The sequence below is a fragment of the Panthera onca genome, chromosome Y, assembly GCF_046562875.1.
Source record: "Panthera onca isolate mPanOnc1 chromosome Y, mPanOnc1 haplotype 2, whole genome shotgun sequence".
NCBI lineage: Eukaryota > Metazoa > Chordata > Mammalia > Carnivora > Felidae > Panthera > Panthera onca.
The window spans coordinates 18,995,379-19,283,736 of record NC_138358.1 but is presented as its reverse complement, the minus strand read 5'-3'; the positions used below and the strand labels follow the sequence as shown (position 1 = coordinate 19,283,736).

Genomic DNA, 288,358 nt, shown 5'->3' with positions numbered 1-288,358 from the left:
TCTTTCTTTTGTATCTTTGCTGTAGCTAGAATTTCCAAGAATAAAGATGGTGAAAGTGGGCATTCTTGTCTTGTTCCTGTTTTTAAGGAAATATTTTCGGTATTTCATCAGTGAATATGATCTTAGCTGTTGGCTTTGGCATTATTATGGCTCTTTCTTCTGTGCCATTTTTTGAGAGTGTTTATCATGAATCATCACTGAATTTTTTTAAATCATTTTTTTCTGGAACTAGACAACATTATGTAACTTGTATGGTTCATTTTCTTAAGTTGTGTGTCATGTTATGTGATTCACAGATGTTGAACAGTTTTTGTATCACTAAAATAAATCCCACATTATGATCTTTTTCATTGCTGTTGAATTTATTTTGTGAATGTTTTGTTCAGGATATTTGCATCTATATTCATTAGGGATGTTGTCCTTCAGTTTTCTTATCTTGTGGAAACCATGTATAGTTCTGGTTTTAGGGCAATGGTGACCTTATAAAATGTTTTAAAAATACTCTCTTCCTTTGTATTTTTTGGAAAAGTTTGAGAAGCAGTCATGTTAATTCTTTCAATGTTTGGTAGACTTGAGCAGTGATACTGTTTGGCTCTGGATTTTTCTTTTCAGGGAGTTTTTGATTACTCATCGGTGTTCATATTTTATGCTTTATCATGATACTGTTCGTATATTGTATAATTTAGGTATTTATCATTTCTTTTCTGTCCACAAAATTGTTATGTGTAATTGTTCAGAATAGACTTTTATGATTCTTTGTGTGATGTCAGTTATAGTGTCTCCTTTTTCATTTACGATTTATTTTGTGTTTTTTATTTGTTTGATTTTGTGAATCAAACTTAAGATTTGGCTTTAAAATAGCAGAGCTCAGTTTATTATATTGATTCTTTCTGTTGCTAAGAGTGGGATGAGAAAGGAAGGAAGCATTGGTTCTTTTTTTTTAATCTTTTTTTAAACCTTTATTTATTTTGGAGACAGAGGGAGACAGAGTATGAACGGGGGGAGGGTCTGAAAGAGAGGGAGACACAGAATCTGAAACAGGCTCCAGGCTCCAGCCGTGACACAGGGATGAAACTCACAAACGGTGAGATCATGACCTCAGCCGAAGTTGGACGCTCAACTGACCGAGCCACCCAGGCGCCCCAAGAAGCATTGGTTCTTAATTGCTGCCACAGTCGGGAATTACAGGACACCAAAATGCAAGTAAAGCAGAGCAAAGTTTTATTATAATACACTTCAGGGTAGGAGCACACTAGTCAAAAGAGACTGGCCCAGAGAACTCCAGGGTTTGGGCTTATGTCAATTTTGACGTGGGGGCGGGGTGGTCATAGGTTTGTAACATTTATGACTGACAGGCCTGGGTTATATAATAATTAGCCAGGTAAGCATGTCCTTTAGGGGGCTGTATTTGAAATGCCTGCATGGGTAGGAAACTGCAAATTTTCTCTAATTTAGAAAAAGTGATACAAGAACAAGTCAAATAAGAACAAGTGGACTGCTTTTGTGCACAAGTACAACAAACATAACAAATTTAACTCTTCCTCTGTGGGGATGTTGGATCCAAAGGCCCACTGCCAGATGGGTGGAACGCGTGACTTCTGGGCTGTCCTTGCTTGGTCCTGTTACCAAAACATCTAAGGTCCATCCTTCTGCCACTCATGCCTAGTTTCCTGCCTATTGTATGTGAGTATTTATAGCTTTCATTTCTATTCTGGTCTCTATTTCCGGACTTCTAATAACTTGGGACTTATTTTGTTCTTTTTCTAACTATTTGAGCTTTAGGTTGAGTTAGACTGGTTATTTGAGATTTTTCTTGTGCCTTAATGTAGGCCTTTATCACTTTCCTCTTAGAACTGCTTTTGCTTCATCCCATAATTTGTGGTATTTTGTATTTACACTTCCATTTGCCTGAACAAGTTATTTTTTTCCTTCTTTGACCCACTAGATACTCAGTTGCATAGTGCTCAGTCATCACATTTCAGAATTTTTGAACTTTCTTTTTGTAATTGATTTCTAATTGCATACCACTATTGTCAGGGTATATGCTTGATGTAGTGTCAATATTATTAAATTTGTAAGAATTCTTTAGTGGCCTTACTTCACTTCATCCTGGGAAATGATCTGTTGGACTTGAGAAGAATGCATAATATGTAGAATGCTTTTGGGTATAGTGTTCCGTATATATCTGTTAAGTCCATTTTGTTTAATGTGTTGTTTAATTTTTTATTTTATTTTATATTTTCTTTTTATTGATTTCCTGTCAGAATGGTTTATGTCTTGATGAAAATAAGGCATTACGTCATATGCTATTAGTGTAGTTCTACCAGTCTATATCTGGTTTTGTGTCAAATCTGCATTTGGTGTCAAATCCAAGAAATCATTGCCAACAATAATTTGTCAGAGGCTTTCCCAATTTTCCTCTTATGAATTCCACAGTTGTAAGTGTTACTTCACAATTTAATATACTTGCAGTTTATTTTTATGTTTGATGTATGGCATGGGGCCAAATTTATTATTTTGTAGGCTCACATCCACTTCTCAACACCATGTGTTGAAGAGACTGTCCTTTCACCAATGTGTATTCTTACCTCCTTTGTAGAACCCATTGTTTTGGTGTGTGTCTGGATTCTCAATTGTGTTCTCAACTCTATTCTATTCCATATTGTTTAGATTATTATAGCTTTGTGATATGTTTTTTGTGCTGACATATGAATTTTAGGGTTTTTCTTTTCTTTAAAAACCAGCCCAGTGATGCCAGCCATGGCAGGTTTCTCAAGCCTGTCTGTGGGGAGGGTGTTGGAGTAACACATATTGTAATTGGCATTTCCTGGTGAATTGCTCTTTCAATTATTTAACCGTGTCCTTTGTCTCTCAAAAAAATTATCTGATGTCTTTTTGTCTATATAAACATAGCTGCTTGTGCCCTCTTTGGCTTATTTTTTTTTAATATTTTTTCATCTGTTCACACCCAACCCATGTGTCTCCTTAAGTGAAAGTTCGTGCCTTATTTGGCAAAGATCCCAGACATAAATTCTTCTTGATCATGTTTATGATGTTTTAATATCCTGGGGATTTTTGTGAATAAAGTTGACATATAACACTCTTTAAGGTATATACAATGTGTTTGTTTCACTTCTATATTGCAAAATTATTAACAGTATAGCATTTGCTAAAGCTGCGACTCATCACATAATTCTTTTTTTTTCTTTTTTTTTTTTTCTGGTGAAAATGTATCTACACTTAGCAACCTTGACATATAATAATATAATATATAATATAATACAATATAATATAATATATACATTATAATACATATAATATAATATTATTATCATACATTAGTGTCAGCTATAATCACAGTACTCTTCTTGTATCACCCATATCTTAGTCATCATATAAATAGGAATTTTGCAAACATTTACCAACACTCTCAATTCCTCAATTCTTGAGCACCCAATAAGTAGCAAAATGGTTTCTACTCTGTTTCTGTGAGTTCTTAGAAGCTATATATAAGTGATATCATACAGTCTTTAAGTTATTCACTTACCAGCACACACTTATGTTTTATCCACATTTTTGTAAATATCAGATTTCCTTCCTTCTCATGGATGAATAATATTCCCATATATGTACCCAATATCTATATAATTAATACATTATATAATTAATAAACTTTCTAAAAATAAATATTTTAATTAATGAATTGGCAGTGTTTAGGTTGTATCAATTTCTTGACTATTGTGAATAATGCATAATTTTTGATATTGATATCACAATTTTTTCCCATGTTGGAGGGATACAGACAATTCTTAAAGTTTTTGTTTAAATACCAGTTAGGTAACATACACTATAACATTAGTTTCAGGTGTACAATATAGTGATTCAACACTTCCATACACCTGGTGCTCATTACAAGTGCACTCCTTAATCCCCATCACCTATTTACCCACCCCCTACCCACCTCCCCTCTAACCATCAGTGTGTTCTCTATAGTTAAGAGTCACTTTCTTGGTTTGCCTCAATCTTTTTTTTTCCTTTTCCTAATTGGTTTCTTTCTTAAATTACACGAATGAGTGAAATCATGTGGTATTTGTCATTCGCTGACTGACTTATTTCACTTAGAATTGTGTCTAGCTCCACCTGTGTCATTGCAAATGACAACATTTCTTTTTCATGCCCAAGTAGTATTCCATTGTCTCTATATGTGTTTGTGCATCAGTGTGTGGTGTGTGTGTGTGTGTGTGTGTGTGTGTGTGTGTGTGTGCGCATATATCCACTTCAGTCAGTGGATGCTTGGTCTCTTTCTATAATTTTTCTATAATTTAGCTATGTTGATAATGCTGCTGTAAACATCTAGAATGTATGTGTCCCTTAAATTAGTATTTCTGTATTCTTCAGGTAAATACATAGTAAGTAGGACGTAGTAAATGCGTAGTAAGTTAGTGACATTGCTGAATCATAAGACAGTTCTATTTTTTTAACTTGAGAAATCTTCATACTATTTTCCAGAGTGACTACCCCAGTTGCATTTTCACCAACAGTATAGGAGTGTTCCTCTCTCCCCACATTCTTTCCAAAACCTGTTGTTTCTGTGTTGTTAATTTTAGCCATTCTGACAGGTGTAAGGTTGTATACCATTGTACTTTTGATTTACATTTCCCTGATGATGAGTGATGTTGAGCATCTTTTCATTTGTCTGACCATCTGGATGTCTTTCTGGGAGAAATGTGTGCCCAAACTTATGTCCCTTTTTAAATGGATAATAGGTTTTTAGATGTTGAGTTTTAGAAGTTTTTATACATTTTGGATATAAATCCCTTACTGGATTTGTCATTTACAAGTATTTTCTCCTATTGTGTAGGTTGCCTTTTAGTTTAGTTGATTATTTAATATGCTCTGGAGTTTTTACTTCGATGTAATCCTAAAATTTATTTTTACTTTGTTTCCGTTCCCCCAAGAGACATACTTAGAAAAAAAGTTGCTGTAACCTGCATTAAGTGATTATTGCTTGTGTTCTCTGTAGGATTTTTATGTTTTTAGGCTTCACATTTGGGCCTTTTAATCCATTTTGAATTTATTTTGTGTGCGGCATAATAAAGTGGTCCAGTTTCATTCTTCTGATGTTGCTGTCCAGTTTTCCAAACACCATTTGTTGAAGAGACTTTTTCCTATTGTATATTCTTCACTGGTTTGTGTAAGATTAATTGGCAATATAGTTCTAGGTTCATTTCTGGGATTTTTGTCCTCTTCCACTGATCTATGTGTCTATTTTTGTGCCAGCATGATTCTGTCTTGATCAAGATACTTCTAACATAACTTCAAGTCTGGAATTATGATGCTTCCAGCCTGCTTTGGCTATTCAGGGTCTTTTATAGTTCTATACAAATTTTATGTTATATATGTTTTATATATATACAAATTCTATACAAATTTATATTATATATGTTATATATATATTAATATATATTATATATATTAATATATATAATATATATATATAATATTATATATATATATATTATATATATATAAAACAATGCTTTATTTTACAAAATGCTTTTTCTACATCTATTGACAGGGTCATATGTTTCTTGTCCTTTCTCTTATTAATGGGGTGTATCGCATTGATTGATTTGCAAATATTGAAAGAGCCCTGCTGCCCAGGAATAAATCCCACTTGATCATGATGAATTATTATTTTAATGTATTGTTGAACTTTATTTGCAAGTATCTTGTTGAGCATTTTTGCATCCAGTTTCATCAGGGACATTGGTCTGTAATATCTCTTTTTTAATGAGGCCTTTGGTTTAGGAATCAAGTTCTAGAATGAGTTTGGAAGCTTTCCTTCCACTTCTATTTTTTGGAACGCTTTAAGAAGAATACTTATTATTCTTTAAATGTCTAGTAGAATTCCACTTGGAAGCCATCTGACGCAGGGCTACTCTTTGTTGGGAGATTTTTGATAACTGATTCATTTCTTTGCTGGTTTTATGGGCCTGTTCAAATTTTCCATTTTTTCCGGTTTCAATTTTGGTAGAGTGTGAGTTTCTAGTAATTTCTACATTTCTTCCAGATTGTCCCGTTTGGTAGCATATAATTTTTCATAGTATTCTTTTATAATTTCTTGTATTTCTGTAGTGTTTTTTGTGATGTGTCTTTCATTTGTGATTTTATCATGTTGGGTCCTCCCTTTTTTCTTTTTGAGAAGTCTGTCAAAGGAGTTATAACTTTTGTTTATTCTTTCAAAAAACCAGCTTTAAATGTCAATGATCTGTTCTGCTGACTCTTTGTGTGTTGTATCTGTATCACTTATTTCTTGTCATAGATTGTGGGTCTAAAGTCCTCTTTTGACCAGCAAAAGAAATGGATGCAGGATGAAAAATGAGAGATGGCTAATGTCCAGGAAAAGACAGTTGCCCCAAATAAGGGTCCTTGCCCATATTTATTAAGATCAAAATGCTTACAAACATGATGGGAGTGCACAGAAAGACAATGAATCTGTGAACATGAACTCATGGGCTTGAGGGCAAAATGGTGTTTGTGGTTTGGGTCAATAAGAAACAAAATCCTGGCACCAGGCAGATGGGCAGATGGATGTTAACGGCAGACAGGAAGCACAATGTCTGTTTATCTTAGCTAGCTTAGGGGGTAAGATAGAGGACACAACCTCAGGGTTAACAAGCCACCTTTTCTTTTGCTAGTCAGCTCCACTCTGGTCAGCTTAACCCACAGTGCAGCAGTCTGTACCCCCATTTACCTGTTTACCTAACTTGGTCCTTCCCTCCTGCGAAATCATCTTTATGCAATAGTATTAATTGGGGGGCCCTTCCACCCTGAAAACCCAATCTTGTTTATTTCATATACCTATGCACTGGGTGCCTTTCCACCTCTCTATTCTTTCTGCCTTTGCACCTCCCTATTCTGGGGTCCTAGCTTTGTTTGCCCAAACTCCAGTGTGAGCATCCTATGGCTTTGTACTTCTTTATGCCTTGTTGACCCATTGGTGTAAGTCCAGGGGATTCCTAAGCTTTCCCCCTACAATTTCTGCTCTAACCTTTATTATTTTCCTTTTTCTGCTGGTCTTGGTCCTCATTTACTTTGGGTGTAAGGTTATGTGTTTAGTACCTTTCTTGATCTTGATATAGGACTAAATTGCAAGATACTTCTCTCTTAGGAGTGATGTCGCCAGATCCAAAGAGTTTGGACTGTTGTGTTTTCATTTTCATTTGCTTTCGTGTGTGTGTGTGTGTGTGTGTGTCTGTTTAATTGCTTCTTTAATTTCCTGGTAAACCCATTCATTTTTAGTAGAATGTTCTTTAATCTACATGTTTTTGAGGGATTTCCAAAATTTGCCTGTGTTCTCCTATAGGCTTCTTATGGTTTCAAGCCTCACATATCGGCCTTTTAACCCATTTGAGTTTATTTTTATGTGTGATATAAGAAACTGGTCCAGTCTCATTCTCCTGCATGTTGCTGTGTAGTTTTCCAACACCATTTGTTGAAGAGACTTTTTCCTATTGGATATTCTTTGTGGAAGATTAATTGACAACGACATAGTTGTAGATTCATTTCTGGGATTTTGGTTCTCTTCTACTAATCTGTGTGTCTATTTTTGCACCAGCATCATTCTGTCTTGATCAAGACAGCTTTCTAACATAACTTGAAGTCTGGAATTGTGATGCTTCCAGCCTGCTTTGGCTATTCGGGGTCTTTTATAGTTCTATACAAATTTTATGATTGATTGTTCTAGCTCTGTGAAAATTCTTTTGCTGACTTGAGAGGAATTACATGAAATGTATAGATTGCTTTGGGAAGAGTAGACATTTTTTTTCTATTTTCTTTTAATTTATTTAAGTTCAAGTTAGTTAACATACAGTGTAGTATTGGTTTCAGCAGCAGAATATCAGGAGCAGAAATTCATCTCTTGCATATGACACCCAGTACTCATACCAACAAAGGCTCTCTTTAATGACCATCACCCATCTAGACCATCGCTCACCCACTTCCCATTCACAATCCTCATTTTGTTCTCTGCATTTAAGGGTCTTTTATGATTTGCCTTCCTATCTGTTTTTATCTTATTTTTCCTTCCCTTCCCCTATGTTCATCTGCTTTCTTTCTTAAATTCCACATGTGAGTGAAATCATATCATATTCTATTTGTCAGTCTCTTACTTCCCTTAGCATAATACAACCTAGAACCATCAATGTTGTTGCAAGAGGCATGATTTCATTATTTTTCATCACTGAGTAGAGTGTGTGTGTGTGTGTGTGTGTGTGTGTGTGTGTGTGTATGTATGCATGTGTGTGTGTGTACTGTGTGTATGCTATATATAGAGAGACAGTATATATTCCACACCTTCCATATATATACCATTGTGTATGTGTGTGTGTATATACACACACATACTATATACACACACACACATACATATATGTGTATATATATATGTAAACACATACACTATATATATATATATTTTTTTTTTTTCAACATCTTCTTGATCCATTCAGCAGTTGATAGACATTTGGGCTCTGTCTATATTTTGGACATTATGGACAGTGTTGCTGTAAACATTGGGGCACAATGTATCGATTCAAATAAACAGTTTTGATCCCTCAGATAAATACCTAGAAGTGCAATGGCTGTATTGTAGGGTGGTTATATTTTCAAAATTTTTAACGTTTTATTCATTTTTGAGAGACAGACACAGAGCACAAGCAGGGGAGGGGCAGAAGGAGAGGAAGGCATAGATTATAAAGCAGGTTTCAGGGTCTGAGCTGCCAGCACAGAGCCCGACATAGGGTTCAAACTTACAAATTGTGAGCGAGAACATGATCTGAATCAAAAGAGAAGCTCAAACGACTGAGCCACCCAGGTGCCCCTGTTTAAAAATTTTTGAGTAACCTACCTACTTTGTTCTTCACAGTGGATGCACCAGTGTATGTTCATACCAATTTCACATCTTCACCAGCATTTGTTGTGTCGTCAGTTGTTATTTTAGCCATTCTGACTGGTGGGACATTGTATCTCAGTGTGGTTTTGATTTGTATTTCCTTGATGATGAGTGATATTGAGCATCATTGCATGTGTCTGTTAACCATCTGGATGTCTTCTTTGGATAAATACCTATTCATGTTTTCTGCCCATTTATTCATTGGGTTTTTGTTCTTTGAATGTTGAGTTTGATAAGTTCCTTACAGATTTTGGATACTAACCCATTTTCTGATATCTCATTTGCAAATATCGTCTCCTATTCCATCAGTTGCCTTTTAGTTTTGTTGATTGTTTCCTTTGCTGTGCCAAAGCATTTTTACCTGATGAGATCTCACTAGTACATTTTTGCTTCTATTTGCTTTTCCTTTGAAAACACATCTAATAAAAATTTGCTGTGGCCAAGGTAAAAGAGGTCACTTGCTGATTTCTCCTCTAGAATTTTGATAAATGTATAATTTTTCTTGTGGTTGATTTCAAGTTTCATAGCATAGTTTTTATAAATGTGCATGGTATGATATAGATCTTTTTATACTTGTTGAGGGATGATTTATGACCCAGCGTGTGATCTATTCTGGAAAATGTTCTATGTGCACTTGAGAAGAATGTGTATTCTGCTACTTTAGGATAAAATATTCTGAATGTGTCAGTCAAGCCCATCCAGTCCAGTTTGTCATTTATATCTGTTATTAATTGATTTATATATTTTTCTGCTTCCACTTTGGGAGTATAGTTACAATGCTTAACTCTTCTTGATGGATTGATTCCTTTATTATGATGTAATACCCTTCTTCATCTCTTATTAGAGTCTTTGTTTTAAAATCTAGCATGTCTAATATAAGTATGGCTACTCTGGCTTTCTCTTGATCTCCATTGGCATGAAAGATGGTTCTCCATCCTCTCACTTTGAATCTGAACGTTTTAAGATCTAAATAGAGTCTTCTATAGGTAGCATATAGATGAATATTTTTTAATGCATTCTGATATATTGTGTCTTTTGATTGGAGCATTTAGTCCATTTACATTGAGTGATTTCGAAAGGTAGAATTCAGTGCCGTTGCATTACCTGTAGCTGTGGTGTATCTGGTGATGTTTTCTGTCCTTCGTAGCCTTTGTTCCTTTGGTCTTTTTTCTTCATGCAGAGAGCCCCCCTTAAAATTTCTTGCAGGGCTGCTTTAGTGGTCATTAACTTCTTTCGTTTTCGTTTTTCTGGGAAAGTCCTTACCTCTCCTATTCTGAATGACAGCTTTGCTGGATAAAGGATTCTTGGTTTCATATTTTTTGTTCCTATTCAGCACATTGAATACTTCCTGCCACTCCCTTCTGGCCTGCCAAGCTTCAGTGGACAGGTCTTCTGTTAACCTTCTTTTGTCCCTAGCTGCTTTCAAATTTTTCTATTTTTGTATTTTGTAAACCTCGCTATATGTCATTGTGTTGACCTGTTTTTATTGATTGTGAAGGGGATTGTCTGTGTCACTATGCCTCTTTGACTTCAATCCCTTTTCCTTCACAGATTAGTGAAGATCTCAGCTGCGATTTCCTCAAATAAGCCTTCTGCCCCCATTTCTTGCTGCTGCTGCTGCTGCTGCTGCTGCTGCTGCTGCTGCTGCTGCTTCTGGGATTAGTATGGTATGGAAATTGTTTTTTGTCATGGAATCACTAAGTTACCTAAGTCTTCCCTTACATCTAATGGATTTTTTTTTTAGCTTCATTACTTTCCATAATTTTATCTTCTAGTTCACCTATTCTCTGCTTCTTCAATTCTCATTGTGACTGATGCAGTTGTTTTTTCATCTCCATCCTACTATTTTTTCATTCATCCTGACTAGTTTTTAGATCTTTGCTCTCTGCAGCAAGGGTTTCTCTGGTGTCTTCTATGCTTTTTCAAGTCCAGCTAGTAGTCTTATGATTGTTGTTCTAAATTCTTGTTCAGATATATTGTTTACATATGTTTGCAGCAAGTCTCTTCTGTGATTTCTTCCTGGCATTTCTTTTGGAGAGAATTTTTCCATGTTGCCATTTTGACTAAATTTCTGTCTTTTGCATGTTTTGAAAGCTTGTTATGTTTCCTTCATCTAAGAGTACTGCTATGTTGGAAGGTGACATACACTGTCCAGATCCTGGCACTTCAGGAAGTGTTTCTGGTGTTTGCTGTGTGCACTGTGCTGTAGTGTGTTGTCTGCTCTTTGCCACTTGTCAGTGCTCTGCAGAGCTCCTTGGTTGCAGTGGGGAGTATTTCGACATTCAACTAGGTGTGCTTTCATGTGTTCATTGAAGTGAAAATAACCCTGAAAACAAAGGGTGGGGAAGCCTGATTCCATAAAAACAGAAAAGGAAAGGGAACAGAAACAAGCAAACAAACATAGAATCAAAAAAACTTTGGGGAAATGCTCTCCCTGTGTGTCCTACCCTTTCTCTCTCTTCTCAGTGACCACAACTTCCTCCCTTCCACAGAACCTGGGCCCTGTTTCTTCCCTACACCATGTCTCCACAAGCCCTGCTTTCTGAAGTTTGACTTCTGCTCTCGCTTACACCGGGAATTTTTTCTGTCGTTCTTCAGGACGATTTCTGAAATACTTAAGATGAATTCAATTATCTAGCTGTGTTCATAGAACGAGGTGGGCCTAGGGTGCCATCGTCTAACCCCCTAACTAAAGACTGGGGTTTTAAAATCCAGTTTGCTTGGCTGTGGTAGAGCCCCCAAGGAAATTGGGATGCTCTTGGAAAAAGGCAAGGTAATAGCCTGGGAATATACAGCAGGGAAGCAGTGATCTGAAGAGCACATGAAGCACACAGTGGGGAGATTAGGTGCTTGTATTAGAGAGTGCCCCAGAAAAGGGGTGCTCACAGAGTGGCCCCCCTGCAAACAAAAGGACTAACAGGTATCATTTCCCTTCACTACCTTTCAGCATAAGCAAAGGGCCACTTGCAGTAACTAGTGCAGCATCAATATATGCTAGCTAACTTCCTTACACTAGCCCCCCCCCCCCCCGCCCATACTCCAAGGGAACAACACCTTCCCAATCATTCTTCATTGAATCCTAGTGGGTTGAGCCTGATTAAACCTCATTGTGACTGATGTCTCAAACCCCTGCCAACAACTGACTCATGGCACAAGAGTCTTGTAAGCCCTCATTTTATCATTTATCAGGTATCATTGTATAAGTGGACCAGAGCAGAACTATTTAGAATGTGTCACATTCAGGCCGTGGACCAGATGTTGAAGCAAAGACAGCCTCTAAATATGACTTATATAAAGGATGGACTGGCTAGAGAACAATACAACACATATAGCACACATTGGAGAACCTTCTGAATGTGCTAGGCCCTAGCGAATAGGGAGAACTACACAACAATGCACTATAAGATCTGTTCTTCATTAGGTTAAAACCCTCCGGAAATAGAGACATAGCTTACTAACTTTCATCAATATGAACAAAAGAGAAAAGAAAATTATGCAGAATTAGAATAGACTTGGGGAACTCAGTGACTCCACAAAATATTATAATATTCATTAATATTCACATTATAGGAGTCCCAGAAGAAGAGATAGACAAGGTGGAACAAAATTTATTTGAAGGAATCAAAAGCTTAAGACTTCCTTATTCTGGGTAAGGAAATATATCCATATCCAACAGGCACAAGAATGCCCAACAAAATTCAGCAAAGCAGACCTGCATCAAGGAATAGTGCAATTAAGTTGGCAAAATATATTGATAAAGAAAAATTTTAAATCAGAAAATCCAAAGAAGTAGAAGTGAATTCCAGCAAGGCTATTGGGGTTTTTCAGTAGAAATATGGCAAAACATAAGGGAGTGGCATGTTATATTCTAAATGCTCAATGGAAAAAAATCTACAGCCAACAGTATTCCATCCACAAGGCTAACTTTTAGAATAGGTGAGAGAGAGTTTCACAGACAAAAGTAAAGGAATTTATGACCACTAAGCCAGACCTTCCGGAAATATTAAAGGGGACTCTGAGGAGAACAGGAATGACCAGAAGTGACAGTCTCAATGTAGGAAACACAGAATTAGAAAAACTGAATATTTCTGTTAAAAAGCCCTCAAGGAACTCACAAAATAAAACATGCAAAACGTAACATGTATCTAAAATGTAAGGAATGCAGGAATAAAGAATGAATTTAATTTAAATTACCGCCAACTTAGGCAGATGGAAGCCTAAGACAAAGAAAGGGTGATTGAGCACATATCTGTGAGGGAACAAACCTCCTGTACCAGAAACTATAGAGAGCAGGACGAAGCCATCTTCACATCTAGCACACCCACACTGATTTACCCCAGGGAGCTAAGCGTCACCACCAAGTGAAGAATGGAACTTTTACACCCACCAGCGCCCTCCATGCACATCCCCCAGAAGACAAGCACATTTCTCTTTCACTTACTTAGTATATGGACCATAGAGAGTGTGCTGCAAAGTTTTAGTTCTCAGTACTGGATCTAGCTTCCTATGGATTTAATTTTGTTTGCTTATCCATTTGTTCATTTTATTTACTTCTGTTTTTCTGTATATTACTTTTTTTTTATTCCTGGGATACTGAAAGAACAAATATTTTTATTATATTTTATTTTCTTCATTTTAGAGTCCATTGTTTTAATTTTTTAATTTTTATTTTTTAAATTTCTCTTTTCTCTCTTTTCGCTCTTTTCTGTCAAGCTTCTCTCAACAAAGTAAGGAGACCAAAACAAATTGAGAATCCAGTATCCTTTGTTTGATTTTTAATGTTTATTTGCTTGTGTGTTTGTTTGTTTGTTTGTTTGTTTGCTTTTAATGTGTAGAGTTTATTTCTTCCTCCAAAATGATAACATGGAAGAATTCATCCCAAATGAAATAAGAGGAAGAAATGACAGCTAGGGATTTAATCAACACAGATGTAAGTAAGATGTCTGAACTGGAATTTAAAACCACGATTAAAAAATAACTAGCTTGGGTTGAAAAAAAAAAAACCTAGAACACTAGAGGATCCCTAGGGATAAAAAGTAAAATCTAGTCAGGCCAAAATTAAAAATAATACGAAAATACAATCTGGAATATATGCTATGACAGCGAGGATAGATGAAGCAAGGCAGTGAATCAGTGATAAGAAGATAAAATCATGGGAAACACTGAAGCAAAAAAAAAAAAAAAAAAAAAAGGAGAAAAAAAGGCAAAATATATGCAAGACTTAGAGCATTCAGTGACATATTAGAGAGGAATAACATTTGTATCAAAGAGGTCTAGACGATGGAGAGACAAGGGTCAGATGGTTTGTGTGAGAAAATAATAGCAAATACTTCGGGAATCTGGGGGAAGAAACACACATCAAAATGCAAGAAGCACAGAAAACTCCCGTTAAATTTAACAAAAACCAACCATCTCCAAGGCATGTTATAGTCAAAGTCACAAAATACACAGATGGGGAATGAATTATGAAAGCAAGGGTGAGATGTGTCTTTAACCTACAAGGGAAATCAGATCAGGTTACCAGCAGATCTATCCACAGAAATGTGGCAAGCCAAAAAAGAGTATCAGTAAATATTCAATGTGCTGAATGGAGAAACTCTGCAACCAAGGATTTTTTATCCAACAAGGCTCTCCTTAGGAATACAAGAAGAGATGGAGCGCTTGGGTGGCTCAGTTAGTTAAGCATCTGAGATTGCCTCAGGGCATGATCTCATGTCCTGCATCGGGCTCTGTGCTGACAGGTTGGAGACTAAAGCCTGTTTCGGATTATGTGTCTCCCTCTCTCTCTGACCCACCCTGTTCATGTTCTGTCTCTCTCTGTCTCAAAAATAAATAAACGTTAAAAATTTTCTTAAAAGGAATACATGAAAAGATAAATACCCAGACAGAAACTAAAGAGATCCATGATCATTAAACCAATCCAGCAAGAAATATGAAGGGGGATTATTTAGAGAAACAAAGCAAAACAAAATGTACAAAAGCAACAAAGACTAGAAAAGACCAGAGAACATTAAAAAACAAAAAAAAAAACAAAAACAAAAAAAAATCAAGTCTACACACAACTCAATGACACTAAATTCATACTGTCCAATAACTGGCCATAGCAAAAATTAGAAATAGCACAAATAATTGGAGAATACAGAACATTGCACTAAAGAATGAATGGGTTAACCAAGGAGTTGAAAAGAAATTAAACAAAAAAAAAGATGACAATGAATATGAAAACACACCAGTCCAAACCTTTTGTGCTACAGCAAAGGAAGTCTTAAGAGGAAAATATGTTGCAATGCAAGCTTCCCAAGAAGCAAGAAAGTTCCCAAATATATATAACTTAATCTAAAGGAACTAGAAAAGGAACAATAAAGCCCTAAATCAGCAGAAGAAAAGAAATAATAAAGACTAGAGCAACGATTAAAAATTTTGAAATTTAATTTAAAAATCAGTAGAATACATCAATGAAACAAAGTGGTTCTTAGATTCACAAAATTGATAACCAGCCAGATAACTAGCCAGATTTATCAAAAAGAAAAAGGAAAGAACCCAAATTATAACATAACGATGGAAAGAGGAGAGATCACAACCAACATCCCAGAAAGATAAATGATAATAGAATATTATGAGCAATTATGTGCCAACAAAATGGGCAATTTTGAAGAAATAATTCCTAGATACATATAAACTACCAAAAAGAAAATAGGAAGAAACAGAAATTTTGAACCTACCTATACCAGTAAAGAAATTGAATCAGTAACCAAAAATTTCCCAACAAGGGGCCCCTGGGTGACTCAGTCAGTTGCCTGTCTGACTTCAAATCAGGTTATGAGCTCATAGCTCATGGATTCATGTCCCACGTTGGGCTCTGTGCTGAAAGTTAAGAGCCTGTAGTCTGCTTCAGGTTCTGTGCCTCTCTCTCTCTCTCTCTTTGTGCCTCCTCTATAGCCCTCTCCCTCTCCCTTCCCTCCCTCCGTCTCCCTCCCTCCCTCTCTCCCTCTCCCTCTCTCTCTCTCTCTCTCTCTAACTCTCTGAAAAATAAACATTAAAAAATGTCCCCCACAAAAAAGTCCAGAGCCAGATGGCTTCCCAGAAAAATTCTACCAAACATCTAAAGAAGACTTAATGCCTATTCTTTTCAAGATGTTCTACAAAAATAAAAATGGAAGTACACCTTCCAAATTCATTCCATGATACCAGCATTACTTACCTTGAATTCAAAATCAAAGTCCCAACCACAAAGTACAATTAAGTCCAATTTCCCTCATGAACCTGGATGCAAAAATTCCCAACAAGGTACTAGCAAGTCAAATGAAACAATACATTAAAAAGTTATTTACCAAGATCAAGTGGGATTTATTCACGGCCTGCAGCGTGGTCCAACATCTGTAAATCAATCAACATAATGCACCACATTAATAAAAGAAAGGATAAGAAACACATGTTCCTATCAATAAATGCAGAAAAAGCATTTGACAAAATACAACATCCTTTCTTGACAAAAACCCTAAAGAGAGTATAGATAGTATGTATCTCAAATTATAAAGACCATATATGAAAAAAAAACACAGCTAATATCATCCTCAATGGAGGAAAACTGAGAGATTTCCTCCTAAAATCAGGAACATGAAAGGAATGTCCACTCTCACCACTGGTATTCAACATAGTGCTGGAATCCTGGCCTCAGCAGTCAGAAATCAAAAAGAAATAAAAGGCATCCAAACTGGCAAGGAAGAAGTACAGGTTTCAGTCTACAGAGATGAAAAGATACTCTGAATGGAAACCCAAAGGACTCAACCAAAAAAACTGGTTAGAATTCATACATTCAGCAACGTTTCAGGATATAAAATCAACATACAGAATTTGGCTGCATTTCTATATACCAATAATGAAGAAGCGGGAAGAAAAATCAAGGAATGGAACCCATTTAGAGTTACACCAAAAAAACCATAAGTTACCTAGAAATAAACCTACCAAAGAGTCTTGTAAAATATCTGTATGCTGAACATTATAGAAAGCTTATTAAATAAATTGAAAAGGTCAGAGGGGAAGATGGCGACATAGGAAGATACTGAGCTCACCTCATCCTGCTGATCGCTTAGATTCCACCCACATCTGCCTAAATAACCCAGAAAACTGCTAGAAGACTAGCAGAATGGACTCTCCAGAGCTGAGCATAGACAAGAAGGTATGAAGGGCGGAGAGGTGTTGCACGCTACACGGACTGGCGGGAGGGAGCCAGTGCGGTGGAAGGGCAGCCCACCTAGCAAGGCAGAGCCCCCCGAGTCTGGCTTGCAAAAGCAGAGGGGGTGGACTCTGTGAGTTCTGACGGCCAGCGGGACTTACATCTGGAATGTTAAAAGGCAACAGCTCTGCTCTTGGAGAGCGGGGACACTGGGAGGGAGAGTTGTTGAGCTCCAGAAGACAGAGCTCAGCTCAACATGGAAACAAAGGCGCTGGCCAGCGCCCTTTCCCTCTCCTATTCCCCAGCCGAAATTCCAAAGGAAACCAGTTCCCGTCACTGAACTTGCTTGCACCGTGCAGAAAGCCCAACACTGTGCTTCTGTGGATCCATCCCTCCAACAGGCCTGCCTCCCTCCCAGTGCTTCAGGGCCCCTCCCTCAGGGCACCACCAATGGCAAAGTGATCTAAGCCTACCCCTCCCACCCCTGTGCATCTTGTTGATCCACCCCCATTAATACGCCCTTGGCCAGATCCCATGGAACCAGCACCACAAGCCTGGCAGTGTGCAAGTAGGCCATACAGAGGCCACACCACTGCACAGTGAGTATTATCCCTGGCACAGGGGAAGATAAGGGACACAGCAGTCTGACCATGGCCCAAGCGGTAGGCTGGGGGCAGACTTCAGGTCTGACTGTGGCCCCGCCCACCAAAAGTTACTCCAGACAGCACAGGGTAAGTTTCATGAAGTTTTGAGCTACCGCAGGAACTACACAAAAGGACAAAATGGAAGAACTCTCTTCAAAAGAAACTCCAGGAAGTAGCTACAGATAAAAATTGATCAAAACTGATTTAGAATTAACTAAACAAGAATTCACTAAACAAATAACTGAACAAGAATTTAGAATAATAGTCATAAAATGAATCACTGGGCTAGAAAAAAGTATAGAGGGAAGCAGAGAATCTATTGCTACAGAGATAAAGGGACTAAGAAATAGTCATGTGGAACTAAAAAATGTTACAACTGAGGTGCAAAATAAATTGAAGGCGGCCATAGAATGGATTCAAGAGACAGAGGAGAGAATAGGTGAGTTAGAAGATAAGATTATGGAAAAAGTGGAAGCTGAGAAAAAGAGATAAAAAAATCCAGGGATATGAGGGGAGAATTAGAGAACCAAGTGATGCAATCAAATGGAACAATATCCCTTTCATAGGAATTTCAGAGGAAGACAGAGAGAAAGGGGCTGAAGGTATACTTGAACAAATCATAACTGAGAACTTCCCTGATCTGGGGAAAGAAAAATGCATTGAAACCCAAGAGGCACAAGAGAACTCCCTTCAGACATGACGAATCGATCTTCTGCATGACATATCATAGTGAAACTGGCAAAACACAAGGATAAAGAGGAAATTCTGAGAGCAGCTAGGGATAAACATGCTTTAACGTATAATCAGAGACCCATAATACTAGTGGCAGACTTAGCTACTGAAACTTGGCCGGCCAGAAAGGAATGACAGGAAGTCTTCAATGTGATGAAGAGAAAAAATATGTTCCTGAGAATCCTTTATCCAGCAAGTCTGTCCTTCAGAATAGAAGGGAAGATAAAAGTCTTCCCAAACAAACAAAAACTGAAGGAATTTATCACCACTAAACCAGCCCGACAAGAGATCATAAGGGGGATTCTGTGAGTGAAATGTTGCAAGGACCACAAAGTACCAGAGACATCACTACAAGCATGAAGCCTACAGACTTCACAATGTGTCTAAACCCATATCTTTCAATAATAACACTGAATTTAAATGGACTAAATGCTCCAACCAAATGTCATAGGGTACCAGAATGGATTTAAAAAAAAAAAAAAAAAAGGACCCATCTACTTGCTGTCTACAAGAGACCCATTTAGGCCTGAGGACACCTTCAGATTGAAAGTGAGGCGATGAAGAACTATGTATCATGCTACAGAAAGACAAAAGAAAGCTGAAGTACCCATATTTGTGTCAGAAAAACTGGACTTTAAATTACAGGCTGTAACAAGAGATGAAGAAGGGCGTTATATAGTAATTACAGGGTCTATCCATCAGGAAGAGCTAACAATTGCACATGTCTATGTGCCCAAAACAGGAGCCCGCAAGTGTATATAATAATGAATCACAAACATAAGCAACCTTAAGGATAAGAATGTGGTAATTGCAGGAGAGTTTAATATTCCACTTACAACAATGGGCAGATCATCTACACAGGATGAATAAAGAAACAAGAGCCCTGAATGATACATTGGATCAGATATACTTGACAGATATATTTAGAACTCTACATCCCAAAGCAACAGAATATACTTTCTTCTCAAGTGCACATGGAACATTCTCCCAGATAGATCCCATACTGGGTCACAAAACAGCTCTTACTAAGTATGAAAGAAATGGGATCATACCATGCACACTTTCAGACCACAAGGCTGTGAAACTTGACACCAACCACAGGAAAAGGTCTGGAAAACCTCCAAAAGCATGGAGGTTAAAGAACACCCAACTAAAGAATGAATCGGTCAACCAGGCAATTAGAGAAGGAATTAAAAAATATATGGAAATAAATGAAAATGAAAATACAACAATCCAAACCCTTTGGATGCAGCAAACAAAGGCAGTCCTGAGAAGAAAAAAAAACATGGCTATCGAGGCCTATCTGAAGAAACAAGACAAAATCCCGAATACAAAAAGCTAACAGCACACCTAAAGGAACTAGAAGCAGCACAGCAAAGACACCCCAAACCCAGCAGGAGAAGAGAAATAATAAAGACCAGAGCAGAAATAAACAATATAGAATCTCAAAAAACGGTAGGGCAGATCAATGCAACCAAGAGTTGGTTTTTGAAAAAAATAAACAAATTGATAAGGCTCTAGCCAGGCTTCTCAAAAAGAAAAGGGAGATGACTCAAATAGATACAATCATGAATGAAAATGGAATTATTACAACCAATCCCTCAGAAATACAAGCCATTATCAGGGAATACTATGAAAAATTATATGCCAACAAACTGGACAACCTGGAAGAAATGGACGTATTCCTAAGCACCCACACACTTGCAAAACTCAAACAGGAAGAAATTGAAAAGACCCATAACCAGCAAAGAAGTGGAATCAGTGATCAAACGTCTCCCAACAAATAAGAGTCCAGGACCAGATGGCTTCCCTGGGGGATTCTACCAGACTTTGAAAGCAGGGATAATACCTATCCTTCTCAAGCTTTTCCAAAAAATAGAAAGGGAAGGAAACATTCCAGACTCATTCTATGAAGCCAGCATTACTTTGATTCCTAAACCAGACAGAGACCAAGCAAAAAAAGAGAACTACAGGCCAATATCCCCGATGAATAGGGATGCAAAAATTGTCAACAAGATACTAGCAACTCAAATTTGACAGCATCTAAAAAGAATTATTCACCGTGATCACGTGGGATTCATTCCTGGGCTGCAGAGCTGGCTCAACATTCGCAAATCAATCAATGTGATACATCACATTAATAAAAGAAAAGATAAGAACCATATGATCCTGTCAATCGATGCAGAAAAAAGCATTTGACAAAATACAGCATCCTTTTAATAAAAACCCTCAGAAAAGTCGGCATAGAAGGAACATACTTAAACATCATAAAAGCCATTTATTAAAATCCCACAGCTAATATCATCCTCAGTGGGGAAAAACTGAGAGCTTTCCACCTGACATCAGGAACACGACAGAGATGTCCACCCTCACTGTTGTTGTTTAACATAGTAAGAAGTTCTAGCATCAGCAATCAGACAAAAAAGGAAATCAAAGGCACAAATCAGAATTTGCAAAGATGAAGTCAAGCTTTCACTTTTTGCAGATGGCATGATATTCTACATAAAAGAGCCAGTACACTCCACCAAAAGTCTGCTAGAACTGGTACATGAATTCAGCAAAGTTGCAGGATAGAAAATCAACGTACAGAAATCAGTTGCATTCTTATACACTAATAATGAAGCAACAGAAAGGCAAATAAAGAAATTGATCCCATTCACAACTGCACCAAGAGTCATAAAATACCTAGGAATAAACGTAACCAAAGATGTAAAAGATCTGTATGCTGAAAACTATAGAAAGCTTATGAAGGGAAATGAAGAAGATACAAAGAGATGGAAAAACATTCCGTGGTCATGGATTGGAAGAACAAATATTGTTAAAATGTCAACACTTACCCAAAGCTATCCACACATTCACTGCAATCCCGATCAAAATTGCACCAGCATTCTTCCCTAAGCTAGAACAAGCAATCCTAAAATGTGTATGGCACCACAAATGACCCCTAATATTACAGTAATATTAAAGAAAATAACCAAAGTGGGAGGCATCCCAATATCAGGCTTCAGCCTCTATTACAAAGCTGTAATCATCAAGAGCATACGGTATCGGCACAAAAACAGATACATAGACCAATGGAATAAAATAGAGACTCCAGAATCGGACCCTAAAATGTATGACCAACTAATCTTTGACAAAGCAGGAAAGAACATCCAATGGAAAAAAGACAGTCTCCTTAACAAATGGTGCTGGGAGAACTGGACAGCATCACACAGAAGGATGAAACTTGACCACTTTCTCACACCATTCACAAAAATAAACTCAAAATGGATAAAGGACCTGAATGTGAGACAGGAAACCATCAAAACCCTAGAGGAGAAAGAGGGAAAAAACCTCTCTGACCTCAGCCGCAGCAATTTCTTACTTGACACATCGCCAAAGGGCAGGTAATTAAAATAAAAAATAAACAGTTGGGACCTCATGAGTTTTAAAAACAACAACAACAAAACAAAACAAAAACAAACAAAAACAAACAAACAAACAAACAAACAGTTCCTTCTGCACTGCAAAGGAAATAATAAACAAAACTAAAAGGCAACCAACAGAACGGGAAAAGATATTTGCAAATGACATATCGGACAAAGGGCTAGTATCCAAAATCTGTAAAGAACTCACCAAACTCCACACGCGAAAAGCAAATAATCCAGTGAAGAAATGGGCAGAAAACGTGAATAGACACTTCTCTAAAGAAGACATCCAGATGGCCAACAGGCACATGAAAAGACACTCAACATCGCTCCTCATCAGGGAAATACAAATCAAAACCACACTGAGATACAAACTCACGCCAGTCAGAGTGGCTAAAATGAACAAACCAGGAGACTAGAGATGCTGGAGAAGATGTGGAGAAACGGGAACCCTCTTGCCCTGTTGATGGAATGCAAAGTGGTGCAGCCACTGGAAAACAGTGTGGAGGTTCCTCACAAAGCTAAAAATAGATCTACCCTATGAGCCAGCAATAGCACTGCTAGCAAATTACCCAAGGGATACAGGAGTGCTGATGCATAGGGGCACTTGTACCCCAACGTTTACAGCAACACTTTCAACAATAGCCAAACTATGGAAAGAGCACAAATGTCCATCAACTGACGAATGGATAAAGAAATTGTGGTTTACATACACAATGCAATACTACGTGGCAATGAGAAAGAATGAAATATGGTCTTTTGTAGCAACGTGGATGCAACTGGAGGGTGTTATGCTAAGTGAAATAAGCCATACAGAGAAAGACAGATACCATAGGTTTTCACTCTTATGTGGATCCTGAGAACCTTAACAAAAAACCATGGGGGAGGGGAACGAAAAAAAAAAAAAAGTTTAGAGAGGGAGGGAGCCAAGCCATAAGAGACACTTAAAAACTGAGATGAAACTGAGGGTTGATGGGGGCTGGGAGGGATGGGAGGGTGGGTGATGGGTATTGAGGAGGGCACCTGTTGGGATGAGCACAGGGTGTTTTATGGAAACCAATATGACAATAAATTTCATATTAAAAAAAAAAAAAGAAGTCTGCCTTAGGAGAGAGCAACAAGAACGGAGAAGGTGTATCCATAAGGTCTAAGGAAACTTCAGAAATTCTAGCAGGGCTCAAAGACGGTGTCTCCCTACTGAATACAGTTAGTAAACAGTAGAAGGGGTGGCTGCTATTTCCAATGGCAATAAAACAATGCAAAACTTCTAGGAACATGAAAAATAAGGACCCATGACAAACCAGAAGAGCACAATAAACTGTTGTAACCAACTTAAAGGCATAGAAGAGACACGTGGTTTTAACCGAGAAGAATTCAAAAATCACTTTGTTAAGAAAGTCAATAGGCTACCAAAACCCCACAAGGACAAGGCAACAAATCAAAAACCTCATAACAAAAATGAAAATTGAGTGAAGAGATAGGTGTCATAAAAAAGAACCAAACAAATTCTGGAACTAAATAGTTCAATGAATAAAATAAATATCCAATAAAGAGCATAAACAGCAAAATCAAGAATATTCTATCTAGAACATATACTCTTCAGAAATGGAAAGATAAGAACTTTCCTAGTAACACAAATGTGAGAGAATTCACCACTAGATTTGCCTTAGGAGAAATGTTAAAAAGAGTTCTTTAAGCAGAGATATAAGGACATTCATTATTCACTAAGGGGACTAAAAGTAATATAAAAACACAGCTAAAAGCAAGTTTATACTGAAGTGCAAAAACTGTGGCATATAACACGACGGTTACTAACACAATTCTAGTGTAAAGATTAAAAGACAAAAATATCAGGGACACCTGGGTGGTCAGTTCGTTAAGCATCTGACTCTTGGGTTCATGAGATCGAGCCGCATATGGGGCTCCAGGCTGACAGTGCGGAGCCTGCTTGGGATTCTCTCTCTCTCTCTCTCTCTCTCTCTCTCTCTCTCTCTCTCTCTCCCCCATCCCCACTGTCTCTGCCTCTCTCTCTCAAAATAAATAAACTTCTTTTAAAAACACAAAAATGTTAGAAGATGGCATCAGTGTAGGAAAACCCTAGGCTAGTTTTGTCCCACAAACACAACTGTATAATTATCATATCATCCTAAATACCCCCAGAAAACAGCTGGATGACTGACAAAACAAACTCCACCCCTAGAGACAGAAGAAGCCACATCGAGGAAGGTAGGAAGTGTAGAGATGTGGTTTGGGCGAAATGAATTGTGGATGCTACAGAGGGGAAGGATCCCTGGTCACAGAGAAGAATGAGAGAGAGAGAGAGAGAGAGAGAGAGAGAGAGAGAGAGAGAGAGAGAGAGATGGAAGGAGAGGAAGAGAGAGATGGAGGGAGAGAAAGAGAGAGAGGGAGGGAGGGAGGGAGGGAGGGAGCGAGGGAGGGAGGAAGGGAGAGGGGGAGAGGAGCACATCGGGGATTTCAAAAGCAGGATGGTTCCTCAAAGCCATTGGTAGGAAAAAAAAGAAAGGCTGATTTTCAAGAGTTCTTACAACCAGTGGGGCTTGGAGCTTGGGGTTTCATAGGTCAGAATACTGGGCTGGGATAGAGCCCTGAGGGCACTGCCCTACTACTAGAGTAGGCAGTTAGTGTGATCTAAGGCATGCCTAGGGCACACAGTGGGGATTATTCACTCTTCTTGGATAGAATCACTGTGAGGTAACATTCATGCAGATTCCTCTCTGGAAACAAGGTAACTGGCTGGAATCATTTCCCTCCCTATCCCTGCAGCATAAACACACAGCTGTATGAGGGAAGAAGCGCAGAGTTGAACTAGCTGCTAAATGAATGATACAACAGGTCCCACACCTTGCGTTGTGGTGGAACTGCCCTTTTAAGTCATGCTAGCCTCAGTCACAGAATGTGCATGCCCCTTCCCCAGAAGACCAGCACAAAGTCCCGCCCATGCCATGTCCTGACCAGAGAGAACTCTTCAGGCCCTTAGTTCTAGCTGAAGGAGCATCAGGAGCACTGGGGGAGGGTGTTGAGGAGGATGAGAGCAGAGGGAAGAGGAGGAGGAGGAGAAAAGAGAGAACCAGGGCTGGAAGAGCAGTAGCAGAAGAGGAGGAGCAGAAGGATGAAGAGGCCAAGGAGGAAGAGGTGGAGGGGGAGGGGGAAGAGGTGAGGAGGAGGACGAGGAGGTGGCGTTGAAGGAAGACGGGTGGGAGGAATTAGAGTAGGAGCATCAGGAGGAGGAGGGGGAGGAGGGAGAGGAGGAGGAGAGGAGAGGAGGAGGAGGAGAGAGGAGGTAGAAAGGAGAGGAGGAGGAGGGGAGAAGAGGAGAAGAAGGAGTGAATGACTGGGTGTAGGAGAAGGAATGTGGAGGAGGAGGAAGTCCAGGACAAGGGGGAAGAGGTCTGGAACCAAAGGAGCAGGAGCATTGGGGGAGGATGTTGAGGAGGATGAGAGCAGAAGGAAGACGAGGAGGAGAAAAGATAGAGCCAGGGCTGGAAGAGCAGTAGTAGAAGGGGATGAGCAGAAGGATGAAGAGGCCGAGGAGGAAGAGGTGGAGGGGGGAGGAGGAAGAGGTGAGGAGGAGGACGAGGAGGTGGCGTTGAAGGAAGAGGGGTGGGAGGAATTAGAGGAGGAGCACCAGGAGGAGGAGGGGGAGGAGGTAGAGGAGGATGACAGGAGAGGAGGAGGGGAGGAGGACAGAGTAGGTGGTGTGGGGAGGAGGAGGAGGGGAGAAAGTAGACGAAGGAGTGAATGACTAGGTGTAGGAGAAGGAACAGTGGAGGAGGAGGAAGTCCAGGACAAGTAGCAAGAGGCCAGGAGCCAAAGGAGCAGGAGCATCGGGGGAGGATGTTGAGGAGGATGAGAACAGAGGGAAGAGGAGGAGGAGAACATATAGAGGCAGGGCTGGAAGAGCAGTAGCAGAAGAGGAGCAGCAGAATGACGAGGCAGTGGAGGAGTTGGAGGAAGAGTTAGGGAAGAGTTACAGGAGGAGCAGGAGGAGGAGGGGGACGAGGAGGAGGGGGGAGAGAAGGAGAAGGACGAGGAGGAGGAGGAGGAGGAGGAGGAGGAGGGGGAGAGAATATCTGGGTGCAGGAGAGGGAACAAGTGGAGGAGGAGGGAATCCAGGACAAGGGGGAGGAAGAGCATGAGCCAAAGTAGCAGGAGAAGCTGGGGGAAGAAGTTGAGGAGGACGAGAGAAGAGGGAAGAGGAGGAGATAAATAGAGCCAGGCCTGGAAGAGCAGTAGCAGAAGAGGAGGAGCAGAAGGATGAAGAGGCCGAGGAGGAAGATTTGGAGGAGGTGGAGGAAGACGTGAAGGAGAAGGATGAGGAGGATGAGATGGAGGAAGAGGATTGAAAGGAGTTACAGGAGGAGGAGGAAGATGACTGATTGGGTGCAGGAGAGGGAACAAGTGGAGGAGGAGGGAGTCCAAGACAAGGAGGAGGAAGAGCCTGAGGCAAAGGAGCAGGAGCAGCTGGGGGAAGAGGTTGAGGAGGAGGAGAGCAGAGAGAAGAGGAGGAGATAAATAGAGCCAGGGCTGGAAGAGCAGTAGCAGAAGAGGTGGAGGAGAAGGCGGAAGGGGCGGAGGGGGAGTAGGAGGAGGGGGAGGAGTAGGGAGAGGAGAGGCATGAGCGAAATAGGGAACAGATGAGTGCCCTTACCCAGGCTTCCATGGCTCCTGGGCCAAGCCTGTGTCCTTCTTGCTTCTGGTGGACGGTCCAGATGGGACTGGGCTTGTGCAAGAGCAAGGAAAGGTAGGTGACATTTACAGGAATGTAGTACAGCGAGTGGTGAAAACCTCCGCTCCAGTGGGCAGGAACGTGCCAAGGGGATCCCATCCAATGGTGCTGGCTCTGGAATGAGTGTGGGGGGAGGGGAGTGCAGGGGCGGTGTAAGCATGTGTGCTTTAGGTCCCACCTGGCACTGAAGCACCACTGGGGCCGTGGGGACTGGGTGTGGAGGTCCAGGCCAGACTGGGGCCTAGACCCAGGGCTTCTTCCCACACAAAACAGCGTGGGGGCACGCTTCTGGGTCCCCTAAGCATCTTGCTGCGGGGAAGGCGGTGTGAATGCCCAGTGGTCAGCGTGAGCCCAGGTGTGTGCTGTCTGGCTGTGTGTGAGTAAGCGTGCTCAGTGTACTCATGAGCACACAAGGATAGGCGTGGATGGGGGTGTCTGGGCATGCACAGCCTCCCGTGGGTGTGTAGCAGAGCCCTGCAGAAATCTGAGACCCCGTGGGCCTAGGGGCAGCCTGTGGGGAGGACGTGAGTCCCTGGGGGAGGACGGGTGAGAGCAGTGCCAGGCTGGGAACCCCCCTAGATGTCAGCACGGAACAGGAAACAGCTGAGGACGTCCTTCGCTCCTTGTGGAACCTGAAAGGCTGGCTGGAGAGCTGGAAGCTGTGTTGGGGAATGGGTGGCTGCGGACTGAAGGTGGTAGGGCATGAGATGTATTTCTGAATTCAGGTGGGGGCAAGTCTCCTGGAACAAGATCTCACCTTGTGCCCGAACTGTATGCCAGCAGTTGGAGGAACTCAAGCTTCCTGGGATTGCTGCAGGATCCCACTCTTCTTTGGCAGGAACTCCTACTTCCACAATGAAGTCGTTGCTATGCAGGATGCCCTTACCCTTTCTAGCAAGAGGCCTCCAGCGCCTCCTCACCTACGCGTCTTCCTGCAGGGCTTTCGGCGTCTCATTCCGTCTCATCCAGTGCTACCCAAATAAGGACACAGGCACGACAACAGCCGCCTCCCCTCCTTCAACAGGTTCAGGACCCACAGCATTGCCGGCCCTAGCAGGAGTGCTGAGGTGGGGCCTTGTGACAAGGGAGGTGATTTTGATGGGTTCTCCAGCTGCTTGGGATACAGATCTGAGCCCTGGCCTGTCTCCCCTGCCAGATCACGATAGAGGAACATTGGCCCAAACCCCTGCAGTATTCAAGAGGACAAAGGCCCCAGGATTGGGAACTGAGAGGGAGACATGTGAGCAGAGGAGCGAATGGGCACTGAAATGTGTCCCGCAAGTTCCATGGCACGGTTGTGTTCCACATGGGGAATGTGAGCCTCGCAGGACGAATGGGATTGACCCTAGGTTAAAGAGCGTCTGCCTGGGACACGGAGTCTTCAGACATGAAGTGACATCGAAGTTTCGTGTCACTGGGGAGGCTGAAGGTGGGCAGTGGCTAAGCAACATGAAGGAGCAGGTTGGACATCAAAATTGGGTCATCACATACCCCTGTGACAATTGTGATTCCAGGACCATGAACCCCACCCTCAGGACTCCTAACGCCGTCTTACATGCTGGCTGACCTGTGGTGCCACCTGTCACCGTGGGCACAGTTTACCACCCCATCTCATCACGTTGTTGGTGTGACACACTCCAGCAGCGTTCAATATAGCCAATATTGGACACTCACCTGTTGAGTGTGTGTGTGTGTGTGTGTGTGTGTGTGAGTGTGAGTGTGTGTGTGTGTGTGTGTGTGTGTGTGTGTGTGTGATATATTCCAGGGATCTGCCAGATCTTGCGAAGACTATGAAGGAGCATCACACTTCCCCACCCCCGGTGGAAACCCTTCCGATGCACGCAGATGGTCAGCAAGATTCTCCTGCTCATGAAATAAGGACAAGTGTGGCAGTGAAATGTGGGGCAGGGAGGGGTTCCAATACATTTGAACAAACATGGAATGGGAGATAAACAGCATGAAGGGTTTGTGTGGGTTTCCTGCTTGTGTAGCGTTTGGGGTGTGTCGGCGTATACATGCAGCTGTCTGTAGGTGTATGAGTTCTGTGCCTGCACATTGGAATTGCAAGGAATGGCAGGACTAGGACATTGTCCATAGGCATGGGTCGCACTTTGCTACCGCATGTGAGGACATCAAGATCTAACCAAGAGGGAGTTGAGTGAGGGAGGACACGGCAAAAACCTGAGAGAAAGGCCAGTTTTCAGATTCAAATCTTTCCTGGGAAAGTGCGCCTTTTCAAGGGAAGGGAGAAGCCAGCACAGGCCAGGGATGTCCAAGACTGAGGGTTTCGAGAGGACTATGGGAGTGCCCCCAGAATCCCGCGTGGTGACGTCCTCAGGCACGTTGGCTGAACCGCCACAGAGGGAGGAGTTCCCAGGGTTGATTCCACTGTGGTCTTCAGGCAGCTGTGAATGCAGAGTGTCTTGGAGAGAAGGTCAGCATCTCAGGACCAGCCATATTTGAGGGAGCCTGAGCAGGCTGTCGGATTGGTGTCCCGGGGAACGAACCGTGGGACCAGAGGGACAGTGGGTGGGTAAGACAGATGATGTTCTGGTTCAGGCAGAGGTGACAGGGAGAGAGTACACGCTGCTGAGGAAACAGCCACTAGAGCCTCACGCACCTCCAAAAACACACCCAAAATGTCTAGTCCCCCTTCCTCAACTCGGGCCCCCCACACACTGCTTCACTGACTGTCAGGTACTTACCCACATACACACAACCACACCATAGAGACAAACAGTCACTCCGTCTCACACTCACACTCACAAGGAGGACTCTTGAAGGAGTGGTAGTGCTGATGCCCTTGAGAGAGGTCCGCTGTGTCTGCAATGGTCTCAGGTTAGGAACTGGTGGCCCAGAGTGCAAGTGGACACAGGGCAGGGTCGTGGGGACGGGGGGCTCTGCTCTCATGATGAGTTGGATGCTGCTGTTCCTCTATGTTATACAGGCTTAAGCCCTTTGCCCAACACGCCATGTGAGGGAAGACTCCCAAGCGCAAACACCAACAAGAGGAACTCATTGATCTAGCATTGTCCCAGGCAACCTGTGTCCCCGCGGCTTACTTGACTAGACACAGGCTGGTTCCTCATGTAGACACCAAGAAACTTCTGCGGCCTTCGTCTTCTGTGCAGAGGTCCTGGGAAATCCAGGAACTCACAGTGCACCAGGGAAAACCTCACCCTGGAAAAGGTGAGCGCTGGGGTGCTCCTTCCACAGCGGAAGGCAGCTTGCCACACATGCCTCTGCCTAGGGAGAGGCAAAAGCCCTATTGTGCAAGCAGAGAAGTAGACATACTTCTGCGTTGTCCATAGGAGGCTCTGGTCTCTCCACGAGAGTTCCTCTTTGCGGGCATCCTCATTTTTGTTGAAAGCTAGAGTGTTGGACCAGAGAACATTGGTATCCCCAAACACTACCTCCCAACCTCACTGGGGCTCCGTAAGGAGTCCAGTCAGGCACCAGGTGCCGGAACTTGTCCGGGCTGTGCTCTTTGCTCATGTCAGCGCAAAATTTTCTATTAGCTCCTTTCATGTAAGGCCATGGAGGTGGGGTGGGGCTGCGGCGAGTGACCCTGGATCCTGGTGGCGCCCACAGCATCCTGGTCCCCACCGTGAAGGCAAAGAGGAGAAACCCTGTAGACAGCGGTGTGGCCGCTGTTGTAGCAACACCTAAGGACTCCCCAGTGCGGCAGTGAGACTTGTGGTCTTGAGAGCAAACGTGGCCCAGTTGGGAGGGACTCAGTGTAACCGCTCTGTTCTCCACTAGATGGCACTGCCAGCCCACTGGGGTGGATGGTTGAGGCTCTCCTTGCCGTGTATGCACATGCACGAGAGTGGTGAAAATGGTGTCACCCAGGTACCTAGTCTGTTCTCCTGGGTCAGCAATCGTGCACTGTCCTCTGTCTCCAGCTTCCGTCCACTGCCCGCTTTTGCACTCTCCGTGACCAGGCCCCAGGGAGTACCTCTCTCCTGAGTTTTGTCTCAGATGTGGTTGTTTTCCGTGGCCCCTTTCTTCTGAAGGCCTGCGGCTTTGACCTGCTCCGCCCCTCCGCGGGAGGGTCTCACTGAGCAATGGCCGAATGAGCAATGGCTGAACATTGGCTGCCCCTAGGAATGCTAGTTGGACCCTGCTGCTGCTGGTGCCCAGAGACTAAGGCCCAAGGCCAGCCCACCCCAGAAAAGTTTACGAGGTAGTGTAGCAGCAGCATTTCAGGGATTATGGCAAACCACAACACACAGGCTTCGCTCTTAATGACCTTCTTCCAGCACCAACGAATGTGGCCATGTTCTGGGGTCTGCTGGGTGCAGGTGGCTTCAACCGTCTCTACCAGATGTCCTTCCAGCAGTGGAACCACTTTTCCCCGTGTGGACTGAGAGCCTCCTGCACCGAACCCTCTCCTGAGAATGTGCCCTTCCCACCACAACACCGCCAGGTTTTGAACTGCAGATTTGCGGATATTGCGCTCCCCATGTTGACAGTCTTAATGGAATTCAAACCCTCTCCTTTCTCCTTTCTCCCTTTTTAGTTTAGTCCCTGCTGCCATTTCCATTTTCCACGTTCTCTCCACCTGCTTTTGGGACGGGTGGTATCCCGTATTCTCTGCCCCCCTTCCACCTGCCCAGTCTCCTTGGCCTCTCCACACACAGAAGCACCTCCCTTCCTGCCCCTCCTCACTCTCCAAGTTCACTTCTCCATGCCACATACCTGCTGAATTCTGTGGCTCAAGATATGCAGATTGCTGTGTTAATCCTCCAGTCACTTCCCTAAGTATGTAGGATGGTTTAGTGTTGGTCTGGCTGTGTTTCATGCACACGACACACTTAAGACGCTTCCACGCTGTCTGCCATCTTGGCTCCTCCCCAAAGAGGTGAGATCTGTAGCACGGGTTCTCCGATATGAGATATCCCACAGGACAGACTTGGTCAGTGACAAGGCTGAAAAGGACATGTAGCAAAAAGGGAGGCCACCCTGGAGGGGGAGGCAGAGAACCTGCTCCAGACCTGGGAGGGGAGGCAGGGGCTCAATTGCGGGAGCTACAACCACTGCCCTCCAGCTGATTGTTCCTAAACAGTAGCCAACTGTCTGGGTGTGGCCCGGAGCTCCTTCGCCCCAAGGACACATGGTCAAAAAGCTCACTGCCTCTGCCTCTGCCTCTCCCCCACCTCCACCACAGCCACAGCCACAGCCACAGCCACAGCAGTGTCCTAAGGGCCACAGGGCTGTGGGCATGCTACCCAAATGCCGGTGGGCTCAGAGGAGACAGCAGGCATGTAAAAGCCTTGGGCCTCGACACTCCACCTGCTGGGCCTAGTCTGGAGCCTCATGCCTCACGTTCCCACTCCTTGTGCTGTATGGCCCTAGCCTGAGGATGGGCTAGGGCCCCAAAGCGAATGAGTCATGTTCCAGAAAACGCTGAGACTTCTGAGAATCCTAGGCCTCCATTTTGCTGGAAGAGGGCGTTCGAGAGTCCAGGAATCGTGGCAACACCCCTTCTCTCAGACCCTTCACTCATCCATACACACACACACACACGCACGCACGCACGCACACACACACACATACACACACACACACACAGAGCAACACACACTCCCCTCTGTGGCTATCTCTAGTTGTGACTTCCTCTCCTTCCTCTGCCTCCTTCAATATTCCTCTGTTCTCTGTCTCTGAGTCCCTGGGGTCATTTTCTTTAGGGAACGCTCCTCCCTCCCCCACCTCTCTCTCTCTTTCTCTTTCTCTGTCTTGTCCTTGGACAGTATCGGTGCATCTGGGTTTCCATATGGACATAGTAGGTTGCTGATGGCACAGGGCTGCAAGGGAACACCCAAAGAAACACACAAGTAACAGGGGTCAGAGCGCATCCAGACCTCCCAAGCTGTGAACGCCTCCAGGCAGCCCACATAGGCTCGGTATACATGTGAACTGTGAAAGGTCAGTCCCTTTCCCTTTGCCCTGTAGGTTGCAGCCAGCTGGGAGGTACTGAAACCCAAGGGACTGCCCAGTGTTGAGAGGGTCTGAAGAAAGGGTAGGAACTGAGGAGGCTGGGAACCTAGTCATAGCTGGTGTTTCTCCACATGCCATGTTTCTCCTCCGCCATGTCCTTACCAGAAAACAGCTTAATAGAACTCACCGCACTGAAACTCAGGAACATGGTATGTCTTTTCCTCTCTTTCAGGTTATTTTTGTTTGAAAGTCGTATTTATTTTAAGAGAGCATGAGCAGTGGAGGGCAGAGAGAAGAGGAGAGAAATAGTCCCAAACAGGCTCTGCACTGTCAGTGTGGAACCCGACGTGGGGCTTGTACTCATGAGCCATGATTTGAAAACAAGGGCTGGATTTTTAAACAACTGAGTCACACAGAACCCATATTTACTTACTTTTTTAGTTTCACGAGAGAGAGCATGAACGAAGGAGAGGGACAAAGGTAGGGAGAATCTCAAGCAGGCTTCACACCCAGTGCAGAGCTCTGATGCATAGCTTGATTCCAGGATGCTGGGATCTTGATCCAGGATCAAGAGTTGGGTGCTCAACTGACTGAGCCACCCAGACATCCATCTACTTTGTTTCTTGAGGATTGTTTAAGATAGTTTTTCTCCCCCACTGAGTTGTTTCCAGAATGAGGCAATTACGGAGAAAGGTACTATACACACTTGCATTTGGATTTATGAACGAATGCACTTTTATTTCTCTTAGTAGATATCTTGGAGTAGGACTTGGAGAAGGGACATATGCTAAGTCTCACTCATTCCTAGAAGTTCAGTTCATATTTACTTTTTCTATTCAACACTTATATTTGTGTGTGTGTGTGTGTGTGTGTGTGTGTGTGTGTGTGTGTGTGTGTGGTTTGGGGGGCGGGAAATATCTCTTCTCTTTTGGTGATATCAATACAACTGTTAATGTAATTATTTTTAAGTTGTATTAGGAGTATAGGTCTTGTTTATACAAATTTAAATATATTCTTCCAGAACCCTCCCCAATAGGTATGACCTTTGTGGACTTCTTCTCCCAAACTCTATAGGTGGCCTAGTCAGCTTCGGCTCCCAGGGTAACTTCTAATCCCTTCTATTGGATTGCATTCCAGAATCATGCTTAAGACAGTCCTTCACCCACTGATGAATTCTTTCACCAAAAATTCATTGGGTATCTTTCACATGCAAAGTGCCACCAAAACATTTAACCAAGAGCCTTGATGATACCGAGTATATAAGACTTCTACCTTCTACTTGTGCTGCTTGGTTGCTAATAGGATTCACACTCTTCAGATGTTTAAATGACCTCAATTAAACTAAATGAATGACTGAAAAAACAAGGTTTTAATAGGTTAAACATTAAAATGAAGGTGACATACTCACTTTAGTCTAAAGCGACAGTCTATGGCCCACGCAAAATTCACAGAAGAGAAATCAGAGGGCTAACATCGAATGTCCTTCTTTCCAAAGAATATTTAAGTCTTTGACGGCATAGTGTTTGAACTTTTTTCCCCGTGGCAACATAAGTCTATCAGCTGTTTAAATATATTTTCCAAAAACACTGCCTGTAGACCCAAGCGGGCTGAGTGCTCTGGTAGAATGTTAAACAGGCACTTTGCCTTTAGGCTTTGTATTACGGTTTCTGGGCAACAAATTCTTCCTCTTGATGCAGATTTTGGAAAAAAAACAAAAACATTTTTTTAATGTTTAGCAGAGACGGAGAGAGAGAGAGAGAGACAGAGAGAGAGAGACACACACACACACAGAGAGAGAGAGAGAGAGAGAGAGAGAGAGAGAGAGAGAGAGAGAAACAGAGTTCAAGCTGAGGAGGGGCAGAGAGAGAGAGAGAAAGACACAGAATCTGAAGTAGGCTCCAGGCCCTGAGATGTCACAGAGCCTGGCATGGGGCTCAAGCTCACAAACCACAAGGTCATGACCTGAGCAAAAGACTTACTTATGCTTAACCAACTGAGCCACGCAGTCACCCCTGAGATTTTGTAAAATTCTAATAGCATTCTCATATTTTTCTGCTGACCGTTACTTACATGACACCCTTAGCTCTCAAGTAGTGGGCAATGGGAGAAAATCCCATCCTTTTCCTTTAGTTAAAGAGTTCCTGGCTCCCTTCCCACGTCTTTGAAAAGACATGATGGCAAGTCTGAGGCCCATTCAGACTTTCAGGGTGGCCTAGGCCTGAGTCCCACATATTCTCCAGGAAACTGTAATGGCTTGTACAGCGGCTTCCGGGTAAACATCACGTTTCCCCCAACGAAACCTTCCACCGTAATAAGTCTAATTAAGGCCAACTTCACAGATAGGGGCTTCTAAAGCGGAGTTGTGTAAATTAAGAGGATCCATGCCGCAGGTTACTTGGAAAACATAAGGTTGTAGAAGACATGCTTATGAGAAAAGGCTGCCTCAACCCACTTCTCTCACAGGAGACGGTGACCACCAACAGAGTGACACACCTGCCACCTGTTGGTCACAGGGGAGTGGCTGAATTGCCTTTGGTGGGTGTTTGGTGGGTGTTTGAAGCTCTTTTGCCTGCAGTCTCAAGAGAGAACAACCCAGTGGATCATAAGGACTTTAGATACATAAAGCAAGGGGATCGCCATGGCTGGGTTTGCCTTGGGGGAGATGGGTAAAAGAAGAAAAGGAGAAAAATGAGTTTCAAGACCTCCCAAATTACCTCTTGGAACGATTATTTTTTACAGGAATAAGCAAAAAGAATATATCCTGTGTATTAGACATGGGAATGTATCTAGCACTGACTTAGGTACCAGAGGATGCTATGAGGGCTGGGGGCATTTCTTACATTCTTTCTCCCTCATGGGTATCCTTCCAAGGTAATCAGGAGCAAGAGGGATTCCATTTGGCATTTGGGCTGGAGACGAAATCGAAAGTGCCAGAATATTTGTTGTTGAGACTGGGAAATAGGGAGCCACATAAGAGTGACAGCACTCCCTGACCAAGGCAGGGAAGGTAGCACAGGCTAGTGCTGGCAACTCCTCATCCTCTCCAGTAGTCCCAGCTCAGGTTCCGAGGAAACACCAGGAGGTGACAGTTATCATAATGCCCAGTGACTTGATGTTTCATGGTTCATGAATTACTTTTACCTTTCTCTGTCTGGTAGCCCTGGAGAATGTGCTTGATTGCCTAAGCACCGGGAAGCACAGAGTTCCTGTGGCACAGAAAGGATGTGGGGCAGGTGGCTCCCATCCTCCACATGAGGGATCAAAATATAGAGATTCTAAGTGGCTTGTCACTGGTCAGAGGATGAGCTGGGATGAAATCTGAGGTCTTTTGACGGTCCTCCAACATAGTAGTCGACACAATAATAGAATTATCTGCGGGGTAGTTATTTTTATGCTCCAAAAGCTATTATTCACATGACTCAGGGTGCTATCAGAGACTCCACACCCCAACTCAATGCCCTCTGCATATTTCTCTAGGATATATGCTTTTTCTCTGCAAGAATGACACAAGTCTTGTGGAGAATACAAGTTTCCATCCACCTGTCTTTCCTGGCTTTCTCCTCTTCTAAAAGCCTCCCCCCAAACAGGGGAGCAGCAAATAGTGTGTGGGTTGTCTGTGAAGTGTTAAAAGTCCGTCTAGATTCCTGACTTGCCACATTTCTTTAGAAAACTAACTCTACAGGCAGGGGCAGCTAGCTAGCTGATTCAGTTGGTTGAGCATCTGACTTTGTCTCAGTTCAGGATCGGATCTCAAGGTTCGTGAGTTTGAGTCCTGCATCAGGCCTGTTGCTGTCAGCACAGACCCTGCTTTGGATCCTCTACCACTCACTCTCTACACGTCCACAGCTCACACTAGCTCCCTCTCTCTCCCTCTCTCTCTCCCTCTCAAAAAAAAAATCTAATTCTACAAAACACAGATTTCCTAACTGCTGCTTGAGCAAATGAGTTGACTTATAAAGGAAATATATGCTTTATTTTTAAAATATTAATAAACTCATCCCCCTAATAGCCCCAAACTGGAGACAACCCAGATATTCATCTACAGAAGAATGGGTACACAAATTGGGTGTGGCCAAACAACGGAATACTATGCAACAATAAAAATGAACAAAGTGATGATGCATTCGACAGCACAGGTGAATCTCACAAACGGTATGCCAAACAAAAGAAAGCTGACAGCGAAGATACGTTACATTCCGTGTGTTTCCATATATGTGAAGTTTAAGAATACGCAAACAGGGGCACTTGGGTGGCTCAGTCCGTTAAGCGTTCAACTTCAGCTCAGCTCATGATATCATGGTTGGTGGTTTGGAGGCCCACACTGGGGTCTGTGCTGACGACTCAGAGCCTGGAACCTGCTTTGGATTCTGTGTCTCCCTCTCTCTCTGACACTCCCCTGCTCACGCTCTGTGTGTCTCTCTCTCGAAAATAAATATACGTTAAAAATTTAAAAATAATATGCAAACACATTTATGGTAGAGGAAACTAGATTAGTTGTTTACACATGGGTGGTGGGGGGGGGGCAGGCCTACTATTGACTTGACTATCGACTAGCAAGAGTCAAGAAAGAGGTTTGGGGGACTGGAATATTCTTTTCCTTTAAATGGAAGTTACTGTGGGAAATAGGTAAATCTTCCCTGAGCTGTACATTGAAGGGGAGTATTTTTTACTCTTTGTAAATTACACTGCAAGTAAAGTATGAAACAAAAAGAAATAAAACAATGATAGTGTAAGTTTCTCTGTACTCTCCCTATTTGCTATAAATCTTTCTACCCTTGTGTCTCTTCTCTGCACAGTTCTGGCTCTGGTTCACTTTAATATCATGCTTACTGTGTGAGTTTTGATAATTTTGATCATAGCCTTAGATTAAAATTATATAAGTTTACAACTATAAGCATAGCTGGCAACAAAAGGGGGGAGAATAGAACCGATCTTTCCAACTGAAACAAAACAGAAAGAGGCCACATATGAGACCTACGTCAATATCTATCCATGCATCCCTGTCCACGGAAGCTTAAGGAAGGTGCATTCCTGTTGGCCCTAACTTTGGCTCCTGTCATGACACATCTTTCTTCCAATTCAATATGAACCTTCTTATAGTTTTCCGACTTAAGACTCTCATGAAGTACAGTGATTATTTTGATGTAGGTCCTCCAAAAATAAATTTCTCTTCTAGAAACACCTCTCCAAGTGGTGTTTCACTGCTCTGGTGCTCTATAGCATCTCTTGGAATGTACCTGGCACTCATAATTCACAGATCCGCACTTGTAGTCATGGAAAAAGAAGGACATTTGTTTGTTTGGTAAATCACCTGTAGGCCCAATGTGGGGCTGGAACTCACAAGCCTAGATCAAGAGTCACAGGCTCTGACAGCTGAGCAACCCAGGCACCCCAAGAATAACTTGACTTATTTCCCTTACAGTTTGGCAGCTACTACTACTCTGTGTGTCCTTAGAAAGGCTTTTTTTTTTTTTTTTTTTTTTTTTTTGCCACAGTAGGGAAACTAACGTGCTTTATCTTTTTCCCTGGTCAAGGAGAGCCTTGAGACATCTTGGGGGTCATTTTAGTTTAATCATTTCATCTCATCTGTGAAGAGCTTACATGTCATTCACTGGATGGTCCAACAAAGAAAGTTAAGTCCAGGCCCCTGTTGTTCTGACATAACCCAGCATCTTCACATTTTTACCACGGCCTACTAGTGTCTATGCCGTCGGCTTTTAAAACTGAGTTTATTTCAGTATCACTTTGATTATGAATGAAAACTCACAATATGGGGTAATGGCATCCCCGACATCATACCTGTCTTTCCATGCCACAGTGATATGGCTGTGTGTTTGTGGGAAAGCAAACTTGTAAACGTTAACTGCTTGTAACTTAGAAATGCAGGGACGGTGTTGCCAAACCACGGGGTGTCATTTCTTCGATAGATTGAACACAACTTTGCTTTGTTTTTTTATAAAATACCTGCTTTTTGTGTCACTTTTTATGGTAATAAAATATCTATCACAAAGAATTTTTCATTTAACCATTTTGAAGCGTTCTGCAGCATTGGCGACATTCACGTTGTTGTGCAACCCTCACAACCATCCATCTCCAGAATTTTTTCATGTTCCAAAACAAACTCGGTACCCATTGAACACTAAGTCCCCTTGCCATCCACTATTGAACTTTCTGTCTTTATGAGTTTGATTAGGTTACTCATAGAAGTAGAACCATAGAGTATTTGTTCTTTTTGTCTGACTTACTTCCCTCGTTATAATGCCCTTGAGGTTCACCCGTGTTGTAGCAGGTGTCAGAATGTCCTTCTTGTAGAAGCCTGAATATCATTCCGGATATGGATAGACCACATTAGCTTATCCGTTCATCCACTGACGGGAATCTGTGTTGTTTCCACGCAAGCTCTTGTGAATAATGTTGCTACGGACATGAGTGGGCAAATATCTATTTGAGTTCCTGCTTTCTCTTCTTTTGGTTATACATATCCAGAAGTGGAAGGGCTGCACCACATGGCAATCCTAAGTTTCAATTTTTGAGGAATCTCTGTACTGTTTTCCCCAGTGGCTGTGCTATTTAACATTCCCACCAGCAATGCACATTGTTGACTAAGCTTGTAATTTATTTTCCGATATGTTGCTGTCCTTCAAGATTCAGCTTCATTTTTTATGGGACATAAAATATGGGCCACTATTATAATTGACATAGAAATTGTCTATGTTTTTTAAGTTTACTTATTTGTTTTGAGACAGAAAAAACAGAGGAGAGGCAGAGACAGGGAGAGAGAGGGAATCACAAGCAGTCTCTGCACTGCCAGCACAGAGCTCCACGTGGGGCTTGAACTCACAAACTGTGAGATCATGTATGACCTGAGATGAATCCAGAGTCAGACGCTTAAGGGATTGAGCTGTCTAGGCACCTGTATTTTTTATTCTCTTTGGATGTGAATAAATGCCATCTGGTATCAGGAGAGCCATGAATAACTCTGTCAACACCAAGAGCTCTAGAGTCTGGCTTTGCCATTTATGTCTGTGTGACCTAGAGTAAGTTACTCAACCTCTCGGAGCTCAAGCCCCTCGTTTCAAAAATGGGGGTCATAACTCTATATCTATCATTGGGCTGCTATGAGAATTGAAATGTGTTAATGTGAATTATCTGCAATAGGCAATGACCTTTACAAAATGCAAGCTATGTATAATAAACATTTGGTAAGAGGCAGGGTATGTTGGGCTTTCTTCGGAGCCCCAAACTCTACATTAATTGTGGCTTTTTTTTTTTTTTACTATAGGTTGTTCGTCTCTCCTTGTGGATCTTTGAAGGTTGGCTTGACATTTTCCCCTTCCAGTTTAAAATTTCCTGCTGCTACGAAGAATATTTACCATTCTTTAAGCTTCTGCACACTGGAGTCCTTCTACATGGCATATGGGTAATATGTTAACATAAGATACAGGGAGTGTTTAAAATTTGATCATCAGGAAAAACATGTTCTCATTCCACTGGTTCCACACACAGATGCACCCAAACTTCCTTGAACTGGCATACTTTTCTGCATTTGTAACATGCTTCGTCCTGATTCTTCATGCTGTCAAAACTCCTTGGTCTTATGGACCATTCGCTCAGACCTCTATGGGCAAGGAAATATCATTCCTGGAGAGTGAGGTCATCAAACTGGCCGTCAGCTCCAAACTCATCTTTCTAATTTTACTAAAACTGCTGCTTTCATGCAATGAGGAAGTGCATTCCCCAGAAGATTATGGAACAGAGAGGATACAGTGTTGGGGATATCAGGCTTCATAGCAAGGAGATGTAGTTTGGAGGGTCCTAAAACTCTTCTACGTGGGTGGTTGTTTATGTTTCCCACTCAGCATTCCACTCTGAGCATTCCTCTCTGTCTCATTCTTTCTGCTAATCAGCAGAGGGAGAAGCCCTAGGAGTATCATTTTCTGATTATCCTTGCCACGAACTCCAAGGATTAAAACTGAAACAGATGCAAACAGGTTGGGCCACAATCTAGATTTTGCTTTGTAAGAGATATTTGCTTCATGCAAAACACACCAAGCTATTTTTAAGTTGTACCCTTAAAAGAAGCCAACGTCTAAAGGGAGAGTTTTAAGCAAGGGATGGATTAAGAAAAAGTAAATAGGCATGAATTTTTTTAAGTAGGCTCTGTGCCCAGTGGAGGAGCCATGCGGGGCTTCATCTCATGACCCTGAGATCAAGACCTAAGCTGGGATCACAAGTCCGACAACTGACTCTGCCACTCAGGCACCCTTAGCATGATTTGTTGTGTGCAACATGTTACAGATCATCAAGGTTATGTTTATTCTGTTTTCCATTTAAAACTATGCACCATACAGATTATAGAAAATATGAAAATAAGAAGGAAATTCTCTACTTCTGTCAGTTGATCAGGGTTCCTCTTTTTGTGTGCATCCTTCTAAACTTTCAAAAACGTATGCACATATCTATACTTGCAGATATATAAAGAAAGTTGTGTGTTTTCTTTTGACGCAGATTGTCATACCATATGGATTATTTTTCATTTTGCTTTCCCATGGAGGTTTCTTCAGGTCATTTACACGGATTCACTCCTTCTTAGTAATGGTCGTGTAATATTTCACTATAATCCTTGATGTACTATAATTTAGTTAATGATTCCTCTATTTGTAGACATTCACTTAATTCCAATTTTTCTCCCTGATAAACAGTGCTGGGAAAAAAAACCACATCTCTCTATGTATATTTTTGCAAACTCTTAGCAATAACTTGGCAAAAGTCCTGGAATTGGAGTTGCTAGACAAGAGATATTGAACAGTTTGGTGGTTGAGAGATATGTCACACTGTGTTCCCAGAATGGCATGTAAATTTATACCGTCACCGGGGTCATTTTATCCTTACATAAACATTTAGAACACTAATTGAAAGCGAATACGTATATGAGACTATTAAATATGACGCGTAGACCAGAAGGGCAAGACATAAATATTGAGCACTTTCGGAACTGTGACTCATTCATTCTGATTCTTTTTTCTCTTTGGTGTGTTCCTGCTTTGATTTCATGATGCCTCTACCCTGTCATCCATCAACTGGAATTGAAGCACCTGTACCTCAAACTGATGGGCCTGTTTTTCAGTTATCTGGCCTGGGCTTTTGGCATCAGTCTAGCCAACAGCAGATCCTGGCGCGTGTGGGAGTTTAACAGCAACATTGTTTCCATTGTGTACATTGGACTTTGGGAAGCTTTCTACTTTCAAAAATGTAGCATCTCTGGTGCAATTCTTGAGTGGCCTATGTATGGCAGGATCAATGGAAGCTGGGTCATTTCAGATGAAATCTGGCATGGGCAGGGCCTGATATTGTTGGCAAATTCTTTGAATTCCGTAGTCCTGACTTTTGGTTCAGTGGCACTTGTGGTCCGCTGGATCCATGCCCCATACCCAGATTTCCTTCGATTGTGTTACAACGTCTCTGCCTTCTTTCTCATCTGTAGCTGTAGTTGTACTGCAATTACAGCGAGCTGGAATTTTGCTGTGGATTTTTATGGCCAAACCACCCTTGATTTCCCACTTAGTTTTCCCATTGGAAAAGAAATGCTGATAAGGAAACGCTTCTCCTATGTATTCCCACTAGGAATCACAACTGCCACCCTCTCGCTAATAAGTGCTGCCATGTCTTCTGTGGAACATTTTCCACGAAACAGAGGAGTAAAGTGAAACCCATGACTGTACGCAAACATCCCCCAATGAAAGGTGTGAATGAAGGTCCTACTGTTTGCAATGGCTGCCAAAAAATTTCTTGAAGAAATGTCCTACATACATATAATATTGTTGTGATCATCTAAAATAAAACCTATTTGTTTTCAGGGTGTGTCTGACGTTTTATTCTCCTCTTCTACATTTTTCTGCAAACAACTTCCTTTCTTTGAAGCCTTTCAGTTTCTGAAATGTGTAGGCAAACATGTTGCGTGCATACACTTTCAAAAAATAAAGTTAGGAATAAAAAATATTTGAATGCTGCAAACACTCGGGTGCAAGCAACAATGCATGCAACAAACTCTAAGTTGAAACTTAGATTTTAAATAAGCCCACGTATACACACAGAAAAATAATCATGTCAAGAGCTTAGAGATCTTTAAGGCATTATAATTGGTTGGGATAGAACGGGATTTCTCAAAATCAGCGCCAATGACATTCTGGGCGAGATTTGTTGGGGGTGGGGGAGTATGTTGTGCCTTGTAAGAGGTGTATACCCATCTGTTGCCTCTACCCACTTGGTGCAAGGGGTGCTTCCTCTCCCCTTGTGTTGAGATAATAAATCTTCAGACATTTCCCAATATCCTTGGGGTAAAATTCCTCCCCATTGAGAACCTCGGGGTTTCAGGTTGCCAAAGGCCCTGGGTAATGAATGCTATGGCATGTTGGGAGGATTTTGAGGAAAATATTAAATAAAATTGCATTGGATCAGTATATGATAACATCCTGGGCCTTTCATTACCTTAAACTCAGGGGTCTACTGGGAGGGATTTTGTTCCCTCCACCATGGAACATTTGGCAATATCAAGAAATATGATTTTTGAAGTATAAAACTGTATAGTAGTGTTAGGTGGCTAGCTAGATAGGGGGTAAATATGAAGAAGTTTCCTGAAACAGAGCCTGGAAGATAAAGATAATTTGAAACATGGAAGCACTTACAAGGCCTTGAAAATAGAATGAGAAGGCTCTGTGTGTGTCTCCAGGCATTTCAGTGGAATACAGACTGTGAAAATCTTGACATTTGAAGTGACGTTGAAATTTTTCCAGGGTTGATGAAATAAGTGCGACCTCAGAATGCGAAAGTACACTGAGTCTTGAGTAGATTCACACCTACCCTAGTGAAAATGCAGCAACTTCAGACCCATGGAGAGATCCTTAAACGACACTAGAAGAGAAAACAGAAATTAAATGATAAAACATCTACAATTAGACCAACAAATGCCATACTTCTCAACAAAGATCAAAAACAGTAAAATGTTCTCTTCAAGGTGCTGATAGACTATAATGGTCAATTGGTAACTCTGTGTCTACTAACCCACCACTTGACAATAAGGACAGAACAAAGACATTTTCAGATAAAGAACATAGAAAAGGAGCCCTTTGGGAAGACAGTAATTGCGTCCAGAATGAAGGAGTTGAATCAAAAGCAATCATAAACAAAGAAATTGGTGAACAGATGGGAATATCTAACCAGCACTGATTATAATTTTAACATACCAATGCCATGGAGGTCACATATGGCACGTTAGACAAGAGAGGAATAATTAGGACTAATGCTTTTTTAATTGCTCGTTTATTTTCAGTCATTGAGTAACTTGATATTTAATACAATTGAGTATATATGCTCAATGCTAAGGATAACCACTAGACAACTAGGAAGAGGATGAAAAGAAATTGAAGGCATAGGGACTGGAAAGATGGAAACAAAAGTGTAAGTTTTCCAAGACAGCATGATTATGTAGGAAATCCAAGAAAAGACTGCATAGTCATGATTTCATTCATGTGAACTCCCTAGGATGAGTTAAGTTGGCAGAGGGGCAGAGGGGCAGGGGGACCCTAAGCTCGTATGGTCCTTCAGCAGAGCTAGATAAATATCAAATCATTACGAACACCCAGGAAATCAACCTGGGAGCTAAGAGAACAAAACTGCAAGTCAACAAGTCGAAAAATGTCCACCTCATGGAAGATAGGAGCTGTGTAGAGCTGATTTGGAGCAGAGAAGAACTGTCGATGCTGTGGATGGAGCCCTGCTTATAAAGATTTCCACAAGTTCCTTTACGCAGCAAAGCACAAAATCTGAAAGTTTACAAGTCTGCCATCACCAGGGTTATGCCTGCCTGACTTTTTCACTGTGGGGAAGGAAGGCAGTGACCCAGGTGCAGACAGCGTGGCTTCACGGTCCCCTTTGTCGCACAGGTAGAAAAGGTTCCCCTTCTTTCAGTGCATTGGGGCATGGCAGCAAGGCCTCCCTCATGAGAAAAACTCATGGCTCCAACATGCCACACTGTTCCCAGATGTAGAAGCAGAGACAGTGGCTGAGGCCATCAAGCTTTGTTGTTGGCCTTCTGCTGCAATTTGCCACGAATTCCAAACTGTGTGGCCATCAATCACTTTCCTGGGATGAACTGGAAAATGGGAAAAGGGTGGTGAGATTAAGCAGTGTTCTTTGATGCGGGAGTCCCTACTATTTGGAGTTTAGGCATCCAGCGTGTCCCTGAGATAAAGCATGGGGATACTATGCTGCCTGGCAGGCAGAAGGACTCAGGCACAGAGTGAGGGAAAGGATCTTATGAAAGCCAGGTACACAGGAGTGGTGATTGTTTGCTTTACCGAGATAGCTTCCCAGAAAATGGCAAGGACAAACTCTCCATTCCAGGGATGACGAACCAGGGAGATGCCATTTCCTGCCCCACCGATCATCAGTGACTGACCTCGGTGAGCTAAACAGTGCCAATAAGTGGCTACTAAAGCCACCTACACCAGGACTCACCCCTGTGCACCTCACAGGTGCATCTCTACTAAGGCATGAGATTAAGCTCAACATAACCACCGTCCCCCAGAACACCAGCACAAAACCCTCACTCAAAACAAGTGTACTGATTAAGAAGCGGAATCCTGCAAGAAGCCTGAAAGAAAGAACAGAAAGAAGAAGTAATGTCCAGGGATTTAATCAATGCAGGTATAAGATGTCTTCACCAGAATTGGAAACAACAATCAGGGTGCCTGGGTAGCTCAGTTAGTTGAATGTCTGACCCTTGATTTTGGATCAGATAATGATCCTAGGGTCATAGAATCAAGCCCTATGTTGAACTCCACACTAAGTATTGAGGCTGCTAAAGATTCATTCCCTCTATCTCTGCCCCTTCACCCAATTGTTCATGCTCTCTCTCAAATCATTGTTATCGTCGTCACCCTCCTCCTCCTCCTCCTCCTCCTCCTCCTCCTCCTCCTCCTCCTCATCGTCATCATCATCCATCATCATCCAAGATTTTTAAAAATAAAACAAACAATCATAATGATACTTGCTATCCTAAAAAAGCATAAAACACACCAGAGAATCCTTGCTGCAGATGTACAAGAACTAAAGTCGAGGCAGGCTGAAATTTTAAAAGCTATAACTGAGATGCAAGCATGAATGGATGCCATGACAATGGGGATGGATGAAGCAGGGGAAGGAATCAGTGATATAAAAGATAAAAAGTATGGAAAATAATGAATCTTAAAAGAAGAGGGAAGGAAATAATTGAATCACAAATGTAGACTTAAGGAACTCAGTGACTCATTAAAGTAATATAATTTATTTCATTGGAGTCTGAGAAGTTGAGCAGAGAGAAAAAAGTGCAGAACACTTATTTCAGCAAATTATAGCCCAACACACCCCTGATCTGGGGAAAGTCATAGACATTGAAAGGCAAGAAGCTCACAGATCTCCCATTAAATTAAACCAAAGCGAGCCATCACCAAGATATATCGGAGTCAGATTTATAAACTATAGAGAAAAGGAAGGAATCCTGAAAGTAGGAAGAAAAAAAAAACACACAAAAAAACCAAGAAACAGACAAAGAAACAAACAAACAAGAAAACAAACAAAAAAAACACCTAAACCTACAAAGGAAGACAAATCAAATTCACAGCAAATCTGTCCACAGAAAGTTAGTAGGCCATACATGAGCTGCAGGATATATTCAACTGCTAAATGGGAAAACTATTCAACCAAAAATACTCTATTCATAATGGAAGCACTGATAAGAGATAAGGAGTCCCCCTAATAAAAACTAAATGAAGGTGTGACCGCTAAACCAGACCTGCAGGAAATATTAAAGGAAACTCTTTGAGTGAGGAAGCAAAGAACACAAACAACAAAGTCTAGAAAGGAACAGAGAAAACCTCCAGAAATGACAAGTTTACAGGTAATTACAATGGCAGTAAAGTCATATCTACTGATAATCTGACTATAAATGCACTACTAAATGCTCCAAACAAAAGAACCAAAGTAACAGAATGGATTAAACAATAAGAACTATCCATATTCCGGTTACCAGAGACTCATTTTATATGTAAAGCCACATGCAGGTTGAAAGTGATGAGATAGAGAACAATCTATCAAGTTAATGCACCTCAAAAGAAATCTAGGGTAGACATACTTATATTGGACAAACTAGACTTTAAACCAAAGACTATAAGAAGAGGTGAAGTTGGGAAGCATATCATAATTAAAGGGTCTAACTGTCAAGAATATCTAACGATTGCTGTGTCTCTGACATCTTTCTTCCTTCTTTAGGAAAGCCTGGCTTGCTAGATAGTTTCCTCTTCTGACCGGCTTTGCTGCATCCCAGAGGTTTTGAGTTGTGGTGCTATCATTTTCATTGACTTCCGTATACGTTTCAATTTCCTCTTTAAACCGTTGGTTAGCCCACTCATTCTTTATGAGGATGTTCTTCATTCTCCAAGTATTTGTTCCCTTTCAGAATTGTTTCTTGTGGTGGATTTCGAGTTTCGTAGTGTTGTGGTCTGAAAATATGCACGGTATGATCTCGACCTTTTTGTACGTACTTAGGGCTGATTTGTGTCCCAGTATATGATCTATCCTGGAGAACGTTCCATGTGCACTGGAGAAGAAAGTATATTCTGCTGCTTTGGGTTGAAATATTCTGAATATATCTGTTAAGCACATCTGGTCCAATGTGTCATTCAAAGACATCGTTTCCTTGTTGATTTTTTCATTAGATGATCTACCTGTCCATTACTGTGAATGGGGTGTTGAAGTCTCCTCCTATTATGGTATCACTACCGATGAGTTAAAATGTTTGAGATTAATTGATTTATATATTTGGGTGCTCTCACATTTGGCACATAAATGTTTACAAGTGCGAGGTCTTCTTGGAGGGTAGACCCCTTGATTATGATATAAGCCTCTTCTGCATCTCTTGATGCAGTCTTTATTTTAATGTCTAGATTGTCTGACAGAAGTATGGCTACACTGGCTTTCTTTTGTTGACCGTTAGTATGTCGGATGGATCTCCATCCCCTTATTTTCACTCTGAAGGTGTCTTTACATGTAAACTGGGTCTCTTGTAAACAGCATATTGATGGATCTTGTTCTCTTATCCATTCTGTTAACCTATGTCTTTTGATTGGAGCATTGAGTCCATTGACATTTAGAGCGAGAACTGAAAGATATGAGTTTACTGCCATTATGTTGTTTGTAGAGTCGGAGTTTCTGGTGGTTATATGATTATGAATATATTGAATATATATTCATATTCATCATGTCTCCCCTCAGAGTGTCCCCCTAAAAATTGCATGCAGGACTGTTTTAGTGGCCACAAACTCCTTTAATTTTTGTTTGTCTGGGGACTTTTTCTCTCTCCTTCTATTTTGAATGACAGCCTTGCTAGATAAAGAATTCTTGGCTGCGTATTTCTCCTATTCAGCACTTTCAGTATGTCCTACCACTCCTTTGATGCCTGCCAAGTATCTGTGCATAGGTTTCCTGCAAACGTGGTCTGTCTTCCCTTGTAGTTTAGGGACTTGTTTCCCTTGCTGCCTTCATGATTCTCTTCTTGCCTGAGTATTTTGTGAATTTGACTGTGATATACCTTGCTGAGGGTTGTTTTTGTTGAATCCCATGGGGGGTCCTCTGTGATTCCTGGTTTTTGATGTCCGTGTCTTTCCCCAGGTTACCAAAGTTTTCTGCTACGATTTGCTCACATAACCCTTCTACCCCTATTTGTCTCCCTTCCTCTTCTGGTACCCCTAGGATTCAGATCTGGTTCCTTTGGCATGAGTCACTGATTTCTCTAATTCTTCAGTCGTGCTCTTTTCCTTAAGCTCCCTCGATTTTCCTGCTTCCATATTCTCCATAAGTTTGGCCTCTATATTGCTGATTCTCTGTTCTGTCTCATCCATCCTTGACGCCGCGGCATCCAGCCGTCACTGCAGCTCAGTTATATCATTTTTCATTTCATTCTGGCCAGTTTTTACTTCATTTTTTCTCTGCACAAAGGGACTCTAAACTCCTTTGGACTCCAGCTAGTATTCTTACAATCGTGATTCTAAATTCTGCGTCAGACACCTTGCTTGCATCTGTGTCGGTTAAATCTCTGGCTGTCGTTTCTTCATGCCCTTTCTTTTCAGCTGAATTCCTTCCTTTTGTCATTTTGAGGGGAGAAGAGGAATTCATGAGGTAGAAAAACTTAAATGAAAAAAATTCAAATTAAATATTAATATTAAAAAATTAAGCACGTGAATAGAAAAAGTAGAAAAATGATGCTAGAGTCTAGGCATGTTTTGTCTGGGTGTTGAAAATGGTTTGATACAGTTGAGGAAAAAAACAGGGGGAGGAAAAATAAGAAAAAAATAATAAAAATTTTAAGATGAGAAATCGTTTGAGAATTTGAAAAAAAAATACACTGAAGTAGACTAAAATGAGATGATGGGAGTAAAACAGATTTTGTGAAATATACACAAAAATATACACAAAATATACACAAAAAATACAGAATAAAGTAGAAAAAGTTAAAGAAAATTAGTAAAAATTAAAAAATATGTATCTTTTGTCTTTCTGTATTCAAGAAAAAGAAAAGAAACGAATTAGAGAAAAAAGATTTAAACTAAGGAAAAAAAGGAAATAGTTTGAAAATCTGAAAAAGGGAATACACTGTAGTACACTAAAATACATTATGGAAGTAAATAGAATTTGGAAAAAATTACATAAAGCAAAACATATAGCAAAAAGTGAAAAAATTATTTTAAAGGAAAGTGAAAGTGAAAATGAAAATTTTCACCTTCTGCAATCAAGAACAAGAAAAGAAACGAAAAAGAGAAAAAAGAAAACAAAGAAAAATGGAAAACGTTTGAAACATTGAAAAGGTGAATAAACTGAAGTACACTAAAATACAATATTGGGAGTAAAATAGAATTTGAAAAAAAGTACGCAAAAGTACAAAACAGTAATATAAATTAAAGAAAACATATTTAATGAGAATTGAAAATAAAAATGAGTTTTCTCTCTTGCTGTATTCAAAAAACAGCGTAAAAGAGAAAAGGAAAAAAGGAATGAAAGAAAGAGAGGAAATTGAATCGATGGACCTGCTAACAGATTGAAGTAGGACTGAAATTATTTCTCTTTCTCCTAGAAGTCAGTCTATGTACCGCTTTATAGTCCATAAACTAAGCCGGGTGTGAGACTTGTGCTGCTGAGAGCGAAGGTGGCCCAGCTAGGCGGGGCTCCGTGTAACCGCTCTGTTGTCCACTAGATGGCGCTGCCAGCCCACTGGGGTGGATTGTTGCCACTCTCCTTGGTGCATATGCACATGCCCAAGAGCGGTGAAAATGGCGCCGTCCAGCTACCCAGTCTGTTCTCCTGGATCAGCAATCACACACCCGTCCTCTGTCTTCAGCTTCTGTCCACTGCGCGCTTTTGCATTCTCCGTGACCAGGCCCCAGGGAGTACCTCTCTCCTGAGTTGCGTCTCAGATGCGCTGGTTTTCCGGGCCCCTTACTTCTGAAGGACTGCGGCTTTGACCCGTCCCGCCCTCTGCAGAAGGGTCTCACCGAGCAATGGCCGAATGAGCAATGGCTGAACGTAGGCTGCACCTAGGAACGCTTGCTGGGCCCTGCTGCTGCCAGTGCTCCGACACTATGGACCAATGCCAGCCCGCCCCACAAAAAGTTTGCAAGTCAGTGTAACCGCAGCATTTCAGGGATTATGGAAAACCACAACACACATCTGGCACCAGACTTCACGACACTTAACGACCTTGTTCCAGCACCAGCAAATGGGGTGTGCATGGACCAGGTGGCTTCAACAGTCCCTACCAAATGTCTTTCCAGCAGTGGAACCACCTTTTTCTGAGTGGCCTGAGAACCTCCTACACGACCCTGTTCCTGAGAATTAGCCCTTCCCACCACAGCACTGCCAGGCATAGAACTGCGGATTTGCAGACTTTGCGCACCCCGTTTACAGTCTGAATGGAATTTAAACCCTCCTATTTCTCCTTTCTCCCATTTCAGTTTAGTCCGTGCGGCCACGTCCAATTTTCCACATTCTCTCCACCTGCTTTGGGGATGGGTGGGTTCCCTGTATGCTCTGCCCCCGCTTCCACCTGCCCAGTCTCCTTCGCCTCTCCGCGCACAAAAGCACCTCCCTTCCCATGCCTCCTCGCTCTCCAAGTTCACTTCTGCATGCCACGTACCTGCTGAATTCGGTGGTTCAGGATATGCAGATTGCTGTGCTAATCCTCCAGTCAGTTTCCTGGGTGGGTAGGATGGTTTAGTGTTGGTCTGGCTGTATTTCATGCACGCGAGACACTTAAGAAGCTTCCATGCTGTCTGCCATCATCTTGGCTCCTCCCCAAAGGGGTGAGATCTGTAGTACCCGTTCTCCAACATCAGCTATCCCACAGGACAGACCTGGTCGGTGACAAACCTGAAAAGGACATGTAGCAAAAAGGGAGGCCACCCTGGAGGGGGAGGCAGAGAAGTGGCTCCGGACCTGGGAGGGGAGGCAGGGGCTCAATTGCCGGAGCCACGCCCACTGCCCTCCTGCTGATTGCTCCTGAACAGCAGCCCACTGCTCACCTAGGCAGAGCTCCTTCACCCCAAGGACACATGGTCACAAAGTTCACTGCCTCTGCCTCTGCCTCTGCCCCACCTGCACATCAGCCAGGGCCACTGCAGTGTCCGAAGGGCCACAGGGCCGTGGGCATGCTTCCCAAATGCTAGTGGGCTCCGGAAGGAGGCAGCAGGCATGTAAAAGCCTTGGGCCTGGACACTCCACCTGAGGGCCTAGTCTAGAGCCTCATGCCTCAAGTTCCCTTTCCTTGTGCTCTGTGTCCCTAGCCTGAGATTGGGCTAGGGCCCCAAACCGCATGAGTCATGGTCCGCAAAACACTGACATTCCTGACAATACCAGGCCTCCATTCTGCTGGAAGAGGGCGTTCAAGGGTCCAGGAATCACAGCAACACCCCTTCTCTCAGTCCCAGATACTGACGCTCATTCATAAATGAACACACACACACACACACACACACACACACACACACACGTACAAACACGTACAAACACACTTCCTCCCTGTGGCTATCTCCAGTTGTGACTTACTCTCCTTCCTCTGCCTCCTTCGGTATCCCTCTGGTCTCTGTCTGTCTCTTTGTCTCTGTGATAGTTTTCTTTTCAGAACGCTTCCTCCCACCCCACCTCCGTCTCTCTTTCTCTTTCTCTGTCCAGTCCTTGTACCGTATGAGTTCATCTGGGCTCCCGTGTGCCGTGCATGTCCATATGGACATAGTAGGCTGCTGACGGCACAGGGCTTCGGGGGAACACGCAAAGAAACACACAAGTAACAGGGGTGAGAGCACATCCAGACCTCCCAAGCCGTGACTGCCTCCAGGCAGCCCACACAAGCTGGGTATACATGTGAACCGTGAAAGGTCAGTCCCTTGGCCCTTGCCCTGTAGGTTGCAGCCAGCTGGGAGGTACTGAAACCCAAGACACTCCCCAGGGTTGAGAGGGGCTGAGGTGAGCGCAGGGGTCGATAGGCTGGGAACCTAGTCGTGGCTGGTGTTTCTCCACCTGCCACATTCCAGTTTTGTCGGTACTGGAAGGTTGGTATCAGTTGTGGCTGTCTTTCCTTGGCGTCTCAGTGCAAGCTTCCTTGACCCAATGGAGATACTGAATCTGCCCTAGTTTTCAGCCAGCTTTGGCCGCCAGCACAAATGCATGTGTTGTGTGAGGGGGGAAAGCAAGTGTGAGTCGTGGGAAGGAGCTAGCCTCGCGAGCGGGATGTGACAGAGGGCACGTGTGAGTGCAGAGGTCCACTAGAGTGTCTGTGAGTGTATCGTGGCTGGCGCCTTTGAGTACTTTTGCGTGAGACCCGGCGTTTGCGCTGGCAGCGTGTGCGTGTCTGTGTCCACGTGCCGCGTGGCCGTGCATCTTTGTGCCTGAGTGAGTGTGCGTAGGCCGTTGGGGAGCAAAGGAAAGAGACTGGGGGCTTTCCTGATTTGGTGCGTACCGGGGTGGTTCAAGTGCCAAAGTTCAGAGAGTGCCATCCCTTTGCTCCTGGGATCGCGCATGATAGGCAGCCTCCCCTAGGGTGGTGTCCTCTCCATGTCACACACCTCTTGTCACCGAGTGACAAGAGTTTTCCCTAGCGGGAACAGTGTGCCCTAGCGGGTGCACTGCTAGCCTGCTGTCATGACATACATGTCTTCTTGGAGTAGGGATGGACGTAGGGCGTATGCAAAGGAGGCAGACCAGATGCAAACCAGGGTGCAGACAGCGGGCGCACAGCTGAAATGCGTTTCACGGACAGCTACGCTGACCCGCTCAGTGGATTTGCCAGACTATGGGCACGATGACCAAAGGTGGGGGTGTAAACGTGAAAAGCGTGGAGGTCCCCCTTTTCCCGTGTGTGTAGATAGCCTCTTGCCCAGGCCGTACGGGACGCCGAGGGGGGGGGGGGGAATGTGAAAGTCCCCTTTTCATTGACAGAGGCCAAACAGGGCACGCAGAGGGCTAAGTTGGAGGCCCCTGGAGGCGCCGCACTACCGAAGCCCGGGGCTCACTGTGTGCCGTTACACGCTCGCAGCAGATTCCCACCGCCCTGAAAGGTGGGGCCGCCGACGCCACGCCCACTGCCGTCCTCATGATTGGTCCTGGAGCCAGGCTGGGAGTCTGGGCGTGGTTTGCAACGCCCTCAGCTTCAGAGCCGCATGCGCACTTCTCTCACCACAAAGGCCTCTGCGGCAGCATCACCACAGCGACAGCCACCGCCGTGGCTTCCTGGGTACAGCGCCTGTGCGCATGCGCCCCCTGGGCCCTTGGTCCACGGCAGAAGGCGGGAGGGCGTTGTCAGCCATTGTCGTCAGGGCTCCACTGACTGGGTCTGGTGAGGGAGGCCCGTGCTTTCACCTCCTGCCGCTTCGTTTGAATCTGCCCCACCTGCGGTCCTGGGCCAGCTCCACATGGCGAAGGATGTAGTGTCTGGAAAATGTGGCAGTGCCCCGTAAACTGCGGTCGCGTTCGTCATGGAAGGCGGTAGTCAAGAGACCCGGGCTCGAGGGCATACAGTATTCCTGGACGCGACTGAGGCGCCACATGACGATGGTGTCGGGGCCAGAATGCCCCGAAGTGCACAAGAATATCCGGTCCGACGTGAGACAGAGGTGTCCGGCCGAAGGGAGGATTTGAAGCTGCTGGTGGACAACATAATATCGGTGGCGGAGCTGTTGGGCCTGGTGGAGGAGGGAGTTGAGGCGGCGGCCACAGAAATACACGTTCTTGCAGATGAGAAGGATGACCAGAGGAAGCATGAGGAAGACGAGGGACAGGTGGGGGAGCAGGATAATTATGTAGAGGAGGGACAGGAGGAGGAAGAGGAGGTGGAGGATAAGGACCAAGAAGAGGGGGAGGAGGAGGAGCGGGAGGAGGACGAGGAGGAATGGGAGGAGGAGGAGGAGGAATGGGAGGAGGACGACGACGAGGATGAGGATGAGGATGAGGAAGATGATTTTCAAGAGGAGGAGGAGTGGGAGGAGGATGACGATGAGGATGAGGATGAGGATGTGGAAGATGATTTTCATGAGGAGGAGGAGGACGAGGAGGAGCAGGATCATAAGAGAAGTAGGAGGAGGAGAAGTAGGAGGAGGAACAGGAACAGAAGGATTAGGAGTAAGAGGAGAAGGAGGGGGAAGAAGGTCAAAAGCCGACGATCAGGGGGAGGAGGAGCAGGGGCAGGAGCAGCAGCAGGAGGAGCAGGAGGCCTTACAAAAGGAGCAGAAAGAGAAGGGGGAGGATCAGGAGCAGAGAGATTAGGAGGAGGATGGGGAAGAGTTAAGGGAAGTTGCGGAGCAGGAAGCGGGGGAGCAGGGGCAACAGGATTTACAAGAAGAGCTGCAGGAGGAAGAGGCAAAGCTGGGAAAGGAGGAGAAGGAAGAGATGGAGCTGGGGCACGAAGAGCAGGAGCTGAGGAGCAGGAGAAGGAGGAACCAAAGTGGAAGGAGCAAGGTGGCTGGTGCCTGGGGAACGCACAGGAGCTGCACGTGAAGCAGGAGGAAGAGACGCAGATGAGTGCAAGCCTACATCCTTTCCTGTCCTTGCTCGAGGCTCTTCAGACGGAGGTGCAGCCCTTGAATACACATGCCAGCCGGGAGGACTCTCAACTCAAACCCAGCATATGGCAGAGGCGGCAGCGTCATCTGCAGCAGAGAGGTGCCCTTATCCAGGGCATCCGTGGTTTCTGGGCCAAGGCTGTATCCTTCCTGCTGCTGGTGGAGGGTCCAGAGGGGGCTGGGCTTGCGCAAGAGGAAGGAAAGGGCGGTGACATTTAGAGGAACCCAGGACAGGGACTGGAGCTAAGCCGCGCTCCAGTGGCCGGGAACGTGCAAACGTGATCCCATCCGGTGGTCCTGGCTCTGCAATGAGTGTGGGAGGAGGGCAGTGCCGGGGTGGGGGAGGCATGTGTGCTTTACGTCGCACCTGGCACGGAAACAGCGCTGGGAGAGTGGGGCGTGGCGGTGGAGGTCCAGGCCAGGTCGGGGAAATGACCGAGGGCTTCCTCCCACACAAAGCCGCGTGGGGGCACGTTTCTGGGTCCCGCTAGGCATCTTGCTGCGGGGAAGGCGATGTGAATGCCCACTGGTCGGCGCGAGACCGGATGTGTGCTGTCTGGCTGTGTGGAAGTAAGCGTCCTCAGTGTCCTCACGAGCACACAAGGCTAGGCGTGGTTGCGGGCGTCTGGGCATGCACAGCCTCCTGTGCGTGTCTAGCAGAGCCCTGCGCGATCCTGAGACCCCGTGGGCCTGGACGCAGCCTGTGGGGAGGGCTTGAGACCCTGGGGGAGGACGCCAGTCCCGGGGGGGAGGACGCCTGGATGCTGTCCACACTGGTTCTCTGGTTCGAGCTCTCTCACGCCCAGCACCTGAAGGCTCTTTGACCTGCGGCAGTTTGTGAACCACCCTCAGATGTCAGCCCTGAGTAGTAAGCCCGATGAAAGCATGCTTCGCCACATGACCAATTTGAAGGTCGGCCTGGGAGTGGGAGGTGGTGTGGGTGGCTGGCTGTGTGGGGAGGGGAGGTGGTGGGGAGAAGTGATGTGTTCCTTCCTCAGGGGAGGGCGGGTCTCCTGGAACAAGATTTCACATTTCTGCCCCACTGTACCACGGCAGGTGGAGGAACACAAGTTTCCCAGGGAATGCCGGAAGATCCTGCTGTTTTTTGGCAAGAACTCCTACTTCCAGAATGAAGTCGTTACGAAGGAGTATGTCCTAGGCCTTGATGGTAAGTGTCCACTGACTGCATGGGCGGCAGTGGGTGGAGGGTTGAATGTGATAAGTTCTCTGGCGCCTTCTCACATACGCGTCTTCCTGCAGGGTATAGGGCGTCTCATTCCAGTCCCATCCAGTGGTACCCAAGGTACAGACAGGAGGCCTACAGACGCAGGCATGACAACAGCAGCCTCAACTTCTTCAACTGGTTCTCTGACCACAGCTTTGCCGGCTCTAGCAGGATTGCTGAGGTGGGGCCCTGTAACAAGGAAGGGAGGTGATTTTCATGGGTTCCCCCACTGCGTGGGATAGCTACCTGAGGCCTGGCCTGTCTCCCCTACCAGATAATCATAGAGGATCTTTGGCCCAACCCCCTGCCGTATTTCAAGATGAAGGAGGCCCCAGGAGAGAGAACTGAGAGGGAAAGAGGTGAGCAGCCAAGGGTGTGGGCACGGAAATGTGTGCCGTGGGGTCCAGGGCACAATTCTCTTCTGCATGGAGGCACCGAGAATCACAGCGGCCCAGGAGGTGACCCCAGGTCAAAAGGGCATCACCCTGAGACAGGGAGTCTTAAGAAGTAACATGTCAAAGAGGCTTTGCCCCTTTGGGGAGCCTGAAGGTAGGAAGGGGGCTAGACAAAAAGAATGAGCAAAGCGGGACAACCAAAGCTGGCTCATCAGATAGCACGGTGACAACTGTCATTCCCGGACCTTGAACCCCACCCTCAGGCCTCCTACCACCATCCCACATGTTGTCTGGCTTCTGGATCCCCTTGTCAGCTTTGGCACAGCTTATCACACCCTCCCATCCTACTTTCCGTTTGGAAACATTCAAGCAACCTTACTCAGGGCCAAGATAAGACTCTCACCTGTCCTGTGTGTGTGTGTGTGTGTGTGTGTGTGTGTGTGTGTGTGTGTGTGTGTGTGTTTCTGTCTGTCTGTCTGTCTGTGTGTACCCATATATCCCAGGGATATGCACGATCTTGAGAAGAGTATGAAGGAGCGTCGCACTTCATCGACCCCAGTGGAAACCCTTCCGATGCTCACCGATGGTCCACAAGATTCTCCTGGCCATGAAATAAGGACAAGGGTGGTGGTGACACGTGGCGCAGGGCGGGGGTCCAATACATTTGAAGAAATATAGAATGGGAGATAAACAGCATGAAGTGTTTGTGTGTGTCTTCCTCTCAGGTTCGCTCTGGGGCGTGTCCATGTATACATGCGGCTGTCCAGAGGTGTAAGTGTTCTGTGCCTGCACACTGGAGTTCCAAGGAAGGGCGGGACGTAGGACATTGTCCGTAGGGATGGGTCACACATTGGGATTGCATGTGAGGTCAGTAAGATTGAAGCAATGGGGACTTGGGTGAGGGAGGCCAGGGCACAAACCTGAGAGAAAGGCCAGTGCCCAGGTTCATAGCTTTCCTGTGAAAATGAGGAAATTCAAGGAAACGGAGAGGCCAGCACAGGCCAGGGATGTCCAATATTCAGGGTTTGGGCATGTCCATGATGGTGCCCCCAGAATCCCACATGGGGACACCCTCAGTCATGTTGACTGAACCGCCACACAGGGAGGAATTCCCAGGGTTGATTACCCTCTGGTTTTCAGACGTCTACCAATGCAGACTGTCTTGTGGACAAGGTCAGGATCTCAGGACCAGCCACACATATTTGAGGGATTGTGAGCAGGTTGTAAGATTGGTGTCCAGGGGAAGGAACCGAGGGACCAGAGGCAGAGTGGGTGGGTAAGACCGATGAAGTTCTGCTTCAGGCAGAGTTGACAGGGACAACATACACACTGCAGAGAAAACAGCCCACTACAGTCTCACGCAACTCCAAAATCACAGCCAACTTTTCTGGTTCCACTTCCTGAAGCTGAGCCTCCCAAACACCGCTTCACTTATTCTCACACACACACACACACACACACACACACACACACACACACACACAAGACTCCTGAAGGAGTCCTAGTGCTGATGCCCTTGTGTGAACTTTGCTGTTTCTGAAAAGACCTCTGGTTACGAATGGGTGGTCCAGATTGCAAGCCAACAGAGGGGAGGGTCGCGGGGAGGTGGGGCTCTTCAAGGGCACGAACACGCCAACCTCTCCCGTGTGCCCTCTGCCCTCTCATCATCAGCCGTGATGAGTCGGGTGATGCTCTTCCTCTGTGTCCACAGGCTTAAGCCGTGTGTCCAACACGCCATGTGAGACTTGTGAGAAGACTCCCAAGTGCAAACACCAGCAGGCGCTCAGGGAGGTCGCCTCGTCCCAGGCAGCCTGTGTTCCTTTGCCTGAGTGCCAGGACAAAGGCTGCCTCAGCCACATAGGGAACGATGGACTTGTGAGGCCTTAGCATTCTGTGCAGAGGTCCCCGGCAGGCCTGGGGCTTAGAAAGGACTGGGACGAGCCTCACCTGCGAAGACGTGAGTGCTGGGATACTCCTTACACAGCAGATGGCTGCTTGCCAGAGATGTCTGTGCTAGGGATGGGGCAAAAGCTCCACCGTGCGAGCAGTGCAGTAGACAGAGTTCAGCCTTGTCCATCGCAGGCTCTTCTGTATCCCCATGTAACACGGCCCCCAGCACAGCGTGCCTGACACTGACCTCCCGACACTAATATTCCTGTCTCCCAAGCTGCCCAAGCTCCCCAGGATCCCCACTGCACAGCTCTGCAGTACAAGAGCCTTCTCTGCAGTGGGTCTATTCCAGAGAAGGCGTGGGCAGTCCCAATGCATGGAGGCCTCTTGCCCCTATCATATGCAGACAACATGGTCAGCGGGGTGTCAGCACGCTGTGGAGTTGAGGATCTGTGCGACCAAGCCTTACCTCTTCCAGGGCAGAGGCTGTCGCACTCTCTAGAAGGGAAGGCAGGCCTTTCTCTCGCTGCTGTCTGCACACTGGCTGGAGAGGCACGTCTTCTCAGCTGCTTGATGGGTAAATGTCAGGGTACCCTGGAAAAGCTCCCAGTGCTGACCCGAGTCTTTGGGTGTGAACATCCAAAGAAAGTATGGCCAGTGATTGTGCAGTGGGAATACGGCCTCAGTGGTCATGAGGCTGGGCCCTTTGGGGCATCTTCCTGCACAAGCAGGCCGTTACTTGATAGGTCTTGCCGAGCAGGAACACTTTACGGGACAGGTGAACACAGGGTCCCCCACATGTTAATATCTCCAGCCAATACCTCCTTAGGGGCCAGGGTGACGTTTCCGCCCGGCCTGTCCCAAAGACAAGGTACGGACAAGGTGTGGGTGTGGAATACACTCACGGCACCCAGAGCCAAACCCTCGAGTGTGGACACTTGAGGTCCGTGGGCAGAGGCCTCGGTGCTCTGTGTCCGAGGGATTACAGCCCTCATGCTGCACACCCGGCATCCCCGGGTGTCCTCCCGTATCCGCAGCTCTCCCCGGGGAGCCCTAGGGTCCAGGAGCTGCTAAACCGCCTGCACAACTGTATCTGCTGCCCAGCGGCCTCTTCCACCCCAACATCAGCGTGTGTGGGCTCCAGAGTGCTGTCCCTCGAGAGAGGACACCCTCAGCAATTCAGGAGCCTTCTGACTTCCATGTCTCTGAACCACACGTGTCTCATTGGCCTGTCGGGATCGTCACGTTGTTCTCTGTTCACAGGAAATGTCTCGCATTGCCTGTGCTCCTCTGTCTCCCTGAGTGAGCCCTGGCGTGTTTGTGTCTTTTCCTGGCTTTGCCTGTGCCGACACCTCTCTGGTGATGCCTCCTTGCCTGGCCTAAGTGGGCACAGCTGTACCCGTGTAACCGCCTTCGTCTTTCTCAGAGACAGACACAGACAAGTCTGCAATTCTCGTTGAAGGGCCCCTACGTGCCCTGCGTGGTTGGAGTCGTCCTCCTTTTAGTGGAAGGTTAGATTTCAGGACCGGAGCAAGCTGCTAAATCCTACTACCCCATCTCCCTGGCGCTCTGTACGGAGATCAGTAGGGCACCAGTGGCAGATGGTGCTCTGGGGTTGTTCTTTGCTCTGAATTGCAGTGCAGTGAGGTCTACTGAGCTGTTTTCTTGCAAGGACATGGCGGTGGGGTGGGTCTAGGGTGGGTGTCACTGGTTCTGGGTGGGCACCCACCTTACCGCCGCCCTCAGCCTGACGGCCAAGGAGGAGATACCGTGCGGACGGCCATGTGGCCCCGGTAGGCGTGACACTAAGGACTTCTCCAGGCCTTGCCCCAGCTTCATGAAGAAGGGGCAAGGGACGGAGCAGGGAGTGGCTCACGGCGTGGACGATCCTGTGCTGAATGCTCTGGTGCCCGTAGTGAGGCCTCTGGGGAAAGGGTGTACAAGCGACCACAGACTGCGCGATACCGGGGACCTCGCAAGTGAGGCCTGGAAGGTGACAGCGCTGAAGAGGACATGCGGCAAACGGGGGCCACGCTGGCACCTTGGCACTCGCTCCAGAGCCTGGACCGGCCATTGGCGCGCGCTTGCTGGCGGCCAGCACCCTGTCTTGCTGTCTTGCAACTGACTGCTCCCCGAACCTGGCCAGCTGGCCTGACTTGCCCTGGAACCACTTCGCCCCCAGGCCGCATGCGCACACTCTTCACTGCCTCTGTCTCGGCCCCTCCTCCACAGCAGCCACAGCCAATGCGGAGTCCTCAAATCCCAGAGCCTGTGCGCCTGCGCTCAACTTTGGCGGGCTGCGGCGGGAGGCTTCAGGGAGCTCATGGTCTTGCGGCCAAGGCTCCCCCCACCTGCTGCCGTTTCCTGTCCTTGTCCTGAGGCTGCCCTAGCTACACTGGGGCCGGGGCCGAGCGTCATGGCCAGCGTGTCGCGGTCCGGACAAAGCGGAGATTCCCGCCGACCCTGGGCCCTTATCGTCCCGGATGCGAAAGGTGGAGAGTCCCGGCCCCGCGGGAATGCAGGGGCGCTGGGGGGCGTGGGCTGGCCTCAGTCCCCAGGTTCAGGGGCGGCAAGCACCCATCCTGTGCAGGAAGCCCAGGCCGGGTGTGAGATACAGGTGGCAAGCCCAGCGGAGGAATTGGTGCTGATATTGGATGACGGAATGGTGGCGGCTGAGGTGGTGATCGGGGAGGAGGAAGAGGACGGCGAGGCGACCAAGGATGAGGTGGCTGGAGAGATGAATTCTGAGGAAGCCAAGCCAGAAGCAGAGGACATGCACGAGGAGGAGGAGGTGGAAGTTGAGAGACAGCAGCAGGAGGAGATTCAGGAGCAAGAGGAGAAGCGCCAGGCAGATGCAGAGGCGGAGGAGGGGCCCCAGCTCTCCCAGCCGCTGCAGCAGCAAGAGCCAGCGCTGCGTCCTGCCTCAGCCCAGGACCCGCTGGCAGCGCTGGAGCGTCTTCAGCATGTGTACATGGACACGCCCCAGAGCGTACCTGAGAGGAAGACACACACAAACACTTCATGCTGTTTATCTCCCATTCTATATTTCTTCAAATGTATTGGACCCCCGCCCTGTGCCACGTGTCACCACCACCCTTGTCCTTATTTCGTGGCCAGGAGAATCTTGTGGACCATCGGTGAGCATCGGAAGGGTTTCCACTGGGGTCGATGAAGTGCGACGCTCCTTCATACTCTTCTCAAGATCGTGCATATCCCTGGGATATATGGGTACACACAGACAGACAGACAGACAGACAGAAACACACACACACACACACACACACACACACACACACAGGACAGGTGAGAGTCTTATCTTGGCCCTGAGTAAGGTTGCTTGAAAGTTTCCAAACGGAAAGTAGGATGGGAAGGTGTGATAAGCTGTGCCAAAGCTGACAAGGGGATCCAGAAGCCAGACAACATGTGGAATGGTGGTAGGAGGCCTGAGGGTGGGGTTCAAGGTCCGGGAATGACAGTTGTCACCATGCTATCTGATGAGCCAGCTTTGGTTGTCCCGCTTTGCTCATTCTTTTTGTCTAGCCCCCTTCCCACCTTCAGGCTCCCCAAAGGGGCAAAGCCTCTGGGACACGTTACTTCTTAAGACTCCCTGTCTCAGGCTGATGCCCTTTTGACCTGGGGTCACCTCCTGTGCCGCTGTGATTCTCGGTGCCTCCATGCAGAAGAGAATTGTGCCCTGGACCCCACGGCACACATTTCCGTGCCCACACCCTTGGCTGCTCACCTCTTTCCCTCTCAGTTCTCTCTCCTGGGGCCTCCTTCATCTTGAAATACGGCAGGGGGTTGGGCCAAAGATCCTCTATGATTATCTGGTAGGGGAGACAGGCCAGGCCTCAGGTAGCTATCCCACGCAGTGGGGGAACCCATGAAAATCACCTCCCTTCCTTGTTACAGGGCCCCACCTCAGCAATCCTGCTAGAGCCGGCAAAGCTGTGGTCAGAGAACCAGTTGAAGAAGTTGAGGCTGCTGTTGTCATGCCTGCGTCTGTAGGCCTCCTGTCTGTACCTTGGGTGCCACTGGATGGGACTGGAATGAGACGCCCTATACCCTGCAGGAAGACGAGTATGTGAGAAGGCGCCAGAGAACTTATCACATTCAACCCTCCACCCACGGCCGCCCATGCAGTCAGTGGACACTTACCATCAAGGCCTAGGACATACTCCTTCGTAACGACTTCATTCTGGAAGTAGGAGTTCTTGCCAAAAAACAGCAGGATCTTCCGGCATTCCCTGGGAAACTTGTGTTCCTCCACCTGCCGTGGTACAGTGGGGCAGAAATGTGAAATCTTGTTCCAGGAGACCCGCCCTCCCCTGAGGAAGGAACACATCACTTCTCCCCACCACCTCCCCTCCCCACACAGCCAGCCACCCACACCACCTCCCACTCCCAGGCCGACCTTCAAATTGGTCATGTGGCGAAGCATGCTTTCATCGGGCTTACTACTCAGGGCTGACATCTGAGGGTGGTTCACAAACTGCCGCAGGTCAAAGAGCCTTCAGGTGCTGGGCGTGAGAGAGCTCGAACCAGAGAACCAGTGTGGACAGCATCCAGGCGTCCTCCCCCCCGGGACTGGCGTCCTCCCCCAGGGTCTCAAGCCCTCCCCACAGGCTGCGTCCAGGCCCACGGGGTCTCAGGATCGCGCAGGGCTCTGCTAGACACGCACAGGAGGCTGTGCATGCCCAGACGCCCGCAACCACGCCTAGCTTTGTGTGCTCGTGAGGACACTGAGGACGCTTACTTCCACACAGCCAGACAGCACACATCCGGTCTCGCGCCGACCAGTGGGCATTCACATCGCCTTCCCCGCAGCAAGATGCTTAGCGGGACCCAGAAACGTGCCCCCACGCGGCTTTGTGTGGGAAGAAGCCCTCGATCATTTCCCCGACCTGGCCTGGACCTCCACCGCCACTCCCCACTCTCCCAGCGCTGTTTCCGTGCCAGGTGCGACTTAAAGCACACATGCCTCCCCCACCCCGGCACTGCCCTCCTCCCACACTCATTGTAGAGCCAGGACCACCGGATGGGATCACGTTTGCACGTTCCCGGCCACTGGAGCGTGGCGTAGCTCCAGTCCCTGTCCTGGGTTCCTCTAAATGTCACCTCCCTTTCCTTCCTCTTGCGCAAGCCCAGCCCCCTCTGGACCCTCCACCAGCAGCAGGAAGGATACAGCCTTGGCCCAGAAACCACGGATGCCCTGGATAAGGGCACCTCTCTGCTGCAGATGTCGCTGCCGCCTCTGCCACATCCTGAGTTTGAATCGAGCGTGCTCCCGGCTGGCTTGTTTATTCACCGGCTGTAGCTCTATCTGAAGGGCCTCCAGAGCCTCCAGAGCCTCCAGTGGGGAAGGGCAAGGACGGAGGCCTGACTCTACCTGCTCCTTCTTATCCTGCTTCACCTGCAGCTCCTGGGCTTCTTCCACCCATCGGCCTTCCTGCTCACTCGGCTTCTGTTCCTCCTCCTCCCGCTCCTCCTTGTCCTTCTTGCCCTCCACCTCCTCCTCGCCCTGCTGCTGTTCCTCCAGCGTTTCCTTCTCCTGCTCCTCTTCCTCCTCGGCTTGCAATTCTGCTCTCCCTTTAATGGCTCGCACGCCTTCCCTTCCTCCTCCTGCTCCTCCTCCTGGTCCCCTTCCCCTGCCACTGCCGCCGCCAATGCCTCCACCGCCACCGCCGCGGCCGGCGCCTTGGCCGCCGCCGCGCCTGCTTGTATACCCTGCTGCTCCTGCTCCTCCCCTTTCATTTCCGCCAACTCCTCCTCCTTCCGCTCTTCCTCCTTCTGCTTGGGCTTCTGCTGCTCCTCCTCCTTCTAATCTTTTACTCCTGCTGCCTCTCCCCCTCTTCCTCCTCCTCCTCCTCCTTCTGCTCTTCTGGTCCTGCTGCTCCCCCTCGCCCTTCAGGCCCTCCTCCTCGTGAACTTGGACCTTCTCCTTCCCCGGCTCCTGCTCCTCGTCCTCCTCCCCCTTCTTCCTCTGCTCATGCCCCTCTTCCCCAGGCGCGTCCTCTTCCGCGGCCGCCACCTCAACCTCCTCCTCCGCCAGGCCCCACAGCGCCTCCACCGCCACTATGTCATGCACCAGCGGCACCGATATCTCGCTGGGGCCGCCCACCTGCCTCTCGGGTCGGGCCTGGCCTTCCTGCACAGGCTGTTCGCTTGTGGCCTGCAAGCCTTCGGCCTGCGGCACCTCCGGCCCTGCCGGAGACCCAGTGTCCCCACGGGCCCTCGTCTCTCGACCGCCCCGTTCCCGGTCGAAGGCGGCATGGGGCCTCCGGGCATCCCCAGTGTTTCGGAAACACGAGTCACGCAACATGCCGCCCCGGCCCGAGACACCAACTGTGGCTCCTACCGACGACGAAGCGGGAGGTGAAAGCACGGCCCCCCTCCCCAGACCCAGTGACTGGAGCCCTGAGGGCAATGGCTGGCAACTCGCTCCCCCTTCCTCCCAGAGCCCAAAGGTCGAGGGGGCGCATGCGCATGCGCATGGTGCTGTACCCAGGATGCCTCGGCGGTGGCTGTCGCTATGCCGATGCTGCCTCGGAGGCCTTTGTGGTGAGAGGTGTGCGCCTGCGGCTTTGAGGCTGAGGGAGCTCCAAGCCACGCCCAGGCCGCTTCACTGCCTTCAGGACCAATCATAGGGACGGTGGCGTGCGTGGCTTCGGCGGTCCCGCCCCTAGGTCACCCGGAAACTGGGGCGCGTCTGTTGCATAGGCAGGAAGGCTCTGGGCCCCGTGCAGTGCCACTCCTCCGGGGGGCTTGCAGCCGGCCCTCTGTGCGCTCTGGGTGCCCTGTTTGGCTTCTGGCCATGCGAAAGCGACCTTTGCATTCCACGCTGCGCTGGGCACGCGGCTATCTACACACACGGGTAAAGGGGGACCTCCCCGCTTTGCCCATTTACACCGCCACCTTTGTTCATTGTGCCCCTAGTCCGACAAATCCACTCAGCGGATCACCTTGGCTGTCCGGCAGACGCATGTCAGCTGTGCGCCTGCTGTCTGTGCACCCCGGTTTTCCATCTGCTCAGCCTCCTTTGCATACTCTCTACGTCCATCCTTGCTCCCAGAAGACATGTATGTCATGACAGCAGTCTAGCAGTGCACCGGCTAGGGAAGGTCGGTGACCAGAGGTGTGTGACGTGGAGAGGACGCCACACTAGGGGAGGCTGCGTATCATGCGCGCCGCTCTTGCCGTTTGTCCCCGTTGCCTGGAAAGTGACACTGGCAAGCACACACCCCCCTCTCATGATGGGCTGCCCATTGCTCCCGTGTGTGGCAGTGCACAGGAAAGACCCGTGACCGTGGGCCCTGGGATTCCTGGAGCTTGTGTCTGTCCCACAGACAGCGGTCCCCTTCCTCCCACAATGCTTGGCCATCTTCTCACAGGGACCCTCCCCAGGCCTTCGTTGGCCGTATGTCTGTTCATCCTGGTCCCATTTCCTTTACCACTCACTTAGGCGGCAGGCTGCCATGAGCGTGGGCGCTGGCTCAAAACACTGTCCCCCTGTGCCACAGGCAGCATGATTTCAAGGGTCTCCGAGAGGTATCGGGGGGTTGGGGGATGCAGTGTTGGGACCCAAGTGAGGGACACGCCCCAGGGTCTACATGAAGCCACATGACCACTTTGGGAAAGCAATAAGCTGCAGACGGTGTGCAGTGAGGGCGATGATGTGGTCTCCCTCCCTGTCAGGGCAGTGGTGATGTGGACTCCCTGCCGGTCTATGTCAGACAGCATAAGCTACACACACACACCACACAGAGCCACTGCAGGATTGGAGGCTCGAGATGCATTGCCTGGCCAGGCACCACACTCATGCATTGCCTTTTCCCTTTGGTGGAATGCAGTGTTCCCCTACCTCTTTATGGGACCAGGAGGCTGCCAGGCAGGCGGGGGATTCTAGGATTTCCAAATTCGTGTGCCGGGCCCTCTGGCCAACATGTTGCTTCCGTGACACAGAAGAGGTTCCTCCAGACTCGCTGGGCTATGTCAGGATACGAACGGGGTACAGCAATGCTCCAGGGTGGCTGTGATATATGAGGCAGCACACCACCGCTTCAGGTGACAGCAATGCATAGAAACGCAGGTGGATGGGGGGAGGCTGAACAGGTGGCAGGGGGCTGAGAGGGGGTGGCCAGTGTGACCGACAGAGAGGCAAACTCTTACCCAGAAAGGGAGAGGAACAGGTCCAGTGGTGAGCCCTCAAGCTGCCCTCAGCAGAGGACGTAGCGGGTGGGCAAGACAGGAAAGCAGGCCCAGACCCTGGTGCACCTGACCTATGCAACTCACTCCCTCCAGAGAAATGGGGCCTGTCAAACTCCCACGCATCGCCGGGAGACCCCGTGGCAGGAACGTGGGAACAAATCTGGGTCCCAGGTGCAGGGACTGTCTGGGACAAGCAGGCAATGCCTTTCAGTTTGAACAACACCTACCACAGTATTGGGGTCCAGGGGCCGGGCCCCAACTTCGCAAGGGACTCTAGACCAGCCAGGCCTGTCTCTGCAGGGTCATCCAGGAGGATGTTCACCGAGACACATACCCTGGCTGGGACCACAAGGCCTTGCGATGATCCCCTAGGCCGCTCCAGGAGCAGGGCCAGACTTACTCATGCTCGCTGCTGCCTCCCTCCACTAATGCCCACTTCCTTGCAGGGAACTTTGGTCCTCCTCCACTGCGCCATGGGTGGCCCAACCCCAACTTGCCCCTGGCCAAGGCAACACAGGACGAGCAGACCCAGGCAAAGTCTGGGCTTTCCTCCCGTCATGAAAGGTGATCAGCTAGCTCCGTGTCGATCCCAGGCGCGAAGGGATTGCACTCGCTGCACTTTGGCACTGGAGCCCCCCCTTACTCACCAAGTCAGGAAAGCCCCCAGACTCTTTCCTTCGCTTGCCAATGGCCTACACACACTCACTCGGGCACAAAGATGCACGGCCACGCGGCACGTGGACACAAACACGTGCACGCTGCCAGCACAAACGCTAGGTCTCAGGCAAAAGTACTCACAGGCGCCAGCCACAATACATTCACAGACACACTCTAGTGGACCTGTGCACTCACTCATGCCCTCTGCCACATCCCACTCACGAGGCTAGCTCCTCCTCACGACTCACACTTGCTTTCCCCCCTCACACAGCACGTGCATTTGTCCTGGGGCCCAACCTGGCTGAAAACTAGGGCAGATTCAGGACCTCCATTGGGTCACGGAAGCTTGCATTGAGATGCCAAGGAAAGAGGGCCACAACTGATACCAACCTTCCAGTACCAATGGCACCGGAACATGGCATGTGGAGAAACAACAGCTACGACTAGGTTCCCTGCCTCCTCGGCTCCTGCCCTTTCTTCAGACCCTCTCAACACTGGGGAGTCCCTTGGGTTTCAGTACCTCCCAGCTGGCTGCAACCTATAGGGCAAGGGCCAAGGGACTGACCTTTCTCAGTTCACATGTATACCCAGCTTGTGTGGGCTGCCTGGAGGCAGTCACGGCTTAGGAGGTCTGGATGTGCTCTGACCCCTGGTACTTGTGCGTTCCTTTGTGTGTTCCCCTGCAGCCCTGTGCCATCAGCAGCCTACTACGTCCCTATGGACACGCACAGCTCACGGAAACCCAGATGCACTGATACTGTGCAAGGACAGCACAGAGACAGAGAAAGAGAGATGGAGGTGCGGGAGGGAGGAAGCGTTCCCTCAAGAAAATGATCACAGGGACTCAGAGACAGACAGAGGCCAGAGGGACATGGAAGGAGGCCGAAGAAGGAGAGTAAGTCACCACTAGAGACAGCCACAGAGGGGGAGTGTGTGTGTGCCCGTGCCCGTGCGTGTGCGTGTGAGTGCGTATGAATGAGTGAAATTGTCTGGGACTGAGACAGGGGTGTTGCCACGATTCCTGGACTCTCGAACGCCCTCTTCCAGCAGAATGGAGGCCCGGTATTGTCAGGAATCTCAGCGTTTTCCGGAACAGGACTCCCTTGCTTTGGTGCCCTAGCCCATCCTCAGGCTAGGGCCATAGAGCAGAAGGAGTGGGAACTTGAGGCATGAGGCTCCAGACTAGGCCCAGCAGGTGGAGTGTCAAGGCCCAAGGTTTTTAAATGCCTGCCGCCTCCTTCTGGAGCCCACCAGCATTTGGGAAGCACGCCCATGGCCCCGTGGCCCTTCGGACACTGAAGTGGCTGTGGCTGTGGCTGTGGCTGCGGTGGAGGTGGGGGAGAGGCAGAGGCAGAGGCAGTGAACTTTTTGACCATGGGTCCTTGGGGTGAAGGCGCTCCAGGCCAGACCCAGACAGTTGGCTGCTGTTCAGGAACAATCAGCTGGAGGGCAGTGGGCGTGGCTCCAGCATCTGAGCCCCTGCCTCCCCTCCCAGGTCTGGAGCAGGTTCTCTGCCTCCCCCTCCAGGGTGACCTCCCTGTTTGGTACATGCCCTTTTCCGCTTTGTCACCGACCACAACTTTCCTGTGGGATGTCTCATATCGGAGAACTGGTGCTACAGATCTCACCTCTTTGGGGAGGAGCCCGGATGGCAGACAGCATGGAAGCTTCTTAAGTGTCTCGCATGCATGAGATACAGCCAGACCAACACTAAACCATCCTACCCACCCAGGAAACTGACTGGAGGATTAGCACAGCAATCTGCATATCCTGAACCACCGAATTCAGCAGGTACGTGGCATGCAGAAGTGAACTTGGAGAGCGAGGAGGCATGGGAAGGGAGGTGCTTTTGTGCGCGGAGAGGCGAAGGAGACTGGGCAGGTGGAAATTTTACTAACTTTCTTTAATACTCTTCTACATTATTCTTTCCTTTTGTGTCTATATTCACAGATTCTATTTTACTCCCATCTTCTCCTTTTAGTCTACTTCAGTGTATTGATTTTTCAAATTCTCACAACATTTCCCTTTTTAATATTTTTTATTAGTATTTTCTAAATTTTTCTCCACTCCCACGTTTTTTTCTCTCCTGTGTCAAAACCACTTTCAACACCCACGTGAAACATGCCTAGAATCTAGCATCATTCATTCCATTATTCACATGTGTGTTTTTAAGTTTTTACTTTTAACATTTTATAATTTGAATATTTCATTGAATTTTCTACCTCATGAGTTCCTTTTCTCCATTCAAAATGACAAAGGGAAGGAATTCACCCAGAAAGAAAGAGCCTGAAGAAACGAGAGCCAGGGATTCAACCAACACAGACACAAGCAAGATGTCTGAAGCAGCATTTAGAAGCACGATTATGAGAATACTAGCTGCAGTCCAATGTAGATTAGAGTCCCTTTGTGCAGAGACAAAATGCAGTAAAAACTGGCCAGAATGAAATTAAAAATGATATAACTGAGCTGCAATGACGGACGGATGCAGCGGTGTCAAGGATGGATGAGACAGAACAGAGAATCAGCGATTCAGAGGACCAACTTATGGAGACTATGGAAGCAGCAAAATCGAGGGAGATTAAGGAAAAGAGCACGATTGAAGAATTGGAGAAATCAGTGACTCATGCAGAACGAAAAACAACATCAGAATCATAGGGGTCCCGAAGAGGAAGAGAGAGAAAAAGGGGTAGAAAGGTTATGTGAGCAAATCATAGTGGGAAATTTTGCTAACCTGGGGAAAGACACACCATCAAAATCCGGGAAGCACCGAGGACCCCATCAGATTCAACAAAAACTGACCCTCAGCAAGGCATATCATATTCAAACTCACAAAGTACTCAGGCAAAGAGAATCATGAAGGCAGCAAGGGAAACAAGTCCCTAAACTACAAGAGAAGACAGATCAGGTTTGCAGCAGACCTATCCAGAGAAACTTGGCAGGCCTGAAAGGAGTGGTAGGATACGTTCAAAGTGCTGAATTAGAAACATCCACAGTGAAGAATTCTTTATCCAGCAAGGCTGTCATTCAAAATAGAAACAGAGGAAAAAGGTTCCCAGATACACAAAATTTAAAGGAGTTTGTGACCGCTAAATCACACCTGCACGCAATTTTAAGGGGGGACACTCAGAGGGAAATTGATATCTATCTATCTATCTATCTATCTATCTATCTATCTATCTATCTTTATAATTATATTTATATATACAAATAGATATAGAATTATATATATAGATGTATATAGACATATACATATCGATATAGATATAGATATATAGATACAGTTAATACAATACATATACATATACATATACATATACATATACATATACATATACATACACATACACATACACATATAGATGGAGATGGAGACGTAGATATAGATATAAAGATATATAGATATGTTTTCCTCCAACTCTTCAAACAAGATAATGGCCATAAAATCGTGTCTTTCAGTACTACTTTAAACGTCAGTGGACTGAATGCTCCAATCAAAAAACATAGGGGAACAGAATGGATGAGAGAACAAGTTCCATTGATATGCTGTTTACCAGAGACCCACTTTAGATGTGAAAACAACTTCAGAGTGAAAAGAAGGGGATGGAGAATCATCTGTCATGCTACCCGTCAACAAAACAAAGCCAAAGTAGCCATACTTCTATCAGACAATCTAGACTTTAATTTGAGACTGTGTCAAGTGATACACAAGGGCATGATGTCATAATTCAGGGGTCTATCCACCAAGAAGACCTAGCAAATGGATACATTTATGTGGCGTATTTGAGAGCAACCAAATATACAAACCAATTAATCACAAACATAAAGAACCTCATTCTTAGTAATGCCATCATAGGAGGAGACTTCTATGCACTCACTCACTGCAATAGACAGATCCATCTAAACAAAAAATCAACAAGCAAACGGGGGCTTTGAATGACACACTGGACAAGATGGGCTTCACAGATATCTTCAGAACATTTCACAATAAAACAGCAGAATATACATTCTTCTCCGGTGCTCATGGAATGTTCTCCTCTATAGATCATATGCTGGGGAAAACAGTCATCCCTAAGGAAGTTCAAAGAGATCGAGGTCACACCGTGCATATTTTCAGACCACAACACTAAGAGACTCGAAATCAACTACAAGAAACAATTTGGAAAGGTAACAAATACTGGGAGACTGAAGAACATCCTACTAAAGATTGAATGGGCTAAGCAAGGGTTGAAAGAGAATATAAAAAGTACACGGAAGTCAATGAAAATGTATATGGAAGTCAGTGATAACACCACAACCCAAAACCTCTGGGACGCACCAGGGTCTGTTATAAGAGGACCTATCTAGCAAGTCAGGTCTTCCTAAAGAAGGAAGAAAGATCTCAGAGACACAACCTCACCTTACGCCTTAAGAGGCTGTAAAAAGAACACCATACGAAACCCAAAACATTCAGGAGACAGAAAATAACAATGATTAATGGAAATTAATGCTATTGAAACCAAAAATCAAACAAAACAAAAACAAAAACAACCTCAAACAAACAAAGAAACAAACCAAAATAGGAGAACAGATCAATGAGCCCAGAAGCTGCTCCTTTTTTAAGGAATTAACAAAATTGATAAGCCAGTCATCAGTTTGATGAAAAAGAAAAAGGAAAGGGCCCAAATAAAGAAACGCAAGAATGAAAGAGGAGACATCACAACCAACACAGCAGAAAGGCAAACAATAAGAAGAGAATATTAGGAGCAATTATTTGCCAATACAATGGGCAATCTGGAAGAAATGGACAAATTCCTAGAAATATATACACTACCAAAGCTGAAAGAGGAAGAAAAGGAAAATTTGAACAGACCCATCACCAGTAAAGAAATCAAATTAGTAATCCAAAACCTGCCGAAGGAAGAAGACTGCAGGGCCAGATGGCTTTCCAGGGGAGTGCCAGCAAACATTTAAGGAAGAGTTAACACTTATTCTCTTGAAGCTGTTCTCACAATAGAAATGGAAGGAAAACTTCCCAACTCTTTCTATGAAGCCAGCGTTACCTTGATTCCAAAACCGGAAAGAGACCCCACTGAAAAGGAGAACTATAGGCCAATTTCCCTGATGCACATGGATGCAAAACTCCTCAACAAGATATTAGACACTCGGATCCAACAATACATGAAAATGTTATTCACCACGACCCAGTGGGATTTGTACCTGGGACGCAGGGCTGGTTCAACATCTGCAAAACAATTAACGTGATTCCTCACATCAATAAAAGAAAGGACGAGGACCACAGGATCCTCTCAATCGATGCAGACAGAGTGATGGACAAAATACAGCATCCTTTCCTGGTAAAACCCCTCAAGAAAGTAGGGATAGAAGGAGCACACATCGAGATCATAAAGCCATGTATGAACGACCCAACGTGAATATCATCTCAAGGAGCAAAAGCTCTCAGCTCAAGTCACGAACGAGACAGGAATGTCCACCGCCTCCACTGTTATTCAACACAGTATTGGAAGTCTTAGCCTCGGGCCTCTTCATCCTTCTGCTCCCCCTCTGCAGCTACTGCTCTTCCAGCCCTGGCTCTACCTTTCCTCCTCCTCCTCTTCTTCCCTCTGCTCACGTCCTCCTCAATTTCCTCCCCAGCTACTACTGCTCTTCGACTCGTGCTCCTCCTCTTGCTCGTCCTGGACTTCCTCCTCCTCCACTTCTTCCCTCGCCTGCACCCGATCATTCACTCGTCTTCCTCCTCCTGTAACTCCTCCCAATCCTCTTCCTCCACCTGATCCTCCTCGTCCTTCACCTCTTCCTCCTCCTCCAACTCTTCCTCCTAGGACTCTTCCTCCTTCTCCAGGTCCTCTCCTGCTACTGCCCTTCCTGCCCTACCTCTGACCTTTCACCTCTTCTTCCCTCTGCTCTCGTCCTAGTCGACTCCGTCCTCCAGCTGCTCCTGCTCCTCTGGCCCGTAATCCTCCTCTTCCTGGTGCTGGACATCATCCTCTTCCATTTGTCCTTCTCCTGCACCCAGTCATTCACTGCTCCTTCTCCTCCTCCTCTTCTTCTAACCCCACCCAATCCTCTTCCTCCAACTCCTCCTGCTCCTCCTCTCCCTCCACCTCTTCCTCCTCGGGCTCTTCCTCCTTCTGCTCCTACACTTCTACTCATGCTCTGGAACCCTGGCTCTATCTTTTCTCCCCACCCTCTTCCCTCTGCTCTCGTCCTCCTCAACATCCTCCCCCAGCTGCTCCTGCTCCTTTGGCTCGTGCTCCTCCTCATCCTGGACATCCTCCTCCTCCACTTGTTCCCTCTCCTGCACCCAATCATTCACCCTTCTCTTCCACCTCTAACTCCTCCCAATCCTCTTCCTCCAACTCCTCCTCATCCTCCTACTCCTCCTCGTCCTCTTCCTCCTCCAATGCTTCCTCTGGACATCCTTCTATTCTCCACGCACATCTTTGTCCCTTAAGACTACCACAATCTCCTCTAAGGACGGGAGCAATAGATCTCGCACTGCCCCCAAGTCATCCGCAATGAGCACCGGACCCTGCGGATGGGCTCTCACAAGCCTTTGTGTCCCTGCAAAAGGAGCCTGGCAACCTCCCAGGCCTCCCGGGGAGACTCGGTAGTGGGACCCTGGGAGCAGCGACGGGATCCCCGGTGCAGCGACACCCAAGGGATGGTCATATCGTGCTCTGTCTTTTCAACAACACCTACAGCAGTATCGGACCTAGAGGCCGGGACCCAACGGGCCTCACACGCGACCCCTGACCAGCCAGCCTTGTGTCGGCAGCGCCATCCAGGAGGAAGCTCACCGACACATATGCCAGGCCTGGGACCCCAAGGCTCTTCGATCACCCCCTAGGCGGATAAGGTCAGGCCTAGGTTACTGCATGGGACCTGATGCATCCGTACAGTCGTCCCCAGTTCCTTGTAGGACAGGTCGGACATCCTCCACTGGGCCATGGGGTCTCCATGCTGTCAGCTGGCAGCAGCCAACACATGACCAGCGGTACTGGGACACCGTCAAGCCTTTCCTCTCATGCTGGACGGTGGCCGCGTGTTTACCGAAAGCCCTGTATGGGGGCAACGGGCTGCGGGGAAGGCAGGTAGGTGGGTGGCCAGGCACAGACGAGACCACCCGCTGCGATCCCGCAGGGTCACTGGGACTTCACTTCCATCTGGCCCACACGCAAATTCTAGGGATGGGGCTTTGGGGGCAGTGCGGAAGCCTTGCAGCTTCAGCGTCAAGGAGCTGGGCACACACACCTGTGGGCACAGCCGGCAGCAGACTGGGACCAGTGTTCCTCCCTAGGCCCCTTTGACCCTCCACCACCTGAGAAGAATACTGGAGGGGCTGTACGGCTTTAGACTCCCCAAAGCGCACACACAGTGGGCCATGTGCTGCCCACTGTGGTTTGGGGCAGGGCGGGGGGAGCCCGGTCAGAATCCTGACCACAATGTCCACAGCATCCTCTGTCGACATGCAACCGCTGAGACACTGAGAAAGGAACCCAGTTCCCCATTTACATGAGGCCAGGAGTCGACAAAGCCTGAGGCTAATCAGGGTCACCCGCACAGGGACTGAGAGGCGCATTCTGGCACCACTTACATGCAAGGGGAACACAGTTCTGGGACACACCTTGACATGTCCCCAGCCCAGCTGCAGCGACAGTGGTGATCTTGTGCTGCGGGGAGAGGTGTTGCTGGCAAGGAACTGTCCCCTCAGAGAGCAGCTGGCAGGCTGCTCACCTGCCCGTCCACACATGAATCACGCACACCACCCTGCTATGGCACCCCTGGGGGACTCAAGTCACCTGAGGTCTAGGGTCCCAGCTCCTCCCTTTCCCTGGGCCTGGTGCACAGGAAGCAGAGAGGAGAGCCCCAAGGAAGAGCTGACTGGTGACAAAACATGGCTCGTCTGCCAAGAGCAGAGATTTTTGCTAGACGGCTCCCTCCAGGGAAATACCTACGCCCTCTGCACACCACGTAGCCTGACAGGTTGGGTTCCCTAGCTACCCTGTGCACAAAGCCTGGGCACACCATGTAGCCCCTACGTATTTGCTACTGTCGGCCCACCAGAGCCACTCAACACACACACACACACACACACACACACACACACACACACTCACTCCCACATAGACACACACTAACACACACACAAGCACACTTACTCACAAGTGGTCCACTGGCCACTGGACACAGGCTTTCCTCCCCTCGGCCCCCCTCTTGACCTTGCACCAATCTCCCTTTTGCATCCTGACTTGAGCCCCCTGGCACAGCAACGATTGCACCCATCCCAGCGATTACCATCAGGACTCAGGAGGGAAGGGACTGCACTCTTGTATTCTGGCACCTGACCGTCCCACATAAGCACCTCATTCACACAGACCGCTGTGTCTCTCCTTGTCTCTCCAGTGGCCTAACCACCCACTCCTGCACAGACAGAGACACACCGCTACGCAATCGCACAAACATATGCACGCTCACACTGCCGGCACCACCACGGATCTCAGGCCCAGTTTGCCACAGACGCCCACACACACTCGCATGAACTCACGCTGGATCTCTGCCCTCGTGCGTACTCTCTCCATGAATTCCCACTCATAAGCCTCGCTGCTGCCCACAAGCCACACCTGCCCCTCCCCCTCACACATCTCCCATCCTGAGCCACTGTCTGAGGACAGGGCTCGGGGTCAAAGGAGCCCCGGGTGTGGGAGGCAGCAGCAAGGTATACTGGCATCGACTATGAGAAGCCTGCCTGCTCCTGAGTTGTCCGGGGACATGTGGTCTTCGCTCTGATCCTGACTGGAGGCTTTGCTGACTGGATTCTATCTCACCAAGGACACAGCACTCCTCTGGGATCAAGGGTCCTGGCTGAAACCCCCCGAGTCCTGGCCACACTGTACCAGGACCCAATGGACCAATTTGGTCCCACTGTGCAATCCCCTTCCCTGCCTTTCGGCTCTGGCCTATACAATAAATCTCCAAATAACAGGTCTGTCTCTTCCTCCTCCTCCTTCCAGGCTCTTCCTGCCCAAGAAGGCAGGCCTCTGTGCACATGGCAACACCGGCCCCACGCCAGTACTGCACCTCTCCTGCACACACAGAATCACCCGGGCAGCGGCTAGGACAGTCACACTCAGGTCCCGTTCTCGTCGAGCCTCCTTGCGTCCCCCATAAACACACACAAACACATACACAAAAACAGAAGGGTTTTTAGCTTCCTGTATGTGTCCACATAAACATCGTGGAAACTCTTCAAGACTGCCAAACGTGATTTCTTCCTTAGTTCTCTCCCGGGCTCATAGAAGACAGGAGACTCATCCACCCATCTCTTCTAGTGCTGGTCACGTCCTCCATTGTTTCTGCATGGGCAAACATAGGAGCTCTGCGCCATTCATGCCCACACAGATGCAGAGCCCCTGACACATGTGGGCACACAGAGACACATTTGCGTACACGCACACACACACACCCCCATGCAACAGAAACCAAGAGTGATATGGGATATTTGCAAATACATCCCAGATGGTGTCACTCTTGTGCCTCACCCTTTTGCGATCCCCCTTGCTTTCTCACCCAGGGAGTCGTTTCCAGCCCCCATGGCTTTGGAACAGATCTAAGAATGGCTGTCAGGTTGCGGGAGGACATGGCGTGGTGGGGCACATGGAAGGAAGTGAGAGATTCTCACCACAGTGGCGCCTGGGGACACGGCAGCTCCTGACCCAAAGACTGGGAGGCAAATCCAGACTGAAGGAGCAGGGGGAAGCCCGGGACAGGGCGGACATCCACGGGGAGCATTTGTGGTGAAGCACTGCTCCTCCCGAGTTGCTCTCCAAAGCCCCAGCCCACAGCACAACTGCATTTGGTTTGCAGGCTTCGACCCTCTGTGTGTTTGCAGCTGAGTCTCTGCAGGTTCCCTGTCATCCTCCCACCCTCTCCCCATGCTACCTGTGTCCCTGTCTTGGCGGACCTTCCATTTCCAAGCCAATGTGTGGCCCACGTTCCCTTGCCCATACAACACACAGGTCAACACACCGTATACTGGGGTTCTCACCGACACATGCGCATGTCAGATCACTGTCTTCTGGTCCCTTCCTCCATCAGGAAGTACTGCAGGGGATTGGGCCACAGGTCCTCGATGATGATCTGGTAGGGGACACAGGCCGGTGCCATATTGGGCATAGCCCCCTCACCTCTCTGGCCCAGGGCCACCCACATCCCCACTGCTGACGAAGGCCTCAAGGGCCCCACCTCGGCAATCCTGTTTGTCCCTGGGCAGCTGTGCTCACACATCCAGTTCAACAAGTTAAGCCTGGTGGGGTCATGCCTGCGACTGGGAGCTCCACGTTCATAATCCCAGAACCACTGGACTGGAGTGGAACGCGATGCCTTGTAGCCTGCAGGAAGAGAGGATTTGAGGAGCAAGCTGATGGCCTCCTCCCCACCCACCTGCCCCTCCCCCTCCCCCTCCCTCCTGCCCCTGATTCATGCTCCTCATCCCCCTGCCCCGCACCATCATGGGACCCACACCCTACCAGCAAAGCTAAGCTGATACTCCTTAATGATCACTGGGTTCCAGAAGTACGGGTTGTCCCCAAAGAAAAACATCACTCTGCAGCGGTACTTGGGATGGCCCACTTCTTCCACCTGCCGTGAGCAATGGGACAGGAGGGGGCAAGTGTCCTCCCTCGGGGTCCTGAGCTACTTGCCTGGCTGTGAGGGTGAGCACCTTTGCCCCACCCTCTCCTGCCCAAATCCCACACCCGACGGGATGGCCCCCAGCCACAGCCTCCCCGGTCTGACCTCCAAGTCGACCACGTAGCTGAGCACGTCTTTGTCCTGGGCACCGATCATGGCCGACAACTGGGGGTGATTCAGAATCTGTGCTGTGTCAAGGAGCTGTGCCTTCAGATGCTGTGGAAACAGACACAGCCCCCCTCCAACCCTCCCAGGCTAAGAGCAAGGGACTAGATCACGGCATGTGCAGAAAGACCAGGAAACACTAGTCCCCACACTCCTCAGCCTCTGCAGATGCATCAGACCCCATCGACACTGGGCAGTCCGTTGGCTTCCTGTACCTCCCACGCTGTCTGCACACAGCAGGGAGAGACTCCACTGCCTGCACGCCTCACAGTTCCTTCCTATATCTGACCTGTGTGGGCTGCCAGCAGCCCATCATAGCTTGTGATGTCGGCATGTGCTCTGACCCCTCCTCACGGCTGGGTTTCTTGGCATATTCCCGTGAAGACCTATGTTGTCACCAGCCTCCTGAGTCCAGATGGAATAACATGGCTTACAGGAACCCGACTGCACACTTACGCTGCAAGCAGAGGGTGTGGGAGGGAGAAAGAGATCGAGAAGCACGGACGAGGAGGGCCGAGGAGGGAAAAGGATTAGACACAGTGACACGGCCAGTCCGGAGAGAAAGACATGGGTGGGACCGAGCCGGAGCCTGAGGACAGAGAGGGAAGCAGGGGTGGAGATACCAGGAGAGAATCCTCTGTGTGTGTGTGTGTGTGTGTGTGTGTGTGTGTGTGTGTGTGTCAGGGTCTGAGGAGGCAGCTTGTACCCCATTCGGAGTGGGTCTCAGTCGTCCTACTGTCTGGCAAAGGGGCGTGGCGTGGTTCCACTAAAGGTCACGAGTGTGTGTCTGAAATGCTCTCTTTTGAAGGAACTGCTAGGAAACGTGCACAGCCTGTGAATGTGAAGGTGGGTGTGCGGCCTGCGTAACTCTCCCATTTTGCAGCGAAATATTTCCTTGCCTTATCTGCTCTGAGTGAAGGCTGCTTTGTGCTACCCTAGCTCTGGTAGCATGGGGACACATGGCTCGTGTCTGCAAGTAATATTTGAGACCAGCCTGCAGGCCAACGTTGGCGGAGACCTAGAGGAAACAGACCCAGTCACCAAGTCCCCCCATCCCCAACAACCGCCCCTGTCCAAGGCCTTACACTGGATCCCAGACCACACCAACCCAGGGCCAGGGACCATTCCCCAGCTCTCCTCTCTGGGGGCCATCGCCCTGAGGCACCCTGCTCTCAGTGCCCAGCCCTCCTGCACAACAGCCCCCGCCATCACCCACCAGCACAAGGAAGGATACCGCCTGGGCCCAGAAGCCAGGGATGTGCTTGATGATGGCCCTTCTGTGATCCAGGTAAGAAATCTGCCTCCGAAGAATCCTGCGCTTCAGCCGCCATAAGGCCCTGGAATCCTGGGCATTCCCAGCGCTGATCTCCAGCTGAAGACGCTCCAGTGCTGCCAGCGGGTCCTGGGCTGAGGCAGGACGCAGCGCTGGCTCTTGCTGCTGCAGCGGCTGTGAGAGCTGGGGCCCCTCCTCCGCCTCTGCATCTACCTCGCGCTTCTCCTCTTGCTCCTGAAACTCCTCCTGCTGCTGTCTCTCAACTTCCACCTCCTCCTCCTCGTGCATGTCCTCTGCTTCTGGCTTGGCTTCCTCAGAATTCTCCTCTCCAGCCACCTCATCCTTGGTCGCCTCGCCGTCCTCTTCCTCCTCCCCGATCACCACCTCAGCCGCCACCATTCCGTCATCCAATATCAGCACCAATTCCTCCGCTGGGCTTGCCACCTGTATCTCACACCCGGCCTGGGCTTCCTGCACAGGATGGGCGTTTGCCGCCCCTGAACCTGGGGACTGCGGCCAGCCCACGCCCTCCAGCGCCCCTGCATTCCCGCGGGGCCGGGACTCTCCACCTTTCGCATCCGGGACGATCAGGGCCCAGGGTCGGCGGGAATCTCCGCTTTGTCCGGACCGCGACACGCTGGCCATGACGCTCGGCCCCGGCCCCAGTGTAGCTAGGGCAGCCTCAGGACAAGGACAAGGAAGTGGAAGCAGGTGGAGGGAGCCTGGGCCTCAAGGCTGTTAGCTCCCTGCTGCCTCTCGCTGCAGCCCGCCCAAGTTGGGCGCAGGCGCACAGCCTCTGGGATTTGAGGACTCCGCATTGGCTGTGGCTGCTGTGGAGGAGGGGCCGAGACAGAGGCAGTGAAGAGTGTGCGCATGCGGCCTGGGAGAGAAGTGGTTCCAGGGCAGGTCAGGCCCGCTAGCCAGGTTCGGGGAGCAATCAGTTGCAAGACAGCAAGACAGGGTGCTGGTCGCCAGCAAGCGCGCGCCAGCGGCCGGTCCCGGCTCTGGAGCAAGTGCCCAGCCGCCAGCGTGACCCCCGTTTTGCTGCATGTCCTCTTCAGCGCTGTCACCTTCCAGGCCTGACTTGCGAGGTCCCGGGTATCACACAGTCTGTGGTCGCTTGTACACCCTTTCCCCAGAGGCCTCACTGCAGGCACCAGAGCATTCAGCACAGGAATGTCCACGCCGTGAGCCACGGCATGCTCCGTCCCTTGCCCCTTTTTCATGAAGCTGGGCAAGGCCTGGAGAAGTCCTTGGTGTCGCGCCTACCAGAGCCACATGGCCGTCTGCACGGTTTCTCCTCCTCGGCCGTCAGGCTGAGGGCGGCGGTAAGGTGGGTGCCCACCCAGAACCAGTGACACCCACCCTAGACCCACCCCACCACCGTGTCCTTGCAAGAAAGCAGCTCAGTAGAACTCACTGCACTGCAATTCAGAGCAAAGAACAATCCCCAGAGCACCATCTGCCCCTGGTGCCCTACTGATCTCCGTACAGAGCGCCAGGGAGATGGGTAGTAGGATTTAGTAGTTTGCTCTGGTCCGGAAATCTAACCTTCCACCAAAAGGAGGACAACTCCAACCAAGCAGGGCACTTAGGGGCCCTTCACCGAGAATTGCAATCTTGTCTGTGTCTGTCTCTGAGAAAGCCCCGTGCCTGCTTTCACTAGTACACACGAAAGCAGACGAGTTCCCTTCCCATTTCCCAGGCACCAACAAGAATTCTGAAGAAGCATGCACCCAGACACAGAAGGTCCACTGAGAGAGACAGCGAAAAAGAGACACACAGAGAGACAGAGCTATAGAGGGAGAGAAAGAGAGACACATGCAAGCAGATGAAGGAAGGACGAGTGGAGGGGAAGACCGGCCTGGAGAGGGAGAGTCCAGGGAGATTGGCGGGAGAGACAGGGAGGAGGAGCAAGACAAGAAGAGACAGAGGGGCACCTATTACAAGGAAGACAGGCGGAGACAGGGGGAGGCATTAGTGATGGAGAGGAGGGAGACGAAGACAAAGAGAGCTGGAAGGAAAGTGGGAGGGAGGGACAGGAAGAAGACAAGGGAGGGGGAGGTAAGGAGAGGGTAGGAGGAAGGAGAGCAGGGGCAGCCGAGGCGGAGACAGGTGGGCTGACTCTGAAGACAGGGCAACTGCAGTGTGCACTTTCACCTGGTGAAATTCACCTGTGCAATTTGCACAGAGACGAATGCTGTACAGTGGTCAGCCCTCAGCACAAAAGGCACCGCTCCCACCTGGACCTTAAGGGCAGTCTGAAACGATCGCTGAACTAGAAGGAAGCTGCAATGAGGTCATTCGGGGTGAGGAAGAGGGCACCGCAGGGAAGAAAACAAGGACCCGTTCCCCACAGGGCTGCTGGAAGCCCTGTACTTACCAGCAGGAGACAGGAAACGGGACTGCCGGAAAGACACAGCAGAGATTTAGGCAGAGCACGTGCGGGAAGAAATCACGTCCCAAAGCTCGGCAAATTCAAGCAAAAGCAGAGGCTGCACATCCATGAATGTCAACGCTTTCCGAGTGGAACCAACGAAGTTCTCACAGATGCCCAGGAAATGTGCTCAACTCTGAGGCCCCCTCGCCTCTGGCAAGCTTCTCATCCAAAGCGACTCATCACAGAGAAAGGGTGGACCGTGAGCAAAAGAGCCAAGGTCTCCTTCGGATCCCCGGACGCAGACAGGTGATCCGCCCAGTAATTTCAAGCCAACGTATGGTGATAAAGGTTACCTTCCACCACAGTGATGGAGGAAACTCGCACCCGAGGGGAGGACAATGAGTGAGAACCGCATCCCAGGCTGTAAGCTAAGGACAGACCATCAAGCTGTATTGGAGGGTCACGAGACCGTGACTCAAATGTCTGTACAGACACAGAGTGTCTGCAGAAGCACGAGGGCTGGATAGTTGTAAGCAGGTAGCAGGATTTCTAAGTCTGGGCTGCCTGTATGATACGAAAGGCTAACACGTGCAAGCAGAGCTATGCCCATGTGATGCGGATCAGCCTCCTGAGGCGGTACTTTGTACCCTGTGGAGGACCTGGGAGACGCATGCAGGCGGGCTCCTTGTGCACCTCTGCCACCAGGCACACATGTGGGAAACGTAGGGCCAAAGGGTTTGCCGCCGGGCTTAGTGTGGCTCACCCTTCTGCGGGTGCATTGAGCATCAGTGCAGAAAGCACTGGGCTCACTGAAAGAAGCCAGCCCCTGACAGAAGCACAGTGGTGGTGAGCCCTGCCTGATGGATTCCTGAGGAGACTAAAGGAGTTAAAGGCATGCAGTCCACCAGAGAGTAGAGTGGTGCTAATCAGGGGAGGGTGCGATGAGGAGGTGTCGGGCCTCGGGTGTGAAGATGCAGTCATGCCATGTGCATGAGTTCTGGAGATCTAACTTGCACAGGGCAGCCGTAAGCAATGCTTCACCGCCTCGTCAGATTTCTCAGAGGCAAGTGCTCTCACCACAAACAAAGAGGGGTCGCTGAGAAATGTCCCGGTGAAGGTGGCTGGACGGAGCGCTTGCACGTGAAGGATACGGGCACATCCGTCACTGCCCGTTGTGTCCCTCAGGCACGCACTAGTCCTGGTGGACTAAGCTGAGCTCAGAACCCAGCAGTCAAAGGTGTCAGCCTCGTTCCTGCAAACATGAATCAGACTCCCAGGTAGGACGTAATGGACAAATTAGGGACCAAACACACAAGAGGCACACGGAAACGAGACACACACTGGCAGGGGGAAGTCTCTCCCAGCCAGGAACATGCCACGTGGCAAAAGAGTAAGTGGGAAAACGTTGCCGGTCCGCTTTGCACAATTTACGCCTGCATCTGCAATGTGCAGGCCAGTGACGTTTGAGCCCCTCGGGCGCAAAGGGTTTGAAAACAGAAGGACAGAAAATAGAGGTGTGACGGAATGCTCACAGCAAGCCAGCTGCATTTGGGGACATTCACTGGCTGGCAGTGAGTGCATGACCAATCCTCTGACGAAGGTCCTACAGGCACGGAAGGATTTCTGGCTCCTGGAACATAGAACAGAACACGCAGAAGCCCCTCCACCTGACAGCAGGACAGCAACTGGATCTGTCAGTGGAAGAAAGGGGTTGAATGCAGAGGGAAGCACACTCAAGCGCAGAAGCATACACCAAAGACAAGACAGGCCACCAGAGCCACAGCTGACCCAACACACAGGTGTGCAGAGACGAAGGCGGTTACACGGGTACAGCTGTGCCCACTTAGGCCAGGCAAGGAGGCATCACCAGAGAGGTGTCGGCACAGGCAAAGCCAGGAAAAGACACAAACACGCCAGGGCTCACTCAGGGAGACAGAGGAGCACAGGCAATGCGAGACATTTCCTGTGAACAGAGAACAATGTGACGATCCCGACAGGCCAATGAGACACGTGTGGTTCAGAGACATGGAAGTCAGAAGGCTCCTGAATTGCTGAGGGTGTCCTCTCTCGAGGGACAGCACTCTGGAGCCCACACACGCTGATGTTGGGGTGGAAGAGGCCGCTGGGCAGCAGATACAGTTGTGCAGGCGGTTTAGCAGCTCCTGGACCCTAGGGCTCCCCGGGGAGAGCTGCGGATACGGGAGGACACCCAGGGATGCCGGGTGTGCAGCATGAGGGCTGTAATCCCTCGGACACAGAGCACCGAGGCCTCTGCCCACGGACCTCAAGTGTCCACACTCGAGGGTTTGGCTCTGGGTGCCGTGAGTGCATTCCACACCCACACCTTGTCCGTACCTTGTCTTTGGGACAGGCCGGGCGGAAACGTCACCCTGGCCCCTAAGGAGGTATTGGCTGGAGATATTAACATGTGGGGGACCCTGTGTTCACCTGTCCCGTAAAGTGTTCCTGCTCGGCAAGACCTATCAAGTAACGGCCTGCTTGTGCAGGAAGATGCCCCAAAGGGCCCAGCCTCATGACCACTGAGGCCGTATTCCCACTGCACAATCACTGGCCATACTTTCTTTGGATGTTCACACCCAAAGACTCGGGTCAGCACTGGGAGCTTTTCCAGGGTACCCTGACATTAACCCATCAAGCAGCTGAGAAGACGTGCCTCTCCAGCCAGTGTGCAGACAGCAGCGAGAGAAAGGCCTGCCTTCCCTTCTAGAGAGTGCGACAGCCTCTGCCCTGGAAGAGGTAAGGCTTGGTCGCACAGATCCTCAACTCCACAGCGTGCTGACACCCCGCTGACCATGTTGTCTGCATATGATAGGGGCAAGAGGCCTCCATGCATTGGGACTGCCCACGCCTTCTCTGGAATAGACCCACTGCAGAGAAGGCTCTTGTACTGCAGAGCTGTGCAGTGGGGATCCTGGGGAGCTTGGGCAGCTTGGGAGACAGGAATATTAGTGTCGGGAGGTCAGTGTCAGGCACGCTGTGCTGGGGGCCGTGTTACATGGGGATACAGAAGAGCCTGCGATGGACAAGGCTGAACTCTGTCTACTGCACTGCTCGCACGGTGGAGCTTTTGCCCCATCCCTAGCACAGACATCTCTGGCAAGCAGCCATCTGCTGTGTAAGGAGTATCCCAGCACTCACGTCTTCGCAGGTGAGGCTCGTCCCAGTCCTTTCTAAGCCCCAGGCCTGCCGGGGACCTCTGCACAGAATGCTAAGGCCTCACAAGTCCATCGTTCCCTATGTGGCTGAGGCAGCCTTTGTCCTGGCACTCAGGCAAAGGAACACAGGCTGCCTGGGACGAGGCGACCTCCCTGAGCGCCTGCTGGTGTTTGCACTTGGGAGTCTTCTCACAAGTCTCACATGGCGTGTTGGACACACGGCTTAAGCCTGTGGACACAGAGGAAGAGCATCTCCCGACTCATCACGGCTGATGATGAGAGGGCAGAGGGCACACGGGAGAGGTTGGCGTGTTCGTGCCCTTGAAGAGCCCCACCTCCCCGCGACCCTCCCCTCTGTTGGCTTGCAATCTGGGCCACCCATTCGTAACCAGAGGTCTTTTCAGAAACAGCAAAGTTCACACAAGGGCATCAGCACTAGGACTCCTTCAGGAGTCTTGTGTGTGTGTGTGTGTGTGTGTGTGTGTGTGTGTGTGTGTGTGTGTGTGAGAATAAGTGAAGCGGTGTTTGGGAGGCTCAGCTTCAGGAAGTGGAACCAGAAAAGTTGGCTGTGATTTTGGAGTTGCGTGAGACTGTAGTGGGCTGTTTTCTCTGCAGTGTGTATGTTGTCCCTGTCAACTCTGCCTGAAGCAGAACTTCATCGGTCTTACCCACCCACTCTGCCTCTGGTCCCTCGGTTCCTTCCCCTGGACACCAATCTTACAACCTGCTCACAATCCCTCAAATATGTGTGGCTGGTCCTGAGATCCTGACCTTGTCCACAAGACAGTCTGCATTGGTAGACGTCTGAAAACCAGAGGGTAATCAACCCTGGGAATTCCTCCCTGTGTGGCGGTTCAGTCAACATGACTGAGGGTGTCCCCATGCGGGATTCTGGGGGCACCATCATGGACATGCCCAAACCCTGAATATTGGACATCCCTGGCCTGTGCTGGCCTCTCCGTTTCCTTGAATTTCCTCATTTTCACAGGAAAGCTATGAACCTGGGCACTGGCCTTTCTCTCAGGTTTGTGCCCTGGCCTCCCTCACTCAAGTCCCCATTGCTTCAATCTTACTGACCTCACATGCAATCCCAATGTGTGACCCATCCCTACGGACAATGTCCTACGTCCCGCCCTTCCTTGGAACTCCAGTGTGCAGGCACAGAACACTTAAACACTTCTGGACAGCCACATGTATACATGGACACGCCCCAGAGCGAACCTGAGAGGAAGACACACACAAACACTTCATGCTGTTTATCTCCCATTCTATATTTCTTCAAATGTATTGGACCCCCGCCCTGTGCCACATGTCACCACCACCCTTGTCCTTATTTCATGGCCAGGAGAATCTTGTGGACCATCGGTGAGCATCGGAAGGGTTTCCACTGGGGTCGATGAAGTGCGACGCTCCTTCATACTCTTCTCAAGATCGTGCATATCCCTGGGATATATGGGTACACACAGACAGACAGACACACACACACACACACACACACACACACACACACACACACACACACAGGACAGGTGAGAGTCTTATCTTGGCCCTGAGTAAGGTTGCTTGAATGTTTCCAAACGGAAAGTAGGATGGGAGGGTGTGATAAGCTGTGCCAAAGCTGACAAGGGGATCCAGAAGCCAGACAACATGTGGGATGGTGGTAGGAGGCCTGAGGGTGGGGTTCATGGTCCGGGAATGACAGTTGTCACCGTGCTATGTGATGAGCCAGCTTTGGTTGTCCCGCTTTGCTCATTCTTTTTGTCTAGCCCCCTTCCCACCTTCAGGCTCCCCAAAGGGGCAAAGCCTCTGGGACACGTTACTTCTTAAGACTCCCTGTCTCAGGCTGATGCCCTTTTGACCTGGGGTCACCTCCTGTGCCGCTGTGATTCTCGGTGCCTCCATGCAGAAGAGAATTGTGCCCTGGACCCCACGACACACATTTCCGTGCCCACACCCTTGGCTGCTCACCTCTTTCCCTCTCAGTTCTCTCTCCTGGGGCCTCCTTCATCTTGAAATACGGCAGGGGGTTGGGCCAAAGATCCTCTATGATTATCTGGTAGGGGAGACAGGCCAGGCCTCAGGTAGCTATCCCACGCAGTGGGGGAACCCATGAAAATCACCTCCCTTCCTTGTTACAGGGCCCCACCTCAGCAATCCTGCTAGAGCCGGCAAAGCTGTGGTCAGAGAACCAGTTGAAGAAGTTGAGGCTGCTGTTGTCATGCCTGCGTCTGTAGGCCTCCTGTCTGTACCTTGGGTGCCACTGGATGGGACTGGAATGAGACGCCCTATACCCTGCAGGAAGACGCGTATGTGAGAAGGCGCCAGAGAACTTATCACATTCAACCCTCCACCCACGGCCGCCCATGCAGTCAGTGGACACTTACCATCAAGGCCTAGGACATACTCCTTCGTAACGACTTCATTCTGGAAGTAGGAGTTCTTGCCAAAAAACAGCAGGATCTTCCGGCATTCCCTGGGAAACTTGTGTTCCTCCACCTGCCGTGGTACAGTGGGGCAGAAATGTGAAATCTTGTTCCAGGAGACCCGCCCTCCCCTGAGGAAGGAACACATCACTTCTCCCCACCACCTCCCCTCCCCACACAGCCAGCCACCCACACCACCTCCCACTCCCAGGCCGACCTTCAAATTGGTCATGTGGCGAAGCATGCTTTCATCGGGCTTACTACTCAGGGCTGACATCTGAGGGTGGTTCACAAACTGCCGCAGGTCAAAGAGCCTTCAGGTGCTGGGCGTGAGAGAGCTCGAACCAGAGAACCAGTGTGGACAGCATCCAGGCGTCCTCCCCCCCCGGGACTGGCGTCCTCCCCCAGGGTCTCAAGCCCTCCCCACAGGCTGCGTCCAGGCCCACGGGGTCTCAGGATCGCGCAGGGCTCTGCTAGACACGCACAGGAGGCTGTGCATGCCCAGACGCCCGCAACCACGCCTAGCTTTGTGTGCTCGTGAGGACACTGAGGACGCTTACTTCCACACAGCCAGACAGCACACATCCGGTCTCGCGCCGACCAGTGGGCATTCACATCGCCTTCCCCGCAGCAAGATGCCTAGCGGGACCCAGAAACGTGCCCCCACGCGGCTTTGTGTGGGAGGAAGCCCTCGGTCATTTCCCCGACCTGGCCTGGACCTCCACCGCCACGCCCCACTCTCCCAGCGCTGTTTCCGTGCCAGGTGCGACGTAAAGCACACATGCCTCCCCCACCCCGGCACTGCCCTCCTCCCACACTCATTGCAGAGCCAGGACCACCGGATGGGATCACGTTTGCACGTTCCCGGCCACTGGAGCGCGGCTTAGCTCCAGTCCCTGTCCTGGGTTCCTCTAAATGTCACCGCCCTTTCCTTCCTCTTGCGCAAGCCCAGCCCCCTCTGGACCCTCCACCAGCAGCAGGAAGGATACAGCCTTGGCCCAGAAACCACGGATGCCCTGGATAAGGGCACCTCTCTGCTGTAGATGACGCTGCCGCCTCTGCCATATGCTGGGTTTGAGTTGAGAGTCCTCCCGGCTGGCATGTGTATTCAAGGGCTGCACCTCCGTCTGAAGAGCCTCGAGCAAGGACAGGAAAGGATGTAGGCTTGCACTCATCTGCGTCTCTTCCTCCTGCTTCACGTGCAGCTCCTGTGCGTTCCCCAGGCACCAGCCACCTTGCTCCTTCCACTTTGGTTCCTCCTTCTCCTGCTCCTCAGCTCCTGCTCTTCGTGCCCCAGCTCCATCTCTTCCTTCTCCTCCTTTCCCAGCTTTGCCTCTTCCTCCTGCAGCTCTTCTTGTAAATCCTGTTGCCCCTGCTCCCCCGCTTCCTGCTCCGCAACTTCCCTTAACTCTTCCCCATCCTCCTCCTAATCTCTCTGCTCCTGATCCTCCCCCTTCTCTTTCTGCTCCTTTTGTAAGGCCTCCTGCTCCTCCTGCTGCTGCTCCTGCCCCTGCTCCTCCTCCCCCTGATCGTCGTTTGACCTTCTTCCCCCTCCTTCTCCTCTTACTCCTAATCCTTCTGTTCCTGTTCCTCCTCCTACTTCTCCTCCTCCTACTTCTCTTATGATCCTGCTCCTCCTCGTCCTCCTCCTCCTCATGAAAATCATCTTCCACATCCTCATCCTCATCCTCATCGTCATCCTCCTCCCACTCCTCCTCCTCTTGAAAATCATCTTCCTCATCCTCGTCCTCATCCTCGTCGTCGTCCTCCTCCCATTCCTCCTCCTCCTCCTCCCATTCCTCCTCGTCCTCCTCCCGCTCCTCCTCCTCCCCCTCTTCTTGGTCCTTATCCTCCACCTCCTCTTCCTCCTCCTGTCCCTCCTCTACATAATTATCCTGCTCCCCCGCCTGTCCCTCGTCTTCCTCATGCTTCCTCTGGTCATCCTTCTCATCTGCAAGAACGTGTATTTCTGTGGCCGCCGCCTCAACTCCCTCCTCCACCAGGCCCAACAGCTCCGCCACCGATATTATGTTGTCCACCAGCAGCTTCAAATCCTCCCTTCGGCCGGACACCTCTGTCTCACGTCGGACCGGATATTCTTGTGCACTTCGGGGCATTCTGGCCCCGACACCATCGTCGTGTGGCGCCTCAGTCGCGTCCAGGAATACTGTATGCCCTCGAGCCCGGGTCTCTTGACTACCGCCTTCCATGACGAACGCGACCGCAGTTTACGGGGCACTGCCACATTTTCCAGACACTACATCCTTCGCCATGTGGAGCTGGCCCAGGACCGCAGGTGGGGCAGATTCAAACGAAGCGGCAGGAGGTGAAAGCACGGGCCTCCCTCACCAGACCCAGTCAGTGGAGCCCTGACGACAATGGCTGACAACGCCCTCCCGCCTTCTGCCGTGGACCAAGGGCCCAGGGGGCGCATGCGCACAGGCGCTGTACCCAGGAAGCCACGGCGGTGGCTGTCGCTGTGGTGATGCTGCCGCAGAGGCCTTTGTGGTGAGAGAAGTGCGCATGCGGCTCTGAAGCTGAGGGCGTTGCAAACCACGCCCAGACTCCCAGCCTGGCTCCAGGACCAATCATGAGGACGGCAGTGGGCGTGGCGTCGGCGGCCCCACCTTTCAGGGCGGTGGGAATCTGCTGCGAGCGTGTAACGGCACACAGTGAGCCCCGGGCTTCGGTAGTGCGGCGCCTCCAGGGGCCTCCAACTTAGCCCTCTGCGTGCCCTGTTTGGCCTCTGTCAATGAAAAGGGGACTTTCACATTCCCCCCCCCCCCTCGGCGTCCCGTACGGCCTGGGCACGAGGCTATCTACACACACGGGAAAAGGGGGACCTCCACGCTTTTCACGTTTACACCCCCACCTTTGGTCATCGTGCCCATAGTCTGGCAAATCCACTGAGCGGGTCAGCGTAGCTGTCCGTGAAACGCATTTCAGCTGTGCGCCCGCTGTCTGCACCCTGGTTTGCATCTGGTCTGCCTCCTTTGCATACGCCCTACGTCCATCCCTACTCCAAGAAGACATGTATGTCATGACAGCAGGCTAGCAGTGCACCCGCTAGGGCACACTGTTCCCGCTAGGGAAAACTCTTGTCACTCGGTGACAAGAGGTGTGTGACATGGAGAGGACACCACCCTAGGGGAGGCTGCCTATCATGCGCGATCCCAGGAGCAAAGGGATGGCACTCTCTGAACTTTGGCACTTGAACCACCCCGGTACGCACCAAATCAGGAAAGCCCCCAGTCTCTTTCCTTTGCTCCCCAACGGCCTACGCACACTCACTCAGGCACAAAGATGCACGGCCACGCGGCACGTGGACACAGACACGCACACGCTGCCAGCGCAAACGCCGGGTCTCACGCAAAAGTACTCAAAGGCGCCAGCCACGATACACTCACAGACACTCTAGTGGACCTCTGCACTCACACGTGCCCTCTGTCACATCCCGCTCGCGAGGCTAGCTCCTTCCCACGACTCACACTTGCTTTCCCCCCTCACACAACACATGCATTTGTGCTGGCGGCCAAAGCTGGCTGAAAACTAGGGCAGATTCAGTATCTCCATTGGGTCAAGGAAGCTTGCACTGAGACGCCAAGGAAAGACAGCCACAACTGATACCAACCTTCCAGTACCGACAAAACTGGAATGTGGCAGGTGGAGAAACACCAGCCACGACTAGGTTCCCAGCCTATCGACCCCTGCGCTCACCTCAGCCCCTCTCAACCCTGGGGAGTGTCTTGGGTTTCAGTACCTCCCAGCTGGCTGCAACCTACAGGGCAAGGGCCAAGGGACTGACCTTTCACGGTTCACATGTATACCCAGCTTGTGTGGGCTGCCTGGAGGCAGTCACGGCTTGGGAGGTCTGGATGTGCTCTCACCCCTGTTACTTGTGTGTTTCTTTGCGTGTTCCCCCGAAGCCCTGTGCCGTCAGCAGCCTACTATGTCCATATGGACATGCACGGCACACGGGAGCCCAGATGAACTCATACGGTACAAGGACTGGACAGAGAAAGAGAAAGAGAGACGGAGGTGGGGTGGGAGGAAGCGTTCTGAAAAGAAAACTATCACAGAGACAAAGAGACAGACAGAGACCAGAGGGATACCGAAGGAGGCAGAGGAAGGAGAGTAAGTCACAACTGGAGATAGCCACAGGGAGGAAGTGTGTTTGTACGTGTTTGTACGTGTGTGTGTGTGTGTGTGTGTGTATGTGTGTGTGTGTTCATTTATGAATGAGCGTCAGTATCTGGGACTGAGAGAAGGGGTGTTGCTGTGATTCCTGGACCCTTGAACGCCCTCTTCCAGCAGAATGGAGGCCTGGTATTGTCAGGAATGTCAGTGTTTTGCGGACCATGACTCATGCGGTTTGGGGCCCTAGCCCAATCTCAGGCTAGGGACACAGAGCACAAGGAAAGGGAACTTGAGGCATGAGGCTCCAGACTAGGCCCTCAGGTGGAGTGTCCAGGCCCAAGGCTTTTACATGCCTGCTGCCTCCTTCCGGAGCCCACTAGCATTTGGGAAGCATGCCCACGGCCCTGTGGCCCTTCGGACACTGCAGTGGCCCTGGCTGACGTGCAGGTGGGGCAGAGGCAGAGGCAGAGGCAGTGAACTTTGTGACCATGTGTCCTTGGGGTGAAGGAGCTCTGCCTAGGTGAGCAGTGGGCTGCTGTTCAGGAGCAATCAGCAGGAGGGCAGTGGGCGTGGCTCCGGCAATTGAGCCCCTGCCTCCCCTCCCAGGTCCGGAGCCACTTCTCTGCCTCCCCCTCCAGGGTGGCCTCCCTTTTTGCTACATGTCCTTTTCAGGTTTGTCACCGACCAGGTCTGTCCTGTGGGATAGCTGATGTTGGAGAACGGGTACTACAGATCTCACCCCTTTGGGGAGGAGCCAAGATGATGGCAGACAGCATGGAAGCTTCTTAAGTGTCTCGCGTGCATGAAATACAGCCAGACCAACACTAAACCATCCTACCCACCCAGGAAACTGACTGGAGGATTAGCACAGCAATCTGCATATCCTGAACCACCGAATTCAGCAGGTACGTGGCATGCAGAAGTGAACTTGGAGAGCGAGGAGGCATGGGAAGGGAGGTGCTTTTGTGCGCGGAGAGGCGAAGGAGACTGGGCAGGTGGAAGCGGGGGCAGAGCATACAGGGAACCCACCCATCCCCAAAGCAGGTGGAGAGAATGTGGAAAATTGGACGTGGCCGCACGGACTAAACTGAAATGGGAGAAAGGAGAAATAGGAGGGTTTAAATTCCATTCAGACTGTAAACGGGGTGCGCAAAGTCTGCAAATCCGCAGTTCTATGCCTGGCAGTGCTGTGGTGGGAAGGGCTAATTCTCAGGAACAGGGTCGTGTAGGAGGTTCTCAGGCCACTCAGAAAAAGGTGGTTCCACTGCTGGAAAGACATTTGGTAGGGACTGTTGAAGCCACCTGGTCCATGCACACCCCATTTGCTGGTGCTGGAACAAGGTCGTTAAGTGTCGTGAAGTCTGGTGCCAGATGTGTGTTGTGGTTTTCCATAATCCCTGAAATGCTGCGGTTACACTGACTTGCAAACTTTTTGTGGGGCGGGCTGGCATTGGTCCATAGTGTCGGAGCACTGGCAGCAGCAGGGCCCAGCAAGCGTTCCTAGGTGCAGCCTACGTTCAGCCATTGCTCATTCGGCCATTGCTCGGTGAGACCCTTCTGCAGAGGGACGGGACGGGTCAAAGCCGCAGTCCTTCAGAAGTAAGGGGCCCGGAAAACCAGCGCATCTGAGACGCAACTCAGGAGAGAGGTACTCCCTGGGGCCTGGTCACGGAGAATGCAAAAGCGCGCAGTGGACAGAAGCTGAAGACAGAGGACGGGTGTGTGATTGCTGATCCAGGAGAACAGACTGGGTAGCTGGACGGCGCCATTTTCACCGCTCTTGGGCATGTGCATATGCACCAAGGAGAGTGGCAACAATCCACCCCAGTGGGCTGGCAGCGCCATCTAGTGGACAACAGAGCGGTTACACGGAGCCCCGCCTAGCTGGGCCACCTTCGCTCTCAGCAGCACAAGTCTCACACCCGGCTTAGTTTATGGACTATAAAGCGGTACATAGACTGACTTCTAGGAGAAAGAGAAATAATTTCAGTCCTACTTCAATCTGTTAGCAGGTCCATCGATTCAATTTCCTCTCTTTCTTTCATTCCTTTTTTCCTTTTCTCTTTTACGCTGTTTTTTGAATACAGCAAGAGAGAAAACTCATTTTTATTTTCAATTCTCATTAAATATGTTTTCTTTAATTTATATTACTGTTTTGTACTTTTGCGTACTTTTTTTCAAATTCTATTTTACTCCCAATATTGTATTTTAGTGTACTTCAGTTTATTCACCTTTTCAATGTTTCAAACGTTTTCCATTTTTCTTTGTTTTCTTTTTTCTCTTTTTCGTTTCTTTTCTTGTTCTTGATTGCAGAAGGTGAAAATTTTCATTTTCACTTTCACTTTCCTTTAAAATAATTTTTTCACTTTTTGCTATATGTTTTGCTTTATGTAATTTTTTCCAAATTCTATTTACTTCCATAATGTATTTTAGTGTACTACAGTGTATTCCCTTTTTCAGATTTTCAAACTATTTCCTTTTTTTCCTTAGTTTAAATCTTTTTTCTCTAATTCGTTTCTTTTCTTTTTCTTGAATACAGAAAGACAAAAGATACATATTTTTTAATTTTTACTAATTTTCTTTAACTTTTTCTACTTTATTCTGTATTTTTTGTGTATATTTTGTGTATATTTTTGTGTATATTTCACAAAATCTGTTTTACTCCCATCATCTCATTTTAGTCTACTTCAGTGTATTTTTTTTTTCAAATTCTCAAACGATTTCTCATCTTAAAATTTTTATTATTTTTTTCTTATTTTTCCTCCCCCTGTTTTTTTCCTCAACTGTATCAAACCATTTTCAACACCCAGACAAAACATGCCTAGACTCTAGCATCATTTTTCTACTTTTTCTATTCACGTGCTTAATTTTTTAATATTAATATTTAATTTGAATTTTTTTCATTTAAGTTTTTCTACCTCATGAATTCCTCTTCTCCCCTCAAAATGACAAAAGGAAGGAATTCAGCTGAAAAGAAAGGGCATGAAGAAACGACAGCCAGAGATTTAACCGACACAGATGCAAGCAAGGTGTCTGACGCAGAATTTAGAATCACGATTGTAAGAATACTAGCTGGAGTCCAAAGGAGTTTAGAGTCCCTTTGTGCAGAGAAAAAATGAAGTAAAAACTGGCCAGAATGAAATGAAAAATGATATAACTGAGCTGCAGTGACGGCTGGATGCCGCGGCGTCAAGGATGGATGAGACAGAACAGAGAATCAGCAATATAGAGGCCAAACTTATGGAGAATATGGAAGCAGGAAAATCGAGGGAGCTTAAGGAAAAGAGCACGACTGAAGAATTAGAGAAATCAGTGACTCATGCCAAAGGAACCAGATCTGAATCCTAGGGGTACCAGAAGAGGAAGGGAGACAAATAGGGGTAGAAGGGTTATGTGAGCAAATCGTAGCAGAAAACTTTGGTAACCTGGGGAAAGACACGGACATCAAAAACCAGGAATCACAGAGGACCCCCCATGGGATTCAACAAAAACAACCCTCAGCAAGGTATATCACAGTCAAATTCACAAAATACTCAGGCAAGAAGAGAATCATGAAGGCAGCAAGGGAAACAAGTCCCTAAACTACAAGGGAAGACAGACCACGTTTGCAGGAAACCTATGCACAGATACTTGGCAGGCATCAAAGGAGTGGTAGGACATACTGAAAGTGCTGAATAGGAGAAATACGCAGCCAAGAATTCTTTATCTAGCAAGGCTGTCATTCAAAATAGAAGGAGAGAGAAAAAGTCCCCAGACAAACAAAAATTAAAGGAGTTTGTGGCCACTAAAACAGTCCTGCATGCAATTTTTAGGGGGACACTCTGAGGGGAGACATGATGAATATGAATATATATTCAATATATTCATAATCATATAACCACCAGAAACTCCGACTCTACAAACAACATAATGGCAGTAAACTCATATCTTTCAGTTCTCGCTCTAAATGTCAATGGACTCAATGCTCCAATCAAAAGACATAGGTTAACAGAATGGATAAGAGAACAAGATCCATCAATATGCTGTTTACAAGAGACCCAGTTTACATGTAAAGACACCTTCAGAGTGAAAATAAGGGGATGGAGATCCATCCGACATACTAACGGTCAACAAAAGAAAGCCAGTGTAGCCATACTTCTGTCAGACAATCTAGACATTAAAATAAAGACTGCATCAAGAGATGCAGAAGAGGCTTATATCATAATCAAGGGGTCTACCCTCCAAGAAGACCTCGCACTTGTAAACATTTATGTGCCAAATGTGAGAGCACCCAAATATATAAATCAATTAATCTCAAACATTTTAACTCATCGGTAGTGATACCATAATAGGAGGAGACTTCAACACCCCATTCACAGTAATGGACAGGTAGATCATCTAATGAAAAAATCAACAAGGAAACGATGTCTTTGAATGACACATTGGACCAGATGTGCTTAACAGATATATTCAGAATATTTCAACCCAAAGCAGCAGAATATACTTTCTTCTCCAGTGCACATGGAACGTTCTCCAGAATAGATCATATACTGGGACACAAATCAGCCCTAAGTACGTACAAAAAGGTCGAGATCATACCGTGCATATTTTCAGACCACAACACTACGAAACTCGAAATCCACCACAAGAAACAATTCTGAAAGGGAACAAATACTTGGAGAATGAAGAACATCCTCATAAAGAATGAGTGGGCTAACCAACGGTTTAAAGAGGAAATTGAAACGTATACGGAAGTCAATGAAAATGATAGCACCACAACTCAAAACCTCTGGGATGCAGCAAAGCCGGTCAGAAGAGGAAACTATCTAGCAAGCCAGGCTTTCCTAAAGAAGGAAGAAAGATGTCAGAGACACAGCAATCGTTAGATATTCTTGACAGTTAGACCCTTTAATTATGATATGCTTCCCAACTTCACCTCTTCTTATAGTCTTTGGTTTAAAGTCTAGTTTGTCCAATATAAGTATGTCTACCCTAGATTTCTTTTGAGGTGCATTAACTTGATAGATTGTTCTCTATCTCATCACTTTCAACCTGCATGTGGCTTTACATATAAAATGAGTCTCTGGTAACCGGAATATGGATAGTTCTTATTGTTTAATCCATTCTGTTACTTTGGTTCTTTTGTTTGGAGCATTTAGTAGTGCATTTATAGTCAGATTATCAGTAGATATGACTTTACTGCCATTGTAATTACCTGTAAACTTGTCATTTCTGGAGGTTTTCTCTGTTCCTTTCTAGACTTTGTTGTTTGTGTTCTTTGCTTCCTCACTCAAAGAGTTTCCTTTAATATTTCCTGCAGGTCTGGTTTAGCGGTCACACCTTCATTTAGTTTTTATTAGGGGGACTCCTTATCTCTTATCAGTGCTTCCATTATGAATAGAGTATTTTTGGTTGAATAGTTTTCCCATTTAGCAGTTGAATATATCCTGCAGCTCATGTATGGCCTACTAACTTTCTGTGGACAGATTTGCTGTGAATTTGATTTGTCTTCCTTTGTAGGTTTAGGTGTTTTTTTTGTTTGTTTTCTTGTTTGTTTGTTTCTTTGTTTGTTTCTTGGTTTTTTTGTGTGTTTTTTTTTTCTTCCTACTTTCAGGATTCCTTCCTTTTCTCTATAGTTTATAAATCTGACTCCGATATATCTTGGTGATGGCTCGCTTTGGTTTAATTTAATGGGAGATCTGTGAGCTTCTTGCCTTTCAATGTCTATGACTTTCCCCAGATCAGGGGTGTGTTGGGCTATAATTTGCTGAAATAAGTGTTCTGCACTTTTTTCTCTCTGCTCAACTTCTCAGACTCCAATGAAATAAATTATATTACTTTAATGAGTCACTGAGTTCCTTAAGTCTACATTTGTGATTCAATTATTTCCTTCCCTCTTCTTTTAAGATTCATTATTTTCCATACTTTTTATCTTTTATATCACTGATTCCTTCCCCTGCTTCATCCATCCCCATTGTCATGGCATCCATTCATGCTTGCATCTCAGTTATAGCTTTTAAAATTTCAGCCTGCCTCGACTTTAGTTCTTGTACATCTGCAGCAAGGATTCTCTGGTGTGTTTTATGCTTTTTTAGGATAGCAAGTATCATTATGATTGTTTGTTTTATTTTTAAAAATCTTGGATGATGATGGATGATGATGACGATGAGGAGGAGGAGGAGGAGGAGGAGGAGGAGGAGGAGGAGGAGGAGGGTGACGACGATAACAATGATTTGAGAGAGAGCATGAACAATTGGGTGAAGGGGCAGAGATAGAGGGAATGAATCTTTAGCAGCCTCAATACTTAGTGTGGAGTTCAACATAGGGCTTGATTCTATGACCCTAGGATCATTATCTGATCCAAAATCAAGGGTCAGACATTCAACTAACTGAGCTACCCAGGCACCCTGATTGTTGTTTCCAATTCTGGTGAAGACATCTTATACCTGCATTGATTAAATCCCTGGACATTACTTCTTCTTTCTGTTCTTTCTTTCAGGCTTCTTGCAGGATTCCGCTTCTTAATCAGTACACTTGTTTTGAGTGAGGGTTTTGTGCTGGTGTTCTGGGGGACGGTGGTTATGTTGAGCTTAATCTCATGCCTTAGTAGAGATGCACCTGTGAGGTGCACAGGGGTGAGTCCTGGTGTAGGTGGCTTTAGTAGCCACTTATTGGCACTGTTTAGCTCACCGAGGTCAGTCACTGATGATCGGTGGGGCAGGAAATGGCATCTCCCTGGTTCGTCATCCCTGGAATGGAGAGTTTGTCCTTGCCATTTTCTGGGAAGCTATCTCGGTAAAGCAAACAATCACCACTCCTGTGTACCTGGCTTTCATAAGATCCTTTCCCTCACTCTGTGCCTGAGTCCTTCTGCCTGCCAGGCAGCATAGTATCCCCATGCTTTATCTCAGGGACACGCTGGATGCCTAAACTCCAAATAGTAGGGACTCCCGCATCAAAGAACACTGCTTAATCTCACCACCCTTTTCCCATTTTCCAGTTCATCCCAGGAAAGTGATTGATGGCCACACAGTTTGGAATTCGTGGCAAATTGCAGCAGAAGGCCAACAACAAAGCTTGATGGCCTCAGCCACTGTCTCTGCTTCTACATCTGGGAACAGTGTGGCATGTTGGAGCCATGAGTTTTTCTCATGAGGGAGGCCTTGCTGCCATGCCCCAATGCACTGAAAGAAGGGGAACCTTTTCTACCTGTGCGACAAAGGGGACCGTGAAGCCACGCTGTCTGCACCTGGGTCACTGCCTTCCTTCCCCACAGTGAAAAAGTCAGGCAGGCATAACCCTGGTGATGGCAGACTTGTAAACTTTCAGATTTTGTGCTTTGCTGCGTAAAGGAACTTGTGGAAATCTTTATAAGCAGGGCTCCATCCACAGCATCGACAGTTCTTCTCTGCTCCAAATCAGCTCTACACAGCTCCTATCTTCCATGAGGTGGACATTTTTCGACTTGTTGACTTGCAGTTTTGTTCTCTTAGCTCCCAGGTTGATTTCCTGGGTGTTCGTAATGATTTGATATTTATCTAGCTCTGCTGAAGGACCATACGAGCTTAGGGTCCCCCTGCCCCTCTGCCCCTCTGCCAACTTAACTCATCCTAGGGAGTTCACATGAATGAAATCATGACTATGCAGTCTTTTCTTGGATTTCCTACATAATCATGCTGTCTTGGAAAACTTACACTTTTGTTTCCATCTTTCCAGTCCCTATGCCTTCAATTTCTTTTCATCCTCTTCCTAGTTGTCTAGTGGTTATCCTTAGCATTGAGCATATATACTCAATTGTATTAAATATCAAGTTACTCAATGACTGAAAATAAACGAGCAATTAAAAAAGCATTAGTCCTAATTATTCCTCTCTTGTCTAACGTGCCATATGTGACCTCCATGGCATTGGTATGTTAAAATTATAATCAGTGCTGGTTAGATATTCCCATCTGTTCACCAATTTCTTTGTTTATGATTGCTTTTGATTCAACTCCTTCATTCTGGACGCAATTACTGTCTTCCCAAAGGGCTCCTTTTCTATGTTCTTTATCTGAAAATGTCTTTGTTCTGTCCTTATTGTCAAGTGGTGGGTTAGTAGACACAGAGTTACCAATTGACCATTATAGTCTATCAGCACCTTGAAGAGAACATTTTACTGTTTTTGATCTTTGTTGAGAAGTATGGCATTTGTTGGTCTAATTGTAGATGTTTTATCATTTAATTTCTGTTTTCTCTTCTAGTGCCGTTTAAGGATCTCTCCATGGGTCTGAAGTTGCTGCATTTTCACTAGGGTAGGTGTGAATCTACTCAAGACTCAGTGTACTTTCGCATTCTGAGGTCGCACTTATTTCATCAACCCTGGAAAAATTTCAACGTCACTTCAAATGTCAAGATTTTCACAGTCTGTATTCCACTGAAATGCCTGGAGACACACACAGAGCCTTCTCATTCTATTTTCAAGGCCTTGTAAGTGCTTCCATGTTTCAAATTATCTTTATCTTCCAGGCTCTGTTTCAGGAAACTTCTTCATATTTACCCCCTATCTAGCTAGCCACCTAACACTACTATACAGTTTTATACTTCAAAAATCATATTTCTTGATATTGCCAAATGTTCCATGGTGGAGGGAACAAAATCCCTCCCAGTAGACCCCTGAGTTTAAGGTAATGAAAGGCCCAGGATGTTATCATATACTGATCCAATGCAATTTTATTTAATATTTTCCTCAAAATCCTCCCAACATGCCATAGCATTCATTACCCAGGGCCTTTGGCAACCTGAAACCCCGAGGTTCTCAATGGGGAGGAATTTTACCCCAAGGATATTGGGAAATGTCTGAAGATTTATTATCTCAACACAAGGGGAGAGGAAGCACCCCTTGCACCAAGTGGGTAGAGGCAACAGATGGGTATACACCTCTTACAAGGCACAACATACTCCCCCACCCCCAACAAATCTCGCCCAGAATGTCATTGGCGCTGATTTTGAGAAATCCCGTTCTATCCCAACCAATTATAATGCCTTAAAGATCTCTAAGCTCTTGACATGATTATTTTTCTGTGTGTATACGTGGGCTTATTTAAAATCTAAGTTTCAACTTAGAGTTTGTTGCATGCATTGTTGCTTGCACCCGAGTGTTTGCAGCATTCAAATATTTTTTATTCCTAACTTTATTTTTTGAAAGTGTATGCACGCAACATGTTTGCCTACACATTTCAGAAACTGAAAGGCTTCAAAGAAAGGAAGTTGTTTGCAGAAAAATGTAGAAGAGGAGAATAAAACGTCAGACACACCCTGAAAACAAATAGGTTTTATTTTAGATGATCACAACAATATTATATGTATGTAGGACATTTCTTCAAGAAATTTTTTGGCAGCCATTGCAAACAGTAGGACCTTCATTCACACCTTTCATTGGGGGATGTTTGCGTACAGTCATGGGTTTCACTTTACTCCTCTGTTTCGTGGAAAATGTTCCACAGAAGACATGGCAGCACTTATTAGCGAGAGGGTGGCAGTTGTGATTCCTAGTGGGAATACATAGGAGAAGCGTTTCCTTATCAGCATTTCTTTTCCAATGGGAAAACTAAGTGGGAAATCAAGGGTGGTTTGGCCATAAAAATCCACAGCAAAATTCCAGCTCGCTGTAATTGCAGTACAACTACAGCTACAGATGAGAAAGAAGGCAGAGACGTTGTAACACAATCGAAGGAAATCTGGGTATGGGGCATGGATCCAGCGGACCACAAGTGCCACTGAACCAAAAGTCAGGACTACGGAATTCAAAGAATTTGCCAACAATATCAGGCCCTGCCCATGCCAGATTTCATCTGAAATGACCCAGCTTCCATTGATCCTGCCATACATAGGCCACTCAAGAATTGCACCAGAGATGCTACATTTTTGAAAGTAGAAAGCTTCCCAAAGTCCAATGTACACAATGGAAACAATGTTGCTGTTAAACTCCCACACGCGCCAGGATCTGCTGTTGGCTAGACTGATGCCAAAAGCCCAGGCCAGATAACTGAAAAACAGGCCCATCAGTTTGAGGTACAGGTGCTTCAATTCCAGTTGATGGATGACAGGGTAGAGGCATCATGAAATCAAAGCAGGAACACACCAAAGAGAAAAAAGAATCAGAATGAATGAGTCACAGTTCCGAAAGTGCTCAATATTTATGTCTTGCCCTTCTGGTCTACGCGTCATATTTAATAGTCTCATATACGTATTCGCTTTCAATTAGTGTTCTAAATGTTTATGTAAGGATAAAATGACCCCGGTGACGGTATAAATTTACATGCCATTCTGGGAACACAGTGTGACATATCTCTCAACCACCAAACTGTTCAATATCTCTTGTCTAGCAACTCCAATTCCAGGACTTTTGCCAAGTTATTGCTAAGAGTTTGCAAAAATATACATAGAGAGATGTGGTTTTTTTTCCCAGCACTGTTTATCAGGGAGAAAAATTGGAATTAAGTGAATGTCTACAAATAGAGGAATCATTAACTAAATTATAGTACATCAAGGATTATAGTGAAATATTACACGACCATTACTAAGAAGGAGTGAATCCGTGTAAATGACCTGAAGAAACCTCCATGGGAAAGCAAAATGAAAAATAATCCATATGGTATGACAATCTGCGTCAAAAGAAAACACACAACTTTCTTTATATATCTGCAAGTATAGATATGTGCATACGTTTTTGAAAGTTTAGAAGGATGCACACAAAAAGAGGAACCCTGATCAACTGACAGAAGTAGAGAATTTCCTTCTTATTTTCATATTTTCTATAATCTGTATGGTGCATAGTTTTAAATGGAAAACAGAATAAACATAACCTTGATGATCTGTAACATGTTGCACACAACAAATCATGCTAAGGGTGCCTGAGTGGCAGAGTCAGTTGTCGGACTTGTGATCCCAGCTTAGGTCTTGATCTCAGGGTCATGAGATGAAGCCCCGCATGGCTCCTCCACTGGGCACAGAGCCTACTTAAAAAAATTCATGCCTATTTACTTTTTCTTAATCCATCCCTTGCTTAAAACTCTCCCTTTAGACGTTGGCTTCTTTTAAGGGTACAACTTAAAAATAGCTTGGTGTGTTTTGCATGAAGCAAATATCTCTTACAAAGCAAAATCTAGATTGTGGCCCAACCTGTTTGCATCTGTTTCAGTTTTAATCCTTGGAGTTCGTGGCAAGGATAATCAGAAAATGATACTCCTAGGGCTTCTCCCTCTGCTGATTAGCAGAAAGAATGAGACAGAGAGGAATGCTCAGAGTGGAATGCTGAGTGGGAAACATAAACAACCACCCACGTAGAAGAGTTTTAGGACCCTCCAAACTACATCTCCTTGCTATGAAGCCTGATATCCCCAACACTGTATCCTCTCTGTTCCATAATCTTCTGGGGAATGCACTTCCTCATTGCATGAAAGCAGCAGTTTTAGTAAAATTAGAAAGATGAGTTTGGAGCTGACGGCCAGTTTGATGACCTCACTCTCCAGGAATGATATTTCCTTGCCCATAGAGGTCTGAGCGAATGGTCCATAAGACCAAGGAGTTTTGACAGCATGAAGAATCAGGACGAAGCATGTTACAAATGCAGAAAAGTATGCCAGTTCAAGGAAGTTTGGGTGCATCTGTGTGTGGAACCAGTGGAATGAGAACATGTTTTTCCTGATGATCAAATTTTAAACACTCCCTGTATCTTATGTTAACATATTACCCATATGCCATGTAGAAGGACTCCAGTGTGCAGAAGCTTAAAGAATGGTAAATATTCTTCGTAGCAGCAGGAAATTTTAAACTGGAAGGGGAAAATGTCAAGCCAACCTTCAAAGATCCACAAGGAGAGACGAACAACCTATAGTAAAAAAAAAAAAAGCCACAATTAATGTAGAGTTTGGGGCTCCGAAGAAAGCCCAACATACCCTGCCTCTTACCAAATGTTTATTATACATAGCTTGCATTTTGTAAAGGTCATTGCCTATTGCAGATAATTCACATTAACACATTTCAATTCTCATAGCAGCCCAATGATAGATATAGAGTTATGACCCCCATTTTTGAAACGAGGGGCTTGAGCTCCGAGAGGTTGAGTAACTTACTCTAGGTCACACAGACATAAATGGCAAAGCCAGACTCTAGAGCTCTTGGTGTTGACAGAGTTATTCATGGCTCTCCTGATACCAGATGGCATTTATTCACATCCAAAGAGAATAAAAAATACAGGTGCCTAGACAGCTCAATCCCTTAAGCGTCTGACTCTGGATTCATCTCAGGTCATACATGATCTCACAGTTTGTGAGTTCAAGCCCCACGTGGAGCTCTGTGCTGGCAGTGCAGAGACTGCTTGTGATTCCCTCTCTCTCCCTGTCTCTGCCTCTCCTCTGTTTTTTCTGTCTCAAAACAAATAAGTAAACTTAAAAAACATAGACAATTTCTATGTCAATTATAATAGTGGCCCATATTTTATGTCCCATAAAAAATGAAGCTGAATCTTGAAGGACAGCAACATATCGGAAAATAAATTACAAGCTTAGTCAACAATGTGCATTGCTGGTGGGAATGTTAAATAGCACAGCCACTGGGGAAAACAGTACAGAGATTCCTCAAAAATTGAAACTTAGGATTGCCATGTGGTGCAGCCCTTCCACTTCTGGATATGTATAACCAAAAGAAGAGAAAGCAGGAACTCAAATAGATATTTGCCCACTCATGTCCGTAGCAACATTATTCACAAGAGCTTGCGTGGAAACAACACAGATTCCCGTCAGTGGATGAACGGATAAGCTAATGTCGTCTATCCATATCCGGAATGATATTCAGGCTTCTACAAGAAGGACATTCTGACACCTGCTACAACACGGGTGAACCTCAAGGGCATTATAACGAGGGAAGTAAGTCAGACAAAAAGAACAAATACTCTATGGTTCTACTTCTATGAGTAACCTAATCAAACTCATAAAGACAGAAAGTTCAATAGTGGATGGCAAGGGGACTTAGTGTTCAATGGGTACCGAGTTTGTTTTGGAACATGAAAAAATTCTGGAGATGGATGGTTGTGAGGGTTGCACAACAACGTGAATGTCGCCAATGCTGCAGAACGCTTCAAAATGGTTAAATGAAAAATTCTTTGTGATAGATATTTTATTACCATAAAAAGTGACACAAAAAGCAGGTATTTTATAAAAAAACAAAGCAAAGTTGTGTTCAATCTATCGAAGAAATGACACCCCGTGGTTTGGCAACACCGTCCCTGCATTTCTAAGTTACAAGCAGTTAACGTTTACAAGTTTGCTTTCCCACAAACACACAGCCATATCACTGTGGCATGGAAAGACAGGTATGATGTCGGGGATGCCATTACCCCATATTGTGAGTTTTCATTCATAATCAAAGTGATACTGAAATAAACTCAGTTTTAAAAGCCGACGGCATAGACACTAGTAGGCCGTGGTAAAAATGTGAAGATGCTGGGTTATGTCAGAACAACAGGGGCCTGGACTTAACTTTCTTTGTTGGACCATCCAGTGAATGACATGTAAGCTCTTCACAGATGAGATGAAATGATTAAACTAAAATGACCCCCAAGATGTCTCAAGGCTCTCCTTGACCAGGGAAAAAGATAAAGCACGTTAGTTTCCCTACTGTGGCAAAAAAAAAAAAAAAAAAAAAAAAGCCTTTCTAAGGACACACAGAGTAGTAGTAGCTGCCAAACTGTAAGGGAAATAAGTCAAATTATTCTTGGGGTGCCTGGGTTGCTCAGCTGTCAGAGCCTGTGACTCTTGATCTAGGCTTGTGAGTTCCAGCCCCACATTGGGCCTACAGGTGATTTACCAAACAAACAAATGTCCTTCTTTTTCCATGACTACAAGTGCGGATCTGTGAATTATGAGTGCCAGGTACATTCCAAGAGATGCTATAGAGCACCAGAGCAGTGAAACACCACTTGGAGAGGTGTTTCTAGAAGAGAAATTTATTTTTGGAGGACCTACATCAAAATAATCACTGTACTTCATGAGAGTCTTAAGTCGGAAAACTATAAGAAGGTTCATATTGAATTGGAAGAAAGATGTGTCATGACAGGAGCCAAAGTTAGGGCCAACAGGAATGCACCTTCCTTAAGCTTCCGTGGACAGGGATGCATGGATAGATATTGACGTAGGTCTCATATGTGGCCTCTTTCTGTTTTGTTTCAGTTGGAAAGATCGGTTCTATTCTCCCCCCTTTTGTTGCCAGCTATGCTTATAGTTGTAAACTTATATAATTTTAATCTAAGGCTATGATCAAAATTATCAAAACTCACACAGTAAGCATGATATTAAAGTGAACCAGAGCCAGAACTGTGCAGAGAAGAGACACAAGGGTAGAAAGATTTATAGCAAATAGGGAGAGTACAGAGAAACTTACACTATCATTGTTTTATTTCTTTTTGTTTCATACTTTACTTGCAGTGTAATTTACAAAGAGTAAAAAATACTCCCCTTCAATGTACAGCTCAGGGAAGATTTACCTATTTCCCACAGTAACTTCCATTTAAAGGAAAAGAATATTCCAGTCCCCCAAACCTCTTTCTTGACTCTTGCTAGTCGATAGTCAAGTCAATAGTAGGCCTGCCCCCCCCCCCACCACCCATGTGTAAACAACTAATCTAGTTTCCTCTACCATAAATGTGTTTGCATATTATTTTTAAATTTTTAACGTATATTTATTTTCGAGAGAGAGACACACAGAGCGTGAGCAGGGGAGTGTCAGAGAGAGAGGGAGACACAGAATCCAAAGCAGGTTCCAGGCTCTGAGTCGTCAGCACAGACCCCAGTGTGGGCCTCCAAACCACCAACCATGATATCATGAGCTGAGCTGAAGTTGAACGCTTAACGGACTGAGCCACCCAAGTGCCCCTGTTTGCGTATTCTTAAACTTCACATATATGGAAACACACGGAATGTAACGTATCTTCGCTGTCAGCTTTCTTTTGTTTGGCATACCGTTTGTGAGATTCACCTGTGCTGTTGAATGCATCATCACTTTGTTCATTTTTATTGTTGCATAGTATTCCGTTGTTTGGCCACACCCAATTTGTGTACCCATTCTTCTGTAGATGAATATCTGGGTTGTCTCCAGTTTGGGGCTATTAGGGGGATGAGTTTATTAATATTTTAAAAATAAAGCATATATTTCCTTTATAAGTCAACTCATTTGCTCAAGCAGCAGTTAGGAAATCTGTGTTTTGTAGAATTAGATTTTTTTTTTGAGAGGGAGAGAGAGAGGGAGAGAGAGGGAGCTAGTGTGAGCTGTGGACGTGTAGAGAGTGAGTGGTAGAGGATCCAAAGCAGGGTCTGTGCTGACAGCAACAGGCCTGATGCAGGACTCAAACTCACGAACCTTGAGATCCGATCCTGAACTGAGACAAAGTCAGATGCTCAACCAACTGAATCAGCTAGCTAGCTGCCCCTGCCTGTAGAGTTAGTTTTCTAAAGAAATGTGGCAAGTCAGGAATCTAGACGGACTTTTAACACTTCACAGACAACCCACACACTATTTGCTGCTCCCCTGTTTGGGGGGAGGCTTTTAGAAGAGGAGAAAGCCAGGAAAGACAGGTGGATGGAAACTTGTATTCTCCACAAGACTTGTGTCATTCTTGCAGAGAAAAAGCATATATCCTAGAGAAATATGCAGAGGGCATTGAGTTGGGGTGTGGAGTCTCTGATAGCACCCTGAGTCATGTGAATAATAGCTTTTGGAGCATAAAAATAACTACCCCGCAGATAATTCTATTATTGTGTCGACTACTATGTTGGAGGACCGTCAAAAGACCTCAGATTTCATCCCAGCTCATCCTCTGACCAGTGACAAGCCACTTAGAATCTCTATATTTTGATCCCTCATGTGGAGGATGGGAGCCACCTGCCCCACATCCTTTCTGTGCCACAGGAACTCTGTGCTTCCCGGTGCTTAGGCAATCAAGCACATTCTCCAGGGCTACCAGACAGAGAAAGGTAAAAGTAATTCATGAACCATGAAACATCAAGTCACTGGGCATTATGATAACTGTCACCTCCTGGTGTTTCCTCGGAACCTGAGCTGGGACTACTGGAGAGGATGAGGAGTTGCCAGCACTAGCCTGTGCTACCTTCCCTGCCTTGGTCAGGGAGTGCTGTCACTCTTATGTGGCTCCCTATTTCCCAGTCTCAACAACAAATATTCTGGCACTTTCGATTTCGTCTCCAGCCCAAATGCCAAATGGAATCCCTCTTGCTCCTGATTACCTTGGAAGGATACCCATGAGGGAGAAAGAATGTAAGAAATGCCCCCAGCCCTCATAGCATCCTCTGGTACCTAAGTCAGTGCTAGATACATTCCCATGTCTAATACACAGGATATATTCTTTTTGCTTATTCCTGTAAAAAATAATCGTTCCAAGAGGTAATTTGGGAGGTCTTGAAACTCATTTTTCTCCTTTTCTTCTTTTACCCATCTCCCCCAAGGCAAACCCAGCCATGGCGATCCCCTTGCTTTATGTATCTAAAGTCCTTATGATCCACTGGGTTGTTCTCTCTTGAGACTGCAGGCAAAAGAGCTTCAAACACCCACCAAACACCCACCAAAGGCAATTCAGCCACTCCCCTGTGACCAACAGGTGGCAGGTGTGTCACTCTGTTGGTGGTCACCGTCTCCTGTGAGAGAAGTGGGTTGAGGCAGCCTTTTCTCATAAGCATGTCTTCTACAACCTTATGTTTTCCAAGTAACCTGCGGCATGGATCCTCTTAATTTACACAACTCTGCTTTAGAAGCCCCTATCTGTGAAGTTGGCCTTAATTAGACTTATTACGGTGGAAGGTTTCGTTGGGGGAAACGTGATGTTTACCCGGAAGCCGCTGTACAAGCCATTACAGTTTCCTGGAGAATATGTGGGACTCAGGCCTAGGCCACCCTGAAAGTCTGAATGGGCCTCAGACTTGCCATCATGTCTTTTCAAAGACGTGGGAAGGGAGCCAGGAACTCTTTAACTAAAGGAAAAGGATGGGATTTTCTCCCATTGCCCACTACTTGAGAGCTAAGGGTGTCATGTAAGTAACGGTCAGCAGAAAAATATGAGAATGCTATTAGAATTTTACAAAATCTCAGGGGTGACTGCGTGGCTCAGTTGGTTAAGCATAAGTAAGTCTTTTGCTCAGGTCATGACCTTGTGGTTTGTGAGCTTGAGCCCCATGCCAGGCTCTGTGACATCTCAGGGCCTGGAGCCTACTTCAGATTCTGTGTCTTTCTCTCTCTCTCTCTGCCCCTCCTCAGCTTGAACTCTGTTTCTCTCTCTCTCTCTCTCTCTCTCTCTCTCTCTCTCTCTCTGTGTGTGTGTGTGTGTGTGTCTCTCTCTCTCTCTGTCTCTCTCTCTCTCTCTCCGTCTCTGCTAAACATTAAAAAAATGTTTTTGTTTTTTTTCCAAAATCTGCATCAAGAGGAAGAATTTGTTGCCCAGAAACCGTAATACAAAGCCTAAAGGCAAAGTGCCTGTTTAACATTCTACCAGAGCACTCAGCCCGCTTGGGTCTACAGGCAGTGTTTTTGGAAAATATATTTAAACAGCTGATAGACTTATGTTGCCACGGGGAAAAAAGTTCAAACACTATGCCGTCAAAGACTTAAATATTCTTTGGAAAGAAGGACATTCGATGTTAGCCCTCTGATTTCTCTTCTGTGAATTTTGCGTGGGCCATAGACTGTCGCTTTAGACTAAAGTGAGTATGTCACCTTCATTTTAATGTTTAACCTATTAAAACCTTGTTTTTTCAGTCATTCATTTAGTTTAATTGAGGTCATTTAAACATCTGAAGAGTGTGAATCCTATTAGCAACCAAGCAGCACAAGTAGAAGGTAGAAGTCTTATATACTCGGTATCATCAAGGCTCTTGGTTAAATGTTTTGGTGGCACTTTGCATGTGAAAGATACCCAATGAATTTTTGGTGAAAGAATTCATCAGTGGGTGAAGGACTGTCTTAAGCATGATTCTGGAATGCAATCCAATAGAAGGGATTAGAAGTTACCCTGGGAGCCGAAGCTGACTAGGCCACCTATAGAGTTTGGGAGAAGAAGTCCACAAAGGTCATACCTATTGGGGAGGGTTCTGGAAGAATATATTTAAATTTGTATAAACAAGACCTATACTCCTAATACAACTTAAAAATAATTACATTAACAGTTGTATTGATATCACCAAAAGAGAAGAGATATTTCCCGCCCCCCAAACCACACACACACACACACACACACACACACACACACACACACACACACAAATATAAGTGTTGAATAGAAAAAGTAAATATGAACTGAACTTCTAGGAATGAGTGAGACTTAGCATATGTCCCTTCTCCAAGTCCTACTCCAAGATATCTACTAAGAGAAATAAAAGTGCATTCGTTCATAAATCCAAATGCAAGTGTGTATAGTACCTTTCTCCGTAATTGCCTCATTCTGGAAACAACTCAGTGGGGGAGAAAAACTATCTTAAACAATCCTCAAGAAACAAAGTAGATGGATGTCTGGGTGGCTCAGTCAGTTGAGCACCCAACTCTTGATCCTGGATCAAGATCCCAGCATCCTGGAATCAAGCTATGCATCAGAGCTCTGCACTGGGTGTGAAGCCTGCTTGAGATTCTCCCTACCTTTGTCCCTCTCCTTCGTTCATGCTCTCTCTCGTGAAACTAAAAAAGTAAGTAAATATGGGTTCTGTGTGACTCAGTTGTTTAAAAATCCAGCCCTTGTTTTCAAATCATGGCTCATGAGTACAAGCCCCACGTCGGGTTCCACACTGACAGTGCAGAGCCTGTTTGGGACTATTTCTCTCCTCTTCTCTCTGCCCTCCACTGCTCATGCTCTCTTAAAATAAATACGACTTTCAAACAAAAATAACCTGAAAGAGAGGAAAAGACATACCATGTTCCTGAGTTTCAGTGCGGTGAGTTCTATTAAGCTGTTTTCTGGTAAGGACATGGCGGAGGAGAAACATGGCATGTGGAGAAACACCAGCTATGACTAGGTTCCCAGCCTCCTCAGTTCCTACCCTTTCTTCAGACCCTCTCAACACTGGGCAGTCCCTTGGGTTTCAGTACCTCCCAGCTGGCTGCAACCTACAGGGCAAAGGGAAAGGGACTGACCTTTCACAGTTCACATGTATACCGAGCCTATGTGGGCTGCCTGGAGGCGTTCACAGCTTGGGAGGTCTGGATGCGCTCTGACCCCTGTTACTTGTGTGTTTCTTTGGGTGTTCCCTTGCAGCCCTGTGCCATCAGCAACCTACTATGTCCATATGGAAACCCAGATGCACCGATACTGTCCAAGGACAAGACAGAGAAAGAGAAAGAGAGAGAGAGGTGGGGGAGGGAGGAGCGTTCCCTAAAGAAAATGACCCCAGGGACTCAGAGACAGAGAACAGAGGAATATTGAAGGAGGCAGAGGAAGGAGAGGAAGTCACAACTAGAGATAGCCACAGAGGGGAGTGTGTGTTGCTCTGTGTGTGTGTGTGTGTATGTGTGTGTGTGTGCGTGCGTGCGTGCGTGCGTGCGTGTGTGTGTGTGTGTGTATGGATGAGTGAAGGGTCTGAGAGAAGGGGTGTTGCCACGATTCCTGGACTCTCGAACGCCCTCTTCCAGCAAAATGGAGGCCTAGGATTCTCAGAAGTCTCAGCGTTTTCTGGAACATGACTCATTCGCTTTGGGGCCCTAGCCCATCCTCAGGCTAGGGCCATACAGCACAAGGAGTGGGAACGTGAGGCATGAGGCTCCAGACTAGGCCCAGCAGGTGGAGTGTCGAGGCCCAAGGCTTTTACATGCCTGCTGTCTCCTCTGAGCCCACCGGCATTTGGGTAGCATGCCCACAGCCCTGTGGCCCTTAGGACACTGCTGTGGCTGTGGCTGTGGCTGTGGCTGTGGTGGAGGTGGGGGAGAGGCAGAGGCAGAGGCAGTGAGCTTTTTGACCATGTGTCCTTGGGGCGAAGGAGCTCCGGGCCACACCCAGACAGTTGGCTACTGTTTAGGAACAATCAGCTGGAGGGCAGTGGTTGTAGCTCCCGCAATTGAGCCCCTGCCTCCCCTCCCAGGTCTGGAGCAGGTTCTCTGCCTCCCCCTCCAGGGTGGCCTCCCTTTTTGCTACATGTCCTTTTCAGCCTTGTCACTGACCAAGTCTGTCCTGTGGGATATCTCATATCGGAGAACCCGTGCTACAGATCTCACCTCTTTGGGGAGGAGCCAAGATGGCAGACAGCGTGGAAGCGTCTTAAGTGTGTCGTGTGCATGAAACACAGCCAGACCAACACTAAACCATCCTACATACTTAGGGAAGTGACTGGAGGATTAACACAGCAATCTGCATATCTTGAGCCACAGAATTCAGCAGGTATGTGGCATGGAGAAGTGAACTTGGAGAGTGAGGAGGGGCAGGAAGGGAGGTGCTTCTGTGTGTGGAGAGGCCAAGGAGACTGGGCAGGTGGAAGGGGGGCAGAGAATACGGGATACCACCCGTCCCAAAAGCAGGTGGAGAGAACGTGGAAAATGGAAATGGCAGCAGGGACTAAACTAAAAAGGGAGAAAGGAGAAAGGAGAGGGTTTGAATTCCATTAAGACTGTCAACATGGGGAGCGCAATATCCGCAAATCTGCAGTTCAAAACCTGGCGGTGTTGTGGTGGGAAGGGCACATTCTCAGGAGAGGGTTCGGTGCAGGAGGCTCTCAGTCCACACGGGGAAAAGTGGTTCCACTGCTGGAAGGACATCTGGTAGAGACGGTTGAAGCCACCTGCACCCAGCAGACCCCAGAACATGGCCACATTCGTTGGTGCTGGAAGAAGGTCATTAAGAGCGAAGCCTGTGTGTTGTGGTTTGCCATAATCCCTGAAATGCTGCTGCTACACTACCTCGTAAACTTTTCTGGGGTGGGCTGGCCTTGGGCCTTAGTCTCTGGGCACCAGCAGCAGCAGGGTCCAACTAGCATTCCTAGGGGCAGCCAATGTTCAGCCATTGCTCATTCGGCCATTGCTCAGTGAGACCCTCCCGCGGAGGGGCGGAGCAGGTCAAAGCCGCAGGCCTTCAGAAGAAAGGGGCCACGGAAAACAACCACATCTGAGACAAAACTCAGGAGAGAGGTACTCCCTGGGGCCTGGTCACGGAGAGTGCAAAAGCGGGCAGTGGACGGAAGCTGGAGACAGAGGACAGTGCACGATTGCTGACCCAGGAGAACAGACTAGGTACCTGGGTGACACCATTTTCACCACTCTCGTGCATGTGCATACACGGCAAGGAGAGCCTCAACCATCCACCCCAGTGGGCTGGCAGTGCCATCTAGTGGAGAACAGAGCGGTTACACTGAGTCCCTCCCAACTGGGCCACGTTTGCTCTCAAGACCACAAGTCTCACTGCCGCACTGGGGAGTCCTTAGGTGTTGCTACAACAGCGGCCACACCGCTGTCTACAGGGTTTCTCCTCTTTGCCTTCACGGTGGGGACCAGGATGCTGTGGGCGCCACCAGGATCCAGGGTCACTCGCCGCAGCCCCACCCCACCTCCATGGCCTTACATGAAAGGAGCTAATAGAAAATTTTGCGCTGACATGAGCAAAGAGCACAGCCCGGACAAGTTCCGGCACCTGGTGCCTGACTGGACTCCTTACGGAGCCCCAGTGAGGTTGGGAGGTAGTGTTTGGGGATACCAATGTTCTCTGGTCCAACACTCTAGCTTTCAACAAAAATGAGGATGCCCGCAAAGAGGAACTCTCGTGGAGAGACCAGAGCCTCCTATGGACAACGCAGAAGTATGTCTACTTCTCTGCTTGCACAATAGGGCTTTTGCCTCTCCCTAGGCAGAGGCATGTGTGGCAAGCTGCCTTCCGCTGTGGAAGGAGCACCCCAGCGCTCACCTTTTCCAGGGTGAGGTTTTCCCTGGTGCACTGTGAGTTCCTGGATTTCCCAGGACCTCTGCACAGAAGACGAAGGCCGCAGAAGTTTCTTGGTGTCTACATGAGGAACCAGCCTGTGTCTAGTCAAGTAAGCCGCGGGGACACAGGTTGCCTGGGACAATGCTAGATCAATGAGTTCCTCTTGTTGGTGTTTGCGCTTGGGAGTCTTCCCTCACATGGCGTGTTGGGCAAAGGGCTTAAGCCTGTATAACATAGAGGAACAGCAGCATCCAACTCATCATGAGAGCAGAGCCCCCCGTCCCCACGACCCTGCCCTGTGTCCACTTGCACTCTGGGCCACCAGTTCCTAACCTGAGACCATTGCAGACACAGCGGACCTCTCTCAAGGGCATCAGCACTACCACTCCTTCAAGAGTCCTCCTTGTGAGTGTGAGTGTGAGACGGAGTGACTGTTTGTCTCTATGGTGTGGTTGTGTGTATGTGGGTAAGTACCTGACAGTCAGTGAAGCAGTGTGTGGGGGGCCCGAGTTGAGGAAGGGGGACTAGACATTTTGGGTGTGTTTTTGGAGGTGCGTGAGGCTCTAGTGGCTGTTTCCTCAGCAGCGTGTACTCTCTCCCTGTCACCTCTGCCTGAACCAGAACATCATCTGTCTTACCCACCCACTGTCCCTCTGGTCCCACGGTTCGTTCCCCGGGACACCAATCCGACAGCCTGCTCAGGCTCCCTCAAATATGGCTGGTCCTGAGATGCTGACCTTCTCTCCAAGACACTCTGCATTCACAGCTGCCTGAAGACCACAGTGGAATCAACCCTGGGAACTCCTCCCTCTGTGGCGGTTCAGCCAACGTGCCTGAGGACGTCACCACGCGGGATTCTGGGGGCACTCCCATAGTCCTCTCGAAACCCTCAGTCTTGGACATCCCTGGCCTGTGCTGGCTTCTCCCTTCCCTTGAAAAGGCGCACTTTCCCAGGAAAGATTTGAATCTGAAAACTGGCCTTTCTCTCAGGTTTTTGCCGTGTCCTCCCTCACTCAACTCCCTCTTGGTTAGATCTTGATGTCCTCACATGCGGTAGCAAAGTGCGACCCATGCCTATGGACAATGTCCTAGTCCTGCCATTCCTTGCAATTCCAATGTGCAGGCACAGAACTCATACACCTACAGACAGCTGCATGTATACGCCGACACACCCCAAACGCTACACAAGCAGGAAACCCACACAAACCCTTCATGCTGTTTATCTCCCATTCCATGTTTGTTCAAATGTATTGGAACCCCTCCCTGCCCCACGTTTCACTGCCACACTTGTCCTTATTTCATGAGCAGGAGAATCTTGCTGACCATCTGCGTGCATCGGAAGGGTTTCCACCGGGGGTGGGGAAGTGTGATGCTCCTTCATAGTCTTCGCAAGATCTGGCAGATCCCTGGAATATATCACACACACACACACACACACACACACACACACACACACTCACACTCACACACACACACACACACACACACACACTCAACAGGTGAGTGTCCAATATTGGCTATATTGAACGCTGCTGGAGTGTGTCACACCAACAACGTGATGAGATGGGGTGGTAAACTGTGCCCACGGTGACAGGTGGCACCACAGGTCAGCCAGCATGTAAGACGGCGTTAGGAGTCCTGAGGGTGGGGTTCATGGTCCTGGAATCACAATTGTCACAGGGGTATGTGATGACCCAATTTTGATGTCCAACCTGCTCCTTCATGTTGCTTAGCCACTGCCCACCTTCAGCCTCCCCAGTGACACGAAACTTCGATGTCACTTCATGTCTGAAGACTCCGTGTCCCAGGCAGACGCTCTTTAACCTAGGGTCAATCCCATTCGTCCTGCGAGGCTCACATTCCCCATGTGGAACACAACCGTGCCATGGAACTTGCGGGACACATTTCAGTGCCCATTCGCTCCTCTGCTCACATGTCTCCCTCTCAGTTCCCAATCCTGGGGCCTTTGTCCTCTTGAATACTGCAGGGGTTTGGGCCAATGTTCCTCTATCGTGATCTGGCAGGGGAGACAGGCCAGGGCTCAGATCTGTATCCCAAGCAGCTGGAGAACCCATCAAAATCACCTCCCTTGTCACAAGGCCCCACCTCAGCACTCCTGCTAGGGCCGGCAATGCTGTGGGTCCTGAACCTGTTGAAGGAGGGGAGGCGGCTGTTGTCGTGCCTGTGTCCTTATTTGGGTAGCACTGGATGAGACGGAATGAGACGCCGAAAGCCCTGCAGGAAGACGCGTAGGTGAGGAGGCGCTGGAGGCCTCTTGCTAGAAAGGGTAAGGGCATCCTGCATAGCAACGACTTCATTGTGGAAGTAGGAGTTCCTGCCAAAGAAGAGTGGGATCCTGCAGCAATCCCAGGAAGCTTGAGTTCCTCCAACTGCTGGCATACAGTTCGGGCACAAGGTGAGATCTTGTTCCAGGAGACTTGCCCCCACCTGAATTCAGAAATACATCTCATGCCCTACCACCTTCAGTCCGCAGCCACCCATTCCCCAACACAGCTTCCAGCTCTCCAGCCAGCCTTTCAGGTTCCACAAGGAGCGAAGGACGTCCTCAGCTGTTTCCTGTTCCGTGCTGACATCTAGGGGGGTTCCCAGCCTGGCACTGCTCTCACCCGTCCTCCCCCAGGGACTCACGTCCTCCCCACAGGCTGCCCCTAGGCCCACGGGGTCTCAGATTTCTGCAGGGCTCTGCTACACACCCACGGGAGGCTGTGCATGCCCAGACACCCCCATCCACGCCTATCCTTGTGTGCTCATGAGTACACTGAGCACGCTTACTCACACACAGCCAGACAGCACACACCTGGGCTCACGCTGACCACTGGGCATTCACACCGCCTTCCCCGCAGCAAGATGCTTAGGGGACCCAGAAGCGTGCCCCCACGCTGTTTTGTGTGGGAAGAAGCCCTGGGTCTAGGCCCCAGTCTGGCCTGGACCTCCACACCCAGTCCCCACGGCCCCAGTGGTGCTTCAGTGCCAGGTGGGACCTAAAGCACACATGCTTACACCGCCCCTGCACTCCCCTCCCCCCACACTCATTCCAGAGCCAGCACCATTGGATGGGATCCCCTTGGCACGTTCCTGCCCACTGGAGCGGAGGTTTTCACCACTCGCTGTACTACATTCCTGTAAATGTCACCTACCTTTCCTTGCTCTTGCACAAGCCCAGTCCCATCTGGACCGTCCACCAGAAGCAAGAAGGACACAGGCTTGGCCCAGGAGCCATGGAAGCCTGGGTAAGGGCACTCATCTGTTCCCTATTTCGCTCATGCCTCTCCTCTCCCTACTCCTCCCCCTCCTCCTACTCCCCCTCCGCCCCTTCCGCCTTCTCCTCCACCTCTTCTGCTACTGCTCTTCCAGCCCTGGCTCTATTTATCTCCTCCTCTTCTCTCTGCTCTCCTCCTCCTCAACCTCTTCCCCCAGCTGCTCCTGCTCCTTTGCCTCAGGCTCTTCCTCCTCCTTGTCTTGGACTCCCTCCTCCTCCACTTGTTCCCTCTCCTGCACCCAATCAGTCATCTTCCTCCTCCTCCTGTAACTCCTTTCAATCCTCTTCCTCCATCTCATCCTCCTCATCCTTCTCCTTCACGTCTTCCTCCACCTCCTCCAAATCTTCCTCCTCGGCCTCTTCATCCTTCTGCTCCTCCTCTTCTGCTACTGCTCTTCCAGGCCTGGCTCTATTTATCTCCTCCTCTTCCCTCTTCTCTCGTCCTCCTCAACTTCTTCCCCCAGCTTCTCCTGCTACTTTGGCTCATGCTCTTCCTCCCCCTTGTCCTGGATTCCCTCCTCCTCCACTTGTTCCCTCTCCTGCACCCAGACATTCTCTCCCCCTCCTCCTCCTCCTCGTCCTTCTCCTTCTCTCCCCCCTCCTCCTCGTCCCCCTCCTCCTCCTGCTCCTCCTGTAACTCTTCCCTAACTCTTCCTCCAACTCCTCCACTGCCTCGTCATTCTGCTGCTCCTCTTCTGCTACTGCTCTTCCAGCCCTGCCTCTATATGTTCTCCTCCTCCTCTTCCCTCTGTTCTCATCCTCCTCAACATCCTCCCCCGATGCTCCTGCTCCTTTGGCTCCTGGCCTCTTGCTACTTGTCCTGGACTTCCTCCTCCTCCACTGTTCCTTCTCCTACACCTAGTCATTCACTCCTTCGTCTACTTTCTCCCCTCCTCCTCCTCCCCACACCACCTACTCTGTCCTCCTCCCCTCCTCCTCTCCTGTCATCCTCCTCTACCTCCTCCCCCTCCTCCTCCTGGTGCTCCTCCTCTAATTCCTCCCACCCCTCTTCCTTCAACGCCACCTCCTCGTCCTCCTCCTCACCTCTTCCTCCTCCCCCCTCCACCTCTTCCTCCTCGGCCTCTTCATCCTTCTGCTCATCCCCTTCTACTACTGCTCTTCCAGCCCTGGCTCTATCTTTTCTCCTCCTCGTCTTCCTTCTGCTCTCATCCTCCTCAACATCCTCCCCCAATGCTCCTGCTCCTTTGGTTCCAGGCCTCTTCCCCCTTGTCCTGGACTTCCTCCTCCTCCACATTCCTTCTCCTACACCCAGTCATTCACTCCTTCTTCTCCTCTTCTCCCCTCCTCCTCCTCTCCTTTCTACCTCCTCTCTCCTCCTCCTCCTCTCCTCTCCTCCTCCTCTCCCTCCTCCCCCTCCTCCTCCTGATGCTCCTACTCTAATTCCTCCCACCCGTCTTCCTTCAACGCCACCTCCTCGTCCTCCTCCTCACCTCTTCCCCCTCCCCCTCCACCTCTTCCTCCTTGGCCTCTTCATCCTTCTGCTCCTCCTCTTCTGCTACTGCTCTTCCAGCCCTGGTTCTCTCTTTTCTCCTCCTCCTCCTCTTCCCTCTGCTCTCATCCTCCTCAACATCCTCCCCCAGTGCTCCTGATGCTCCTTCAGCTAGAACTAAGGGCCTGAAGAGTTCTCTCTGGTCAGGACATGGCATGGGCGGGACTTTGTGCTGGTCTTCTGGGGAAGGGGCATGCACATTCTGTGACTGAGGCTAGCATGACTTAAAAGGGCAGTTCCACCACAACGCAAGGTGTGGGACCTGTTGTATCATTCATTTAGCAGCTAGTTCAACTCTGCGCTTCTTCCCTCATACAGCTGTGTGTTTATGCTGCAGGGATAGGGAGGGAAATGATTCCAGCCAGTTACCTTGTTTCCAGAGAGGAATCTGCATGAATGTTACCTCACAGTGATTCTATCCAAGAAGAGTGAATAATCCCCACTGTGTGCCCTAGGCATGCCTTAGATCACACTAACTGCCTACTCTAGTAGTAGGGCAGTGCCCTCAGGGCTCTATCCCAGCCCAGTATTCTGACCTATGAAACCCCAAGCTCCAAGCCCCACTGGTTGTAAGAACTCTTGAAAATCAGCCTTTCTTTTTTTTCCTACCAATGGCTTTGAGGAACCATCCTGCTTTTGAAATCCCCGATGTGCTCCTCTCCCCCTCTCCCTTCCTCCCTCCCTCGCTCCCTCCCTCCCTCCCTCTCTCCCTCCCTCCCTCTCTCTCTTTCTCTCCCTCCATCTCTCTCTTCCTCTCCTTCCATCTCTCTCTCTCTCTCTCTCTCTCTCTCTCTCTCTCTCTCTCTCTCTCTCTCATTCTTCTCTGTGACCAGGGATCCTTCCCCTCTGTAGCATCCACAATTCATTTCGCCCAAACCACATCTCTACACTTCCTACCTTCCTCGATGTGGCTTCTTCTGTCTCTAGGGGTGGAGTTTGTTTTGTCAGTCATCCAGCTGTTTTCTGGGGGTATTTAGGATGATATGATAATTATACAGTTGTGTTTGTGGGACAAAACTAGCCTAGGGTTTTCCTACACTGATGCCATCTTCTAACATTTTTGTGTTTTTAAAAGAAGTTTATTTATTTTGAGAGAGAGAGGCAGAGACAGTGGGGACGGGGAGAGAGAGAGAGAGAGAGAGAGAGAGAGAGAGAGAGAGAGAGAGAGAGAGAGAATCCCAAGCAGGCTCCGCACTGTCAGCCTGGAGCCCCATATGCGGCTCGATCTCATGAACCCAAGAGTCAGATGCTTAACGAACTGACCACCCAGGTGTCCCTGATATTTTTGTCTTTTAATCTTTACACTAGAATTGTGTTAGTAACCGTCGTGTTATATGCCACAGTTTTTGCACTTCAGTATAAACTTGCTTTTAGCTGTGTTTTTATATTACTTTTAGTCCCCTTAGTGAATAATGAATGTCCTTATATCTCTGCTTAAAGAACTCTTTTTAACATTTCTCCTAAGGCAAATCTAGTGGTGAATTCTCTCACATTTGTGTTACTAGGAAAGTTCTTATCTTTCCATTTCTGAAGAGTATATGTTCTAGATAGAATATTCTTGATTCTGCTGTTTATGCTCTTTATTGGATATTTATTTTATTCATTGAACTATTTAGTTCCAGAATTTGTTTGGTTCTTTTTTATGACACCTATCTCTTCACTCAATTTTCATTTTTGTTATGAGGTTTTTGATTTGTTGCCTTGTCCTTGTGGGGTTTTGGTAGCCTATTGACTTTCTTAACAAAGTGATTTTTGAATTCTTCTCGGTTAAAACCACGTGTCTCTTCTATGCCTTTAAGTTGGTTACAACAGTTTATTGTGCTCTTCTGGTTTGTCATGGGTCCTTATTTTTCATGTTCCTAGAAGTTTTGCATTGTTTTATTGCCATTGGAAATAGCAGCCACCCCTTCTACTGTTTACTAACTGTATTCAGTAGGGAGACACCGTCTTTGAGCCCTGCTAGAATTTCTGAAGTTTCCTTAGACCTTATGGATACACCTTCTCCGTTCTTGTTGCTCTCTCCTAAGGCAGACTTCTTTTTTTTTTTTAATATGAAATTTATTGTCATATTGGTTTCCATAAAACACCCTGTGCTCATCCCAACAGGTGCCCTCCTCAATACCCATCACCCACCCTCCCATCCCTCCCAGCCCCCATCAACCCTCAGTTTCATCTCAGTTTTTAAGTGTCTCTTATGGCTTGGCTCCCTCCCTCTCTAAACTTTTTTTTTTTTTTTTCGTTCCCCTCCCCCATGGTTTTTTGTTAAGGTTCTCAGGATCCACATAAGAGTGAAAACCTATGGTATCTGTCTTTCTCTGTATGGCTTATTTCACTTAGCATAACACCCTCCAGTTGCATCCACGTTGCTACAAAAGACCATATTTCATTCTTTCTCATTGCCACGTAGTATTGCATTGTGTATGTAAACCACAATTTCTTTATCCATTCGTCAGTTGATGGACATTTGTGCTCTTTCCATAGTTTGGCTATTGTTGAAAGTGTTGCTGTAAACGTTGGGGTACAAGTGCCCCTATGCATCAGCACTCCTGTATCCCTTGGGTAATTTGCTAGCAGTGCTATTGCTGGCTCATAGGGTAGATCTATTTTTAGCTTTGTGAGGAACCTCCACACTGTTTTCCAGTGGCTGCACCACTTTGCATTCCCATCAACAGGGCAAGAGGGTTCCCGTTTCTCCACATCTTCTCCAGCATCTCTAGTCTCCTGGTTTGTTCATTTTAGCCACTCTGACTGGCGTGAGTTTGTATCTCAGTGTGGTTTTGATTTGTATTTCCCTGATGAGGAGCGATGTTGAGTGTCTTTTCATGTGCCTGTTGGCCATCTGGATGTCTTCTTTAGAGAAGTGTCTATTCACGTTTTCTGCCCATTTCTTCACTGGATTATTTGCTTTTCGCGTGTGGAGTTTGGTGAGTTCTTTACAGATTTTGGATACTAGCCCTTTGTCCGATATATCATTTGCAAATATCTTTTCCCGTTCTGTTGGTTGCCTTTTAGTTTTGTTTATTATTTCCTTTGCAGTGCAGAAGGAACTGTTTGTTTGTTTGTTTGTTTGTTTTTGTTTTGTTTTGTTGTTGTTGTTTTTAAAACTCATGAGGTCCCAACTGTTTATTTTTTATTTTAATTACCTGCCCTTTGGCGATGTGTCAAGTAAGAAATTGCTGCGGCTGAGGTCAGAGAGGTTTTTTCCCTCTTTCTCCTCTAGGGTTTTGATGGTTTCCTGTCTCACATTCAGGTCCTTTATCCATTTTGAGTTTATTTTTGTGAATGGTGTGAGAAAGTGGTCAAGTTTCATCCTTCTGTGTGATGCTGTCCAGTTCTCCCAGCACCATTTGTTAAGGAGACTGTCTTTTTTCCATTGGATGTTCTTTCCTGCTTTGTCAAAGATTAGTTGGTCATACATTTTAGGGTCCGATTCTGGAGTCTCTATTTTATTCCATTGGTCTATGTATCTGTTTTTGTGCCGATACCGTATGCTCTTGATGATTACAGCTTTGTAATAGAGGCTGAAGCCTGATATTGGGATGCCTCCCACTTTGGTTATTTTCTTTAATATTACTGTAATATTAGGGGTCATTTGTGGTGCCATACACATTTTAGGATTGCTTGTTCTAGCTTAGGGAAGAATGCTGGTGCAATTTTGATCGGGATTGCAGTGAATGTGTGGATAGCTTTGGGTAAGTGTTGACATTTTAACAATATTTGTTCTTCCAATCCATGACCACGGAATGTTTTTCCATCTCTTTGTATCTTCTTCATTTCCCTTCATAAGCTTTCTATAGTTTTCAGCATACAGATCTTTTACATCTTTGGTTACGTTTATTCCTAGGTATTTTATGACTCTTGGTGCAGTTGTGAATGGGATCAATTTCTTTATTTGCCTTTCTGTTGCTTCATTATTAGTGTATAAGAATGCAACTGATTTCTGTACGTTGATTTTCTATCCTGCAACTTTGCTGAATTCATGTACCAGTTCTAGCAGACTTTTGGTGGAGTGTACTGGCTCTTTTATGTAGAATATCATGCCATCTGCAAAAAGTGAAAGCTTGACTTCATCTTTGCAAATTCTGATTTGTGCCTTTGATTTCCTTTTTTGTCTGATTGCTGATGCTAGAACTTCTTACTATGTTAAACAACAACAGTGAGGGTGGACATCTCTGTCGTGTTCCTGATGTCAGGTGGAAAGCTCTCAGTTTTTCCCCACTGAGGATGATATTAGCTGTGGGATTTTAATAAATGGCTTTTATGATGTTTAAGTATGTTCCTTCTATGCCGACTTTTCTGAGGGTTTTTATTAAAAGGATGCTGTATTTTGTCAAATGCTTTTTTCTGCATCGATTGACAGGATCATATGGTTCTTATCTTTTCTTTTATTAATGTGATGTATCACATTGATTGATTTGCGAATGTTGAGCCAGCTCTGCAGCCCAGGAATGAATCCCACGTGATCACGGTGAATAATTCTTTTTAGATGCTGTCAAATTTGAGTTGCTAGTATCTTGTTGACAATTTTTGCATCCCTATTCATCGGGGATATTGGCCTGTAGTTCTCTTTTTTTGCTTGGTCTCTGTCTGGTTTAGGAATCAAAGTAATGCTGGCTTCATAGAATGAGTCTGGAATGTTTCCTTCCCTTTCTATTTTTTGGAAAAGCTTGAGAAGGATAGGTATTATCCCTGCTTTCAAAGTCTGGTAGAATCCCCCAGGGAAGCCATCTGGTCCTGGACTCTTATTTGTTGGGAGACGTTTGATCACTGATTCCACTTCTTTGCTGGTTATGGGTCTTTTCAATTTCTTCCTGTTTGAGTTTTGCAAGTGTGTGGGTGCTTAGGAATACGTCCATTTCTTCCAGGTTGTCCAGTTTGTTGGCATATAATTTTTCATAGTATTCCCTGATAATGGCTTGTATTTCTGAGGGATTGGTTGTAATAATTCCATTTTCATTCATGATTGTATCTATTTGAGTCATCTCCCTTTTCTTTTTGAGAAGCCTGGCTAGAGCCTTATCAATTTGTTTATTTTTTTCAAAAACCAACTCTTGGTTGCATTGATCTGCCCTACCGTTTTTTGAGATTCTATATTGTTTATTTCTGCTCTGGTCTTTATTATTTCTCTTCTCCTGCTGGGTTTGGGGTGTCTTTGCTGTGCTGCTTCTAGTTCCTTTAGGTGTGCTGTTAGCTTTTTGTATTCGGGATTTTGTCTTGTTTCTTCAGATAGGCCTCGATAGCCATGTTTTTTTTTTCTTCTCAGGACTGCCTTTGTTTGCTGCATCCAAAGGGTTTGGATTGTTGTATTTTCATTTTCATTTATTTCCATATATTTTTTAATTCCTTCTCTAATTGCCTGGTTGACCGATTCATTCTTTAGTTGGGTGTTCTTTAACCTCCATGCTTTTGGCGGTTTTGCAGACTTTTTCCTGTGGTTGGTGTCAAGTTTCACAGCCTTGTGGTCTGAAAGTGTGCATGGTATGATCCCATTTCTTTCATACTTAGTAAGAGCTGTTTTGTGACCCAGTATGGGATCTATCTGGGAGAATGTTCCATGTGCACTTGAGAAGAAAGTATATTCTGTTGCTTTGGGATGTAGAGTTCTAAATATATCTGTCAAGTATATCTGATCCAATGTATCATTCAGGGCTCTTGTTTCTTTATTCATCCTGTGTAGATGATCTGCCCATTGTTGTAAGTGGAATATTAAACTCTCCTGCAATTACCACATTCTTATCCTTAAGGTTGCTTATGTTTGTGATTCATTATTATATATACTTGCGGGCTCCTGTTTTGGGCACATAGACATGTGCAATTGTTAGCTCTTCCTGATGGATAGACCCTGTAATTACTATATAACGCCCTTCTTCATCTCTTGTTACAGCCTGTAATTTAAAGTCCAGTTTTTCTGACACAAATATGGGTACTCCAGCTTTCTTTTGTCTTTCTGTAGCATGATACATAGTTCTTCATCGCCTCACTTTCAATCTGAAGGTGTCCTCAGGCCTAAATGGGTCTCTTGTAGACAGCAAGTAGATGGGTCCTTTTTTTTTTTTTTTTTTTAAATCCATTCTGGTACCCTATGACATTTGGTTGGAGCATTTAGTCCATTTAAATTCAGTGTTATTATTGAAAGATATGGGTTTAGACACATTGTGAAGTCTGTAGGCTTCATGCTTGTAGTGATGTCTCTGGTACTTTGTGGTCCTTGCAACATTTCACTCACAGAATCCCCCTTATGATCTCTTGTCGGGCTGGTTTAGTGGTGATAAATTCCTTCAGTTTTTGTTTGTTTGGGAAGACTTTTATCTTCCCTTCTATTCTGAAGGACAGACTTGCTGGATAAAGGATTCTCAGGAACATATTTTTTTCTCTTCATCACATTGAAGACTTCCTGTCATTCCTTTCTGGCCGGCCAAGTTTCAGTAGCTAAGTCTGCCACTAGTATTATGGGTCTCTGATTATACGTTAAAGCATGTTTATCCCTAGCTGCTCTCAGAATTTCCTCTTTATCCTTGTGTTTTGCCAGTTTCACTATGATATGTCATGCAGAAGATCGATTCGTCATGTCTGAAGGGAGTTCTCTTGTGCCTCTTGGGTTTCAATGCATTTTTCTTTCCCCAGATCAGGGAAGTTCTCAGTTATGATTTGTTCAAGTATACCTTCAGCCCCTTTCTCTCTGTCTTCCTCTGAAATTCCTATGAAAGGGATATTGTTCCATTTGATTGCATCACTTGGTTCTCTAATTCTCCCCTCATATCCCTGGATTTTTTTATCTCTTTTTCTCAGCTTCCACTTTTTCCATAATCTTATCTTCTAACTCACCTATTCTCTCCTCTGTCTCTTGAATCCATTCTATGGCCGCCTTCAATTTATTTTGCACCTCAGTTGTAACATTTTTTAGTTCCACATGACTATTTCTTAGTCCCTTTATCTCTGTAGCAATAGATTCTCTGCTTCCCTCTATACTTTTTTCTAGCCCAGTGATTCATTTTATGACTATTATTCTAAATTCTTGTTCAGTTATTTGTTTAGTGAATTCTTGTTTAGTTAATTCTAAATCAGTTTTGATCAATTTTTATCTGTAGCTACTTCCTGGAGTTTCTTTTGAAGAGAGTTCTTCCATTTTGTCCTTTTGTGTAGTTCCTGCGGTAGCTCAAAACTTCATGAAACTTACCCTGTGCTGTCTGGAGTAACTTTTGGTGGGCGGGGCCACAGTCAGACCTGAAGTCTGCCCCCAGCCTACCGCTTGGGCCATGGTCAGACTGCTGTGTCCCTTATCTTCCCCTGTGCCAGGGATAATACTCACTGTGCAGTGGTGTGGCCTCTGTATGGCCTACTTGCACACTGCCAGGCTTGTGGTGCTGGTTCCATGGGATCTGGCCAAGGGCGTATTAATGGGGGTGGATCAACAAGATGCACAGGGGTGGGAGGGGTAGGCTTAGATCACTTTGCCATTGGTGGTGCCCTGAGGGAGGGGCCCTGAAGCACTGGGAGGGAGGCAGGCCTGTTGGAGGGATGGATCCACAGAAGCACAGTGTTGGGCTTTCTGCACGGTGCAAGCAAGTTCAGTGACGGGAACTGGTTTCCTTTGGAATTTCGGCTGGGGAATAGGAGAGGGAAAGGGCGCTGGCCAGCGCCTTTGTTTCCATGTTGAGCTGAGCTCTGTCTTCTGGAGCTCAACAACTCTCCCTCCCAGTGTCCCCGCTCTCCAAGAGCAGAGCTGTTGCCTTTTAACATTCCAGATGTAAGTCCCGCTGGCCGTCAGAACTCACAGAGTCCACCCCCTCTGCTTTTGCAAGCCAGACTTGGGGGGCTCTGCCTTGCTAGGTGGGCTGCCCTTCCACCGCACTGGCTCCCTCCCGCCAGTCCGTGTAGCGTGCAACACCTCTCCGCCCTTCATACCTTCTTGTCTATGCTCAGCTCTGGAGAGTCCATTCTGCTAGTCTTCTAGCAGTTTTCTGGGTTATTTAGGCAGATGTGGGTGGAATCTAAGCGATCAGCAGGATGAGGTGAGCTCAGTATCTTCCTATGTCGCCATCTTCCCCTCTGACCTTTTCAATTTATTTAATAAGCTTTCTATAATGTTCAGCATACAGATATTTTACAAGACTCTTTGGTAGGTTTATTTCTAGGTAACTTATGGTTTTTTTGGTGTAACTCTAAATGGGTTCCATTCCTTGATTTTTCTTCCCGCTTCTTCATTATTGGTATATAGAAATGCAGCCAAATTCTGTATGTTGATTTTATATCCTGAAACGTTGCTGAATGTATGAATTCTAACCAGTTTTTTTGGTTGAGTCCTTTGGGTTTCCATTCAGAGTATCTTTTCATCTCTGTAGACTGAAACCTGTACTTCTTCCTTGCCAGTTTGGATGCCTTTTATTTCTTTTTGATTTCTGACTGCTGAGGCCAGGATTCCAGCACTATGTTGAATACCAGTGGTGAGAGTGGACATTCCTTTCATGTTCCTGATTTTAGGAGGAAATCTCTCAGTTTTCCTCCATTGAGGATGATATTAGCTGTGTTTTTTTTTCATATATGGTCTTTATAATTTGAGATACATACTATCTATACTCTCTTTAGGGTTTTTGTCAAGAAAGGATGTTGTATTTTGTCAAATGCTTTTTCTGCATTTATTGATAGGAACATGTGTTTCTTATCCTTTCTTTTATTAATGTGGTGCATTATGTTGATTGATTTACAGATGTTGGACCACGCTGCAGGCCGTGAATAAATCCCACTTGATCTTGGTAAATAACTTTTTAATGTATTGTTTCATTTGACTTGCTAGTACCTTGTTGGGAATTTTTGCATCCAGGTTCATGAGGGAAATTGGACTTAATTGTACTTTGTGGTTGGGACTTTGATTTTGAATTCAAGGTAAGTAATGCTGGTATCATGGAATGAATTTGGAAGGTGTACTTCCATTTTTATTTTTGTAGAACATCTTGAAAAGAATAGGCATTAAGTCTTCTTTAGATGTTTGGTAGAATTTTTCTGGGAAGCCATCTGGCTCTGGACTTTTTTGTGGGGGACATTTTTTAATGTTTATTTTTCAGAGAGTTAGAGAGAGAGAGAGAGAGAGAGAGAGAGAGAGAGAGAGGGAGGGAGGGAGACGGAGGGAGGGAAGGGAGAGGGAGAGGGCTATAGAGGAGGCACAAAGAGAGAGAGAGAGAGAGAGAGGCACAGAACCTGAAACAGACTACAGGCTCTTAACTTTCAGCACAGAGCCCAACGTGGGGCATGAATCCATGAGCTATGAGCTCATAACCTGATTTGAAGTCAGACAGGCAACTGACTGAGTCACCCAGGGGCCCCTTGTTGGGAAATTTTTGGTTACTGATTCAATTTCTTTACTGGTATAGGTAGGTTCAAAATTTCTGTTTCTTCCTATTTTCTTTTTGGTAGTTTATATGTATCTAGGAATTATTTCTTCAAAATTGCCCATTTTGTTGGCACATAATTGCTCATAATATTCTATTATCATTTATCTTTCTGGGATGTTGGTTGTGATCTCTCCTCTTTCCATCGTTATGTTATAATTTGGGTTCTTTCCTTTTTCTTTTTGATAAATCTGGCTAGTTATCTGGCTGGTTATCAATTTTGTGAATCTAAGAACCACTTTGTTTCATTGATGTATTCTACTGATTTTTAAATTAAATTTCAAAATTTTTAATCGTTGCTCTAGTCTTTATTATTTCTTTTCTTCTGCTGATTTAGGGCTTTATTGTTCCTTTTCTAGTTCCTTTAGATTAAGTTATATATATTTGGGAACTTTCTTGCTTCTTGGGAAGCTTGCATTGCAACATATTTTCCTCTTAAGACTTCCTTTGCTGTAGCACAAAAGGTTTGGACTGGTGTGTTTTCATATTCATTGTCATCTTTTTTTTTGTTTAATTTCTTTTCAACTCCTTGGTTAACCCATTCATTCTTTAGTGCAATGTTCTGTATTCTCCAATTATTTGTGCTATTTCTAATTTTTGCTATGGCCAGTTATTGGACAGTATGAATTTAGTGTCATTGAGTTGTGTGTAGACTTGATTTTTTTTTGTTTTTGTTTTTTTTTTTTTTTTTTAATGTTCTCTGGTCTTTTCTAGTCTTTGTTGCTTTTGTACATTTTGTTTTGCTTTGTTTCTCTAAATAATCCCCCTTCATATTTCTTGCTGGATTGGTTTAATGATCATGGATCTCTTTAGTTTCTGTCTGGGTATTTATCTTTTCATGTATTCCTTTTAAGAAAATTTTTAACGTTTATTTATTTTTGAGACAGAGAGAGACAGAACATGAACAGGGTGGGTCAGAGAGAGAGGGAGACACATAATCCGAAACAGGCTTTAGTCTCCAACCTGTCAGCACAGAGCCCGATGCAGGACATGAGATCATGCCCTGAGGCAATCTCAGATGCTTAACTAACTGAGCCACCCAAGCGCTCCATCTCTTCTTGTATTCCTAAGGAGAGCCTTGTTGGATAAAAAATCCTTGGTTGCAGAGTTTCTCCATTCAGCACATTGAATATTTACTGATACTCTTTTTTGGCTTGCCACATTTCTGTGGATAGATCTGCTGGTAACCTGATCTGATTTCCCTTGTAGGTTAAAGACACATCTCACCCTTGCTTTCATAATTCATTCCCCATCTGTGTATTTTGTGACTTTGACTATAACATGCCTTGGAGATGGTTGGTTTTTGTTAAATTTAACGGGAGTTTTCTGTGCTTCTTGCATTTTGATGTGTGTTTCTTCCCCCAGATTACTGAAGTATTTGCTATTATTTTCTCACACAAACCATCTGACCCTTGTCTCTCCATCGTCTAGACCTCTTTGATACAAATGTTATTCCTCTCTAATATGTCACTGAGTGCTCTAAGTCTTGCATATATTTTGCCTTTTTTTCTCCTTTTTTTTTTTTTTTTTTGCTTCAGTGTTTCCCATGATTTTATCTTCTTATCACTGATTCACTGCCTTGCTTCATCTATCCTCGCTGTCATAGCATATATTCCAGATTGTATTTTCGTATTATTTTTAATTTTGGCCTGACTAGATTTTACTTTTTATCCCTAGGGATCCTCTAGTGTTCTAGGTTTTTTTTTTTCAACCCAAGCTAGTTATTTTTTAATCGTGGTTTTAAATTCCAGTTCAGACATCTTACTTACATCTGTGTTGATTAAATCCCTACCTGTCATTTCTTCCTCTTATTTCATTTGGGATGAATTCTTCCATGTTATCATTTTGGAGGAAGAAATAAACTCTACACATTAAAAGCAAACAAACAAACAAACACACAAGCAAATAAATATTAAAAATCAAACAAAGGATACTGGATTCTCAATTTGTTTTGGTCTCCCTACTTTGTTGAGAGAAGCTTGACAGAAAAGAGCGAAAAGAGAGAAAAGAGAAATTTAAAAAATAAAAATTAAAAAATTAAAACAATGGACTCTAAAATGAAGAAAATAAAATATAATAAAAATATTTGTTCTTTCAGTATCCCAGGAATAAAAAAAAAGTAATATACAGAAAAACAGAAGTAAATAAAATGAACAAATGGATAAGCAACAAAATTAAATCCATAGGAAGCTAGATCCAGTAATGAGAACTAAAACTTTGCAGCACACTCTCTATGGTCCATATACTAAGTAAGTGAAAGAGAAATGTGCTTGTCTTCTGGGGGATGTGCATGGAGGGCGCTGGTGGGTGTAAAAGTTCCATTCTTCACTTGGTGGTGACGCTTAGCTCCCTGGGGTAAATCAGTGTGGGTGTGCTAGATGTGAAGATGGCTTCGTCCTGCTCTCTATAGTTTCTGGTACAGGAAGTTTGTTCCCTCACAGATATGTGCTCAATCACCCTTTCTTTGTCTTAGGCTTCCATCTGCCTAAGTTGGCGGTAATTTAAATTAAATTCATTCTTTATTCCTGCATTCCTTACATTTTAGATACATGTTACGTTTTGCATGTTTTATTTTGTGAGTTCCTTGAGGGCTTTTTAAGAGAAATATTCAGTTTTTCTAATTCTGTGTTTCCTACATTGAGACTGTCACTTCTGGTCATTCCTGTTCTCCTCAGAGTCCCCTTTAATATTTCCGGAAGGTCTGGCTTAGTGGTCATAAATTCCTTTACTTTTGTCTGTGAAACTCTCTCTCACCTATTCTAAAAGTTAGCCTTGTGGATGGAATACTGTTGGCTGTAGATTTTTTTCCATTGAGCATTTAGAATATAACATGCCACTCCCTTATGTTTTGCCATATTTCTACTGAAAAACCCCAATAGCCTTGCTGGAATTGACTTCTACTTCTTTGGATTTTCTGATTTAAAATTTTTCTTTATCAATATATTTTGCCAACTTAATTGCACTATTCCTTGATGCAGGTCTGCTTTGCTGAATTTTGTTGGGCATTCTTGTGCCTGTTGGATATGGATATATTTCCTTACCCAGAATAAGGAAGTCTTAAGCTTTTGATTCCTTCAAATAAATTTTGTTCCACCTTGTCTATCTCTTCTTCTGGGACTCCTATAATGTGAATATTAATGAATATTATAATATTTTGTGGAGTCACTGAGTTCCCCAAGTCTATTCTAATTCTGCATAATTTTCTTTTCTCTTTTGTTCATATTGATGAAAGTTAGTAAGCTATGTCTCTATTTCCGGAGGGTTTTAACCTAATGAAGAACAGATCTTATAGTGCATTGTTGTGTAGTTCTCCCTATTCGCTAGGGCCTAGCACATTCAGAAGGTTCTCCAATGTGTGCTATATGTGTTGTATTGTTCTCTAGCCAGTCCATCCTTTATATAAGTCATATTTAGAGGCTGTCTTTGCTTCAACATCTGGTCCACGGCCTGAATGTGACACATTCTAAATAGTTCTGCTCTGGTCCACTTATACAATGATACCTGATAAATGATAAAATGAGGGCTTACAAGACTCTTGTGCCATGAGTCAGTTGTTGGCAGGGGTTTGAGACATCAGTCACAATGAGGTTTAATCAGGCTCAACCCACTAGGATTCAATGAAGAATGATTGGGAAGGTGTTGTTCCCTTGGAGTATGGGCGGGGGGGGGGGGGGCTAGTGTAAGGAAGTTAGCTAGCATATATTGATGCTGCACTAGTTACTGCAAGTGGCCCTTTGCTTATGCTGAAAGGTAGTGAAGGGAAATGATACCTGTTAGTCCTTTTGTTTGCAGGGGGGCCACTCTGTGAGCACCCCTTTTCTGGGGCACTCTCTAATACAAGCACCTAATCTCCCCACTGTGTGCTTCATGTGCTCTTCAGATCACTGCTTCCCTGCTGTATATTCCCAGGCTATTACCTTGCCTTTTTCCAAGAGCATCCCAATTTCCTTGGGGGCTCTACCACAGCCAAGCAAACTGGATTTTAAAACCCCAGTCTTTAGTTAGGGGGTTAGACGATGGCACCCTAGGCCCACCTCGTTCTATGAACACAGCTAGATAATTGAATTCATCTTAAGTATTTCAGAAATCGTCCTGAAGAACGACAGAAAAAATTCCCGGTGTAAGCGAGAGCAGAAGTCAAACTTCAGAAAGCAGGGCTTGTGGAGACATGGTGTAGGGAAGAAACAGGGCCCAGGTTCTGTGGAAGGGAGGAAGTTGTGGTCACTGAGAAGAGAGAGAAAGGGTAGGACACACAGGGAGAGCATTTCCCCAAAGTTTTTTTGATTCTATGTTTGTTTGCTTGTTTCTGTTCCCTTTCCTTTTCTGTTTTTATGGAATCAGGCTTCCCCACCCTTTGTTTTCAGGGTTATTTTCACTTCAATGAACACATGAAAGCACACCTAGTTGAATGTCGAAATACTCCCCACTGCAACCAAGGAGCTCTGCAGAGCACGGACAAGTGGCAAAGAGCAGACAACACACTACAGCACAGTGCACACAGCAAACACCAGAAACACTTCCTGAAGTGCCAGGATCTGGACAGTGTATGTCACCTTCCAACATAGCAGTACTCTTAGATGAAGGAAACATAACAAGCTTTCAAAACATGCAAAAGACAGAAATTTAGTCAAAATGGCAACATGGAAAAATTCTCTCCAAAAGAAATGCCAGGAAGAAATCACAGAAGAGACTTGCTGCAAACATATGTAAACAATATATCTGAACAAGAATTTAGAACAACAATCATAAGACTACTAGCTGGACTTGAAAAAGCATAGAAGACACCAGAGAAACCCTTGCTGCAGAGAGCAAAGATCTAAAAACTAGTCAGGATGAATGAAAAAATAGTAGGATGGAGATGAAAAAACAACTGCATCAGTCACAATGAGAATTGAAGAAGCAGAGAACAGGTGAACTAGAAGATAAAATTATGGAAAGTAATGAAGCTAAAAAAAAAATCCATTAGATGTAAGGGAAGACTTAGGTAACTTAGTGATTCCATGACAAAAAACAATTTCCATACCATACTAATCCCAGAAGCAGCAGCAGCAGCAGCAGCAGCAGCAGCAGCAGCAGCAGCAGCAGCAGCAAGAAATGGGGGCAGAAGGCTTATTTGAGGAAATCGCAGCTGAGATCTTCACTAATCTGTGAAGGAAAAGGGATTGAAGTCAAAGAGGCACAGTGACACAGACAATCCCCTTCACAATCAATAAAAACAGGTCAACACAATGACATATAGCGAGGTTTACAAAATACAAAAATAGAAAAATTTGAAAGCAGCTAGGGACAAAAGAAGGTTAACAGAAGACCTGTCCACTGAAGCTTGGCAGGCCAGAAGGGAGTGGCAGGAAGTATTCAATGTGCTGAATAGGAACAAAAAATATGAAACCAAGAATCCTTTATCCAGCAAAGCTGTCATTCAGAATAGGAGAGGTAAGGACTTTCCCAGACAAACGAAAACGAAAGAAGTTAATGACCACTAAAGCAGCCCTGCAAGAAATTTTAAGGGGGGCTCTCTGCATGAAGAAAAAAGACCAAAGGAACAAAGGCTACGAAGGACAGAAAACATCACCAGATACACCACAGCTACAGGTAATGCAACGGCACTGAATTCTACCTTTCGAAATCACTCAATGTAAATGGACTAAATGCTCCAATCAAAAGACACAATATATCAGAATGCATTAAAAAATATTCATCTATATGCTACCTATAGAAGACTCTATTTAGATCTTAAAACGTTCAGATTCAAAGTGAGAGGATGGAGAACCATCTTTCATGCCAATGGAGATCAAGAGAAAGCCAGAGTAGCCATACTTATATTAGACATGCTAGATTTTAAAACAAAGACTCTAATAAGAGATGAAGAAGGGTATTACATCATAATAAAGGAATCAATCCATCAAGAAGAGTTAAGCATTGTAACTATACTCCCAAAGTGGAAGCAGAAAAATATATAAATCAATTAATAACAGATATAAATGACAAACTGGACTGGATGGGCTTGACTGACACATTCAGAATATTTTATCCTAAAGTAGCAGAATACACATTCTTCTCAAGTGCACATAGAACATTTTCCAGAATAGACCACACGCTGGGTCATAAATCATCCCTCAACAAGTATAAAAAGATCTATATCATACCATGCACATTTATAAAAACTATGCTATGAAACTTGAAATCAACCACAAGAAAAATTATACATTTATCAAAATTCTAGAGGAGAAATCAGCAAGTGACCTCTTTTACCTTGGCCACAGCAAATTTTTATTAGATGTGTTTTCAAAGGAAAAGCAAATAGAAGCAAAAATGTACTAGTGAGATCTCATCAGGTAAAAATGCTTTGGCACAGCAAAGGAAACAATCAACAAAACTAAAAGGCAACTGATGGAATGGGAGACGATATTTGCAAATGAGATATCGGAAAATGGGTTAGTATCCAAAATCTGTAAGGAACTTATCAAACTCAACATTCAAAGAACAAAAACCCAATGAATAAATGGGCAGAAAACATGAATAGGTATTTATCCAAAGAAGACATCCAGATGGTTAACAGACACATGCAATGATGCTCAATATCACTCATCATCAAGGAAATACAAATCAAAACCACACTGAGATACAATGTCCCACCAGTCAGAATGGCTAAAATAACAACTGACGACACAACAAATGCTGGTGAAGATGTGAAATTGGTATGAACATACACTGGTGCATCCACTGTGAAGAACAAAGTAGGTAGGTTACTCAAAAATTTTTAAACAGGGGCACCTGGGTGGCTCAGTCGTTTGAGCTTCTCTTTTGATTCAGATCATGTTCTCGCTCACAATTTGTAAGTTTGAACCCTATGTCGGGCTCTGTGCTGGCAGCTCAGACCCTGAAACCTGCTTTATAATCTATGCCTTCCTCTCCTTCTGCCCCTCCCCTGCTTGTGCTCTGTGTCTGTCTCTCAAAAATGAATAAAACGTTAAAAATTTTGAAAATATAACCACCCTACAATACAGCCATTGCACTTCTAGGTATTTATCTGAGGGATCAAAACTGTTTATTTGAATCGATACATTGTGCCCCAATGTTTACAGCAACACTGTCCATAATGTCCAAAATATAGACAGAGCCCAAATGTCTATCAACTGCTGAATGGATCAAGAAGATGTTGAAAAAAAAATATATATATATATATAGTGTATGTGTTTACATATATATATACACATATATGTATGTGTGTGTGTGTATATAGTATGTGTGTGTATATACACACACACATACACAATGGTATATATATGGAAGGTGTGGAATATATACTGTCTCTCTATATATAGCATACACACAGTACACACACACACATGCATACACACACACACACACACACACACACACACACACACACTCTACTCAGTGATGAAAAATAATGAAATCATGCCTCTTGCAACAACATTGATGGTTCTAGGTTGTATTATGCTAAGGGAAGTAAGAGACTGACAAATAGAATATGATATGATTTCACTCACATGTGGAATTTAAGAAAGAAAACAGATGAACATAGGGGAAGGGAAGGAAAAATAAGATAAAAACAGATAGGAAGGCAAATCATAAAAGACCCTTAAATGCAGAGAACAAAATGAGGATTGTGAATGGGAAGTGGGTGAGCGATGGTCTAGATGGGTGATGGTCATTAAAGAGAGCCTTTGTTGGTATGAGTACTGGGTGTCATATGCAAGAGATGAATTTCTGCTCCTGATATTCTGCTGCTGAAACCAATACTACACTGTATGTTAACTAACTTGAACTTAAATAAATTAAAAGAAAATAGAAAAAAAATGTCTACTCTTCCCAAAGCAATCTATACATTTCATGTAATTCCTCTCAAGTCAGCAAAAGAATTTTCACAGAGCTAGAACAATCAATCATAAAATTTGTATAGAACTATAAAAGACCCCGAATAGCCAAAGCAGGCTGGAAGCATCACAATTCCAGACTTCAAGTTATGTTAGAAAGCTGTCTTGATCAAGACAGAATGATGCTGGTGCAAAAACAGACACACAGATTAGTAGAAGAGAACCAAAATCCCAGAAATGAATCTACAACTATGTCGTTGTCAATTAATCTTCCACAAAGAATATCCAATAGGAAAAAGTCTCTTCAACAAATGGTGTTGGAAAACTACACAGCAACATGCAGGAGAATGAGACTGGACCAGTTTCTTATATCACACATAAAAATAAACTCAAATGGGTTAAAAGGCCGATATGTGAGGCTTGAAACCATAAGAAGCCTATAGGAGAACACAGGCAAATTTTGGAAATCCCTCAAAAACATGTAGATTAAAGAACATTCTACTAAAAATGAATGGGTTTACCAGGAAATTAAAGAAGCAATTAAACAGACACACACACACACACACACACACACACACACACACACACACACACACACAAAAGCAAATGAAAATGAAAACACAACAGTCCAAACTCTTTGGATCTGGCGACATCACTCCTAAGAGAGAAGTATCTTGCAATTTAGTCCTATATCAAGATCAAGAAAGGTACTAAACACATAACCTTACACCCAAAGTAAATGAGGACCAAGACCAGCAGAAAAAGGAAAATAATAAAGGTTAGAGCAGAAATTGTAGGGGGAAAGCTTAGGAATCCCCTGGACTTACACCAATGGGTCAACAAGGCATAAGGAAGTACAAAGCCATAGGATGCTCACACTGGAGTTTGGGTAAACAAAGCTAGGACCCCAGAATAGGGAGGTGCAAAGGCAGAAAGAATAGAGAGGTGGAAAGGCACCCAGTGCATAGGTATATGAAATAAACAAGATTGGGTTTTCAGGGTGGAAGGGCCCCCCAATTAATACTATTGCATAAAGATGATTTCGCAGGAGGGAAGGACCAAGTTAGGTAAACAGGTAAATGGGGGTACAGACTGCTGCACTGTGGGTTAAGCTGACCAGAGTGGAGCTGACTAGCAAAAGAAAAGGTGGCTTGTTAACCCTGAGGTTGTGTCCTCTATCTTACCCCCTAAGCTAGCTAAGATAAACAGACATTGTGCTTCCTGTCTGCCGTTAACATCCATCTGCCCATCTGCCTGGTGCCAGGATTTTGTTTCTTATTGACCCAAACCACAAACACCATTTTGCCCTCAAGCCCATGAGTTCATGTTCACAGATTCATTGTCTTTCTGTGCACTCCCATCATGTTTGTAAGCATTTTGATCTTAATAAATATGGGCAAGGACCCTTATTTGGGGCAACTGTCTTTTCCTGGACATTAGCCATCTCTCATTTTTCATCCTGCATCCATTTCTTTTGCTGGTCAAAAGAGGACTTTAGACCCACAATCTATGACAAGAAATAAGTGATACAGATACAACACACAAAGAGTCAGCAGAACAGATCATTGACATTTAAAGCTGGTTTTTTGAAAGAATAAACAAAAGTTATAACTCCTTTGACAGACTTCTCAAAAAGAAAAAAGGGAGGACCCAACATGATAAAATCACAAATGAAAGACACATCACAAAAAACACTACAGAAATACAAGAAATTATAAAAGAATACTATGAAAAATTATATGCTACCAAACGGGACAATCTGGAAGAAATGTAGAAATTACTAGAAACTCACACTCTACCAAAATTGAAACCGGAAAAAATGGAAAATTTGAACAGGCCCATAAAACCAGCAAAGAAATGAATCAGTTATCAAAAATCTCCCAACAAAGAGTAGCCCTGCGTCAGATGGCTTCCAAGTGGAATTCTACTAGACATTTAAAGAATAATAAGTATTCTTCTTAAAGCGTTCCAAAAAATAGAAGTGGAAGGAAAGCTTCCAAACTCATTCTAGAACTTGATTCCTAAACCAAAGGCCTCATTAAAAAAGAGATATTACAGACCAATGTCCCTGATGAAACTGGATGCAAAAATGCTCAACAAGATACTTGCAAATAAAGTTCAACAATACATTAAAATAATAATTCATCATGATCAAGTGGGATTTATTCCTGGGCAGCAGGGCTCTTTCAATATTTGCAAATCAATCAATGCGATACACCCCATTAATAAGAGAAAGGACAAGAAACATATGACCCTGTCAATAGATGTAGAAAAAGCATTTTGTAAAATAAAGCATTGTTTTATATATATATAATATATATATATATAATATTATATATATATTATATATATTAATATATATAATATATATTAATATATATATAACATATATAATATAAATTTGTATAGAATTTGTATATATATAAAACATATATAACATAAAATTTGTATAGAACTATAAAAGACCCTGAATAGCCAAAGCAGGCTGGAAGCATCATAATTCCAGACTTGAAGTTATGTTAGAAGTATCTTGATCAAGACAGAATCATGCTGGCACAAAAATAGACACATAGATCAGTGGAAGAGGACAAAAATCCCAGAAATGAACCTAGAACTATATTGCCAATTAATCTTACACAAACCAGTGAAGAATATACAATAGGAAAAAGTCTCTTCAACAAATGGTGTTTGGAAAACTGGACAGCAACATCAGAAGAATGAAACTGGACCACTTTATTATGCCGCACACAAAATAAATTCAAAATGGATTAAAAGGCCCAAATGTGAAGCCTAAAAACATAAAAATCCTACAGAGAACACAAGCAATAATCACTTAATGCAGGTTACAGCAACTTTTTTCTAAGTATGTCTCTTGGGGGAACGGAAACAAAGTAAAAATAAATTTTAGGATTACATCGAAGTAAAAACTCCAGAGCATATTAAATAATCAACTAAACTAAAAGGCAACCTACACAATAGGAGAAAATACTTGTAAATGACAAATCCAGTAAGGGATTTATATCCAAAATGTATAAAAACTTCTAAAACTCAACATCTAAAAACCTATTATCCATTTAAAAAGGGACATAAGTTTGGGCACACATTTCTCCCAGAAAGACATCCAGATGGTCAGACAAATGAAAAGATGCTCAACATCACTCATCATCAGGGAAATGTAAATCAAAAGTACAATGGTATACAACCTTACACCTGTCAGAATGGCTAAAATTAACAACACAGAAACAACAGGTTTTGGAAAGAATGTGGGGAGAGAGGAACACTCCTATACTGTTGGTGAAAATGCAACTGGGGTAGTCACTCTGGAAAATAGTATGAAGATTTCTCAAGTTAAAAAAATAGAACTGTCTTATGATTCAGCAATGTCACTAACTTACTACGCATTTACTACGTCCTACTTACTATGTATTTACCTGAAGAATACAGAAATACTAATTTAAGGGACACATACATTCTGGATGTTTACAGCAGCATTATCAACATAGCTAAATTATAGAAAAATTATAGAAAGAGACCAAGCATCCACTGACTGAAGTGGATATATGCGCACACACACACACACACACACACACACACACACACACACACACCACACACTGATGCACAAACACATATAGAGACAATGGAATACTACTTGGGCATGAAAAAGAAATGTTGTCATTTGCAATGACACAGGTGGAGCTAGACACAATTCTAAGTGAAATAAGTCAGTCAGCGAATGACAAATACCACATGATTTCACTCATTCGTGTAATTTAAGAAAGAAACCAATTAGGAAAAGGAAAAAAAAAGATTGAGGCAAACCAAGAAAGTGACTCTTAACTATAGAGAACACACTGATGGTTAGAGGGGAGGTGGGTAGGGGGTGGGTAAATAGGTGATGGGGATTAAGGAGTGCACTTGTAATGAGCACCAGGTGTATGGAAGTGTTGAATCACTATATTGTACACCTGAAACTAATGTTATAGTGTATGTTACCTAACTGGTATTTAAACAAAAACTTTAAGAATTGTCTGTATCCCTCCAACATGGGAAAAAATTGTGATATCAATATCAAAAATTATGCATTATTCACAATAGTCAAGAAATTGATACAACCTAAACACTGCCAATTCATTAATTAAAATATTTATTTTTAGAAAGTTTATTAATTATATAATGTATTAATTATATAGATATTGGGTACATATATGGGAATATTATTCATCCATGAGAAGGAAGGAAATCTGATATTTACAAAAATGTGGATAAAACATAAGTGTGTGCTGGTAAGTGAATAACTTAAAGACTGTATGATATCACTTATATATAGCTTCTAAGAACTCACAGAAACAGAGTAGAAACCATTTTGCTACTTATTGGGTGCTCAAGAATTGAGGAATTGAGAGTGTTGGTAAATGTTTGCAAAATTCCTGTTTATATGATGACTAAGATATGGGTGATACAAGAAGAGTACTGTGATTATAGCTGACACTAATGTATGATAATAATATTATATTATATGTATTATAATGTATATATTATATTATATTGTATTATATTATATATTATATTATTATATGTCAAGGTTGCTAAGTGTAGATACATTTTCACCAGAAAAAAAAAAAAGAAAAAAAAAGAATTATGTGATGAGTCGCAGCTTTAGCAAATGCTATACTGTTAATAATTTTGCAATATAGAAGTGAAACAAACACATTGTATATACCTTAAAGAGTGTTATATGTCAACTTTATTCACAAAAATCCCCAGGATATTAAAACATCATAAACATGATCAAGAAGAATTTATGTCTGGGATCTTTGCCAAATAAGGCACGAACTTTCACTTAAGGAGACACATGGGTTGGGTGTGAACAGATGAAAAAATATTAAAAAAAAATAAGCCAAAGAGGGCACAAGCAGCTATGTTTATATAGACAAAAAGACATCAGATAATTTTTTTGAGAGACAAAGGACACGGTTAAATAATTGAAAGAGCAATTCACCAGGAAATGCCAATTACAATATGTGTTACTCCAACACCCTCCCCACAGACAGGCTTGAGAAACCTGCCATGGCTGGCATCACTGGGCTGGTTTTTAAAGAAAAGAAAAACCCTAAAATTCATATGTCAGCACAAAAAACATATCACAAAGCTATAATAATCTAAACAATATGGAATAGAATAGAGTTGAGAACACAATTGAGAATCCAGACACACACCAAAACAATGGGTTCTACAAAGGAGGTAAGAATACACATTGGTGAAAGGACAGTCTCTTCAACACATGGTGTTGAGAAGTGGATGTGAGCCTACAAAATAATAAATTTGGCCCCATGCCATACATCAAACATAAAAATAAACTGCAAGTATATTAAATTGTGAAGTAACACTTACAACTGTGGAATTCATAAGAGGAAAATTGGGAAAGCCTCTGACAAATTATTGTTGGCAATGATTTCTTGGATTTGACACCAAATGCAGATTTGACACAAAACCAGATATAGACTGGTAGAACTACACTAATAGCATATGACGTAATGCCTTATTTTCATCAAGACATAAACCATTCTGACAGGAAATCAATAAAAAGAAAATATAAAATAAAATAAAAAATTAAACAACACATTAAACAAAATGGACTTAACAGATATATACGGAACACTATACCCAAAAGCATTCTACATATTATGCATTCTTCTCAAGTCCAACAGATCATTTCCCAGGATGAAGTGAAGTAAGGCCACTAAAGAATTCTTACAAATTTAATAATATTGACACTACATCAAGCATATACCCTGACAATAGTGGTATGCAATTAGAAATCAATTACAAAAAGAAAGTTCAAAAATTCTGAAATGTGATGACTGAGCACTATGCAACTGAGTATCTAGTGGGTCAAAGAAGGAAAAAAATAACTTGTTCAGGCAAATGGAAGTGTAAATACAAAATACCACAAATTATGGGATGAAGCAAAAGCAGTTCTAAGAGGAAAGTGATAAAGGCCTACATTAAGGCACAAGAAAAATCTCAAATAACCAGTCTAACTCAACCTAAAGCTCAAATAGTTAGAAAAAGAACAAAATAAGTCCCAAGTTATTAGAAGTCCGGAAATAGAGACCAGAATAGAAATGAAAGCTATAAATACTCACATACAATAGGCAGGAAACTAGGCATGAGTGGCAGAAGGATGGACCTTAGATGTTTTGGTAACAGGATCAAGCAAGGACAGCCCAGAAGTCACGCGTTCCACCCATCTGGCAGTGGGCCTTTGGATCCAACATCCCCACAGAGGAAGAGTTAAATTTGTTATGTTTGTTGTACTTGTGCACAAAAGCAGTCCACTTGTTCTTATTTGACTTGTTCTTGTATCACTTTTTCTAAATTAGAGAAAATTTGCAGTTTCCTACCCATGCAGGCATTTCAAATACAGCCCCCTAAAGGACATGCTTACCTGGCTAATTATTATATAACCCAGGCCTGTCAGTCATAAATGTTACAAACCTATGACCACCCCGCCCCCACGTCAAAATTGACATAAGCCCAAACCCTGGAGTTCTCTGGGCCAGTCTCTTTTGACTAGTGTGCTCCTACCCTGAAGTGTATTATAATAAAACTTTGCTCTGCTTTACTTGCATTTTGGTGTCCTGTAATTCCCGACTGTGGCAGCAATTAAGAACCAATGCTTCTTGGGGCGCCTGGGTGGCTCGGTCAGTTGAGCGTCCAACTTCGGCTGAGGTCATGATCTCACCGTTTGTGAGTTTCATCCCTGTGTCACGGCTGGAGCCTGGAGCCTGTTTCAGATTCTGTGTCTCCCTCTCTTTCAGACCCTCCCCCCGTTCATACTCTGTCTCCCTCTGTCTCCAAAATAAATAAAGGTTTAAAAAAAGATTAAAAAAAAGAACCAATGCTTCCTTCCTTTCTCATCCCACTCTTAGCAACAGAAAGAATCAATATAATAAACTGAGCTCTGCTATTTTAAAGCCAAATCTTAAGTTTGATTCACAAAATCAAACAAATAAAAAACACAAAATAAATCGTAAATGAAAAAGGAGACACTATAACTGACATCACACAAAGAATCATAAAAGTCTATTCTGAACAATTACACATAACAATTTTGTGGACAGAAAAGAAATGATAAATACCTAAATTATACAATATACGAACAGTATCATGATAAAGCATAAAATATGAACACCGATGAGTAATCAAAAACTCCCTGAAAAGAAAAATCCAGAGCCAAACAGTATCACTGCTCAAGTCTACCAAACATTGAAAGAATTAACATGACTGCTTCTCAAACTTTTCCAAAAAATACAAAGGAAGAGAGTATTTTTAAAACATTTTATAAGGTCACCATTGCCCTAAAACCAGAACTATACATGGTTTCCACAAGATAAGAAAACTGAAGGACAACATCCCTAATGAATATAGATGCAAATATCCTGAACAAAACATTCACAAAATAAATTCAACAGCAATGAAAAAGATCATAATGTGGGATTTATTTTAGTGATACAAAAACTGTTCAACATCTGTGAATCACATAACATGACACACAACTTAAGAAAATGAACCATACAAGTTACATAATGTTGTCTAGTTCCAGAAAAAAATGATTTAAAAAAATTCAGTGATGATTCATGATAAACACTCTCAAAAAATGGCACAGAAGAAAGAGCCATAATAATGCCAAAGCCAACAGCTAAGATCATATTCACTGATGAAATACCGAAAATATTTCCTTAAAAACAGGAACAAGACAAGAATGCCCACTTTCACCATCTTTATTCTTGGAAATTCTAGCTACAGCAAAGATACAAAAGAAAGAAATAACCATGTCCAGATTGAAGTGAACTATCACCACTTTCAGATGACATGATACTATGTGTAGAAAGCCCTGAAGAGTCACACAAAAAAACTAACAGACAAAAAATGAATTCAGTTAAGTTGCAAAAATTAATATGCAGAAACCTCTTTGTTTCTATACACTAAAAACAAACTATCAGGAAGGAAAATTAAGAAAATAACCCCATTTACAACTGCATCCAGAAAAATACCTACAAATAAACTTATCTGACGTCAAAGACCTATATACTCTTAAAACTGTAAGACACTAATGAGTAAAACTGAAGCCACTACAAGCAGAATGGTATACCATCTCATAGCCTGGAGGAATAAGTATTGTAAAGTTGTTTACACTACCCAAAGAAATCTATGAATTCAGCTCAATTCCTATTAAAATGTCAGTGTCATTTTTCACTGAGCTAGAAATATTGTAAAATATATAAAATAAACATTTCTGAGTTGCCAAAGCAATACTGAGGAAAACAAAGTTGGAGGCATCACCCTTTCCGATTTCAAATAATATGACAAAGTTACAGTAATCAAGTTAAGTATGATAGAATAGAAAGTCTGCAAAAATACCCACACACATTATCATCAACTGATTTACAACAAGGAATCAATAATGTGCAATGGGAACAAAATAATCTCTTCAATAAATGGTACTAAAAGAATGAAACAGTCACTTGCAAAATGATGAAACTGGACCACTGCCTAAACATCACACATAAATATCAATTCAAAATGGATTAGGACTTGAGCATAAGACCTGAAACCATAACATCTAGAAAAAAACAGGCAGTACGCACCTTGATGTCACTCTTGGTAATGAATATTTAGATGTGAACCAAAGCAGAGGCAAAAAAAAAAAAAAAAAAAAAAAAAAAGATAATTCTAAACAAGTGGTACTAAAGTAACAGGAAACAAAACCATCAACTATAAAAGGCAAATTAGTGAATGGCAGAAAATATTTGCAAGTCAGGTATCAGATGAGGGGTTAATATCTCCCCCAAATAATATACATATAATTTACATATGTATTTTAGGATATATTATACATATCATATGCATGCAGGTCCATACTGAAAACAAAAACTATTAACAAATGAGCATAGGATCTTAGTGGACATTTTTTCCAAGAAGACACATAGATGGCCAAGAGGTTCATGAAAAGATGTTCAACGTTACTCATCATGAGGGAAATGCAAATTAAAGCCACGAGGAGATAACACCTCAAGCCTATTAGATAAACTACTACCAAAAGTCAAAAGTAACATGTGTTGGTTAGAATGTGGAGAAAAGTAAACGCTGTGAGTGGTCATTGTGAATGTGGACTCTACAGTCTTTGGGAATCAATATAGAATTTCCCAGAATCAAAAATCTAACTCCCCCAACATGCAGCAATTCCCCTTCTGGCTCTGTATCTGAGGAAATAAAAGCTATATTTTATTTTATTTTCTATCTGCACCATATATTCACTGCAGCATGGTTTATACTAGGCAAACTATGGAAACAACCTAGAACCCATCGACAGAGAAAGAGACAGGGAAATTTGATATAAGTACAAACATAAACACATGCATGTATAAAAATAAATGTGCATATAAATGTACATTATATTTTACTGAGCCATAAAAAAGGAAGGAAATCCTGCTTTCTGTGACAGAATGGATCAGTAGACATAACCATGTTAAGTGAAAACAAAATGCCAATTTTTTTATATTTTTGTTGTATTTTATATCTAAACTCTTAAAAAGATGAAGAAAGGGAAGAAAAAAACCCACAAACTCATACAGAAGACATTAGTGGTTGCCAAATAAAGTATTTGGGGTGGGGGACGAAATAGGTGGAGGTGGTGAAAAGGTGAAAACTTCCAGTTATAACATAAATAAGTCCTGTGGATATAATGCACACTATGGTGACTACAGTTAATTATAACATATTGTATATTTGAAAGTTGCTAATGGAATAAATATTAACAGTTCTTACCATAAGATAAAAAGTGCTCAACATGTGATGGTGAATGTCACCTACATACTGTGGTGATTTCTAACACATACATATACTGAGAAACAAAAATAAGCTCAAAGTAAAAACTTTTCTAATAACTTAGGCAGAGATACAAAAAAGAAAAAAGGAATGAAGAAAAGTGAGGGCACCTAGGTGGCTCAGACGGTTAAGCGTCTTATCATGATCTTGCAATTTGTGAGTTTGAGCCCTGCGCTGGGATCTGTGCTGAGAGTGCAGAGGCTGCTTGAGACTTTCTCTCCCCTCTGGGCTCTCTCTGCTCCCCCTCTATCAAAATAAATGAACAAACTTAAAAAAAAAAGAAAGAAAAGGGAAGTATATCCAAAGGACTAATGGGACACAATCAAGCAGAACAAAATATGTATTATGAAAGTCACAAAGAAGAATGTGGGTGTTGGAAGGTTTGAAGAAATGCCAAGAAATCCTCAAACATTAGAAAAATTAACGTAAAATTAAAAATTTCACTGAACTCCAACCAGGATAAATCCCTAACACCTATCTATACAAATATTTATCACAAGTCAACTGTCAAAAGACACAAGAAAAAAGAAAGATCGTATCTCCAAGGCTGAAGAGAAAGGCAACTTGTCATATACAAGTGTACTCTTTTTTTTTTTTTTTTTAATGTGTACAGAGAAGAGAGACAGAGCATGAGCAGGGAAGGGGCAGAGAGAGGGAAACACAGAATCTGAAGCACATCCAGACTCCAAACTGTCATCACAGAGCCCAATGTGAGGCTCGCATTCAAGAATCAGGAAATCATGACCTGAGCTGAATTTGGATTCTCAATGAACTGAGTCACCCAGGCGCCCCACAGGTGTACTACTGTTAAAGTATTCATAGAATGTTCAACAGAGACCATGTAGTTTAGAGGGTGTGGGATGATATATTATGGTGTTGAAAGAAAAATGCTAACAACTAAGAACTTTATATCTGGCAAAATAATTCTCTGAAATTCAGGAGAAGTTAATACATTTCCAGATAAAAAGCTGACATCATTCACCGCCTGACATGAACTACAAAATGGTGATGGTAGTTCTTCAAATTTCTTCCAGGTTAAGTTAAACTTACAGAAAACACAGAACTCTGGAATATTACAATGTAAGGGTAAACCACGTTAGTGTAACACAGAACTTTAAAAAAACAAAAGCATAATGCAATTAAAAATTTAGATTAATGGATCTGTATTTATAATTTTTTTATTTATTTTTGAGAGAGACAGAGAAAGTAAGTGGGGGAAGTGCAGACAGAGAGAGGGAAAGAGACAGAATCCCAAGCAGGCTCCATACTGTCAGCATAGCGCCAGATGTGGGACTCAAAATCATGAACCATGAGGTTATGACTTGAGCCAAAATCAACAGTTGGATGCTTAACTGATGGAGCCACCCAGGTGACTCTAATGGATCCATGTAAAATACATAGTGAATACAGAAGTAATAAAAAGTATATAAGTCAGAAATGTGAAAGAGTATATTTTACATGTGTTTGAAAGGTAAACTTATATCAGTTAAAATAAACTAATTTTAAGATTTTTCATATAATTGCAACATTAACCAAAAAGGAAACCTCTAAAGAATATGAAAAAGAAATGAGAAGGGAATGAAATCACGTAACTACAAAAATATACGTGAAACATGAGGGAAGGCAAAAAAGGTGCGAAAGGACAACAAGCTGCAAGACAGAAAATAATTAAGAAAATAGCAATAGCAATTTTACACCTGTAATTAATTAAATGTATATTACTTAAATTTCCCTAAATAAAAGTCTCCAACTATATATTATCCATAAGAAACTCATGTTTCACCTTAGGACACACACAAGCTAAAATAAAAGGATACAACACATAGTACATGCAAACATGTACTAAAAACTGGCAGGGACACCAACCACTGTCAGACAAAACAGACTACAAGCCAAAAACTGTAAATGAAAGACAATGTCATTAAAATGACAAATTTAATATTAGATTTTAGTACAAATACACACACATGTATATATATGTAAAAATATATATACACACACACATATACCTACATATATATATATATATATATATATATATATACGTTTATATATATGTTTATATGTATATGTTTATATATATATATTTAGTACATATATATGTACATTTATGTAAAAAAATATATATATATATTTAGTACAAATATAATTTAGTACAAGTTTAAATACATAGCTGACATTGGGGCATCTCAGTGGCTCAGGTGGTTAAGTGTCAGGCTTCACCTCAGGTCATGAACTCAGGGTTCATGGGTTTAAGCCCCTCATCATGGTTGTGCTGATAGCTCAGAGCCTGAAGCTTGCTTCTGATTCTGTGTCTCCCTCTCTCTCTGCTCATCCCCACTCACGCTCTGTTTCGGTCTCTCTCTCTCTCTCTCTCTCTCTCAAAAATAAACACGACAAAAATTTATATATTTTATATATATATATACACATACATATATAAATATATAAATATAAGCTGAACTAAATGTTTTAGAGATGTCTAAAATGATTGTTCTATTATAGGTTAAATTTTAACATGGTTTACATATGTTAATAGTAAATTGTTATATGATTAATTTCACACCGAAAAACCAACATAAGGACAAATACACAGAAAAACCAATATAAGGACAAATAAATGGCTTTAATACTTAATTTGAAATAGAGTTTAAATCATCCAGATGTATAATTCACAGTGCGATTTTACACTTAAATATTTATGGATATATGTTGCTTTTTATGAAACTTATTCTTTATTAAACTAATGCATACTACATGTAATCAATATATACTGAAATGAAGGACAGACAGTAAACATTACGAAATTTTCCAGGGAGTTTTAGATCATTATGTATAGTTTAATAGCAACATTAAAAATACATGTCATTCAGAAAACTGTATACTTTAACTGAGAATGTTGATGAAAATTTAATTCTGCATTTGTATTTTAATGCACCGCTTTTATTCATGTGTCAGTGGAATATTTTAATCAATTAACAGGACTATGAGTCAACTACTATAAGTAGAAATAGTAAGGCCAGAAGTTCATGCAATATACTTGTACTCATTTGGATTTTCTTTATCTCTTTCCATGTAGTCTCTGTCAATTAAAGATTCTATTCTCGTCTTCAGATCAGAAGGCTACAAAATAAATTATTAATGTTAATAAAAATGAAATCACAGCATTTTATTTTCTACTCTCATCCTAAATATATCACATTTTGTATCTCATATTTTTATTATTCATAATTTTCAGGAAACAATAAATTTCTTAACTAAAAAATTACTATAATCAAATCCGAAATACATTAGAAAGGTGCTAACTAGGAATAAAGTACAACTAATACATAAAGAATAGAATAAAATGCATCTGGGATGCATTTTGGTAAAAAATCATACTTTCAATTTCTTTAATAAAAAAGAAGTTATACTCATTAACTATTCCCCATAAGGAGGGCTCTAAAATATAGAAGACAGCCAATACCCTAGGCACTGATGTTTCTATTAGGCACATGGTTAGTTTTGGTGTACGGATTGCACTCACCAGAAATCACATTAAAGAAAGTAATTCTATAATTTACTAAATAATAAGCACCCCAGTTGAGCCATGTGTAGAGCACTGCAGAGAACTCGAAGAGTTTTTTTTTTTTTTCCTCAAAGGAAAAAACGGCTTTTAAATTTTAAAAATCACAACATTGATAAAGTAGCAGCTACAGCTAATAATTCCTTAGCACTTACTATATGCTTCAGGAAACTCTTTTGTCTTAGTAACATTTGAGTGAGTTGTTAATATTATCACCCTCCGTGAGGAAGTGGAGGTACACGCGTTATGTAAAGAGTTTGGCAAGAGTCAGAAAATGAGAAAGATATGAGACGAAGCAGGATTGAAAAAAATCATAGCTGACAGGCTTTGTGAACCAAGCCATAAACACTAGACTAGAAATCGAAGTGTTTATAGCAATTCTATTTTGATTACTTAGGATACACAAAACTACAATTTTCATTTTATTTTATGACGACATACGAACCAATAGCTTGACATTTTTAATAATTATGGCAGAAAAAAGTTATTAAAATGTCTAACCTATAAGAATCAGACAAATTAGCTACATATTGTGTTTAAAAAGACTTTTTGAAAATGGCTAAGTAAGCGGTAATTTGCCAAATATTGTTAACAATTTGTTAGGTTGTAGTATTTAATAATGTCACAAAGATCAACCGTTATAAGATGTAAAAATAGACAAAGGACTATCATAGTAAGACCAAAGGCCACTCTGCTAGGAACTGTGAAGTATTTGCTCATAAGCAGTGCAAATAAAGGCAACTTCTAACTGTACTTCATCAAGAAGATACATCAAGGAAGTGAATCTAAACCATGGAGGTACAGTGAAAATACTTAAAATAGATCATGAGACTAATTTCTTTTTCTATTTTTTTGTGTTACCTTTCAAAATGTTACAACTTTTTATTTATAAAACTGATAAAATTTAATAACCTAATCCAGTAAACCATAACACAAAAAGGGACCTAAGTCCTGTGATAATCACACTCACAAGTTTTACTCCATATCATAGATAAATTTTTACTTGAAATTACCGTATAAACCTATGGTTTTATTCAAAAGTACTCAATGCCACTGGATTTTTGGTAGATTTGTTTACCTGTAGTGTAAATTTTAGCTGGTTATACAATTCTGAGAGAAGTACACTGTGGGTAAGTGTTTTCCTTATCTTCATAATGCGAACAATTGCAGCATCAATCTGATATCGTCGATCTTGGAAAACTCTCTGTGTGGTGATGGTACGTTCCTCTATCTAATGAAAATAATTAAAAGTTAAAATGACAATACGTAAAATTTCAATAATAATTAAACTGTTATGAAAATTAAAGGTTTCAAAAGATCACTTTTTGTAAAACCAGTAACAGAAACGATATATAATTCACTTTTGCTTCTATCGCAAACCTTTTATATACTACACTTTTTGGATTTAAGTTTGTATTAAGTCATCCTCAATTTTAGACTCCTTTTAACCAGAAAAGCTATTAATAGGAAAGCATCGTGCTATGATTTGAGCAGTTCTTTTAAACAAGTTAGTTGTATGACTTCGGTGGTAATAAACACGCTCTTGCAATTCTATGTTATAGGTTTCAAGATACGATATTTAAATGTCATGTCATAGATACAAAGTAAAACTTATCTTGTACATATAAAATTACTCCATTAACAATTATTCTATTTATTCAAGCTAAAGCTTTATTTTCTATTTTACTTTACATTAAATCATATATTTCAGAGACTTTTCTTATTTTAACTTCTGGCAATTGGAAAAGGATATGTGTAACGAAGTTTGGTTTTTTTTTTTAATTTTCATATGTATATTATTTTTTTGAATTTTTTAAAATGCTTATTTATTTTTGAGACAATGCGAGAGACAGAGTGCAAGCGGTGGAGGGGCGGACAGAGGGAGACACACAGAATCTTAAGCAGGCTCCAGGCTCTGAGCTGTCAGCACAGAGCCCTACGGGGAGTTTGAACTCAGGAACCATGAGCTCATGACCTGAGCTGAAGTCAGACACTTAACGGACAGAGCCACTCAGGCACCCTATACGTATATTCTAAAAAAAAAAAAAATTTTTTTTGAACTTCTAACTGCAAATATTTTTTCATTCATATCCTAAACCTTCAACAGTGATCCTCCAAATCATCTGAGTTTCCAGGAATATAGAATCTTTTGAATTGCCTTCTGGGTTCCAAATTCCAAATAAAGCCTTCCAAATTCTCAAAGCAAGAGTTGCTTATTTTTAATTTGTCAGTATTTTCTTCATTTTTACTACTTCATTTTCTGTGTGTGCTTTCATCATTAGATTTTCTTAAATGCTCATTTTATACTTCTCATTTTTAAGATGATCTCAACTCCTGTTTTACCAGTAAAGCTTTAAATACACTATGTCTAATAAAACTATCTTACTTTATCTTCTACCATTCAGACATACATTTTTTATTGAAGTGGAATCACAAAATACAAAATTAACAATTTTAAAATGGTTTAAAAATTTTAAATATACAGTTGGAAGCATTTAAGCATACTCAAAATGTTGTGCAACCACTCTCTCTCTCTAGTTTCAAAACATTTTTGCCACTCAAGAAAACACCCTGTGCACATTAAGTAACCCTTCATCATTTCCCATTCACTCATGATGTGGTTACCACTACTCTTCTTAAATATGGATTTTATGACTTTTCAAATATAATGGAAAGAACTATACTATAACTGGCCTGTTATGTCTGCCTTCTGTCACTTAGCATAAGGTTTTATACACAAAATACTTCTATACACATAAATAATGCTTTTTATACATAATGAAGGGTAATTCTTACTGAAGGATGTATTGGTACTTTGTTTCTTTTGTATATATGAGTAATATTTCATTGTATGTGTACAATACAATTTACTTATCCATTTATCCAATGATGGACATCTGGGTTATTTCCATTTTGGCTACTATAGGTAATTCTGCAAGAAATTCTTGTGACAAGCTTCAGTGGACATATATTTTTTTCTCTTTAATGGTTAATGAGAATAGCTGAGTCAAATGGTCACTCTGAGTTTAACTGAGAAATCTCAAACTATTTTGCACAGATGCTGCAATACTACATATTCACACCAGAAATGCACAGGATTCATATTTCTTTTAAAAACCTCTTTGTATCTGATTTGTCGATTCAAGCCATCTGGGAGTAATGTGGAATCTCACTGTAATTTTGACTTAGGTATATGTGAAGACCAATGATGATGAGCATTCTCTCATGTGTCTGTGTACCATTTGAATAACTTCTCTCAAGAAATATCTACTCAAGTTCTTTTTTTTAACGTTTATTTATTTTTGAGACAGAGAGAGACAGAGCATGAACAGGGGAGGGGCAGAGAGAGAGGGAGACACAGAATGTGAAACAGGCTCCAGGCTATGAGCTGTCAGCACAGAGCCCGATGCGGGGCTTGAACTCATGGACCATGAGATCATGACCTGAGCCGAAGTCGGATGCTTAACCGACTGAGCCACCCAGGCGCCCCATCAAGTTCTTTATTTGTTATCTAGATTACTCTTTATTTTTTATATTTTTTATGTTTTTATATTGTTAAGAGTCTGTGAACTGGAATATATATACAGTTATATACATACACATACATATGCATATATAATGTCTAGATATATATAAATACATAGATACACAAATATAAGTACATACACACATATATATGCATACACACATATATATTCAATTGTAAGTAAAAAACTTACAAGAGACCAAAGGATATTTACATTGATGAAATGCTCAATTCATCAGGAAAATAAAATAATCCTAAACATATATATACCAAAGGGCCACAAAATAAAATGAAACAAATGCTGAGAGAATTATGTGAGAAAATATTTGAAAATAATTATTCGAGACTTAATACCACACTTTCAATAATACACAGAACATCTAGATAAAAGATTAATATAGATATAGGAGATGTAAACAACACTATAAGCAAATAGATTTAACAGGCATATATAAAACACCCTAAGCAACAAAATAACCCAAATGTCCGTCAGTGGATTGCTGTAAAATTACTCATGTATAAAAAAGGGAACAAAGTTGAGGCCACCTAGGTGGCTCAGTTGGTTAGCCACTTGACACTTGATTTCAGTTCAGGTCATGATCTTGCCTTTCACCCCGAGACTGACATTTGCTTTTGGTTCCATGCTGGATGTGGAACCTGCTTAAAATTCTCTCTCTCTCTTTCTGTCTACCTTGCCCCTTCCTGCTGCTTGTGCTCTCTCTTTAAAAAAAAAAAAAAAAAAGAGGGGCGCCTGGGTGGCTCAGTCGGTTAAGTGGCGGGCTCTGGCTCAGGTCATGATCTCGCGGTCTGTGAGTTCGAGCCCTGCGTTGGGCTCTCTGCTGACAGCCCAGAGCCTGGAGCCTGTTTCAGATTCTGTGTCTCCCTCTCTCTGACCCTCCCACGTTCATGCTCTGTCTCTCTCGGTCTCAAAAATAAATAAACGTTAAAAAAATTTAGAAAAAAAAAGGAAAGAAGTACACCAGGTAACAAAGCAGTAATACAGTTTTGTGAGGTCACTTGGGATGTTTCCCAGAACAAACCATATGTTAGGACAAAAAATGTCACTTAAAATAAGTTTTAGGAGAGCAAAATCATTAAAAATATTTTCTACAATCAATCAATCAATCAAGAAAATGACAAGGATATAAATAGCAGACGCTTAAATATCCAATAGACTAAAAACTAAATCATCAGGGGAAACAGAAGATATTTAGAAAAGAATCAGAAAGAATAGGAAGTCAAAAATAAAACCATGGAATGCTGCATAGCAGTGCTCAGAGGGAAATTTAAGGCTATAAATGCACACCTAACAGAGAGAGGGGGATCTCAAATTGATAACGTAAGAAACCAGAAAAAGAAAAGTAAACTCAAGCCAGTGGAAGGAAAGAAATAATAAGATCAGACACAAACACAACAAAGAATAAAACAGACAATCAGTGAAACAAGCTGGTTATTTGAAAATACTTGCAAAATAGGTAAAACTTACTTTTACTAGGAAAAAAGATGGATTTCTTTACCAAAGTCTTGCACAACTAGGGAAGCTGGGCACCGTCTCATCTGGCTTCCTTTCTACCATGGTAGAGCTTTTCAGCTTTTTCTGCTTCTCATCTTGAGTGAAGAGGTGATGTTACCTGTCTTAGCCATTTCACTGCATCCGAACTTACTTTATCTTTGTTTTGCTCTACCATAGAGGTGGAATTAATGTCTCCTGTTAATCCTTGACTTCTACCAAGACTCTTCCATTCCTGGGTATCTCTCTCAATTCTTTTGTTTTCCCCCCAGCAGTTTGTTCTACCCCCAGCAGTAACACTGTCATTTGTCTTACTCTTTACTTGCTAAAGCACAGCGATGGAGAAGGAAGGGATCATTCTGTTTTTCTGACTCACCGTCAAACTTAAGTTAGCCTTTTGTGCCTGTGTCTTGAAGGTAGCCCCTTTTATTCCATTTTATCCCACTGCAATTGCTAAATGTCTTCAAAAGGCTTAAGTGTACAATACTTTTCTACTTCTTTATAGTTAAGAGAAGTTTTCTCTTACATTTTCCCTTTACTATGTCAAAAGTTAAATGTTTACTGTTTCCCCCTGGTGGTTTAGGATTTTATTTGTAAAAGAAGAGTCCAGGCATTTCTTGCAGTGAAACTTGCGTGGGGAGAGCTCTCTCTGGTTTCTGTGTAACCTTTCCTCTGAGTTCTCACTTACTGAGATCTGTAGGATAAATGTGAACTCCTACTGTGTCTTCATTTCCATGTATTTTATATCTCATAGTAATTTTATCAAGCCTTTAGCAGTATGTTAAAATATCATACCCACAGGTATAGAGGTTACTTCCTTTTAGGCTAACGTGAGTCTGTACTTGTGTTTTGCCTCTCTTTAGATTTAGCTCAACTCAATAAAAGTTGTATTTTGAAGACTATCCACTTGTTTTTTGCTGTAAAGTTAGAGGGATTATAGGCCAATATTCCTGATGAATACAGATATAAAAATCCTCAACAATATATTATCATATCAAATGCAACAATACATTAAAAGAATCGTAGAAAAAGATCAAGTGCGATTTATTTAAGAGATTCAGGATGGGTGGTTCAACATCTGCATATCAATCACTGTAACAAAACACACTGAAAATGCATGATGGGGCATGTGGGTGTCTCAGTTGGTTGAGGTTAAGATTCTCTCTCTCTTCTTATATCTTCTCCCCACTCTCTCTCTCTCTCTCTCTCTAAAATAAAGGCGAGGAAAAATATTTTTAAAATGGATGACAAAGAAAACAAGGAGTGGCAAAAATCATGATCATATCAACAGAGGCTGGAAAAGCATCTGATAAAATCCAAAACTTATTTGTGCCCAAAACTCTCAACAAGGTGGATAGAGAGAAATGTACCTCAACGTAATAAAGACCATGAATGACAAACACACAGCTAACATCACATTGAATGGTGAAACTTATTCCTGTAAGATCAGGAATAAGACAAGAATGCCTTCTCACCGCTATTACTTAACACAGTACTGGAAGTCCTAGCCATAGCAATAAGATAAGAAAAAGAAACACAGGCAATCAAATTATAAGAGAAGTAAACTATCACTATTTACATAAACCAACATGATACTATATGGAGAAAACCCTAAGGACTCCAGCAAAATATGATTAAAACTAAGTTATGAGTTCAGTCAATTTACAAGCCAGTTATGTGTTATGTTCTATACAATATTAGTTAACTATAAAAAATAGAAAACAATCCACTGACAATTGCACACAAAACACAAATAAAATAAATGTAAGCATTAAAAAAAAAGCAATCCAACTAAAAAGGGAGCAGAGGAAAGGAACTGTAAGATTGGTAAATGAAACTGATGATGACACAAATACATTGAAAGATACACCATGCACCTGGACCGAAAAAAAAATATTATTAAAATATCCTGGCCACCCAAAGCAGTCTAAAGATTCAATACAATCTCTATTGAAAACAATGGTATCTTCTAGAAAACTAGGGGGAAAAATCCTAAAATGTATATGGAACCACAAAGGACCTTGAATGATCAAAGAAATCTTGAGAAAGAAGTACAAGCTGGAGATATCAGGCTTTCTTATTTCCAACTATACTATAAGGATATGTTATCAAAGTAGGGTGGTACTAGCACAAAAACAGATACATGGAATACACAGCCCAGGGATAAACCCATGTTAACACAGGTAAATTAGTCTTTGGCAAAGGAGGCAAGAATAAACACTGGGGAAAGACCGGCTCTTCAACAAATGTTGTTGGGAAAACTCAACAGCTACTTGCAAATAAAGTTGAAACTGGACTCCTTGCTTACATCATATACAAGATAAACTAAAAGGGGATTAATGAGTTAAGTATAAGACTGGAAACTACTAGAAGAAAACCACTAGAAGAAATCCCTGACATCGGTCTTAGCAATGTGTGTGTATATACATATATTTGATCTGCCTCCTCAGAAAAGTGAACAAAAGCAAAAATAAACAAATGAAACTAAATCAAACTAAAACTCTTTTCCATGGCAAAAAAAAAAAAAAGACAAAAAAAAAACTAAAAACACAAACAACAACCAAAACCCCACCAACAAAATAAAAAGACACTACTGACTCAGGGAATTTATATATTTGCAAGTGATACAACTGTAAGGGATTAATAGCTAAAATACATAAAGAACTCACACAACTCAGTATCCACAAACATGCAAACAATCAATCCAACTAAAAACAGGGTAGAGGGCATGAACAGATATCTCTTCAAAGAAGAAATTCAGATGGTTAAGAGACACAGGAAAAAAGGCTCAACATCAATCATCATCAGGGAAATGAAAATCAGAACCACAATGACGTATCTCCTCACACCTGTCAGAATTGCTATTATCAAAACCACCAGAAATGAAACTAGAAAAGTCCCCAGATAGCCAAAGCAATCCTGAAAAAGGAAAACAAAACTGGAGGTATCACAATTCCAGATTTCAAGATTACAAAGTTTTTGTCATCAAGAGAGTATGGTACTGGCGCAAAATACAGACATGTGTATCAACAAAATCGAACAGAAATCCCAGAAAGAGACCCACAATTATATGATTAACTCGTCTTTGACAAAACAGGAAAGAATATCCAATGGAAAAAAGACAGTCCCTTCAACAAATGGGGTTGGGAGAAGGGAAGGGAAGGGGGAAGGGAAGGGGGAAGGGAAGAGGGAAGGGAAGGGGGAAGGGAAGGGGGAAGGGAAGGGGGAAGGGAAGGGGGAAGGGAAGGGGGAAGGGAAGGGGGAAGGGAAGGGGGAAGGGAAGGGGGAAGGGAAGGGGGAAGGGAAGGGAAGGAAAAAGGGAAGGGAAGGGAAGGGAAGGGAAGGAAAAAGGGAAGGGAAGGGAAGGGAAGGAAAAAGGGAAGGGAAGGGAAGGGAAGGGAAGGAAAAAGGGAAGGGAAGGGAAGGGAAGGAAAAAGGGAAGGGAAGGGAAGGAAAAAGGGAAGGGAAAAGGGAAGGGAGAAGGGAAGGGAAAAGGGGAGGGAAGGGAAGGGAAAAGGGAAGGGAAGGGAAAAGGGAAGGGAAGGGAAGGGAAAAGGGAAGGGAAGGGAAAAGGGAAGGGAAGGGAAAAGGGAAGGGAAGGGAAAAGGGAAGGGAAGGAAAAAGGGAAGGGAAGGGAAGGGAAGGGAAGGGAAGGGAAGGGAAGGAAAGGAAAGGAAAGGAAAGGAAAGGAAAGGAAAGGAAAGGAAAGGAAAGGAAAAAGGAAAGGAAAGGAAAAAGGAAAGGAAAAAGGAAAGGAAAAAGGAAAGGAAAAAGGAAAGGAAAAAGGAAAGGAAAAAGGAAAGGAAAGGAAAGGGGAAAGGAAAGGAAAGGAAAGGGGAAAGGAAAGGAAAGGGGAAAGGAAAGGGGAAAGGAAAGGGGAAAGGAAAGGGGAAAGGAAAGGAAAAAGGAAGGGAAGGGAAAGGGAAAGGGAAAGGGAAAGGGAAAGGGAAAGGGGAAGGGAAAGGGAAAGGGAAAGGGAAAGGGAAAGGGAAAGGAAGGGAAGGGAAGGGAAGGGAAGGGAAGGGAAAACAAAAGCAAACCGGAACTAATTAATGGGAGTTCAACAAGATAAAAAGGTTGTGCAGAGCAAAAGGGAACAATCAACAAAACTAAAAGGAAGCTTATGGAACCTGGGGAATAAGCTCAGGATTTCCCTGGGCTTGCACTGATGGATTAACAAGGCATAAAGGACTATAAAGCTACAGGATGCTGACACCCAAGTCTGGGTAAATAAGATTAGGTAATTAGCATAAGGAGGGTGGGGCTAAGCCCCCTGTACAGAGAGGGTGAGGCAAAGGCCAAATATAGAACAAAGGTATATGAGGTAAACAAGATTAGGTATACAGGGCAGAAACGCCCCCCAATTTAGTACTATAGCACAAAGTTGTTTTCTCAGGAAGGAAGGACCACATTAGGTAAACTAGGTAAACAGGTAAATAGGGAGATAAATCACTGTGAGGTGAAGCTGCCCAGACCAGAGCTAAAGAGCAAAACAAAGGTGCCTTGTTGACCCTGACGTAGCATGCTCTTTCTTGTCCCCTCAACCAGTTTAGGTAAACAGAGGCCATGTCTCATGTTTGCTGTAAACAACCTTCTGCCTGGCCACTGGGCGCCAGGGTTTTGTTTTGTATTAGCCCAAACCCCTAACCCCACAGATCTTCAAAACCCTCTTTTCCTCATGTCCATGAGTTAATGTTAACAGTCTCATTGTCTCTTTGTGTATGTCCATTACAATGTTTGTAAGCCTTCAGATCCTAAAAAAATGGAGCAAGGACTCTTAATCAGGGCTCTTGTCTTCTCCCTGACATTAGCCATCTCTCATAGTTTAATCCTGCATCCCGCTTTCTTGCTAGACGAGAAAGAGCTCCAGACCCAGAGTCTACAACAATGGAATAGGAGAGGATATTTGCAAACAATGTATCTGATGAGGGTTAGTATCCAAACTCTGTAAGGAAATCATCAAACTCAACACCCAAAAAACAAACAACTCAATTAAGAAAAGGGAAGAAGACATCAATACAAACTATTCAAAGATCACATCCAGAAGGTGAACAGACTCATGCAAAGGTGTTCTACATCCCTCATCACCAGGGAAGTACAAATCAAAACCACAATGAGATACCACCTCACACCTGTCAGAGTGGCTACAATTAACACAAGAAACAACAGGGGTTGGTGAAGATGCAGAGAAAGGACTACCCTCCTGCACTTGGTAGGAGAGCAAACTTGTGTAGCCATTCTGGAGAACAGTATGGAAACTCCTCAGAAACCTAAAAATAGAACTACCCAAAGGATACAAAGGATACAAAAATAAAAATTCAAAGGGGTCCATGAAACCTTATGTTTATAGCCAAGCTTATTATAAAGCCAAACTAGGGAGAAAGCCCAAGTCAGTTTCACTGACTGATGAAAGAAAGGATAAAGAAAATGTGGTACAGATGTGCCTGGATGGCTCAGTTGGTTTAGCGTCAGACTTTGGCTCAGGTCATGATCTCACAACTCGTGAGTTCAAGCCCCATGTCAGGCTCTGTGCTGACAGCTTGCAGCCTGAAGATTCTGTGTCTCGTTCTGTCTCTGGCCTTCACCTGCTTGTGCGCGCTCTCTCTCTCTCTCTCTGAAAAATAAACATTTAAATTAAAAAAGAAAACAGATGTAGTATGTATGTACAATGGAACATTACTTAGAAGGTATTATGCTAAGTGAAATAATTCTGAGAAAGACAGACCATATGATTTCACTCATATGTAGATTTTAAGATAGAAAAGAAGACCAGATAGGAAGGTGGGGAGAAAGAGAAGAGAGGGAAACAAATCACGAGAAATGTAATCATAGAGAACAAACTGAGGGTTGATGGAGGGATGTGGGTGGGAGATGGGCTAGATGGGTGATGGGTATTAAAATGGAAGTTGTGATGAGCACTGGGTGTTGTTTATAAATCACTGAATTTTACTCCTGAAACCAATATTGCACTGCAAGTTAACTAAAATTTAAATTAAAAAAATAACTTCAGTGACTGTAATTTTGTAATAATTACCAATCAAATGAGTAATCTGTGACAGACGATGACAGTAAAGTAAGACAGATTAAACAGGTAGTGTTTTATGCTAATTTAAGTTACTGTCAATAGAATTATTTACTGTTACATCTACAAGACATTTTATATTAGCCCATTAACTACTAATCAAAAACCCACACTAGTTTCACAAAGAGAGAAAATCAGACAATGTAACTGTAAAAAATCACCCATTCTCAAAGGTAAGACAGTAATAGATGAAAAACGGACCAATGGTACTATAGCACTACCAGAAACAATTAGCAAGATGGCATTAGTTAGTATGTATCAATAAACAGCATATAGATGGATTGAATTTTCGAATCTACAAAGTGGAAGAGATTGAAAATAAGACCCAATTATTTTCTGCCTTCAAGAGATTCCATTCAATTTAAAGACTTAGATACAATATTAAGTGGAGTTATTCCATACACAGGAATCCAAAAGAAAGACAAAGTAGCTATATTAATATCAAGCAACACACACAGAATAAGCCAATATGGTAACAAGAAACCAATCAGTGTCAGATAATGATAAAGTAGACAAGTCATTAAGAAGATACAACATTGACAAATATATACACATTCAAGATTGATCAGATCATTTACATATATTAGGTAAATAGAGATCTGAAGGAAAAAATAGATACTAAAGGAAAACAGAGAATAAGATATAATAAATAATAATAGTGTGCACTTCAAAACCACTTCCAGCAGTGAATAAATCATACAAACAGAACACTGAGAGGAAAACACTGACCTTGAAAAATACATTCCATCCATAGTAGTATATTACACATTTCTTTCAAATACATATAGAATATTTTTCAGGACGATATGATAGACCACAAACACATTTTAGCAAATTTAGTAAGACTGACATATCAAGTACTTATTTGATCACAATGATTATTAACAATATATCAACAACTGTAAAGCTTGCAAACTTACAAATAGATGGGAATTAGCTACACATTCCTTAAGGAAAAAAAAACAAACTATGGACTAAAGAAGAAATCAAGGGGAATTTTTTTTTTAATGTTATCTGTAATTCTTTAAAATTCCAGTATAACTAACACAGTGTTAAATTAGTCTCAGGTGTATTGCATAATGATTCAACAATTCTATACACTATTCAGTGCTGATCACATTAAGTGTACTCCTTTATCCCCTTCACCAATTTCACCCATTCTTCCACTGAACTGTTCACTGGTGACCATCAGAATATTCTCTCTGATGAAGAATCTCTTTTTTTCTTTGTTCATTTGCTTTGTATCCTAAATTCCTCATATAACTTGTGGAAATCATATGGTATTTGTCTTTCTCTTATTTCACGTTTCTCTTATTTCACGTTAACATTTTACACTCTAGCTCCGTTTATATGGTTGCAATGGCAAGATTTCGTTCTTTTTTATGGCAGAATAACATTCACGTGTAGGTGTTTATGTGTGTCACATCATTACCCATTCATCTATTGATGGACCCTCCAGTTGCTTCTGTATCTTGACTGTTGTAAATAATGCAGAAATAAACATAAATAAACACAGAGGTGCATAAATCTTTCCAAATTTGTAGGGTAAAGACAACACTGGAATTCCTAGTTCATATAGTAATTTTATTTTATTTTGTTATTTTTAACATGAAATGTATTGTCAAATTGATTTCCATACAACACCCAGTGTTCATCCCAACAGGTGCCCTCCCCAATGCCCATCACCCACATTCCTCTCCCTTCCACCCTGATCAACCCTCAGTTTATTCTCAGTTTTTAAGAGTGTCTTATGGTTTGGCTCCCTCCCTCTCTAACTTTATTTTTCCTTCCCCTCCCCCATGGTCTTCTGTTAACTTTCTCTGGATCCACATAAGAGTGAAAACATATAGTATCTGTCTTTCCTGTATGACTTATTTCACTTAGCATAACACTTTCCAGTTCTATCTATGCTGCTACAAAAGGCCGTATTTTCATTCCTTCTCATTGCCATGTAGTATTCCATTGTATATATAAGCCACATATTCTTTAGCCATTCATCAGTTGATGGACATTTAGGCTCTTTCAAAAATCTGGCTATTGTTGAAAGTGCTGTTATATACATTGGGGTGCCAAGTGCCCCTATGCACCAGCACTCCTATATCCCTTCGGTAAATTCCTAGCAGTGCTATTGCTGGATCATAGCGTAGATCTATGTTTGATTTTATGAGGAACCTCCACACTGTTTCCAGAGTGGCTGCACCAGTTTGCATTCCCACCCACAGTGCAAGTGGGTTCCCGTTTCTCCACATCCTCTCCAGCATCTATAGTCTCTTGATTTGTTCATTTTAGCCACTCTGGTGTGAGGTGATATCTCAGTGTGGTTTGGATTTGTATTTCCCTGATGAGGAGTGATGTTAAGCATCTTTTCATGTGCCTGTTGGCCATCTGGATTTCTTCATTGGAAAAGTGTCTATTCACATTTTCTGCCCATTTCTTCACTGGATTATTTGTTTTTTTGGGTGTGGAGTTTGGTAAGTTCTTTACAGACTTAGATACTAACCCTTTATCCAATACACCATTTGCAAATATTTTCCCCATTCTCTCGGTTGCCTTTTAGTTTTGTTGATTGTTTTCTTTGCATTGCAGAACCTTGTTACTTTGATGAAGTCCCAATAGTTCATTGTTGCTTTTAATTCCCTTGTCTTTAGAGACATGTAGAGTAAGAAATTGCTGCAGCTGAGGTCAAAGAAGTTGTTTCCTGCTTTTTCCCCCAGGGTTATGATGGTGTCCTCTCTCACATTCAGGTCCTTCCTCCAATTTGAGTTTATTTTTGTGAATGGTGTAAGAAACTGTCCTAGTTTCATACTTCCGCATGCTGCTGTCGAGTTCTCCCAGCAACATTTGTTAAAAAAAACTGTCTTTTTTCCATTGGATATTCTTTCCTGCTTTGTCAAAGATTAGCTGGCCATACTTTTTTGGGTCTAATTCTGGAGTTTCTATTGTATTCCATTGGTCTATGCATGTTTTTGTGCCAATACCCTACTCTCTTGATGATTACAGCTCTGTAATAGAGGCTAAAGTCTGGGATTGTGATGGCTCCCACTTTGGTTACTTTCTTTAATATTACTATAATATTTGGGGTAATTTGCGGTTCCATACATTTTTAGGGTCCTTTGTTCTAGCTTTGAGAAGAATGCTGGTGCAATTTTGACTGGGATTGCATTGAATGTGTAGATCGCTTTGGGTAGTATTGACATTTTAATAATATTTATTATTCCAATCCATGAGCATGGAATGTTTTTCCATTTCTTTGTATCATCTTCAATTTCCTTCATAAGCTTTCTAAAGTTTTCAGCATACACATCTTTTACATCTTTGGTTAGGTTTATTCGTAGATATTTTATGCTTCTTGCTGCAATCATGAATGGGATAGTTTCTTTATTTGTCTTTCTGTTGCTTCATTATTACTGTATAAGAATGCAACTTATTTCTGTACATTAATTTTGTTTCCTGCGACTTTGCTGAATTCATTTATCAGTTCTAGGAGACTTTTGGTGGAGTCTATCAGGTTTTCCACATATAATATGTCATCTGTGGAAAGTGAAAGCTTGACTTCATCTTTGCCAATTTTGATGCCTTTCATTTCCTTTTGTTGTCTGATTGCTGATGCTAGCATTTCCAACACTATGTTAAACAACAGCGGTGAGACTGAACATCCGTGTTGTGTTCCTGATCTCAGGGGGAAAAGCTCTCAGTGTTTCCCCACTGAGGATGACAGTAGCTTAGGGCTTTTCATAAATGGCTTTTATGAAGTTTAAGTACGTTCCTTCTATCCCGACATTCTTGAGGGTTTGTATTAAGAAAGGATGCTGAATTTTGTCAAATGCTGCTTCTGCATCGATTGACAGGATCCTATGGTTCTTTTCTTTTCTTTTGTTAATGTGATGTATCACACTGACTTGCAAATGTTGAACCAGCCCTGAGGCCCAGTAATGAATCCCACTTGATCATGGTAAATAATTCTTTTCATATGCTGTTGAGTTCAACCTGCTGGTATCTTATTGAGAATTTTTGCATCCATATTCATCAGGGATACTGGTTTGTTGTTCTCTTTTTTTGCTGGGTCTCTGGTTTGGGAATTAACGTATTGGTGGCTTTATAGGATGAGTCTGGAAGTTTTCCTTCCTTAGTTTTTGGAAAAGCTTGAGAAGGGTAGGTATATTCTCTGCTTTAAATGTCTGGTTTAATTCCCCAGGGAAGCCATCTGCTCCTGGATTCTTCTTTGTTGGGAGATTTTTGATAACTGATTGAATTTCTTCACTGGTTATGGGTCTGTTCAAGTCTATTTCTTCCTGTTTGAGTTTTGGAATTGTGTGGGTGCTTAGGAGTTTGTCTGTTTCTTCCAGGTTATCCAGTTTGTTGTCATATAATTTTTCATAGTATTCCCAGATAACTGCTTGTATTTGAAGGATTGGTTGTAATGATTCCATTTTCATTCATGATTGTATCTATTTGGGTCATCTCCCTTTTCTTTTTGAGAAGCCTGGCTAGAGAATTAATAATTTTGTTTATTTTTTCAAAAACCAACTCTTGTTTGCATTGATCTGCTCTACAGTTTTTTGAGATTCTATATTGCTTATATCGACTCTGATCTTTATACTTTCTCTTCTGCTTCTGGGTTTGGGGTGTCTTTGTGCTATTCTGCTTCTATTTCCTTTAGGCGTGCTATTAGACATTGTATTGCGGATTTTTCTTGTTTCTTGAGATAGGCCTGGACTGCAATGTATTTTCCTCTCAGGACTGCCTTCACTGCATCCCAAAGCATTGGCCTGTTGTATTTTTATTTCATTTGTTTCCATATATTCTTCAATTCCTTCTCCAATTGCCTAGTTGACACATTCATTCTTTAGTAGGGTGTTCTTTAACCTCCATGCCTTTGGCAGTTTTCCAGACTTTTAACTGTGGTTGATGTCAGGTTGCATAGCCTTGTGGTCTGACAGTATGCATGGTATGATCTCAATTCTTTTATACTTATGAAGGGCTATTTTGTGACCCAGTTAAGTGATCTAACTTGGAGAATGTTCCATGTGCACTCGAGAAGAACGTATATTCTGTTGGTTTGGAATGCAGAGATCTAAATATTTCTGTCAAGTGTATCTGATCCAATGTATCATTCAGGACCCTTGTTTCTTTATCGATCCTGTGTCTAGATGATCTATCCATTGTTGTAAGTGGGTATTAAGGTCCCCTGAAATTACCACTTTCTTATCAATAAGTTTGCTTATGTTTGTGATTCACTGTTTTATGTATTTGGGGGCTTCCACATTCAGTCCGTAGACACTTCTAATTGTTAGCTCTTCCTGATGAATAGACCCTGTAATTATTATATAATGGCCTTCTTCATCTCTTGTTACAGCCTTTAATTTAAAGTCTCGTTTGTCTGATATACGTATGGCTATTCCAGCTTTATTTTGTCTTCCAGTAGCATGATAGATAGTTCTGCATCCCTCACTTTCAATCTGGAGGTGTCCTCAGGTCTAAAATGAGTCTCTTGTAGACAGCAAATAGATGAGTCTTGTTTCTTTATCCATTCTGATACTCTATGTCTTTTTGTCGGAGCATTTAGTCCATTTACATTCAGTGTTAATCTTGAAAGATACGGGTGTAGGGTCACTGTTATGTCTGTAGGTTTCATGCTTGTAGTGATGTCTCTGGAACTTTGTGGTCCTTGCAACATTTCACTCACAGAGTCCCGCTTAGGATCTCTTGCAGGGCTGGTTTAGTGAAGATGAGTTCCTTCAGTTTTTGTTTGTTTGGGAAAGCCTTTCTCTCTCCTTCTATTCTGAATGACAGACTTGCTGGATAACGGATTCTTGAGGGCATATTTTTTCTGTTCACCACATTGAAGATTTCCTGTCATTGCTTTCTGGCTGGCCAAGTTTCAGTAGACAGGTCTACTACTACTCTTATGTGTCTATCTTTGTATGTTTAAGGCCCGTTTATCCCTAGGTGCTCTCAGAATTTTCTCTTTATCCTTGTTTTTTGCCAGTTTCACTATATGTCATGCAGAAGATCAATTCAAGTTACATCTGAAGGGAGTTCTCTGTGCCTCTTGGATTTCAGTGCCTTTTTCCTTCCTCAGATCAGGGAAGTTCTCAGCTATGATTTGTTCAAGTACACCTTCAGCCCCTCTCTCTCTCTCTCTCTCTCTCTCTCTTCTTCTGGAATTCCTACGAAGGGATATTGTTCCATTTGACTGCATCACTTAGTTCTCTAATTCTCCCCTCATACTCCTGGATTTTTTTTTTTCTCAGCTTCCTCTTTTTCCATATTTTTATCTTCTAATTCACCTATTGTCTCCTCTCCGGCTTGAATCCATGCTATGGCCGCCTCCATTTTATTTTGCACCTCATTTATAGCATTTTTTAGTTCCTCACAACTATTTCTTAGTCCCTTGATCTCTGTAGCCATAGATTCTCTGATGTACTCTATGCTTTTTTCAAGCCCAGTGATTAATTTTATGACTATTATTCTAAGTTCTTGTTCAGTTATATTGCTTAAATCAGTTTCTGATCAACTTGTTAGCTGTCGCTACTTCCTGAGTTTCTTTTGAAGAGAGTACTTCCGTTTTGTCATTTTGGGTAGTTCCCCTGGTAGTTCAAAATTTCATGGAACTTACCCTGTGCTGTCCGGAGTAACTTTTGGTGGGTGGGGCCACAGTCAGACCTGAAGTCGGCCCCCAGCCCACCACTTGGGCCACGGTCAGACTGGTGTGTTCTTTATCTTCCTCTGCCCCAGGGGTAGTATTCAGTGTGCAGTGGTGTGTCTTGCTGTTGTCTGGGCTACTTGTCCAGTGAGCTGTCCAGCTCCTGTCTGAGCTACTTGCACACTGCCAGGCTTGTGGTGCTGGTTCCATGGAATCTGGCCAAGGATGCATTAGCGGGGGTGGATCTGCAACGTTCACAACAGCAGGAGGGACAGGCTAAGCTAGTTTTGCCACTGGTGGTCCCAGGAGGGAGGGGCCCTGCAGCACTGGAATGGAGGCAGGCCCACCGGAGGGATGGATCCACAGAAGCACAGCGTTGGGCTTTCTGCGCGGTGCAATCAAGTTCAGTGACGCGAGCTGGTTTCCTCTGGAATTTCATCTGGGGGATGGGAATAGGGAAATGGTGCTGGCCACCACCTCTGTTCTCAGGCCGAGCTCAGCTCTGTCTTCTGGGCCTCAACAACTCTCCCTCCCAGCGTCCTCTCGTCCTCCCCGCTCTCCGAGAGCAGAGCTGTTGCGTTTTAACACTCCAGATGTTAAGTTCCACTGGCTGTCAGAAATCACAGATTCTGACCTTTCTGCTTTTGCATGGCAGACTTCGGGGGCTCTACCCCGCTGGGCGAGCTGCCCCTCTACCACCTCAGCTCCTTCCCGCCAGGCCCTGTGACGCGCACTGCCTCTCTGCCCTTCCTACCCTCTTCTGTGGGCCTCTTGTCTATGCTTGGCTCTGGCGAGTCCATTCTGATGGTCTTCTGGTGGTTTTCTGGGTTATTTAGGCAGAAATGGGTGGAATCTAAATGATCAGCAAGACGAGGTGAGCCCACCATCCTCCTACACCATCTTCCATGCCTCCTTGAGTAATTTTACTTTTAATTTTTTGAGGAAATTCCATAATGGATGTATGTTTGCATTTCTATCAACACTGCCTGAGCATTCTCTTTTTCCCACCTCGTTGTCAATATTTGTTGTTTCTTGTGTGTTTGATTTTACCCATTCTGACAGGTAAGAGGTGATCTCTAATTGATTTTTGGTTTTGATTTGCACTTCCCTGATGATGACTGATGTTCAGACTTTTTTCATGTGTTTGTTAATCATCTGTACGTCTCCTTTGGAAAAATGTTCTTCTGCTCATATTTTATTTGTATTCTTTGCTTTTTTGGTGTTGAGTTGTAGAGTTTGAGTTGTATAATTCCTTACATACTTTTATTTTACATACTTGAGATATTAACCCCTTACTGTACATATCATTAACAAACATATGAAGGTTTATAAATTACTTCTCCCACTCAGTAGCTTTGCAAAATCTTGTTAATTTGATGACGTCCCAATAGTTTATTTTTGCTTTTGTTCCCCCTGCCTCAAAAGACACATCTAGAAAAATGTTTCCAAGAAACGTAGATATAAAATTCTACCCCAAATTCACCATAAAAGAGAAGTTGACTTGTGAACTCAGTTCTCACTTTTCCATGCTGTGGCCATTACAAATAAGGCTTGTTCTCCTGAATACTAGGCTTTGATATTGTTTTTTGGCCTTGTAACACCAAACAGAGAAAGGACTCTCAAAGAGAGGCATGGGGTTTCTTCCCCATCATCCCTTGTTGGGGAAAGAAAAATTAAACAGAACCTCTTTGGGCACAGAACACAGCTGCAGTTTTAAACAACAACTAGTTTATAACAGAGACAGCCCTAGAACCCTGCCAAATGGCAGAGGACTTGCTAAAACTCCTTCTGGGTCAGAGAAACTGGACAGAAACATGGTTTACATCCCACTTTGAAAGTGCAAACCAGAGATGAGTAGGGATGCCATAACAAGCTTACTGCTTTAGCAAACTCCAGGTCTAAACTAGTCTATTTCCAGACATAGTCACACTTGGGTATATTAAAACACAAAAACAAAAACAAAATTAAAATCCAGTGGTTTAAAAGAGCAACTAGCACTAGAGAACCACCCTTAGAACTCCTCCAAATAGCAAGTGGACCTACTAGAATTTTCTCCGGGGAGGAGAGGTTGACAGATATGTCTATACTCCCCCTCCATCTTGAGAGCACATAACAGTGCTGCCAGGGTACCCTAACTAGTCTGTTGCCTGAGTGAGCCCCAGGGAAACAACCCATACCAGTCCCAGCCATCCTACAAAAGGAATATTGGAATATTCCTGGTTAATTCTTACTACACTTCTAGACTTCGTGAAAAGGTGAAACTGTAGCAAAGCACCACTGAATACTCCAGGACATGCACCACTTACACTTCAAGTGGATTTCAAGGGAATTACTGGTGGCGGGGGCACTCTGGGACCTCTCAGCTAATGTCTGCTACAGGTCCAGCTGTCCCATTAAGCACAAAGTGCCCCAGAACCTCAGCCTGTGCCAGCATCAGTTCCAGTCACCATAAGAGTACACCGTCTGTGTGGAAAAGTCCTGGCATACTCAAGTCTACATCCACTTCAGTGATCCTGCCAAAGTACTTTCTGTGTGTAGAAAATCCCCCACCCCAATTTACTTTCAGCAATCTAACTAGGGCACCCTCTGTGCTGAGAGCTCAAGAACATCATGGCCTGCCTGTACAATGCTTTAGCTACAGCAGAACTGCAAAGGCATCCCCTGCACAGAGTTCCCGAGGACGAATCTCAAATTCAGCTGTCTTGTGAGGGTGTATTTAATACAGAGGGTCCTGCTACATTCCAAATAACACCTACTTCATATTCAGCTATCATGCTAAGGAGCCCTCTGGTTGTAGAGCCATAGGACACCTGGCTTTGACCCACTTTAGTTTTTGCTGTTCTGTGAGGACACCCAGTGTGTGGAGAGCCTAGAGGCCACACGGATCTGTGACCAAATCAGCTATGGTAGTTCTTTTGGGGTGCCACTACAAATCATGCAAATTATAGCTCTAGCCAGCCAGCAAAAGTCAACAACTACACAGTCTACATGAGGGACAACTATACAGAAGACCATTTCTTCAAGATTAGAAGGAACTATTCAAAAGAAAAAAAATAAAAGAAGTGGTTGTTCCACCAAATACAAAAAACAAACACAGAAAGTCAAGCAGAATGCGAAGACAGAGAAACGTTATCCAACAGAATGAACAACAAAATTTCAGAAGAACAACCAAATGAAGCGGAGAAAAGCAATATGCCTGATAAAGAATTTAAAGTAATGATCATAAAGATTCTCATGGTGCTGCAAAAGAACAGTGAAAGATTTCAGTGAGACTCGGTAAGGAGACAGAAAATATTAAAGAGAGGCAATCAAAAATGAAGAATACAATAAATGAAACTAAAAAACAAAAACATGACAGGGAATCAACAGTAGATCAGAGGAGTTAGGAGAATGTACCAGTGATCTAAGAAAGTAATGGAAAACATTCAGGCTGAACAGCAAAAAGACAGAAGATTTTAAAAATGAGTATAGATTAAGATATATCTTGGATGGGCAATATCAAGGGAACAAACATTTACATTATTGGGGTTTCAGAGAAGAATGTGAGAGAGAGGTGTGTTAATCTTACTTGAACAAAATAATACCAGAAACATTTTCTCACATAAGGAATTAAACAGGTTCCAAATCCAAAAAGCTCACACAAAGATGAGCCAAAGAAGCTCTATACCACACACATAATAATTGACATATCAAAAAATAAAGATAAAGCGAAAATGTCAAAAGCAGCAATATAGAAATGAAAAGTTACCTGTAATATAGGGAAAACTAACAAGGCTAACCAGCAGATTTTTCAACAGGTTTTTCAGGCCATAAAGTAGTGGCATGATATATTCAAAGTGCTGAAGGGAAATCAAAACAAAACAACTACGATCAAGAATACTTTCCCCAGCAAGATTATAATTTGGATTTGAAGGAGAGACAGAATTTGCCAAACAAATGAGTTTATCACCACAAAGCCAGCCATAAGAGAAACGTTAAGCAGGCTTCTTTCAGTGAAAAAAAAAAAAAAACGGCTATAAGTAGACACTGAATTAAAACACATAACATATGACAATGTTGGAGAATGAATGGACAATGGTAAGAGACAGGTAAAAATAAAAAAAAATTAATGTGTTTCAACTTAAATGACTATAAAATTAATACAGACTTCTACTTACATAGGACCTTATAGTACACCTCTTTGTAACCACAAACTACAAACCTATGAGAGATACAAAAAAAATAAAGAGAAAAGAAAGGCAAATATATCACTACAAAAATTCGCCAATCACAAAGAGCACAAGACAAGAAAACAGAAACAGAGAAAAACTAAAAAAAAAAAAAAAATCAAGAAACTAATAAAAATAGCAACAGATACAAAGGTATCAATAAACTTAGTTAGCTAGTAAGTAAAATAGGCTTCATGCCAAGCTCAGAGACCAATGCAGGGCTTGCACTCATGACTATGTCCAAAACCTGAGAGGAGATCAAGAATCAGATATTTAAATGATTAAGCCACCCAGGTATCTCTGTCAATAATTACTTTAAATGTAAACAGTGTAAGCACTCCAATCAAAAGACAAAGGGTTGCAAAATGAATTTAAAAAGGTTAGTCCATATGCTGCCTAGAAAAGAGTCATTTCAATCCTAAAGATACATACAGACTGTAAGTGAAGTGCTGGGAAAAAATAATTATACAAATAGAAGCAAAAATAAGCCTGGGTAGAAATACTAATATCAGATGAAATAGACTTTATTTTTTTTTATCGTTTTTACAGTTTTTTAATGTTTATTTATTTTTAAGAGACAAAGAGAGACAGAGCACAAGTCGGGGAGGGGCAGAGACAGAGAGGGCGGGGGGGAGGGGAACACAGAATCCAAAGCCAGCTGCAGGCTCTGAGCTGTCAATACAGAGCCCAACGCGGGTCTCGAACCCCTGAACAGTGAGATCATGAACTGAGCCTAGGTTGAAAGATTAACTGACTGAGCCATCTGGGGTGCCCTAGACCAAACAGACTTTAAACAAAGACTACAGCAAAAGAAAAAAAGTGCATCGCATAATGATAAAGGGATCAACCTAATAAGAGCACGTAACAATTGAAAATATCTATGCACGCAACAATGAAGCACTTGAATACAAAAAGCAAATATTAACAGACATAAAGACAAACTGATGGCAATTCAATATAGTAGGTGACTTCAACACCCACTTACATCAATAGAAAGATCATCCAAGAAGAAAATCAGTAAGAAAACAATGTCAGACTGAATCAGATGGACTTTAAAAGATATATTAAGCACATTCCACCCCCAAATAACAGAGCACACCTTATTTCCAAGGGCACATTGAACATTCTCCAGAATACACAGATGTTAGGCCACAAAACACATCTCAATAAATTTAAAATGACTGAAATTACATCATGCCACTTTTCCAACCACAAGATAAAACCAGAAAGCAATCACAAGAAAAAAAACTGGCACAAGCACAAACACACAAAAGTTAAACAAGAGGATACTAAATGTGTCAACAGAGTAATCAAAGAAGATATACAAAAATATGTGACAACAAATGAAAATGAAACCAAAATGATCCAAAATCTTTTGAACACAGCAAAAGCTGTATTAAGAGGGAAATATATAGCAACACAAGACTACCTCAATAAATAAGAAAAAGCTCAAATAAACAAATAAAGCAGACCAGAATCAGTAAAATAAAGACTATGAAAACAGCAGAAAGTTTAAATAAGTAAATCCACGCCTGGATCCTTGAAAATATAAACAAAATTGATAAACCCTTACCCAGGCTCACCAAAAAGGGAAAGAGAGCATAGGAGAGAGAAAATGGACCCAATATATAACATGAGAAACAAAACAGAACTTATACGACACAAATATAAAGAATTATAAGAGAATGTTATGAAAAAATCCCAACAAAATGAACAACCTAGAGCAAATGGATACATTCCTAAAAACATCTTCCAAGACTGAATCAGGAAGAAACAGAAAATCTTAACAGCCCAAGCAGTAGTAATGAAATTGAACTGTTAATTAAAAGTTACCAAAAATTAAAATCCCAGGATCAGATGGATTCACAGGGGAATTCTACCAGACATTTAAATAATAGTTAATATCTACTCTCAAACTATGCCCCCCCCCCCAAAAAAAAAAAACCACGTACGATGAAGAAATGCTTCCAAATTCATCCTATGAGGCCAGGTTTACCCTGACATGCAAACCAAAGACACTCCAAAAAAAGAAAACTACAGGCCAATATACCTGATAAACAGAGGCAAAAACCCTCAACAAAACATTAGCAAACTACCTTCAATAAAACATTAAAAACATCATTTACTACAATTAGGAAGGATTAACTCCAGAGATGCAAGTATAGTTCAATATTTGCAATCAGTCAATGTCATACCCAACACATCAAAAATTGATCGAAAAAAATCGTATGATTGCCTCAATAGATGCATAAAATTCTAACAAAATTCAATATGTATTTATGAAAAAAACTCCCAAGAAAGTCAGTTTAAAGAGAACATACTTCAATATAAAACATCATCTATGAGAAAACACAGCTATCAACACACTGAATAGGGAAAAACAAAGCTTTTCTTCTAGGCAGCTAGGAGCTCAACACTTTTAGTTAGCCTAACATAAGAAATTCTAGCTGCAGGGGCGCTTGGGTGGCTCAGTTGGTTAAGCATCCGACTTCAGCTCAGGTCATGATCTCAAGATTCATGAGTTCGAGCCCCGCATCGGGCTCTCTGCTGACAGCTCAGAGCCTGGAGCCTGTTTCGGATTCTGTGTCTCCCTCTTTCTCTGACCCTCCCCTGTTCATGCTCTCTCTCTCTCTGTCTCAAAAATAAATAAACGTTAAAAAAAATTAAAAAAAAAAAGAAGACATTCTAGCTGCAGCAATCACAAAAGAAAAGAAAATAAGAGGCATCCAAATTGGTAATGAAGAAAGAAAATCCTAAAGCCTCCACCAAAAATGATCAGAAGTAATTAGTGAATTAGGTAAGTGCCAAGACACAAAATCAATACCCATAAAATTGCACTGTTTGTAACTAATAACAAAGTAGAATATAAATTATGAAAATAATTCAATTTACAATTGCAACCCAAACCTATACAACACCTAAGAATAAACTTAGCCTGAAAGTCCTGAATTCTGAAAAACACAGAACAAAAAACACTAAACAGAGAACCCTAAAAAAGTTGAAGAGGAGACAAAGAAATGGAAAAACATTCCATACTCATAGGACTGGAAGAATAAATATGGTTAAAATACCTTCACTACCCAAAGCAATCTACAGATTTAAAGAAATATAATGAAATCAAAATATATTTTCACAGAGGTAGAACAAAATATCCTAAAATGTCTTCAAACCACAAAAGACCTCATATAGCTAAAGCAATCTTTAGAAAAAAAGGAAACAAAACAAAGCTATCACAATCCCAGGTTTTAAGATATGTAACAAATATGTAGTAATCAAAAGAGTACCATACTGGGTCAAAAACAGAAATACAGATCAAGAGAACAGAATAAATCCCAAAAATAAACCTATAATTATTTGGCCAATTAACATATGCCTCTAAAAGAGGCACGAACATGCGAATAGGGAAAAGACAAGTCTCTCCAATAAAACGTGCTCAAAAAACTGGGTAACTGCATGTAAAATAAAGAAACTGGACCGCTTTCTTACACTATACACAAAAATACACTCAAAATGAATTAAAGAGCTAAACATGAGACCTGAAAGCATAAACATCCTAGGATAGATAGAGCATAGGTGGTAACTTCCCTTGACATTGGCCAAAGCAACATTTTGCTAGATTTATCTCCTCTAGCAAGAGTAATATTATTATAAAGCCAAAACAAACTATTGGGACTACATGAAAAATTAAAATTTTTGCACACTGAAGGAAACCATCAACACAATGCAAAGGCAATGTACTGAACAGGAAAAGAGTCATGATATATCTGATAAGGTTTTAGTATCCAAAATATATGATGAAAACAGTAAAAAAGAAACGCAATTAAAAAATGGTCAAAGGAAATGAATAGGTATTTTTCCAAAGAAGACCTACAGAAGGCCAAGACTCATGAAAACATGCCCAAATCACCGATCATCTGGGAAATGCAAGCCAAAACCACCATAAAATATATTACACCTATCAGAAAAGACAGAAACAAAGACCAAAAATAAGTTATCAGTGAGATTATGTAGAAAAAGGAAATTTTGTACACTGTTGGTTGGAATATGATTTGGTACAGCCACTGTAAAAAAAAAAGCATGGACGTGCCTTTACAGGTTAAAATATTAATTCCGTATGATTTAGTATTTCTACTATAGGGTATTTATCCAAAGGAGGAAAAAAAAAAAACCACTAATTCAAAAAGATACGTGCATTCCTATGTTTACTGCAGCATGATTTACAATAGCAAGATATGGAGGTAACTTAAGTGTCCACTGATAGATGAATGAATAAGAAATATGTGGTGTGTGTATGTATATAAACATGTATTCAGCCATATAAAAGGATGAGTTCTTGCCATTATCAACAGGGATGGAACTAGAGGATATTATGCTAAGTATCATAAGTCACACTGAGAAAGGCAAATGTCACATGATTTTACTCACAGGTGAAATCTAAAAATCAAATGCATTAAAAAGCAAAAAGCCAGAATCAAACCTATAAATTCCACAGAGAATTCAAGGTTGCAAGAGGGTGGAGAATGGGTAGGATGGGCAAACTGGGTGAAAGGGAGCAGGACACACAGGTGTCCAGTTGTGGAATGAATAATTCATAAGAATGAAAGACACAGCAGAAGTAACACAGTCAAAGCCACTGTAATGGCATTGTATGATGTCAAATAATACCTATACTTGTGGTGAACACAGCATAATATACGGAGTTGCAGAATTACTGAGTTGTAATTCTGAAACTAAAGTAATACTGTGTCAATTATATTCAAATTTAAAAGTAATTAAAGAATTAAATACTTACGATTAAATGGGAGATGAAAGACTTGTATACTAAGCACTAGAAAAACTCACAAAAGACATTTATAATAAATAGACATCCTGTGTCTCTGAAAAGTTAGACTTATTATTAAGATGTCCACACTACCCACAGCAACCTTCAGATTCAAAGCAATCTCTAGCAAAATCAAAATGTCACGTCTTACAGAAAGAGAAAAAAAGCCTATTAAAAGGTATTTGAAACCACAAAGACCCAGAATATTTAAGAAATATTAAGAACACCTAGGGGCTCCCGGGTGGCTCAGTTGGTTGGATGCTGGACTTCAGCTGAGGTCATGATCTTGCAGTTTGTGGGTTCTAGCCCTGTACTGGCCTCTGTGCTGACAGCTCAGAGCCAGAAGCCTGCTTCAGATTCTGTGTCCCCCTCTCTCTCTGCCCTACCCCTGCTCTGTCTCTCTCTGTCTTTCAAAAATGAATAAACATAAAAATTTTTAAAAATAAAAAGAACACCGAGATAACACTATGATTCTCCCTGATCAAAACATACTAAAAACTACTCTAATCAAAATAGTAGGATACTGGAATTTGAGGATTAAACTTAGGAACTCCCTGGGCTTGCACCATGGGTTAACAAGGCATAAAGAATTACAAAGCCATAACATGATCACACCCAACCTTGGGTAAACAAGATTAGGACCTGAGGATAGAGCAGGGGTGGGTAAAGGCCCCCAGAACAGAGAGGGGGCAAAGGCTCCCAATACAAAGTTATATGAGTTAAACAAGATTAAGCATTCAGGGTAAAAGTGTCCCCCAATTTAGTACTACAGCAGAGAGCTGCTTTCATAGGAAAGAAGGACCAAATTGGGTAAACAGGTATACGGGGCTACAGATTCCTGCTATGCTGGTTAAGCTGCCCAAAGTGGAGCTGGTTAGCAAAAGAAAAGGTGCCTTGTTAACCCTGAGGTTGCATGCTCTATCTGTCTTATCCCCTAGGCTAGCTAAGATAAACAGACATGGTACCTCCTGTCTGCCATTAACATCCATCTGCCTGGCGCCATGATTTTGTTTTATACTGACCCAAACCCAAACACCGATATCTTCAAAAACCCCTTCTCCTCATGCCATGAGTTTATGTTCACAGATTCACTCTCTCTTTCTGCGTGTCCATCACTTTTGTAAGCTTTCTGATAATAATAAATACGGGGCAAGGACCCTTATTCGGGGATCTTGTCATTTCCTGGACATTAGCCATCTCTACTTTTCATCCTGAATCTGCTCTACTGCTGGCCAAGAGAGAACTTCAGACTTACGAGTCTACAACACTGGAATAAAAAGAGATATATGCCAACAGAATAAAACTGACAGACCATTAAATACCCTAAAACACAAGACTATGCCAGGAGGCCAAGAAAACACAGTGGGGAAAAGGGATCTCTTCCATAACTGTTGGGAATACGAGACATCCATCTATAACAGAATAAAACTGGACCCTTAGCTCAAGTCATACACAAAATGAATTAAAATTAAAGATGTGACACACAAAACAATAAAATGTTGATAAGGACAGATGGGGTGGGGGATACCTGGGTAGTACAGGTGGTTGAAAGTCTGACTCGACTTCAGCTCAGGTCATGTTCCCATGAAATAAAAAAATAGTTTTAGTTATGCAAGATGAATGAGTCCTACATATTAAATATAGAGCAATGTTAAATATACTTAACAACTGTTGTATGACATGCTTGAGATTTACTGAGAGTGTAATTTAATATTCTTACCACTAAAATCACACACACAAAAAAGTTAACATATGAGAGAGATTTAAGGATATGTCAAATTAGCCTTATTATGGCAATTATTCCACAATGTCTATTTATGTCAAAACATCAAGTGTACAGCACGAATCATACAAGTTTTAACTGTCAACTGTACCTTAGTAAAAATGGAGAAACAAGAAATAAAGAAATGTACCACTTTCATAAGCATCAAAAGTAAAAACAACAGTTATGAGTTAAACTAGTGGAGTATTGGTAAAAGACACCCACTGAACTACAAAATATTGCTAAAAGAAATACATATGACAGACATAAATGGAAATCCATCCCATATTCATCAACTAGGTGAATATTGTTAAGGTATCAATAATACCTAATCCATCTCCAGATACTTTGTAATGCCTATCAAAATTCTAAATCAAATTTTTGCAGATGCAGAAATAAGAAACGATTTTAAAATCATGTGATTTTAAAAGTAAAATGAATAATGAAAAAAGAACAAAGAAGAAAAGAACAAGGAAGAAAACAATGGATGACCCCCATTGTGATTTTACACAATATTACAAAAGCTATAGTAATACAAATAGTATGGTAAAAGGGCAGAGAAATATAGACAATGAAATAGAAACAGAAGATGAAAGAAAACATACTTGCATATATGGTCAAATGATCTTGAACAATACTGAACACCCCTCAATGTATAAAGGATACAAGTGTGTTCAACAAGAAAAAACAAACAAACCGTTCAGTGAAACCAGGATCTTATTCTCTGAGAAGATAAACAAAATGGATCAATATCTAACCAGACCCATAAAAAAAAGCACTCAAATTAACAAAACCACAAACAACAAAGGAGAAATAATAACCAACACCACAGAAACAACTGGAAGACCATATTATGAAAAATCATATGCCAACAAATTAGACACTGTAGAAATAACTGATAAATTATGAGAAACGTAAAATGCCAAAACTGAAAATAGGATGAAATAGAAAATTTGATCAAACTGATTACTATCAATGAAATTACTCAATAATCTAAAAACTCTCAACAAACAAAATTCCAGAACAAGATGGTTTCATAAGTGAATTCTATCAAAACAGAAGGATAATACCACTTCTTCTCAAACTATTCCATAAAATAGAAATGGAAGGAAACTTTCCCAATTCACTCTATTAAGGCCAGCATTACCCTGAATCCAAAACCAAAGAAAGACAACACAAAGAGAACTACAGGCCAATATCCCTGGTGGACATGGATGCAACAATTCTCAACCAAATAACAGCAAACAAAATTCAATAATACATAAAAAATCATTCACTATGATCAAGTTAAATACATTCCCAGGATGAAGGATAGTTTGATATTCCCGTATCAATCAAGGGAATATGTTACACTAACAAGAGAAAATATAAAACCATACGATCATTTCAACAGATGAAGAAAAAGCATTCTCAAAGTACAACATTCATTCATGATAGAAACCCTCAACAACATAGCTTTAGAGAGAACATATAAAGGTCACCTATGAAACCTGTAACAAACTTCATACTCAATGGGGAAAAACTGAGAGTTGAGGAACAAGACAGGGATAACCCACTCTTACCACTTTTATTCAAATTAGTACTTAGAAGTCCTAGCCACATCAATCAGACAACAACAACAACAAAAACAAAAGGCATACAAATTGGTAAAGAAGGAAAACTTTCACTATTTGCATATGACATGAGGTACTGTATACAGAAAACCCTAAAATCTCCATGAAAAAAACTACTAAAACCGATAAATGAATTCAGTAAAGTTGCAGGATACAAAATCAACCTACAGAAAAGGCTGCATTTAAATACATTAAAAACGAAGTCACAGAAAGAGAAATTTAAGAAAATACTCCCACTTACAATTGCAGGAAAAATAATTAAGTCCCTAGGAATGAACCTGACCAAAGAGGTGAAGGACCTGTACTCTGAAAACACAAAACACTTATGAAAGAAACTGAAGATGACACAAAGAAACGGAAAAACATCCCATACTCATAGATTGCAAGAAGAAATATTGTTAAAATCCTAAACAACCAAAACCAAAACCTAAACAATGTAAATGCATTACATTTAATGCAACCCTTATCAAAATACCAAGAGCATTTTTCATAGGACTGAAACCAATGATCCTAAAATCTATATGGAGCACAAAAGACCCCAAATACGTGAAGCAATCTCGAAAAAGAAGAACGAAGTTGGAGGTATCACAATTCCAGATTTTAAGTTATATTATAAAAGTGTAATAATCAATACAGCAAGGAAATTACATAAAAGTAGAAAGAACAGAACAAAAAGAAACAGAGCAAAAAGAACAGAAAACCCAGAAATAAAACCATACATACATTAATATTCAACAAAGGAAGCAAGAATATGTAAAGTCTCTTCAATACATACTGATGGAAAAACTGGTCAGGGACATGAAAAAGAATTAAAATGAACCACTTTCTTACCCAAGACACAAAAATACATTCAAAATGAATTAAAGACCTAAAAATGAGACTTGAAACCATAAAAATCATAGAGAGAGCATGGGCTTTCCAGAGAGGTTTCCTATGTCAAGGGAAAACAAACAACAAACAAACAAACAAACAAACAAACTATAGGGACTACATCAAAATAAAAACCTTCTGCATACCAAAGAAAACAATTAACAAATTACAAGACAATGTACTCAATGGCACAATAACATCACTGCAGATGACATAACTGATAATGGGTTAGTATTCACAACATGTAAAGAACTGATACAACTCAGCATCCAGAAAATAATCCAATTTAAAAATAGGCAGAAACCTTGGACAGATATTTCTCCTAAGAGGACATCCATATGGCCAACAGACACGTGAAAAGATGCTCAGTATCATAGATCATCAAGAGAAATACAAATCGAAACTACAATGATATATCACCTCAAAACAGTCAATGGCTAAAATAAAAAAAAAAAAAACAACAACAGAAGAAAAAGCAGGTGCTGATAAAGATGCAGAGAAAGGGGAATTCTCTTACACTGGTGTAGCTACTTTGGAACACAGTAAGGAGATACCTCAGAAAGTCAAAAGTAGAACTACCCTATAATGCACCAATTTGGTACTTACCCCAAAATGCCAAAACACTAGCTCAAAGGGATACGTGCAGCCCTGTTTTTTGAAGCATTATTTGCAAAAGCCAAATTAAGGAAGTCACCCAAGTGTCCAGGGAAGCATAAAGAAGATGTGATACACGCACACAACCAGAAATCCTAAAAAAGAATAAAATCTTGCCATTTGCAACATGGATGGAGCTAGACAAATCCTGTATGATTTCACTCATTTGTGAAATTTGAGAAATAAAACAAACAAGTTAAAGAAAAAAAGCAAGAAACAGACTCTTAACTCTAGAGAACACACTGATGGTTTCCAGAGGACGGGTGGGTGCCTGTGGGAATCGGATATATAGGTGTTGGGAATTAAGGAGGGCATCTGGAAGAGCACTGGGTGTTGTGTGGAAGGGCTGACTTACTATACCGTCTACCTGAAACTAATATTCTAACGTATGTCAGCTACAACGGGATTAAAAGTTAAAATTTAATAAAAAATGGTTCAATAGATATTCACATGCAAAAGAATGAAAGTGGACATTTAACTCACACAAAAATTAAATTTAATTAAAACCAGAAAACAAAACAAAACAAAGAAGACAAATACACAAACAGAAACTCCTCAAAGGAAACAGGAAAAAAGCTTCAAGAGACTGGATTTGACAAAAAGCACGGGTAAAAGCAAAACAGACAAATGTTACTACATTAAACTTTTTTGTGCATCACGGGATAAAATCAAGAGTTGAAAAGCATGCTACAGAATGAGAAAATATTTGTAAATCATATACATATAAGTCATTAATATCTCAGAGGTATAAATAATTCCCAAAATTAAACAACAAAAATATTAAATAACTCAAATTAAAAAAAAAGGCAAAGTGCTTGAATACACATTTTTTCCAATATTGATATACGAACGGCCATAATGCACATAAATAGTTGTTCAAACTTATAAATTCTCATAGAATGCAAATCAAAATGATAATATCACTTTTTTGTCCTAGCAGAATATCTACTATAAAAATATAAATACTAATACTAATACTAAGACGACGACTGCTACTACTACTAACAATAATAATAATATCAAGAGAGAAAATAACTTTTGCCAAATATGTGGAGAAACTGGTATTCTTCTGCACTGGTGGTGGACTGTAAAACTTAGAAAATTCTATGGAATACAGTATACTGGTTCCCCAAAAGAAAATTAAAATAAAATGACTCTATGATCCAGCACACCCACTTCTGGCCAAATGTCCAAACAATTAAGAGCGGAGCCTCAGAGATACTTGTATCTCTGTACAGGCATGTACACTCATATTCACAGCATCATTATTCACAACAGCCAAGAGGTGGAAGCAACCCAATGATCATCAGTGAATGAATGGATAAACAAAATGTGACATATTCATGTAATGGAATATTCAGCTGTAAATGAAAAAAAATCCTTTTACTTGCTCTGTAGCTACGTATTTTAATGAAATTTGAGGACATTATGCTAAGTGAATTACGCCAGTCACAAAAAGACACATACTTGAAATACTTATGGCTCTTCTTATATAAAGTACCAAAATTAGTCATATTCAACTAAAATAAAATAAAAATGTTATTTACCAAGGCTGGGGTATGAAGAAAACAGAGTCTTGTTAAAACAAATTTTCTATTTTTTGAAATGAAAAAGTTCTGCATATCTGTTGCACACAGTGTAGATATATTTAACATTACTGAACCATACACTTCAAAATGCTCATGATGGTAAAATTTTATGTTTTTTACCAAAACACAAAAAACATATTATTCTAACTACTGAACCAAAAAAAAAAAAAAAAAAAAAAAAAAAAAGACTTCTTAAAAGGCATCAGAAAATTAAAGTGACATTAAAGTGAGAAAAAAAGTACCGTTTCTTTCATCTGGATTTCACTGATCTTTATCTTGAAGAGTTTGTGTTTGAATTCCTCATTACAAAAAAATACATCACCATCTTCCACATCTCTGCCCTTGGGACTTTTGATAAGAACTCTAGCTCTGCCACAAGCTAATGATTGTAGAGTTCTTCTAAGTTCTCTATCCTCTGAATGAGAAAAAAAAAATGTTTAGCATTTTTATTACAGCACAGAGTTAAACAATTACAATCAATACTTACCTACTCCAGTAGCCACCTTAATTTCTTCTAAGCTGAACCGATTTCCTTCATTAAACATCAACAGCACCAATGTTTGGAAAAGGGTTACCTGGAGTTCTTTTTTGCCCTGTTAAAAGCAACATTCTATTAATTTCTTATAGAAAAATACCAATTTAATGATGATGTAGGTATGATTTTAGCTACCTAAAATCCTCGCTATTTATTATATTAAAATATTAATAGTAATTGAAACTTGAGTCCTGTTGAGGTCAAAATAGAGCTAAAAGTGGCAGACATTAACAGAAAAAAACAGCATTGGCTGTTTCCACAATAAATAAACATACTTTCCACTTTAGAACTAACAATACATTAGATACTTAAAACCCAGAAAAAATATTTGTGTTATCACCACTCATAATCAAGGTACTAAAAGTGGGTAAACAATTTCCCAGATGCTTCTTTCAGTCACTATTCACTGACAGTAACAATAAAGATTACAAAATTGTTCTCCTATTTGAGACCATTCCAAATATTAACTTTAAATTAATTAAATGTTAAAGGTGAAATCTGAAGTTTCAAGCATAAGGGGAAAACTCCATGACACTGGTCTTGACAACAACTTTTTGGATATGATACCAAAATATATGATTTGGCGTTTACGAACCCAAAGGATGAACACAGAGGAAGGGAAGGAAAAATAAGATCAAAACAGACAGGGAGACAAACCGTAAATACAGTTCTCTTAAATACACAGAACAAACTGAGGGTTTGTTTGTTGGGGGCAGTAGGGTGGGGGCATGGGCTAACTAGATGATGGATGGGCATTAAAGGTGGCAACTGTCAGGGTGAGCTATGGGTGTTATACGTAAGTGATCATTCACTGAATTCTACTCCTGAAACCAATACTATGCTATTTTAACTAACTTGAATTAAAATAAATTTCAGAAATAAATAAACAAAAAACAAACATATCATAGACCAGATCATAATGGAAGTTTTTGTGCAGGAAAGTAAATAAATTCATTCATTCTTCATTTCAAGAAAATAAAAGGTAACCTATAGAATGGCAGGAAATACTTGCAAACCCATCTATCTAATAAGGAGTAATATACAAATACATACAGTACTCATAACTACTCAACAGGAAAAAAAAATCCAAAATAAATCCAAATGAAAATAGGCATAGGGCCTGGATAGTCATTCTTCCAAAGAAGCTATGTGAATGACCAACTACATGAAAACTGTATAAAACATCATTAGTTAGGGAAATAGAAAATCCAAAAGGGAAGTTCCTCATAAAATTAAAAATGGAACTAACATGCAATTCAGCAATTTTACTTCTAAGGATATAGTTGAAAGAAAAAAATAAAATCACTACCTCAGAGAAATATGTGCACCTGCTGTTTTGCAGGACTGTTTACAGTAGCCATGACATGGAAACAACTTAAGTGTCAATGAACAGAAAAATGTATAGAGAAAATGTGATAGATTAGCTTACACAGACAGGTAAGATAGGTATGACAGACACACAGGTTAAGATCAGTATAGAGATATATAAATAGAGTTTAAAAAAATAATAATACAGAAACAATGGAATATTATTTATCAATAAAAAAGAGAGAATTACGCCATTTCTGACAACAAAGATGGATCTTGACAGCGTAACTGTAAGTGAAATAAGATACAGAAAAACAAACACCATCCCATGGAAAGGGAGAACTACAGACCAATTTCCCTGGTAAATATAAATGCAAAAATTCCCAAGATACTAGAAAACCAAATCCAACAACAGATTTAAAAAATTATTCACCACTAGCAAGTGAATTTATTCCTGGGCTGCAGGATTGGTTCCATACTCACAAATCAAGCAACGTGATAAAACATACTAATAAAAGGAATGACAGGAACAACATGATCCTTTAAGTAGGTGCAGAAAAAGCATCTGACAAAATACAGCACCCTTTTTTGACAAAAAAAAAAAAAAAACCCTTAAGAAAGTAAAAATAAAAGGAACACATATCAACATCATAAAAGACTAATATCCTCAATGGGGAAAACGAGACCTTTTCCCCTACAGTCAAGACCATGACAAGAATGTCCAGTCTCACTACTGCTGTTCAACACTGGGTTGGAAGTCCTAGCCTCATCAATCAGACAACAGAAAGAAATAAAAAGCATCAAAATCAGCAAGGAAGAACTCAAACCTTCACTCGTCTACTCTACATGGAAAAATCCAAAAGACTCCACCAAAAAACTGTTAGAAATGATACATGAATTCAGCAAAGCTGTAAGATATAAAATCAATGGACAGAAATCAATGGCATTACCACACACCGATAATGAAGCAGCAGAAAGAAAAATAAAGGAATGCCATTTATAATTGCACTAAAAACCATAAAATACCTAGGAATAAAATTAACTGAAGAGGTACAAGATCTGAATCTTTAAAACTATAGAAACTTTATGAAAGAAATTAAAGAAGACACAAAGAAATGGAAAAGGGTTCCATGCTCATGGATTGGAAGAAAAAATGCTATTAAAACATCAATTCTATCCAAAGCAATCTACATATTCATAGAAGTCCCTATTGAAGTAGTATCAGCACACTTCACAGAGCTATAACAAACAATTCTAAAATTTGTCTGGAACCAGGAAAGACTTCAAACAGCCAAAGTAATGTAAAAAAAATAAAGCTAAAGCTGGAGGCATCACAATTCTGGACATCAAGCTTTATTACAAAGTTGTAATTGTCAAGATAGTATGGTCCTGGCACAAAACCAGACACACAGATCAATGGAACAAAACAGAGAGCCCAGATGGAAGAACTGGAAGATGGTGATGTAGGAGGACACTGGGCTTACCTCGACCTGCTGATCACTTAGACTCCACCCACATCTGCTAAAATAACCCAGAAAACCACCAGAAGTCTAGCAGAATGGACTCTCTAGAGCCAAGTGTAGACAAGAGGCCCACGGAAAAGGGTAGGAAGGGCAGAGAGGCGGTGCGCGCTACACGGACTGGTGGGAAGGAGCCAGGGCAGTGGAGGGCAGCCCGCCTGGCAAGGTGAATCCACGAGTCTGGATTACAAAAGCGGAGGGGCTGGACTACGTGAGTTCTGACAGCCAGTGGCACTTAACATCTGGAATGTTAAAAGTCAACAGCTCTGCTCTCGGAGAGCAGGGAGGGTGAGAGGACACTGGGAGGGAGAGTTGTTGAGCCCCGGAAGACAGAGCTCAGCTCGGCCTGGGAACAAAGGGTGCTGGCAAGCGCCATCTGCCTCTCCCCCACCCCCCCCCCCCCCGAGCTGAAATCCCAAAGGGAACCCAGTTCCTGTCACCGAACTTGCTTGCACCTGGCAAATGCCCAACACTGTGCTTTGGTGGATCCATCCCTCCAACGGGTCTGCCTGCCTGCCTCCCTCCCAGTGCTGCAAGGCCCCTCCCGCAGGAGACCACTGACAGCAAAGCGAGCTAAGCCTGCCCCTCCTGCCCCATGCACCTTGCGGATCCACCCCGGCTAATACACCAGATCCCACTGAAGCAGCACCACAAACCTGGCGTGTGCAAGTAGCCCCGACAGGGGCCACTCCACTCCACAGTGAGTCCTGCCCCTGGGAGAGGGGAAGATAAGGTACACACCAGTCTGACTGTGGCCCCTGGCGGTGGGCTGAGGTCAGACATCCGGTCTGACTGCGGCCCCGCCCACCAACACAAGTTACTCCACACAGCACACAGGGGAAGTGCCCTGCAGTTCTGTGCCAGTCCCGGGACTATCCAAAATGACAAAACGGAAGAACTCTCTTCAAAGGACTCCAGGAAGTAACGACAGCTAACGAATTTATCAAAACCAATTTAAGCTATATAAGTGAACAAGAATTTAGAGTAATAGTCATAAAATTAATCACTGGGCTTGAAAACAGCATAGACGACAGCAGAGAATCTATTGCTACAGAGATCAAGGGACTAAGAAATAGTCAGGAGGAGCTAAAAAATGCTCTAAATGAGGTGCAAAATACAATGGAGGCGACCACAGCTCGGATTGAAGAGGCAGAGGGGAGAATAGGTGCATTAGAAGATAAAATTATGGAAAAAGAGGAAGCTGAGAAAAAGAGAGAGAAAAAAACCCAGGAGTATGAGGGGAGACTTAGAGAACTAAGTGATGCTATCAAACGTACCAATATCCATATAATAGGAATTCCAGAAGAGGAAGAGAGAGGAAAGAGGCTGAAGATGTACTTGCACAAATCACAGCTGAGAACTTCCCTTATCTGGGGAAAGAAAAAGGCACTGAAATCCAAGAGGCACAGAGAACTCTCTCCAGATGTAGCTTGAATCGATCTTTTGCACAACCTACCATAGCGAAACTGGCAAATGCAAGGGTAAACAGAAAATTCTGAGTGCAGCTAGGGATAAACTCTCTCTAACATATAAAGGGAGACCCATAAGACTAGTAGCAGACTTAGCTACTGAAACTTGGAAGGTCAGAAAGGAATGACAGGAAATCTGCAATGTGATGCAGAGACAAAATATGCCCTCGAGAATCCGTTATCAAGCAAGTCTGTCATTCAGAATAGAAGGAGAGAGAAAGGCTTTCCCAAACAAACAAAAACTGAACGAATTCATCACCACTAAACCAGCCCTACAAGAGAGCCTAAGGGGGATTCTGTAAGTGAAATGTTGCAACGACCACAAAGTACCAGAGACATCACTACAAGCATGAGACTACAGACATCACAATGACTCTAAACCCCTATCTTTCTATAGTAACACTGAATGTAAATGGACTAAATGCTCCACACAAAAGTCATAGGGTATCAGAATGGATAAAAAAAAAAAAAAGACCCATCTATTTGCTGTCTACAAGAGACTCATTTTAGGCCTGAGGACACCTTCAGATTGAAATGAGACTGAAAGATGGAGAACTAGCCTAGTACCAGAAGTCAAAAGAAAGGTGGAGTAGCCACACTTATATCAGACAAACTAGACTTTAAATGAAAGGTTGTAACGAGAGATGAAGAAGGGCATTATATAATAATTATAGGGTCTATCCATCAGGAAGAGCTAACAATTATAAATGTCTATGCACCAAATTCTGGAGCCCCCAAACATGTAAAACAACGAATCACAAACATAAGCAACCTTATTGATAAGAATGCGGTAATGGCAGGGGGCTTTAATACTCCACTTACAACAATGGATAGATCATCTAGACACAGGATCAATAAAGAAAGAAGGGTCCTTGACAGATATAGTTAGAACTCTGCATTCCAAACCAACAGAATATACTTTCTTCTCGAGTGCACATGGAACATTCTCCAAGATAGAGCACATACTGGGTCACAAAACAGCCCTTCATAAGTATAAAAGAATTGAGATCATACCAAGCACACTTTCAGACCACAGGCTATGAAACTTGACATCAACCACAGGAAAAAGTCTGGAAAACCACCAAAAGCATGGAGGTTAAGGAACACCCTAGTAAAGAATGAATGGGTCAACCAGGCAATTAGAGAAGGAACTGAAAAATATATGGAAACAAATGAAAATGAAAATACAACAATCCAAGCGCTTTGGGACGCAGCAAAGGCAGTCCTGAGAGGAAAATACATTGCAATCCAGGCCTATGTCAAGAAACAAGAAAATCCCAAATACATAATCTAACAGCACACCTAAAGGAACTAGAAGCAGAACAGCAAAGTCACCCCAAACCCAGCAGGAGAAGAGAAATAATAAAGACCAGAGCAGAAATAAATAATATAGAATCTCAAAACACTGTAGAGCCGATCAAGGCAACCAAGAGTTGGTTTTTGAAAAAATAAAATTGATAAACCTCTAGCCAGGCTTCTCAAAAAGAAAAGGGAGATGACCCAAATAGATAAAATCATGCATGACAATGGAATTATTACAACCAATCCCTCAGAAATACAAGCAATTATCAGGGAATACTATGACAAATTATATGCCAACAAACTGAACAACCTGGAAGAAATGGACAAATTCCTAAGCACCCATACGCTTCCAAAACTCAAACAGGAAGAAACAGAAACAGACCAATAAACAGTGAAGAAATTGAATCAGTCATCAAAAATCTCCCAACACGTAAGAGTTCTGGACCAGATGGCTTCCCTGGGGAACTCTACCAGACATTTAAGGCAGAGAAAATACCTATCCTTCTCAAGCTTTTCCAAAAAATAGAAAGGGAAGGAAAACTTCCAGACTTATTCTAGGAAGCCAGCATTACTTTGTTTCCTAAACCAGACAGAGACCAAGCAAAAAAAGAGAACACTAGGCCAATATCCCTGATGACTATGGATACCAGCAATTCGAATTCAACAGCATTTAAAGGGATTATTCAACAAGATACCAGCACATTGAATTCAACAGCATTTAAAAGGATTATTCACCATGATCAAGTGGGATTCATTCCTGGGCTGCAGGGCTGGTTCAACGTTCTCAAGTCAATCAATGTGATACATGGGAGGGGGAGGGGGAGCGGGAGAGGGAGAGGGGGAGAGGGAGAGAGGAAGAGGGAGAGAGGGAGAGGGAGAGGGGGGAGAGGGAGAGGGAGAAGGAGAGGGAGAGGGAGAGGGAGAGAGGGAGAGGGAGAGGGAGAGGGAGAGAGGGAGAGGGAGAGAGGGAGAGGGAGAGAGGGAGAGGGACAGGGAGAGGGAGAGGCAGAGGGAGAGGGGGAGAGGGAGAGGGAGAGGGAAAAAGGGAGAGGGAGAGGGAAAAAGGGAGAGGGAGAGGGAGAGGGAAAAAGGGAGAGGGAGAGGCAGAGGGAGAGGGAGAGGGAGAGGGAGAGGGAGAGGGAAAAAGGGAGAGGGAGAGGGAGAGGGAGAGAGGGAGAGGGAGAGACGGAGAGGGAAAAAGGGAGAGGGAGAGGGAAAAAGGGAGAGGGAGAGGGAAAAAGGGAGAGGGAGAGGGAAAAAGGGAGAGGGAGAGGGAAAAAGGGAGAGGGAGAGGGAAAAAGGGAGAGGGAGAGGGAGAGGGGAAAAAGGGAGAGGGAGAGGGAAAAAGGGAGAGGGAAAAAGGGAGAGGGAGAGGGAGAGGGAAAAAGGGAGAGGGAGAGGGAAAAAGGGAGAGGGAGAGGGAAAAAGGGAGAGGGAGAGGGAAAAAGGGAGAGGGAGAGGGAGAGGGAAAGGGAAAGGGAAAAAGGGAAAGGGAAAAAAGGGAAAGGGGGAAAGGGAAAGGGAAAAAGGGAAAGGGAAAGGAAAGGGAAAGGGAAAAGGGAAAGAGAGAAAGGGAAAGGGAGAAAGGGAAAGGGAGAGGGGAAAGGGAGAAAGGGAAAGGGAAAGGGAGAAAGGGAAAGGGAAAAGGAAAGGGAAAAGGGAAAGGGAGAAAGGGAAAGGGAGAAAGGGAAAGGGAAAGGGAGAAAGGGAAAGGGAAAAGGAAAGGGAAAGGGAAAGGGAAAGGGAAGAAAAAAGAAAAGAAAAGAGGGGAGGGGAGGGGAGGGGAGAACCATATGATCCTGTCAATCGATGCAGAAAAAGCATTTGACAAAATTCAGCATCCTTTCTTAATACAAACCATCGGAAAAGTTGGGATAGAAGGAACATACTTAAACTTCATAAAAACCATTTATGAAAAGCCCTCAGCTAATATCATTCTCAGTGGGGAAACACTGAGAGCTCTCCCCCCTGGGAACAGGAACACAGATGTTCACTCTCACCGCTGTTGTTCAACATAGTGTTGGAAGCTGTAGCATCAGCAATCCGACAACAAAAGGAAATCAAAGGCATCAAAATTGGCAAAGATGAAGTCAAGCTTTCACTTTTTGCAGATGGCATGATATTCTACATGGAAAACCCGAGAGACTCCATCAAAAGTCTATTATAACTGATACATGAATTCAGCAAAGCTGCAGGATACATAATTAACGTGCAGAAATCAGTTGCATTCTAATACACTAGTAATGAAGCAACAGAACGACAAATAAAGAAACTGATCCCATTCACAATTGCACGAAGAAGCATAAAATACCTAGGAATAAACCTAACCAAAGATGTAAAAGATCTGTATGCTGAAAACTACAGAAAGCTTATGAAGGAAATTGAAGAAGATACAAAGAAATGGAAAAACATTCCGTGCTCATGGATTGGAATAATAAATACTGTCAAAATGTCAATACTACCCAAAGCAATCTACACATTCAATGCAATCCCAATCAAAATTGCCCCAGCATTCTTCTCAAAGCTAGAACAAAGGATCCTAAAAATGTATGGAACCACAGATGACCCCAAATAGCCAAAGTAATACTGAATAAGAAGACCAAAGTGGGAGGCATCACAATCCCAGACTTTAGCCTCTGCTACAAGGCTATAATCATCAAGACAGTATGGTAGTGGCACAAAAGCAGACACATGGACTAATGGAATAGGATGTAGATTTCAGAATTGGACTCACAAAAGTATGGCCAACTAATCTTTGACGAAGCAGGAAAGAAGATCCAATGGAAAAAAAGACAGTCTCTTTAACAAATGCTGCTGGGAGAACTGGACAGCAACACGCAGGAGAATGAAACTAGACCTGTTTCTTACTCCACTCACCAAAATAAACTCAAAATGGATAAAGGACCTGAATGTGAGACAGGAAACCATCAAAATCCTGGAGAAGAAAGCAGGAAAAAAAAAAAAAAAACAACCTCTCTGACCTCAGCCCCAGCAATTTCTTACTTGACACACCCCCAAAGGCAAGGGAATTAAAAGCAAAAATGAACTACTGGGACCTCATGAAGATAAAAAGCTTCTGCACAGCAAAGGAAACAATCAACAAAACTAAAAGGCAACCAACGGAATGGGAAAAGATTATTGGCAAATGATATATCGGACAAAGGGTCAGTATCCAAAATCTATAAAGAACTCCCCAAACTCCACACCCAAAAAGCAAATAATACAGCGAAGAAATGGGAAGAAAACATCAGTAAGACACCTCTCTAAAGAAGACATCCAGATGGCCAACAGGCACATGAAAAGATGCTCAACGTTGCTCCTCATCAAGGAAATACAAATCAAAACTACACTGAGATACCACCTCATGCCAGTCAGACTGGCCAAAATGAACACATCAGGATACTATAGATGCTGGAGAGGATGTGGAAAAACGGGAACCCCCTTGCGCTGTTGGCTACAAACTGGTGGCAGCCACTCTGGAAAACAGTGTGGAGGTTCCTCACAAAATGAAAAAATAGATCTACCCCATGACCCAGCAATAGCACTGCTAGGAATTTACCCAAGGGATACAGGAGTGCTGATGCATAGGGGCAATTGTACCCCAATGTTTATAGTAGCACTTTCAACAATAGTCAAATTATGGAAAGAGCCTAAACGTCCATCAACTTATGAATGGATAAAGAAGATGTGGTTTATATACACAATGGAATACTACATGGCAATGAGAAAGAATGAAATACGGCCTTTTGTAGCAACATGGATGGAACTGAAGAGTGTCATGGTAAGTGAAATAAGCCATACGGAGAAAGACAGATACCATATGTTTCCACTCTTATGTGGATCCTGAGAAACTTACAGAAGACCATGGGGGAGGGAAGGAAAAAAAAAGTAGAGAGAGAGAGGGAGCCAAACCATAAGAGACTCTTAACAACTGCGAACAAACTGATGGTTGATGGGGGATGGGAGGGAGGGAAGGGTAGGTGATGGGTATTGAGGAGTACACCTGTTGGGATGAACACCGGGTGTTGTATGGAAACCAATCTGACAATACATTTCATACTTAAAAAAAATAGAGAACCCATAAATCAACCTACAAATGTTATGGCCAACTGATCTTTGGAACAGCAGGAGAGAATATCCGAAGTAAAAAGACAGTGCCTTAAGCAAATGGTGACTGGAAAACTGGACAGTGACATGTAGAACAATGAGCCTACACCATGTTCTCATACCACACACAAAAATGAATTCAAACTGGATGAAACACCTAAATGTAAGACAGGAGACCCTCAAAATCCTAGAGGAGAAAATAGGAAACAACCCCTTTTTGTTTGGCTGCAGAAACTTCTTACTGGTCATCGCCAGAGGCAAGGGAAATAAAAGCAAAAATGAACTACTGGGACCTCATCAAGATAAAAGCCTTCTGCGCAGCAAAGTAAACAATCAACAAAATTAAAAGGCAACTAATGGCAGGGTGAACACCTGGGTGGCTCAGATGGTTAAGCATCCTCCTCCTGGTTTCAGCACAGGTCATGATCTTGCAACTGGTTTGTGAGATCAAGCCCCAAATTGGGCTCTGTGCTGACAGCATGGAGCCGGCTTGGGACCCTCTCCTCTCTTTCTCTGCCCCTTCTCTGCTCTTTCTCTCTCCGCCCTCTCTCAAGATACATAAATAATCAGTTTTAAAAGAGGCAACCAACAGAATTGGGGGATAGGTGCAGATGACGTATCAGATAAAGAGACAGTATCCAAAATCCATAAAGAAATTATCAAACTCAACACCCAAAAAACACATAATCCAATAAAGAAATGGACAAAAGACATGAATGGACACTTTTTTAAAGAAAACACCCAGATGGATAACACACACATGAAAAAACATTCCACAATATGCATCATCAGGGAAATACAAATCAAAACCACACTGAGATACCATCTCACCTATCAGAATGGCTAAAATGAACAACTCAGGAAACAACAGATGTAGGTGAGGATGCAGAGAAAGGGGAACCTTTTTGCACTGATGGTGGGAATACAAACTGATGTAGCCACTGTGTAAAACAGTATGGAGGTTCCTCAAATAAATAAAAATAGAATTACCCTACAACCCAGCAACTTCACTACTGGGTATTTATCCAAAGGATACAAAAATGCTGATCTCAAGGAGCATGTGAGCCACAATGTTTATGACAAGTGCTATCAACAATAGCCAAATTATGGAAGGAGCCCAAATGTCCATCAAGTGACATTAACATTAAAACAGACGTTGTATATATGTATACATATGTATACACACACACACACGCGCGCGCACACACACACACAATGGAACACTCCTTTGTGATGCAGAAAAAAGAATGAAGTCTTGCCATTTGCCACAACTGGGATGCAACTGGTGTGTATTATGTTAAGCTAAATAAGTCAGTCAGAGAAAGATAAATACTGTATGATTTCACTTACATGTGAAACAAAACAAGGAAACATAGAGAAGGAAAAAGAAAAATAAGATAAAAACACGGAGGAAAACCGTAAGAGACTCTCAGATACAGAGAACAAAACTGAGGGTTGCTGCAGGGGTGTTGTTTGGGGGAATTATCTAAGTGGGTGATGGGAAATGAGGAGCACACTTGTTGGGATGGGCATTTACATTAATATTAATTGATGGATCACTAAATTCTACTCCTGAAATCATTATTACATTATAGGTTAACCTACTTAGATTTAAATAAAATTTAAAAATTAAAAAAAAATAATTAAAAAAATTTTAATTAAAAAAAGAAAAAATACTCTATGATCTCGTAATGTTTTCCATGGTACACACCATTCTCAGAGCACGGTCCGTGTCCTACTAATTTCCCAACACTGAGCCTTTTTGCCCATATATGCTAACAGCTGAAGTTTTCAGTACACCTAGCTGAGCTGCCTGGTGAGGGTCTCCCCATGCCAAAACAAACCAGTGGAGTCTGTAAGAGGAAACTGCTTAGTCTAATGTGTAGGTAGTAATTCAAGGAATCAAGAATTGTGACTAATACAGTGAACATTACACCATGAAAAGCTACTAAACAAAGCTCCAATAACTGATGTGAAAGAAATGAACTCTAAGACAAAGAATTCAGAATAATCCTGAACTATTAGAGAAGTTCACTGAACTACAAAAACATCCTGAAAGACAACAAAAGAAAATTAAGAAAACAATACATGAAACACGTATGTTCAACAAAAATACAGAAACCATTAAAGAGAAAAAACAAATTCTCCAGTGGCATAACACAATGACTGATTGAATTATTCAGATTAGAGCTTCAACAGCCATCTCATCACACAGAATAGAGAATCAATGATCTAGGATTATAGGAATCCCAGAAAGAGAGGAGAGAGACACTGGGACAGAAAGTATATTTAAGGAATACGAGCTGAAAACTTCCTACACTGTGCAAGAGATATGTACATCCAGACCCAAAGAATCCCAAATAGGTTGAACCTTTTCAGGACTATAGTAAGATTCATTGTAGTTACATTATCAAATTTCAAAAATAAAGAGAGTTTTGAAACCAACAAGAGAAAAATAACTCATAATATCTAAATGAGCCCAAAAAAGAATACGAGAATTCTCACCAAGATTTTGAAAGCCAGGAGAGAGTGGCATGATATACACAAAGTAGTGAAATAAACTTTCAACCAAAATGCTATTAGTAGCAAAGTTATTCCTTTTAATAAGGAGGACATAAAGATCTTCCTGAACAAAAGCAGAAGTGGTTCATCACCACTGGATCTACGTTATATGAAATTCTAAATGGTGTTCTTCAATCCCAAATAAAACATGCCAATTAATATCATGAAAACATAAGAATTTACGATATGTCCTGGTAATTGAAAATACTTTACCAAAGAAAATCCTCTAATATTGTAATGACAGTGCTTAATTCAGCATTCTAAAATAAAGTTCACAAACATGAATATTAAAAATAATCAAGATGTATTAATTTGTTATTGAATACACATGTAAATTGTAACTATTAATAATCCAAATGTGAGGGGAGAGAGCTAAAAGTATAAAATTACTATCAATATGTTATTGGGGCGCCTGGGTGGCGCAGTCGGTTAAGCGTCCGACTTCAGCCAGGTCACGATCTCGCGGTCCGTGAGTTCGAGCCCCGCGTCAGGCTCTGGGTTGATGGCTCGGAGCCTGGAGCCTGTTTCCGATTCTGTGTCTCCCTCTCTCTCTGACCCTCCCCTGTTCATGCTCTGTCTCTCTCTGTCCCAAAAATAAATAAAAAACGTTGAAAAAAAATAAAAAAAACAAAAAAAATTACTATCAATATGTTATCAATATGTTATCAGTTTAATACACAATGGTAAACACCACATGGTGACCACCAAGGAAAAACATGTAGCAGATAGATAAGGCATTAGGATAAGGAATGAAAGCACCACTAAAAGAATTTGTCAAACACAAAGGGCATGCAAGAAGGAAAGATCTGTAAAACATTTGGAAAACAATGAAATGGCAATACTAAGTCCTTATCAATCACTAATTACTTTACACTTACTTAAAAAACTAAGTCTCCAAACAAGCGATAATTATAATCAATATATAAACAATATAATCAATATAATGTATAATCAATAATAACAGAGAGGCGAAAAAATAAGATCCAATGATATGCTGGATACCAAAATACATTTTAGCTTTCACAGCATATACAGAATGAGAGATAAAAGACATAAAAAGATATTTCAAGCAAATGGTGACCAAAAGAAAGCAGGGTAGCTCTATTTATTTTAGACAAAATACACGTTAGGCCAAAAATGGACAGAGAGACAAAATGTTATACAACGATGGGCCAATCAATCAAGAATGTAACAGTTTAAAATATATATATGCAGTCAACATTGGAGCATCTAAGTCTATTAAGCAAACAGTGACAGAACTAAAAGGAGAAATAAGTACAACACAGTAATAGTTAAGAACTTTCTTTTCATACACTGTTTTCAAAACAGAGAGTTCATCCAGACAGAAAATCAATTAGGAGACAGATTTGAAAAACAAAACAAAACAAAACAAAAAACAAAACAAACGAAACTACTGAGTTAAGCATACAAAGAATCTTTTCTAGGACAGATCATGCATGCCATAAAAATAATTCTAAAACTGCAAAAAGACACAAATTACACCAAGTCTCTTTTCTGACCACAATGGTATCAAATTAGAAATCAGTGGCAAAAGAAAAATTCACAAATACATGGGAATTGAATGACACAACCCTGACTAACTAATGGATTAAAAACTAAAAAGGAGAGAGACATTTTTAAATTACTCGAGACAAATGATAGTGGAAACAAATGTAACAAAACTAAAAGGGCTGTACCTAAAACAGAAGTTAGAGGGAACTTAATGGCAATAAATGTCTACATTAAGTAGTATCTCAAGTTAACCTAATATTACACTGGAAGAAAGCAGAAAAACCAAAACTAAGACCAAGTTAGCAGGATATAATGGATATCAGAGCAGAAATACGTGAAAGAGAATGAAAAAAAAAATTAAGTAACATTAGCAAAACAAAAAGTTGGTCCTTTGAAAAAATAAAACTGACAAACCTCTTATACACTAACAAAGAAAGAGAGAGAACACAAAATTATAGAGAAGACATTGCAACAGATACCACAGAAATACAAAGAATCACAGAGACATCTACGAACAATCATACACCAAGACATTGGACGACCTGTAAGAATTAACTGAATTTCTAGAAATATACAGCTTACCACCAAAGAAACATAAAGCAACAAAAACTTGAACAGACCGAACTAGTGGTAAGGACATTGAATAGCTAACCAAAAACCTATCTACCAAGAAAATCCAAAACCTAACGACTTCACAAGAGGAAAACTATCCAAAGAATTAGTGCCAATTATTCTCAAACTTCTCAAACTCAAACTCTCATCTTCTCAAAAGAACTGAAGGTGAGGAAACATTACCAAACTCATTTCACTAGGCCAACGTTCTTACCTTTATAATAACAAGAAAGTTACAGGCCAATAGCCCTTGAATATGTGTGCAAAATTTCTCAGCTAAATACCAGGTAACTGAATTTTTAACAGCTTCTTAAAAAGATTTCCCATGATAAAATGGGATTCATCCCTGGATTGCAAAGAGGAGTCAACATATGGAAATCGATCAGTGTCACACATCACATTAACAGAATCAAAGATGCAAATCACATGATCACCTCTAACAGTTGGGAAAAAAAAAAGCACTTGAAAATAGTTAACATCCATTCCTGATAGAACTTTTAACAAAGTGGGCTGAGGGGGAACATACCTCAACATAATAAAAGCCACAAAGGAGAAGCCCATAGTCAACATTTAACTCTACAGTTAGATGTCAGACTATAAACTTTAACTGGTTTCAACGGCCAGCTTATTTATTATATCTTGATTCCCTCCAGTTTCCCCCACCAATTTTCTTTTCTTCCTGCTTCAAATTCAGATATTTCCATTCCTCCAACTTTAAGCCCTCTATGTTAAACAATTTTTTATGTTTTATAATTTTTGAGAGACAGCAAGTGCATGCGCAAGAGGGGGAGGGGCACAGACAGAGACAGAGAATCTGAAGCAGGCTCCAGGCTCTGTCTGAGCTGTCACCACAGAGCCCAACGTGGGGTTTGAACTCACAAACTGTGAGATCAGGACCTGAGCCAAAGTCAGGCGTTTAACCAACTGAGCCGCCCAGAAGCCCCAAAGGCCTTTACTTTTTGTTACCCCAGTCTTCTCCATTCCCTTTTATCCCCCATTCTCCAGTTATGTCTTTCTCTCTAATGTTTTTCCATGCTCTTCAGACTTTGGTCCAAAACAGGAATAGATCCAGCTTTTGTGGCATGTGAATCTTACACAATTTAGAAACCACTCTCAAAGAAAATGATGAAATTTCAAAGTTATACAGCTAAGTAAATATATATTGAAACAGGTAAATTATATTTATGGCTGAAAAAATAACATATGGTGATTATGTATCAGGATCATGATTGTAGCTGATTATAACTATAATTTGCATTTACTGCTAAATACTTTTTTATATTGTTTTTCTTTTCCATATATCAATACATCATCAAGCTTTCAAGAAAGGTACTATTTCCTTTCAAATGTATTCAAACAAACCAGAATGTAGAAACAATTTTTAACACCTACATTCATATTATTATATATTAATAATATCATGTATTATTCAGGTTATACTGAATGCAGATTTCCATAGATATGGATATACTAATTATGAGTTCCATCAAAAACTGCACTAGTTCCCTTTCCTCCCAACCCTTGCTTATCTTGGGATGAAACTTTGAAGAAGGTAATGTGACGACTTATATATGCAACAACCTCTGCCCTACACCAAGACAGGGAGAGAAGCAAATACTTTCCAATGAAAATTATTACTCCTTGATAACAGTCTCCAGGAGAACAGTAAGAGTCAGAAATCTTAAAATTCTGGAACATCTCCATAATCACAGTCTAAATCCTTGCTTCTGAAATATAAAAGGTAACTAATTCCACACAGGTAATACTCTAGGTATACAGACATCATTTAAGTCTTAAGACAGACTTATTCTTTGATCTAGTCTAAGCAAAATGTGTTTAAAAAGCTCTAACCATGCAGAAGGTTATTTACATTTTATCTACAGTGCCATAACTGAGTTTATTCAATCTTTTAGAAGGCAATCTTTCCAACACCCTCTGAACACACCGGCTCCCTATGGATTCCCTTTGTGTTTCCACAGATGGATGTCCATTCCCGTATTATGACATCTGTCTTATAATCGGTCATTTTGATGCAGTGCATTTCCTAAAGTTCCCAGAGACAGAATAGATGGAAATTATATTTTTATGACTTTGTGTGCCTGATATAGGACAATTTCATGTATATATCCGAATAATTATTTTCTTAAGCACATAAATTGCACCTGGACATCATTTTCCTTAGAGAACTGAAGACAATGTAATCATATTCAAGTTCCTGCTACTGAGCAATCAGATGCCTTGTAGCCTCCAGTCATACATTCTATGAGTTTTAGTTTCTCACTCTCTCAAGGCTTTACAAATTTTTCTGTGTCTCTTATCTAAGATTTCATGACAATATACTTTGATGGGGTCTAGTTTATCTTTTTTTTAAATTAAAATACCAGAGTAAATCTTTTGCAATGTATAAATCATATTCAATTCTCAACATTTTTATTCAACTGTTTCTTTGATTAATCTTTATTTCAAATACTTCATTTTCTCTATTCTTCTTTTCTCCTATCAAATATGGCTTCCTATTGAGAGCTTCTAATTTCTCATTGTTTTAAAAGAAAAAAAAAAGCTCAATCATAACTTGATTTAATCTTAGGAACCCAAATCAAAATGTTAGAGAAAGGCATCCTCAGAAATTTTTGGAAAAAAAAAAAAAAGGTACTTGGAGTCAACAGTGATATGGTGCAATGAATATTTCTATAGGAAATTTCTAGAAAAAATGAATATTATTTACTATATTCCAAGGGGCATCATTTATATCATGGTAATGAAAAATAGGCTCTAGAACTACTTTCCCTATTGCTCTTAGAATTTCGCTGTTTACTACTCATACATATTCTTTCAGATGAACTTAAAAAAAATGTTAAGGTTTTATTGATACCAATATAGTTCACAAATTTGGTTAAGATTACATGAACTTCCAAAGTAATTAAGAAGAGCTGATTCTTTTACATCATTAGAATATTGTGTCAAATGCTCTACAATGATGAACGGTATTTTCCTAGTAAAGAGTCAAATGTGTGTAATTTTCTATATAAGACAAAAACAAACACGGAACAAAACCATCATTTACATTTTTTTACTGGGAAAATGTAACTCTTCTGAAAAAAATAATGTATTCACAAAATTATAAAGTAAAAATACATGTGGAATTCAAGTGGAACACTGAGGAATTTTAGGGACTTGAAACTAGTCTACATAATACATGTCATAATACCTTGTCCAAACCCATAAAATGCCAACCTTGAACACTAAAATAATCTATGGGATTTCAGAAATAATTATGCATCAATGGAATACTAACAACTGTAATAAATGTACTGCTCTGGTTGGAGTTGTTCATAATGAGGGACCCTGTACCTTCTGTTCAATTTTGCTATGATTCTAACCCTGTTCAATTAAAGAGAATGTATGTGCTGTCTACGCTAGAATCTTTTTTAATAGGGGGTGAGGTGCACCTGGGTAGCTTAGTCAATTAGGAATCCGACTATTGATTTTGGGTCAGGTCATGATCACAAGGTTGGTTAGGAGATGAATCTCCACATAAGCCTCTTTGCTGGGCATGGAGCCTGCTTAAGATTCTTTCCCTCCTTCTCTGTCTGCCCTTCTCCTTCTTGCTCTTTCTCTTTCTCTTTCTCTGTCTCTGTCTTTGTCTCTCTCTCTCTCTCTCTCTCTCCCTCCCTCCCTCCCTCCCTCCCTCCCTCCCTCCCTCCCTCCCTCCCTCCCTCTCTGTCCTCTCTCTAAAAAAGAATCTTTCTTATGAAACGAGGAGCTGTTTTGAAAATATGCTTTCTCAGGATGGCCCGGGTAGCTCAGTTAGGCATCGGGTTTATGCTGAAGTCATCACCGTGGCACATCAGTGTGAGCCCAGCACTGGGCTCTCTGCTGTCACCACAGAACCCACTTTCGATCCTCTTCCCCCCTCTCCCTCTCCCTCACCCTCTCCCTCTGCCCCTCCCCTGCTTGTTCTCTCCTCCATCTCTCTCAAAATAAGTCAACTTAAAAACAGATAGAAAATATGCACTCTCAAAAATCAAAGCCAAAACATACGTGCCTAATCACAAGAAAACTGTTTCTGTGTGGTATTATCAGCATTTAACTACTCAGGAAAATATAGTCTTTCATGATTCCCTTTTCAATTGTATTACAAACAATGCTTACTGTTCTCTAATTGGGGATTTTTGCCCCTGAAGATCATTTGAAATATTAAGAAGAATTATAACAGAGAACAATTAAAAACGGTATCTTCATAGTTTAATTAGCATAGATGCTCATGATGAATCCATTAGAGGGATAAAAAGAAGTAGCAGTGTGACATGTACACTAGTAATCTCAGTAAATAATCAGTAAAATGAGACAAAACTAAGTGTTACATGTTTGCATCATCACATAAAACAACATGGTTGTATATAAACTTGTTTATTCATTTCAGGATTCTGAAGTGAAAGGACTGAGATTATTTTTTTTTTAATTTTTAACTACAGCTCTGTACTATTTCACTTGTTCTACTGGCATATACTGAGTTTTCCACGTGTGTTAAGGGCCAAAAGTAATAAAGAATTCACACATATACATGAAAAATTAGTTATGATTAGTTATTATCTTGCTTCAATTCCTCCAGTAACATTAAATACTCAGGTGTAGCCTGAGGATTTAAATCATTTCGGCCCAACTTTACCTTGGGGGAATCAAGTGAATCTCATGTTATTGTAGAGAACCATAAGCATCTAATTGTCATTACATAAACATAAACATGTGTTTCTTTCCCTCTGCTTGTATCAAACTTTAGTTATTACCTTTCAGCAAGGCCACCCCCAAACCGGCAGAGGCAGGATTAAAAACAAAACCTCTTTTCTCATCCATTAATACTTTGATCACGGAGGCGCCATACTGAAGTTCGACACTAAGGAACAGGTTCAGTCTCTTCTTTGAATGCTGACTAAAACATGTTGGACATACTTATGTATAGATTGTCAGTGCCTGGGCCATCTATGAAAAAACTAAGTCACACAGTAAAGTGCATATGAGGATGTATAACTTCTTGTGGCTGCTGTAACAACTTACCACACACATCGTGGTTTAAAAAGACACAAATAATGTATTTTCTCCAAGCCTGAAGGCCAGAAATTCACATCAGCATCCTTGGGTAAGAATCAAGGTGTAGCAGGACTTTAGTCTCTTCAGAGGGTTCAGAATATCTTCTAGCCTCAGGTTCTATCTTTACATCACCCTTCTCTTTCTGTTTCTTTTCTCTGTCTCTCTGTCTCGGGGGTGGGGGGGGGGCAAAGGGGCGGGCACCCTGTATGTGGATTTCTGTGTATAAGCTTGCCAAGCCTCTCTCTCATAAGGAAAGTTGATATGGATTTTAGGGCCCATCATATAGTCCAGGATGAGTTCCTCAGCTCAAGGTCTTTCACCACATCTGCAAAAACCTTCTTCAAAATATAGAAACGTTAGTTCCAAAGCATAGTAAGTTTACGGACTTATCTTTGGGGCCCAATTTTCAACCTACAACACAGGGTAAGAGTCAAAGCCGCTGGATACGAGGAGACATCCAGCCAATTCCTGTGTCATTATTTCAGAAGTTCCAACAATGGATGCCACTAGACACAAAGGGAGTTCATCGCCTATTATATCCCAACAGCTCCTTACACACTAGACATCAAGAAATGATCTCTGGGATATCAGTCTACATTTTTCTTCTGTGCTTCATTTATGCCATCGCATCAGAATGTTACTGTGTTTCTCTATTCCACACAATCCAGGAGCTTTTGTACTGGTCTTTTTTCTTTTTCAATCTTGAGAAATAGTTTTAATAAAACAGTTCACTCAACTATGTCATAACAACATCACACCATTGCCTCAAACTCAGTGCATGCGTCCATTAGCTATGTGAGTCCCGGGTGGTTAACATCCCAGGGCTCTAATGATGACTGATTGGGATTCTGAGACATCAGAGATCAAACAATGTGCACTGGTATCACAGAGATAAAAATGGCAAGTACTATGTTTTAAAAATTCACTTATACACAAATGATTGATCTGTCAGCATACTCATAATGCATAAACACACCATTATTCAACAAATGAGCTTTCTCCATAAAGTATGTATTAAAAATATATTTTATCAGGGACCATGGGTGGTTCTGTTGGTTAAGTGTCATCTGACTCCTGATCCCACTGTTTTTAGGACAGAGACCCACATCTAGCTCTGCATTGAAAGCAAAGAGCCTGCTTGGGATTCCCTCTCCTCCTCTTATCCTCTGCCCCTCTTCCCATTCGTGCTCTCTGTCTCTCTGTCTCTCTGTCTCTGTCTCTGTCTCTCTCTCTCTCTCTGTGTGTCTCTCTCTCTCTCTCAAAATAAATAAAATTTAAAGTAAATATTCTTTATCAAGGTAAAATTGTTATAACTTAGAAGTCTAAGTAAAATGCTATCTTAAAGATCATTTGCTTGCCTTTTTAAATTCAGCTCTAAGAACACAACGTCCAAGAGTTGACTGCCACTGAAGTTTCCGGCCACTGTGTCTGCTTAAGTAGAAATTCTTGAAATTTTTCTGAAGTCTTTCCATCTGGAGGAAAGAAATAAAGAAAAATTGATATACTGTATACCAATCAAAGTCCTACTTGCAGCCCTAGAATATTATATTTAAAAACATATGTCATGACCATGCATGGTTTCCCCAAGGGTATGTAACACATTTCTGTGGAGAAAAGACTGGGTGGGGGCCAAAAAGACTTCTGAAACAAGGAAACAACCTCTGTTGATTCTTCTAGTTCAACTGTAGTGCATTCAGTAACTTACAGGAAATCCACCAATATGGCAATACAATTATACAAATTAAATAAATCCATGGAGAAAGAAAGTAAAGATAATTGCAACTGAGGTGCCACCAGGTCCCGGTAAGAGGAACAACCAACAGGATGGGTAATTGATTTATGGAGAAGAGAAAGCTAAAACCAAAGCTGTATGGTAAGAAAGCTAAAAACCGGTAGCAGTTGGGAGAGGGGTTTCCATGATTACTAAGTGGAGCAATCAATAGATACTGAGTGATTTGTTGATGACTTTTTCTATCATATGTTTATGTGGTACATGAGTAAATATTTTTACTGATACACAGTAAGAGAAATAGAAGTCAATACCAGTAAATGCAAAGCATAAAAGCAAAAGGAAGCCAGGCTGGTCGATTCAAAATCTACAACTGACTACATGAAAAAGACAGACTATTTAAACTATGAACTACTGAATTATTTAACACTGAACTATTTTACCTGTGTGCCCCCCTAAAAACTGTATGACTACATTTCAAAACAGAGAACATTAAGGAGACATTTATATGAACGTAAAGTATGGCCTAAAGACTTATTAAAGAGTAAAGGCTGGGGTGCCTGGGTGTCTGGGTGTCTGAGTCAGTGAAGTGTTGACTTTGGCCAGGGTCCTGATCTCATGGTTCGTGAGGTCGAGCCAAGCATTGGGCTCTGTGAGGACAGCTCAGCGCCTGGAGCCTGCTTCAGATTCTGTGTCTCTCTTTCTGCCCCTCCCCTACTCATGCTCTGTCTGTGTCTCTGTCTCTGTCTCAAAAATAATAAACATTAAAAACTTTTACAAAAAAATTAAAAAAGATTAAAAGGTACTTGAAAATTAATCTACTATATAATATAATAATGTAAACAGTGAATTTCTTACATCTGGGGGTAACTGGATCTCCTTAGGGATATAGGTTGGCCAAAAACTCATCGTCAGAATATTCACAGTTAAATCAATGTTTCCTGGTATATTTTGGTTCTTCGTATACTGCAAAAACGTAGTGATGTAATGAATGTAAGAATTTTGAAACTCTTACATAGCTATAACTCTATATTAGAAATGCATTACTAAAATTAATCTGAGTAATAAATTACTCATTGAAAATACAACCTGCATTTAAATGAAACAGACATTTTCATTTTAATAAAATGCTTGAAAAGAACCAAGAACGTGCAGTCTGGTTGCCTCAATTAATTAAACATAGAATTAAGCTTCCACTGTATTTTCTAAAAAATCCATCTTACCTCAAATGATCTGAAGAAAATTATGAAAAAGATACACACAGAGTCAAAAATACTGAAACTAAAATGTACATAGCAAAGCAATGGAAAGCCAAGTAAGAGTAAAAAAAAAATAAAAATGGTTACTCAAAATATGTTGTAATCAGTTCTTTAAATATGCGGTGGGAAGGTTATAAAAGTATGAACTTTCTTTCAAAAAACACAAAAAGTGGAGTCTTATTTAAACTTCCTTTAATATGTCTCTAATGTAAGTATAAATCTTAAGGGAACCAAACCATTCAAGAACTTTATACTACATTAAAAAATCTCTTAGGCTAGGAATACCTGTTTTAACTGAATCATGATATCTTTGGAAAGCTCCATATCTTTAAACATTCCTTGAAGTTTATTAGTGAAAGCAGTTCCACATTCTGTAAAATATTTAAAACAACCAATTATAGGTGGCATTGGAGAACACCACCAAGCAGGGAACTACAAGAGTCCTTTTCCCTGAAATAAACACTGATAAATCTTGGGAAAGTGTCAAGAATATGCCTCATCAAAGTTCTAAGAGATAGCCAAAGGTTCTTATCAACCAAGTGAATATTTAACCAGAATATAGTACATATGGTATTTTACCTCAGTCAAATTCTACCCATTTTCCTGTTCAAAAAAAATCCTGTACATGACTGTTTGTGCTTCTACTGTGAGTTCCTGGTTCCCAACGAATCATGTTTGGACTGGATTTAGGTAACCTAGAGTAACTGACTCAACTCTTATCTGTGTGAGCATCCATACAAAGCAAGCTTGCCAAAAACATTCACAGACAAATAAGTACACTTTTCCTCTCTGAAACACAAATAACCATTGGGGAAAAAATTATACATGCCGACAGACTAGGAGGTAAAGCCAGAAAGTGGAATATTCAGGAATAATAAATATGAAAAGCACAGGCAAGTTAAGGAAATCTAGTAGGCTCACTTGTATGGCCTAGTAAGGCCACTCATAAGCCCAAGTCAGAAGGCACGTTAAGAAAAAATTGTGTCAAATTATTACCTCTTTAAATTCATTATTTTACCTCTTTAAATTCAGGCTCGGTGAAAGCAGAACAGAAAAGCTACTAAGAAAACATTATCATAACTGAGAGTAAAAAAAAAAAATTACCTAACACAGAACCAATTTTAAAAGACCAATATAAGCTTTTCTTTTTCCTTCTTTTTTCTTTTCCCTTATCCTATCTGTGTCTGTCTGTGTGTGTTTTTTTCTCTTTTCAAGGGTTTCAGAAAATCTGTCCGTTACCAGTACCTACTGAGATAATTCAAAGGAGCCTTCATTACCACACACCAGAGAAAATATACTCTGAAAAAATGGTAGGAAAATCACAAAACAAGTGGACAACTTCAGCTCACAAGAGGCAACAACAAAGGCTGGACAGGGAGAATATCTTCTTTCTAGAGTTACCATTTATTAGTAAAACATAAAATAACTAGCACTGGTCTAAACTACAGTAATAGATACTTCAGAGATATCCCAAAAAAGGAATACTATTTTTATTTAGATGGAAAATTGCCATTTTTAACAAAAGCTGTAAGACATACAGAAAGTACGGAAATATGGCAATTTATAAGAAAAAGAAATTAACAGAAACTCTTTGGGAGGGAGTGTAGACATTAGACTTACAAAAATGACTATAAATCCACTATCTTATACATAATCATGAAAACCAATCAAATAAAAGCATCCAATGTGACAGTCACAAAGAAAAACAATGAAGAAAAATAAGCAGAAACTATAATACCTCCGGACATGGGTTAAGTGTGCCAATGTATAATTAGCGAAGCTCAGAGATAAAATAGTGACAAATGGGAAGAAATAATACTTGCTACATTAAATGGCAGACAATAACCTACACATGCAAGAAGCTGAATTAACTCCAAATAGGTTAAATTCAAGCAGTTCTACACTGCACCACATTATAATAAAAATGTCTAAAGACAATTTTCAAAACACCTAGATAAACATGATTTGTTCATAAAAGAACACTCAATAATATGACTGATATCTCCAAAAAACAGGGACAGTGGGACAATATAACTAATAAAAGGGAAAAACCTCAAATACAAAATCTATATTCCTAAAAAGTAATTCAAAAATGAAAGAGACAGTAAGACCAAAAATGGTGAGGGGCTGGATTCAGTTAGCTCTGTCCTACAAGAAATGATAAAGGAAGACCTTTCAAGCTTAACAGATGGTATATCAAAGGTCTAAGAAGAAATAAGGAACGCTGATAAAGGAGGCTACATAGGTAAATATAAACCCAGCAGTATTATATTTTTGGCTTGGAACTCCTCTATTTCCTACATGATTCATTGAAGAAAGCAATATTTATCATAATATACATTACAAGTATATCCACAACTGTACATAATGTACTATATATAGCATAAACACATGCATAACATACACACAGAGTTACATTTATTACACATACACATATTTCACATACATTACATATACATTTCTATATTATTATATATTACATGGTACATTATATATGCTTTTTGCAATAATTTTCATACTATATATTTATTAAATTTACATAGAGTCTTATAAATATACCATGAAATATATAAATATATCATAAAAGTACATATTACAAATACTACATTTATATTTATATATTATGTATATACATACATATTCTATATACGATATTGGCCACGCAATATATGAAGGTAACTTTTGTAATAACATAAATACAGGACTAAAATACAGGACTAAAATTTTGGGGTAATATCAGATCTCAGTTCCTGTTAATTTGAACTACTGCACTTTGTAAGTTTAAGATACTAATTTCTTATAAAGTTTATTTATTTATTTTAAGACAGGGACCATGCAAGAGAGGGGACAGACAGAAAGAAAGGGAGAGACAGAATCTCTGGCAGGCTCTACAGACAGCCACACAGGACTCAATGTGTGAACTGTTGAGAGTGCATGACTTTAGGCGCAAAAAAGACTTGTACACTTAACTGACCGAGCCACCCAGGTGCCCCTAAGATACTCATTTCTATTTCCAAAGGAACACTTAGGAAAATAAAAGATGTAGATAAAACGTTGTGTGAGAAAGAATTCAAAGCACAAAATGAATTCAGTTAAACACAAAATGAAACAATAAGGGAGAAACTGTGAAACAGAAGACACAAAATGCACAGAAAGTAAACATCAAATTGGCAAGATTCCTTAACAAGCAATAATTAAATTTCTCTGTGTGGTCAATTTTATTTATTTTTTTCTTTTCTCCCGCCCCTGTCACTTCTCTCTTTGTATGGGATAAGGCCTACGCCATCAACACTGCCCATTTAGTTTAGCTAGTGTTATTTCGTTGTAGCTAGTGTTTATAGTTTTTTGATTTTGTTTATGTTTTGTTTTCATGCTTTTGCTTTGTTTCTTTTTTGTTTTTCTTTGTTTGTTATTGCTTTATGTTTCTTTTTGTTTGTTTTCCTTTCCAGGGCTACTTCAAGGAACAAATCAAAGAAAACCTGGTGGAAGGTCCAAAACATCACTATGAGAAGGGAGACAAAGCAACTAAAGTCACCACAACAGACAGCAAGTAACACTCTCCAAAAAACATGTCATGTAGGGCCAGGCTCTCGACACGGTATAATCCTTCTATAATATCGTAGCGCTCACAAGTGCAGAGCACGTAACAAGTTTTTCAACCACATAAGAGACAGAAAACTAGCCGAATGATGAAACGGAAGAATTCTCCTCAAAAGAAATTCCAAGAAGAAGTGATAGCTAAACACTTTATCAAAACAGATAGAAACAATGTAACTGAACAAGAATTTACAGTAACAATTGTAAGGTTAATCGCCGGGCTTCAAAAACGCACAGAAGACATTAGACATCCACTGCTGCAGAGATGAAGGCACTAAAAAATGGACATAATGAATTAAAAATGCTGTAAATAAGGTGCAAAATAATCTAGAGGTAGTGACTAAGAGACAAAGGGAGAATAAGTGAAATGGAAGAGAAAATTATGGAAAAAGATGAAACTGAGAAATACAGAGATAAAAAAAATTCTCAACCACCAGGGAAGAATTAAGAGAACTAAGTGATTCAATGAAACATAATGATATCCGCATCACAGGAGTTCCAGAAGAAGAGAGAGAGAAAGGGGCCGAAGAAGGTGTGCTTGCACAAATCATTACTGAGAAACTCCCCAATACAGGGAAGGAGACACACACTGGAATGCAGGAGGCGCAGAAAACTCCCCTCGGATAGAGTAAGAATCAATTTTCTGTATGACATATTATAGTGAAACTGTCAAAATTCAATACAAAGAGAGAAAACTGAAAGCAGCTAGGAACAAATGGGCCCTAACCTACAAGGATAAACACAAGGTAGCAACAGACCTACCTATTAAAACTTTCTAGCCCAGAAGGGAGTGGCACGAAACAGTCAATGTGATGAACAAGAAAACTATGCAGCCAAAAATCCTTTATCCAGCAAACCTGTCATTCAGAATAGAGGGAGATATAAAGGTTTTCCCAGACAAACAAAAACTGAAGGAGTTCATCACCAACTAACCAGCCCTGCAAAAGGACTGTGAGTGCAAAGGTGCAAAGACCACAAAGGAATAGAGACATCACTACAAGCATGAAACCTACAAATTACAGTGATTTTAAATCCATATCTTTCAAAAACAACACTTAATGTAAATGGACTAAATGCTCCAAACAGAAGACATAAAGTATCAGAATGGATAAAAAAAGAAGACCCATCTATTTGTGGTCTACAAGACCCATCTATTTGCGGTCTACAAGAGACCCATTTTAAACCTGAGGACACCTTCAGATTGAAAGTGGGGGATGGAGAACCATCTGTCATGCTACTGGAAGTCAAAAGAAAGCTGGAGTAACCATACTTATATCAGAAAAACTAGATTTTAACTAAAGATTGTAACAAGAAATGAGGAAACACATTATATTACAATTAAGGGGTCAAGAACTGACAATTATAAATGTTTAAGCACTGAATTCAGAAGCACACGAATACATAAAACAACTAATCACAAACTTAAGCAATCGTATTGGTAACAGTGTGGTAACTGCAGGGGATTTTAACACTCCACTTACAACAAGGGACAGATCATCTAGGCAGACAATCCATAAAGAAACAGTGGCCCTGAAGGATACACTGGACCAGATGTACTTCACAGATATAGTCAGAACTTTTCATCCCAAAGCAGCAGAATATACGTTCTTCTCAAGTGCACAGGGAACATTCTCCAAGATAGTTCACATAATGCGTCACAAACAGCCCACAATAAATATAAGAGAATTGATATCATACCAGCACATTTCAGGTCACAATGCTATGAAACTTGGAATCAACCACAGGATGAAGTTTGGAAAACCCCCCAAGTGCATGGAGATGAAAGAACATCCTACTAAAGAATGAATGGGTCAAATGGACATTGAAAGAAGAAATATTTTTAAATATGGAAACAAATGAAAATGAAAAGTAACGGTTCAAATGCTTTGGGATGTAGCAGTGCAGTCCTAAGAGGAAAATACACTGCAATCCAGACCTATTTCAAGAAATAATAAAAACCCAAATACAAAATCTAACAGCACACATACGGGAACTAGAAGCAGAACAACAAAGAAACCCTAAATCCAACAGAAGAAGAGAAATAATAAAGATCAGAGCAGAAGTAAACAATATAGAACTCAAAAACAAAAACAAAAATCCAGATCATCTTAATTTCTTAATCAAATTAAGAGCAGATTAAAAACAAAATAAAACAAAACAAAACAAAATTGATAAACCGCTAGCCAGACCTCTCAAAAAGAGAGAGGATCCAAATAGATAAAATCATGAAAGCAAATGGATTTATCCCAACCAACCCGTCAGAAATACAAGCAATTATCAGAGAATACTATAAAAAATTATATGCCAAAAAAACTGGACACTCTGGAAGAAATGGACAAGTTCCTAGACACCCACATACTACAAAAACTCAAATGGGAAGAAGTAGAAAATGTGAACAGTGAAGAAATTGAATCAGTTATCAAAAATCTCCCAACAAATACAAAGCCTGGACCAGATGGTTTCCCTGGAGAAATCTAGCAGATATTTAAAGCACATTTAATACCTATTCTTCTCAAGCTATCCAAAAAACAGAAACAGGAGGAAAATTTCTGGACTCATTCTCTGAAGCCAGCATTACCTTATTCCCCAACCCAACAGAGACCCTACAAAAAAAGGAAAACTACAGGCTAATATCCCTGATGAACACAGATGCAAAAATTCTCAACAAGATACCAGCAAATCAAATTCAACAGCATATAAAAAGAATCATTTACCATGATCAAGTGGAATTCATTCCTGGGCTACACGACTCATTCAACATTTGACAATCTATCAATGTGACACATGACATTAATAAAAGAAACGATAATAACCGTATGATCTTATCAATAGATGCAAAAAAGCATTTGACCAAATGCAGCATACTTTCTTAACAAAAACCCCCAAGAACGTCGGGATAGAAAGAACATACCTTAACATCATAAAAGCCATATATGAAACCCCATAACTAGTATCATCCTCACAGTGGGGAAAAACTGACAGCTTCCCCCCTGAGCTCAGGAGTACATGGATGTACACTCTCACTACTGTTGTTTAACATAGTTTTGGAAGTCCTAGCATCAGCAATCAGACAACAAAATGAAATAAAAGGCATCAAAATTGGAGAAAAAGGAGTCAAAGTTTCACTTTTGCAGATGACATGATTACTCGACATGGAAAACCTGGAAGACTCTACCAAAAAGCTGCTAGAACTGATACATGAATTCAGAAAAATCGCAGGGTATAAAAATGTACAGAAATCATTTGCACTTCTATACAATGCCAGTAAGGAAGCGACAGAATAAATTAAAAAAAAAAAATGATCCCATTTACAATTGTACCAAGATCCGTAAGACACATAAAAATAAGTCTAACCAAAGATGTAAAAAATATGTATGCTGAAAACTATTGAAAACCTATAAAGGAAACTGAAAAAGACACAAAGAGATGGAAAAATATTCCATGCTCGTGGATTGGAAGAAAACAATATTGTTAAAATTTTAATACTGCCCATAGCAATCTACACATTCAATGAAATCTCAATCAAAATTGCACTGGCATTCTTATCAAAGCTAGGACAAACAATCCTGAAACTTTTACGGAACCACAAAAACTCCAAATACCCAAAGTAATGTTAAAAAAGAAAACCAAAGGGGGAGGCACAAAAATCCCAAACTTTAGCCTCTACTACAAAGCTGTAATCATCAACATAGTACAGTACTGGCACAAAAACAGACACATCGATCGATGGAGTAGAATAGAGACTCCAGAATTGGACCTACAAATGTAGGACCAACTATCCTTTGACAAAGCAGGGAAGAGTATCCAATGGAAAAAAGACAGTTCTTTAGCAAACGGTGCTCGGAGAACTAGACACCAATATGCAGAAGAATGAAACTGGACCACTTTCTTACATCATACACAAAAATAAACTCAAAATGGTTGAAAGACCCAAATATGAGAAATAAAACCATCAAAACCTTAGAGAGTTTGCCTTAGAGACAACAAGCTCTTTGACCTCAGCCACAGACGGCAATTTTTTGCTCCATACATTTCCAAAGGCAAGGGAATTAAAAGCAAAAAGGACTACTGGGATATCATCAAGATAAAAAGTTTCTGCACCGAAAAGGAAACAATTAACAAAACCAAAAGGCAACTAACGGAATGGGAAAAGATATACTTGCAAATGATGTACAGGATAAAAGATTAGTATCCAAAATCTATGAAGAACTTTACCAAACTCAACACATGAAAAACAAATAATCCAGTGCAGAAGCTGGCAGTAGACATGAACAGACACTTTTTCAAAGAAGACACCAAGATGGCCAACAGAAGCATGAAAAGATGCTTAGTGTCCCCCCATCATCAGGGAAATGCAAATCAAACCCACACAGAGATACCACCTCACGCTGGTCAGAGTGGCTAAAATGAACAAATTAGGAAACTATAAATGCTGGTGAGGATGTGGAGAAACAGGAACCCTCTTGCACTGTTGGTGGTAATGCAAATTGGTGCAGCTGCTCTGGAAAACAGTGTGGAGGTTCCTCAAATAATTAAAAATAGAACTAACACGACCCAACAATAGCACTACTAGGAATTAATCCAGAGGATACAGACGTGTTGATTCATAGGGGCACATGTACTCCAATGTTTACAGCAGTTCTTTCAACAATAGCCAAATTATGGAAAGGGCCTAAATGTCCACCGACTGATGAATGGATAAAGAAGATTTGGTTTATATATACAATGGCACACTACTTGGCAATGACAAAGAATGAAATCCTGCCTTTTGCAGCAACAAGGATGGAACTGAAGGGTATCATGCTAAGTGTAATGTGTCAGTCAGAGAAAGACAGATATCAGATGTTTTCACTCATATGTGGAACTTGAAAGGGGGAAGGCGGGCAAGGGGGGAAGGGAAGAGCAAAAATAGTTATAAACAGAAAGGGAGGGAGGCAAACCATAAGAAACTCTTAAATACAGAGAAGAAACTAAGAGTTACTGGGCAGGGGGGAATGGGTGATGGGCACTGAGGAGGGCACTTGTTGCGATGAGTACTGGGTGTTATATGTAAGTGATGAACCAAGGGAATCTATCCCCCAAAACCAAGACCACACTCTACACACTGTATGTTAGCCAACTTGACAACAATATATATTTTCAAAACCATGCTATAAATAATGTATATGTAAGTATAATAAACTCTTCAACAGACAGCAGAGACTGACAGATGCATTTAAGAAATCATCCATCCATGATGTATATAAAACACCCTTTTTAAAGAAGTGTAGGTTGAAGGAAATAATGGAAAAATGTATTTCATGCTGATAATATAGGCAAACTTGGGTGACTAACTACACTACATCCTACAGAACGGCGTTTACATAAAAAATTATAACTAGCAACAGAGAACATTATATATTAATAACAGGCAAAGCCATTAAAACTATATAAAAATGAAAATACACACATAACCAAGAGCCACAAAGTACATAATCCTAAAATTACAAAGGAAGCCATCAATATTCTGCTTTCAATAATACATAGAACAATTAGATAAAGGACTACTAAAGAAGTAGAACACACACACATACACAACAACAACAAAAAAAGAATGCAATATATCAACAAACCCAAAAGATGCAGAGATGAGTCATCAAGGAGTAGATGACAGATTCTTTCCAATGGCACTGGAATATTTTCCAGCACAGAGCACACAGTAGGTCAAAAATTAAATCTAAATACAACTTGAAATATTAAAGATGCATCAGAAAGATGACAGACTAGGGATATTCAGACCACCAATTAGACACATGGACATAACAACATTCAAAACAAGATACCTTTGTAAGAACTATACAGTACAGAAGATACAACACATGAGTTAGTGGAGAATAAACAGACCAGAAAAACGGGTAGGAAAACTCATGACATTTTGCAAATTCCTCTGCTACTAGCCAGCATACCATGATGCAACTTCTGTGGGAACAGAGCTCCTTCTGTGGGATAAAAACAGAAGTGTAAGCCATACATCTAGTATTGTGGCTGTCTGGAGGGTACATGAGGGAGTGGTGAAGTTTCATCTGAATTAGAGTACCAAAAAGACCGTCAGTGTGGAAGTACAGTTTGGAAGGTACTAAAAAGAGGCAAACACCACAGCTTATGTATTAGTATGCTGCAGGCATACTCTGGGGGTAACAGGAAATCACAGTCTTGCAAGCAGAAAATCAACTAGGAAACAACAGCGCTGAATGACACACTGGACCAAATGGACTTAACAAATATATTCAGAACATTTCTCCCTAAAGCATCAAAACGCCCATTTTTTAAGGCACATACGAACATTCTCCTGAATGGATCACATGTTGGGTCACAAATCAGCCCCCAACAAGTACCAAAACATTAAGATCTTAGATGCAGTATCATATTTTCAAACCACAACATTATAAAACTCAAAATCAACCAAAATAAAAACTTTGGAAAAGTCCTCAACTATCTGGACCTTAAGTTATCATCCTACTAAGGAATGACTCGGCTAACCAGGAAATTAAAGAGGAAATCAAAAAGGAAACAGAAGTGAAAATGAAAAAACAAACAAACAAAAAAAACAATCCAAAATTTGGGATGCAGCCAAGGCAGTCGTAACAGGGAAGCACACTGCAATTCATTCAGGTCTATCTCAAGAAGCAAGAAAGGTCCCATGTATACAACCTAACCTTTTCTAAAGTTGCTAGAAAAGGAGCAGCAAATAAAGCCTAAAGCCAACAGAAGGTGGGAAATAATAAATATCTGAGCAGACATAAACAATATAGAAACGAACAAAAAGAATCACAGAACAGATGAAGGACACTAAGAGCTGGTTTTCTGAAAGAATTAACGGAATCCATAAGTCCCTAGCCACTTAAATAGAAAAGACATAGGACCCAAATAAATAAAATCATGAATGGAAAGAGAGAAATCGCAACCAACACCACAAAACTACAATTACAAGAGAATATTATGAAACATTATATGCCATTGCACTGGGCAATCTGGAACACATGGAAAAATTCCTAGAAACATATAAACTATCAAAACCGAAACAGGAAGAGATAGAAACTTTTAACAGACCCAAAATCAACAAATAAAGTGAATTAGTGATCAAAAATCTCTCAATAAACAAGAGTCCTGGGCCAAATGCCGTCCCAGGGAAACTCTACCAGACATTTAAAGAAGAGTTAATACCAACTCTTGTCAAACTGTTCCAGAAAACCAAAAACAAAAAACAAAAACAGAAATGGAAGGGAAACTTTTAAACTCATTCTCTGAAGCCAGCATTACCTTGGTTCCAAAAATGACAAAGACCCCACCATCAAGGAGAATTACAGGCCAGTACCCCTGATGAACATGGATGCAACAATTCTCAACAGGATGTTAGCAAATAAAATCCAACAGCACATTAGAAGAGTTATTTAACACGAATTATGGGGCTGGTTCAATATCTGCAAATCAATGAACGTGATACACCACATTAACAGAAGAAAGGAGAAGAACCCTATTATCCTGTCAACAGAGGCAGAAAAACCATTAGACAAAATACAGCATTCTTTTGTGACAAAAACCCTCAACAAAGTAGTGACAGGTGGAACATACTTCAACATCATAAAGGCTGTATACAAAGGACCCACAGTTAATATCATCCTCAATGGGGAAAAACTGCCAACTTTTGCTGTACAGTTAGGAAAAAGACAACGATATCCCTCCCATCATTACTATTTCACATAGTACAGAAATCTTAGCTTCAGCAACAAGACAACAGAAAGCAATAAAAGGCATCCAAATTGGCAAGGAAGAATTCAAATTTTCACTATATGAAGACAACATGATATTTTATGTTGAAAACCCAAAGGTCTCCACCAAATGGCAGAGCTAATATATGATTCAGCAAAGTCACAGGATATAAAATAAACATGCAGAAGTCTGTTGCATTCCTCCATACCATCAATGAAGGAGCTGAAAAAGAAATCCAAGAATTGATCCCATTTCAATGCACCAAAACCATACATAACACACCTAAGAATAATTGTACCTAAGGAGGTAAAAGACCAGTACTCTGAAAACTATACAGCTCTGGTGAAAAAAATTGAGGATGACACAAAGAATTTGAAAAACATTCCATGCTCATGAACTGGAGAACAAACATGGTTAAAATTTCAAAGCAATCTATACAGTTAATGTAACCCCTACTAAAATATAACCAGGAATGGGGACAGCATGGAAGTTTTTTGTGTATCTCGAGTCCATGAAATACAATCAGACCAACACTAAACCATTCTGCACACCTAGAAAACGGATTGGAGGATTAACACATCAATCTGAAAAACCTGAACCACAGAATTCAGCAGGAATTCACCCCAAAAGAAAGAGCACGAAGAAACAACAGCCAGGGATTTAACCAACAGATACAAGCAAGATGTCTGAACCAGAATTTAGAATCACGGTAATAAGAATACTGGCTGGAGTCAAAAATAGATTAGAAATCCTTTCTGCAGAGATAAAAGCAGCAAAAAATAGAATGAAATTAAAAATGCTATAACGGAGCTGCAATCACAGATGGATGCTGTGGCGTCAAGGATGGACAACGCAAAACACAGAATCACGGATATAGATGACAAACTTATGGAGAATAATGAAGCAGAAAAAAAGGGAGATCAGGGCAAAAGAGCACGACTGAAGAATTAGAGAAATTGGTGACTCATTAAAAAGGAACAACATCAGAACCATAGGCGTCCCAGAAGAGGAAGAGAGAGAAATAGGTGTAGAAGGGTTAGGTGAGCAAATCATAGCAGAAAACTTTCCTAACCTGGGGAAAGACACAGACATCAAAATCCAGAAAGCACAGAGGACCCCCATTAGATTCAACAAAAAATGACCCTCAACAAGGCATATCATAGTCAAATTCACAAGGAGAGACAAAGGAGGACATTCTCTCTCAGGCAAGGAGAGACTCATGAAAGCACCAAGGGAAAAAAAAGTCCCTAAACTACAAGGGAAGACAGATCAGGTTTGCAGCAAACCTATCCACAGAAACTTGGCAGGCCAGAAAGGAGTGGCAGGATATATTCAATGTGCTGAATCAGAAAAATATGCAGCCAAGAATTCTTTATCCAGCAAGGCTGTCCTTCAAAATAGAAGGAGAGAGAAAAAGTTTCCCAGGCAAACAAAAATTACAGTTTCTGACCACTAAAACATCCCTGCAATAAATTTTAAGGGGGACTCTCTGAGGGGAGAAAAGATGAAAAAAAAAAAAAAAAAGACCAAAACCAACAAAGACTAGAATGGACCAGAGAACACCACCAGAAACTCCAACTCTACAAGAAACACAATGACAATAATTTCGTATCTTTCAGTAGTCACTCTAAACATCAACGCACTCAATGCTCCAATCAAAAGACACGGGGTAAAAGAATGGATAAGAAAAAAAGATCCATCTATGTGCTGTTTACAAGAGACCCACTTTAGACCTAAAGACACCTTCAGAATGAAAATAAGGGGATGGAGAACCATCTATCATGCTAATGTTCAACAAAAGAAAGCCGGAGTAGCCACACTTCTCAGACAATCTAGACTTTAAAATAAATCCTGTATCAAGAGATGCAGAAGGGCATTATAGCATAATCAAGGGGCCTATCCACCAAGAAGGCCTAGCAATTCTAAACATTTATGCACCAAATGTGGCAACACACAAATACATAAATTAATTGATCACAAGCATAAAGACACTCATCATAATAATACCAAAACAGGAGGAGACTTCAATACTGCAATCAGAGGAATGGACAAATCATCTAATCAAAAAATCAATGAGGAAACAATGGCTTTGAATGACACACTGGACCAGATGGACTTCAGAACATTTCATCCTAAAGAACAGAATATACATTCTTCTCCAGTGCACTTGGAACGTTCTCCAGGATAGAGCATATATTGGGACAAAAATCAACCCTAAGTAAGTACAAAAAGATCGAGATCATGCCATGCATATTTTCAGACCACAATGCTATGAAACTCTAAATCAGCCACAAGAAAAAAATTTGGAAAGGTAACAAATACTTGGAGACTGAAGAACATCCTACTAAAGAATGAATGGGCTAACCCAGCGGTTAAAGAGGCAATTAAAAAGTATATGGAAGTCAATGAAAATGATAATACCACAACCCCAAACCTCTGGGATGCAGCAAAGGCTGTCATCAGGAGAAAGTATACAGCAATCCAGGCCTCCCTAAAGAAAGAAGAGAGATCTCAGAGACACAACCTAACCTTACGCCTTAAGGAGCTGGAAAAAGAACAGCAAATAAAACCCAAAACCAGCAGAAGACAGGAAATAATAAAGATCAGAGCAGAAATCAATGCTATCGAAACCAAAAAAAAACCAAACAAAAAAAAGAAACAAAACAAAACAGAAAAAAAAAAAAACACCCAGTAGAACAGATCAATGAAACCAGAAGCTATTTCTATGACATAATTAACAAAATTGATAAACAACTAGAGTGATTGATCAAGAAGAAAAAGAAAAGGACCCAAATAAATAAAATCAAGAATGAAAGAAGAGTGATCACAACAAACACAGCAGAAATAAAAACCATAATAAGCGAACATTACGAGCAATTACATGCCAATAAAAGGGGAAATCTGGAAGAAGTGGACATATTCCTAGAAACATATACACTGCCAAACTGAAACAGGAAGAAATAGAAAATTTGAACACACCCATTACCAGTAAGGAAATTGAATCAGTAATAAAAAACCTGTCAAAACCAAGAGTCCAGGGCCAGAGGGCTTTCCGGGGGAATTCAACCAAACATTTAACGAAGAGTGAACACCTATTCTCTTGAAGCTGTTCCAAAACACAGAAATGGAAGGAAAACTTCCAAACTCTTCCTATGAAGTCAGCATTACCTTGATTCCAACACCAGAGACCCCACTAAAAAGGAGAACTATAGACCAATTTCCCTGATGAACATGGACGCAAAATTCCTCACCGAGATATTAGCCAACCATACATTAAAAATACATTAAATACATTAAAAGAATACATTTAAAAGTATGAACATGGATGCAAAAATCCTCAACAAGCTAGTAGGCAACTGGATTCAACAATACATTTAAAAAAAGTATTCACCACAACCAAGTGGGATTTATACCTGGGATGCAGAGCTGGTTCAATATCCACAAAACAAATAATGTGAATCATCACATCAATAAAAGAAAGGACAAGAACCACACGATCCTCTCAAGAGACTAAGAAAAAAACATCTGACAAAATACAGCATCCTTTCTTGATAAAAACCCTCAAGAAAGTAGGGATAGAAGGAGCATACCTCGAGATCGAAAAAATCCATGGATAAATGACCCAGCGCTAATATCATCCTCAATGGGGAAAAACTGAGAGCTTTCCCCCTAAGGTCAGGAACAAGACAGGGATGCCCACTCTCACCACTGTTACTCAACATAGTAGTGGAAGTCTTAGCCTCTGCCATCAGACAACACAAAGAAATAAAAGGCTTCCAAATCAGCCAGGAGGAGGTCAAAAATTCACTCTTCACAGACGACATGATACTCTATATGGAAAACCCAAAAGATTCCACCAAAAACCTGCTAGAATTGATTCATAAATTCAGCAAAGTTGCAGGATATAAAGTCAATGTACAGAAATCGGTTCCATTCCTATCCACCAAGCATGAAGCGACAGGAAGAGGCATGACGGAATCGATCCCATTGACAGTTGCGCAAAAACCCATAAAATACCTACGAATAAATCTAACCAAAGAGGTAGAAAATCTATACACTGAAAACAATAGAAAGCTTATGAAAGAAATTGAAAAGACACACACACACACACACACACACACACACACACACACACACACACACACAAATGGAAAAGATTCCATGCTCCATAGGAAGAACAAATATTGTTAAAATGTCAATACTACCCAAAGCAATCTATATAATCAATGCAATCTTTATCAAAATAACACCAGCATTCTTCACAGAGCTAGAACAAACAATCCTAAAATTTGTATGGAACCAGAAAATACCCCAAATGGCCAAAGCAATCTTGAAAAAGAAAACCAAAGCGGGAGGCCTCACAATCCCAGACTTCAGGCTACACTACAAAGCTCTAATCATCAAGACAGTATGGTACTGGCACAAGAACAGACACTCAGATCAATGGCACAGAAAAGAGAACCCAGAAATGGACCCACAAATGAACGGCCAACTAATCTTTGACAAAGCAGCAAAGAATATCCAATGGAATAAAGAGCGTCTCTTCAGCAAGTGGTGCTGGGAAGACGGGACAGCGACACGCAGCAGAATGAACCTGGACCATTTTGTTACCCCATACACAAAAATAAACTCAAAATGGATGAAAGACCTCAATGGAAGAAAGGAAGCCATCAAAATCCTCGAGGAGAAAGCAGGAAAAAACCTCTTTGATCTTGCCCGCAGCAACTTCTAACTCAATGCATCTCCAGAGGCAAGGGAAACAAAAGCAAAAATGAACCACGGGCACCTCATCAAAATTAAAAGCTTCTGCAAAGCGAAGGATACCATCAGCAAAACTAAAAGGCAACCCACAGAATGTGAGAAGATATCTGCAAATGACATATCAGATAAAGGGTTAGTATCCAAAATCTACAAAGACCTTATCAAACTCAACACCCAAAAATCAAATAATCCACTGAAGAAATGGGCAAAAGACATGAGTAGACACTTCTCCAAAGAAGACATCCAGACGGCCAACCAACACATGAAAAAATGCTCAACATCACTCATCATCAGGGAAATACAAATCAAAACCACAATGAGATACCACCTTACACCTGTCAGTATAGTCACGTTACCAACTCAGGCAAAAACCGATGTTGGTGAGGTAGCAGAGAAAGAGAATCACTTTTGCATTGTTGGTAGGAATGCAAGCTGGTGCAGCCACTCTGGAAAACAGTATGGAGGCTCCTCAAAAGACTAAAAATAGAACTACTGTATGACCCAGCAATTGCACTGCTAAGCATTTATCCAAGGGATACGGTGTGCTGTTTCGAAGGGACACATGCACCCCCATGTTTATAGCCGCACTGTAAGCAACAGCCAAAGTATGGAAAGAGCCCAAATGCCCATCGATGGATGGATGGATAAAGAAGATGTGGTATATACATACAACGGGGTATGACTCGGCCATCAGAAAGAATGAAATCTTGCCATTTGCAACTATGTGGCTAGAACTGGAGGGTATTATGCTAAGTGAAATTAGTCAGAGAAAGACAAAAATCATATGCCTTCACTCGTATGAGGGCTGTTAAGACATAAAACAGATGAACATAAGGAAAGGGGAACAAAAATAATATAAAAACAAGGAGCGGGAGTAAACATAAGGGATTCATAAATAAGGAGAACAAACTGAGGGTTATGGGAGGGGCTTGGGGAGGGGGGATGGGCTAAATAGGTAAGGGGAACTAAGGAATCTACTCCTGAAATCATTGTTGCACTATACACTAACGAATTTGGATGAAAATTTAAAAAATGAAAAGGAAAGAGAACCAAAAATACTGTTAAGATGTTAAATATAGATATATTTAAAATATATATACATATATTTATAATATATATTTATTTATATATATTGTAAATATATGTATGTATATATTTGTATATATGTAACATATATGTATGTGTGTGTGTGTGTGTGTGTGTGTGTGTATATACACACATACATATATATATATATATATATAAAAATAACCAGGACTTTTCACAGAGCTAGAGCAAATATTCCTAAAATGTGTACAGTACCAGAGAAGACCCCAAACAGTCATAGATCCGGAATAAGAAAAGAAAAGAAAAGAAAAGAAAAGAAAAGAAAAGAAAAAAGAAAAGAAAAGAAAAGAAAAGAAAAGAAAAGAAAAGAAAAGAAAAGAAAAGAAAAGAAAAGAAAAGAAAAGAAAAGAAAAGAAAAGAAAAGAAAAGAAAAGAAAAGAAAAGAAAAGAAAAGAAAAGGTGGAGGCATCACAACTAGACTTCAACTTGTATTACAAACCTTTCGTCATCAAAACAGTTAAGGTCCGGGCACAAACACACACACAGATAAATGAAACACAATAGAAAACCGAGAAACAGACCCACAACCATAGTATGGTTAACTAATTTTTGACAAAGCAGGAAAGATATCCAAAGGAAAAAGTCCCTTTATCACATGGTGTTGGCAAATGGGAAAGCAAGATGCAGAAGAATGAGAGTGTACCACTTTCTTACACTGTACACAAATATAATTTCAAATGGATAAAAGAGCTAAATGTGAAACATGAAACCATAAAAATTCTAGAGGAGAACATAGGCAGCCACCTCTTTGACCTCAGCTGTAGCAACTTGTTTCTAGGCACATTTCTGGAGGCAAGGGAGACAAAAGCAATACGGAACCACCGGGACTTCATCAAGATAGAAAACTGCATAGTGTAGGAAACAATCAACAAAACTAAAACGCAGCCTACAGAATGGGAGGATATTTGCAAATGACATATCAGATAAAGGGTTATCTATAAAGAACTTATCGAGCTCAACATCCAAAAAGAATATAACCTATTAAGAAATGGGTAGAGGACAAGAAGACTAAGTGTCTTCTTTGGAAGAAGATATCTGGTTATCTTTTTTGGATAAAGATGGCTAACCGACACATGAAAAGATGCTCAATGGCACTCATCACAAGGGAAATACAAATCAAACCCCAAAATGAGACACCTTCTAACACCTGTCAGAATGGCTAAGATGAACAATTCGGGAAACGGATACTGTTGATGATGTGGACAAAGGGGAACCCTCTTGCACTGAAGGTGGATATGCAACCTGGTGCAGCCACTCTGGAAGCAATATGGAAGCTCTTCAAAAAATTAAAATTAGGGACACCTGTGTAGCTCAGCTGGTACATCTGGCTTCAGCTCAGGCCATGATCTCACTGCTCATGGGTTCAATCCCCACACTGGGTTCTGTGATGACAGCTCAGAGCTTGGAGCCTGCCTGGGATTCTGTGTCTCCCTCTTTCCCTGCCCCTCCCCCACTCACTTTCTGTCTTTCTCTCAAAAATAAACAAACACTAAAAAAATTAAAAATAGAACTATACCACCATCTAACAATGCAAAGGATACAAAAATTCTGATTCAAAGGGGTACATGCACCACAATTTTATAGCAGTAGCATCACCAGTACCCAAACAATGGAAATAGCTCTCGAGCTATGTCCATGAATGAAGAATATAGAAGATGTGGGATATATATACAATGAAATACTACTCAGTGATAAAAAATAATTAAGTCTTGTCATTTGCAAGTGACATGGATGGAGGTAGATCATACTATGTTAAATGAAAGACAGAAATATTAAAACCACATAATTGCATTCATATATGAAATTTAAGAAAGAAAACAGATGACCCTACCGAAGTGGAAGAAAGAAAACAAAAGGAGGGGAAAAACAATGAAAGACTCTTAAAAATAGTACAGACTGCAATTTGATGGAGGGAGGTGGTGGGGGGAATGGGTTAGATGGGTGATGGGTATTGAGAAGGACACTTGTGTGATGAGCACCATGTTGATGAGCTCATGGTGTGATGAGCACCATGTTGTGGTGAATCACTGAATTCTATTCCTGAAACCAATAATGCACTGTATGTTAACTACCTGGAATTTAAATAATAATTTGGGGAAAAAAAGAAGTAATAATCTGAAAAAAAAAAAGAATAACTAAAAAAAGAGCAATCCCCCAAAACAAAACTGAAAGGAATAAAACCTACTTAGCAAAGAATTTAAAATAAGTGCGATGAGCATTGTCAATGAGTTAAAAATGTAAAAACTAAACAAAAACAAAAAAAAAAGGAATGCATGAAGAAAAGAAGACAATCACCGCAGAGATAGAAAAGCTAAAAATGAACTAAGAATAAACTCCCATTTCAAACATTCAGTAACTGAATTGAAAAATTCCTGGGTGGCTCATTGGTTAAGCATCTGACTGTGCTCACGTCAGGATCTCGCAGTCTGTTAAGTTCAAGCCCTGCATCAGTCTCTGTGCTGACAGCTCACAGCCTGGACCTTACAAATTGAACAGCATTAAGAGAAACAATCTGCTCATCAATGCAATGGAGTTCCAGAAGAAGAAGAGACGCAGAGAGGGTGCAAAGCATAAAGAAGCAATGGCCGAGGACTTCCCAAACTTTCGGAGACATCTGAATATCCAGTTAATGAAGCTGATATGCAACCCCATAATTTTAATCCAAAATGATGTCAACCAATTAATTATATAGTATACTAATATAAATAACATCAACAGTTTTATGTATGTGATAATGGAATCTAAAGTCAAAGAAAGGAAATAATTTTAAATAAAAGAAAAATATAAAAATATACATCTACATGTATACTTACATATATATAATAAATAACTGTAAGTAAAATAAAAATATAAAAATATAAAAATATGTATTTACATGTATACCAACATGTATATAATAATTAAAGTTTAAGCCAATTTCCATATATTGCAAAATTTGTCAACAAAATCCTGGCAAATTGAATTCACCAACACATTTAAGGGATCAGTCACCATGACCAGTGAGATTTATCCTTGGAATGTGAAGACAGTTCCAAATAAGGAAACAATAAATGTGACAGACAAATAGAATGACAAATTAAAATCATGTGTGATCATTTCAGCAGATGCGGAGAAAGCATCTGACGTATTAAGTACAGTTTATCGTGGTAAGAACCCTCAACAAATTGAGTGTAGAAAGAATATGCCTCAATCTCATTAAGGCCATCTAGAAGAAATCAGAGCTCACATTCAACTTTAAAATTCCTCCAAGTTTCTTTCTCTGTGCTCAGGAGCAAGAAAATGGTGCCCACACTCAGCACTCTTTCAATACAGTACTGGAAGACCTAGCCAGAGCAATTACTTAAGAGACATTTTAGAAAGGCATCAAAATAGGAAGAAGGAAGCAAAACTGTCATTTTAAGTATATGATGTGATCTTACATACAGAAAATCCCAAACACTTCAGCAAAAAACTGTTCTAGGGAGGAGCATTAAAGATGGCAGAGTAGGAGGACCCTATAGGAGGACTCATAACTCACTTCATCCCACATTTACAACTAGATGCCATCCACATCCAAGTCGATAAAGCAGACAGTGACCTGAAGACTGGACAACAAACTCCACAGCTAACTACAGACACAAAACTGCATCTGAAAGCACAGGAAGGTCAGAAAGATGGAAGGAGGCTGCCTGCAGGTAGGATGGTGCTGCATGTGCAGAGGGTAGAGAAATAGGCCTTCACACCAGGGAGCTGACATGGGGAGGACTTACCCCATAACATTTGGCTTTAAACACCAGACAGGCTGAATTCTGTCAACTTATACAAGTGGGACTTAGAGCCTGGACCTATAGAGGTCAGATGACTCAGCAGCACTGGGTGAACTGAGAGGATGAGTGATAGCTGGTCAATGCCCTTAAGGACAATGCCCTTGGAGAGATAACATAAAATGGCAGTTTATACAATACTAGGGAAGCAGAAAGATCTGTTGATAGTGATTTTGGAACATGCTGGGGAATACTGAAGACAAAGGACCTGGTAGGTCCCATTTTTCTTCCATGCTCTCCAGCACAGGCACAGAGACAGGAGGCAGGGATCCACAGATACTTGTCACCTAATCCGCTAGCATTGTCATTCCAGGAGTTTACTAAAGCCAAGTTGCGAGAACCCAAATGTTAAAAAATAATAACATAACTGAATACACTGATAACAAGACAACAATAGTAAGAGACTTTAGCAGCCCACATCAATGGACAGATCATCTAAGCAGATAATTAACAAAGAAACAATGGCTTTGAATGACACGCTGGACCAGATGGACTTAACATGTATATTTTTAGAACATTTCAATCTAAAACAGCACAATGCACATTCTTTTCAAGTGCCCGTGAAACACTCCCCAGAATAAATTGCATATTAGGACACAAATCAAGTCTCAATAAACACAAAAAGGTTAAATGATTCTATGCAACTTTTCATGAAACTTAAAGTCAACCACAAAACAAAAATCCAGGAAGACCACAAATACATGGAGATTAAAGGGCCCTCTACTAAACAATGAATTAGTCAGCCATGAAATCAAAGGAGACATTTTAAAAAATACATGGGAACAAATGAAAATGAAAACATGACAGTTCAAAACCTCTGGGATGTAGAAAAGGCAGTCCCAAGAGGGAATTATATTATACAACAGATCTACCTCAAGAAGAAATAAAAAGCTCAAATACACAAATTAACCTTACAACTAAAGGGACGAGGGGGGGAAATGTAAAGCCTGAAGCCAGCTAAAATAATAAACATGAGACAATTAAAGTATTCAGAAATGAAAAAAAAACGTACATCAGATCAATTAAATGAGTTGTTGGTTCTCTGAAAAAACTAGCAAGTCTTTAGCCAGACTTTACCAAACAGAGAAAGCAAGAACTCCCACAAAGAAAATAAAAAAAATTACAAACGAGAAACAAGAAACACCACCACAGAAATCACACGCAATTATGAAAGAACTATTATGAAAAACTAAAGGCCAACAAATTGTACAACCTAGATAATATGGATAAATTCCTACAGACATAAACTACCCACACTTCTATAGTAAGAAAAGTTGAACAGTAAGACATAGAAAACTTGCAAGGAAACTGAATCAGCAATAAAAGATCTCCCAACAAATAAAAGTGCAGGACCAAATGGCTTCACTGGCAAATTCTAGCAAAAACTGAGTGAAGAGTACAAACCTATTCCCAAACTATGCCAAAAAACATAGAAGAAAGGAAAACTTCCAAATCCATTCTATGAAGCCAGTATTTTCCTGAAAACATAACCAGATAAAGACGCCACTGAAAAAGAGAACTATAGACCAATATCCCTTACGGACACAGATGCAAAAATCTTCATTAAAATACTAGGTAACCAAATACAACAACACATTTAAAAAAATCATTTACCACAGTCAAGGGGGATTTATTCCTGGCACTGCAAGGGTGATTCAATATTTGCAAAACAATGTGCTACATCACATCAATAAGAGAATGGATAAGAACCATATGACTGACTCCTTTCAAAAACTACAGCATTCACTAGTGATAAAAACCCTCAACAAAGTAGATTTAGAGGAGACATACCCCAACATAATAAAGACCAATATGAAAAACCCACAGCTGCTATCTATCTCAACTGGGAAAATATCACAGCTTTTCCCATAACTTCAGGAACAGGACAAGGATATCTACTCTATCCATTTTTATTCAGCATAGTACTGAAAGTTCTAGTGAGACCAATCAAATAAAAAAAAAAGAAATAAAGTTATTCCATAAGTAAGTAATAAGTAAAACTTTCACCATTTACAGATAACGTGATACACTATATGAAAAAAAAAAAAAAAAACCCAAAATGCTCCAGACCTGATTTACAAATACAGTAACGCTGCAGGATACAAAATCAACACACAGAAATCAGTTGCTTTTCAAAACACCAATAATGAAAGCAACACAGAGGGAAATTAAGAAATAACTCCCATTACAATTACATCCAAAGTCGTAAGATACCCAGGAATAAACCGAACCAAGGGGGTGAAAGACCTGTACCCTGAAAAAACTGTAAAACACTGTTGAAAGAAACTAAAACTGACACAAAGAAATGACACATTACATGCCCACGGACCGGAAAACTAATACTGTTAAAATGTCTATACCACCACAGTAATCTATACTTAATGCAATTCTTATCAAAATACCAACAGCATTATTCACAGGGCTACACTAAACAATCCCAAAATATGTATGGAACCACATAAGACCACAAACAGTAAAAGCAGTCTTGAAAAAGAAAAGCAAAGCTGGAAGAACTGAAATTCCTGATTTACAGTCATATTACCAAGGTGTGGCAATAAAGACTGTATGGTGATGGCACAAAAACATACACTAAGATCAAGGGAACAGAAAACTCATAGATGAAGCCACAACTATAAGGTCAACTAATCTTTGACAAGGCAGGAAATACTACCCAATGGGGAAAAAATACCTGTCTCTTCAATAACTAGTGTTGTCAAAAATGAAATTAGACCACTTTCTTACACCATCCATAAAAATAAATTCAAAATGGATGAAAGGTCTGAACATGAGACTGGAAGCCATGGAAATCCAAGAAGATAACACAGACTGTAGCCTCTCTGACCTTCGCCATAGCAACTTCTAACTAAATATATCTCTGAGACAAGAGAAACAAAAGGAAAAAGAAACTATCTGGACTTCATGAAGACAAAAGGCTCTGCACAGCAAAGGGAATAATCAACAAAATGAAAAGGCAATTTATGGATTAGAAGAAGATACTTGCAAATGACATATCTGCTCAAGGGTTAATTTTCAAAATCTGTGAAGAATTTATAAAACTCAAAACCAAAATTAACAAACCAATTAAAAAATCAGAAAACATGAAAAGACATTTTCCCAAAGCAGACATATAAATGGCCAACAGACAGAAGTAAAGATGCTCAACATCACTCATCATCAGAGCAATAAAAATCAAAACCACAATGAGATACCACCTCACATCTGTCACAATGGCTAAAATCAACAATACAAGATACAGCAGGTATTGGCAAGGATGTGGAGAAAGGGAAACCCTCTCCCATTGTTGGTGGTAATACAAACTTGGGCAGCCACTACAGAGACCAAAATAGAGGTTCCCCGAAAAAATTAAAAACAGAACTACCCTATGATCCAACAATCGCAGTACTGGGTATTGACCCAAAGGAAGCAAAAGTACTGATAGAAGGGATACATGCACTCCTATCTTTGCAGCAGCACTGTCAACAGTAGTCAAGTTATACAGAGAGCCCAAATGTCCATTCACTGATGAATCAATAAAGGCACAATGGTATATAAATACAATGGTATAATACTCGCTCATGAAAAAGAATCACTCATTTCAGACATAAAGACACCTGCAGACTGAAAATGAAGGAATGGAGGAAAGTTTCTCATGGAAATGGATATCAAAAGAAAGTTGGAGCAGCAATACTTATGTCAGAAAAACTAGGTATTTTTTTAAATGTTTTCATGTTTATTTGTTTTTGAGAGAGAGAGAGAGAGAGAGAACAAGCAAGGGAGGGGCAGAGAGAGGGAGACAGAAGATCCAAAACAGGTTCTGCATGAGATCATGACCTGAGCTGAAATCAAGAGTTGGACGCACAACCAACTGAGCCACCCAGGTGCCCCTGAAAAACTAGATTTTAAACCACAGATTGTTAACAAGCAATGAAAACACAGTATCATATAGACGGGCCTATTCAACAATACGATCTAACAACTGTCAATGTTTATGCCCTAAACTGGCTCCCCCAAATATATACTCCACCTAACAGCAAACATACAGGAACTCACTGACAAAAATACAATAGTACCAAGGGACTTTAACATCCCACTTTTACAGCAATGGAAAGATCATCTATCCAGAAAATCAACAAGGAAACAATGGTTTTAAATGACACACTGAACCAGAGGAACTTAACAGATATATTCACAACATTTCATCCTAAAACAGCAGAACACACGTTCCTTTTGAGTGCATATGGAACATTCTCCAGAAAAGATTCCATACTGGGTCACAAGTCAGGTCTCAACACATACAAAAAGAATGACATCATATAATGCATATTTTCTGACCATAATGCTATGACACATGAAGCCAAACATAAGAAAATATTTGGAGAGACAACAAATACATGGAGGCTAAAGAACATCCTACTAAAGAATGAATGGATTAAATAGGCAAAGTAAGGAATAAAAAAATACATGGAAGCAAATGAAAATGAAACTAGGGCAGTTTAGAACGTTAAAAGGAGCAAAAGCAGTCCTAACAGAACAATACTGCAATGCAGGCCTATGTCAAACAGCAAAAAAAGTCTCAAATATAAAACCTAAGTTTACACCTAAAGGAGCAAGAAAAGGAACAGCAAATAAAGGTTGAAGAATGAAGGAAATAACAAAGATTAAAGCAGAAATAACTTATATGCAAATGAAAAAAAAAAAAAACAATAAAAACAGTAGAACAAACCGATCAATGAAACCAGGATCTGGTTCTTCTAAAAAACAATATTGATAAACCCCTAGCCAGACTTATCAAAAAGAAAAGAGAGGGGCGCCTGGGTGGCTCAGTCGGTTAAGTGTCCGACTTCAGCTCAGGTCACGATCTCGCGGTCCGTGAGTTCGAGCCCCGCGTCGGGCTCTGGGCTGATGGCTCGGAGCCTGGAGCCTGCTTCCGATTCTGTGTCTCCCTCTCTCTCTGCCCCTTCCCCGTTCATGCTCTGTCTCTCTCTGTCTCAAAAATAAATAAACGTTAAAAAAAAAAAAGTTAAAAAAAAAAAGAAAAGAGAAAGGACACAAATAAATGAAATAATCAGTGAGAGAGGAGAGATCACAAATAACACAGAAATGAAATTATAAAAAAGAGTATTATGAAAAATTAAATTCCAACCAGTTGGACAATCTGGAAGAAATGGATACAGTCCTAGAAACATAAAAACTATCAAAACTGAAACATAAATGAAAAAAAAAAACAAAAAAACTGAAGAGACCAATAGCCAGTGAAGAAACTGAGTAATAAAAAATCTTCCAAAACATAAAAGTCCAGAGGCACATGGCTTTGTAAGGGAATTTTACCAAACACAGAAAGAGGAGTTAGTAACTATTTTGCTCAAACTATTAAAAAAAATAGAAATGGAAGAAAACTCCTAAACTCATTGTATGAAGCCAGTGTTACCTTACTCAAAAACCAGATAAAAACTCCACTAAAAAGAGACCTATAGGCCAGTGTCCTGATGAATATAATGCAAAAAATCTCAATAAAATACTAGCAAATGGAGTATCACAATATATTTAAAAATCCATTCAACTTGATCAAGGAGGATTTATTCGTGGGCTGCAACGGTAAGCTCATTATTCACAAATCAATCAATGTGATACACCACATTAATAAAAGAAAGTAAGAGAAGTATATGAGCTTCCCAGAAATGCATAAAAAGCATTTGACAAAATACAATACCCATTCATGTTAAAAACCCTCAACAAAGTAGGGATACATGGAACATGCCTCAATATAATAAAGGTCATACCAGAAAGACCCACAGCTAGTATCATCTCAATGGGGAAAAACTGAGAGCTTTTCCTCTATAATCAGGAACGAGGCATGTCCACTGTCACCATATTTATTTAACATAGTACTGGAAGCCCTAGCGTCAGCAGTCAGACAATTCACAGAAACAAAATGAATCCAAATTGGCAAGGAAGAAGTCAAACACTCACTATTTGCACATGACATGATTCCCTACGTAGGAAAACGCAAAGACTCTATCTACCAAAACAATTGTTAGAACTGATAAATGAATTCAGTAGTGTCATAGGACACAAAATCAAAGTACAGAAATCTGTTGCGTTTCTATACACGAATAACGAAGCTGCAAAAAGAGAGACAAAGGAATTGATCCCATTTATAACTGCACCACATACCTAGGAGTAAAGGTAACCAAAAACATAAAAGATCTGTACTCTGAAAACTATACAGCTCTGATATAAGAAATTGAAAAAGACACAAACGTACGGAAAGGCATACCATGCTCATGGATTAGAAGAACAAACATTGTTATAATGTGTATACTACCCAAAGCAATATACATATTTAATGCAATCCCAATCAAAATACCACCAGCATTTTTCAGAGCCTAAACAAACAATACCAAAATTTATATGTAATCACAAAGATCCCCAAAGCCAAAGAAATCCTGACAAAGAAAAGCAAAGCTGTAGGCATCACAATTCTGGCTTCAAACTGTATTGCAAAGCCTGTAGTAATCAAGACAGCATGGTGCTGGCAACAAAACAAAACAAAACAACACAACAACAACAAAAAAACCCCGACACATGTATTAATGAAACACCACAGAAAACCCAGAAATATACCCCACAAGTACATGGTCAACTGTCTTTGACACAGCAGGAAATACTATCCAATGGGGAAAAAACAATCTCTTCCACAAGTAGTGTTGTTAAAACTGGACAGCATCAAGTAAATGAGTGAGACTGGACTACTTTATTACACCATGCACAAAAATAAGTTCAAAATGGATGAAAGATCTACATGAGACATGAAACCATCAAAATCCTAGAGAAAAAAAAAAACACAAGCAGCAAACCCTTTGACCTCAGCCATAGCAACTTCTTACTAGATATGTCTCCAGAAATAAAGGAAACAAAAGCAAAATAAATTATTGGACCTTCATACAGAAAAAAAACATTCTGAACAGTGAAGGGAATAATCAGCATTTCCAATGGGAAATCAGAATTTCCCATTTCCATTCTATGGAACGGGAAAAATGTTAGCAAAAATACATGCATGCTAAACAGTGAGTATTCAAAATACATAAAGAACTTATACAACCCAACACCAGAAAAACAGCTCAGTTAAAAAACAGGTAAAAGACAGGAATCTACATTTTTCCAAAGATGACATCCTTATGTCTAACATACACAGGAAAAGATGCTCAACATCACTCATCATCAGGTAAATACAAAGCAAGACCACAATGAGATACCACCTCACACCAGTCATAATAGCTAAAACTAACAACTAAAAAAAAAAACAAAACCCAGCAGGTATCGGTGAGGATGCAGAGAAAAGGGAACCCTCTCGCACTGCTCATGGGAATGCAAACTTGTGCAGTCTATCTGGAGACTAGTGTGGAAGTTCTCAAAAACTTCAAAACTGAACTGCCTTGATCCAGCAAGTGTACTAATAGGTTTTACCCAAAGGATACAAAACTACTGATTTGAATGGATACCTGAACCCCTATATTTATAGCATCACTATCAACAATAGCCAAATTATGGAAAGCATCCAAATGTCCACTGACAGATAAATGGATAAAGATCTCTCTCTCTCTCTCTCTCTCTCTCTCTCTCTCTCTCTCTCTCCCCCCCCCCCACCCCCTTCACGTGTGTGTGTGGGGGGGGTGGTCTGCAATCAAAATGAATGAAATTTTGCCATTTGCAGCAACATGTATGGAGCTAGAGTGGATTATGAAGTCAGAGAATGACAAATACTGTATAATTTCACTAGTGTGTGGAATTTAAGAAACACAACAGATAAACATAGAAGACGAAAAAAAAGACGGATGGCAAATCAGACTCTTCACTATAGAGAACACAATGATGGTTACCGGAAGGGGAGGTGGGTGCGAGATGGCTTAAATGGGTAATGGGGATTAAAAAGGACACTTATTTTGATGAGCCGTGGGTGTTGTATGGAAATTATGACTCACTAAATTGTACACCTGAAACTATTATTACTGTATTTGAACTAACTGAAATTTAAATAAAAACCTGAAAAAAATACAAAGAAAAAAACAAAGAAATTAGTACTTCTACAACTTATTTCAAATTGTTTAAATAATCCTGCTTCCAGGGTACAAAACAGTTATCACAGACAAGGTCTCCAAGGTCACGCAAAATCTTACACCTATTAACTTTTCAGTTTAGCCTTTATGACAGCTCTTGTGTGTTCTTCTCTGATTATTCTGATTCCCCAGCGTTTCAAATTGCTAAACTCTTTCTAGCACGGACTAACTTCTGCTATCATCGTCAACATTTCTGTATCTCCACATTGTATTTCAATCATGCTTCCTTAAAGAAACTGTCCTCAATTTTCTGACTAGGTTAAATTGCCTTTTTATACATCTTCATGCTTCTCTTACTTTTTACTTATGTTTGTGAGATGATCCCACCTTATCCAGAGTTTAGCCAATATCCTAAATTTATAAATACAAATCTTAAAATAACCTGCCTGTGGGAACACATAAGGATGATGACAGAGCTGCCAAATGAGTGCATACACTTTTGGATAACCACATTAAATTAGTAGTTTGTAAAATGATGTGTAGAACAAGCTCTTACCAAATGAGAGGTAAACACTGAAATGAAATCATAGTTCTCCACCCAGATTCATGAAGCACAAAAGCCCCCCCCCCTCAAAAAATATGACTGAAACAAACAATATACCTGTCAAGACACACACCTTGTTTAAGTTTGCACAGCATTGACTTTTCTGCATCAACTGAAGCACTCTTATCAAGTAAGAGACGTTTTGCTAAATCTTTTTTGTAGAAGGCTTCAGAAACATCTTTCTCTGTGACATTTAAGGAAAAACACCTTAATGCCAAAGATGGAAAATGCAAAATGGCAGAAAATTAAATGAGACACTATATTCAATACATCTGAAAACAGCAAGTGAAACAGATGGTTACGTATTATCTGAATGCACTTATATAAAGTATCTCGGAACACTTAAGTTCATATAGAGAGCAGTCAAATTTTTGGTTTCCAGAAGCTGAAGGCAAGAAGGAAATGACAAATGACTGCTTAATGTGTATGGAGTTTATACTGAAATTTTTGAGATTAAGTAATTGTGATGGCTGCACAATCATGTGAACGTACTTATTGCCACTGAATTGTTAGCTTTTTAAAGTTATCAGTTTTACCACCAGAAAACATTATTTGAATTCAATTTAGGTTGGGATTTGCACTTAGTGCTTTATACTTCCCCAATGTTACCATTTTTTAAAACTTTTAAATAGACATTTAAACCAAATTACTCACCATGAATAAACCTAAATAAAATTACCACTTTAGCTAATAATTCTTCAAGTTCTTCATCCGTAGCTTCTTTGTTACCTGTACGGAGCTTTGAATCCACATACTTTGCTAAAATGTAAAAAAATAATTTTCTAAGTAATGCTATATTTTCAAATATGTATATGAACAAAAACCATTTATTCAAGCAAATACTTTCCCCCAGAGTGAGGTGCATTAATTTTCATGAAACAAAAAATGAATAAATGAGTTAACGGACAGATGAGTGGCAGAAAAAGATAAATTACTTCCTGTAAGTTCTACACTGATATTTTTATATTTCTATAACCTCAATGATCAAATATTACAATATAGTCATTTCCTCACTACCATGCCCCTAATCTATTTTTAAAAACAAAATATTGCGAGATATTGCATGAAACTGAGATTATATTAACCCCAAAGTCTTAAGGACTTATTAAATGTTGATTGTACTCATCTAAATAATTTATTGTTCTTGAAAAATCAAATTGATAATGTGTTTCAGGTTTCTTGAACAATCAAATTGATACTGTGTTTCAAGTTTTTATGTCAGCAAAAAGATATCCCTTATAATATAAAATCATTAGGTTTCATGAGAGTAAGGAAAGCTTTCATTTATTTTAAAATGAGTCTTATCTACTGATAAGAGAAACTGATAATTTTATAGGACGCTAAAGACACATGAGCTTCCAAAGGGCTGGGTTACTATTAAACAAAGGAACAAAGTCTTGTGAACGCTAAAGTTGAGAGAAATAGTTTATTACAAACATTGGTAGTCAATCTGGCAACATTATGACCAATCAGGAGGTCAAACTGAACTCTTGTTACATAATTTAAAACAACAAAATAAAAAATAAAATACATATTGCGTAAAATTGAAAACCATACCTAGAAGCTCAGCTGGTTTGTTAGGTCTTTTATTAATAAACGTTTCAAAAGCACCTTTCATAGCAACAATAATTTTCTCATTTTTCAGAAAAGACGCTTCAATAATAAAATCTATCTTATCTTTAAAATCCAGAAGCTCTTGCACCATTGTCTTATCTTTCGTAGGGTTAATAACTATGCTGCTACCAAATTTCTGGAAAATAAAAGTAAGTCAGGTTATTGTATTTACACAGCAAGTAAAACACCTTTAATAGAAAATTTTACATCATTTACAAGGAAATCTCAGAAATGCAAATATTCAGTAAATCTCAAAAGAAAAATTCATTTCTAGATAAAGACAAGATAATCTGGAAACGAAGCCAACATAAATACATGTAAATCAAAAGTTCATCTGAGTGGAGAATTATTTAGAAACATATCAGAAATGCAAGTCTATGGTGCCTAATAAATCAAAAAGGAGGGTGAGTGTATAGAGTAACAGGGACATATAGCAGAAGAAAAGTATCTGAAAATACACAAAACAAAAACCAAAAAAAAAAAAAAAAAAAAAAAAGAGGTAGAAAGGGAAGTGAAAGCGATCACCAAAAATGGATTGCATTAAAAGAATCATAAAGCTATCAAAACTTGTCAGTATCAAATTTTCCAAATTCTGGAATAAAATCAGGAACTTAAAACTAGGGAAAACACTTAATGAAGAAAGAAACTATGAAATAACACAACTTCTTGACATCTCACCTTCAACATCTAAATGTTCTTAGAGGCAGTTAAGAGAAGCAATTCAATGGATCCTCAATAGTAATAAACCCCATTATATGTGTGAAAGTCAAGAGGCAACAGGATAACCTCTTTAAAGTGCTGGGCGGAAAAACTGTCACCAAAAATTCTATATCTAGAAAAAACATTCTTTAATAGTGAAGAAAAATTAGGAAATAAGAAGATAAACAAATGCTGAGATAGTTCTTTGCTAGTAGACCTGCCCTCTAAGAAAAACTAATGGGATTTCTTAGTGTTGAAATAAAAGAACAACAGGTAATAGTTTGAAGACATATTAAAAATGAACAAAAACATTTGTAAATGTATTAGCACACATAAATATAAAGGCCAGTTTCTTCTAAGTATAGATTATAATTCCTTGTTACTATATATGATTTAGGAGACAAATGTATTAAGCAACGAACGTAAACCTATTTTCATAAACATGGATGTGTAGAGATTCAATGTGAGACAAAAGCATAAACATGAAGGAATGGAACTGTATACAGCAGAGTTTTTGCATACTACTGAACCTAAGTCATTATTATTTCAAACTATATATTTTTTTAGAGATTTTGATTATTTTTAATTTTTTTAACGTTTATTTATTTTTGAGACAGAGAGAGACAGAGCATGAACAGGGGAGGGGCAGAGAGAGAGGGAGACACAGAATCTGAAACAGGCTCCAGGCTCTGAGCTGTCAGCACAGAGCCCGATGCGGGGCTCGAACTCACGGACCGCGAGATCGTGACCTGAGCCGAAGTCGGCCGCTTAACCACGACTGAGCCACCCAGGCGCCCCAATTTCAAACTATATTTAATAAAAAAGATTCTCCTTACAATCCCCAAATCAATCAATAACAAAAGAATTTTAAAATACACAGACAATTAAATCAGAGATGAATCTAAGGAGTGCACTAGAAAAAGTCAGCAGTAAAATCAGGCTGTAATGAAAGAACTTTTATATACACATAAGACACATAAAAAGCAAACATTATAATGGCAGAAGGCCTTTCTTGTCAATAATTAAGTGTACATGGAATAAACTCCCCAGTTGAAAGGTAGATACTGGCGAAACAAATTTTGAAAACCTAATCTACTACTTGGACTCCCTTTTGATCCAAAGACACAAATAATATTCAAAGAAAAAGGAAGGAACAAGTCGTAATATCACACAAGTCGTAATAAAAGAGAGCTGCAGTGGCTATACCCCTATTAGACAAACTTGCCTTTGTTACAGTAGAAAAAGAAAAATATTATATTTTAAAAAGGGTCAGTTTAGAGGTGCTTGGCTGGCTTAGTCTGTAGAATACCTGACTCTTGACCTCAGGCTTTTAGTTCAAGCCCCACAATGAGTATAGAGATTACTTTTAAAAAAGAGTCAATTTGTCAAGAAATAGAACAATTTCTAAGATAGAGCTTTAAACCTTCTGAAGCAAAAATTCACACAAACGGGGGAGGAAGTTGTACAATAGTGGGATACTTTACTGGCCCGCTTTAATAAACTGATATAACAAGTGGACAAACATAAAGAAAAAATAGACAACAAAACAACATTTAAACTAGACCTAACAGATATATTAATAATCCACAGAACATCAGAATGTACATTTTTCTTAAATTCACCCAGAACACTCTCAGGATTTTAGGCCACACAACTATCTGCAATAAAATGTAAAAGATTAAAATCACACAAAGTATATTATCTCACCACAATGGGACAAAACCAGAAATGATTTTCAGAAAGAAAAAGTGGAAAATTGCAATTATGTGCAAATTAAACACATTCTTAAACAGCCAAACAAGTCACGTAGGAAATCAGAAAACAGACACAAATGAAAATTACAACACCATATACCAAAATTTATAAAACGATGCAAGAGAGAGAAATTTACATCCATATATGCTTACATGAGAAAGACCTCAAATCAAATCGCTAGCTTTACGGTTCAAGGAACCAGAAAAAGGAGAGAAAACTAAACAAAACTAGCATGGGAAGTACAGAAGAAACAAATCAAAAGATAAAATCAAGAAAATGAAAGGAAATGAAAACTGAAATGAAAAGTCAGGATCATAAAACCGAATGCTTCACAGCAAATATAAACAAAACTGATAAATGATAATGAAATCAGCAACACTCTGGAATAGGTGGTCCTGGACCCCGGTCTCTCCACATAAAAACATGGATTAACAAGCAACAGTCTAGTCTATTCTATAGAAAATTTTGAGAAGAAAACTTGGCAACACAAGAACACACTTTTGAAAACCCTAGAACCTCCTGGGTGAGTCTGAAGTGCTCCTTTCTAGAAGCACAAAAACTGGGAAAAGCTGCATCAAACAGTAATGTCAGCAATTTCACACTGACTATACATACATACTGTCCTCCCCCAGGCCGGAATAGTACCACACTGAGAGATGTACTCTGGACCTAGTTTTTCCAGTGGTAAAAAGATAGTTTAAGGCTGACACTTAGCTTTGCCAGTATTCATGGGTGGCCCCAGGAAGAAAACTACTGTGTAGGGAACACTGACAGACCACCTATGGTAAAGGCTGGACCATGTGTAAGCTAGTCACAAAGAAGGACACAGAGCTCACAATAATCAAAGGTCAGATTATGGCAGAGGCATTGCATCCCAGACAGCACCCACACAAGCAAATGCAACTGAGTAAGGAGTACAGCTGAGGTCACCAACCAGTGATTTGGTTTGGCTTGGAGCTGGGTCTGTGACCCTTCTGGGCAGAAAACCAGGCAAGCTGCCCACTGACCCACAGACTATAACTTGAAGCCCCAGTCATCCCGGAAACTTGACCATGTGGCACAGACTTTGACTCCGCCCAATCACAAAGCTAGCCACCAACCTAAATCTAACTATCTTATCTGGGAGACTGGTCAGCCACTCTGCTGAAAAACAACACACAGTGGCTCTGGTCTAATACTCCTCTCACCTAATGCAGTGCACAATCTGAAACACCACTTCAGCCAGGTAAAAGAGCTGGTGGTCCCACTCAACCAGTGGCAAAGGTAGAGAGCCCAGCGAATGGTCTTGCCTGACAATGGATTCCCACTTGGTGGCCTCTCCTGATCATGAAGCCCAGCATACAACGCTACGTAGCCGCACAGTAAATCCAATCCTGGCAAAGGAGCACATCCTGTCTTTCGCCTAACCACAGAGGCATCTCAGCAGCCCTCGGAATAGTCAATGGATGTGCCCTGATGCAAGTCCAGCCTGTCCTCAGTGTTGGTGGTAACCCTGCCTGAGCAGACACACCAGAAGTAGCCCTAATCACCCATCGATGTTCTACGCTGGCCTGTTCAGAAACCTCATATAGATGGACTGGTAAAAATCTTCCCACCAAAGTACACTTGTTAACCTTGTATGAGCTCATCACTTTCAAATACGCAGGTCTCACACACGACAATAAAAGAACAAGGAACAAGGGGCATGTGACAACACCACAGGAAGTTTTTAATGAAGTTGAATGAAAACAGGAAAAATTACATAAATGGGAGAATCAACACAAATAGAGAAATGATTTTAAAACCAAACTAGAACACCTAGAGCTAAGGAATGCAATTACTGCTTTGAAAAATTCAGCAGAGAGTTTAAACAACACATTCAATCAAGCATAAGAAACAATCTGTGAGAGTCCTGGGAAGATGGTGGAGTAGGAGGATCCCCAGCTCACCTCACCCCAAAGACACACCAAGAAAACAGCCACATCAGTGGAACTAATCTGAAAATTACACAAAGACTGGCATAAATATTTTCCAGTTTATCACAGATGAGGCCAAAGCAGAAAACATAGGAGAACGAAGACTTTATTAGGACCAAACCTCTGGTGAGACTAACCAAAAAATGGAAGAACACCATAAGCATGGAGAAGGAAGAAGAGCAGGCACATACTAGGCACCCACAGCACAGGAGACCTGCACTAGAAGATAACTCACTATAACTTGTAGCTTTGAAAGCCACTGGATCTCAACTTTTAGCTACTATGTACATGGGCTTAACTCCAGGTATTTTTAAAAATCAGTCGTCTCAGTTACAGGAGAGCCAGAAAGTAGCAATAAATTGAGTCTGCTGTGCCTTTGTGACTCAGCTGGTTGGGCATCTGACTCTTGATTTTGGCTTAGGCCATGATCTCTGAGGTCATGAGACTGAGTCCTGTGTCAGGCTCAGCACTAACTGTGGAGCCTGCTTAAATTCTCTCTCTTCCTCTGCTTCTCACCTCACTCATGCTCTCTTTTTCTCTAAGAAAGAAAGAAACTGAGTCTCTATCTTGAAGAGCAAGTATAAACAATAACCTGGATAAGATATAGCACAGAAGCAGGACTTCTGAAAGAGCCTGAGGTATATGTGAAGGAGATTTATTTACTAACCTCAGAATACGTCCTGGGAGTGGAGCAGAAATTTTAGGATGCTATGCCAGGAACGTAAGTGTTAACAGATGCCATTTCTTTCCCATTCCCCGGTCGAGATACACAGACATTTATAGGAACTAGTGTGAACACTCTGCACCTATCTTTCTATCAGAAAGAGTTCCCCTGCCTCCGAGGGAAAGAGTTCCCCTGCCATCTGGTTCCCCTGCTTCCAAGTTCCACTGTAGATCCACTCCATCCAACCTTCCTCACGTAGCAGGCATTCCTCCAAAGCAGCTCCTACACCAACACACCCTGTCTCATCCATGCAATGCAGCTAGATGAGCATCAAAGATGAGCATCAAACCATTTTGAACACCTACGGCATTGATCTGAGGATTAATGCAATAGTCTGCATAATTTGAGACAGAGGACTTAGCAGGTACATTGTATGGAGAGATTAACCAGCGGAGAGATGCCACAGAGTCTCCTATGTGGAAGGAAGGGAGAAAAGAGAAAAGGGGACAGCGTAGCATATCAGGATCATGCAAGAAAACCACCCCCACCCCCCCGCCCGAAAGTAGCTGAAGAGAAAAAAATGAGTGAAAAAACTCAGAGAGGACTGGACCAATATTCTGTTTCCCAAAACCACTGATGGAGAGAAATGAGAGGGTTTCAATACCACAGGATTCTATAAACAGTGGAGCACAGTGTCTGAGGTTTGAAGCTTAATACCTGGCAGTGCTCTGGTGAGAAAGTACCTGGCAGTGCTCTGGTGAGAACGTCCACGAGTAGACAGAGGGGTCTGATGGGTCCACGTGCCACACGGGGAAAAGTGGCACCCCTGCTTGGAGGACATTTGGTAGAAGCCATACAGCCTCCCCATAAGCAAAAGTCCCAGCAGACCCTGGAGAGCAGCCACATTTGCTGGTATTGGAACAAAGATACCAGAGTGCGGTGAAAACGGGCACCAGCTGTATGTTGTGAATATGCCATTAACTCTAAATATCCACTGCTGCACAATCACATGAGTGTCTTGTCATTGAGCCAGGGTACTGGCCATTGCTCAAAGGGAACTGCCCCAGAGAATCAGTACAAACAGACCCCAGAGCCACCAGGGTCTCTGAACTGTGGGGTTTTCAACACAGCCCCATCTGAGATAGAAGTCTGGAAGGAGACACCACCTGGCAGGCAGGTATCTTGGACCCAGAGTAGAGGTGGGGAGTGGACAAAAGCACCAGACAGAGGAAGGATGCTTGACTGTGGGATGTGAGAGCGTGAAGTTTGCCTTCCAGAGACTAGGCAACTGAATAAAGCCATTTTTCTCCTCTAGAGCATGTGAAAACTCACACACAGATCAAGCCCAGTAGGCTAAGCAGTGCCATCAAGTGGAGAACAGAGCTGTTATACCAAGCCCTGCTAACTGCTCTCCATATACATCCTCAAGAAGACCAGCACAAATTCCTTCTACCTTCTTATTAGACTACGGACTATAGTGTTCTGCACCAGGGAAACTAGATGTAACTTCATTCAGGTTTCTTGCTGTTTGCTGTTTCATTTATTTGTTGATTTTCTTTCCTTCTGTTTTTGTTTGTGTTATTTTTCTATTTCTATATCAGAAACAAGTTATTTTTTATTTTTAAAATTTTTATTCTACTCTATTATTTAATTTTTTTTTTAGTTTTTAATTTTTTAACTTTTTCCCTTTCTTTTTTTACTCTATCCTATTAAGCTTTCCTCAACAAGAAGACCAAAACACACCTAGGATCTAGATTCCTTTATTTATTTCGTGTTTAAATTTTTAATTTAAATTTTTTATTTTATTAAATTTTTTCTTCCTCTAAAATGACAAGACGCAGGAATTCACCCCCAAAAAAGAACAGGAAAAAAAATGGTGGCAGGGATTTAATCAATACACGTATAAGTAAAATGTCTGAACTAGATTTTAAAATCATGATAATATGAATACGAGCTGAGTCGAAAAAAAAAACAAAAACAAACGCATAGAACACAGGACAATCCCTTAATGCAGAAATAAAAGAACTAAAACCTAGGCAGCCCAAAACTAAAAATTCGCTAACCAAGATGCAATCTCAAATGAATGCCGTGACAGCCGAGAATGGATGAAGCAAAACAGCATACAGAAGATAAAATTATGGAAAATAATTAAGCAGGGAAAAAAGGTAAACAAAACCAAAAGATCGCTACAAAGACTTGGAGAAACCAATAACTTATTAAGAAAGGAATGACATCTGAATCATAGGAGTCCCAGAAGATGAAGAGACAGGAAAATGGGCAGAAGGTTTATAGGAGCAAATTGTATCTGAACACTTCCCTAATCTGGAGGACAGACATAAAAATCCAAGAAGCACCAAGAACTCCCATTACATTCAAGGAAAACTGACCATTACAAATGCATATCATAGTCAAAATCACAAAATATAAGACAACAATTTGAAAGCAGCAAGGGGAAAAGTGTTTAACCTACATGGGAAGACATATCAGGTTCCCAGCAGGTATGTCACAGAAACATGGAAGACGAGAAACGAGTAAAAGGATACATTAAATGTGCTGAATACCAGATATTCTTTATACAGCAAAACTGTCATTCAGAATAGGAGAGATACAGAGTTTCCCATAAAAACAAAAACTTAAATGAGTTTGTGAACCACTAAATCAGCCCTGCAAGAAATTTTAAGGGGGACTCTGAATGGAGAAAAAACAAATCAAAACAAAATAAAAAGACCAAATCAACAAAGACTACAAAGGAACAGAGATCATCACAAAAATAACACTTCTATGAGTAACACAATGACACTAAATTGATACCTTTCAATAATTATTCTAGATGTAAATGGACCAAAATGCTCCAATAAAAACACGTATGCTATCAGAATGGATAAAAAAACAAGACCCATCTGTATACTGCCTACAAGAGACTCATTTTGCTCCTGAAGACACCTACACACTGAAAGAAGGGGACTGGAGAACCACGTATCAAGCTAATGGTCATTAAAAGAAAGCTGGAGTAGGCGTACTTATGTCAAACTAGATCTTAAAACAAAAACTATAAAAAGAGATGAAGTGAATTATAATTAAGGTACCATTCATCAAGAAGACCTAACAATTGTAAATATTTATGCCACCAGTGTGACAGCACCCAAATATGTAAATTTTAATTACAAATATAAGAAACTCGTTGAGAAAAGCACCGTAATTGGAGGGGATTTTAACACTCAACCTACATCAATGGACAGATGATCCAAGCAGAAAATGAAGGAAACAATGGCTTTGAATAACACACTGGGCTAGATGGACTTAACAGATACATTCAGAATATTTCATCCTAAAGGAGCAAAGTACACATTCTTTTCAAGTGCACATGGAACATTCTGTAGAACAGATCACATAATGGGTTACAAATCAGCCTTCATGAGATACAAAAAAAAAAAAAATACCGAGTTAAGACCATGCATATTTTTCAGATCCCAACAGTATGAAACACAAAATCCACCACAAGGAAAATTTGGTGCAACCACAAAACTTGGGAGATTAAAGAACATCCTAAAGAATCAATGGCTTAGGGGAGGAGGGGACAACATGGTGGAGAAGTAGGCAGATCCATACTTCCTGCGACTCTCAAACAAAGAAGTGCACAAGCCGAGGGACTTTGAACACCAAAGCCTGGAGGAAAAGAGGCTGAATCTACCAGGAAGAAAATTTGAAAGTTGGAGAAAAACATGTGGGTGACTGTGAACTGAGGGAGATAAAAAAAAAAAGCCCACGTGGGCATGGAGGGGAGGGACCCCCTTCTGCGGAGAGACAAAGGGAAAGGAAAGAGCAGCTAGGGAAGTGTAGGACCATATCCAGACAGGAGAAAGACCTCAGACTGAGATGGAGAGGGATCTGATCTCTAAATGTGGGGTTTTCTTCGGACTGGGTCTGGCTCCCTGTTCCCGGACAGGGGGAGGAGGGCAGCCAAGGCCTGGGTGTGGTGGTTAATCAGGGGCTCAGTCCCCAGCTGGGACCAAGTGGTTCCCTCCCTGGAGGGCTGAGCGATAGTACAAAGCCTGCCTGCAGCTGCCACCCCCAGGCTCAGTGGCTAGGCTGAGGACACAGTCTGCAGTAGGAAAAGGCGGCTGTCTCCCTGGAGTGCTGTGGTAAAGACAAAGCCTGCCTGTGTCTGCCTGAGTCTGCAAGGGCGGTGGCTCAGTCCGCAGTAGGAAAAAGCAGTCCTCCCTGAAGCGTGGCGGCACAAACCCAGCTGGAGCCACATATTGGAGCACACTGAGAGGCGCTCCCCCAGTGCCAGAGCGCAGGGAAGCAGGACTTTGAATCCTAGCCAAGCACAGGGTCGGGGGAGTTAGTGGAGCAAGAAGGACCGCCCCATCTATGCCAGCGGCACAGTAAGGAGGACTCAAACAAAGTCCACTGAGTCTGGTCCCTGGAGAAGAGACTGGGGGATTGCCATTCCCCACCCCCCCCCCGCCCCGCCACCACCACCATCAAGGCAGGGCCTCAAGGATCACCCCTGGGGCCCACAGTGGAGGGAGCTGGGTCCCGATTATACCAAACCACACTCCTCAGCACTGGGTAACCACCAGAGCGGCACAGACCCTGTGGAAAACTCCCCCCGACAAGCACTTCAACACTGCCTGGATTAACTCTAGATCAATTCTGGGTATTTAAGATATATTCTCCCCCCACCTCCATTTCTCCTCCTTATCTCTTCCCTCCCCTAGGCTGGTTACTCTGTTTATTGGTTTGTCTAAACAGACATATTTAATCCATTGTCTTGATACATGTTCTACACCTCCTTCTTTACATTTCTTTCTCTCTCTCTGGAATAATCAAGCCATATAGTTTCTCTGTCTGGGTAACTATCTTCGTTTCGTTTCCCTGCCTCCTCCTTTATTTTCCTTTCTCTCTATGGATTAAGCCTTTTAGTCTCTCTGCCTAGTCAACGTTTAGTTTTTCTTCTTCCCACACTCCTATCATTTCTCTTCTTGTATGTGCTCTTCCATCATCAACGCCTCCACTCTCTAATTTAATTCTAGTGGGTCATTTTCAGTTTGTTTTTTCAGTCTTTAGTTTTTTGTTCTTATTTGTTTCTTTGTGCTGTTTGTTTGTTTCTTCTGTGCTTGAGTGGTTTTGTCTCCTGTTTGTCTGTTTTCCTTTATAGGTTACTCAAAGGAACAAATCAAAGCACGCCTGGTGTAGGGTTTAAAATATCACTATCAGTAGGGTAATAAAATAACCAAAGTCACAACAACACAGAGCGAGTAACAATCTCCAGAAAACACCTCCTGAAGGGCCAGACCCTGGACAGTGTATGACCCTCCTTTAACATAGCAGTGCTCGCAGGTGCAGAGCACACAACAAGCTTTTAAAATGCATAAGGGACAGTAAAATACCCCAAATGAGGAAACAGAAGAATTCTCCTAAAAAGATATTCCTGGAGGTAGAGACGGCTAATGAATTGATCAAAACCGACTTAAGCAACATAACTGAACAAGAATTTAGAATAACAGTCATAAATATTGCTAGCTTGAAAAGAGCAGAGAAGACAGCAGAGAATCTATTGTTACAGAGATCAAGGGACTAAAATATAGTCATGAGGAATTAAAAATGCTCTAAATGAAGTGTAAAACACAAGGGAGGCAGCCACAGAGCAGACTGAAGACAGAGGGGAGAAAAGGGGAAGTAGAAGATAAAATTATGGAAAAGGAGAAAGTTGAGAAAAAGAGAGAGAGAAAAAATCCAGGATTATGAGGGGAGAATTAGAGAACTAAGTGATGCAATCAAATGGAACAATAGCCATATCATAGGAATTCCAGAAGAAGAAGAAGAGAGAGAAAGGGGCTGAAGGTGTCCTTGAACAAATCATAGCTGAGGCTTCCTTGATCGGGGGAAGGAAACAGGCATTGAAATCCAACAGGCACAGAGAACCCACTTCAGACATAACTTAAATTGATCTTCTGCGCAACATATCACAGTAAAACTGGCAAAATACAAGGATAAAGAGAAAATTCGGAAAGCAGCTAGGAATAAACATGCTCTAACATATAAAGAGAGACCGATAAAACTCGTGACTGATCTGTCTACTGAAACTTGGCAGGCCAGAAAGGAATGGCAGGAAATCTTCAATGTGATGAACAGAAAAAAATATGCAGCCAAGAATCTTTATCCAGAAAGTCTGTCACTCAGAATAGAAGGAGATATAAAGGTTTTCCCAAACAAACAAACAAAAAATGAAGGAATGCATCACCACTAAACCAGCCCTACAAGAGATCCTAAGGGGGAGTCGGTAAGTGAAATGTGGCAAGGACCACAAAGGACCAGAGACTCCACCACAAGCATGAAACCTACCAGTAACACAATGACTCTAAACCCGTATCTTTCAAAAATAACACTGAATGTATGGAAAAACACAGGGTATCAGAATGGATAAAAAAAACAAAAACCAACAAGACCCATCTATTTGCTATCTACAAGAGACTCATTTTAGGCCTGAGGACACCTTCAGATTGAAGTGACATTGAAAGATGGAGAACTATCATGCTACTGGAAGTCAAAAGAAAGCATGAGTAGCCATACTTATATCAGAAAAACTAGACATTAAATTGAAACCTGCAAGAAGAGATGAAGAAGGGCATTATATAATTACAGGGTCTATACATAAGGAAGACCTAACAATTGTAAATGTCTATGCACCAAATTCTGGAGCCCCCAAGTATCTAAAACAATGAATCACAAACATAAGCAAGCTTATTGATAAGAATGTGATAATGGCAGGGGGATTTTAATACCCCACATACAACAATGGATTGATCATCTACACAGGATCAGAAAGAAAAAAGGGCCCTGAATGATACATTGAATCAGATGGACTTGACAGATATATTTAGAACTCTGCATTCCAAAGCAACAGAATATACTTTTTTCTCGAGTGCACATGGAACTTTCTCCAAGATACATCACATACTGGGTCACAACACAGTCCTTAGTAAGTATAAAGATCATACCATGCACACTTTCAGATCATAATGCTAGGAAACTTGAAATCAACCATAAGAAAAAGTCTGGAAAACCTGCAAAAGCATGGAGGTTAAAGAACACCCTACTAAAGAATGAATGGGTCAACCAGGCAATTAGAGAAGGAACTGAAAAATATACGGAAACAAATGAAAATGAAAATACAACAATCAAAATGCTTTGGGATGCAGTGAAGGCAGTCCTGAGAGGAAAATACATTGCAATCCAGGCCTCTCGCAAGAAACAGGAAAAATCCCAAATACAAAATCTAACAGCATACCTCAAGAAACAAGAAGCAGAACAGCAAAGGCACTCCAAACCCCGCAGAAGAGGAGACATAATAAATATCAGAGCAGAAATAAACAATATAGAATCTAAAAAAACTGTAGAGCAGATCAATGCAAACAAGAGTTGGTTTTTTTTGGAAAAATAAACAAAACTGATAAACCTCTAGCCAGGCTTCTCAAAAAGAAAAGGGAGACGACCCAAATAGATAAAAATTTCATTCATTCCATGAAAGAAAATGGAATTATTACAAGCAGTCCCTCAGAAACACATGAAGTTATCAGGGAATACTATGAAAAATGTTATGCCAACAAACTGGATACCCTGGAAGAAATGGACATATTCCTAAGCACCCACACACTTCCAAAACTGAAACAGGAAGAAATAGAAAACTTGAACAGACCCGTAACCAGCAAAGAAATTGAATCAGTTATCAAAAATCTCCCAACAAATAAGAGTCCAGGACCAGATGGCTTCCCAGGGGAATTCTACAAGACATTTAAAGAGAGATAATACATACCCTTCTCAAGCTGTTCAAAAAAAATAGAAAGGGAAGGAAAACTTCCAGACTCATTCCATGAAGCCAGCATTACTTTGATTCCCAAATGAGACAGAGATCCAGCAAAAACAAAACAAAACAAAACAAAACAAAACAAAACAAAACAAAACTAAACTACAGGCTAATACCCCTGATGAATACGGATGCACAAATTCTCAACAAGATACTAGCAAATCAAATTCTACCGTATATAAAAATAATTATTCACCATGATCAAGTGGAATTCATTTCTGGGCTGCAGGGCTGGTTGACATTCGCATATCAATCAATGGGATACATCACATTAACAAAAGAAAAGAAAAGAACCATATGATCCTGCCAATCGATGCAGAAAAAGCATTTGACAAAATTCAGCATCCTTTCTAAATAAAAACCCTCGGAAATGTCAGGATAGAAGGAACATACTTAAACATCATAAAAGCCATTTATGAAAAGCCAACAGCTAATATCATCCTCAATGGGGAAACACTGAGAGGTTTCCCCCTGAGATCAGTAACAGGACAGGGGTGTTCACTCTCACCGCTGTTATTTAACGTAATGTTGGAAGTTGTAGCATCAGCAATCACACAACAAAAGGAAGCCAAAGGCAACAAAAGTGGCAAAGTTAAAGTCAAGCTTTCACTTTTGCAGATGACATAATACTCTACAAGGAAAACCCAAGAGACTCCACCAAAGGCTGCTAGAATGGATACATGAATTCAGCAAAGTCGCAGGATACAAAATCGATGTACAGACATCACGTGCATTTTTATACACCAATAATTAACCAACATAAAGAGAAATAAAGAAACTGAACCCATTCACAATTGCACCCAGAATCATAAAATACCTAGGAATAAACCCAACCAAAGATGTAAAAGACGTGTATGCTGAAAACTATTGAAAGCTGATGAAGGAAACTGAAGAAGATACAAAGAAATGGAAACCATTCCGAGCTCATGGATTCGCAGAATAAATATTGTTGGAATGTCGATACTACCCAAAGCAATACTACCCAAAGCAATCTACGCATTCAATGCAATCCCAATCCCAATCTAAATTCTTCTCAAAGCTAGAATAAGGAATCCTAAAATCTGTATGGAACCATAAAAGACCCCGAACAGCCAAAGTAATATTGAAGAAGAAGACTGAAGTGGGAGGCATCACAATCCCAGACTTTAGCCTCTACAAAGCTGTCATCAACAAGACAGTATGGTATTGGCACAAAAACAGACACATAGACCAAGGAAATAGAATAGAAATCCCAGAACTGGACCTACAAATGCATGCTCAACTAATCTTTGACAAAGCAGGAAAGAATATCCAATGAAAAACAGACGGTCTCTTTAACAAATCGTGCTGGGAGAACTGGACAGAAACATGCAGAAGAATTAAACTAGACCATTTTCTTACACCATTCACAAAAATAAACTCAAAATGGGTGGAGGACCTGACTGTGAGACAGAAAACCATCAAAACCTTAGAGGAGAAAGCAGGAAAAAAACCTCTCTGACCTCAGCTGCAACAATTTCTTGCTCAATGCATCTCAAAAGGAAGGGAATTAAAAGCAAAAATGAACTATTGGGACCTCGTGTAGACAAAGAGCTTCTGCACTTCAAAGGAAACAATCAACAAAAATAGAAGGCAACCAACGGAATGGGAAAAGATATTTATAATGACGTATGGGACAAAGGGCTAGTACCCAAAATCTATAATGAACTCACCAGACTCCATACCTGGAAAACAAATAATCCAGTGAAGAAATGAGCAGAAGACATGAATAGACACTTTTCTAAAGAAGACATCCATGTGGCCAACAGGCACATGAAAAGATGCTCTATGTCACTCCTCATCAGGGAAATACAAATCAAAACCAGGCTCAGATACCACCTCTCTCCAGTCAGAGTGGCTAAAATGAGCAAATCAGGAGACTACAGATGCTGGAGAGGATGTGGAGAAATGGGAATCTCTTGCACTGTCGGTGGGAATGCAAACTGGTGTAGCTGCTGTGGAAAACAGTGTGGAGGTTCCTCAAAAAATGAAAACTAGAACTACCCTATGACCCAACAAAAGCACTGCTAGGAATTTACCCAAGCGTTACAGGAGTAATGATGCATAAGGGCACTTGGACCCCAATGTTTATAGCAGCACCTTCAACAACAGCCGCATTATGGAAAGAGCCTAAGTGTCCGTCAACTGACAAATGGATAAAGAAGATGTGGTTTACATATACAATGGGATACTACTTGGCAATGAGAAAAAATGAAATCTGGCCATTTGTGGCAAGGTGGATGGAGCTGGAGAGTATTATGCTAAGTGAAATAAAGTCAGGCAGAGAAAGACAAATACCATTATGTTTCACTCATATGTGGATCCTGAGAAACTTAACAGAAGACCATGGGTGATGAGAAGGGGCAAAAAAAGTTACAGGGACGGAAGTAGGTAAACCATGAGACTCTTAAATACTGAGAACAATCTGAGGGTTGATTGGGGGTGGGGGAGAGGGGAAAGTGGGTCATGGGCATTGATGAGGGCACCTGTTGGGATGAGCACTGGTATTGTACAGATATCAATTTAAAAATACATTGTATACATATATGTATAAATAATGTACGTACATATATATGTATGTATATGTATATAAATACAATTATATACGTATGTATAAATAAATATAAATGTGTAAAAATATATATTTATTTTTTATATAAACATATAAATACAAATACATAAGATATAAAGAGAATTCATAAATTATATTTTTATAAAAAGAATTCAAGTTATATATATAACTTGAGAGAGAGGGAGAGAATCAAAGGGTTAACCTAGAAATTAACGACCAAATTAAAAAGCAAATTAAAAAGTATATGGAAGCCTAAGTATATGAAAACACAACAGTTCAAAATTCTGGGATGCAGGAAGCACATAGCAATTCAAAGATTCCTAAAGAAGGAAGAAACATCTCAAAAACACCTTACACCTAAAGGAGTTGGGTAAAAGAAATAATGCTCAAAATCCAGCAGAGGAAGAGACATAATAAAGATTAGAGCAGAAATCCATGGTACTGAAATAACAAAAAAAGTACAACAGATCAACAAAACCAGGATCTGGTTCTTTGAAAGAATTAACACAATTGATAAAGCCCAGAAAGAAAACAGAAAGGACCCAAATACATAAAGTCACAAATAAAAGAGGAGAGATCAAAACCACAAATGAAAGAGGAGGTATCACAACCAACACCACAGACACACAAATAATAATTAGTGACTATTATAAGAAATTATATGCCAACAAACTGGGCAATGTGGAAAAAAATGGACAAATTCCAATAAAGACACAAACTAACAACACTGAAAGAGCAATAGAAAATTTGAACAAAATCACAGCCAGTAAAGACACTGAGTAAGTAATAAAATATTTCCCAAAAAACCAAAAGTCCAAAGACAGATGGCTTCTCAAGGGCATTCTACCAACATTTCAAGAAGAGTTAATAAGGAAAACGTCCATATTCATTCTATGAATCCAGCATCACCTAGATTTTAAAACCCTAAAAAACAAAAAACACTAAAAAGGAAAACTACAGACCAATTTCCCTGACGAACACGGATGCAAAAACTCTCAACGAGACACTAGAAAAACAAATGCAATAATATATTAAAAGAATTATTCACCATGATCAAGTGGAATTTATTCCTGGACTGCAAGACTGGCTCACTATCTGCAATTATCTCAATGTGATACACTCCATCAAAAAGAGAAAGGATAAGAACTATATGATCCTCTCAACAGATGCAGAAAAAGCGTTTGACAAAATACAACATCTTTTCTTAATGAAAACTCAAAAGCAGAGATAGAATTAACATTCCTCAACAATATAAAGGCCATAAACAAAATATCCACACCTATTATCATCCTCAATGGGGAAGAACTTAGGGTATTCCCCCTATAGTCAGGAACATGACAGGGATGTCCGCTCTCACCACTGTTGTTCAATATAGTGTTGGAAGTGCATGCCTCAGCAATCAGACAACAAAAAAGAATAGACGGCATACAAACTGGCAAGAACGAAGTCAAAATTCACTTTCACAGATTACATGATACCCTATGTGGAACTCTTGAAAATCTCCACCAAAAACTGTTAAAACTGACTGGAATAAGCATAGATGCCAGATATAAGTCAATGCAAAGAAACTGGCTGTATTTCTATACACCAATAATAAAGCAGAAGAGAAATCAAGGAATCAGTCCCGTATACAATTGCTCCAAAAACCATAAAATACCTAGGAATAAACCAAACCAAATAGGTAAAATATCCAATATGATGAAACGTATAGGAAGTTTATGAAAAGAAATACAAAACACAAAGAAATGGAAAAATATTCCATGCTCCTGAACTGAGAAAACAAATATTGTTAAAATGTCGATTCTACCCAAAGCAATCCACACAGTCAATTCAATCCCTATCAAACTAACCCCAGAAACATTCAGAGAGCTAGAACAGACAATTCTAAAATGTTTACAGGACCAGAAAAGACCCCAAATAATCAAAGTAATGTTAAAATAAAAAAGAAAACCAAAACTAGAGGTATCACAACTCTGGACTTCAAGGTATACTGCCAAGCTGTAATCATCAATACAGTATGGTACTGCACAAACACAGACACATGGATCAATGGATTAGGAAAGAAAACCCATAAGCGGACCCATAAATGTATGGCTAACTAGTCTTTTACAAACATGAAATTGTATCCAGTGGAAAAAAGACAGTCTTTTCAGCAAATGGTGTTGGGAAAACTGGACAGCAGCAACATTCAGAAGCATGAACCTGGACCTCTCTCTTACAACATACATGAAAATGAACTCAAGTGGATGAAAGACCCAAATGTAAGACAGGAAGCCATCAAATCCTAGAAGGAAACACAGGCAACAACCATTTTGACCTTGGCTGCACCAACTTCTTAGATATTGTTCCAGAGGCAAGGGAAACAAAAACAAAACTGAACTACTGGACCTCACGAAGATAAAAATCTTCTCCACAGCAAAGGAAACAATCAACAAAACTGTAAGGAACACAGTGGAATGGAAGAAGGTATTTGCAAAGGACATAAAGGGTAATATCTAAAATGTATAAACAACATCAAACTCAACACCAAAAAAACAAATAATCCAGTGAAGAAATGGGCAAAAGACATGACAAAAGACACTTTCCCAAAGAGGCCATCCAGATGGCCCCTCTGTTTGGGAGGGGTTTGTTCTGGGAGTTTTCTGGTCAATGTCTGGGATATTTAGGATTATTTGATAATTATTTAGTTGTGTTCCTGTGTTGATGGGAGCCTGAAATAAGTAAGTAAGTAAGTAAGTAAGTAAGTAAGTAAGTAAATAAATAAATAAATAAATAAATAAATAAATATTTAAATATATATTAATATAAATATAAATATAAATATAAATAATAAATTAAATAAATAACTTAAAAATGAATAAGTAACTTAAACAAAAGAAGAAAATCCTGCCATTTGCAAAAAACGGATGAACCTGGAAGATATATGCTAAGTTAAATAAGCCAGAGACATAAAGAAAAATACTTTACGGTATCATGTATATGTGGAACCTAACTAAAAAATAGAGCTCAAAGAAATATAGAGTAGAACGGTGATTTCCAGAAGTTGGAGTTGGAGGAAATGTAGAGATGTTGGTCAAAGAGTAAACAATTTCACAACAACAAATTAGATAACCTAGATGGACAGGGACCCATTTTGAGAAGCACAAAATCTACCAATGTGGAAAAAAGAAATAAGCTAAATAGACCTAAAGTAAGAGATTAGTCAAGTTAAAAAAAAAAAAAACTGTAATCAAAGGAAAGCACAGGATGCAGATGCCTTTTTCCTCCAAATACAACAAAGACATAAAAAAAAAAATGAATTCCAGTACATCTTCAACCTTTTCAACAAATGGAAGAAAATGGAAAACAGCACCATGGCAATAAAATATGTTACACCTCCGTGGAAAACAGTCTAATGATTATTCAATTACAATGTAACATAGCAATTCCACTTTTTAGAATATGACAGAACAATTCCATTTCCAGGTATGCACTGAAAACACCATTTATTCAAACAATATCAAGGGATATTTGTATATCTCATGTAAATACAAAAGTTCCTAAGAACCTATTCCCAATCTTGGAGAGAGACAGAAGCAGAGCAGGAGGACCTCAGGCTCCCATCAACACAGGAACACAACTAGATAGTTATCAAGTAATCCTAAATATCCCAGACATTGACCTGAAAACTCACAGAACAAACTCCACAACTAGAGGGAGAGAAGAGGCCACACTGAGTAAGGAGGAAAGTGCAGAGATGTGGTTTAGGGTAGAAATGGAAAGAGGGTGCTACAGAGGTCCTGGTCCCAGAGAAGAATGAGAGAATGGAGCTACAGAGGAAGACTCCCAAAACCACTGTGTGGGAAAATGAGGGTCTGAATTTTCTGAGTTCTTGCAACCAATGGGGCTCAAATATTAAAGGTCGGAGCAGCTGGCTGAGATGGGGCCCAGGGGTACTGCACTGCTCCTGGAGAAAATACAGGCAAACAACTTGCAGGTAGATGGCATGGAAACAATGATTAGAAGGTCACCTGAGGCATGGGGAGGGAGGGGCGCGGGCATTATTCAGTCACTCTTATTGGAGTTTATCCCTGAGAGGCAGCATTCAGCATTCACACAGATACCTCTCTAGGAACAAAGGATCTGGCTAGCCTCATTTCCTTTCCCCAGTCCTCACCATAAACCCAGAACCAACTGGAACCTACAATGACTGCCTAACTTGCTACACCAAGTTGCACACCCCTACACTATGACAAGACCACCTTTCTCAGTCAAGCATGCCTCAGTCCCAGTGTGGCATGCCAGGTCCTCCCACAGAAAATCAGCATAAACCCCTGCCCACACCACATCTCCCAACCAGAGAGTCCTGCAAGGCTTCAGCTCTGGTAAAAGTGGCGTCGGCCCTCACGTCACAAGCATACCAGAGCACACACCACATTCTTTCCAAAGACCAAAAGCAGCCTCTGGAGATATGTCAGAAAGACAGAGGAGTACTACACAATGGCAAAGTACTCACAGCACAGTGGAGACCCTCCCTAAAGTGGCAGGCCCTGGGTACTACATGACCTCTTCTTCATAAAGCCACGACTCTCAGGATAGGGAGCCATAAGTGTGTTTTATAACACAGAGAAGGAGGCAGAAATGAAGACAAAATGTGAACATGGAAGAATTTATTCCAAATGAAAGAACAAGATAAGGCAAGTAGAGATCTAAGTGAAACAGATATAAATGACATACTTGATGGAGAATTTAGAACATCTGTAAGGAAACAAGCTGGGATTCAAAACAACAGAAGACCTCAGGGACATCCTTACCACAGAGATAAAAGTGTTAAAAATGAATCCATCAAAAATGAAAGATGCAACAGATGAGATTAAAAACCCACTTCATATAATGAACAGTGCACTGGAATGAGGAAATAAATAACTTAGTGACCTAGAGAAGAAAAATGGAAAATAATAAAGCTGAACAAAAGAAAGAATAATTACGGAACATGAGAATAGATTTCAAGAACTCAGTGACTCCATCAAATGTAGTAACACCCATATTATAGGAGTTCCAGAAAAAGGAGAGAGAGAAAAGGGGGAAGAAAATTTATTTGAGGAATAATAGCTCAAAACTTCCCTAATGTGGGGAAGGAAACAGACATGCAAATCCAGGATTCAGGAAACACAGAGAATCCCCATCAAAACCAACAAGATCAGGACAACGCCAAGGTATGTTGCAATTAAACTTGCAAAATATAGCATTAAAAAATCCTGAAAGCAGCAAGACAACAAAGTCCCTACTATACAAGGAAAGACCCAGAAGGCTAGCTGCAGATCTCTCAACAGAAAGTTAGCAAGCCAGAAGGCCATGGAATGATGATATATACAATATACTGAATGGGAAAAACCTACAGGCAAGAATAGTCTATCCAGGAAGGTATCATTCAGAAGAGAGGGACAGATAAAGAGTTTCCCAAATAAAACTAAAGGAATTTGACAAATTAGTTTCCCAGACAAATAAAACTAAACCAGCCCTAAAAGAAATATTAAAGGGGACTCCTTGAGAGCAAAGGAGATATCAAAAGTGACAGAGACACAATGTCCAGAAACAAAAAAAGCAACAAAATGTTACTAAGTACATATTTATCAATAATTACTTTGGATGTAAGTTGACTAAATTCTCCAATAAAAGGAAATTAAGGAAGAAATAAAAAAAAATACATGGAAACAAATGAAAATGAAAACACAACAGTACAAAACCTTTGGGATACTACGAAAGCAGTTTTAAAGCCAACAGAAGGAAGCAAATAATAAAGACCAGAGCAGAAATAAATGATATAGAAAAAAATCAGACAACTCCATGAAACCAGGCGCTAGTTCTTCGAAAAAAAAAGAAGATACACCGCTAGCCAAGCTTATCAAAATGAAAAAAGAATGGACCCAAATAAATAAAATCACAAATAAAAGTAGAGAAATAACAACCAACGCCACAAAATTATTTAAAAAAAAAAGAATATTAGAAAAACTATAGGCCAAAAAATTGGACAAACTAGAAGAAATAGATAAATTCTTTGAAACATAAGCTGCGAAAATGAAAAACAAACACAAAAAAGTGAAAACCTGAGCAGGTCAATAACCAAAAAGAAACTGAATCCGTCATCAAAAACTTTCCAAATAAACTAAGTCTAGGGACAGACGGTTTCACAGATGAATTATACTAAACATTTAAAACAGTTAATACCAAGGGATACAGGAGTGCTGGATGCATAGGGGCACTTTTACCCCAATGTTTATACTAGCACTTTCAACAATAGCCAAATTATGGAAAGAGCACAAATGTCTATCAACTGACGAATGGATAAAGAAGTTGTGTTTGTATACACAATGGATACTACGTGGCAATGAGAAAGAAAGAAATATGGCCTTTTGTAGCATTGTGGATGGAAGTGGAGAGTGTTATGCTAAGTGAAATAAGTCATACAGAGAAAGACAGATACCATATGTTTTCACTCTTATGTGGATCCTGAGAAAGTTAACAAAAGACCACGGGGGAGGGGACGAAATAAAAAAGAGGTTAGAGAGGGAGGGAGCCAAAACATGAGAGGCTCTTAAAAACTGCGAACAAACTGAGGGTTGATGGGGGATGGGAGGGAGGGGTGGTGGGAGGGAGGGAAGGGTGGGTGATGGGTACTGAGTATGAGTCCTGGGTGTTGTATGGAAACCAATTTGACAACAAATTTCATATTAAAAACATAAAAAAATAAAAGAGTTAATACCTATTCTTCTCAAACTATTCCAAAACAAAGAAAAGGAAGGATATCTTCCAAACTCATACTATGAGACCAGCTTTATCTTGATTCCAAATAAGAGGAAGACTACACTGAGAAAGAGAACTACAGGCCACATCCCTGATGGACATGGATGCAAAACTTCGCAATAAAATACTAGCAAATATAATCCAACAATTTATTAAAATAATCATTCACCAGATTATTCCTGGGTTTCAAGGTTGGCTCAATATTCACAAATCTACATGACACTCCACATTAATAAAGAAAAGGATAAGAACCATATAATCATCTCAACAGATACAGAAAAGCATTTGCCAAAAAAAAAAAAACAAACCATCCACTCATGATAAAAATCCTTAATAAAGAATATTTACAGGGAATATACTTCAACATAAAAAAAGGACAATTATGAAAAACACATAGCTAGAATCATCCTCAATGAAGAAAAACTGATAGTTTTCCCTTTACAAGAAAGGGATGTCCACTCTCCACTAATGTCATTCAGCACGGTAGTAAAAGTCATACCCTCAGCAATCAAAACGAAAGAAAAAGCAGAAAAGAAAGAGAAAGGAAAAGAAGGAAAGAAATAAAGAAAAGGAAGGAAGGAAGGGAGGGAGGGAGGGAGGGAAAGAAAGAGAGAGAGAGAGACAGAGAGAAAGAGAGAGAAAAAGAGAGAAAGAAAGAGAGAAAGAGAAAAAACTGGTGAAGGCACTCTAGGAAACAGTATGCAGATTCTCAAAAAGGTAAAAATAGACTATATAATCCGGCAACTGCACTGCTGGGTACTTACCCAAACAATACAAAAACACTAATTCAAAGTGATGCATGCACCCCAATGTTTACAGCATTTATTATTACTATTATTATTATTATTATCATTATTATTATTATTATTATTATTATTATTATTATTATTTATAACAGGCAAAATATGGAAACTGTCCATATGTTCACCAACTTTGAGTAAAAAAGTAGTTATATATGTAGGGAAGCATGGGTGGCTCAGTCGGTTACACATCTGACTTTGTCTCAGGTCATGATTTCGCAATTTGTGAGTTCAAGCCCTGCATCAGGCTCTGTGCTGACAGCTCAGAGGCTGGAGCCTGCTTCAGATTCTGTCTCCCCCTCTCTCTGCCCCTCCCCAACTTGTGTTCTCTCTCTCAAAAATAAACATTAAAAAATTAAAAGAATTTAATTTAATTTAATTTTTTAAAAAATTTAAATTTAAATTTAAAATTTTAAATTTAAAAAGAACTTAAAAAATTAAACGAATGTAGTGATCTACATACAAAATGGAATATAAGCCATAAAAAAGAATAAAATCTTGCCATTTGTAATGACATGTTTGGAGCTAGAAGCAACATAAGTTAGTCAGAGAAAGGGAAATACCATATGATTTCAACCACGTGTAGAACTTAACAAACTAAACAAATGAGCAAAGGCAGAAATGAAAGAGAAACAGACTGGAAATAGATTTCTAACTCTAGAGAATAGAAGAGAGGTGGTAAGGGAGGTAGTTATGGCTTAAATAGGTGATGGGCATTAGATAGGTACTTGTGATGAGCACATGTATTGTACAGAAGGACTGAATCTCTATACTGTACACCTGACACTAATATTATAGTGTATGCTAACTAACTGGAAGTTATATAAAACTTTAAATTAAGAACAATTCCCAATACCTGTCCCCCCCCCCCATAGTAAAGGTGGGAATCAAAAGGTGGAAACAATCCAAGTGTGCATCCAGTTACAAACTGATGAACGAAATGCAGTACAGATATACAGTGGAATATTATTTTGACACCAAAAATGATAAAAGACTCCTATAACATTGATGACAGATCATCCTGTGTAAAGGAATGCAGAAACAAAAACCCACGTATCATACGATTTAATTGCTAGGCAATAACCAAAACAGAAAAATCAGTATTCACAGAAAGTTGATTAGTAATTGCCAAAGCCTCCAGGGAGAAGGTAAGTAAAGTGACTGCTCAATGCGTACTAGGATTCTGTAAAAAGTCATGAACATATTCCAGAGCTAAATAGGGAGGATGCTTGTGGAAACCAGCAACACTTACGCAGCTGCTCCTTTCATTTCCCCTCTTAGCCTCTGGCATCTATTAAGCTACTTTCTGTCCGTCTCTACGTCTATTGTTTGTATCTAAGAATTAACTAAATTTCACCCAATTTCCTATCTCTAAATGGTTAAAATAATAAATTTCATGTTAGTCTACCACTTACAAAACATTAGTTAATTACTCACTGAAAAACATTGAACTTACGAGGACACTCGGCTGGTGAGGACTCTCTCCCCGCTGTTTCTCTGAGACAATTTATGCTTACAGACTTTTTCAATAACAAATTCTTGTTATTAAACAGAAGAGTAGAAATTTAAGGTGGTAAAAGAAATGTGAGGCACTAAAAGAAAATGTTACACCAGTAAATAATGTCCCCACTCTTCCCCTTCAAAATGCAAGTATTATTTGGGGGAGCAAGACTTTACATATACAGAGAAATAAGAGTTTCAAGAAGGCTTAGAGCATAGATTCTTCATCAATTTCAAGTTAAACATTTCTTAAAGATAGAAAGTTCTAAATTAAAAACAATACATTATTAAAGGGGGAAAAATTAGCCGTAAATAATCTAAATTACTTAATGCAGCATCTTCTTTAAATAAATACCTTGATATACTCAATCCAATGCTGGAGAAGAACTTGAAAGCCACATTCTATCTTACTGAATACTTGGTAGACTAAAGACAAATCCTCAATTCTATTTTCATCAAGAAGAAAGCTTAAGCCTGAATATTAGAAACATGAAAGCAAAATTAGCAATACAAATACCCACCTCAGATATACGTTAAATGATACATTAATTTGAGATTGTTACATTCAAGACATTTACTCTGGATTAAAAATGCTACAGTCCTAAACTTTGCAAGTAAGTGTCGTATCAGTAAGTGTTTATTAAGAAATAATTAGATGGATGGCAGAAAAAAGAGTGTAATTTATTCCTCTGGACTATTTGTTTTTCCACTGTCATAAATGCTGTCTTGTAAACCACTGTGTATTTCGTATTATTGCCGCAAAACATACATCACATAAATTTATAGTAAATAAGTTTGTAATATAGATATTACTGTGCATGAATTAGAAAATTACAGATTTTAAATAGAACTTTAATTAGACACATTAAATATCTGATTAAGTGCCAGATACTGATTTTTACATAAGAACAGGAAGGTATACAATATACCCAAATACATGGACAAATATAATCATTCTATAAATAAATAAACAAGCATAAAAACCCCAGAATGCAAAAGACATATAGCAATATATTTGCTTCTAAAAAGCCACGTGTTCAGCATCAGAATACATCACTATCGACACGTTGCTTTTCTCTATTCGACATTACCTGAAGAACCCTCACCGTCCAAAGAAACTTTCTGCCAACTCTATCCTAGAAATATATATACCATACTGAACATATAAAATAAAGAAACTAAGGTTAATAAAATATCATAATTTGCTAGTATCTGCCAATTTATAAATTAATAACTTTTCAGCATTCGTCAACTTTGGAGATCTAAAAACTATGCTATTTTAGTTCACCTCTCACTTCCCAGTAACTGTGTTGATAAATTCCTACCTTTTTAATCAATCCATACTACCAGTTTACCATTTATTATTATGGTTTATGTGAAGTATAAATCGTTTTCTGTTCAAATTTAAATTCGTTATAAAAACAGAAAATGAAAAAAGCTATAACAGATGACATATTCGGTTGTAGATTTTTTACTGGCATTTCTAAGCATTAAAACTGTCACGGTAAACTGAAAACTGTCAATCATTAAAAAGTTGTTCTAAACTGCACAGGGGCAATGACTGCACATTGTCATTAATATACTAAAAACCAATCAAATATGTGTGTTAAAACAGACTGATTTTATGACATGTAAATTATATATCAATGTTTTAAAGACAAGTAGGACTTTGGTAGTGAAACATTTCTTAAATCCAAAGATAGGACTTGAATAGAAAAATATCTTAGTTTTCCACATTTGGGGCCTCATTATTTACAAATCTCTATTTTCAATTTACATTATAAAATATTATTGTTGAGATGAACACTGAACCATCCTACACACCTACAAAACTGATTGGAGGATTAACACAACACTCTGCACAACCTGAACCACAGAATTCATCAGGAATTCACCCCAAAAGAAAGAGCACGAAGAAACGACAGCCAGGGATTTAACCAACACAGATACAAGCAAGACGTCTGAACCAGAATTTAGAATCACGATAATATGAATACTGGCTGGAGTCCAAAATAGACTACAGTCCCTTTGTGCAGAGATAAAAGAAGTAAAAAAATACCCAGAGTTAAATTAAAAATGCTATAACTGAGCTGTGATCACGGATGGATGCACGGGCAGCAAGCATGGATGAGGCAGAAAAGAGAATCAGCGATATAGACGACAAATTTACAGAGAATAAAAAAGCAGAGAAAAAGAGGGAGATTAAGGCAAAAAAGCACGATTTAAGAATTCGAGAAATCAGTGACTCATTAAAAAGTAACGACATCAGAATCATAGGGGTCCCAGAGGAGGAAGAGAGAGAAATAGGGGTAGAAGGGTTAAGTGAGCAAATCACAGCAGAAAACTTTGCTAACCTGGGGAAAGACCCAGACATCAAAATCCAGGAAGCACAGAGGAACCTCATTAGATTCAATAAAAACTGACCCTCAACAAGGCATATCATAGTCAAATTCACAAAACAGTCAGGCAAGGAGAGACTCATCAAAGCAGCAAGGGAAAAAAGTCCCTAAACTGTAAGGGAAGACAGAACAGGTTTGCAGCAGACCTATCCACAGAAACTTGGCAGGCCAGAAAGGAGTGGCAGGATATTTTAATGTGCTGAATCAGAAAAATAGACAGCCAAGAATTCTTTATCCAGCAAGATGGTCATTCAAAATAAAAGGAAAGATACAGATTCCCAGACAAACAAAAATTAAAGGAGTTTGTGTCCACTAAACCAGCCCTGCAAAAAATTTTAAGGGGGACTCTCCGAGGGGAGAAAAGATGAAAAAAAAAATGTATGTATACACACACACATACATATATACATACACACACACGTATATGTATACATATATACAAATATATATACACACGCACACACACATATATATGCACACACACACACATGCATACGTACATATGTACGTACATACATACATACCAAAATCAAGAAAGAAAGAACCAGAGAAGATCATCAGAAACTCCAATTCTACAAGCTTTATAATGGCAATAAATTAGTATCTGTCAGTACTCACTCTAAATGTCAATGTACTCAATGCTCCCATCAAAAGACATACGGTAACAGAATGGGTAAGAAAACAATTACCATCTATATGCTGTTTACAAGAGACACACTTGAGACCTAAAGACACCTTTAGATTGAAAAGGGGATGGGGAACCATCTATCGTGCTAATGGTCAAGAAAAGAAAGCCAGAATAGCCACACTTCTATCAGGCAATCTAGACTTTAAAATAAATAATGTATCGAGAGATGCAGAAAAGGCATTGTGTCATAACCAAGGGGTCTACCCACCAGGAAGACCTAACAATTGTAAACACTGATGCGCCAAATGAGGCAGCACCCAAATATTTAATTCAATTAATCACAAACATAAAGAAACTCATTGATAGTAATACCGTTATAGTAGGAGACTTCAACACCCCAATCACAGCAATGGACAGATCGTCTAATCAAAATATCAAGGAGGACACAATGGCTTTGAATGACACACTGGACCAGATGGACTTCACAGATATATTCAGAACATTTCATCCTACAGCAATAGAATATACATTCTTCACAGGTGCACATGGAACGTTCTCCAGAATTGACCATATACTGGGACACAAATCAGCCCTAAGTAAGTACAAAAGTATAGAGATCACACCGTGCATATTTTCAGACCACAACACTATGAAACTCAAAATCAACCACAAGAAAAAAAACATTGGAAAGGTAACAAATACTTGGAGACTGAAGAACATCCTACTAAAGAATGAATGCGCTAACCCAGCAGTTAAGAAGGAAATTAAAAAGCATATCGAAGTCAATGAAAATGATAATACCACATCCCAAAACCTCTGAGATGCAACAAAGGAGGTCATAAGAGGAAAGTACACAGCAATCCAGGCCTTCCTAAAGAAGGAAGAAAGATCGCAGAGACACAACCTAACCTTACGCCTTATGGAGCTGGAAAAAGAACAGCAAATAAAACCTAAAACCAGCAGAAGACAGGAAATAATAAAGATTAGAGCAGAAATTAATGTTATCGAAAACAACCAACCAACCAACCAACCAACCAACCAACCAAACAGTAGAACAGAACAATGAAACCAGAAGCTTCTTCTTTGAAAGAATTAACAAAATTGATAAACTAGAGTGATTGATCAAGAAGAAAAAGAAAAGGACCCAAATAAATAAAATCAAGAATGAAAGAAGAGTGATCACAACAAACACAGCAGAAATAAAAACCATAATAAGCGAACATTACGAGCAATTATATGCCAATAAAAGGGGCAATCTGGAAGAAGTGGGCATATTCCTAGAAACATGTACACTACCAAAACTGAAACAGGAAGAAATAGAAAATTTGAACACACCCATTACCAGTAAGGAAATCGAATTAGTAATCAAAAATCTGCCAAAACACAAGAGTCCAGAGCCAGATGGCTTTCCAGGGGAATTCTACCAAACATTTAAGGAAGACTGAACACCTATTCTCTTGAAGCTGTTCCAAAACATAGAAATGGAAGGAAAACTTCCAAACTCTTTCTATGAAGTCAGCATTACCTTGATTCCAAAACCAGAGACCCTACTAAAAAGGAGAACTATAGACCAATTTCCCTGATGAACATGGATGTCAAAATCCTCAACAAGGTATTAACCAACAATACATGAAAAAATACATTAAATACACTAAAACAATACATTAAAAAAATTATGAACATGGATGCAAAATCCTCAACAAGATAGTAGGCAACTGGATTCAACAATACATTAAGAAAGTTATTTACCATGACCAAGTGGGATTTATACCGGGGATTGCAGGGCTGGTTCAATATCCACAACACAACATGATTCACCATATCAATAAAAGAAAGGACAAGAATAATACGATCCTCTCAATAAATGCAGAGAAAGCATTTGACAAAATACAGCATCCTTTCTTGATAAAAACCCTCAAGAAAGTAGGGATAGAAGGAGCATACCTCGAAATCATAAAAGCCATATATGAACGACCCAATGGGGAAAAATTGAGAGAATGGGGAAAAAATTCCTGACCCTAAGGTCAGGAACAAGACAGGGATGTCCTTTCTCACCACTGTTACTCGACATAGTATTGGAAGTCTTAGCCTCTGCCATCAGACAACACAAAGAAATAAAAGGCTTCCAAATCAGCCAGGAGGAGGTCAAACATTCACTCTTCACAGATGACATGATACTCTACATGGAACACCCAAAAGATTCCACCAAAAACTACAAAAATTAATTCATGAATTCAACAAAGTTGCAGGATATAAACTCAACGCACAGAAATCAACTGCATTCCTATACACCAACAGTGAAGCGACAGAAATACAAATCAAGGAATTGATCCCCTCTTCAGTTGCACCAAAAACCCATAAAATACCTAGAAATACATCTAACCAAAGAGGTAGAAAATCTATACACTGAAAACAATAGAAAGCTTATGAGACAAATTGCAGAAGACACAAAAAAAAAAAAAATGGAAAAAGATTCCATGCTCCATAGGAAGAACAAATATTGTTAAAATGTCAATACTACCTAAAGCAATCTACATACATATTCAATGCAATCTCTATCAAAATAACACCAGCGTTCTTCACGGAGCTAGAACAAACAATCCTAAAATTTGTATGGAACCAGAAAATACCCTGAATGGCCAAAGCAATCTTGAAAAAGAAAACCAAAGCAGGAGGCCTCACAATCCCAGACTTCAGGCTATACTAAGAGCTCTAATCATCAAGACAGTATGGCACTGGCACAAGAACAGACACTCAGATCAACAGAACAGAAGAGAGAACCCAGACATGGACCCACAGACGTATCACCAACTCCAGGATATTAGTTCCAGTCTTTTGAACTCATTATCTAGGGCAGCTTTGTCCTGTGGCTGTGTGCAGTGTGAAATGAAAGGCTGCTCTAGTAATGGCAAATACTTTAGGTATGGTATCTATCAAACTTAATTCTCACAGAAACATTGCTAAACTTTCAACTTTGCAGTTTGCAGACTGCTGGTGGACAAGTTATGGTGGAGAACTGATTTACTGTTGGTGCAAGTAGGTATATTTCTTCTAACTTTGAGGCTAACAGCCTAGAAGTGTGCCCAGAAGGTGAAGATTTCCTGCACAAAGACACTGATGAAAGAAATCTATCAATGTAGTTCACAGCCAAATGCAGGGTCTCATTCTGTGCTTTGTACTATTCTCCTATTTAAACCAGTCCACAAGCACAGAAAACTGTTTATTAGGTCTTACAGATTTCTCCATGTAACCCACTTGAGGCCTGCATTTAAAAAAAAAAATGTTAACACTGAATTCATTTTTGAGATACAGAGAGACCGAGCACAGGTGCAGGAGGGGCAGAGAGAGAGGGAGACACAGAATCCGAAGTAGGCTCCAGGCTCTGCTCTGTCAGGACAGAGACCTAAGCGGGTCTCGAACTAATGAACTGCAAGATTATGACCTGAGCCCAAAGTGGACACTTAACGCTTCACTGACAGAGCCACCCAGGTGCCCCTTTAGGTTTACATTTAATCTCCATTTCCCTAAGGTATGTGTCAATATCCTCATGATAATCCAGGACTTCTTTAACATTCATTGGGTTTCCATCTTCTAGTACAATTGATATGTCCGTAATGCGTGGTGACTCAAAACTATTATCCATTGGATAATCAAGAGATACCAGTGGTTCTCTTGGTCTAGGTAAAGTAAAAGCTAAATTGAAAGCCAGCACATTTTCATGATTTTTTTTTTTTTTTAGATTCATCTGGCCTTTTTCAGTCTATTCTTGTGTTTTATCCGCCTGGTAAATGGAGGATGCTTACTGTTTGCTTCCCAGGGAGGTACAGCAGCATGTTCATCATGCATAGGAAGATCCTTAAGAGGCGCAATCTGTTGTGTCTTGGGCCTTTGCTGTGACACCGCAAAGCATGGTTCCTGGCCTTCAGTACAGCCACGCCTTCCCAAGTTTATTGAGCAGGCACCACCTTCTCTTGGTTGATGTTCTTCTGGTCCTCTTGGATTGCCATGTGCTACAGTTATCAGCAGCCCCTCTGGTTCTAGGCCTGGGCATGGAGCTGCCCAACATCACAGCTTCTGGGATCTTGGTGGGATAAGTCTGTGGCGCAAAGCAGTGTGTACTCTTTCCCAGGCCAAGAAACACTCCAGCCACATCCAGCTGCCCCATCTCTAGGCAGCTTGCCCGCTAAGGATAACGCAGTACCAAGGAGGTTGCAAAAGGCATATGCAAGCAGTGTGCAGGGATAAAGATGCTTCCAAGACGCAGCAAGCAGCCCACTGGAGTGGCAGCTGGCTGTTCCTGCAGTTCAGGTAGTTAATACACCAAATAACTCAATAAGGCATTTTCAGAGACACTTGCCATATCTTCTGCACTGTAACTACATCTATACTGAAAATAGTTAACAAGTTAAAATGCAAGCATCAAAATATTTAGAGTGCACTGTTTAGCTCATACAGGATTCCTATTCCTAAAAGGTTCCGCAGGTGGATGGTACTGATGGCTCCAAATATTGTGAATGAAATTACTGCCACTGAAATGTATGCTTAAAAGTAGTTAAAACGGTGAAGTTTAAGTTATGTATATTTATCAAAAGAGGAAACTTACAATCGGAAGTAATGGTATTTCACTGTTGGCTTATAAATGTATACTTCCTATATCTCTCAGACATAATTTTAGATTAATAAAACAAGGCTGCATCTTGTAGACTTTCTGGTTTGGAAAACAATTTTCTTCAGAATGTTGAAAGATTGTGCTCATTTCAGCAGCACATATCCTAGAATCTTGAAAGACTTTTATCTTTTAATTTTTGCCATTATTGTGGCCTCTGTGTAGATGAACTCATGGGATGGGTGTTTTGTTTTGTTTTGTTGTTTTGTTTTGTTTTGTTTTCTCTGGATCCAACCATTTCTCTGAACCTTCACTTTGCAGTAAATTGTACCCTAAATATCTTCAGTCAGTATTTAGTGAATACTGAAGGTAGGGGAAGATATGGGACTTCATTTTAGCTAGAAAAAGTTACTAAAAATGCATTTATTTAATATAAATGTGAGGATCTACATAAGACTGCACATAATTACAAATGCTTCAACTGAAAGCCTGAGATACAATGGACCTATAACATTTCTAAGGAGAAATTTAATTTTAAATAAGGAAATCCTATAAATAAGCCAAGATTTGTAAGAATATTTGTATTAAGATGATCCAGAAATCACCCCTAGTTCGTAACTTCTCGGGGATACCTAATGTTCTAATGGGTGATTTGTCTTCTGAAATGTCTGCCTAACATCCATGTTAGAATCAGTCTTCGTTCCCTGACCATCGGCTTAATTATTGCGAGGACTGCAAGCCCAGAAGAGATGTAGGTATGAAAGGATACAGATAATGTACACGATGGTTAACCCATAAATAGGCATCCGTGAAGTTTACTACTATCTGGAATCCTAATAAACAAGAATTTTTCTTTCCACTAATAAGCAAGAGTTCACAAATTTTCTCCAATCCAATATATGTCCATCTGTCCATTCAGCAGTGAAAAAACTAAAACATTTCCTCATTCTTACTGAGAATCCTCTCCTTAATTCAGGTGTTTCACAAACTATGTGGAAAGCCTTGTAGATATGCACATTTTTCTGTTACCACAGAAACAATAATCTATTTAGTAAGTCAAACAAACAAACAAACAAACAAACAAACAAACAAAACCCACTGGTTTTCAAGGACAAACACCTGTTGTACCTGTAGAAACCCATCCCAAAGATGTTTCCTAGAAGAGTGAAAATGTCCGTAAGTCATATGGGGGGCTTACAGTATCACTCTATTCTAAGACCAAGATTAGAAACACAATTATTTTAATTTTATCTAATTCCATTCTATTATTGTGCAGTAAAGGATATCTCTTGCTTAAAGAAAAGTCTGGCCTTTATACAGCTTCTGGAAGGTAATCAGTAAACTCTCTGAATACCACGCAGGATAAAATTTTATTTACTGGGGGGCAATGGGCCATGCTACACAGTTCATGGTAAAATGTGACTCATGGTGGGGGGTTTGGGCCAGGAAATACCAGCCTGATCTCTGAAGGGACTGGACACTAAGATCAGTCATGCTGAAAGTCATCCATGTGATGTGAGTTTCCCTACTTGGCAACACTATATGCATGCTTTCAATCACAATTTCTAGGAGAGTTAAGCTCTGTCCGTACAACCCTAGTGGGAGAAGACCACTGAAAGTTCATGCCTGGACTTTGTTCTATGATCCTCTTCTCTTTGATGATTTCAACTTACATGGTTCATCATTATCTTTTCTGAATTCTTGGGAGTACTTTTTAGCAAATTGCTGAACTTGAGGGTGGTCCTGGACACCTCACCCAGCTGCATTCATATTCCAAAAATAAAAAAAAAAATAAGATGATAGAAAAATTTTAAATTATGAGTTCTTCTGACTCTATTTCATTTTAATTTCAAATATCTGAAATACCTTTCTGATGATATGAATTTCCTTCTAATAGAAAAATTCACAGTACTGGTGCTCTCCCCACTCTATATTTCTGTTGTCAAATAAATAGTTAGGGGTGCCTGGTTGGGTCAGTCAGCTGAACATCCAACTCTGGGTTTCACTGGCTCAGGTCATGATCCCAGGTTCATGAGACTGAGCCTGTGTCAGGTTCAACAACAAGTGTAGAGCCTTCTTAGGATTCTCTCTCTCTCCCTTTGGCCCTCTCATCAGGGTCACTCTCTCTTCAAGTGAAATGAAATGAGATTAAATGATATGGAATGAAATGAGATGGAAAGAGATGAAATAAGATAAATTAAAATATAGTTAAATTTTATGTATTTAATTTATTTACAAGGCACTTCAAGTGATAAGGAAAAATAATAACCAAATGTATACTGTGGACAGGAATAAAACTTAAAATTATAGAATACTCTGGATTAACATACGAAAAAGTCCTTTCCCAAGAATAAAATTACCTTAATTAATATGACATTCTCCCTTCTTCAACCATAAAATCAAGGCTCCATCTGTCTAAAAAGTTACTACAATATTCTCCTACATGCTCTTTGTGCTCAAGAAGATTTTAATCATATCTAGAATATAATCCAATTTTTCAAAAGGCCAATGTGATCAACTACACTTACTCTCTCCAGTTTAAACTAACATTCACTATTCCCTAAAGCCTTGTTAAGTATACTTCAGCAACACCAGGATTCCCTGTTTATGATCATGCCTAAATCTTTTCCTCGTGGGAGGTCACTAGACACAGACTCTCCTTTCAATAATGTACTTCTTTTCAACGTTAGGTTTTAGTTTACATGCACTCATTTAATAAGGTTTTCTAAAAAATTATGTCCTGTATTGAATCCATTTATTTTGCACCAAGAAGCAAAAGCTCATCACAAATTTGTTGAACAAATGTTGCCTTTACGTGAAGAAAAGGGAAAATACCAGAAGCAAAACATGTGCTCAACAGCCCTAACCTACAATCTAAAATTTTAAAACACCAGAAAAAAAGGTAACAATACAGACTATTTTTAAAACATCAGCCAAAAATAAAGCTTGAGCACATTACTATCTCAAGGTATATGTGTAACTCTCATTTAGTATTCTTATAAAAAAACCCTGAATATACTACATGACACAAACTGCTTTGGCAAATGAGAGAATGAGAAAAAAATTGTATCTGGTTTTATCAATCATTTTAAAGGAAGACTTACACACAGAATGCATTAATAATTAAAATCATTTAAAAATGTAAAAAAATAAAATTATTTTCTTTAATAATGCCTTCTCAAAACATACATATTCTCATTTACCTTTCTGAAGAACTGCTGATAAGTGTTCACCTAGAAGCTGCTTTTCTAGCATAGTGACCAGTTGTTTCCTGTTTAAAAAAACGAGTTTAGAATCACTGCAAGATTCTCCTAATGGAGAGTTAAAACGGTTTTCCAAAACCCTGCTGCATATATTATTGTCATCTGTCCTGATTTCTGTTTTACATTGTTATGCATGTATGAGTGCCATAAGATTTGTAGTCTGGTCTTCAGGAGACTGAATTTCATTGCATGAACTTCTGATTTCAGAGTTATAATTATCATTACATAACTACAGAAAATTATGTGATAATAATAAACATCTAGTTTACATAAAAATTACTATTTTACCTCTAATTAAACAAGACCAACAACAAATTTTCTAAAGTTTCCCACTCATCCAAAAAACTAAAAAATAAACTTACGAAGAAATTTTTATTTGTCAGGCTTTCCCATCTTTTTGATACAAATGAAGAAAGGAGAAAGGCAGGAACTAAGCAAAAAAGGTGAAGAACTATATTATTTAATCCTATCATACGACAACTTAAAAGTTTTTTAACATTTATTTTTGAGATACAGTGAGAGAGAGAAAGCATGCACACGATCAGGGTAGGGGCAGAGAAAGAGGGAGACACAGAATCCAAAGCAGGCTCCATGCTCTGAGCTATCAGCACAGACATGAACTGAGGCAAGGTGAAGTCAGATGCTTCACTGACTAAGCCGCCCAGGTGTCCCTGATAATTTCTGATCTAAGTAAAGCAAAATCAAAGTGTATATAAATATGGTATATAGAAATTACATATACAAATACAAAATATGTAATTCTTACTGTGTGTTAAGGCATAGGTAGGTTCTAACTCTGTCTACTTCTCCTTCTAGGAGCTTCTTGATGTGGTAAAGACACCCAGGAATCTGAAAATAAAATTTTTACCTTCCTATTTTAAGAATCATGGGACTTAAAGAACGAAAGTTACAAAGTTTTTGTAGCAAGCAAACAAAAACATTCCTCTTTTAAATCAATTTAGTGTCATAACCTTGAAAGGCACAGCTATATGGTCATTTTGTTTCTATCAAGTCAGAATGTCAAGAATTATTAAACTGGTTACAGCTTGTAACTGGAATCCATGGTTTGAAAATTTAATATAACCAAACAAAAATATAAAATACATGAAGCAAAGGGCTGTTATAAATGAAGAGAAACACTGAAAATTCAACAAAAGCTGATGACTTGACTACATACAGATCTATGATGCACAGTACATACAGAATGTACATGATATATAAAAGGACATATATTATATCCAAAATAATGGATAGAGTACTCAGACAGAAACCAGCAAGTTAACATAATACTTTAACAACACTAAACACGAAAAAGTATTTATAGAACACTCCACTCAACAACAGAATACACTTCTGCTCAAAGTGCACACAGAATATTCTGCAAGACAGACCTCATCAATTCACAAAACAAGCAAATAAATTTTAAATGAATGAAATTATAAAAACTGTGCTCATTCATCAAAATGGAGTGAAACATGGGAAAATAAGAAAATTTGAGAAAGTCACAAATATGTGGAAATTAGACAACACATTTCTCAATAATCAAGGTGTCAATGAAGAAATCAAAGAGAAACTACAAAGTACCTTAAAATAGGTGAAAACGGGGCTAGAACATACCTAAACTTAATATGGCAGCTAACACATTATTTAGAAGAAAATTTATGGTTATAAATAATTACATCAGAAAAACAAAGACCTCAAAACAAAATAAACTTTAAAAAAAAACCTACTTCCTATCTAAAGACACTGGAAAAAGACAAAGTAAAACGAAAGCAAATGAAGAAACAATATTTAGCATAGAATTTAATGAGAGAGAAATGAAAAAAAAAAAAAAACAATAGAAAAAAAATTAACCATACCAAGAGTTGCTTCTTTGAAAAGATCAACAAAGTAGACAAATCTTTAGCATAACTGACCAAAAAAGAAAAAAAAGAATAAAAAATTGTCAGGAAGAAAGGTTTGTCAAAATTTATAGGAATTATAAAGAAACATGGTTCTTTACATTTTAATAATCTTTTCTATGGATATTGAAAGAATTTATAATTATCATCTTGATCTCAAATACCTCTTTTTTTTTTGCACTAGCTTCCTTCCCTCTGCTGCATAGAACTTGCTTGTTTCTTCTAAGAATTTACTCTCAAAAGATTCTTGGTAAATCTAATAATGGAATATATAAAAGAAACTTAGTTAAAAGTTATCTTTAAGATATGACATTAGAAATCAGTTTCAATTTAATGAAAGTTAAGGAATTACTTACCCGCAAATCAGAAAGCATAGTTACAAGCCTTTGAATAAGACATCGATCAACCGTTTCGCCATTTCTTTCTTTCACAATCAACACAAGAATTCCATCTATGGTCCTGCTACGAACATTCTGATCACAAATTATATATGATTTAAATAATTCAAGGCCCATATCCCTAAAACAAACAAAAAATCTGCCTAAATTTTGGCTTATATTTTCCCCATCAGTTACACTTCTGTGTATATAATGCATTTCCCAGTCGAAACAAAATATAACTTGATGTTAAATTCACTGTATCTACAGTTGGATAAATATTTCTATTTTGTTTTTTGATGGTCTGAAATCACTAAATAAGATTTCAGTGTAAATAAGGCACAGTGGATGACATGTATAATTCAGTAATTTCTTAAAAATTAAGCAAAATTTAGGACGCTAAAGCTTCTAAACTGGCCCTAGATTTTTAGCCTTCATAATAAGCACAATGGTATGAATAATATCGACATTAATATCAACTTAGTGACCTTCTAGTGTTTTATAACGAAGTATTTCAAATGGGATTCAGTGTCCTAGATTAGATTCTAGAACTAGTATGTTTCCTAATTAAGACATGTTTTTAAATTGAGGTAAATTATAAAGTAACACTTAAAACTGTGTTACCATGTACTCAAATATCATTTTAAAAAAGTCAAAGTTTTAGGATACAAAGAAATACACATTTTGAAAATGATTTTTCTCTTATTGTGTTGTCTCTCAGAAGATAAAGGAGGTGATTATAAATCACATGTAACAGTGTTTTAAGTAATTATTTGTATCTTACCAAATTGAAGACAACATCAAAATTTGAAACGCATAAGTTCTATCTAGGAACAGAAAAATGTTCCTAATCATGCTCTGTTAGAAATAAAAAAATAAAGGTAAAACACTACGTCTCAAAGATTTTTTGGTTAAATTATCATCCCATCAAATAAAAACTTAACTCTTAAGAAAAGCACATAATTTATAACATTCTTATCAATCAAACATGGGCAATAATGTATTTATTTCTCTGGTAAAGATAACCTTTCAAATTTTTCACTCTTTTCTACGCTGCTAGTTCTTAAATAATAAAGATTAATAGAAATATATAAAGAAAATTTATTAATGGGTTATTTTATGTAAAAACTGCCGATATATGAATATTAGTGGTAAGTATAGTCTGCTCAACACATCTTTGAAAAACACCTACATATACATTTTCAGCAGACTGAAAATATAAGACAGAGCTGTACCATAAAAGAAGAGGAAATATGGAAAATTAACAGCAATACTTACGAAGACCAAGGCCGGGTACAAATATAACATTTCACCGCTTTTATTTAAAAACACACACAGCAGGAAGAGAATTCTTTATAATGAATATACTGGTTATGTACAAACTTCTTTATTATGAATATACTGGCTATGTACAAATTAACTGCGATGTGAGCATATATAAGAAGAGCAGTTCTCACACATTATTGTCTCAAGTCCCCTTCATATTTTTAAAAAGTACTGATGAAAGCAAAGAATTATCACCAGTGTAAGTATCTGCTAATACTTACCGTACTAAAAAATTAAACTGACAAAACTTTAGGTATTAAATTCAAGTTATACTAATATATTAATGAAAATGTAATTAATTTGTAAAGAAATAAGGTTTTAATCATTTAAATTTTAAAATAAATTACCAAAGGGCATGAACTTTCACTTGTAATATGAATAAATTTTGGAGATCCAATGTAAGCATGGTGATGAAGTTAATCACCATATGTGCTGGAAAGATACTTGGCAGTTGCTAATAGAACAGATACTTAACTGTTATCACCACAAAAAGTTAATGGTAATGATGAAAAGTGGTAATTGAGGTATTAGCTAATTCTACCGTAGTAATCATTTTGCAGTATACAGACGTTACCAAATCATCACACTGTACATCTTAAACTTGCACAATGTGATGACTCTATTATACCAAAAAACTTGGTAAAGAATTCATAATCTACAAAAGGAAATAGAGCATTAATGCTTTAAACACACCTTTTAAGTGCTATATTACAAACATGCTTTTAAGTGCTATAATACAAAGAGATGGGAGAAAGCAAATGAGAAGCAAAAGAAAACTAGGGTGGAATAAAAGCCAGAGTGGAATAGCCTAGAAAGCATGAAAGAAATGATAACCTTTGAACTACATCTTAAAAGAGTAAGAATTTTCCAGGAAATATTTTTCAGAATGATTTTTACATATTGCATGGAATAATCAACATGCATGGCATATTATTTCACACACACTTAATTTTGTGGCAAGTTCACCATCATTATAAATGGTGTAATCAACTGTGTAGGATTTAAAATATGCTTGTACAATTAACATCAGCAACAACTGTAGCCATAAATACACTGTTTTTAGAAAATGTCTACTTTTTTTTGCTTCTAACTTAAAACATTTATGGCACCTCTTTTGCTGATTCCTCTTTTAACACTACAGAGGACATCTGGAAATGTTGTGGGAAGGGGTTATTATGCTGTTGAGAGAATTTTGCCATGTTAACACTTTTGGGGAGGTTAAAAGAAATTGGTATTTGTATGGATTACAGCCCTCATTTTTAACCAAGACCCACAATTACTTTTTTAAACAAAGAAAACTAGAAAGATGGGATGTGGGAGCCATCAATGACTTAGGACACATCTTATGGTCCGAATGAGTGAGAATAACAACTCCAAATACAAAGAACTAAATCAGCCAATATGCTTGGCAATTCATTAAAACCAATTAGATAAATACTTTCATGTCATGATTCATGTGGGGACCTCCTTTTATATTTTAAAAATATAAACTCTTCAGTATCACCATTTTATTGAACTGTTTAGTCTATTCTAGTTTTTATTCTTTACATATGAAACTGAGAGAAATGTTTTCCATTAGTGAAGATTTAAACTCACTGCAGTTTTGTTTTTATACCTTAAATAAACTTTTAAATCTAATAATAGTATCAACATATCATATTACCTTATGCTTTATTCTGCCAAATAGAAAAGCAAACACAATTTACATATTTTCATTTTCAAAATATAGACATATTTTGTGTTGAAGTATTTACAGGTTTATCTATCTTATTTAGTATAGCTTTGTTATAGCTCTACTACACATTCCTCCATATATTCAAAACTCAGATGATAAATTACTAATTTCACACACTATTTAGTAAGACTAAATCTGACATACATTTTGTGCCTCTTGTTTAAGCTCCTATTAATGTTAAACTCAATTACATCTAAAGTATAATTATCTGTTTGGAAAAAAACACCTAATTGTAAGCGAATAAATAAATTAAAATTAAAACGTTAAAGAACTGAAAATTTTGGTCTACCATAAAAGTACTTCCAGAAGCTTTTAAATAAAGTATGGGCTAACTACAGTTTGAAGTTTTTCATTTACAGAACCATTTAACACATTCCATGATAATTCTCTGAACTAAAAATATAATTTCTATACTCTACTATTTGTCTGCTATGATTTTGCCAGCATTTATCCATTTTCTTTAGAAAAGGGCCATTATCCACAGAATCCATGAGGTAATGTTAAGAAAAACTTTATATTCTAACATTAACACACATTCTGCAAACGGAAGATATGACTTCTAAAAGACAGTATTTAAAACTGCTTAATGATAACCTCAGGTCCAAGGATGTCTGTCTTAAACAGAACACAAAGAGAACAAAAATAACATTAATCCCATATACCAAGTAAATTATTCCACTTGATAGATACTGACATGGAAAATTTGACAAAAGACAGGAAACAACTCAAAGAGGAAAAAAAAGGATACTCTCTGAATTGATGAATTTGTGCTTTGAGGTGGTGTTCACAAAGCTGCTTCAACTGTTTATACAAGTTTGCAGATAAATTGTAGGAGCAAAGGTTTTCAACACTCTGAAAAAATGAAATTTTTGTGCTTAAGTTGAAAAAATGCAAAATAAAGTTACTTTGTCTACAACTGTTGATTATATACGGACCACTGATTGTGAACTTATTTTATATGAATTAATAAGTGAATAGGAATGTCATGAATATATTCATGACTATTAAATGATGAAAAGCTATTTCAAAATTTGCAGTATCTGAACCCTAAGAAAATGAATTTAAAGTCTTCCATCTCAATCAGTATGTACAAACCCATTCTTTATGAGTAATTCTAAGCACCAAGACATTCATAGTAATCAGCTTTCTTTAATTTAAAAATAATTCTCTGAAATTAGCTGTTCAAACCATACGTTAAACCACGTCTTAATTTTCAGAATTTTTAAAAGATTACAATCTTTCTTTAAAATTTTAAAATTAGAAAATACATTTTAAAAATGTGTACAATACAATGAAACACAATCTTATTAAGTGTGACTTTCAATTCCTATAACAAACAATAAAACAAACCATTTGTTTATATTAAAATACACCCTACTGACCACTGCAGTGAAGTCACCAATAGTGCAAAGCTCTCACTCCTCATAAAACAAAGAATTCATCTGGCAAGAATGTTCAGAATCAACATTATAAGAGTTCTAGAGTCTAACCAAAACTTTATGACCAAAGGCACATTTAATAAAGAAAAAGTATGCTACATTTCAGTAATAGAGCCTTTTGGAGGCTTAATTGTCAGAGCTACATAAGCATGCCTAGGTTCTTTTTAAACTAAGAAAAAACATGTACAGGACCAGGCTAAATTACATTTAACTAAAATAACTTGAACAATGGAACATCATAAAAGCCATATAAGAAAACCTCACAGCCAGTACCATCCTCAGTGGGGAAAAACATAGCTTTCCCCCTGAGATCAGGAACATGACAGGGATGTCCACTCTCACCACTGTTGTTTAACATTGTGCTGAAAGTGCTAGCATCAGCAATCAGACAACAAAATGAAATGAAAGGCATAAAAATTGTCAAAGAGTCAGTCAAACTCACTTTTCACAGATGGCATAATACTCTAACATGGAAAACCTGAAAGTCTCCACCAAAAAGTTGCTTGAACTGATACATTAATCCAGCAAAGTCACAGGACACAAAATCAATGTACAGAAATCAGTTGCATTTCTATACACCAATCGTGAAGCAAAAGAAAGAGAAATCAAGAAATCAATCCCATTTACAATTGCACCAAGAATCATAAAATAGCCAGGAATAAACCTAACCAAAGACGTAGTCTACTCAAAGATAGTCTATACAAAGATGTAGTCTACAAAGATGTGTATGCTGAAAACTATAGAAGACTTGTGAAGGAAAGTGAAGAAGACACAAAGAAATGGAAAAACATTTCACGCTTATGGACTGGAAGAATAAATATTGTCAAAATGTCAATACTACCCTAATCAATCTACATGTTTAATGTAACCTCATCCAAAATTGCACTGGCATTCTTCTCAAAGCTAGCACAGCCAATACCAACATGTGTATGGAACCACAAAAGACCCCAAACAGCCAGAGTAATGTTGAAAAAGAAAACCAAAGCAGGAGGCATCACAATCCTAGACTTCAGCATTTACTACATCAAGACAGTATGGTACTGGCACAAAAACACACACACAGACCACTGGAATAGAACAGAGAACCTAGAATTGGACCCAGAAATGTATAGCCAACTAATTTCTGACAAAACAGGAAAGGGTATCCCCTGGAAAAAAGACAGTCTCTTTAGCAAATGGCGGTGGAAGAACTGGCCAGCAACATGCAGAAGAATGAAACTGGACCACTTTCTTACACCATACATTAAAAAAAACAACAACAACAACTCAGAATGGATGAAAAACCCAACTGTGAGACAGGAAACCATCAAAATCCTAGAGGAGAAAACAGGCAACAACCTCGTTGACCTCAGATGCTCAACAGGTCTCCAAAGCCAAGGGAGGAACAACAAGCCAAGAGGAGCAACACTCTCCAGTTGCATCCACGTTGCTACAAAAGGCCATATTCCATTCTTTCTCATTGCCATGTAGTATTGCATTGTGTATATAAACCAAAATTTCTTTATCCAGTCATCAATTGATGGACATTTAGGCTCTTTCCATAATTTGGCTATTGTTGAAAGTCCTGCTATAAACATTGGGGTACAAGTGCCCCTATGTCTCAGCACTCCTGTATCTCTTGGCAAGGGAATTAAAAGCAAAACTGAACTATCAAGACCTCATGAAGATAAAAAGTTTCTGCACTGCAAAGGAAACAACAAAACTAAAAGGCAACCAACAGAAAGGGAAAAGATATTTGCAAACGACATACTGGATAAAGCGTTAGTAACCAAAACCTATAAAGAACTTAGCAAACTCAACATGTGAAAAACAAGTAATCTGGAGAATTGAGTAGAATGAATGAATAGACGCTTTTCCAAAGAAGACATCCAGGTGGCCAACAGACACATGAAAAGATGCTCAACATCGCTCATCATCAGCTAGATACAAATCAAAACCACAGTGAGATACCACCTCATACCAGTCACAGAGGCTAAAATCAGCAACTCAGGAAACTACAGATGCTGGCGAGGATGTGGAGAAACAAGAACCCTCTTGCACTGTTGGTGGGAATGCAAACTGGTGCAGCTGCTCTGGAAAACAACGTGGTGGTTTCTCAAAGAATTAAAAATACAACTACACTATGACCCACCAATAGCACGATTAGGAGTTTATTCAAAGGATACAGGAGTGCTGATTCACAGGGGCACATGTACCCCAATGTTTGTAGCACCAATTTCAACAATAGCCAAACTATGGAAAGGGCCTAAACGTCCATCAACTGATAAATGGATAATATAATATAATACAAATTATATATAAAAGGTTATATTATATAGTAATATAATAATATGTAATATAATAATAAAATTAGTATTATTAATATACTAATAACATATATAATATACATAACACATGCACGTGCGCGCGCGTGTGCGCACGCGCGCGCACACACACACACACACACACACACGTATATTTGTTGGCAATGAGAAAGAATGAAATCCTTCCATTTGCAGCAATGTGGATGGGGCTGGAGGGTACTATGCAAAGTGCAGCAAGTCAAACTGGAGGGTATTATGCCAAGTGAAGCAAGTCAATAAGAGAAAGAGACATATATATATGTTTTCACTCATGTGTGGATCTTGAGAAACTAAACAGAAGACCATGGGGTAAGGGTAGGGGAAAAAATAGTTACACACTCTCTTAAATACAGAGAACAAACCTAGGGTTTATTGGGGCACTAGGGGAGAGGGGAAAATGGGTTATTGGGCACTGAGGAGGGCACTTTTTGGGATGAGCACTGGGTGCTGTACGTAAGCAATGAATCACAGGAACCTACCCCCAAAACCAAGAGCACACTGCATCCACTGTGGGTTAGCCAACTTAATCATAAATTATATTTAAAATTTAAAAATTAATAAAATAAAATAAAATACCCTGAACAATAAGAATATATGCATAAAAGTACAAAATTATACACAACATAATTGTAACTAAGTAAATCAATCAAACATAAATACACAAAGTGTACTGCATGATTGTAATCTTGGTAGATCCCATGATTACGATGCATGATGATAAAAATTATCCAAGGAATTATAATTCAATTATTACTATAAACCCTGATTCCATTATGATTAGTGAATACCTGTATCCAAAAGTAACACACACCTGATAGAGTTCCTCCAAGCTGTACTTAACAGAGATACTATTCTGGATAGCCTGTACAGCTTCTTTTAACTTTTGCCATGTTTCTTCAGTGTAGTTTTCCAGTGGCAGGGGTTTATCTAATAAATAAATGAAAGTTTATAGCATTAACTGTTTGGGAGACAATGTCAAAATACTAGAACATGTAACATATCCTCACACATTTATAATATAATGAATTTATTTTAAACAAAGCTTGTTGAGGCCATTCAGTGGGTTAAGAATAGTCACTTCAGCAAATGGTACTACGACAAGATACCCACATATGAAAGAACGAAGTCAGTGTCATAATCAAAACACAATTCAAAATGGATCAAAGACATAAATGTAAATACGAAAGCAAAATCTATAAAACTTTTAGTAAGAAACAAAGGGATAAATCTTCGTGACCTTGGACCTTGCAGTAAATTCACACATGACACCAAAACATAAGTGACAGAAGATAATGTATTGGGGTTCATTAAGTTAAAATGTGAAATTTTTGTGGATCAAAGGTAAGGAATAAAGAAAGCAAAACACAACCATCAGGATACAATAAAATATTTCCTAATAACTGGTAAACATGAAGCATCCAGAATAAAAAAAAAAAAAACTGTTGCAATTCATCCACAAAAAAGAATATCAACCAATTAATAACTAGGCAGCAGATTTGAACAGATACTTTCAAGAACATATACAAACGGCCAAGTAACCCATGAAAGGCTGCCCAACATAGTAATAGATTAATACAAGTCAAAATCATGACATACGACTTTATACTTAATAGGAAGGATATAACAAGTTTTTTAGAGGATGTGGAAAAACTAGAACGCTTATACTTCTCTGGTAGGAACATAAAATTGTATGGAGAATGTGGAAAATTTAGCAGTTCTTCCATTAACCATAAAATTACCATATGACCCCACAATTCCCTTCCTAGTGTATATCCAAAAGAATTAAAAACAGGTATTCATACAAAATAGTGTATATAAATGTTCATGGCACTATGTACATCCATATGATAGGATTTTATTTAAGCCATAAAAATGAAGCATTCACACATACTACAACCTGAATGAACTTCAAAAACACTATGCTAACTGAACTCAGCCAGGCACAAAAAAGATTATAGAATGAAACATCCAGAAGAGGCAAATCTATAAAGACAGAAATCAGAGAGCTGACTGCCTCGTAGAGAGAGGACAGAAATGAAAGGAAAAGGAATGGGGCAGAGAGATCATAATGCTTGTGAACATAGGTTTTCATTTTCTACCTATTAAAATATTTCACAATTAAACTGAGGCAGTAGTTACATAATACCGTCAAGTGCTAAGTGTACAACTGTATACTTTAAAAGTTAACGTCCAATTTATTCTTTGTGAATTTCTCCTCAGTAAAAATATCAGCACAAAATTTGTAAAAGAAAGTCTCAACAAAAAACAAGAAACTTTTATGTTTAAATTACTAAACAAAAATAATCTTGCAAATAAATGATAAGGTTATACTTAAGAAGCTGGCAAAGATAAAGTGAATCTAAAATAAGAAGAAAAATAATACAAAATTAAGCACAAATTAACTGAGGTAGAAAACAATCAAAACCAAGATGTGGGCCCTTCGGAAGGGAAACTATATAGGCCAATATATAATATATATAAAGTTACATTATATATAATATATATTATATATTAGTTATTAATATCCATTAATAATTATATATAACTAAATTTACACTATGTTTAATATAATATAATTAATATAATTAATATGATTATATTAGTCATTATATATAATATATATTAACATATATATTAGGGTTTATATATAAAATACACAAAGTTATGTTATATATAATATATATTATATAATTATAATTACATATATATATATGTGTATATATATATAATATTAAGTTTATTTTTCTTTGTACCACATTCACTCTCTCTCTCTCAAAAAAATTTACTATTATCCAAGATGGTAACCATTCCTTCTTCTATGCAGAATTTAATACAAACTTTACCCTGAAATAAATGAGTTATTTTAAAAATCTGAAAAGCATTATTAATTATGTCACGGAAAAAGGAATATGAGTGTTGCTTCAAATCTAGTTTATATAAAAAAGTTAGCAAAAACACCTGAAAGTCAGATATCGGATGATGATGATCTACAGAACTATTTCAATATTCCATCCCACTAAAACAGAATATTTTCTAAGTTTATTTGTAGTATTTTAATACATGAGACAGAACCGCAAATGTTGTATATCCTTTACGTAGGAGTATTAAATTTGTAGAGGCAACTGGGTGGGTCACTTGGTTACGCTTCCAACTCTTGATTTTGGCCCAGGTCATGATTTCATGCTTCATGAATTCGAGTCCTGTGTCAGGTTCTGTGCTGATAGTGGGAAGTCTGCTTGGGATTCTCCCTCTCCCTCTCTTTCTGCCCCTTCCCTGCTTGTGCTCTCTGTCTTAAAACAAATAAACTTAAAAAACAGTCAAAATTATTTAAATAACTTTAAGAGATACTTGATATAGCTCTGCCCTGAGTATGAGAACCCAGATCAAATTAGTAATATTGACTAAAACAATGAAAAACATATGCACAGACCAAAGCATTTCAGTTCCTTAAATTCACCCTAATGCTGAAATATACCAAAAAAGATTGGAAAAAGTAAATTTTTCAATCTATGCAACAATGCATGAGTATAACATGAATTCAAATAATTCATGCTATTTGAAATCTTACTTGGCCACTAAAGTAAGATTGCTTTTTGAAACTTCAACAATCTAAAGTCAAACTTCTGCATAATAAATCTAGCATGCACTAGGTTCTGGATAAGGCGAAAAGGTAAAAAGCAAAACACCAAGGGGCAAAATGTTACAAACATTTACTTTTGAAAAGTTCTAGAAAATCTGAGGTCTTATTCATAAATTTTGGATTGTTTGATATTTACTTACAAAACTATTTTTTGAGCAGAAAATAACTGAATTCAAAAGTTTTTAAATAATATTAATTAAAATTTTAAAAAGTTAATTTTTTTCTTGACAACTAAAGATGGCAACGGGGTTGGAATATGCCCTTTAAAACCTGTAAACTAAAAAATGAGAATCTTGACAAGATACCAAAAACATTGGTTTATAAAATGCCAAAATACCATGTAAGGATTCTGTTTTATGAATTCGATATGAAAATATTATATGAAAAATTACGCTAATTCTATAAAAATTGTATGAAAAACCAATGATTATCATGAGTTTTAATTTTTATATTAATATCTCTTCAAAATTTAAAATCTACTCCTAATAAAGGATCTTATTATGGTTTCACTGTTTATGTCCAAATGCACAATTTTTTACCACCTGTTCTGTAACTTATTAAAAATTTAAATTGTTGCCTTTGGACTCCCCATGTAAGAACTTTTCTCAGTAATATTACAGATCCACTCACTAAAAAGATGGAAGAGAATGTATTCTACAACGGTGTGGCAACCTAGAGTATTTCAAACAGTAAGGGAGGGCATAAATGTACTTTAGAGAGAAACAAAGTACTGAAGAGTGGAGTAATTTTCCAAAGGTCTCGAGTCACTCCATGGTTAAACTGGGGCCAGGATTCAGGTCTTCAGAGTGTAAAATCAATGTTCCTAATCTTGTAAAAATTAACTACCTCGAAAAATATTAACTGTATCTCTCTGAATTTAAAGTAAAAAAGCAGCAACAGGGTATGAAAAGCTAAAACTGAAATCTTAAAAAAATTATCATTAAGTTACCTTTAAAGTTTTTGATTACCAACTTCTTGACAGAGCCAGTGCCAAGCATGTTACTGGCAAAACTAGACAGAGTTGTTGGGGCTTTAGTGAAGTCATTGTTGTGATGGTCTGCAGCCACAGAGAAAACTATCAACTTTCCGTTTTTAAGTTGTTCTTGTTTCTGAGAGGCAGCAGCAGCTGCAGATGATGATGAGTCTTCCTGAGGCATTTTCACATTAAGTCCTATGAAATCCAAGAAAATTCAAGTTTATAATTTTATCTAGTAGAAGACTTAAGAAGTTTTGGTGACAGGAAAAAGAAGCAAAAGGAGACAAACACGAAGAGCATTTAGTAATATTCCTGACCCTTGTTCCTATATTTTACTCATTTTTTTTCTTAACACTACATGGAAGCAGATGCAGGGAGACCATCAGCAGGTAGTCATAATCTCTTGAGAAATAGTCAAAACACTAATGACCAGATGAGGAGATGAAATATTGTGAAAATGAAGAGAATGAAAAAATGAATAATCGTCAAAAGAAAAAGAGGAAAGTAACCAAGCACAAAGGGAAAAAGTGAGACTGCTGAAGTAAGAAGTGAGTTTCAGTACAGCATAGTGGCAAATGACAAAATGGTTGTAAAAGTGTTTTGGAATATGCAAGGGCAAACATGGGAAGGAAACACAAGAGATTAGAAAACAAGAGAAAACTGGGAAACAGAGGGGAAAAAATGAAAAAGAGGGAGACAGAAAGAGAACACAATGTAAATACAAACTGCAAAAGAAAAAAAAAAACGTACAAGGCACCTATATCAGAATATTTCACAACCTCCTGCAACACAGAGCTTACCTGAGGGGGGAAAAGAAACACAAACACAAACACAAACCACAGAAACAGCTAAGAGACAGAAATCAATGAGACAAGAAGTGAAGTACAGAAAGCCAGAAAAGCCAGAATATAATACATTTGTTTACTCTGTACCACTTTACATCACGGTTAGCTATACAGACGTTTGTAATATACAGCAAATAAGAGACAAAGCTCTGCACTCTCATGGAACATTCACTATAAAGGTCCAGAAAATCTAGCAAGTAGGATACCCAAGGTGCTAAATGATAAAATAAATAAAAACACACACATGGGTGGAAAGAGTTAAGTTTAATGAAGGATTAAAGGTAAGAACAAAGTCAAAAAGAGGTATGTAAGAAAATGAAGGGGAAAGCCTGTAAAAGAAAATAAAAAGCAAGGCAAATTACGCTACATAATGAGTTAGGCACAAATAAACAGGGACTTTAAAAAATCATGGATATTTTGGATATCCCTCCGAAATCACGGAAAAACATGAGAGAAGTTTAGGGAGACAGAGAGAGACGCAATGGTAGAAATAGGCAACATACATTCACACAGAATTCCGGTTACAAAATCGACGCTAGAAGCCTCCTGACTGCTAGAACTAAAACAGCAACACGGCACCCTTACGATCAAGGCATAAGAAACCAGTAATAATTTACACATTTTCTGGTTGTTTGGTGCAAAGTACTTGCCTCTCTGAAACCGGAGAAAGTACTCAGAAACGACGCTTGACGTCCCCCACAGCCTCGCCGTCTCGCGATGCGACACCTCAAGATGTCTCCACCGGAAATGACGGAGTCCAAAATTCTGATTATGACGTTCGCTTGCATAGCACAACTACCCTCTGCGCTGCCAGGCAAAAGAGAAAAGGAGCTAGAGCCATGTCCGGAGAAAGATATTGTAGAGAAATACAAGATCAATTAACCCTGCGTGGAAAAAAAACATTTTTCTTAGCAGATTGCAGTAGATCGCTTAGCCCTCAAATGTATGCAGTTATTTAAGTAATCTGAATGTGGAGCATAAATGTATCAATCTTGTATATCCTTTCCTTGGGAGGCCAACTCGTCAAGCCGTTCCATCCACGGCCTTTAAAGCAATGTATAAAAGCTGTCAGAAGCTGTCAATGACGATGTAGGGAAAAATAACCGTTAACCAGCTTTATTAAAGCTATAAAGTTCCTACGGAAGGAATTATTTTTTTCTGATTAGTTTTTTGTTTGTTTGTTTGTTTGTTTGTTTTTTTATGCTGTAAGTCCTGGTACTTTTATTTAAATTAACCTCTATGTAGAATGCATAAAGTGAACATTATTAATTTTGGTGTAGATGCATAGATGAAAATGAATTTCTCTTCTTAATTCTATTTTGCTGTAAGGCTTAGCTCATATTCTGAGTTATTCCATTCCCCCTTGCACATCTGTGAATGGCTTTTGGTAACTGGTACTTTCACCTTTTATATTGCTACATTGTGTTGCTAAATCCTCTAAATTAATGAAAGTTAATACATTTAAACAAACCTTAACTAGACATATGCCCACTACCGACATTTACTTATCAAACATATTTCAATTACTATGAGGTACACCAGACTAATATTATACATTATATTAACTAACTGGAATCTAAATAAATTTGTAAAAAAAATATTTTTGACTACCTTTTTTCACCTAACTCATTTGTGTGTGTGTGTGTGTGTGTGTGTGTGTGTGTGTGTGTGTGTGTTTTACTAACCTTAACAATTCTATCAATTATTTAAATGCCTTCAGGCCCACTCTCCTTTGTAGCTACAGAGGACTTAGTATAATAAACAATAACACAGTGCCAAGTACTACATTAAGTGCTTCCTTGAAGTTAGTTCGTTTAATGTTGTTGCCAATCCTATGAGGTGTAGAAACACTAATTATTTCAGTTCTTCACTAGAACTTGAGAGAAGTGCAAGAAAGATAAATAGGTTACTTTTGTTTATAGTCTGATGGAAGAAAATTT

At 41.2% G+C, this 288,358-nt stretch overlaps 5 protein-coding genes and 1 pseudogene across 5 annotated transcripts; 1 reads left to right on the top strand and 5 right to left on the bottom strand.

Annotated features, from left to right (window-relative positions):
• The first annotated feature begins 53,739 nt into the window (after positions 1–53,739).
• LOC145714885 (uncharacterized) lies at positions 53,740–57,047 on the top strand. The gene is made up of 6 exons (XM_081794416.1): positions 53,740–54,882; positions 55,576–55,653; positions 55,798–55,909; positions 56,002–56,147; positions 56,241–56,325; positions 56,865–57,047. Exons 1-6 carry the CDS (start codon positions 53,752–53,754, stop codon positions 56,891–56,893), a joined length of 1,581 nt encoding a protein of 526 aa, XP_081650542.1. The 5' UTR covers positions 53,740–53,751; the 3' UTR covers positions 56,894–57,047.
• A 4,261-nt stretch (positions 57,048–61,308) lies between these two features.
• LOC145715051 (uncharacterized) lies at positions 61,309–64,573 on the bottom strand. The gene is made up of 7 exons (XM_081794633.1): positions 64,283–64,573; positions 63,437–64,186; positions 62,666–62,743; positions 62,410–62,521; positions 62,172–62,317; positions 61,994–62,078; positions 61,309–61,466 (listed from the first exon to the last, which is right to left on the bottom strand). Exons 1-7 carry the CDS (start codon positions 64,571–64,573, stop codon positions 61,438–61,440), a joined length of 1,491 nt encoding a protein of 496 aa, XP_081650759.1. The 3' UTR covers positions 61,309–61,437.
• An 11,742-nt stretch (positions 64,574–76,315) lies between these two features.
• On the bottom strand, positions 76,316–80,038 carry LOC145715073 (testis-specific Y-encoded protein 1-like). Its single transcript, XM_081794657.1, has 6 exons — positions 79,205–80,038; positions 77,911–77,988; positions 77,643–77,754; positions 77,359–77,504; positions 77,162–77,253; positions 76,316–76,469 (listed from the first exon to the last, which is right to left on the bottom strand). Exons 1-5 carry the CDS (start codon positions 79,886–79,888, stop codon positions 77,182–77,184), a joined length of 1,092 nt encoding a protein of 363 aa, XP_081650783.1. The 5' UTR covers positions 79,889–80,038; the 3' UTR covers positions 76,316–76,469; positions 77,162–77,181.
• A 6,078-nt stretch (positions 80,039–86,116) lies between these two features.
• Positions 86,117–89,432, bottom strand: LOC145715050 (testis-specific Y-encoded protein 3-like). The gene is made up of 7 exons (XM_081794632.1): positions 89,079–89,432; positions 88,212–88,430; positions 87,440–87,517; positions 87,184–87,295; positions 86,946–87,091; positions 86,768–86,852; positions 86,117–86,242 (listed from the first exon to the last, which is right to left on the bottom strand). The coding sequence occupies exons 1-7, from the start codon at positions 89,430–89,432 to the stop codon at positions 86,214–86,216; spliced, it is 1,023 nt and encodes a 340-aa protein (XP_081650758.1). The 3' UTR covers positions 86,117–86,213.
• Positions 89,433–147,787: 58,355 nt separating this feature from the next.
• Positions 147,788–285,764, bottom strand: LOC145715078 (cullin-4B-like). The gene is given in 20 exon segments (XM_081794661.1): positions 147,788–148,303; positions 149,824–149,976; positions 182,270–182,442; positions 182,515–182,620; positions 203,401–203,514; positions 204,630–204,737; positions 205,316–205,401; positions 234,782–234,892; positions 235,363–235,467; positions 236,266–236,458; positions 261,297–261,415; positions 271,778–271,845; positions 272,604–272,705; positions 273,903–273,994; positions 274,095–274,257; positions 274,900–274,973; positions 277,596–277,665; positions 277,925–278,028; positions 281,769–281,884; positions 285,547–285,764. Coding segments are annotated over 20 exon segments (2,361 nt in total). The 5' UTR covers positions 285,755–285,764; the 3' UTR covers positions 147,788–148,207.
• Positions 266,723–268,161, bottom strand: LOC145714983 (cyclin-A2 pseudogene; annotated as a pseudogene).
• Positions 285,765–288,358: the final 2,594 nt, after the last annotated feature.

Coding starts and splice junctions, on each gene's coding strand:
- LOC145714885 (XM_081794416.1), top strand. CDS start 53,752: ATGCCCCGAAGTGCACAAGAATATCCGGTCCGACGTGAGACAGAGGTG. Junction 55,654..55,797: donor GCCACATGACCAATTTGAAG/GTCGGCCTGGGA, acceptor GTACCACGGCAG/GTGGAGGAACACAAGTTTCC. Junction 55,910..56,001: donor GTATGTCCTAGGCCTTGATG/GTAAGTGTCCAC, acceptor GTCTTCCTGCAG/GGTATAGGGCGTCTCATTCC.
- LOC145715051 (XM_081794633.1), bottom strand. CDS start 64,573: ATGTTGCGTGACTCGTGTTTCCGAAACACTGGGGATGCCCGGAGGCCC. Junction 62,522..62,665: donor GCCACATGACCAATTTGAAG/GTCGGCCTGGGA, acceptor GTACCACGGCAG/GTGGAGGAACACAAGTTTCC. Junction 62,318..62,409: donor GTATGTCCTAGGCCTTGATG/GTAAGTGTCCAC, acceptor GTCTTCCTGCAG/GGTATAGGGCGTCTCATTCC.
- LOC145715073 (XM_081794657.1), bottom strand. CDS start 79,888: ATGGCCAGCGTGTCGCGGTCCGGACAAAGCGGAGATTCCCGCCGACCC. Junction 77,989..79,204: donor CTGGCTTCTGGGCCCAGGCG/GTATCCTTCCTT, acceptor GACACAGCACAG/ATTCTGAATCACCCCCAGTT. Junction 77,755..77,910: donor GCTACGTGGTCGACTTGGAG/GTCAGACCGGGG, acceptor TGCTCACGGCAG/GTGGAAGAAGTGGGCCATCC.
- LOC145715050 (XM_081794632.1), bottom strand. CDS start 89,432: ATGGAAGGCGGTAGTCAAGAGACCCGGGCTCGAGGGCATACAGTATTC. Junction 87,092..87,183: donor GTATGTCCTAGGCCTTGATG/GTAAGTGTCCAC, acceptor GTCTTCCTGCAG/GGTATAGGGCGTCTCATTCC. Junction 86,853..86,945: donor GCTCTAGCAGGATTGCTGAG/GTGGGGCCCTGT, acceptor CTCCCCTACCAG/ATAATCATAGAGGATCTTTG.